Source organism: Pholis gunnellus (genome assembly GCF_910591455.1).
Source record: "Pholis gunnellus genome assembly, chromosome: 12".
Classification (NCBI taxonomy): domain Eukaryota; kingdom Metazoa; phylum Chordata; class Actinopteri; order Perciformes; family Pholidae; genus Pholis; species Pholis gunnellus.
In genome coordinates this window covers 16,962,509-17,250,866 of record NC_136539.1, presented here as the reverse complement: position 1 = coordinate 17,250,866, position 288,358 = coordinate 16,962,509, and the positions used below count along the sequence as shown (strand labels likewise).

At 41.5% G+C, this 288,358-nt stretch overlaps 12 protein-coding genes and 1 long non-coding RNA gene across 18 annotated transcripts; 4 read left to right on the top strand and 9 right to left on the bottom strand.

Annotated features, from left to right (window-relative positions):
- Positions 1 to 3,061: 3,061 nt before the first annotated feature.
- LOC306703630 (general transcription factor IIF subunit 2-like) lies at positions 3,062 to 33,062 on the top strand (the record flags this gene model as incomplete). The annotated part of the gene is made up of 8 exons (XM_079169639.1): positions 3,062 to 3,127; positions 3,383 to 3,456; positions 3,583 to 3,601; positions 3,826 to 3,970; positions 29,021 to 29,102; positions 30,840 to 30,939; positions 31,323 to 31,466; positions 32,922 to 33,062. The coding sequence occupies 8 exons, from the start codon at positions 3,062 to 3,064 to the stop codon at positions 33,060 to 33,062; spliced, it is 771 nt and encodes a 256-aa protein (XP_079025765.1).
- kctd4 (potassium channel tetramerization domain containing 4) lies at positions 17,749 to 18,525 on the bottom strand (the record flags this gene model as incomplete). The annotated part of the gene is made up of 1 exon (XM_079169638.1): positions 17,749 to 18,525. One exon carries the CDS (start codon positions 18,523 to 18,525, stop codon positions 17,749 to 17,751), a length of 777 nt encoding a protein of 258 aa, XP_079025764.1.
- Positions 33,063 to 34,430: 1,368 nt separating the features above from the next.
- Positions 34,431 to 37,239, bottom strand: tpt1 (tumor protein, translationally-controlled 1). Its single transcript, XM_079169862.1, has 6 exons — positions 37,102 to 37,239; positions 36,379 to 36,452; positions 35,862 to 36,049; positions 35,646 to 35,751; positions 35,341 to 35,457; positions 34,431 to 34,848 (listed from the first exon to the last, which is right to left on the bottom strand). The coding sequence occupies exons 1-6, from the start codon at positions 37,127 to 37,129 to the stop codon at positions 34,846 to 34,848; spliced, it is 516 nt and encodes a 171-aa protein (XP_079025988.1). The 5' UTR covers positions 37,130 to 37,239; the 3' UTR covers positions 34,431 to 34,845.
- Positions 37,240 to 37,835: 596 nt separating this feature from the next.
- On the bottom strand, positions 37,836 to 55,861 carry ranbp2 (RAN binding protein 2). Of its 2 annotated transcripts, XM_079170545.1 has the most exons (30): positions 55,708 to 55,861; positions 54,765 to 54,832; positions 54,551 to 54,662; positions 53,428 to 53,580; positions 53,098 to 53,328; positions 52,834 to 52,976; positions 52,550 to 52,745; positions 52,273 to 52,413; positions 51,856 to 52,015; positions 51,568 to 51,749; positions 51,276 to 51,475; positions 50,922 to 51,045; positions 50,445 to 50,606; positions 50,016 to 50,153; positions 49,333 to 49,464; positions 49,031 to 49,255; positions 48,819 to 48,902; positions 48,490 to 48,631; positions 48,274 to 48,368; positions 43,343 to 48,182; positions 42,952 to 43,029; positions 41,928 to 42,104; positions 41,728 to 41,814; positions 41,416 to 41,591; positions 40,464 to 41,172; positions 40,182 to 40,265; positions 39,925 to 40,073; positions 39,536 to 39,809; positions 38,981 to 39,336; positions 37,836 to 38,857 (listed from the first exon to the last, which is right to left on the bottom strand). In XM_079170545.1, exons 1-30 carry the CDS (start codon positions 55,777 to 55,779, stop codon positions 38,552 to 38,554), a joined length of 9,996 nt encoding a protein of 3,331 aa, XP_079026671.1. In that variant the 5' UTR covers positions 55,780 to 55,861; the 3' UTR covers positions 37,836 to 38,551. The 2 variants fall into 2 exon arrangements, with proteins under 2 accessions (XP_079026671.1, XP_079026672.1); XM_079170546.1 differs by lacking the exon at positions 42,952 to 43,029.
- Positions 55,862 to 56,516: 655 nt separating this feature from the next.
- LOC306704212 (LIM and senescent cell antigen-like-containing domain protein 1) lies at positions 56,517 to 77,186 on the bottom strand. Of its 5 annotated transcripts, none has more exons than XM_079170469.1 (11): positions 77,072 to 77,186; positions 64,478 to 64,637; positions 63,017 to 63,083; positions 62,729 to 62,849; positions 62,178 to 62,327; positions 61,459 to 61,609; positions 60,111 to 60,203; positions 59,716 to 59,764; positions 59,460 to 59,535; positions 58,808 to 58,997; positions 56,517 to 58,132 (listed from the first exon to the last, which is right to left on the bottom strand). In XM_079170469.1, exons 1-10 carry the CDS (start codon positions 77,098 to 77,100, stop codon positions 58,853 to 58,855), a joined length of 1,041 nt encoding a protein of 346 aa, XP_079026595.1. In that variant the 5' UTR covers positions 77,101 to 77,186; the 3' UTR covers positions 56,517 to 58,132; positions 58,808 to 58,852. The 5 variants fall into 5 exon arrangements, with proteins under 5 accessions (XP_079026595.1, XP_079026596.1, XP_079026594.1 ...); XM_079170470.1 differs by lacking the exon at positions 77,072 to 77,186 and adding an exon at positions 74,544 to 74,625; XM_079170468.1 differs by lacking the exon at positions 77,072 to 77,186 and adding an exon at positions 72,432 to 72,637.
- A 1,505-nt stretch (positions 77,187 to 78,691) lies between these two features.
- gcc2 (GRIP and coiled-coil domain containing 2) lies at positions 78,692 to 95,874 on the bottom strand. The gene is made up of 24 exons (XM_079169711.1): positions 95,738 to 95,874; positions 95,018 to 95,080; positions 94,802 to 94,886; positions 94,634 to 94,713; positions 94,422 to 94,526; positions 93,737 to 94,247; positions 91,819 to 93,638; positions 91,201 to 91,264; positions 90,987 to 91,087; positions 90,741 to 90,839; positions 89,874 to 89,993; positions 88,816 to 88,980; positions 88,469 to 88,573; positions 87,422 to 87,584; positions 86,875 to 86,975; positions 86,540 to 86,617; positions 86,272 to 86,409; positions 85,410 to 85,528; positions 85,038 to 85,214; positions 84,696 to 84,904; positions 82,605 to 82,832; positions 82,171 to 82,310; positions 80,170 to 80,371; positions 78,692 to 80,000 (listed from the first exon to the last, which is right to left on the bottom strand). The coding sequence occupies exons 1-24, from the start codon at positions 95,741 to 95,743 to the stop codon at positions 79,927 to 79,929; spliced, it is 4,953 nt and encodes a 1,650-aa protein (XP_079025837.1). The 5' UTR covers positions 95,744 to 95,874; the 3' UTR covers positions 78,692 to 79,926.
- On the top strand, positions 80,894 to 82,132 carry tmem223 (transmembrane protein 223). Its single transcript, XM_079169759.1, has one exon. The coding sequence runs from the start codon at positions 81,021 to 81,023 to the stop codon at positions 81,747 to 81,749; it is 729 nt and encodes a 242-aa protein (XP_079025885.1). The 5' UTR covers positions 80,894 to 81,020; the 3' UTR covers positions 81,750 to 82,132.
- A 22,356-nt stretch (positions 95,875 to 118,230) lies between the features above and the next one.
- Positions 118,231 to 124,129, bottom strand: LOC306704202 (high-affinity choline transporter 1-like; the record flags this gene model as incomplete). The annotated part of the gene is made up of 8 exons (XM_079170454.1): positions 118,231 to 118,884; positions 119,485 to 119,702; positions 121,658 to 121,811; positions 122,021 to 122,164; positions 122,455 to 122,603; positions 122,695 to 122,850; positions 123,412 to 123,525; positions 123,952 to 124,129. The coding sequence occupies 8 exons, from the start codon at positions 124,127 to 124,129 to the stop codon at positions 118,231 to 118,233; spliced, it is 1,767 nt and encodes a 588-aa protein (XP_079026580.1).
- Positions 124,130 to 128,081: 3,952 nt separating this feature from the next.
- LOC306704436 (claudin-14-like) lies at positions 128,082 to 129,227 on the bottom strand (the record flags this gene model as incomplete). Its single annotated transcript, XM_079170789.1, has 2 exons — positions 128,082 to 128,588; positions 128,994 to 129,227. 2 exons carry the CDS (start codon positions 129,225 to 129,227, stop codon positions 128,082 to 128,084), a joined length of 741 nt encoding a protein of 246 aa, XP_079026915.1.
- A 3,597-nt stretch (positions 129,228 to 132,824) lies between these two features.
- On the top strand, positions 132,825 to 136,862 carry LOC306704059 (F-box only protein 47-like; the record flags this gene model as incomplete). The annotated part of the gene is made up of 10 exons (XM_079170270.1): positions 132,825 to 133,020; positions 133,316 to 133,477; positions 133,684 to 133,760; positions 134,010 to 134,084; positions 134,308 to 134,416; positions 134,561 to 134,734; positions 134,901 to 135,050; positions 135,153 to 135,295; positions 135,829 to 135,988; positions 136,762 to 136,862. The coding sequence occupies 10 exons, from the start codon at positions 132,825 to 132,827 to the stop codon at positions 136,860 to 136,862; spliced, it is 1,347 nt and encodes a 448-aa protein (XP_079026396.1).
- Positions 136,863 to 137,717: 855 nt separating this feature from the next.
- LOC306703741 (ADP-ribosylation factor-like protein 6) lies at positions 137,718 to 140,530 on the bottom strand (the record flags this gene model as incomplete). Its single annotated transcript, XM_079169803.1, has 9 exons — positions 137,718 to 137,751; positions 138,221 to 138,233; positions 138,377 to 138,432; positions 138,967 to 139,096; positions 139,583 to 139,677; positions 139,772 to 139,840; positions 139,993 to 140,054; positions 140,180 to 140,230; positions 140,408 to 140,530. The coding sequence occupies 9 exons, from the start codon at positions 140,528 to 140,530 to the stop codon at positions 137,718 to 137,720; spliced, it is 633 nt and encodes a 210-aa protein (XP_079025929.1).
- Positions 140,531 to 143,688: 3,158 nt separating this feature from the next.
- Positions 143,689 to 281,396, bottom strand: LOC306704201 (ephrin type-A receptor 6-like; the record flags this gene model as incomplete). Its single annotated transcript, XM_079170453.1, has 17 exons — positions 143,689 to 143,803; positions 144,150 to 144,299; positions 144,643 to 144,836; positions 147,810 to 147,959; positions 150,027 to 150,236; positions 150,772 to 150,833; positions 155,391 to 155,576; positions 156,083 to 156,208; positions 158,228 to 158,298; positions 164,819 to 164,927; positions 167,314 to 167,476; positions 168,465 to 168,589; positions 202,006 to 202,341; positions 204,905 to 205,060; positions 246,298 to 246,961; positions 271,641 to 271,705; positions 281,318 to 281,396. The coding sequence occupies 17 exons, from the start codon at positions 281,394 to 281,396 to the stop codon at positions 143,689 to 143,691; spliced, it is 2,961 nt and encodes a 986-aa protein (XP_079026579.1).
- Positions 231,983 to 233,260, top strand: LOC306704204. The gene is made up of 3 exons (XR_013767306.1): positions 231,983 to 232,197; positions 232,643 to 232,799; positions 233,113 to 233,260. It is a non-coding gene; the product is annotated as an uncharacterized lncRNA (long non-coding RNA).
- Positions 281,397 to 288,358: the final 6,962 nt, after the last annotated feature.

Here is a 288,358-nt window from a genome sequence, read left to right as displayed (position 1 = left end):
GCCACTCAAAAACTAAACCAGTTGAACACTGGTTCTTCAGAGTGGTGCTAGATGAAAGGCAGTGAGGTAATCAGAAATTAAAAGGGCTTATCCCCTTGGGAGCATGAATTTGTTTAGCACTTTGATTTGCGATACTTTTATCAGACCTTGAAATACCTTGTGTGCTAAGTTGACACTTTGGCTTACGAGTACTGCCAGGGGAAAGGTTCGTGTCAGTGTCTGAGTGATCTAAATGGAAAGAGATCAATTTGTGGGGAGCATGCTCAATAAATTGAATGTCAGTTTCCCAATGAGTTGTGTAAACTTTCATTTACACATGTTATCCTGATGGTGGACCTGTAGATCAAAGGTCATTATGTCCAAAAAAGAATTAGGATTCATCTTCTGGGGAACATAAATGTACAATGTGCAGTCTGGCCTGTCTTGGTCATGTTGCTGGATAGAATATCCCAATTGTACAGCTGACATTGCCATCCTTGACACAAATAATTGGCATATACAGTTTTTATCAGCATATCTTTAAATGAAGGCGGAAGAGTATAGAAAAAAATTGGCGACACCTTCGGCAAGCTGATTTAAGACAACAGGAATTGCATCGGTCACATTAGAATCATCTTCTTCACACATCTTTAAAACAAGCATCTGTCCTACAATTTGCATTTCATATTTTCATTTATCAAAAATATTATATAGAAAAGGAAAACAGCTCTGGCTATGGAGTGTATAGAAATCTACTTACTGCTATTTCATTCATCCAGTATCATGTCCAGTTCTGGAAGTTGTCCACAAGGTGGCAATGCATACAAATCAGCTGCAGTGGTAAAGGCAGATGCTAAAGTATTTAGTTACTCCAGATGCTATCCACCACTAAATTAAGACTCAGTGTTTTAGATAATGTTTGCTTCTTTCCCTTAGAAGCAGCTCTTCACTCTGACATTGACAGCAATGAGAAAAATGTTCTTCTAGGTCTCTCCTGAGATGATCTTGATTTAGACAAAGCCAACAGAGACTTCAGAAAAAAACTAAAATCTACTGTTTGCTTGCTCTCAAAACCAACCAGCAATGTTATATTCAAGCCAATCAAAGTAAATGTTTCAGAATGCAGTTATGAAGAAAAACTGGCCCCATTTTGAATCCATTCAATCTTGATTGGTTGTTTTTGAATATTCAATATCGTCATAAATGTTTCATTTTCCATCTTTTGTATTTTTTGATGCAGTTTTCAAGGCCACTAATTATATGCCAGTCACGCTCCTCTGATTAATGTTCATCATTTTGAGAGCTAATCTTGATTCACTCTCAAGCTCTACATACATAATGTATTAAGCAAAAATAATGAGTGTATAGTGTTGAAGTGGCTCACCTCCTCATATAATCTATAACAGCAGTGACGTCAAGTTGATGGAGGGCTCTTAAAATATTTGCAAAGCCTTATACCTAACAAGAAATCAACACATGTTAATGTAATATGGAACAATTATATGAACAAAGGAAGTAGAAGTGTGCTCTGTAACTCCCACCCTTTTGTGTCAACGTGAAGAAGTACCAGACGAAGACACAATCACAATGAAAGGTTCGAGGCTTTATTTATTATTTTGTATGGTGTAAGCCATACATTTGATGGTCTATGTTTCTTTTTCTACTTGTGATTATGTGAGGATAATTGTGAAGTTGTTCTAGGAAATGAATCCCCTAACTCTTATCCCAGCCCTGGTTTAATTCAAGTATTATTAACAACGGCCAGGACCCGTGTGTAAAGCAGAACTCTTCAAATCAAAGCATCAGATACCGACTATGTCATCGTCAACATGTTAGTGGACAGGCGGGCGATGCTGCAGGACCAACTGGACAATATCACTGTAAAACAGTGCAGGTTGTCTGTTGATCCACATGGTGATGCTACCAGTCTCTGTTAAAAATGACATAGGACAACAGTTTAAATGGATTTTCATTTAAGTAAATACAAATTCAGGCACCTTATAAACAATGACAATGTATAGAAATGCAGATACATGGGTTAATTCTAGTAAATCAAAAACAATATGCATTCATATAAAGCATACTAAAACAGGCTGCAAGTGTATTAATACATCTAAATGTTTAATTTTTTATTTTGTTGTGTACCGTGTTTTTAAAAATTAATGCAAATTGACTTGACGTTTGTTGCCTCAGTCCAAATCCACTGGCTAGTAAATCACTTTAGACAAGTGTGTTAGCTCTGTTTAATGATGCATGTTTTGCTTTGTCCTTTTGGGCATTTCATTTTTAAACACGTTTGATATTATTACGATAGTAGTTGTGAGCTCGAGGCAACAAATTAACTGCTCTGTCCTTTTAACCTCCTCTTCCTCCATCTCACTTTGCAGGATGTTTTTTCTGCTGCGTGGGAATTGTATTTAATACAAACAAATCTATATAGCCCACTGTATATGCACCATATTCACACATATCAGGTGACATGATGAAGGTCTTAAAGCTAGATTGATTAAATTACATCGCAATTGATATATCAGCACACAGTATGTGATTTTCTCACTAGTCGGATGTCATTTAATTTTAATTGGCAGCCTGCAGTTCCCAAAACCACACACACCTGAGTCTTTGACTTAATCACGATTTTGTTCCACATGGGCGACTAGACCAGATATTGGTAGAATTCAAAACAACCTTTGAAATTTCATAATTTGAATAAACACTTGAGAAGGAGATATAGCCTCACGTGAAAGAGTTTTGGTAACTTTCTAATCATTTACATGAAATAAAAAAGAACATGCAGGCCTACATATTTTCCATTAATAAAATGGTGTCGGTGCAGCACGCGAATTAGCAGAAGAAGAACTGGGTGTCTCTAGCATAAAGAAGGAAGTAAATTAACGAGTACATAACTCAACTGCATAATACTTCCGATGAAGTATTTCCGTCACTGTGTCATTTATTGTGAAAGAGGTCACAGGAAGTTTTATTTTGTAGTCCTTAATAGGGCATTCTTGACTAAATTGAGACGTTAAAAGGCACCGCGGTAGTTCTTGCTCACCTTATCCGGTTAAACAACGGTTAAACAATGGCAGACAAAGGAGAGGTTAATCTAACTGGAGTCAAACAAAGTAAAGGCGTGTGGCTTGTTAAGGTTTGTTCACCTGCACAGGTACTCATTCAACCAACAACCAACGCAACGTGGCGGTAACGTTAGTTTTTTTAGTTAACGTTATCGGTTGACGTTATGCTAATTAGAACGTCACCCATGTCGAAAATAACAATTTGATGGAAATTCATTGTCAAAGCTCTTGTTGAGTGACATGTTAGTAATATGTGTGTGTGTGTGTGTGTAAATACAATAAGTATACAAGTGGCCTCTTAAATTGCAATATCTCTCCCTCATCAGGTTCCCAAGTATTTATCTCAGCAGTGGGACAAAGCCACAGAAAAGGGAGAAGTTGGAAAGATTACCATCGGAAAGTACGTTGAAAAGATGTTCACGTAGACACGTTTAATACATGTTGATATGCATACATCCTGTCCTCATGATGATCTGTATCAGTGATGGACACTTTTCTTTTTCCTATCTTCCCATCCACCTGACAGGAAGCAAGGCAAAACAGATGTGAGACGGCTTCATACAATACTGCACAGACAGCCAAGTGTTTTATTATTGTTTTCATCCATTCATACCGCATTATATTGTGTATTTGCCGCTTCACTGAACAAACTTCCTCACAGCGATCAATACGGTTTCATCATATCACAGCTGACCTTACCTGATGAATCAAAGAGTTGTTTGTTATTATGACTAGTCAGCAGGGCCTTGACTCAGCGGTGTTTCTCCAGGTACGATTCACCCTGAAAGAGGAGCTGACGGCCCTGGACGCTGTGGGGGAGAAAGATGCATCACCGCAGGTCCCGAGAGATCATCCCTTCACTATGCACACAGTGGGTGGACAGACCATGGCTGTCTTCAGCCAGAGCGACACAGGTCAGTCTTCAATTCAGCTCTTTCAGCCCTCGTCTCCGTGTTGGTCCTGTGCCGGATAATGGCGTCGGAAACGCGTGTTTGACGGGGGCTGGAGGGTTCAAACGGAAATAGATCTGACAGTGTATGATTCCCATGACGGTCCACAGGGCATCCGGTATCCTAGACGGATGTGATCTAAGACTTTTACTGCAGGTGCCTGCAGATTAGTAAGCGTTAACCAAAGTTCAGCAAAAATACGGCTTTACATAAGCGTCTGAAATTGGATTTTAAGGGAAAAGTGTTTGCTTGTAATAAAAAAATACAAAGTTTGAATGTATTTTAGACTAAAGACAGAGCTTAGAGTTTGGGTACCTTTCTTAGCTGCGTCTTAGAAAATAGAGGAGTCTTAAATTTACCAATTGAGTTGTTGATAAAAAAAGCTTTTTCGTTAGAACTAATGGAGAAAACCAGCACCCACGGGGACTTTACTCAGGGTAGTGGCACATTACAGATTGATCTGCCCTTCGTTCTTCTAGTTTCTGAGGTTCCCTTGCTTTTAAAGAAAGCTGCTATTGATGGATTCGACATTGATTGCACTCATGAGAAATTCATGAGAATACTCTGAGTTGCTTCTGATAAATGGAGGATGTTTGCTGCCAGGCATTATGTGTCATGCATATACATGAGCCAGAGGGATTTGCAGGGATTTGCATCAGACCCAGAGCTTAAAAATAGCTGCTACTGTAAGGTTCTGTGTCTATGAGCGTGTGAGCTGATGAATTACAGTAGATTAGGGAGTTACTCTTTATGTGATACTTCTATTTGATTACCTTCATTCGTCAGACCAATACAAGTAAATCATAATAAAGTCAATTATTCCTTGAAGGCAATCAACAGGGAAATTACAGAAAATGAAAAACATTTTTTAATTACCTCTGAAATGGAATTAAACAAACAAAAATCCCATAATTCACTGATGACTTTAATTTAGTGATCTATGTAAATAGATAGCAGGGTGCCGGCTGTTCAAATTAGTAAAATGTCAAAATAAATTCTGTACCCCCACAGGGTGCCAGGGCTCCGTAACAATTAAATGACTGCTTCGCGTTGTATTTTTCAAGCACTGCTAATGGTGCATCGTGGCATAAAAACAAAAAGCATATTTTTAGCGTAATCCAATCATAACCAAAGTAATTTGATGTTTGATGCTTAAATACTGACTGAATGGCAAGTTGCCCAAGCTCCAGCCATGTAAAAAAAGCTTGTAAGTACGACAGGACTGTATATATAGCAGCAAAAACACGGCATGTTAAAAACAACAGGGACGTTAATTGTTGCTCTACATTAGAGCGATCCAATATTCACAACTTTTACCAAAGCTAACCGCACAAATGTGTTGCATAAGGAGGGGCTGCAGGAACCGTAACCCTTCAGCAGAATCAACGGTTGGTGTTGATGAGGTGGGACTGTATGGCAGAGAGCCCAGAGTAGTTCAGAATGGAACAAAAATGTATGAACAAAATATTTGGCAGACGATATTAGTGCAAAACAATAGCGGTTCAATAGGCAAATCCATCAGGTTCACAGTTCACGTGATCTGTGGCGGTGTTAGACTTGAAAGTAGAGATGATTGATGTGGATGGCAGTGACAGTAGATGTTGTTTTGCTCGGGATAATGAGCTGTTTTCTTTCCCCTAGTGCTTTGTAAAGAGTAATGATTGGTCTGCTGTGGTTGGCTGGAAGGGGACGCTGGTGCCGAACCATGATGCCGATGGGGGGGGGGCTATAGATTCAGACGCCTTTACCCAGTTCGGTCACGTCTGCAGTTAATGATGTTTGAAGGTATTGTGTTGTTTTAAGTGGCCAAACGCATCTGTGATTAACTTTGGTGGTTCGGATCTTCAGTGCATCTGCAGTCCTTTTATTTTATTATTGTGCTGCCAGTTGTCGGAAGAGGTTCAGAAAGCCAGCCCACTGTGTGACTGGGTTTTAGTTCAGTAGAGAACTTTATCCTACTTCTACGTAAAGAGTAAAGACAACCTAAAGTGAAATCACCGTTAGGCTTTCGAGGTGCACGTTTGTGCAAGGAGCAAAGGGAGTATAACAAGGAATGATCTCATTGATTTAAATCATGAGTAACAGCCAAGACAAACAGGAAAACATGAAGATAATTTTCTCATTAAGCAGCTGAGCAGACGGTAAAACAACATGCAGGCAAACCTTGGAGCACATGGATTAGATTATTTCTATTAGCAGCCGAGGACACGGCAAGAGAAATATCGCAACTCACTTGGTGGTAGCAGAGAAACACTGGAGCACTTTTGTTTTGGTAAATGCAGAAATGACGCATCTTCACTAAAGTTGAGTCCAATCTTACAATAGACAAACTAACTCTGAACTACATAGGCTGTGGATGTAGTGTAAATGAAAATAAAGACAGGACGATATTTAAAAGTGCGCCTTCTGTATATTTTTCAGGCCACAGAAACTAGAGTTCACAATGGACAAATGTATCCTTCAGCATTTGGAGTCGGATAATAATATGGAAGCCTTTTAAATATTTATATTAAACCTTGTATAACTGTGTAGGAAAGAAAATGAACCTGGTGTAAAGAGCAATAGATTTACTACTATCATCCACATCATGATCTGTACTGGTTTGATTCCGGTCTGGGGTCTCATTCCCTCGTCATGTTTCTTATACATCTCAATAGTTTAGTGCTAAATGTCAACCCTCATTGATATATATATGGGGTGGACAAATTAATATAAACCCCTGTCAGTGTAACTCAATGCAGTTCAACAGCATCACAAACTGCAGCTAGTTCAGTTTCAACAAAAAGTGAACATCATTACTTTCACCACGGTATGATTTATTGCAACGGCTGCCGTATTGGACTGCATTAATATCCTGTAAACTGGCAACTGAGGGTAAAGCCACTGCCCAGATGAAAGAAAAACTGAATGTCTGCATGTCGGTGCCATGACAAAAGATGGTTTCTCATCAGCTACATCTCTCGCCTTTGTCAGTAAACGGTGCCTCAGAACTTTAATGGAAATTTAAATAAAGCTTTCTCTTTATCAGGGTGCATCCTACAGCCACAAGGTTTATTCTATCACCGCCCTCGTGCACTTTAGATTCACCCACACTTGCTTGTGCATTAATACCTCCTACATGTGATAATGGATTTTTCTCTTTCAGATGTTTCTCTTTCTAGTAGAACTTTTAAAGCTTTGGTTTTTTTTTTTATACAGATGTCAGAGAGGATTATCAATATAATATTCATGTGTTTGAGAATGTGGAAACAAGGCAATCAGGGGGTGTAAAAAAACAAACGTCTTGTGTCAGTGCTCCAGGTGGCTGGCTTGACTCTGAAAGTGCTCTGGAAACAAGAAGAAGGATAATGTCCTCTGAGATGTGGTGGTGTGTAGTCTCTATTTACCTGACCGGCACTCGACTCCACCCCCACTCGCCCACAGAAAGGTGTACTGTATGGCACCGGTCTCCCACTCACTTTCACAGTCTCGCTCTCTCAAACACACACACACACACACACACACACACAGCAACAGCATATTTCCAGCCTCACTACTCTGTACAGTATCCAGTGAGGCTGGAAAGCTGCTGCTGCTCACACCCACTCAAAGTTTACTGATTCTTGACACCTCGGACGGAGCAGGTCTTAAGAAGAATAAATTAATATATTATCAGCCATCATCTTCCTAACGTTTACCTTTTGCTCGTAAAATAAACATTTTATGTAATCACTTTATGTCAAAAAGGCATAAGACGATATGAAACATTTCATGTCACGATTATCCAAAACAGGATATTATTCTGCTTATAATATAGAATATGTTTAACACTAACTAAAGATCCTTTTTTAGCAGAAAAAAAAATGGCAACATTGTGAGCGTCTGTTCTTTCTTGCTTAGTAATTCCTGTATTTTTAAAACAAGGCTCTATTTTTCACTTCTCTACCATGACGGCAAGCTACATCGCTTTTTCAAGTCACTTGTGAAGATCCGATTGTCCTGATAATGTAAATTCACCACGATCAACTAATTAATTTTTTTATTGCGATCTGCAATTAAATGCTATATTGTCCCAACCTTAGTGTCAGAATTACCAAATTGTAATACAAAGCTCATATCTAATATATTATTACGGCACCAGTGATGTCACCGGTAAACCATTAAGCGGTTAACCTCAGAGGATATTTTTGACCGGTAACACATGCTGGTTTTTAGGTTAATTTGCGATCTGTTGGTTAATCGAGAGGATACTACGACGCCCCATGTTAACGAAGTGTTCAGACGATGACGCAGAGCTCACAACAAGTAACTTATAAACTGTTGTTTGACCAAACAAGCGCAGGCATTTGTTGCTACCTAACTCTCGGTTAGCCCAGTCTATGTCCACTTGTTAGGAAATGTGTAATCCAGCCAGCCACGCCGTTTCTAATCCCTACAACCCAAACATTTCAGACTCTGTGTTAATCCATTCCTCAACCTCGTACAAGTATTCAATGAGCCAACAATAGCAGGAGCTTGCTAATGGTGACTGCCAGTGATTGATACGTACACGCATGGTGTCTGACATGGCTTTTGTCCTGTAAGGCTGCTAGCTCAATGTTCCTCCGTTATTTCCTCCCCTCGTTGTTCTGCTTTGTTCCGCCGAGGACCAGGTATTGATTAAGAGGTTGCTAAGCAACAGGCTTAGTTGCCACAGAAAGCGTGCAGCGGAGAACAGAAAGCCAGATGTAATGTACTGCTGTGTTACAGTATGACTTTCCTTCAGCTGCTATGCAATCCTTGAGTCCTTTTTTAGAAAATAGCTCCAGACCAAAGAACAGAGTGTTTGCATTGGATTCAAATAGAACTGAACTGAACAGGAAGCGTAGCAGGAGGAGAATGCTTCTAGAACCTGTCACAACTTTGTACCTAAGATGTCTCATAACACTTGATAAAGTCACCAACTTTTTAGTAACACTGACAAAGACTCAGCTGTTACTCAAACCAGGAAACGTACATTCACAAGAACAACACCGGACCTTTTTTTGCCGCTGACAAAAGCAGAGATGTAGGCTAGAATTTAAACTGAATATAAAATTCAGCAATGTTTGTGTAGTTTCGTTGAAAAGGATGAATTGCGATTGTCCTGTTGCGTTGCTATTTGAAATCCCGGTTGTGTAGCAGCATCATCATGCACAGAACCGTTAGAACCGTGCAGGCTGCTGGATCCTGTGCAGACTGTCGTAGGTGTTTTATTGAAGGAGTATGTCTGGCTTAGCTTTGTAGTTTCATTGCTCATGAATCACTGAGGGTTTAAAGAGGAATATCTCTTGACCGGAAACCTCTTGAAAAGCATTTAGTCAGACGACTCTAACGCACGCTTTCAGGACTAAATCTGACTTCATTCAAAGGGATTCAGCGGTCCCACAATATGAGTAGTGGGCATTCGGCAGCTCCTCTCGCTTCACTGCACGGCGTGCAGCGATAGCAGCGTGGTTGGTGCTGTTTCCACGGCTGACATCACGGAGAAGTCTTGGTGTTCTGCTGGAGTTGAGGCTGTGTGCTGCCACCTTTATCCAATGGGAGGCTTTCAAAGTTGCTGCTGTCTGAGAGCGCCAGCCTCCTGGGCATTCTCTCTGTCAGTGGTGTTTGAAGCTGTCGGCTCACTCCTGTTGCACTGCTCTCTCACAGCGCCACCAGAACCTACATGAAAAAGATTCTCAAAATATAAGGATCATAGATATTGTTTGAAATGAATATATCTAGCTTTGAAGATTATAGCCGAAACAGTTTTTACTGACATTTTATTATGGGGTTGTACAATTTGTAATATTGTGTATATATGACGAAAAATATGGTCGAGCTTAAAGGTTCTCTGTATACAATATTCAGAGCGTTAATATAGAAGCAAGCAGCTGTCTGATTTGAGTTATAGTGGAGTCTACCTGAGCAGAGAATGAAGGGCTCGCTCTTTTAGCTGCTGGCTCAGTGGAGGCAATATATGGTCTTAATATCCAATTTCGCACCTTTTTTTTAAGAATTTCACCTCTACTACCCATTAACACCACCGTCTATTACTATCTGGACCTGTAGAAACTCCATCAATGCATTTTAGTACAAAGCATCCTGTTTGAATCAGGACTACGTGTTTGCACCACAAATGTCACCGTTCTCTTTGAATCATTGAAATATAGAAAATGTGTGTTTTTCCAGTACCCAGAGAGCATCATTGTCTATTTAAATTGTGCAGGCAGATGGTTTTGTTGCCTCGCTCTCAATACGTAAATAATGTGCCGTATGTTGCCAGAACCAAATGGTCTAAATTTGTGGATTGAAATGTATTGTTTGCAACCCCACAGGTTCCTAAAAAAAACATGCAGATCTCACATTTGCTTTCCCCTGTTGTTGCAGAAGCAGGGTGCTGAATAGCTGTGACTCAAGGCCTGCTATTCTCCTCAGAGATGCATGTTTGTTGTTGCCCAAGGTGAAAATAGGAGAGTGAGCCAGCTATTGTTTTTGCAAGAGAAATGTCATCTCCGCTCTCGTTTCTGTGCTGCCTCTCGAATTGGAGGTTTGTCCGTCCCCTGCTGTGCTCCCACACAAGAGACACGTGGAACCCAGAATAATGATAGAGGGCTAAAGTGTGACGCTCTGCCGCCAGTAGAGACAATATGAGCCTCTGTCAGCAGGTTGTTGAAAGACTGAAAAGGTTACAGAAGAGGACAATGTAAGAAGATACGGGGGAGGAAGCCTATTCAAACCGCGCTTTCTTTGAAGTTGCAGATAGGAAGTGTTGCAATGTCTTTGTCATGACCCGCTGTGTCTACAGAGCTCATTATGTTGAATGTAGTCTGAGGACAAGGCAAGAGAGTGAAGGCAGCTCTGGACCAATGAGCAACGGATCATGAAACGCACAGTTTCCTTCATATCACGGTTTTTGTCACGGATCGGATCAGCAAGAAACAAAACGATCAAATCTAACTTTTAGAGATGCTGTTCAAGATTATTTTTTTTGCCGCCGATACAAATTGCTGATCTCTGATAAGCCACGTCGGCTGATACAGATTTATTTTTTTATTGTTTTGTTATAGCAGCTGGTATGCAAGCCCCCAGTCCTTTAAAATCATTTCAACCGTTCTGAAGTCAGGGTAAACTGTAAATTCTTAATGTTCCTTTTACTTTGTTTTAGTCACCTATAGTGGTTATTTGCATGAAAAACTTGATTAAGAAAGTAAAGATTATATCCGTTCGGATCACGGATCAACTATGGTCCGTTTCACCACTAGTCAAAAGCTGTGATTTTACATTTTTCTTATAGCTTCATCTGGATCTCGTCACTTGTAATTCCATAAGGAAACACTAGTATTAGATTTTAGAAATCCATCTTTTTGTATGAGCTTGTTCTGTTATTTTTCTCTCGTCACCGCTGCGATTCAAATGAGGAGTCCAATTTACTCCCAACTGCTTCCCCGTCCTGCACCAGTGGATTTTTAGAGGTAGATCGCTGAGTGCCTTTGTTAAGGAGTCGTGCACACTGACACATTATTATTATTAGAGCAGTGCATTAGAAGGCTCTTTATTAAACATGTAAGAATAGCCATTCAGTGCTGTCCACATCTAATAGAATGGTGGTTCCTCTACACAGTCCATATGGTTGTATTACTTTTGTTTGAGATGTCTGAGTTGTGTTGTGTGGGAGGATTTTACTCAACAGTAACCAAGCTTGCTTCACTCAGCCTCAAAAAAACAAATCTGCTCACCCACCATTAGTCTGGCTGTCAAGTGGAGAGTTGCTGCTTTGCATGGTCCAAATGAGGCCAGAGCTGAACATGTTGTCCTCAGAGCACTCCCCCAATGGAGCAGTGGTGCCTGAAGAAAGACAAGTGAAACTGCGAGGCTGTATGATTAATGCTGCATACTGTGTGTCGGGCTCTGTGCAGAGTTTGAGGTGTGAGACTTACAGCAGCCTCCAGTTAGTCATAATTCAGGTTTGACAGGCCGGTGGGAGACACGGTATAGAAGGGGAAATGCAAAATGTTCTCACAAATTTTAAATTTGTCATAACGGTATTAATATCCTTTTTAAGAAACAGACGTGTGGTAGCGTGCAGATAAATACTCTCACTTACTAAATGTTGTCTTTCTTGCAGCCACGTGTTTTTATCCACTTACTACTTGGCACGTGCATGATGCGCTGGAGTACAGTGCATACAGCCGACTACACAACAGCGTCATTGTTTGCTCACAGACGCAGTAACTATCTAGTACTCCTACATGTATACTGGAAGAATACAACATGACCCCAGGTTTTCTGTGTGTCAGTCACTTTGATGCCATTTTGATTTTCAGAGTGAAAATTGTCAATTAGTGCGGACCGGACCAATCAGCTGCTACCAGAATGCTGGAAAAAGGTGTTTTTAATCTCACAGTGGACTCTTTGTGCGGCTCGGGAAAGTGTGCTTTTGAAACCAACCACTGGATTTTGTGACAACAGAAATGTGATTTTAAGCATTAATTCAAAAGCTAAACGTGCATTTTTTTTTTAAAAGGTTGGTCCACGGAAAGAAAGTTTGGGAAACGTTGCCCTAACAGTCAGAAATGATTGGTTGAAAACAATGCATCATTCATAACATCTCTGTAAAAAAGATATTGGTATTGATTTGAATGACTACATTTACACACATGCACACACAGAAACATGGACACGCACTGAGTGCGTTGATTGCCATTTTCGCACTCGCAGTAGGAAAGTGGAGGGTTGGCTCTGACTTCCTCTCTGCTGAGATCCTCATTACGTCTTCTCTCTTTCTGATCCGACTCTGTTTCCGCCTCTGTTGCTCTGGTTTCTTTCTGTTTGTATTGACTTTATCGTAGAGCTCAAATTAATTAAAGGAATCTGTCAATTAATCGATAAAACGTGAATAAGTTTGTTTGAGTGTTGGACTGACAAATCAAGGAATGTGAAGAAATTGCAATAGACATTTTCTATCAACATTCTTTGGACCAAATTATGAATCGGTTGAGAAAAAGTAATCTTCAGATTAATAGATAACATTATACTTGTATTGGCTTTTTTTTTTTGTCCAATTGAGATAAAAGATACAGATTGAAGATTACTTGTTTGTAGAAATGTCCTGAAACAAGAGGGGAACTAGATTTATCTCTCTTCACTGGCAGAATGTTTAAGTCTTTTTAGGGCTGAATTTGAGACCAAATGATTTTTAAGTGTCGATGGTGTTTTTATACCTCGAGGAGGAAGTTCAGTTCACAGGGGACACTGTTCAAAAGAAAAACATTTTTATGAAAGCTTTAAAACATCAGCTTCAATATAAAAATACATGTATTATATGTGAAAAACTATTCTTTATGCCTTTATGCCTTTTTTGTAAGTGGATAATGGTTGCTGCTGCCTCTTTTGTCTGAGCTGAGAGTGGAAGTGAAAAGAGTCTGACCTCCCCTCCTCCTCCTCCTCCTGCTCCTCCTCTTCATCACACAGTCTCTTCCTCTGTATGAGTTGAAAGATAAAAATCGGAGGTATGTTCGTCATTTTCTAAGGCAGCGATAAGGAGGAGTGCGTGTGTTGAGTTTGCCTGGCAACAGGTGAAAAGAGCGAGATGAGAATGTTGATAGTAGTGTGGTTTGAGCTTTCCTCACTGCGGTTACCTCCTCTCTCTGCTTCCTATCGCCTGCACCTGCTGCCTCCCTCCATCAGCTGCCTTTTGATGGGGCGTGGATCACTTTGACCCAGCGACTAATAAGTGAAGCAGTCACCGTCGTAAAAAATGTATGAACCGGATCCTCAATTAAAAAAAATAAAAGGTTAGATGTTGTTGACGGCGACGTATCAGTGCCAGGGGTGACATCTGAACAGCAACAGATCCAATGGGTTTATCTCCTCTTGAATGTGTCCATGTTTCATTTGTTGCGTGTGCATTGTGTGTTTGTTGTCTGTGTTTGTGAGGGGTTGGCGGTGGAAGAGGTTCGCCTGATGTCAGAGGTTGATGTGGGTGTATGAGTCATGATGGGGGTGGTGGCGGCTGGTCCTATGGTTTGACGATGGTGCCTGCTGGAGCAGATGGTTTCAGTCACCATGGAGGGAGGGAGGGAGGGAGGGAGGGAGGGGCCCAGTTAGAGGTACAGCGAGAGAGATGCTGTTCATTTAACGGTGGTAACTCCAAGAGGTGTTCAAGGCAGCTCTGCTACAGTTCCAAGCAGAAGTAAGAGGCAATTTAACTTGTTTTACGAAGGCTTTTTCCACTAGAATAAACTCTGGAGGAGATGAATGTTTGGAGCTATTCAATTTAAACATTTCCACTCCCACAAGTTTCCATAAATGGATCATGACGTATCCCTGCTGCACATTGTTTGGACAGAAATCAGGCGAGACTTGTTCTGTTTGCTTTGGCACCGTCAACATTGGGCACTGCCAAACCAGCTCTTTTGTCCCCAAACACAGCCGTAACACACCAGTATCAGCCTTTTTTGTGCCACAGCCTGTTGACTTATATAATGTGTGGTAGGTCGACCTTATTATTCAGTTTTCACTGCTCTAAAGACCTTACATTAAATGTTGCTCAAATTCACTCTTCTCTCCAGACATTAATGTGTTTAATTTGATATTGATTGATTTATTTAGGGTATGTATTTCATTGCTTATTTAAAGGTTGTTTCAAACTGGGGCATGTTTTTGAAAGGTGTTGGCATTTTCCAGACTCGCAAAGTCTATTCAAGGATGCAGTGGAGTTGCATTATGGGACATGTAGGATGCATTATTTGTGGAGCTTGAGTCATACTAGATGGAGACTAATATTTGGGATATCTTGGTCTCTTCTACATCGATTCTTTTGGGTTGAGACCAAGTGAAGACAGAGCAGTGTGAATCCCACACTGCGAGACACACTTCAGATAAATTCTGTAAAATAAAAACCATATATAGTTACTCCTCATACCTTCAAAACGTGATCTTGAGACTGCTGTCGAGACCAAGACCGATCTCAAGTACTACAACACTGCTCTCTGTTGTTATTATTATTATTTGTATTATTATTATTGATAATTACTAGTCTACAATACTTTTTTACTTAAAATCCAAATGATGTTGAGTCATCTTGTGAATCATTTCACATTGTAGTGGTGGTAAAATACTTCCATCCAGAGAAAGTCAACTTTGTCCCCATTTTGTTCATATGAACTAGTTCAGTGCGGTTGTCATAAGCTCAGGGCATTACCACCTCAAACAGAGAGGGACTCATTTGACAACTATATTACTGAAGGAGGAAAAGCAAATATTTTCACTCCACATTACTTGGAAAAATAGTTTACTACTACTAAGATTGATGATGACACACATCAGAGTGCGATGCAGAGAGATAAAAAGAGGTTCTCCTTGAGGGAAAAGAGCAGAATTTATCTCACAGACTGACCTACTTTTAAAATGCCAAATATCTTTACTGAAACAGGGAAGGTCTGAAGGGGGCTCCCCAAAGGCTTCTGCAGGTGGAGTTGCTGCAATGTGGCGGCCGCCAGCCAGTACAACTTACTGTCGAGATCCACGGACCACACCCTGAGTACACTTCTACGTCACTGCAGCGAAGTGACAACCTCAGCTGCTGGGGGTCGATTTAAAAACAACGTTTACAGCTGATGTGAAGACAGTGAGAAGCGCTGAATATTGTTTGTTTCTCCAAGTTGTAGTCATCGGTCAGCAGTAGTAATAGTCATTGGACCGGGCGAGTTTGGTTGTTTCTCTTAGTGTTAACGGGCAGAATTGCATAATTATTTTAACCATTTTACACCACAGGGTACACAGAGAAAGTGTGTTGCACCTACTGAAATATTTAGATAACACACTCCTATATGAGGCAGCTTTACATATTATGAATTTATATCAGTTCCAAATTTATATATCTTACACTGTATAAAAGCCCTCAGAAATATCTCGCTCTGTCTGCTTTCCATACCACCTCTGGGGGACACCAGATATGTATTTTAAAAATCTTTTGTTCTGTGTTCTGAATAGCTTCTCATAAGCCCTGCAGTTAGCGAATATATCACACGTTGTGATTTTGGTGAAGTCACGATAATGTGAAGATGCTAAAATGTTCATTTTTTTAAAAGGCCTCTTGATTTCTGTAGGTTTCTATCATTGACAACCTTCAGGCATTGATGGATTTTAAAGCCACTTTCAAACTGAGTTATCTAAAGTGGGACATGGACTGATATCACTCAAGGAGCAGCAACCCAGGAGCATGACAGCCTCCACTGCTCTGACAACTAACATGTGCATCAATATGAATATGCTGCACATAGTGTGCACATCTTTGTCCCTGTGATCCTTGATTGTTCCGGACATGTAAAGCAGTGTTTATCACATGCAGAGACGTGTTAAAGGAGTAATTGCATGCAAAGAAAATGTTCTAGTTTGCTAAAGCTGAACGTGTGAGCCAGTCCAGGGTGTCTCTCCCACTCATTCTTTTTATTTTTTTTATCAGAAGATTCTGGAAACTTAACACAAAATAATGCTTTCGCCGGCCTCAGTGTTTACCAGTAACACAGTGTACAGACTGGAATTCCATCTGTCAGGATTTAATGCTCATCATTGTATCTTGCAAAACTGCCATCACCCCAGTACATTTGAGGCATTGAGAGTGGCTGTCTGATGCTGTTATTTGATGCCAAGCTACTTTTTTTAACACTTAATATTATTAAAAGCAGCATTCGACAGGCTTCTTGCACCAAACGATAACTCAAGCATTAAATGGTACACAGACTTTTGCAGATACACTTACCAACAGTTTCAGTGTCACTTTTTATTTGTAAAATATTCACATTGAAAAGTAATAGGCATTGTTGTGGCACTAACTTCACAAAGGCTCACAGCACTAACAAACACACAGTTTATTGAGTGCACATGCATCATGCTAGATTCAAAGCCCTTTACAATAATCACGGTTCTTTGCACTTAAACTCCACTTGTGAACTGAGAAACGGTTTGTGTCGCTTCAGTGTCATTTTTGGATGCGGTGTTTATTAGTCCGTCCAAAAAACGACCTCAATGCACTGTGGTTTTTCCTCCAGGCTCCAAAGAGGCTAATAAACTAAACACGGGCTATTTAACCGACTAAACACAGCAGCACACACGGTGTATAGCTACACACACACACACACACACACACACACACACACACACACACACACACACACACACACAGACTGTAGTAAAAGCTGAATGGCACAACGGTGCACATTACGGCTGGTTTTTGGAGGCTTTTGCAGCTGTTGACAAAGCAGCAGAAGCAGTTCATGTGCAGAGATGACTCTACTGATAAAGCTGTCGATGTTCAGACTCTCAGTTTTATTCCTCTGTCTTCTCTATGGAAAGATACACCGTTGTCTTGTCTTCCATATTACAGAGCTGTACTTCTCATGTGATATTCTATCGCATGCTATTTGGATATCACAAATGCTAAGTTTATCCGGATCATTTCTGAGTAATATGAATACAAGCTTATAAAGCGGTGTAAAGGTTGACGAATCACCCTCTGTTACCCCAAACTTATCAGATCCCGTGTTGGTAAGCCAGCATTCTGCAGTAAAGATATAAACACTGTCCTGCGAGACAGTCCGAAACCCACCTGTTCTCCTCCCACCCAATGACACATCACAGCTCAGCACATGTTACAAGATCTTCAAGCCAATACCTTACATTAGCGGGGTGGATATGAAACCAGGCACTACTCTTTTCCCCTCTCTGCCTCCCCTCTCCTCCGTCTGCTTTCCTTCATCCTACTTGACAAAGTGCAGGGCCTCGGCCGCCACCACAGAGCCTTTGCAGCTGTCGAGGCTGGTGACCAGCTTGAAGCCCGATTTCAGCGCTAGCATCACTGTCTCTAGTTTCAGACAGTCAAGTGTGCACAAGAATGTGCTGTCCTCCTTCAGTACGAGCCGCGAGCCCGGCTCCGACTTGATGAAGTGCCGGAACTGGATCACGTTGGACGACACCACGAATTCTTCCGGAAAGCCGTCCAGGCGGCTCTTGGAGATCTGCACCAGCCGCCCTTTGACCTTGTCGAGGAAGGTGGAGTCACTGCAGTACACCTTGAGGCCCTGCGACCTCTCGTGGCTGTCCGTCATCTCCAAAAAGGCGGCCTCCCGCTGGGCCGCCCTCAGACTTTCCCAGTCAATCACGGCTTCCACCAGTTCACTCAGACGGTAGAAATCAGCCTCCCGTCGCAGCAGCCCTGCCTCCCGGAAGTCGTCGGGCAGCTGGAGCTCTCCGGTTCGAAGGTAGTTGAGCACATGGCGAAAAACCGGACCGTCTCTGTCAATAAACGGGTTGCCCATGGAATCGGTGTGCTGAACCGCCTTCTTGCCGTTGGCCAGCTCTTCCAGAAAGGAACCCTGTTGTTTGACCAGGGTGGTGCGATGGGCGGTGTACAGGAACCCCCCCACGTTGATGGTGATGGTACCTGAAGAGGGCTTCTTGAAGCTCTTGCTGGGCTGCAGCAGGTCCGGATTGATGTGCCTCAGTTCACTTTCCATCCTTCTGAGGTTCCATTCCATTCTCCAGTCACCCTCTCCAGCCTCGACCCAGCCGCCTCGGAGCTGGTGTGTCTGTAGCACAAACCGAGTCTGTTTTTTTTGGGGGGGGAGGGTTTCTTCTCTCTTTTGGATCTGGCTGCGTCAGTCTGTGCTGCTGCTGCTGGGTAAATGAGACTGTGTTGTCAGCTGTCGTATAGTGAGAGTGAATGTGTTTGAGAGTGTGTGATGGTGGATGGCTGAGTGCTGTCTGGCAGAGGAGCTACAGCGAACTGGGAGCTTGAAACAGACTGGCTCTCTGTGTTGCTTGGTGTCCCTCCTCTCTCTCTCTCTCTCTACCGCTCCCTCTCTCTTTAGGAGTGGGTGTGCAGACAGCGTCACTTTCAGGGAGGAGAGAGAGAATATATGAGAGCAAACAGAAGAGTATGGACTCCAGGAGCTCTTTCTTTCTTTCTTTCTTGCTCGATTTCCTTAAATATCGTTGATAAAAAGGTGCAGAGCAGTAGCACACACACACTTCCATCCTTTTTTGTGGTGTGAAATTGTCTCAGCTTGTTTGAGTCTGAATATGAAACTCCTTTTGCAGCCTAATCCATCTGGTAGCCACAGTGCTACAAATGAACTGGAATTAAATTGAAAGGAATTCCAGTTTGGTTTCATCTCTGGTGGTGACGGGGAGAAGTAGGCTGCCAGCCTTACATATGTTAATGAAAGCAACAGGGGCTGCATTTATGTATGCACATCCTGTTTGTTTTCTTGCAAGGTAACAAGCAGTCCTCTGTCGTTGTGAATGTTGCGTGTGTGTGTGTGTGTGTGTGTGTGTGTGTGTGTGTGTGTGTGTGTGTGTGTGTGTGTGTGTGTGTGTGTGTGTGTGTGTGTGTGTGTGTGTGTGTGTGTGTGTGTGTGTGTGTGTGTGTGTGTGTGTGTGTGTGTGTCCGTTCACTGGCTTTGGGTTTCTGTGGAGGAAATGGACCAATTACAGTCAATGGTGGTCTGGTTATGAAGGAACGGTTATGAATTGGCTCCTGCGTGTGCCTGGAGCTCTCGTCAGGAAAGCAGCACTACACTGGTAATTGTGTGTGTGCGTGTGTCCCTGCGTGTGTGTGTGTGTGTGTGTGTGTGTGTGTGTGTGTGTGTGTGTGTGTGTGTGTGTGTGAAAATAAAAATCTATGTCTTCTGTAGACTATTGGATCTAGTGCTCCATGCCAACACTGGACACTGTGATAATTGCAAATAGTCATCCTAGGAAAGCAGAAATGGCTCATAGTATTACATTAAATGCAGAATGGTAAATGGTGTATGTGTGCGTATGTATGTAGATATAAAATAAATCAAGACCTCAGTTTTTCTATTAATGTCTTTGTGCGAGTGAAATTACAAAACAATGGGAAAGAAGTAGAAAATGACACAAACGTAATTCTAAATGCACAAACACTCGGGCGGACAGTCTGCACTCTAACTTTCTGTTTATACTGGATTCTGACCCCAACAACAATTCTGTTGTAGAAATATGTCAGTCATTATGGTTTGTCACCTACCTCAGATATGGTTTTTTTTTACACCATGGAGGCAATGCCAGTCAATTTGTATCATTTATCGGCACAGGAGTCTGACAATGAGGAAATACCTGATTTGTGTCTGTATTTGTCACTGCAGGGCAGCAGAGACGGTATATCATTTATATATCGTGTGGTCTACAAAACATCAATGCATCGTGAAAACTGTCCATCACAGTTTTTCTCAGTCCAACCATCATTTCAAACCCCAAAGATATTCAGTTTATTTACATAAAACACCAAACAAACCAGCAAAGATTCACATTTGAGATGCTGGAACTAGTGATTTATTGGAATTATTTACTAGATTATCTCAATGGTTGCTAATTTATTTTTAAATTCAGAGTAAAAGGAGGTTTTATAGACATACTGTAAAGAAAATGTCTTGACTTCAAGAGAAAATTATCATTGCTTTATACAAGTTCACTCATAGTTTGGTGTTCGATAACTTCTCATTGTATGCCTCAGGCTATCGTTGTTTCTCTACCAAGGACCGGCTCTTACTCAGCAAACAGTTGGATTTGGTGCATTGTGTTGTTTTCTCGTTGAGAGACGAGACGTGTGCGTTCTCGTTGATGCTCGTATTCACCCTCATAGCACCCACAGTCCGGCCTCTTTCAAAGCCGGTGTGATCACGCTTGAGGCCACTTCTCAGCAGTTTGTTCACATGCAAAGTGGATTTGGTTTCCGTTGCATGCACCTGTTTATTTAGCAACACAAATGAAAAAGAAGGCGATTTATACTTTTCTGGAGGTGTTTGGAGGATAGAGCTTACAAGAAGAGCAGCAATTGTTAATAGTACAGTAGGCTTTAACTACCCTTGTGTTAATTATACTGGATATCTTGCTTTATATAATTGATCGTGACCAAACCCAAAACGCATCTCAGAAGACGCACTGCACCCAAATAGGACCACAACACTTGATTTTAGTCAAGAGACCTCATTAGCGCTCATAAATTAGCTTAAAGGCAAAAGGAAAAACTAGGATGAGTCTTTCATTTAAATCCAAATGTTTTAGTTTGATACGTTTTGACCTAGATCACTTATGTACATGCATCTATGCTTGTCTGTGTGCAAGAGCATAAAAAGTAATATTCAAGTTTTTTTATTTGAGAGATAACACAATCATGGAAATATTCCCGACTCTTTTACCAATTTAAAAAAAAGTGATGACCCCTTGTTGACTGCAAATTCTCATGAAAAGAAGCCGTGAGCAACAGGTGTCTTACATTTGTGCAACAGGTTGTTAACTAGTTACACCTCAGAGCTCGTGCTGTCAGAGGAATTGACTAAAGATTCAGTTTAACTGAAACTTTGAATTGAAACCCAGCCGGTTCCTGAAATGCTGTCTCTCTGTGTCTGTTTATCTGGGAGAAGATCCCAGCGGGACGGCTCACTCCGTCTCTGCTGTGATTTTTCTAATCATAAGCGATTAGTGGCATCATCATCAACAACACTCAATTGGAATTGCAAACGAGGCCAAGATGCAGCAGAGAGGATTGTGGGAGGTTTGACCCGCTTTCTGCCTCCTGTTCATTAAAAACTGGCTCATTGAGGACGATCGTTATCTTCAAAGTCAGTGAGAATCTGTTTGTCACAGCTGTTGTGTCTCTATCAAACTGACAGCCCAGGATGTTCAAATTAAATTCCCCAAATTGTGTTAGCGAGGAATCTCCTTCCCCTATTTTTTTTAAAGGTAGTGAATTATTCATTGAGCTGCTCCAAGAGCTTGTGGTGTAACATGGAGTCACTGACTGCTGTGAAGCTGGCATGGCAACCACTTAAAATAGGGTCTTATATGAGGGATGAAGGATAAACGCATAGAAACATCAAAGAGACCTAGGAAGTCAGACATGTTGCCAGAAGTAAAGCACAGCGACAAGTTGTTTCAAGTATTAAACCCCTCCCTCCAACACATATTGTCCAATCACAGCTTAGCAACTGTCTCTAGGCTCAGTCGTTCAATCGTTAGCATGGCCAGTCTGTTGGTCGGTCCAGACTGGCCCAGAGAAAGAATCCCAGTTGATCCTTTGAAATGTCCTCTAGTGCCACCATAAGGTTGTTTATTGCACTCGTTTAATATTTTCATTTATAATCAAATACCTGGAGAACTAATGACATTCCTTTCATTCAGCTGTTTACTGCCAATAAGCAGCTGTGAGCATGCTAACAGGCTACAAATGGTGTAAAATGGTGAACATGGTAAACATTTGACCTGTTAGCGTCAACAAGTTAGCATATTAGCACGCTGATGTTAGCGTGCAGTTCAAAGCACTGCTCTTGGTACAGCCTTGTAGAGATGCTAATGCTAGCTCATCTGTAGACTTTTAGTTTGGCTTAGTTTACTTTACATTATCAAAATCATATCACACGCACAATCTTAAAATGTTTTTCCTGTTTTCAGCGTGAGGAATAGACTTCTAGCAATCTAATCCACTAATGATTATACAATCCTCCAGTTTTCTCTGTGAGTAGCTCTTTGAAGCCAACTTGTTGCATAAGGATGCTGCTAGTCCACGTAAAAATCAAAACGAGTGGGCTGAATACAGTTACAGACATCGGAAAATCACTTCAAAGTTAATGAATGGAATTATTAAGTTTCCTTAATGAAGCAGCCTCTGGGCTGAGCTCTAATGGAAAATTATATTTGGAGATCCAATCAGTGACTTCACCCCCCCCCCCCCCCTCGCTTTTGTTGCTTCCTTGTTGTCACCATGCGTAGACAATACTCTGATGTCACTACTGTATGTGTGTGTGTCTATTTCACCTTTTCTATTGCAATTTATTATACCCGATAAGAGTAAGGTGCGGTCACACATTTCTGGAAGGAACGACATGTATTAGGATGAAGTTATGCTAACGTTTATGTATGAGACGCCTAAACTTGGTGCACAAGGTTTGGCAGAGAATGAGCCGAGTTTAACCAATTGTGTTTCATCAGCAAGGTTTTTCCAACCTGCTAGAGCAGCTATTATACACGACCATTAGGCTTTTTATAGCAGCCGTATCATTAACTCATCACATGTCCTCCATCGATGTGAAAAAGACATGGTTTACATTGATCATATTGAAACAGACTTTAGAAGAGCTTTATAATACCAGATAATAGGACACGATCTTAAACACAGGGAAATAAAATAATACCTCCAGTGTACATATATATAGCACAACCAATCAACTATATTTTTGTCATTTTCAGGTTAAATGAGCTACATGGGCTACACAATACTAGAACAGGGTCTTTCAATGACGTTTTATAGGCACATATTTATAGTAGTTTTTCCAGGAGTTTGTGTATTATTCATATCGTTGTCTTAAAATAAAGGTAGTTTTCTCCTTACAGTTTATTTCATTGACAAGTGCAGTCCAGTTGTCCTTTGTTGGAGGGTTTGCCTGTCGCCATTTCGCCATTTCCGTGTGATGGCTTTCCTGCTACCAGCTACAGAAACTCCCCCAAAATGTCCCAAATCATGTATTCAGGGGAGCGATCACGTCTTAGTAGAGGAGACCCCCTGGCTTTACCGTAGATCACATGCCTCAGATCTGAGTCAAGATTGGAGGCAAGAGTGTGTTGTTTTAGAGCAGCAAAGGAATCATACAAAAAAGTCTTCTAGGAGAGCGATCTCAGAGCAGAGAGAGCCGGGGTCACAGGAACCGCCTGAGGCAAAGTAACCGAAGCAGCTCATGAGAAGAATGCTTTTTGCAGACACTGAATGGAGCTTAAGGTTAGTAAACCTTCAAAAAAGGAAGAACCGCTACGCTGCTACGGTTTCACAGTACTGTGTAGCTGATGAAGGTCTTTGACCGATATATTTGTATTTATTGCTCGAGCCCTAGTATAACACGTAGGCCCGGTGTGTTGGAGAGGGTAGTTTATCCAGGGACGGTGACGGCGGTTGGAGGCCTGGTGGGCGGCGAGCTGTTTGTTGTGTTTAACATTAAGAAGGTCACAGCTTTGAGGAAAGGGCCTGAGAGCAGATGGAGGTAAGAGATGAGCGCGAGGGGGTGGACGAGCGACCTCCTCACCCTCTCATCTGTCGCTCTCCTCCTACTGTCTTCACTCAACTCTTTTTCACTTCTCTACTCTTTAAGAATTAGCTAAATGCCTTGCCATGTCTTAAATACAGTTAATACAACTCTAGCCGTTTCTATCCAACTATTTATTTATTGTTTTCCTGATTTCCCGTTTATTAAACTGCCTATTACCTTTTGTTTGTTCAGGAATAAGATGGTTTTGCCATTCTTTTGATTAAATTATGATCTCTCTGTATTATTATGGCAAACTTTACTAAGCTTCTTTACTTACTCTACTGGTGTAAGGGACTGTATTGACGAAAACGTTGTGGTTTTGCAGACAGAATATCTCAGCGTCGCCATGAACCCCTAATCCTCAATCAGCGTCAGATTTAGTCCCACTGGAGCAACTTTTGTTCTTCAGTTCTTTTGTCTCGATTGCAGATTTGAACTTTGAGACAGATCGAGGATTTCTTTTGGACACGGAACACTTGATGTCCACTGGATGTAATACGATCGTAGTTTAGCTCTGTTGTAGATGCCAGAAATGACCAATCAATGTGTTAATGTCCACCGCACGCACAACGGTCTTTCCTCATCTTTACCTGCTGGGTCTCTTTTTGTTCGAGCAGCATCTCTCAAGTGTAAAACTCACTTGAATGGCATCGCAGCAGGTGTGATCCTATCCCGCCTAGATCGGAAAAAAACAAACCCTACTCAACCGTAGTGAACGGTGGGTATCACTCTGAACAAGGATCTGCATTTCAGACCCTGAGGCAGCTGTAAGTGTGAATTTGAACGCCCTGTAAAACCACAACCTATTGTTTTTACACTTTGTACAGATTAAACAAACAAGGTAGAGGTTTTGTTAGGTGAATTTAGTTACATGTGGACAGGCTATCTGTTTCCAGTCTTTGTGCTAAGCTAAGCTAAGCGTCTCAGAAGGACAGACATGAAAGTGTTTTCTCCCAATGAAGACGTTCTCTACCTGACTTGTACGTTTTTGTGCGTAGCTTAAAGAAAAAATAAGAAAATATTGTTTAATTCTCTTGTAGGCGCTTTTAAGGAATGAATGAGTTGTGGCCCATTGTATCTGTGCTTTTTATAAATGAAAGCAGCAGCAGCTGCCTGACAGCATTGAAATCCACCATGTGGCTTTATCAAAACAGTTGTGATTTTAATAAGCTGTTAAATCTCCGCCTCAGCTTTTCTTCATCAGATCGACTGATGATGGCTGCGTAGGAGAATTAGGATACTGAAGGTGTGGACCAAAACATTGATCTAGCACTCAAGAGTTTCATAGTGAAGCCAACGTGCAAGAGTCTACTATTTATCTCAAGTGTTCCTCCCACTCGCTGACGCCTTGAGCTGCACATGCTGAGGCCAGTCCACGTCCAATGTCAGTCCTCTTTCTCTCTCTTTCTATCTACAGCATCTGTGTCTCAAACAGTGTCCTTCTGGATCCTGGACAAAGGAAACAGGAAGACTTGCAGGAGGGGAAACGGTTTCTTCATGGCCTTGATAAAATCAAGCAGGGTGTTTGACCATGACAACTGCACAGCGGGGATGTTGGTGTGGACACATGTTTCGTTGTGTGTGGGTGTGTTGTTGGTTTTTTTTTGCTGGCAAGTGCTCTGACGCTCACCAGCCAATAATTGCACATAATTGCATCCATTTGTGGAATAGGCAAAGATGAACATTAGTGCGATCGGTGACACGAACCGCGAAGCATTTGTCGCCTGAAGATTAACGACTCTTAGAGGAATGTTTGGTCACACGCGATGTCAGGTGGCATGTGATGGTTACTATGGTGACCGTGGCCCCTGCATTTGTTCTGCTGTGGTTAACACTGAATACATCAAGACAGGGTTTTTAATTGACGATGAGGCCGGCGATATTCTCTACTTTTGTTGCACACAAAACGCATGAAAAAAAAAAATACAACAATGAATCGATCCTTTTTGAAGTATAAACTGATCAATTATATTTTATTCCTCTGTGTCACAGAGATCTGCTGTTTAAAAAGTGTGAAAATCCGTCCTTCAGTGCGATCAACATGGGCACTGTGGTTGTTTTGGTGTCATTACTGCCGTAAATTAAGCACACCAATTACTCTGCGGTTAAGAAAACTAGACAGTTTTCTTCTGGTTTTTTTCTTGGATGGCTAAAAACTACAGCGCACAGCTGTTTTTGCAAATTATGGAGTCTTCAAAAAGATTTAAGTACTCTGATGGATCCACAAAATGAGTTTGGAAGTTAAAAGGTTTTGTGAGAGAGGAACGCATTGATGGGTTTTGATGACAATAATCAAAACATAGAATAAGATTAGCCTTATCCTTGCTGTTAACAGTTTAACATCTGGTGTGTATTTCTAGTGGTTTCACACACACACACACACACACACACACACACACACACACACACACACACACACACACACACACACACACACACACACACACACACACACACACACACACACACACACACAACCAGTTTTGCCACTGATAAGGTCAATCCAGTGCTCTTCATTGATGAGCGACGAGGCTTCCCAATGAATAATAAATAATCAGTGACTTTACAAGCACAACTTCAATAGACGGAGTCATAACTAATGAATGAATTCAAAACTTCTTTGCTACTAGTAGAAATGGTTATCGTGCATCCAGTGTCTCAGCGGTGAATTACACAATTCTGGTGTGACAAAGGTGGTTCGACATGTTGTTATAGGCACCCTTGTCATAATCGCATTATCTGTGGAAACACAGACTAGGGACTAAAAGACGCAAGAGGAGTGGAAGCCGCCCCACAGGTGATCCCGCTGTGCCGGCGTCATCGGTCTCTGATGTCGCTTCAGATGACGCTTGAGAGGAAAAGACGTCTTTTCTTTGCGTTTCGCCCCCACGCGAGTGTGGCGGCCAAGATGCGAGTGAGGGAAGTGTGAAGACAAGAAATGCAGTTGGCGTGTATTCCCAAAAGGTTTACCAGACAGGATTTGACACCCGAGGATCCTGTGTATGAATATTGTAAGAGAGCGTTAAAATAATTTAGATAGCCCCTCCACCCTCCTCCACAGGCTCACCTGGACCTTTTTAATATCTGTTATCAATGCCTTGCCACCCATTTGTTGAACTCTACCGCTCCCTGTTGACGTCCTCTCTGTCTTTTGCCCTTTATAGTGTTTCTACCTCTTCTGGTTTTGGTTAACTGGTGGGTGTGAAATGTATCGCTTCGCCAGACCTTTGTATGTGTCCAGATACAAAAGGTGCCAAATCATGCAACAATGCACAATAGACCGAGCTGCTGCCAATACGACGCCAACGCTCGCCAACTGGACTCATCATTCTGATTTTTGGAGTGGAGCAGAAGAGGCATCACATGTTTGAGAAAAGAGGTTGGGGGTTGGACGGATGACTGAAGCACCTTCATGAAAGAACGCCTTGAAAAAAATGAAAGCAACGAATGACAATGCCATGTTCAAGGTAAATCAGAAATAGGTGAAAATGTCACTTTAAGAGGAGTTGTGAACGGTTTATGAAAGACGTACTGGCAGTGGTGTGTGAAGTGGACCACCGCCTCACAGCATGGCTCCTGGACTACCTCACCGACCGTCCACACTATGTGCGGATACGGGAGTGTGAGTCTGACCTGGTGTCCTTTAGCACGGGGGCCCCACAAGGAACCGCTCTGGCTCCCTTACTCTTCACACTTTACACCTCGGACTTCACACACAGCTCTGCTTACTGCCCTCCTGCCAAAGTTCTCTGACTCTGCAATCGTCGGCCTCATCGCGGACGGAGGCGACAGAGAATACAGAGAGCTGAACCAGGATTTTATTGGCTGGTACTTTGTAGAGGCACCACTGACAGAAATTCCAGCTGCAAGTATTTTTGAGGCTGCTTCTGCCAGCTGTCCACACCTGGATTTAGGCCATTTCTTTCCTGCAGATGCTCTCTTGCTGTGTCGGTTTGCAAGGCGAAGCGTTGGTAGATTGCAGTCTTATGTCTGAACATACATAAAACATTTTTTTTTAGCCCAAGAACATTTTTGAAAATTGATCATTCAAAGCTCCCAGAGTTCAAGTTGTCACCTTCATATCATTTCTTGTTTTCCAAAAACCCAAAGATATTCAGTTTACTATGACACAAAACAGAGAAAGGCAGCTAATCCTCACATTGGAGAAGCAAGCACCTGAAACTGTTTGGTATTTTTGGTAAATTATTGTCCAAAGAAAGCTGTAAGAAGACATAGATGAGATATAAATATATATTATATATATTGGTTTGTGGACCGCCGTTTTGAAGCCTTGAGTTCGGCGTTTTGTACGTCGCCATCTTGGATTGCGGCCATCGCCAACTTGGCTTTTCTGCGAACCAGTGAAAGGAAGTGAGCATATTTAAAAGGCGGGGGAGTGACGTCGTATGCGGGTCTGGTAGGGTAGCAACCTGTCAATCACAAGGTAGCCCCGCCCTAAAGCATACTCCACTTTATGGTCTATTTCACTCTAAATGGGACTATAATTTACTAAATGAGCATCATGCTGTATTGAAGACTTGAAACTAGCGATTGAGACAATAAACTCATGTTTATGTTTACTGAGGTAATAAATCAAGTGAGAAGTAGAGTCGTTTTCTTATAGACTTCCATGAAATCGGACTTCTTTTTGCAACCAGAGGAGTCGCCTCCTGCTGGCCAGTAGAGGAAATGCTTTTCAGGTACTTCTGTATTAAGTGCCAGTGTGGATATATAGCTACTATATGATTATAAATATCCCTTAAACTGTGCCTTAAACAGTTGAATTTTGCCACATGTATTTGCTATGTTTTATATGTGTTTTGCTCAAAGTATACAAGTTATTTAAGCAGGTTTTATTCAAAAAAACGTTTTTCTCCTAACAAACTAAGTTTGTCTGTCTGAACTGAGCAGCTGGGCCTCTGTCTTCATGTAGATGGAATCAGTCTGGAGGGGATGGTGGTGCACAGAGCTGAATGCAGACCGGTTGTCAATGAAGACTACATGAGGCTGAAGAAGTGAGTGAACTCTGAAATTGTTCAGCTCGGAAACGCGTTGTGATTAAGTTAGAATAACGGGATGTAGCAAAGAAAATGATCGATTTATTGTTCATATTATGTTCTTGTTATACTGATGATATGGATGTGCATCACGTCAGTGCTCAGTCGCTGTACTTTTCTCAGTTCTAAGTCAAAATTAAATGAAAAAACAGATAAAAACATGTTGGGAATTTTGGAAATGATTATTATTTGTTGGTGTTTAGCCTTTAAAAAGATAACTTGTCACTGTGGTTTAGAAACGTTTCTCTCCCGCACGCAGTTGTATTAACGGGGCGGTACAGCAGCAATCTAACCGCACCACGAGTTACATTTAAACACTATTTTTTACATCTTTTTAGTGAGATAACATCATAAAATATGACATCAGACATTTGAAGCTTCCTTCAAAAACCTCAATCGAGGCTTTAAATATAAAAAATAAATTCAAATTGTGTCTCCAGCCGCTGGACTGATTGTGACCAGGCTGTGTTCCCGTGTTATAACCCGACCATGTGCTCCACATGTAGTCGGATACTCATGTTTTTTGTCACAGCACTTCACACCTGGACGTCACAAAATGTGTTCAAGTGTTGTGCTTTAATTCCAAGAGGAGTGGAGAAGTTTGACATGTTAATTTGTGTAAACTAAACACTCGAGTCCACTCTGCCTTGTTGTTGAAATGGTTTCTGTCTCCTCTCCATCACAATCCGTTATTCCAGCGAGTGGCATTGCTATAGCAACAACATCACTGTGGCAGATGCACTGCCACAATACAACCCAAAGAAAATACAACACGGTCTCCTTCAGTGTGCGTGTGTGTCCGTGTGTGAGCCCGTTTCTGTGCCGGTCATCTGGCTGGGACTCTCTTAGACGTTACACGATGGTACTGCGGTGTAGTGTAGAGCACACACTAAACTGTGTCCATTTGTATTGACAAGGAACGTTTTTACTTTTCACTCTTTTTTTTTTTAAATCTCCCATTTGGGTGGCAGCTGACAAATGTCCCTCCATCATGGCAGACTACGGGATATGCAGGACATCGTGTTGTCAGGGCGTCTGTGTTTGTGGACACAATTCAAGAAAACTGTTTCAGTAGTAAAGTGATTTTATATACCACTCGCCACATAAATGTGCATATTGGAGAGGAAATACGCAAACAAAATCCATTTTAAATGCTTTAACACACATAGTTCAATTCATTTTTATTATTTCGGTAAGTTATATTTGTGTATATTTCTCCACTGATTGTCATTATTACTGATATTTTAGTTGTATTCATGTTATCTGTTTTGATTGAGTGTTAAAACATTGAAGATGAAACTTGACTCCTCTACTAAGCAATAAGAGAAGTTAGTCCCTAATGCTTAAACATGCTTCACCAATGTCTTCACTGGCATGTCGGTCAATGGTTAATATTTATTTATGAACACATCAGGCAGCTGCTGCAGTGCTTTGTGTTTTAATATTTCTTCCTTTTCTGTTTGTGTGTCCGTCAGTTTAAATGAAATGTGAAGCCGAGTGGAGATGAATAATAGACAGCAGAGCAGCTGCCATCACTTATTTGGTTAGTTTGTCCTCACGGTGCTGACAGTTGTCTCCTTGCTAACAGGCACAACTGTCAGCACAGATCAAGTTGGACCACAGAACTCACAAAGCAAACTTTATCTCCCTGTTTGTTTGTGTACGTGTGTGTGTGTGTGTGTGTGTGTGTGTCAGGCTGCAGCTTAAAGAGTCCATGAAGCCTCAGCGTTTGTCACAGCAGCTGGATAAAGCTGTCACTACCATCTTCAAGCCAGTGGCCAACCACGATTTCAATGTGAGAACTAATAACTGTGTGTGTGTGTGTGTGTGTGTGTGTGTGTGTGTGTGTGTGTGTGTCGATCTATAGGATCTTGGCCAGATCGATCGTCATTTTTATTGAAAATGCCAAAAACAACGCCGCTTTAAGCATGTTTAATGTGAATATTTGCTATTTTTCTCAATTATCCATGACGCTAAAGTAAATATCTTTTGAGTTTTGGATTGTTGGTCAGACAAAACGAGACACGCTAAATACTTAAATTATGATTTAAAAAACGGATACATCCTGATCACATTGTGACATTAGAATCAAACCTGAATGGTCAGATTCATTAGTTATATCACAAGTCTTATTGTTTTTAATGTTAGTTGTATTAACAATCTCCACCTGAATCTCAGGTGGAGCATGAGAGGAAGAAGAAGTCCGAGGGGAAAATGGTGAGGGCTGAGCGGCAGATCGTGTTGGACATGCTCTTTTCTGCCTTTGAGAAGCACCAGTATTACAACATTAAGGACCTGGTGGACATCACCCAACAACCTGTTGTAAGCAGCACACACACACAGACACACACACACACACACACACACACGCGCATATAACAGCAGCGTAGCTGAAAAAAAAAAAACACAATACACCTGCCCACTATCCACCTTGCTTTGTTCAATTTGAACAAATCGCCCACGGCATGACGTTCATGCCTGTTCACACTATCTTTTGAGGCTGAAATCTGGGCCAACGTGCGCACATACACACACACACGCACACACACACACACACGCACACACACACACGCACGAAAAATGGGATGAATCGATACAGCGCAGTGGATTCGTTCCAGCTCGCGGAGAACAGCAACGTGTAGGTGCTGATGAGACCTTGAGGTCCTCCTCTCCCTCTGATTGCATCTGATTGCATAACCATCGGGTGAGTAGGAGTCAAACGCCGCAATACACTCCACACCATCGTTTTGTTCCCTAAAGCACTTGGCTAACACTCAAATTAACTGAACTAAAGTAACCGAAATGCCCATTATGAAAATCAGGTGCAGTGGGCTCAACTCATTCCTCCCAGCTCAACGGAGACACCCAGTGGCCGTCTCACACAGAGCCGCCTCAGTGTGAGACTTTGGGCTTGTGTTGGATTTATGCCTGTTCATGGAACTAAACTAAACTGTCACTACAGAAGTGAAAAGTCTAAGCAGAAAGTAAAAGCAGAGTTCCAGCGAAATCACCATTTAGTGTAAATGTACTAAAAATAAAAGTGGTCAGGGATCTTATTCAATCTCATGCATATATATCATATATCTAAAGCATATACAGGACTGTCTCAGAAAATTAGAATATTGTGATAAAGTTCTTTATTTTGTGTAATGCAATTAAAAAAACAAAAATGTCATGCATTCTGGATTCATTACAAATCAACTGAAATATTGCAAGCCTTTTATTCTTTTAATATTGCTGATTATGGCTTACAGCTGAAGAAAACTCAAATATCCTATCTCTAAATATTAGAATATCATGAAAAAGTATACTAGTAGGGTATTCAACTAATCACTTGAATCATCTAATTAACTCGAAACACCTGCAAGGGTTTCCTGAGCCTTGAAAAACACTCAGCTTGGTTCAGTAAACTAAATCACACGTATGGGGATTATCACAATATTCTAATTTTCTGAGACAGTCCTGTATATATATATATATATATATATATATATATATATCTATAGCATATATAGGAGCTTCTAGTCAGAGTCTTCTGACTTCCGTCGAAAACATTTCGTCAAAGACATCGAGTAGTAAGTCATTAAAAATGTCACAAAATGTCCTAGTATTTTATGTCATATAAAATGTCATGAATAAGTAATAGTATATTATGTCAGAAAATGTAAAAGTCATAGTGTAGTACATCATTAAACTCATATGATAGTATGTCATGTGTTAAATACATACTACGTGTTAAAATACACTCTGTTTGTCACAATGTGTTGGTTTCTCCAGACCTACCTGAAGGAAATCATGAGGGAAATCGGGACGTACAACAGCAAAGGGGCTCACAAGAGCACCTGGGAGCTGAAGCCAGAGTACCGGCACTACCAGTCAGCTGAGGAGGAGGAAGAGGAGGAGATGCAAACGGCCTGATTCCAGCCGGTTCCTCATCACACGGGAAAGAAACGGAAGGGATGCAGCTTCCAGGGTTTTCCAGTGACTCGCTGAATGTAGACGTCAAAAAGGAATTACTGTTTGACGGGTATGCAGCCAGTATGTGATGATTTTGAGTGGAAAACTCTGCTTTAGCTAGCACAGCACTTAAACATAAATAAACACATTGTTCACAGTGTTGGGTTTCAATCAAGGTTTTTGTAAGCTGAGAAGTGAAGAACCAACGGCTGTCTGGAAGAGGAAGCTGGAAACAAAAACATGAGAAATATCGAGACACAAATCACACAAGGCTCTCCTGCTACACTGACAAGGAACTTGAGCAAGATGGCTCTCTTCAGTTTGTTTTTTTACTTCAGCTTTCACGTTGTTCCATATCAAAAGTATTGAACTTTTACGTTTTACTTAACTCCTAACGTCGATAGAGCACTATGAGCAACAACTGTTTTCTCCCCCCATAGAACACCATTTTGTAACAATTGAATAAACCTTTTTCCCCACTCCGCCGCTTGTTGCTGCCGTTATTAAAATGTAAGACATGTTGAGTTTCTGACTGCACACTAACCACTCATGTGACGGGTGTTTTCTATCAGCTGTCTGAAGGCTAAACATCTGAGTAGACTGACATCAGAAGTTCATTATTTGTGATTTAAGTAGATGTCAGATCACATCAGAAATGCAGCCAGCTGGACCTGGTGGTCACTACTGCTTTAAGGTGTGGCTGGTGGATTTATAGAAACACTGAATTAGTCGTGTCCCGGTGTCATCCAAGTTTCCTTTTTAGCAACTTTTAATTTAATCAGTGGCTTAAACAGAATTGGGAACACTCACTTCTCCATTCTGTCAACTTCGTCAGTTTTCCTGGCTTTGACAAGTTGTCACATGACTGAAATTACTAAAATATAAAACACGATCCATACTGTAAAGAAATGGCCTTTTTTCTTGTGATGGGATTTGGGTTATACAAAAGAGCCCTTTAGGACTTCCTTTCCTCTTGATTAAAGCAGCCAGTTTGAACAGGTAATCTCAAAAGTAAAGGCTTACTCAGCATCCCTCACAAATAAAGCAATAAGGCAGTCTAAGCAGGTTTCATTGGTGTTTTTAATATGAATTAAAATAACTGTAGTTTTGTTAAAGCAGAGCTAATGCAGGAAACAGACCAGTGAGTCTGAGTTTGCATATTGAACACTTGTACTTGTGGATGAATCTGCATGAATGAATGAGATGATATATTTTATGTTTTTATTTCAATTAAGTACATTTTTTTCCCATACTGGGTGTATAAAATAGAAAATAATGTTATATATATATTGGACGTTTCGTTGTAAAAAATACATGCAAAAGAGAAGGTGGTGGTACTAGACTTTATTTTCAAATTAAACCAGAAGAATTTTCATTATAGATGGAGTCGTATTTAATGCAACCGTAAACAGGTGGTCTGAGGAGTCACCCTGTAGAGAGCTTTGCTAAAATACATCTTTCAATCAGAAGTCCACTCACTATCCCGCCCTTTTCTTTTCAATCCCAAAAACTGTGCCAGTCCTGGGATGAAAATCAAAACACTGCAAAAGCCAAAAAGAATATTTAAAAACAGTATTCAGTGACCAGTCGTGTTTGAGTCACCCAGTCTGGGGCATGGTGAGTATAAGAAATTGTAAAAGTTTTTTTTTTCCAGGCATGATGCAAAACATTGCTCCTTCAGTCTGTTCTTGGGGGCCATTTGGAATGCAGAAGCCAATTGAAAAGCAGATGTAGTTCCGGGTGTTTACTGCAAGAAAGAAGAACACACCTTGATTAACTTCCTTTGAACACCAAAATGAACCAATTCAAAGTTCCGGTAGAGTTGAGTGAGAAATGCAATACTGGCAGAGTTCATACACGTACATCAAGGAGATATGTAGGCCACGTATGTGTGATGAAACATTTAAATGATCAAAAAGTTATACATGAGTCTTCTCTTCCGCCCAATAGCCAACCCTCGCTACCCATCATTATCAGTGCCGTGCACGTAGGAACCAAACGGCACGTTTTCTGGCCGGTAGTTTAATAAATAAATATGAAATAACACAGATAAGCTGGTTTTTGTATGTATGGAAACAGCTAAATGGAAATGAATTTTATTATTTACATTCGTGCTACTATGACATGTCCAAATGTTTTCTGTGGGGAAATAAACAGACGTTTCTCTACAGCTGCATATAAATAATTTTTAAAAAGTTACTTCCTGACTGTGTATTTCTAGACGGAGCAGAGTACTTACACATTTCTCAGCAATGAGACCGTCCTTGAAGAACAACATGAATGGTGTGATTCCGTCCTCACGGTAGTCCATCAGTCCCACCATGCCCTCTGGGTTCATGCGCTCTCCCGTGAAAAACTGCAGAGAGAAGAGGACGACAGAGTCAGAAGACAAATCAGCAAAAACTGCGCGAACCCCGCTTTCAAAAGAGATGCCGGTCTCAAGGCGAGCGACCATAAACTGTGGCGAGCGGCTAAGAAGACGAGCGTCGTCTTTGGACGGTTAACAATAAAAGGGTTTGTGCACAGCCATTGTTTGCATAATACCTGGTAGTTCTTGAGGTTACCCAGGATCTTCTTAACTTCTGGTTGTGCATCAGCCATGAAGGGCTGCACTCTCTCTGGGCAGGTGTTCTCCAGGTGGGCCCTAACGCTGGACATGCAAACAAAATGACAAATTACATACAAACACTACAGTACCAACTGCGGTATTTGGCCAAAAATAGTGATGTTTTATTGGTAACCTTCAGCACTGATACTTACGCTTTAAAGTAATCCTTGATGTAGGCCACATAATCCTTCTTGCCGAAACCTGTCTCCTGCAGTTTGTGGTTGAGGACGATGTCGACTCCAGAGACCATGGACTCATCGGTGCCCTCAGATTGTTCTTCAGCCGATGCGTTGCCACCGATTAAAGCTTCGTCGATGCCGCCCTCTTTCCTGGAGATCATCTAGACACATTAAGCACAGACATTAGGGGGGGGAATACCAAAGTATGGTGGATCACAGGGATAGTGGGATGGATGGGGGAGCGTCTTGATTGCCAGTAGGTGATGGCTGCCGGTTGGAAAGACTAGAATGTAGCCACTTTGACCATTTAAACCCAAAGTGAAGCTCAGCCCAACACCGTTAAGCCAAATGAGTTGCAAACAGCTTGTTGGTAGTTTAACATCAAACCTTTAATTGGGCCCATTTCATTGTGACCCTACATTAAAGCCAACCATGTGGAAAGAAAACACATTTAATGTGACCACACACACAGTTCTGCTTGTAAACTCACCTTTCCTTCAACTTCATAGAACATGCCGTTTTCAGATTCTTTGATTTTGTAGATGTCCGAGAACATCTCGTCATCTGCGGGAGGAAAACAAGTGTCACACTTTTTTTTTTTTTTTTTTTGAAACACAAAGCAAATATTTCTGGTCTGAATGCGTCATCATCCACGAGCTACGTAAAACGCCGGTCATCAAGCTAGCCAACATTCCTCTGTAATGACTAACCAACGTTTACGTCTTTTAACTTTGTGGTTAAATAAATCAGTGTTAGCGGCGACGTGTGTTACTTTTTGGCTAAAGTTGAAACGCTGTAGAACATTACGATAGTCAAAAATGAAAAATATAAAATAAAAAAAAAACAGCTAGAAGCTACGTGCTGCCGAAAGGCCTCGTACACCACGTCACTGTATCATGACTAACGGTACCGGAATATCCGGATCTATGAGCTTCCCGTTATGATATCCACACGGTAGCCCCACTTACGGTCAACTGACTGGTACCACTCCTAGATCCACGGCCATAAAAACAATAGCTAACCGACCTCAGCATCACCGGCTAACTATCTCTGGTTAGCATCTAGCATCTAGCTAACACGAGTTAACCAACGTTAGCTTAGCTAGCCTAGAGACAACTCTCTCCTAATAACGTTGACACAGCCCCCAAAAAAATAACTGCCGCCAACATAACGATACCTAACAAGATGACTTACTAAACATACGATTACTTACCGCTGACGATGCACTTGTAGATGATCATTTTTGGGGCTTAGAGGTGTTAAATCTTTCAGAGAAAGAGCGCAGGCCGGCCGCTCACACAGCACACTGGAGAGGGAAAAGACCGACGAGAGCGCGAGGCACGGCATTTACATCCTGCTGACGTCATCGGGGGTTGGTTTTCTCGCGTCTCTGCGCTTTGCTGCCAAATTCCAGCTGGTGGCCTAAAGTGGTACTACACCCACATACTTACTCAATGAATAAATCCCAAAGAATCGTGTGTAATCAAGTGCAAGACATGAGTCAAAATCCTTGCCAGACACCTACAATGTCAAATTTTTCAATTATTTGAATGCCGTGTTGGATTTTGATTTGAACGGTTACATTATCAGTGAAATATATTTCCCAACACAAAGGCCTAAACACTTAATTCTGGTGGTGAACTAAATATCATTCTGCCTTAAGTGCTCAAGATAAAAAATATATTGAGGCTTCAAATGCTGCAATCAGCCAAAAAAATGTACCAGTGCTGCCACAGCACATGCCCAAAGAAATACTACAGCCTGTGTTGAGAGATTACTTATTAATTGATTATTAAGTAGACATCTAGATGGTAAAATCAATATCAACAGTGACCGTGCGTGCAGCCTGTACGTTTATCTCTATATATCTCTATATATATATGCATTTGTTTCTATAGGCAAGAACAAACATGAAACAGTCTAATGAAAATATCTCAAGCAGCCATCCATTACTTATAAAGCAACTTTATTTCTCCTTTATGAGCAAATTATTTCAAACTTTGTGATTATAATGGGTCGCCTTTGTAAAATCCAAACCAGATGTGATGTGGTCATCTAGCAACACAGTGAGATGACTCCTTATTTATCTGCACATCGTGAAAGTCACTTACACAAAGAAAGAAATCACTGGAGGAGCCAGACAGTAAAAAGTACACAGTTACAAACCAACAGGTGCATTCAAATAACATCCTCACCTTTCAATTACAGTTAAGACTCCCTCAAAAAGGGAAAACATACCAGAGTGGAGCTTATGAAGAGGACCAGCACATATAAATTGAGCACATGCGAGACAAAAGAACAAAAAAAAAAAAAAAAGATTTAAAGAGTAGCCCATGTACAATTATACACAAATGTATTGACAGATAATGATAAAGATGCAAGAGAGCAAAAGTATACTGTGTTTGCTCCAAATGCCTCCTCCCACATACTACACCATGTTTGCCAATTGAGATCATGTTATAGGATAGCAAAATATATATTTATTATTCCAGGCTACTGGAGTCAAGTTTCTAAGATGAAGGGACTTGATCCGTAGTCCTGTAATCACTGTTTAATTCTCAGATGCAGACAATGACAACGGCTTCGGGTCTAGCAGGAAACGCATCATTATCCAAAGTCTTTTTTGACTTTAGCTGTACATCTGGATCTTAACATTTAAAACGCTACAGCTGTCCACAGTCTGTGATGACGAGCTTCTTTGCGGGCTTGCCTCCCTTTGTGCCCAGCTCTCCCATCTGTTGCACAACATCCATGCCTTCCCGAACCCAGCCGAAAGCCACGTGTTTGAAGTCCAGGTGCTCGGCTTTCTTCAGGGTGATGAAGAATTGGGAGTTGTTGGTGTCGCGCCCCCGGTTGGCCATTGACAGAATGCCTGGGCCTGTGTGCCGCACGTCAAAGTTCTCGTCCTCAAACTTGCTGCCGTAGACGGACTTTCCTCCTGTGCCGTCGCGGTTGGTGATGTCACCGGCCTAAACAGGACCAATGGGGAACTTAGTAACATTACACTGAAATCTGCTACATACAAAAAACACCATCATAAGAAGTTTCACATCTTAATTATGTGTGAAACTGCGGTCATGTGATCGCCGTACCTGACACATGAAGGCCGGTATGACTCGGTGAAAGATGGAGTCCCGGAACCCGAAGCCCTTCTCGCCGGTACAGAGAGCCCTGAAGTTCTCTGCCGTCTTTGGGACGATGTGGGAGAACAGCTCTACGGTGATGGTGCCCAGCGGTTGGCCGTCGGCGGTCACTTGGAGGAACACCTGGGGGTTCGTGTCTCTGGAGTGCTCCTGAACTCTGGACATCTGCGGCGAGGAGATACACGACTCATCACCTTCGATTTGGCCCGTGCGGCTCTGACACTCACAGAAGGTCTTCTTGAAGGATTCGGTTATTTCGGGGGTTTTGAACTTGGCCGCCAGCTGCTCCACTGCACTGTCGCCATCTTGAAAAACGGAGGGAAAGACAAGAGACCATCAGCAAGAGGACAGCTACAGAGCATCAACACACATATTCAGTGGTGATCTAGCTGGTGTGACAGACAGGGATGCACCTTACACCAGTATGTTCCTCTCTGTGGAAGTCTTTGAGGTGCTCTAATGGAAAGCCTACTAGTTCTTTCTAAGCTCAAGTAAAATGCGTACCTGAGTAGTCGGTGGCGGTCCAGATCAGCGCGTTAGCCGAGGCGTTCATGGGCTTGAGGTCCATTGCCTGTGTGATGGTGTGGTTGGCACAAACCCTCAGCACCTGCTCTCTTCTCATCAGGACTCGGTAGAAGCGTTTGGTCGGGTGGAAGAGGATCTTGAGGTCCCCGACGCCGCGCTCCTTCCACTGGCCGAGGTCTCGGTCCCACCGGTACAGCTTGGCGCGCTCCTTGAACAGGATTTCCTCATCCTCTTCTCCAGACTTGGTCTCCACCTGAGAGAGACACGCAATCACACAAGGACAAGGTGTGGCCCTGTACGTCATTCACGGAACTTCAATTTAATGTCTAAAAGAAAACGCCAATAGTCCGGCATTTTTAAAAAGGTACCTCTGGTAGTGACACGATCGGCTCAAAGTGAATGTCCTCGTTATTGGAAGCGTCTTCATCGCTGCCCTCCTCTCCGCCGTTTTTTGTCACAGAGGACAAACCTTTCCCAAATACTGTTGCTCCAGCATTCGCCCACGAGAAGTTGGTGTCTTCATAAAAGAGAAGAAATAAATATGTGGTGTAATTCAATTTTGTTGAGATGTATGTAGACAGTCAGTTGTCAAAAATCGTAAGAAAATGTCAATGTTGAAGCAAACCTTGACTTCCAAATGCATATGCGTCTGTAGTTTGGGCCAGATCAGCAAAAGAGGAGCCTCCCAACGTGTGGAAACCAAAGTTGTCTGTGGTGGGAGCGGAAAAGCCGTCATGAAATACAGAAGCGAATGCAGTTTCTTTGATTCTGTATGCAGGATTCCAGCAGACCGTGTGTTGGACACAACAACATGAACATCTAATATAGACGCAGTAAAAGTACCGGTATACAAGTATAGTCAGCAAAATATATTAAACTGTAGTGATGAACAGTACGCGCTCTATACCTTCACTGGCTGTAATTGAAGGCCCAGTGCTGGACTCTGGTTCTGGGCTCTTCTTAGTCGACAGGTCAATGGGAGAGCTGCTGCCAGGAGCTTCACTCCGAGTCTCGGTCGGCTGGTCTGAGGTCTGCTGCTCCGGTGCAGACGTGCTGTCTGCAGCTTCTGGGCTGCTGGATAACGGGCCAGATGTTTGTTCTTCTGGAGCTACAGCAGGGCTGCTGGAGGCTTCTTCAGCTTCTGGGCTGCTGGATGACAGGCCAGATGTTGGTTCTTCTGGAGCTACAGCGGGGCTGCCGAATGACGGGCCAGATGTTGGTTCTTCTGGAGCTGCAGCGGGGCTGCCGAATGACGGGCTAGATGTTGGTTCTTCTGGAGCTGCAGCGGGGCTGCTGAATGACGTGCTAGATGTTGGTTCTTCTGGAGCTGCAGCGGGGCTGCTGAATGACGTGCTAGATGTTGGTTCTTCTGGAGCTACAGCGGGGCTGCCGAATGACGGGCCAGATGTTGGTTCTTCTGGAGCTACAGCGGGGCTGCCGAATGACGGGCTAGATGTTGGTTCTTCTGGAGCTACAGCGGGGCTGCTGAATGACGGGCCAGATGTTGGTTCTTCTGGAGCTGCAGCGGGGCTGCTGAATGACGGGCCAGATGTTGGTTCTTCTGGAGCTGCAGCGGGGCTGCTGGAGGCTTCTTCAGCTTGGTTTAACTGGGCCCCCTGAAACAATGTAACTACGATAAGACAGATGCTCTCTTGATGCTACATTAACAAATAAAACTCACTGGTTAAAGCGAGACACATGAGGCAAAACATAGTTTTTTTTATGCACTGATTAATCTTGAGAATTAGGGCTATTTTGCTTTTGTAACATCTTTCAGACTAGTGGAAAAAAACCCATCCAAGATACAGATGTAGTTGTTTGTTTAACTGCACTCTATTTCTAAGTCTTGTGTCCATTACCAGGTCTTGCTGCGCCTTGCGGACTTCTGTCTCAAAGTCTTCGGGCTTGTCGTGGTCCGGGTCGCTGTCTGTGGTGCTCAGGCCGCAGAAGAAGGTGGGTGGAAGCTGGAGGCTTTTGGCCTTCTCCTCCTCCTCCGGCGTTGGCTTCTTTTCCCACACCACCTGGCAGTCTGGCTCTGTATGCGGGCAGCACACACAAGTTTAGGGCTCAAGAATGAGTGGCAGGCGAGGATAGGATTACCTCTGAATGACATGAAGTGAATGGCGAGGGCGAGTAATTGGATAAAATGTGACAGGATATGAGATTCATACCATCGCCACATGCTGCAGCCTTTCTCTCAGGAGGATCAGGGTAGAGCTTTCCATTCAAGGCGCTTACTGCGGACTCAAAGTCCTCATCTGAAAATAAAAAATCTCATGAGTCATAAGTGTAATGAAAGAGTCTTTGTATTTACCGTGTTCATGTCAACAACACATACTTTTATACTCTGTTTCTTAGCTTTATGTCTCACCATCAGTTGGATCGTCACTGGTGTAGCCGGGTTCGTTCTGGTAGCAGAAGAAGGTGAGAGGCAGCAGGAGCTTCCTGGCTAAAGCGGCCTGTTCCTCAGTGGGTTCCCTGACATAGACCACCTCCACCTCCGAGTCCTCATCCGACCCTGCACTGCCTCCCGCTGCCTGAGGCGGCCCTATGACAGATACAATAGAAGAAGACCGACACAGTGAGGAGGAACTGCTTAGAAGAGACAGAACTGCTTTATTCTCTTCATGATCGTAGGTGTTAGTTCCACGCTCATGCACAGCAAAAACATGAATAGCATGCTTTTGATTTACAAATCAAAGACAAGTTTTACTAAGAGGAATTTCTGCATAAGCCTGTCTGTTTATTTTCTTACTATATTTGGGAGACTTACTGTAGGACACATTAAATACCTGAGCATCTACTCTATTTAGCCTTTGCTGAGGTGCACATCGCTGGCAGCAGCCAGACTAAACGGGGAATTGCATTTCATGCTGTTGCTCCACATCCTGCACTAAAAATGGCACATGTGACGTTTGCCCAGTTCATTCCTCTCCGAGGAATCTTCTCAGCTCACCTTACTAAAGACATCCACTGGTGTCTCCTGTTGCTATGCAAAAGTTTGATTCGGTCTGTGGATTCATGAAATGAGAGACTGGACGTTTGCATATGAGAGATGGTGTAAAGATTCAATCAAACAACTATTTTAGAGCACAAACTAACAAGAACAAACCTTATGTTTGAACTCGTTATGAATTATTTAACTGAACATGACCCTGATGAACTAGCAGATATACCTTCTTGTGCGAGACATAGGTGCTACTCGAGTATCGTTTTATTTACTAAAATATGTTTAAACAATTAAAACTGCACCTCCACACACTGGACATGCAACATGTTAGCATGAATGTTGTTTTTCCACTCCGTGCATCCGGGTTATTTCTGTCTAGTGATACGGGCCAGCCAGGTGACAGCTGAGAAGTGTTAACACACACACACTGCAGTGATTAGAGTACCTGGGGGCTCAAATTGGGTTGTTGATGTGTTGGTCCAAAAAGCCATTGGGTTATCTTTGAAAAGCCTAAAATCCAGCCCTAAAGGATGATGGGTTGTTGGGCGAAGAGAAACTAATTGTGAGGCTGGTATCATAACCATAAAACACAGCCAAAAGTGTCAAGATGAAAAGTAGATTGTTTTCTGCATATAATGAAACAACATATTGAAACGAAATGGGAAATCAGGAATACAATTTCTGTCCTAGAAAATTTGGAGACGGGTCTTGGCTGGGTGAAGATGGAGCCATGAGGTGCAGATGAAACAAGACAATGGGGGGAAAACTCAAATGAACAAAGACAATTGTTATGCTCTCTCAAAAACAAATCAGAAAAATAAAAGATTATTTTTTACCTTTCTCTGGGATTTTGAATGCAGGTGAAGCCTTTCCAGGACGTCCAGGATCTTTGGCTGTGAAGCCGGATGCTGAGTCCTCAGTCTCAGAGTGAAACTTAGGAGAGCCGAAAAACTTCTGAAGGCTTTGAGTGCCGAAGACAAACTTCGGGGGGGACACCACTGTCTTTGAAGGGTTGACTGGACTCTGGGACACAGCTGCACTCTGCTTACACTCGGGGGGAAGCTCTGTACGTTCCTTTGTGGTCTCCTCCAGAACAGCGATGGCTGCCTTCCCACACACAGGTGTAGCTGCCTGTGGAGACGCTGCAGGTCCACCGTCTTGAGGTGTGGCAACCACGGACGTCACCGGAGTCATGAGTTCCCCCGTTCCTTGGGCAACCTTGGCCTCTTCGAATACCTGCTTGAATGTGTTCGCGGTGTCCTGCAGCTTGAACCTCACAGCCAGCTGCTCAATGTTACCCTCTGCTACTTCAGCAAAGTCCAGGGCACTCCAGACCCAGGCCTTCTCCGCTCCCTTCATGGGCTCCAGCTTCATGGCTGCGGCGATCCAGTGGTTGGCACAGATCTTAAGGACCTGGTCTCTCCTCATTATCAACCTCACTCGCTTGGTGTCGAAATTCTGCAAGAACTTGAGGTCTCCGATGCCCCTCTCCTTCCACTGGCCCAATTCCTTGTTGTAGCGATACAGCTTGGCCCTGTGACTGAAGACCACCTGTTCATTCTCCTCCCCTGTAGAAATCTCCACCAGATCCGGCAAGGGGACCACGGGCTCAAAGTACTGGCCATCCCTCTCCTCGTCCTGGGTCACATCCAGCTCGTCATCGGTGCCCACTGAGGCTCTGCTCTGGTTCAGCTGCGCAGGAGACTTGGAGGGGCTGATGCCGGGTTGGAAGCTGAAGTTAAATCCACCGGTGGATTCTCCGAAGCGGAAGAGGTTCTTTCTCAGGGGGCTGCTGGCCAGAGGAGTGGCATAGACTGATGAGTCAGCGGTATCGTCTAAGGCATCTTCTCTTAGGTCGTAGTTGTCCCACTCTAAGGTGGGACCAGTGGTTTCACCGAGAGGCTTGATCACAAGGTTTGAAACACTGCAGGATGTTGTAACGTCTCCCTGTCTGTCGTCTTTGATCTTTGTTCTCTCGTCGGTCAAAAAGGACTTCAGATCTTTTAAACCAGATTTCATTTCCTCTGCTTTCTGAATGAGGCGGGCGGTTCTGCCCGTGTCAACAAGCTTGTGAGGGGTTTGTAGGGGAATGTCCAAGAGAAGTCTCTGACACTCCTCAAACTTCTCCTTAAACTCCTCAGCAAGTTCTGGGGTCTTGAACTTGGCGGCCAACTGTTCAAGTTTAGCATCCCCGTCAGAGAAGTCATTGGCCATCCACATCCACGCTTTGTCTGAGCCGGCCAGGGGCTTAAGATTCATGGTGGTGGTGATCCAGTGGTTGGCGCACACCTTCAAAACCTGCTCTCTTCTCATCAGGACCCTCAGCCTGCCATTAGAGGTGTTTTTCAGGAACTTAAGGATTCCTACCCCCCGCTCTTTCCACTGACTTGTGTCCAAGTCAAACCGGAACAGTTTGAGACGCTGAGAATAGAGAACCAGTTCATCCTCCTCCCCAGTCACCAGGTCCACCCTGTCAGGCATCTGGACCACTGGTTCAAACTGGATGTCGTCGTTTTCCTCGGTTTTGTACATGTCGTCTTCTTCCAGCTCATTGGTGGCCTCTGCCCTGGTGGGGAACGTGAACAGCTGCGCACCAGCCCCAGAGAAACCTTTGAAATTGGGTTCGTCCTGGCTAAACTTAAAGTCTCCTTCAGAGGTCATTGCCAAGTCAGCAAAACTGAACGTTGAGGTTTTTCCAGAAATCAATGGATTTTCCTCTTGCTCCGTTTGGTCCACTAAGGGAGTAGACACATTTTCTTGCTCCTTGTGCTTGTCAGCGATGCTTTTCAGAAAACTGGAGGCCGACCCTGATGGAGGCATTTGATCATCAGTGGAGGGAGTTTCTTGTGCAGAGTCCTGAATGCCGAACTTGAAGCCACCAGCTGCACCAGGTATCGAGAAAGAGAAGCCTGAAGAACTTGTGGCGTTCAATCCAGACGGAGGGGCTTCAAACTTAAAAGAGGCAGCTGAGCTTTTCTCTTTGTTTGGACGAAACTGAAAAGCGCTGCCAGTTTCAAAAGGCATTGTAAATCCAGTCCCAGCAGGCTGGCTTGATGAACCTTTGTTGCCAAATGTAAAGCTGAACGTGGAGGCCGAGGGAGCCGTGCTTTTAGCGTTGGGATTTGCCGTTTGACAGGCCACACACTTATCGGCAGAGGCATCGTTTCTCACCAGACAAGCGTCACAGTCCCATTCCCCGTCCTTCATGGCAAACATGGCTGCTAAAGAGGGAGTGGCATGTGGGGAGTGACAGGAAACACATTCTGCAGCTGATGCATCATTTCTGACCAGGCAGCTATTGCAGTCCCACTGCCCTTCCATTTTTGCCAAATCAGCCCCGAATCCCGACACTGCTGGCAGATTTGATGCTACTGGAACCCCCTCTGTTGGTTTAGCAGCAGGGTTGGGGGTGTTACAGGCGACACAATTGTCAGCAGAGACATCGTTTCTTACTTCGCAGACATTGCAGTCCCACTGCCCGGGCTTCTTGCTAAACTGGGCAGCAAATCCAGAGCCCACAGCAGATATAGACGGTGCTTCTGCGATTGGTACCGTTTGTGCCGTTGTAGTTGTTTTAGGAGAGGCTTTAAGAGCTTTACAAGAAGCAGGGTTGGGGGTATTACAGGCGACACAATTGTCAGCAGAGACTTCGTTTCTTACTTCGCAGGCATTGCAGTCCCACTGCCCGGGCTTCTTGCTAAATTGGGCAGCAAATCCAGAGCCCACAGCAGATATAGATGGTGCTTCTGCGGTTGGTACCGTTTGTGCCGTCGTAGTTGTTTTAGGAGAGGCTTTACAAGAAGCAGGGTTGGGGGCGTTACAGGAGACACAATTGTCAGCAGAGACTTCATTTCTTACTTCGCAGACATTGCAGTCCCACTGCCCTGGCTTCTTGCTAAACTGGGCAGCAAACCCAAAGCCCACAGCAGATATAGATGGTGCTTCTGCAGGTAGGGCCATTTGTGCTGTCGCAGTTGTTTTAGGAGAGACTTTAGGAGCGTTACAGGCAACACAACTGTCTGCAGAGGCCTCGTTTCTTACTTCACACGCATCACACTCCCATTGGCCCGGCTTCTTGCCAAACTGAGACCCAAAACCAGAACCAAATGCACTGGTTACTGCGTCAGCAGGTTTTGAGGTACTGGTGCTCTTGCCAAATGTGAATGAGGAGGGCATAGATGCTCCAAAAGCACCAAATCCAGAAAAAGTAGAGCCAGAACTACTGGGCTTTGATGAATCTGTACCAAATTTGAAAGTGAAGGGACTGGCTTTGGTTTCACTGACAGCCTGAATGTCTGGCTTGGATGAAGAATTGGGATTGGCACTTTGACAAGCGGCACATTGCATATCCGTGGGTTTGTTTCTTACATAGCACACAGTGCAGTCCCATTCCCCATCTTTACGGGCAAACTGGGCTGCCAGTAATTCAGAACCTTTCACGTTTTCCTCTTTCTTCTCCCGTTGATCGTGCTTTTTTGCTGATTTCAGAACAACTTTCTGGGCTTCCTCAAACTTGGCTTTGAAAAGCGATGCCTCATCTGATGTCTTGAAGCGGATGGCTAGCTGTTCAGGCTTAGGCTCCTCATCCGCATAATCGATGGCATTCCAGACCCAGGATTTGTCAGAGCCAGCATTCGGTTTCAGTAGCATATCGGCATTGATGTAGTGGTTTGCACAGATCTTAAGCACCTGCTCCCTCCTCATTAAGAGGCGGACCTTCCCTTTGGCGCTGTGTTTTAGGATTTTAACATTGCCGATGCCCCGCTCTTTCCACTCCTTTGTGTCCGTGTCAAATCGAAACAGCTTTGCCCGGTTGCAAAACATTTCCTCCTCCTCCTCCTCACCTGTTTTCACATCTACTTTATCAGGAAGGGGCACAATGGGTTCAAAGTGAGGACCGTCTTCATCCTCGTCAACATGAGTGCTCTCATTGTCGCTCTCTGCGGCTCGTTCTTCTTCAACCCCAAACGCTGGCTTGGTGACGTCCCCAAATGCAAATGGCTGATCCACATTTCCAAAGAGACTTCCAGTGTGTGTGCTCTGTGCAGAATCAGTGAAGGTGAATCCAGGAGCACTTTTATTTCCAAAGGTGAAGATGCCCGTTTGGCTGGGGGGTTGGTCCTGGGCGGGAGGGTTCTCTGGGACGGTATCTATTTTAGAGGGGAAGTCTGATGTAAGAAGACCCAGCAGACTTTCACTGTGCTTGGCCTGGGAAGGTGGGAAAGTGAAATCTCCATCGTTGGATTTAAAGTTGGAGTTGAATTTAAAAGAAGCAGAAGGTGTCGACTGGGCGACTGCCCCTGCTCCGAAACTGGGCACTTTAGGGACTTCAGCAGGCGCCTGCTGGCTGAAGGAGAGCTTCCCAAAGTCCATAGGCTTCCCATCAAGGCTCTTTGGTGGCTGAACGGGGACTACCGATGGCTTGGTGAAGTAGCCGGGTTCAGGCAGGGGAGGGTTAGTGGTTTGTTGGGTTACGCTCTGCCCATAATATTCTTCACTATACGGTGAAAGAAGACTTGTGGCCGGCGATTCAAACCGAAGAGGAGCTCCAAAGACCTGTTCTTGAGGAGGGTAAATGCAGGCTGGGGCCGTCTGCAGTGGAGGAGTATGAGTGGGCTGCTGGTAGGAATACATATGCTGCTGAGGTGGCATACGGTTCATATTATACATTGGGCCCTGTGTGAAGAGAGAGAACAAATTAATCAAACGTCATTCAACATAGTCTGAAGTTTATTGGTGTGAACAAGTGTTAAATAGTGATAGTTACCTTAGTGGGGGTGACATTTGCTGCTGTGCGCAGGAGATACTGAGAGTTATAAGCTGGAGACTGGTTGTAGTACGCCGAGGGGGCTGTGGTTGCAACTTGGAAAAAAAGATGGAAATAAATATTTATGCATGTAAAAAGTATCTTTATCAAAAGCTTATAGACAAACATACTGCACTATAACTATATTCATGCTTTGGCTCTATGGAGTGTGCTGACCTGTTAGAGGGGCCCCATGGTAGGACTGGACCGGGGTAAAGGGCTCCTGGAGGCCCTCGGCCCCGTAGCTCTCACCATACATCTTGTGATGAGGGGAGCCTGCGTTCCCTGAAGAGTTGTGTCTCAGATCATGAACCTCGTTCTAGAAAACATGGAGCTTAATGAGACGTGACTTACTTTTACATCTTCACAAAATATTTAATTTACAGTCTTATCACACTCACACTGCAACACTGGTGTCACTCTCTAATTCATGTCTTTAAGAGAAATCAGTGTGAAATTAAGTAGAACATTAAAAAAATAAGAGATGTTTCATCTCTTATCCTGACCTTGAGGGCTTCCACTTGCTGACAAAGCATCTGGAGGAGACTTTTCTGGTCCTCCACCCAATGAGGTGGTGTCTTGGGAGAAATCTGAACGACAGGAGAAAGAAATGAAAAGTTACTAATTTGTGTTGTGGATTGATATTTGTGTTTACATACAGATGATATGAAGAAATCTCTGATGGTCTTCTGAATTAGCATCAGTGAGCTGAACCTACCAGGTGTCTTTTAGAAGGAGATATGATGCTTTTGTTAGGAGACAGAGTGGAGAACTTTATGTGGGATACTGCGGTAGAGGTTTCTATGGGATGAGCGGGGCTGGAGTGGGCCGGTCCTCTTCGACCCTCGTCCTTCTCCTCTTCATCCAAAGCCTCCGCACTGTCACCCAGCTGCTGGTTCACATCATTCAGGAGGTCCACGACTTCCTCCATGGAGACGGGCAGCTGGGACACAGGTGTGATAAATGGTTACACAGCTGCAGAGTTGTTCACATTAACCAGTGAAAGCAAATGGGACTTACCCTCTCAATGTCATCTGCATTGGCGTTGTAGATCTTGGACAGGTAGCTCCTGAATTTTCTCAGAAAAGTGATGCACCTGTCTTGGGTTTCCTCAACTCCGTTGCTGGCCTCCTCTGATAGCCGCTGGTAGATCTGCCAAGGAAGCACAGCACATTGTAGAAAACACATGGCAAAGGCATGTTCAGGTGTCAGAAGCACTGACATCCATATCAGAGATGAACCAATCAGATAGTCAGTAAAATGTTTTTTTTGATCAGAGATTCTCTCAGATTATCATTGTTTTGTTAGGGTGTTGTTCCAGATAGCAGCTCAGAGGATGTAATACTGTCAGACAGAGCAGAGGTGGTTTAGTTTTGCTCAACTGACAATGAATACCTTTGAATCTCCACCTACATTTGTCCTGCAATATTCAACTGATATGCTCCCAAACGGCATGCTTATTATGCTGAAATCTCCACAATGTTTGTTATATATTGGCAATGCACTATTCCTGCTTTAAAGGGAACTGTTGGACAACTTGCTGCCATGAATGGGAGGAAGTAATAAACTGGTTCTTTTGTAAACAAAAATCCTCTTTAGTGCAAATCCATAAAAAACAATGGCTGAACAGACAGCCATTGTTTAATTCAGATGGTGAAAGAGAAGCTTATCCCAGTTATGTTGTGTAGAAGCGTATTTCTTACCTGTGCCAAATGCCAGGTGGATGACATGTTATTGATGGATTCCAAAGTAGCGATGGCCTCCTCGGTCTTGCCTTCAATGTCGAGGAGAACCGAATACGCAATATTGGCTTCGTCTTCATGGCCCTTCACAGAAGACATCTGAAACAACATGAAACGATCATTTGGCAAACTCTTCATTCTAAACACCCATTAGTATCAACGGTGCATATATCTGCTGTAGTGGCCTCAGTGGGAGTCAAACCCCAAACCTAAAGGGATTGAAAAATGTCACAAAAACTGTAAACCTGTGACCCAGCTTACAACTATGTATTAAGATGAAACATCATTCTATAAATCATCACGATTTAGGAGTGGACACAAGGGGCGCCCAACCATTACCACTTATATCCAACATTTCATATAATAAGAGAAAAACCTGACGGTATTTACCTGAATATCTTTGGAGGGAAAGTGTATGAAGAGCGGCTCAAGTGGTTCTGGTATACTGCGTCTGTTCTTGATCCTTTCCAAAAGTGGAAGTACAACTTTCCAGTAGTGGACACTGCGGCTGATGTACTCTTTCTGGTCGTAGTACGAGTTCACTCCATCGCCCTGGGTTGATTAAGGATAAAAAAGTTGCTGAGCATCAAGAAAAGAAGATTAGCATGACGAATCAGCTTGATGCAGGGCATAAAACATTAAAAAAAAGGTACGACAAACACGTCATGCACTTTTGACACAAGTAGTTTCTACCATGAAACCAACGTACACACAGAGAACCAGCACATGTGGCTGTCAGTGCATCTTAATCTTGTTCACATGCAACAGCTGAAGGGAACGTGACAGAAAGCAGCAGGTGGAGAGGCGTGTGTGTGCGTGTGTGTCTGTGCGGTGTGTGTGTGTGTCTGTCTGTGGCTGTGTATGTACCGTCTGGCTGAGACGCTGGGCCCAGTGGATGGCCATGGCTGGCTGGAGCCCGTGTTTCTCTCCGGCCCTCAGAGAGCTCAGTCCGTGCTGCACAATCATCCTCAGTTTGGCCGACATACCAGGACTACAAGGAGACACGCGACAACAACAGTGAATACCAGGACACGCGATTTGTAAACAAAAATGAGCAAGTGCTCCCTTTTGGCCTGATTGTGTCACTTATTGGGAATAGCAGAGATCATCACCAGAATCTAATCACAGAAACACTGTTTGGGTGGACAAAACTAACTCATGTAATCATTTTAACCGCGGATATTTTGGTAAATACACGGTTTTAAGATCAGTGTTACTCACGCTGTTCGTTTGTGAATGAGGCTGAAGATGGCGTCCCACCACTCCCTCTGTCTGTCGGTGGTCAAGAGGCGCAGGAGGGGGAGGGGGAGGCAGCGAGGCTCGTAGAGCTGCTGCTGTTGCTGCGGGTTCACGCCGCTGCTGATCTTCGCCGTCTCCTGGAGCTGACAGTGGCTACAGAACACCACTCCATGTACAAACACCTGGACGGAGTAAACCAGAACCAGAGACATAGAGGTTTAGATTTTGTTAGAAATGATAAATTGTAGAAGCAAAACAAAATGGTTGCACCTACCTCCAGGTCGAGCAGGCAGATGGACTCTGGCGCATTGGTGTCCAGCTTGGAGGTTTCCAGAGTTAGTCTTGGAAACAGCTGCTGCAGCCAGTCCCGCAGGGCTGGTCTCTGGGCCAGCAGGGTCCACTGTAGCCCCAACCAGCTCAGGTGTTGCAAGTCTCCAGCATGCAGCAGGATGGAGCCTATAGCGGAGGCATTAGAGTTATTACAGTGTCGTAAAGTGGACCTGAATTGAAAAGAAAAATCTTCAGGCTACTTTAGTGCTCAGGCAGATTATTGGTTTCGTACCAGCGTCACATTTGACGAGTTGATTGAGCTCTGGAGCCGTAGTGTTAATGGAATGAATGTCATCATTGGCAATAAAGGAAGCTCCAGTGGAGGCCTGTGGTCCAAACAGGAGTTCAAACAGAGAATCCTGACCACTACGGTTCCCAAACGCCTCCACCACCTACGCAGAGAAAACATTAAAAAAAATGTCTGATATGATGCAGAATTGAGTGGTGTTAGTGTTAGACTGCAAAGAGAAAGCACTAGTGCATCTGTCATGGTTGTGATTGAGTGGTATGCACCTGGATTGTCAAATCTCAGTTCCACAAGTCTAATTGTACACATTCCGAGTTTAAATTAATCCAATCAATTGATTACATTGCCCTTGAATAAGGATCAGAACCTTTAACTAAACTGAACTAGAATACATGGACAGACCTCTCGGATCAAGGTGAATGAGTCAGTGCTCAGATTCAGCAACATGTGACCGGCTTGACTCTGTCGGTCGTTGGCCAGCAGCTCCAGGAGCTGTGGGGCAGACTGGTCTCTTTTGGTCACTTTAGCCTTCGGTCTCGGGACCTGGTGGACGGACAAACAAAACAAACTGTGTTCAAAGGTTTCTGTCCTTGGCTCCAGAATAAAGTCTGTTAAAGGGAAACCAAAACACTTAACCGGTGTTGGAAAGCAGCTGCCAAGTGTTTTTAAGTGTCAGTACCTGGTATGCCAGCAGGTAGCACAGTGCAGCCAGGTCGATGACAGCCCTCCAGGGCTGTTGGTGGTCCTGAGCCAGCTTCAACAGCAGCGTGGCAGCATGCAGGTAGAGGTGACCTCTCATTTCCACAAACGCCTCACAAAGATCGTCTGAGTGGCGGCCAGCAATGCTGCTCAGCGTCTGCATAGCTTGGTCAAAACTACACACACACACACACACAAACTGAATATGCAGCAGTTTCAGTGTTTCTCCTTTATTTATTATGCAGCACCTTAGCCTTGACCTACCCTGTAAGTGCATCGAGGCTCGGCTGCATGCTGCTCTCAGACAGTGTGATTCTTAGCAGGCTGCAGTGGGCCAACAGCAGCTCTCTCTGCAGACGCCGACACGTCTTCTCATTACCAGAGACGCTGGGCTGAGCTAGATAATCCTGCAACAATGGCCATTAATTTTATTGTATTGTTTTGAAGTTAAACAGGTTAGATTTAAAGATATGAAACACATAGAACATAATAGAAGCTTTGAAATATGTACACGTGTTTCATGCTGACCTGCAATGTGTGCACCACCACCGTGTACCAGTCTAGGCTGTGGCTCAGCAGGCTCCTTTTCTCAGCAGCCAGGCAGTGTTTAACGGCTTCGTCCAGCCGCCCGTCCTGACAGAACAGCTGCACCAGCTTCACGTTCACATGAGCGTCAGCTGGCCTCGCCGCCAGCTCGGCCTGGAGGAGGTCGAACAACCGGTTCCAACCCGGCTGACCCTGGCGACTCAACAGGCGCTCCTGCACAGAGCGGTAGTTAAAGACGAGTTAAAAGAATGCCACGAGGTGACTTCAGCAGTTCACTGATGGAGGTCTTGCTGGATTAAAAGGGAACCTCACCTTCAGGTTGAAGACGGCAGGGTTTCCTGGCAGCAGCTTGGCAGCTTTCTCCACCCAGAACTCTGCTCTGTTGTCACATTCCTGCTTACTGACCAGTAACTCAGCAACCTTCAGCACCAGATCCCTTTGGGCTGGGTTCAGGTCCACTGACCGCTGCACACACACACACACAGTAGTGTCAGTTTTAAAAAAAGTCTGCAGACATCGGATCTATCCAAAGGGCAGCACTCTTCTCAAAAACATAGAAAGACCAATAGGTTGGCAACCTTTGTTACACCACTAAGAAGTCGTAAGAGGTTATTAATTTGTAATTTTGGGCTAAATACAAATGACTTGAGAGTCAATTTCATTACAGTAACAATTACCTCTGATAAATCTTTAAAACATGCATACAGTAGACTTTATGAGGTCAGTTATATTATAACATGCCAATGCAGGTGTGGATAGGACTATAAAAAAAGTAGTCATAGTCATTCATAGTCAGTGTATTATCTACAGTAGAGGACTGTTGGCACGAGAGAAAAGCAATGTACTGATGTGGACAGGGGCCCCACCTACAAGAAAGGCTCACTTAAAAAAGAAGAAGTAAATAACCGTTTAAGCGTGTGCTATATTTAGAATATGTTCACAGCTTCAGCTTGCTGTCAAACAGTTCTTCCTAACAGTGAAGTGAACTGAAAGTGAAACTTATGTATGCTTTCGTCAAAGCCACCACTTTCAGTTCAGCTCTCATTTGGAAAATACACTAAATATAGAGTACAGTGCATTCAAATTAAATTTGTTTTTGCAACTTTCACATAATTGACACCAAAGACGGAAGGAAAAATATGTAAAGCTTTGTGGTATTGATATGGAAACTGGTAGGAACAGCGAGCATGGCTGACACACAGTCGTAATAGGTTGTCTGCACATACACAAAGAAAAAACGAAACTGAAATATTAGGAATAAGGATGTTAGGAAAGTCAGATGCCAGCAGCCAAATGAGCTGTAATGCAGTTTACAGATTTGCATCCACGCTGCAGGTTTGGCTGCATTCATATGTAGTCATTTAATGCAGGAAAGAAGGGTTTGTGGAAGAAATGCTTTGCCCCTTCCACCCCCACAGTGACATGTTCTTCCTACCTTGTAACATCCTACTGCCTTGTTGATGTCTCCCTCTCTCTCAAAGAGCTGTCCCAGGAATTTGTGTGCTTTTGGATCTCTCTCCTGGACTTTGAGATACTCGGATACATGTCTAGGAAGAGCATTAAAGATGTAAGATTTATATCAACATAATGGAGACCTCGTGAGAAGCAATGATGCATCGAGTCAACAACAGGGAAGCTTGTGTCCTCACCTTTTGGCCAGTTCATATTCCTTTGCTTCGAAGTACAATTTGGCAAATAAAAACCCTTTGACTGGCTTCTGTGGAAAGAAGACATTCAAGAGAAATATCAATGAACCAACAATGTTTGAAGTAATTATATTCATATTTATAGTAGTTATGTTAGCTAGCAGGCACAAGGATAACATCAGTATTTGTCTTATAGGTACATTTTCCTGGATACAAATGACCTTTACACTTAGATATATATTGTGTCACTGGAACATTTGTTTACCACAACTAAAGACCATAGTGGAAATATTACAATTTCTGGACTTTACTTTGTAATTCGTGTAGTTTGGTGTCATTTAATGCCCTGATTCCAACAGTGTCAAATAACCTAAACTATGACGTTATTGTATATAGAAAATGTTTTATGCTTAACGTTAAGTAATTTCTGTTTACAAGTAACTTAGTGAGCAGTTAAGCTAACGTTACGCTCCCTGAGTAACGTTAAAGGTTTTGGCGTACAGCTAGTAAGGTGTTAACTTACATGAGGGGCGATTGAGGCCATGTTGTTAACAGGCGGTAACGTATTTAACGTTACTAGCTGTACGCGTAACTTAAATCAAAGTATAGCTGTGCAAGTGGTGGCTAACTAGCACGGCTAATTGTGGCTAGCGGTGCTGTGACGAGCCCCATGCCGCGCAATTTGTCGGTAGAAATGGGAGGACTGGTCTAAAGGGGGGACCACACGCCGGGCGGTTAACCGACGGTTAGCTGGCTGCTATCCAGGAACAGTTAACGGACGTTACACTGAACACACAATCCAAAGTTAACGGACTCAACGGCATCTTAATGAAAACAACTGGTGTTTGTTTCATCCTGCTTGTTTCCTTACACCGGTTGGCTGACACATGCTGGTGTGACATGATGGCAGCGACATGCTAACGTTAGCCGCCGGGGCTCAACTTACCTCTTTGAGTGAAGGAGACGAACTCTGTACGGAGGAGACGTAACGGTCCACTTCAACTTTACTCCGCCGCATGACTCCCCCCCAAAAAAGGATTCTTCTAAAAACGGTTGACTATGGTTCATAAGAGCACCGGGAATTCACAACAAAACATTAATAGCGGTTACACTGTCACTAACGTAGCGCTAACTCCTCACATTGCGCAGTCTCATTACAGTCAAATGGCAGAGGAGGGTCACATGGGGCGATGAGCTCACTTGAATCGGGCTCCTTAACCAATAGAAAGCGAGTATTCAGTGTGACGCACGCTGACGCACTTATTTTGAAGGAGAGGTGGGCTGAACCATCTGTCTGGACCACATACTCTTTGCATTATTTGTTGGGATAATTCAAATAATGTGCTTAATATTGTATAAAACAATCATCAAACACCAGTAAAATCTCATTTGGTTGTATTTTGCAAGATGGATATTTATTGACAATGGTTTAAAGAAAGTAGTAAACCATGCATAACGCCTTATCAGGGACAGTGTAAGTAGTGTATTACAAGTACTAAAAGTGTGTATCAAGCATCATAAAGCCGTAATTACCTCTATATCCATGTTGTCTGCACTTTATGCATGAGTGGGAGTAAAGTTGTACCACAACACCTACTCAATATTATGTATGCAAGAAAGGATTTCATAGCTCAAGTAAGTCCAAAAATGTTACTTTCAATGGAGAACAATTAAGCCAAAACCTGCCTAAACATTTAACATTTAGCATAAAACATAACATAACACACACAAATAAAAAACATTACTACATGCGTATTGGTATGATTGACACACACTGTTTATTCAGATGAGCAGACAGAATTACCGTGGATATAATGAAAAAAAGCTTTCAATTCAAGTCTAGAACATGCACTGTGGTGTGTTTACATGAATAAATACCGTCTCTTGACAAGCAAAGATAAAATACAGAATAAGAGCAGTGTCTGTCTGTGTAGAGACGTCTCAGACCTATTTTAGAGGCGCTGAAGTTCAGAGGAGAGCTCTACTTCTACATGATAAATGTTGTGGCACAGGTAGTGAAACAGTAAGAAATGTGTATATAATAGTGGAATGTGTTTTTCTATTAAACTACAAGGTAAAAGATAAGCATTCTGTGTTAAAATACTGCTCAAATGAAGCTATTCTTTCCCCAGTCGCAACAGTTGGCTTTCTTTCCTAAGAGGCTCTGAGGCAGTCGGTACGCCCCTCTCAGAGGATCCCTTTCTCTGGATTACAAACAGCAGAGACACATGTTCTCCAACATTCGCTCTCCGCACATGCCACAAGCGAGTGCTTGTGGCATGTGCAGGACACACAGAGTTACCAGTTGCCCCTGCAATAAATCCTGTTATTGTGAAGCTTATTTATGTTCAGTGTTTGTTGACAGTGTGTCAGAGGTGCTTCTTCTAATATCCAGTCGCCATCTTGTATTTAATACTGTAAATGGGAGTAGATAAAACAAAAACTGAACAATATAAACTGGGGGTTTATTTTGGCTGCTGTGTTGGATTATATTAGATTGTACAAGTGAACCTAATAAACTGGTAACTCGATGTAAATACCAGTTGATATAGAGATTGTTTCACACATAGCACATCATGCTGCAGGTGACGGGTGAGTCCGTCACTGTAGCATTAAGGACGATACAGTATGATGTCAAACTGTAAATACACAACAAATGTCAACTTTATAGATAACACAAACTTATTTAGCACAATATAAAAGAAAATACACATTAATAATCCATAAAATAATACATGTTGGTGGAAAACAGGAAATATGAGGCCCTATATCTACATTTAATAAAACTGTATTTTGCTCAACTTTCTTTGGGTTTACTGCATTATTATACGAGAGTAACGTAAATCAAACAGAGGACACATGGCGAGGCATCGTAATGTTTTATCATTCTCATGTTTCTATGTTCTTTTAAAGCTCATTTTGAGATACGGGACCATCATCTTTAATGTATATAGTGAAATAAGGCAAGCATGTGAAAAATATTCAGTGCAGTATTTGACCCAAAAGGCACTGAACAGGTTCATTTCAAACCTACTGACAACAATCAGCCAGTTTCAAGATCATTAAAAGATCTTCTGTAACTAAAAAGACAAAAAGTGGCACGTTACACTGAAATTACCAACCTAACTTTAACATACCGATTATGTAAAACACACAGATGCTTTGTTATACGATTGTCAACTCTGGAAATGTGACTTGCATGGCCACCTTGGGGGGGGGGGGGGGGTTTCTCATCTATTTCTCCCTCTCTTCCCGTTTACTTCCGGGCTACAGTTTCAGACAGCTTCTTCAGCCTCTTCTTCAGCTCCAGAGGGAATTTCTCGTAGCACTTCTTACACACCGGCTTCATGTCAAACTCCACAAACTTGTTCCTGTGGGAGAGAGAGTGAAAAAGCCACCGTTACAGTGCGGATGTTAGATTTCATCACTCCCAGTCTGTGTGTATCTCAATCTCAATGTAAGTCTAGTTTGTGGACACACACTTACACTAGCATGTTAAAAATACACATATGATAACATAGTTAATCCAGCGCCTTTCCTTTAATTACACCAACACTGGCGAGCTCTTTAACCCCCCCCCCCCCCCCCCACCCCTCCAGCTGTCCTGGACGACATTTGTTCCTGAAGCACATAATCGCTGGCCGGACCGGGGCACCTGTTAAACCTCGGTGGGAACTCAGCACTTCCACAGCTGGGGCCAGAAAGCTGCCGGAAGTGATTATAGCGTTACCCTTTATATACCCAGACAGACCACGTGACTCATCTGATTTGCCTGTTCTGCACAGCGGAGGTTACCAGAGTACGAGCCTTAATCCTGACTAGTGTTTCTGGCCCGAGAGGCGGTCACGTACCGACACATTTCCAGCGTTAGGCCGCTCAAACATATGCAGTCTCTGCTTATTCACCCACTAAACGTCTGCTTTCATCTTTTGGCTTGACAGCCAGATGAACAAAGTTGTATGAGGATGAGTACAGCATGGAGCATGTTTGAAATATGATGACAGTGAAACAAAGAATAGAAAACAGGAAGAAAGATGGAAACTGACCAAAGGAAGGAACAGTTGAAGTGAGGGGAAAGCAGAAAGAGCGGATCACAGACACATGGGTAGCATTGGTTTCTTCTTCTTCTCTTTCGAGTCGCGTTCGCGCTTGGCCAGCCGCCGCTTCATGTCGTCCGGCAGGCGTTCGTAGCAGTGCTTACATACCGGCTTCAGATCCAGCTCCACAAACTTATCTCTGACGGAGCAGGGAGGAGGGAGAGATAGCGCAGGAGAGGAGGAGGAGGAGAAAGACGTTGAGGAGGCATAAGTAGAGGGAAGAAGAAGGATGAGAGGAGGAAAAAAAAGGTAGGAGAAAGAGGAGGAAGAAAGTTTGAGCAGAAAAGTGGAGCAAGAGAAGCACACAGGAGGACAAAGAAGAAGGATGGTGAAAGGGAGGAGAGGTGGAGAAACAAATCCACAGAGACACAGGATTATAATAGAAAGGTGGAAAAAACAGCACTGAAAAACACACTGTTAACAGCAGTAAATAGTCTGAGATGCAGGGTAGTGAAAGAGAAAGAGCGGCCAATTCACATGTGACTTTCTGTTAGTCTTCAGGGAGCTTAACTGATAACATATAAGTACATAATCTATCTTAATGTGTGTGGATTGATCCCACTCCACAGGGACATTATCAATGTTACAGTGAGTCACTTACTTGAGGGTGAGCTTGGTGTTGCAGGTAGAGCAGGCAAAACAGTTGACACACCAAGCCTTGTTCAGGGCAGACACCACTGACGAAAATAGAAAAACACACACACTGTCACATGAGACACTGTTCCAATTTACCGTCACAAGGCTGAAGTTAAATGGGTTCGGTTTAGTCGGAAGTTCAGAATCTCATTTTTAGGCAAAATCTGCGAAACAAGACATCCGCACACGTCGAGGTAAAAGGTTTTTGTAAGTTTTCTTACCATCTCCTTCAATAACACGGTTGCAGTGGTAGCAAACATCTCCAAACAGCTGCGTGTGACGAAGGAAGAGAAACAGAGGGTGAGCAACACCAGCGACAAATCTTATATGAGTTATAAAGATCTGTAACACAATGCAGGACTGCAAGTCTTTATATCACGGCTCACCTGACATGCTAAAAAAAACATGCAAACAATTGACTAAATGGAGGACTTTCTGATCCAGCGTGGTTCAGATTGAGACTTGCTCAGAGCAATTTATTTAGAATCTGAACTGCAACTGAATTTGTTTTCAACCATCTACCAGTTTATGCAATTCAAAGGGAAGATTAACTGTAAAACGAATCAAAATTCTGTGTGTTCAACATAAATATACTCCGAACTCGGCTGAGCGTTACCTGGTTATAGTGCGTCTCACAGTAGGCCAGGCCCTTGCGCTCGTAGTGACGGTGTCCCAGGAAGGGTTTCTCACACTTAGCACACACAAAATGCTGCAAACAAACACCAAAGCCAAGCGCACAAAGTGTTAGCGCAGCCGTCAAGTCAGAACAGTATCGCATTCAGACCGCGTCGCGGTCAACAGCAGCGCGGTCTGACTTAGACGTTATCAGGTCAGACCACAACCACATCAGTTCAGTCCAGATGTCCTGTTTAGGGGGACGGAGGAGTGAGCTTGAGACGTGGGCGCTACTCCTCCAACCAGACATGTGAGGAACTAATGGTTGGATATGACAGAGTTAAAGGGGGACTGAATGAGGACACCTTGGATGAGTATGGAGTAGGATGACACCAATATGGATTTTCTAAAGCCAAAACAAAGCTGATTTTCCAAGACTATATATCTGTCGATATTCAATGATGTGAAATTTGACGATTGCCTGAGATAAAGAACAGATTTCCAGCATAATTTCATTCTTCTAGTGTATAAAAAGCCTCTGAGTTGCGAGGAAACTCGGTTGAGAATATGATCTGAAATCAATCTGGCCTGTAGATCCTGCTCTGGACCACAGTGCTGGACAGACAGACGGACACTAAAGGGTGAACTATTAGTGTCACCCTTTGTAGCCAGGCAGGGAGAAGGAGGACACGGGGCAGCAATCAATGTCAGGCCGATGCTTAAATCCCCCTCACCATGTCGAAGTGTCTCTCGCAATAGGCTCGACCACCTCGCTCAAAATACGGGTGGCCCTGAAATGGGCGCTCGCACACAGTGCACACGTGATGCTTTGTGTGGAGCAGGGGAGACAGGAACATGAGCATGAAATATGAACAGACAGAAGAAAATAGGAAGACAGGCGGTGGAATGACGCCAGAGAGAATATAACAAAAGAGACAGGTAATGGAGGAATGGTGTATGAAGCCCGGAGATGGAGCACAATGAACACAACTGTGGAGATAAAGCTGGGAGAAGTATGAGTCACACATGTGGCACATATTGAAGTGAACTCATTGGAATGAAATCAAATGTATACAAGTAAATTGCATTTAGCAGGAAATCCATAAAACAATTATTGTAAACATCATAAATCTCAAGAGACTTCTGTTCGGTTCTGTATATATAGAAAACAGAGTAATGATCATTTCATAGACACTACATCATTTAACATGTGCTGTACATACATCTGGAACCAACCTGGCAGACGATACCAAATCAATTAACTCGTAAAATATATGTGAATCCAGTGAATATATTCAAGTAGTGTCTCCTAATCTTCAGGGAACCGTGGTTGTTTTAAAAGCTCCTACCTCCACATGCCACTGTTTGCCCATGGCATTGACCACTCGGCCCTCGATGGGTCTCCTACAGGCCCCGCAGATGGGGACCCCCATCTTGTCGTGGCAGGGCAGACAGTAGAGCTCCCCCTTCAGCTCCCTGGCATCCGACGTCAGCTCCTTACTGCAGAGGAAGAGGTCAACAACATCATCTCAGAGGGTTGTAATTATAATGCAGTAAAGACTATTTCACGAATGTCAAGAGTCACTTGGACTGAGTCTGTGTGTGTGTGTGTGTGTGTTTATACAATTGCAATGACATAGTTTGTCCACAAGAGAGCAGCATTTGGCCCATCATGTTGTGGCGGACTGAATGTGTTAGTATTTTCTACTAGTCTGCATTGACAATCCACTTCTGAGCTATTTTGTAGGATCTCTGAAGATTTCACCATAATAATATTTCATCAACACATGTGTATATCTCATCTCATTATATTGAACATACTGGATCCTAGCATCAAAGTGTGGCAGCATCATAACTGCTTAACAAATAACGTGTGAACCCGTCATGTGATTAAAAGACCTCTCTATCTGTGAGTCTGAGTTTCACTATGTGACTACTCACAACCTGACTCAGCTTGCATCCACCGTGTACTGTAGCCCGAAGCCCTCCCGCTGTCTGAATGATTTGTGAGGCTGACGCACAGCTGGGAAAGGTGTGTGTGTGTGTGTGTGTGTGTGCGCATGATTACCCGCAGTTGTTGCAGTTGAAGTGATCGGGGTGGTACGGGTCGTTCTTGAACAGAAGAGGCTGCTCCTCGATAATGGCGTGGCACTTCTGACAGATGTACTTGCCGAGGCCTCGAGCTTTCTCTCTGTTGTGACATGGACGACACAGGTGCCTGATGGGAGGGAGAGGAGCAGATGAGAGGAGAAGTTGAGAAAAAGAGATACTTGATAAGACACTTAACCGATCTTCTGAGATAGATTAGTAAAGTCTAGGCCTGCACCAAATAGTTTGATCGTTCGGTTCGGTCTAGCAGCACCATACACTACATTTATATAACTATATAACTTTTTTTAGGGTGAACATACGACGACAGACATTCAAAGCTTCATATACGGTCTTTCTTTCACCTTCATCATAACTTTTGAGGCAGAACGGGGACAAGGTCTTAAGAATTCTTGACATGGCGGTGTAGAAGGTGTAGAAACATGAGCAATAGATAAAGCAGCATCATAGAAACATCCCCCTGCCTCGCAGTAGACATAAACCGATACGATTGGTTGTAGAGGAACTGACCTTCCAGCGTTCTTAACAAATCCAACATCAGCGAGCACGGCACTGCAGAGATCACAGCAGAAGCAGTCTGGATGCCAGCTGTTGTTCATTGCCTTGATCACGCGGCCAATGATGAACTCCCCTTAGAGAAGAAGAGAAGATTATGGATTATTGGATATTGTTTAAAAGGGCATAAACTCAAAGCTCCATCTCCATATGACCCCGAACACGTCGGGTCAGGTAGAGGAAGGGGCTGGATGGTATTTATTCTCCGTTACTGTAGTTACTGTTACTGTTACTGTTACTCACCACACTGGTGGCAGCAGGGAGCGAACAGCATCTGGAAGTCATGTTCACAGTATTTCCTGCCTTCAAACTGTCGGCAGGGTTCAAACAATTTGTACACAGTTAATTAAATCACACAGCTGTAGATTAACACAATATAACGGCAATAACAGTATAATCCTAAAAAAAAAAGTCTGTTCCGACCCTTATACAGACAAATACATTCTAACATACTTTCTCATAGAGCGCTGCGGACAGGACGTAGTTTTGTGAGCATCGCCCTGGTTCACTCTACAAAAAGACGATGGGATTTTTCGATTGGATTTTCGATTATTGCACAAAATAAGCTGTGTGGCAAACAAACATTTATAATAACTACACTTTTTTTTTCCAGCCAGATAATCTTTACAAATGGACACCACTCTTATGATTTTGAAGCGTAAATGCAATCGCCACAAGTTAAAAAAATGCATCGACTTGGAGACAAGAGAGCCAGCGGTGCAAAGATGCTGACTCATACCTGGGTTTTGGGACTCATTCCTGCAGCACTCCATGTTATGTTGATCAAACGTGGCAGCGCCAATATGTCTCTGTTACTCAGCAAAAACACGAACATGGGAATGTTCTGATTGGTTCTTGAGAGCTACTTTTTTGACGACTCAGCTCAGAGAGCTTAAATCTATCAAAAGAGCCTTGATGATGAAGATGGATGACATATATGGCATTACTGTTCTGTATTTTATCTCTCTGTCAGCACAAAATGCAGATGTGGGCTAAAATATCTAAATCACCAGTTTGCATGTGGTACTACTCTGTAGTATGTGTATAAAGTGTATAAACACTGTAGTATTCCAGAAACCCGGTCGGTACACACACTATAGCACATTAGCTGTACAATTACTTACAATTACTTAATAAAATCCATGTAGTAAGGATACCAAAAACAACATTTTAAGAATTTTTACAAACATAAAATGATTATAAATTGTTCTTTGTGTGGCTTTTATGTTATTTCCAGTATGGTCCTACTTCACCACAGAGAGACGGGTCGACTGTTGCTTATTTATGGCAACAGGTTGAATTATTTACAGAGCCCCAGAGGTTAATGTAAATCCTTTGGCTTTGCTGTTGTATTGATCGGTGCACTAGCGACACTTTCTCTTCGATAAACTCACTGAACAAAGAAGCATCGGGTCCTCTGGGGCCTGCCGGAGAATCCTCGGGCCTCGTGTTGTCAAGGCCAGTAAGCGAACAACTTACTGCAATAATTCAACGCCGCATGAAGGTTGCGCTCGCCCGTCTTTGTTTACCTCAACGGGGCCGTGTGTTTAAATTCTTTGTGTGAGGAATGTGCGCCAACAACAGCCGTGTGATAAGCAGAACTGTCTGGTTCATCGACTCATCGCGGCCACTGGAAATGTGTCTCAAGCTGCTAAAAGATAGACATTTTTTAAGATGATGAATTAAAAAAGGACAAAGTGTTACCTCATAGAAGAGTCCCTCTGGGAACTGTTGGAAACACTGGGCGCACACAAAGCACTGCTCGTGGTAAAGCTCCCCGTTGCTGTTCACTATCTTCTCAGCCGGGGCGAAGCCGCTCTTGCAGCGCTCACACATGGCGTTGGCCAGAGCGTTGGCCATGTTGCTGAGGAGAACAAAAAAAACACCATCATTAGGATCAGAATGCCCTTAAATAGTCACAACACAATTATCACATCAGTTTTGACATAATTTACAACACAATGTATCTATTGTGTGTCTGTAAGAATATCTAATAATTCCAAAGCTTAGGCCGGAGTCATGCCAGGACGCACCAAATACCTATAATGTAACATCTGTCAGGTGTTTCTCCTGCCTTGAACAGCTGGAAGACGTGCTTAACACAAGGAGGGAAGTGAGAAGGGAAAATGTGATGCAAGATGTTATCGGCCGTTGCAAACTCGCACACACTATATCTTGGTTCTGGGTTTGTTTTGGCTCGACCTCTCAGGGTGTGAGGCTCACTGAGGTGGGAAAACCTACGTGTTGTCTTTTCAGAGTGGAGCTGAAGTTACAGTTTATACAACTGCACTGTTTCGACAGTGAGCGCTGTGTTCACACCGCTCGCCACGCAACAACAGGCTGCAAGTCATTTTCAATGGAAGCAACAGACCGACGGCCGGCACTAACTACTAACAACTACTCAAGGTTGAGCTGGTCTCAACTTTTTTTTAAGTGCATCAACGATTCGGTAAATCGTCAACCCTATTTAACATAAAAACATTAGTCTGACGTAGTCTGATGACTGTCTTAAGAACAAACCTGGTGTGACAAATGAAGGCAATCCTGCAAAAACACCAACGGGGCCGGGCCCCAGGCTACAGATCTTCTACATCGGAGGCACTGGTGCCAGAAGCTGACACACAGAACGTGGTCACACCCCAAAACCTGCAGATCTGGTTACCGACACAAACCTTCACATTTAATTAATTCTATGATGAAAAGTGTGCCGTGCATTAGCTGAATGATGCATCAGTTTACATTTACAACACCTAGATTGTATAGTTGTTGACAAAGTTTGGGAATTCTAGAGAAGGGAAGAAGGAGAGAGAAGAAGTCCTGCTATCAGTTAAACACAGCTGGCTGTTTGGTCCAGTATGTCGGAATGACCTGAAGCAATCTCATAACTGGATAATTCTCTATAATTTAATATATATTGTCATATCGCCCAACCCTACATCTATTCCAGATTGTGCACTAAATCCATCATGATCCTATCATAAGTAGAAAACAATGTGATGAAACTGCAAATGTGCAAAATTGTAACATACTAATCAATCATCAGCTAAAGTAAACAATAACAACACCGCTTAGAGCCCGAGTCAGACCGCAAGTAAACGAGGACATGTTGCAGAGAGAGGTGTTACAAGAGGAAAAGAGAGAGGAAGAGAGAACGGTGGGAACATCCTGGTGTCTCTGCTTTGTTTGAAAGGTCAGAATACCAAAGTGTATCCAGGCAACACACACACACACACACACACACTCACACGCACAAAAGGCAGGGTAAAATGTTTATGGAGTGATGCCATCTGTTCATATTAACTTAGTTAGATCCATTTGGGAATCAACAAAATTCCCCAAACTCCCAGACACACTGCTCATCACTTTACTCAGATGGGAGGACTAAGCACAGCCTCCATCTGGGTCCGCTCCTCCAACTTATCAAACACACGTTGTTGATATCACACACGCAGACAGCCCTGCCCTATCCAAAGGGTTTTTAAGAGGAAGTGACACATCCCCGTAGGCATTTCCCACCCTCCTATCTGCCTCTAGCACCCTACGGGAGCGATAAACAAGCCTATACGTAGTCGTAGGACTGAAATAAAAAAATAGGTTTTCTTCATTCAACTCAAAGTGCTTTGTCCATCTGCACCATCCAGGCTCTCCATCCAGCGTCCTGACTTTAGTAACAGCACTTTTAGTTCTAAGGTGAGTAAAACAGGGTGTGTGTGAGTTTGTGTCATTGTAAACCCCACCATGCTGACCTGAGACTATAAATGGAGGCTGGTTGTCAGACTGTTATGAATACCTTCTGTTCCCCTCGTCCTCCTCTGGCCTCCATGTGTCTTCTGTTTCCTTTACTTTGCATCTCCTCTACTCTCTCCTCTGTCTCTGTAAACATCTGCAAACATATGTAGGACTATATAGGCAGTGGAATAATCCGTCATTCATTTTTAATCTCTAATGACAATATTATGGAAACTCAGATATTGCTCCGAGCTTTTTTTGGCTTTAATGTCTCCATGACTAACAAGACTCTCAGTCTATCATCTCCTTGTCCCACCTGAGCTCCAACACCTTTAGCCAAAATCAGATGTTTTTGTTTTCTCCACCAGGCTTCAAAATGTCCTTCCACAAACACTGTGGGTGACCCCCACGTCCACGTTTTCCCACAGCCTACAATGAGGCCAGATCAGTCCGAAATACACAACGTATATTTAGCCTAGCTACCCCTCATGAACACATACTCCGAATGCCAGTTTGCAAATTCTACTTCGCGTAACGACTTGGCACAGAAATAGCCCCTTCTTCCTGTGTGCTCACTCCGGTAGCACTCCGAGCTATTCCTGCACAAACACACGGCGCCCATCTTAACCGAATCCAACCGGCAGGTCACCCCCGGCTGCTGGAATATCAGAATTCCTCACATTCTGTGGCACCACAGTAAGCTCAGAGCACACACACACACACACACACACACACACACACACACACCGTGTCAGAGACCGAATTCCTCGCCACACACACACACACACACACATACACATCTTCTACCTTGTAGCGTTTTTCCTGCTATCAAATTAACTGGCATGTCAGTTAACAAAATGCATAATTCTTAATCTGTGACAGTAACGTAGTGATGCAGTAAATCATCCACCAATCACAAGCCAGGGAATCAAACCAGAACCCCGGTCCTGAAACTACAGGTTTAATAATGACAAGTGGGAGTGTGTGCCTTAGAATAAAAAAGCTATTATGTTGTTAACCACATAACTAACTAAACACGGCAGGTTTACTGGCTGCTGAGTCAAATCTTTTCTGCTGGAACATCTCATACTGTATATGAAAGCAATAACAATAAAACTAGGTATAACATTCCCCAGGTATATGGTAAAAGGACCGACGGTAAGTCTCGTCATTTGGGAAAAATATTATTCTGGTTGACAAGTAACTACCGCTCTTTAACCCCTGTTTTTCTAAACGGTGTACTTACAAGCGGGCATAGAAATCACAAAACTCCTTATAGACTTTGACGTCACTCTTCCGTCTCTGGGACTTGGAGACCGGGACCTCGGCCTCGCCCCCGTCCCCGGCCTGAAGCCTCTGGTGGTAACCGTTCGTCTCCCCGTGGGGAACGTGGTCCGGGGCTTCTCCATCCTCAGGTATGGACGCCGGCAGCGCACGACCGCTCATCTCCATACTCGTCTACGACAGTCCAAAATGAACTGCAGAAGTCTGCCTAACACCTGTGTCCAGAACGCTCCCAGTAGTAATCCTCTTTGTTCAGTTTCCACTTCCAGTAACGGGAAACGCTATCGAGTGAGCGGCGGGAGCTGTAATCCACATAGCAAGAGGGAGACCGAAACACTGATCGGACTGCGCTGGGTGTACTCTCCCTCTCTCACCCACCCTCCCTCCCTCACACACACACCCTCCCTCTTTCTCTCATTCTCACATCAACTCTTTCTCTTTTTTTCTCTCACACAGTCAGTCAGCCCTCCTGTCCCACTCGCTGTCTATTCTTGGGCAGGTTACTGAGACTGAAGAGCCCACCCTGACGCCTATCCAGACAGAGGTCACTGTGCCACCACACACACACACACACACACACGCGCACGCACACACACACGGCTATGGCTAATATGTCATCAATCTGTGTGTAACAGCTGGAACACTCTTTTTTTTTGGGGGGGGGGGGAGATATAACAACGTGGCTCCAACTCCAAAGTATTGCGCAAAGTAGGAATGCTGCACAAGAAAGCGGAGACGCTACAGTGGTTAGATATCAGTGCGACAGAAACAGAAGAGATCGCTGTTTATTTTAGACGTGGTGTAAACACACTAAAGCTGGAGCTGGAGCGGCAGCACACAACACACAGGGAGCCAGATGTGGTCCGATCGGTGACACCCTCCTGATGTGACGCAATGTAGTTTGTTGGATTAAATATTTAGAGTGCAACAGATCAACGCTACACTGTTTTGGATGAAATGATTTAATGCAGGAGTACTGGTGAGCAACGTCTGCTGATTGTTTACGGGCTGCTGATTTTTCACATAATAGAAAAAATGGTCCGTGCCTTTTCCAAGTGAGTCAACTTTCTGAAGCTCTCTAGAGCTACAATTATAAAATATGTTAGCCCGCATTGGTCTGTAGGCATTCCTTCAAACCGACTAATCTGGGTCTCCTCTGGGTCTCCTCTGGGTGAATGGTCGCTCTTTACGTGGTTTCAACTGGCATCTCAAATTAATGACCACATCCCAAACCATCAAAACAACGTTGGTTCCAGATCCGGATATACGCTGCAGTGAGACAAACATGTTAAGATGCTCCACTGGAGATTTGCTGCTGTGTTAACCCTGCAAACACTACGGGATGAACAGTTAATATACGAAAAGGTCCAAAACACAACATACTAGACCTGCGCATGTGTGTGTGTGTGTGTGTGACCAGCTGAAACATGCCTCCGAGTCCTTCAATATAACACTCTTCTTCATGACTCCATAATTCTACAAATAGACACCAAGTGGAGCCTCAACTCCAAACTAGGTGCTGGCAGCTGCTGTTTGGTGTCTGTGTGTTTTATACCTCGTAGGGGCCGATACACCTCGTCTGAAAGGGGCCCGTCAGACTGCATCAATCTAAAGTCATACGTTCTCTTTTTCTCTGAAATGAACAAATTCATTAATGACATAATGAGCCGAATATCTCCCCAGAGACCATAAAGCTTTAAGAGCCTTTCTAAAGCAGAACAATGACATGTCTCCATGTCTCCAGTCCTTAGCTGGGGATCTACTGGGACTCTCCTCCACTGGGAACCAGTGTTGACTGACTGAGGTACAATGGAAAGAGGGCGGGAGCTACACAGGAAACACTCGCAATCTTTCCTCCAGATTACACTCATGTTGCAGGGTGATCCACCCTAAAATGAGAGCTCGAGTGAGTCCAGAGCAACATAACATTCTTCAAATTAAACTTAAGCATTGGCCAGAATTAAGCTGTGGTGACATGGTAAAAATAAAGGAGTGGAATATCGCTTTAAACATGGAATTATATCATAAATAAGAACATATCATAATATTGGATTGATTGATTTCAGCATCTACGGTAAACTTTTTAGGAGCCGCCATTGTTGTTTTAAGGAAGAGAGAGAGAGAGAGAGCCAGAGAGAAAGAAAAAGAAAGAGAAAGAAAGAGAAAGAAAGAAAGAGAGAGAGAACATGGCTCCAGCAGTGAACAGTGTCTCTCTGGTGTTTTCTCTCTGCAGGGTTTTGAGACGTCCTTATAAGGTCATTAAACGTCACAGGAGAGGTCACAGGTCACTGAGGTAGTAATGAAGTGACCTCTGTAGCTCTTCTGTCATGGAGGTATTATTAACAGAGGGGGGATTAGGGATCTCAACAGCCTCTGTGGGCTTGATCCAGTCAGAAACATTTAAACCAATGACATCAGCGATTAGTTTGATGAGCTCAACTCGTGATATATGTTCTTTATATTGATTTTGACTGTTTATCTAATAAGGATGATTAGGCTATAAAATATGTAGGATTCAACATTTTCAAATAAGTTAGCAAAGAAATAGATGCATATAAATGTACTGAATTGTTATTTATTAATATATTTATTAGGATATGATACCGGATCGGCCAACTGAGTTGATCTGAAAACGTTATTGTGACTGAAATGATCACAACATAAATCAAATGTCACTTTGATAACTGTCATGAATGAAAACACAATCCTGCAGCTGAAATAAATGTAGAGTACAGAAGATTCCTGTTTAAGATGTGTCTTAAGGTTGTCTTCAGACCCAAACAACAAGCTTGACTCTCAGCCGGTGTGAGATGAGCACAATCAGGCCAAAGAAACAAATCAAATAGACTCTGCTCACACCCCCCCCCAACACACACACACACATACAGACTGTGTCAACACCAACCATGGCAACACGGACATGAGCGCCACTTGGCAAAAACATTTTTCCTCTGGCAGGGCACAGAGAGTTTGCACGTGTAACACTGATTCAGTGACTGTGCAAACATAATTCATGACTAACATTTCCTTTTGTTTTGTACTTTTTGTTCCTGACGCCCAAACCTGACCTCCGCTTTCAAGGTTCATTTCCACTTAAATCTACACCCGGAGACGAACAACAACATGTCCAACGCACTTTCTCCATAACGTAAAGTAACTGAAGTCACTTTTATTTTACATGTGTTAGTGGCCCCTTCTTCACAGCTGGTGAACACCTTCAGGTTCACTCACTGGCTCATTTAAAACAGCTGATGTGCTTCAATGTTGCAGACTAAATAAAATAGATACAAATAAAAATAAAATAGATACAAAGTCAGGTGGCAATGGACTGTAAAGGCTGTAAAACTTCTTTGCACAAAAAATCTATATTTAGGACTGTCATCATGTTTAAATCTGACACACGACAGTACGGGGTTCTTGTTTAGCTACAAGCAAGTTTAGGTGAAAACTAATAAATATCTAATAAAACATAATTTCTCATCACCACTGACAGGTTTCCTTCGTGTGACTCTGCTTAGTATCTGCTCTCACTGTGCTCTGACTCACTCTCGTCATTTATTGGTGCAACAGTGGTTCCTGCCGAGTCAGATATCATCTCCTCTCCGAAACGTTTCACTTTCGTGCAATGATACAAAGTGCAAACTATTCTGCTCAGGACAGACTAAAAGAACCCATCTGACACCAAATGATGTTAGCATTGCATGAGAGGGAGCGAGGCTTTGAGGCAAAGAAATGAAGCGTCTGTGGTTTGACTGGAGACACTTCTGAAGAGAGAATGCTCCCTCTTCGTCCACATTCCTCACATTACTACAGTCCTCTAATCGCTCCAGGATCTTACACACACACACACACACACACACACACACACACACACACACGTACAAAGAGAGTGACGAGAGACGATGAGAGAGAGAGTGAGGTGGTTGTGAAAGACATATTAAAAAAAAAAAAAGGCCATCCAAAAACCGATGTTATTGTGAAACCAATATTGCAAAAGACTGCACATGTTGTACGTCGTCGATCGCTGCTGGTCACACAGCCGGGAGGAATTCAGCCATCAGCTGCAGTATTTGCTGATCAAACACTATCCATCCCTCGACAATACGCGACACACAGAGAAGGAGTTCTCTGGTACAAAACCCCCTCTCTGATTCACTAGGTTATGCAAGACGATGTGTCGATCAAACAACCTAAAAGAGCACGGGGCGCAAACCACGTTAAAAGAACAAGATTAAGCTCACTTTAGATAGGCCAAGAAAAATAGAAAAATGGAGAATGATTCAAAAATATTAGTTACAAACAATTAGTCAAGAAGTGTGACACGGGACAGCAGCAACGAGCAGCAGAGAGACTGTGGGCTGAGTGACTGTTAGGCCATCAGCTGACTTTAAAGGCATCAGAAGCATTTACACATTCAAACATAATAAAAAATAACCACAGCTGGACATTCTGACAGGTATGGTGGTTGTAAATGTGAAGTATTGCACCGTAGAGTTTCTATCCGAAGCTGTTTAAAACTATTCATATGTGCTGATTTTGTGCAATACTAGTGTACTAGACATCAGCACAGATAGCTGTCATCGTAGAGTCTCATCAATCATTTTCACAGAAGAAGAAAGAAAAAGCTTCAGAGAGGTCGACTCACCTGAGGCTCTCCCTGGCCAGACTTCCATAGCTGTCTGGTCTCTCCTGTCTTCGTCTGTACAAGTCGGAGTTTGACAACTCTTTCAGCCTCAAAGAGTTCATCTCTCTCACACACTTCCTTCCTTCCTTCCTTCCTTCCTACCCCTTGTTCTGCTGACAGTAAGACTCTAAAGTATGTGATCCAAATAAAAAGATGAAGTCTTGCGTCGCGCTCGTTCTCTCTCTCTCTTAAACACACTTCACACCCTGGAGGAAGGATACATGCAGAGGTGTGGTTTCACAGCCTGCACACCTATCAAATACTTGTGGCTGACTCCTCCCCTTCCTGCAGCAGGTAGAGAGAGAGAGAGAGAGAGAGAGAAAGGAGGAGAAGTCTCAGAAGAGAGAGAGAGAGCGGCTTTGCCCTCTCTGGCCTTTGCCCTTCTCTGTCTCTGTTTACCTCCCACATCTCCCCGGCTCAGTCCTCGGTTCAAAAACAAAGCCAGAGATCGAAAAGCGAGTACAAACAACAGAAGAAGAAAGAGGCTGTTTCCCCCACACACACACACACACACACTCACATAACGGCAAGAGAATAGAGATGCACTAAATGTCATTTATAGAAAAGTATGTACTGCAGTTTCCTTGTTACAAATGCATCAACACATACATTGACATGACATCACAAAATATGTGCGATGAGTCAATAATAGCAGATAAAATCACTATCCAAAGCAGCATCGTTTCATTTTGAGAAAATAAGTGTTTCCTGTGTGAAACTATGAGGAACAAAGACCTACAGTGGAGTCATATTTTCAAGGCTCTTCATTTGAGCTCCTCCATCGTAAACTGTGACGTCACTTCCCACCACAAGCAGCACACTATTGTAAAATGGGGGGAAATGTCAACCTATGAATAATTCATCACAACGCTGTGTGGGAACAAGAGAAACTCCAAAACAGACACTAAAACACAGCGGAGGCATGTTTTCAGACGGAGACGAAAACGTTGAGACGCGTTTAATTACCAACAAAGAAGAAGGGACGGGGAAGTCAACAAGCAACAGAAGAAGAAACTGATGTAGCGGTGACATGGAACATGCTGTCTTATTAGCAATGCACTTCTGGATAAAGCTTATTTGTGTTTTAATCTGTGTGGGTGAGAGGAAGCACGTCCCTCCTTCATACAGTATGTACACACAGGTACAGTATATGTCTCACGAACGGCTCACACTGTGCAGATTAACCTCCAGCAGCTTGCCTTGACCTGCTCAGCATTCCACATGAGTTTGACGAACACACCAAGTCGAAGTGTCGAATGTGAATGCGTGAACCCGAGTTCAAAATCAGCCCGAGTGTGACTCATAATGCTTTAGGCTGCATGCCTGAGATCAATTCACTCATTATTCAGTGCATTTGGAATGTGCATTCCCCTTAAAAACATTTAAAAACAAAACTGTCTTATAATGTAAAGCCCTCACACTGACTCATCACACACTCGTTTCCTCTGAGCCAGAGACGCTCCCAGAACAACCTCGTGCTAACATGAGAGCACTGCCACCGCGTGGACAACTCCAGCACAACAGCTGTCCGACCCTAAAACACTGTAATGATCACAAATGCATTCGTACAAATAACTGTGAGACTCCTGAAATCCGCAATGTGCCAAGCCTTTTCAAAACCGACGCAACAAACTGGAAAAATATTTCTTAAGATGTTCTCGCCTCTTGTCTTTTTTTACCTCTTTATCATTCATTTAAAGTAACAGTAACACACATACAAGAAGAAGCTTACAAACAAGTACATACGCAACAGTTTACAGAGCAGAGATGTACGCAATAACACACCACTTACATCAAGCTGACTTCCTATAATAGCGAGACTTTCTCAGGCAAAAATACACATTCTGCACAGCAGTTACAGTTTAAATAGAAGTAAAACACAACAGGAAATACAGTCATCAACACACACAAGGAAGAGACTGAGTCTACAGTACAACATTCAGAAGCTATGCAGAGGTGTTAGAGCGTGCACACCGCTCTATTATAAACAATGCAATCACACGAAGCAAGCAACGGAGCGTGACTGCTGATTGGCCGATTACAGCTATAGTTCTAACGGTAACATAAACTTACCGATGTTCCGTCTCAAGCTCCAGAGAGATACTTTCGCTGTTGCTAAAGTCCCCTTTTGCTGTCACTGCAAAACACTCCTGCAGCCGTTATCTGAGTCTGCATGGCCACATCACTTCCTGTTTGCCGCGCGTGTGTGGGAGGGTGTGAATGTTTGTATCCACTTGTGCCTATGTGCCAGTATGTGTTTGTGGGAGACGCGTGGATGTAAAGCCAGCACACAAACTTCTAGCCCTGTGTGTGTGTGTGTGTGTGTGTGGTTTAGGACTCCCAGAATGCCTCACAGGATGGAGGTGGGGTGTGAGGAGGGAGTAGGAACGACTAGGGGGTGAGAGGAGGTGCAATGTGTATCTCTCCAGCCTCCATAGAGGAGGTGAAGAGGCCAAAAACCCAGCGACCACACCGACTTTATACCGGGCGTGTGGATGATCGTCATCATCATGGGTGTGCCTCATGTGCTACAACTCTGTCTTCCATTGCTGTTTCACAACAGTTTGTGTTGGTAACTTAACAGCACAACACTGTAAATAATGCAAGAGAAACTTGAAACTGGAATTGCATGAGACAAAAGAAGAAAAACTGTGTAAAAAAGAATAAAGCAAACGTGAAAATGGCACGCTTAAACACTGAAATACAGACTGTATCGGTGGGAAAGAGTAGTATAAATAAGCTGCTGAGTGCGTTTGCAATGAACATCTCACACTTCCTCACACACTCACACACACAGTCCTAATCCTACGTCACACAAGTTCACCGCTCTTCCAAACAAGGACAAGTCCACACTGGAGACGAGGACATTCTTCTAAGCTCTCGTTGTGTCAACACCAGAGTGAATGTAATGCGTCGGGAATGCAGCAATCCTCGAGGCCTTTAAAAAGACTTTTAGAGTGCTTCATATGTAAAAGCCAGATTCATCCCGGGCCATAGTTAACTCAGCAGTGCACACAGTCGCGTTCACACTGGTGGAAAGAGACGTGGCTCTGAACAGACGTCCCCGGGGGGAATGGACGGTCAGGAAGTGGTTCAGAAAGCAATAAGTACTGTCCAGTGAGTCTGAGTGGACATTCCTGTGCAGGGAGGAGAATAGAGAAACATCCTTTTTCCTTCTTTGAGTCCTTCTGGCCGCTGTCCTGTGAGTCTGTCTCTTCTGTCTAGTGAGTGAGTGTACGTTGCCTTTATAATTAAAAGGTTCTAAGATGAATATAGCATCAAACAACCATTAGTAACATAAAGACATACTGGGGTAGTGGCTGCCTAAGCAGAGAATGAAGTCACTCTACTTCTAAATGCAACAAATATATGTGAGGTAATACTAAAAGTTCCTGAAATCCAATTTAGATTTACTATCGTTATCATCCAATGATGTATGTTGATTTATTAACGATCTGTTAATTGAAAAACAGTTTGCACATCTGCATCTACTGTATTCACAACACAAATGCTGAGTTCACTATATTTATGAAAGGTTTATTACTAAGTTACTTCATTATTTTATTGCTTTGCTCTCGACACTTTCATGGACCATTCTTTCTCATGAATGAATTAATACGCAATAGAGTCTCTGTTGCTTCTTGGATATCCTCCTTACAGATTATAACCTGACTGATTGTTGAATTTTGGAAATAACATGATTTTATAACATGTCTTGTACATTTTAAAAACTCTCTCAGGTGACAGGATTGTGCCAGAAAGACCACTGCTAATAATAATTCAATCCAACTTTATAAACCCAGAGAATAGCACACATATATGCAAAAAAAATAATCACTACAAATAAAAAAATAAAATAAAATCACTACAAAAAATATATATTATAATAATTAAAATTAATTTATTAATTTACAAAAAAAAAGAAAAAAAAAGTCTAAAATTATTAGATACTTAAACACAACAGTCATAGAAGCAGCTCTTCACAGGTTCCTCTACATTTAACATATAAATGTATTGTGAGTACATTGAAGACTACTTTAAACGTGGCGTTACAAAACATGCAATACTTAAAGAATAAAACCGACTTTCTTATCTCATAATTCAGTAAATAAAAAAAAATGTAATTAAAATGTTTGTTTATTTTAAATGTTCTTGTATTTTTTTGTGCGATTTTTGATTTTTTTTTGCTGGCGTTATTGGGCTTCCATACTTCCATAAGTACATTAGGAAACAGGTCTTAAATATAAACTCAACGGTGCGCCGGCTAAAAGCTTCCCCCTGTCACACGGCAGAGGGCGCTCGTGAGCAGCTTAAGAGACCAACTTGAGATTGTATACAACATTTAAAGTAACTGAGCTACATTAGCTAGCTTCGCGTACTCAGCGTGTAGCTAATATAACTTTAACTTTCCGTGATAAAAGCCATGTTATAATGTTTAAATGGGTTTATCATGACTAAACGAGTTATCCTAGCCCATGAGAGAATGGAACAAACCGGGGCTGCCAACTTTTTTTTTTTCATCCAGCGAGAAAAATGTCAACTTCCTAATTTATCAGGCAAATGTGTCTTTTTAGGGAAACAATTATGAACTCCTCACTTACCCGTTAGTCATTTCAGTAACGCCGAGCATCGCTCCGCTCTCTCCCGGGACCAGACTAGTGTCGTCTGGATTCAGGAGCTGATGTCCAGATGTTGTACAGACAGGGATGTAACACTGCTGAAACAGAATGGCGAAGACGGGCCTCGCCTCTGTTAAACCACCCTCAACGCAGACTCAAAGACATTTACCACTTCCGCTTGGGACTTTCAATCTAAAAGCTCTTGAAAGTGTCTCATAAAGAGTCAAACTATCCATTTAATTTCAAATAAGATAAAAAACTGAAATCATTTAAAATACTAACAAAAATGAAATAATACAAATAATTTTTCTTAATCTGTATGATAATGATTATAAGTAATGATTCCATTACAAATATATCTAAAAATATAAACAATAAATAAGTATAAAGAACATAAAGATTAAAAAAATAGATTTTTAAAGAAAAAGGTGATGTTGAAAAGCTGTGCCTATTACTAGCACAATATGTTTAAATAATTGTAGTGTTTAGATAATGCGATATAATAATTATTTTTTTGGTTTTGTTCAGCATGTGTGCAGATTTGCACACATGCACTTTAATCTAATATGCAACATGTGTATATTTAAAAAAAAAAAAACTATGACAACAGAAGTGATTCTACCAATAGGCTTGCCATGGTAATAAAGCACAATAACGCACACTAAAATAATTGGTGCTTTTATTGTGAAGGCCACCGCGCTCGTTGACTGTTTTTCTTTGTGGCTGCGGCAGCTTCTCATTCAGTCTGCTGTCTGCTGGTCACCGCTAGACAATCACAATCTTCTGTTTTACGGCTAGAAAACGGCAACACCCGCCCTGCGAACTCAGTGCACACTCAGTATGTTTGTGTCACAACAGATCAGACGTGCAGCCTTCTTGTTGTTAGGTTGATGCTGACTGCTGCTCCAGCAAACTGTTGAGTGTTTTTGAGTAATTTCCTTACACATGAAGCATCAATTCAGAATATATGGAAAGTCTGACTTTTCATTTTTCTGGCCACCGGAAACCACAGAAGTTCAACATGGCGAGCGGGTGCTGTGAAGAAACCCTGTCCCACACCAAGAACCTCACTTTTGATGGAAATAATTAGCACACTACTACTCCGCAAGGTTCTGAAAAATAATAAAATAATAAAAGAGGATAATATTAATGGCAATGCATCACATTCAGCGAGGTTTTAATGATAGTGCTGCTCCTCCTTAACAGCAGATGAAGCATGTTTTTCTTAACTCCCCGGTGGCATGCAGTAGCCATTATTTGTTGTTTCCTCCCCTGACTGCGTCATGACACTAGAAACCACATATATTTCCTTAAAAGGGAAGCCCCTACACCCCTCTCCGTCCCTCCTCCAAGAGGGATGAGGATTTTCATAGCGAGACAATCAATGCATGGAAGCATCGTTTCACACTGCAAGCAAAATGAGACCAACGGTGATCTTACAGTCCCTCTTCATTGCATGCGTGTTCATCCTGACTCACTTTATCCGGTTAAATATCTGTAAAACAGGTAAGCTTCAAGTGCTTTAGCATGCATTCTATATAATGAAAGTTTCACATCAAGATGCATTATAATGAAAGTAATTGGAGACATTTTCATCCATGTTAACTTTATTTTAGTTTACAGCCGGAAACAACCAGAAAGAAAATATGAACTGTCAAGTTAACATCCTGTAAATGCTCATTCATTTTTATACATATCCAATTCCTTAACTTAAATTAATCTCTCATAGCTCGTCCTGACATTAACCCTCATAAATATAAAAGCCTTCAATAAAAGTACATTCACTTATGCTGAAGGAATCACAGAAAAAAGCTGCCACTGGAATGAGAAAATGAACAGGCGACTTATCTTCATCGTCGGTAGGACTTGAGCAGCGTAATGTCAGAGGGGGGGGGGCGCTTTGGTGCAGAATTATCTTGCAGATGAAGTTTCAACAAATCTTTCATCTTCGGGGATTACAGCAGCACAACTGACAAAACCACAAAGTATTCCCAAAACAGAGTGAACCATTGAAATCATAACAATCATAAATTTGACATTAAATAATAAAAACCACAACAAACAACTACCTACTGCTGATTGTTTTCCAAAGCATGTTGCATTTATGCCCTTTCTAACAACAGTTTTTACTGGGATGTATTTCAAGCAAGTGTCAATTTTCCTACTGAAGGAATCAGGTGGGAAAGCCGACTAAGGTAGTAAGACATATTTAAAAAAAACATTTAATCATGCCCTTAAATATTGTTAAAAGCATATACGGTTTGTACCGAATATGCTAAAACTCCAGTTTAACGTACTGTGCTACACAGGACAAGCCCAATAGAAGTGCAAGAAAAATCTTGGAAAGTAATCAAAGATCTGAAAATGATATTCAAGTTATTTCATGCTATTAGTTATTACCATGATGTGTGCACATCATGTACATTACACAATGTTTTCCATAGTGCTAATGATGTCTTATTAATGCCGTTTGAGCTCCCCTTCAAGAAATGTCCAGTAACTATTGTTATAACATGTATCAAAAGTAAGAGTGAGGAAGACAGGAATGTGTCGCAGTTAACTTAAATTGGTAGGAGACTAATGTAACTATTGCACCGCAAATTCAAATCAATATTAATGTCAAGTGATTTAATCTCCACCACACACTTCCTCATTGATACATTCCTTGGTCCCTTCTATTTCCCAAATTTAGTAAATGCCCCAGTTAACCTCCAAATTGCGCCACTAATTTAGAATGTGCGGCAACAGTGCTCAGTACGTGTTTTCATAGAAAATGGCCCGGTAACATCTGGGCACTGTGCTCCTAGTGTTTGTGTTGTGTTGGTGGATCATCGAGTCTATCTGATCCCAGACCAGCTGTGAAGATAGGAGCTCCAGCCTGAGCCCCGAGAACCGGACCCCTCTTCCTCACCTGCACAAAAGGAGATCAAAGAACACCCGATTAGAAATGACAGAGTTTGACAGTATATCCTGCAGCACAAGAGGTGTGTGTGTGTGTCTGTGTGTGTCTGTGTATGTAAAATCATGATTAACAGACCATTTGTGTGTGCATTTATAAAACCTGTCCACTTCGACCGTACCTTGTGCAATGGCCGCCAGTTTGCTTTTCTCCTCTGGACTGAGCTGCAGCATTGTGTGAATGACGGGCAGCAGCGCCTGCCTCTCGCTGCCAGATTGCAGGAAGATGAACTGCAGCAGGACGTTCTTCAGATACTCCAGGTTGGCCACGCTCTTCTCCCTCTCCTGGTTTCGTTCCAGACGACGCACTTCACTCTTCAGCAACTACAGAGGCAGGTAGAACATATTGGCAACGTTAAATAATAAAGGCATAAGTGTTGACATCGTCCCTGCATTTAATATGATTAGTTTCCCAAAATCTGCATACCAACCTATACACTAGATCTAGCGTGGACAAGATTTATTATTTGGTCAATATTTGAGCAACCGATGTCTGGCAAGTTGAAGAAAACACATACCATGAAAAGAAAAACTGAACATTTTAACAGGAAACAAGTAGGGATGCACAATATATATCGAGCTGCTAAATTAAAGGCCAATAAAGTGTATTTACCAGTAAATAGCAAGCAACATATTCTTAGTATACATAGTTACCTTATTATTTATTATTAGGTTACAAAATTAGCTTTTAATAATAAAAACATAGAGCCAATATACGAATGTGTTGTGTTGGTTTGCAAATCTCGATTATAACGCGAGCATTACGCACACGCTCGGAAATTAATTTTGATCCGCGCTACTTCCCGTAACCTAACGTCACACACATAACAAGTATGGCGGCGCCCTCTGAGCTGCTGCTGCTACTGTCTGGTGCGTTGGGAGAGAAGCGTTGAAACGCTTTTTGAACATTTACTAACTAAGCTTTCTGGTGAAATAGGTGTGGGAAAATTAAAGCAGTTTATGCTCGTGAAAGATGGGTTTAGCGCGGTTGCTTTGCGGGGCCCTGGAGTATTACGCCAAACAGGTTCGACTCGTTAATATTCAGCAGATATTCGTCCGCAGAAGCAGCCGCGGTGTCGCTCACAGACAGCCGGCTGTCCGCCTCTGCTCCTCCGCGCAGCCCTCCAGAGACGTCGCCCTGTTCGAGCACGACAGGACCCGCTTCTTCCGGCTCCTCTCGGTCTTCTGCGGCGGCCAGTTTCTCTTCTGGACGTACCTGGGCCACTTCGCTTACACTGGGCTCAGAGACACAGGGGGCGCTACTGAGAAAGCGAAAGCCAGGACAACGTCCTCCACCTCCACCACCACCACCACCACCGGACTCGCCGGGATGTGGAGTGTTGAGATGAACCTGGGGTCAAGCGCCTGGAGGTACGGCTTCACGCTGGGATGCCTGAGCATAGGAGCGGGGATCGTCGGGCTCGGGCTCCTGTTCTGCAGGCGCTCCGTCAGCCGGGTGGTTTTACATCAAGGCGGGAGGATGGTGACTGTCTCCACGCAGTCGCTTTTGGGACCAGACCAGGGCCGAAGAATAACTGTCCCTCTGTCCCAGGTGGCCTGTCACGCTCACAGACATGAGTCCCCCTCGTTCATCCCGCTCAGGGTCAAAGGACACAAGTTCTACTTTCTTCTGGACAAAGACGGGACTGTGAACAACGCGAGGCTGTTTGACATCACTGTTGGAGCTTACCGGCCATTTTAGGTTCTTGTTACTGTGACACTGTTGTGAAAACTGTATCGGACACCAAACATCAATAGAACACTGATTGTGTTCTTTACCTGGCTGCCAAACAAATACGTCCTTTTTTTCAATTAAATAAAATCTAAGAGATCAAACATCCTCCCGGATCCATCTTTTCATACATGTTCACAATATATGTTCAGCTTCTTTCATATGTATTGTCTCCATTATGTTGGTTATTCTGTGGCACATCTGTCCATCCTGGGAGAGGGACACCTCCCTCCACCACCTAAGGTTTCCGCACTTTCATATTTAAAATCACTTAGAATTAACAATAAGTAACTTGAAATCACTCACGCAACAGATAACAGTTTGAATAAATATGCAGTGGAATTAAAATGACAAATGTCTTTGCGTTTTCTGACTGTGTGCGTATACATACGGTGATCTGCTCCATGAGAACAGCATTGGTGGCTTCAGTTTCATGCAGGAGGCTGTTCATGTGCTCCATACTGCGCGTGGCTGTGCTCAGCTTTACACTTAGCTCTTGTTTGGTAGGCTCCACCGACCACACAAAAGGCTCTATAGGGACCAAACCAAAGACACAAGTTTAAGATCACAGATTTAGAAAGTCATGGGCAGAGAAGCTGATTTACATAGCATGAATGATCACATTTGAGTCGCAGTCCAAACATAAATGAATAGTTGCTTAAAAACACATGGTTTTTAATGATTTCCAAAGACTGCCGTTACAAAAATAGATACATTACTAAATGAATAACAATCCCTCCAGTCTATGGTAAAGTAGAATTTTGTACATGTTGCTTTTACAAACTGAATAACTGTTACAAGGGGCCCCTCCTGTTTCAAACGCACCTTGTTTAGGGTCCGGGGACGTGAGCAGCTGCTCCAGAGAGGGCAGGGGCGACAGAGCAGGGGCCGGGCTCTCGGTCTCGGTGGTCTCCATGCCCTCGCCCTCCTCTCTGGCCATAGACTGGAGGTCGCTGAGGGCCATTATTCCCAGACCTGCCGGGTTGTGGTCTGTGTTTCTGCGCTGGGGGTCCAACGACAGGGACTTACGGCTGGACTGGACCGCCACTGAACCTGAAAGTGTGTGAAGGTTGAGAGAAGTTATTCATTGTTTGGCAGGTGAATACAAGCATGTGAAAAAGCAGAGAATGAGGTAAAACAACACAAAAATACATTTCAAAACAAAATTATTATTTAAAAATATTCATAATTTAATAAAGGGTGGGTTGCATAAATGAGGATAAAATCAAAGGTTATCTTTAATTGAAAAGTTTCAAATATGACTTTTTTATTACGTTGAAAACAAAAATTGCGTTCATTTTTTGTCTGCCCGATGTTTACCAGTGTGAACAGTTTAAAAGCTAAATAAATAAGGGTTTAAAATACATAAATAAATATTTTTTGGATGCCTATTGTCAAAGAGCACTTGTGTGCTGAAACAGTAGGATCAATCTGTATCCACACTAAACACAACCCCTGCTTAATTTAACACCAAATTGTCAGTCAGTGTCCTACTTCATTGCGACATGAGGGGGCACCAGACACATTGGTGTTAACCAGATCTTCAGTTGGCATAAACAACGATGACGAGTGTGAATAGAAGGGAGAGAAAGAAGGGTGAGGCTCTTGAGGGAGTTGGTGGACCAAAGAGAAGATTATGATTAATGGACCAACAGACCAGACTCTAAACCTCCCCTCAGCTTCACACCTCCAGTCTGCTACTCTTACCTCCTCTCCACATGCAGCGGAGTGAGAAGAGTGAGACGCTGAAGTGCTACATGCCTTTTCTAGTCAATGTGTGTAAATCTTTTTGTTTGTGTAAATGCATTGGAGTTTGATCAGATTTTGTGTCTGCGTAATGTTGCTACTTCTCATCCTTCTCCTGACTCAACACTCCTTGTCATAGTATGAGCACAGATGTAATTAATTAAATCTGTTATAGGCTCAACATCATGAGGAGAGACTCATGATAAATCAACCTGTAGTGGTAAAAGCTATGAGGGGGATAAACGACAACAACTTATAGTAGAATGAATTTCCTGGACCAAATACTGAGCACAGTCTCTGCAGAGCAACGACAAGTTTCTGGAACTGGAACTAGTATTTGTAATTTGTGTTTATGTTCTGATATATAGGATTGCTAAAGAGTAAACGGGACAAAACAATGAATATAGATCAATTTGACTGTTGTTATTTCTTGCATTAAAAAAATAATATGAGGCCTGTAAAAATGGTCCAGGGGCCAGCAGTTGTATGGCCCACCTGCCCAATAAGCCCAATACACGCACTGGTGTTGAACCCTTCTGCATTTTAACTGCCATTAAATGCAAATACAGAGGTTAAAAGGCTCAAGCACGACTTCCAGTAAAGGCGCCCCCATATATCGGGCTAATCCTGGCGTGCATGTGAGAGCCGCTAATGATGAGTCTCTCCAGATGCCACAGTGAGCTGTTCGCCACACTGAGAGGCGGGAACGGAGCCGACGAGGTCCGCCAACACCTGGCTATGCTGGAGTGACAGAGAAGAAACACATACACACACACACACACGAACCCTTTTCTAGTCAATGTGTGTATTTGCTGTTTGACTGCAGAGGGCAGCTGTGTGGGAGGTGATGAATGAGCTTCCAATGCTGCGAGCTTCCAATGCTGCTCTACTGATAAACACACCAACACGCCCTTTCCTCCGTTCTCTCTCCCATCATTCCTCCGATAGAGAGACAGAAACTTCAGTGCTCTTAACACCTGCAGATGCTTTGATGGATCTCTTCATATGACACCATTCCTGCAGTGCATTACTCCAGATTACTATAGTAGTATTCACTTATTGGATCATTCTGCCTCATAATATAATAGATACGTTTGTTACCTCAACCGTTTCCAATCAGGTACTTATTGCCCAATGTATTTAAATGGATCAAGTTGTTTTTATGCTTACTGTTCTGGCTCTGCAGGCGGAAGAGTTGCTCCTCGACGCGGGTCAGCTGGCTCTGCAGGGTCTCTACGGTGGCCCGGTGGTCATCCTGCAGCTTCCTCAGCTGCTCCCTGTAGGTGTGGCGCTGGGCCTCGAGCTGGGAAGACAGGTCAGCCTGAGCCTGGGACACGTCCGACCTCAGAGCCACGTTCTCCGACTGCACCGACAGCAGCCTGGAGGCGGACACGGAGTGAGAATTAGTAGGAATGTCATATGAGAGAAATGTCAGGATGCATCTCAGGAGTGTGAGAATACATATAATATATAAACTTGGTAGTGTTGTAAACGACGGACAAGGCAGCTCACCTCTCACGGAGCTCGGCCTCCTTGCTGACGGTTTCCTGCAGGATTTTGTTGTGTCTCTCCAGCAGAGTGTCGTGCTCAGTCTGGAGCTGCTGCAGCTCGGCCGTGCTGCTCTGGAGGCTCTGCTGGCTCTCTGCCAGCCTGGACCTCAGCTGTTCTACCTGGGAGGAAAACAGCTCCCTGCCAGACACACCACGTATTCATTATGTTCACACCACTCCGACGATGTTGACTGACACATAGCAAACATGATCCATTGAGTAGCTGCAATTTAATTACGAAAACATCTAAATTCTTCCCAGTGTGATAGGTTTACGGTTTCTGGTTGCAACCCTGCATCTTCATGCATAATTGTCATACAGGTGTCGTCCTTACCTCTCTACTTTTGAGTCTCCTTCATTCTGGGCAGTGGTTTTACTCTTCTGCTGTTTGAGCACATTGTGGACTCGCACTTTATAGCCGTCAAACTCGCCAGATGTTGCCATGAGCTCAGCCTGGAATCAGCACAAAGATGCGCAGTAAATAACGCAGCACACGTTCACTGGAGATTGTAAAAACACTTTTGCGCAATTAAATAAAACTGCAATAGAGTTTGACGGACTGTGACAGGTGAGCAGATTTGTGGCGGTCATTTCTGTTGGACAATTAAAAGGAGAATACTAGAGTTTAACCTCATTTATATTTTTGGACCAGTTGAGAAAGCAGCTGTGGTCACATCATTTAAAGACCTGTAGCCATTTAGCCAGCTCTTATATAGATTCTCACTAATAATAATAATAATAATGGGGTGGACAAGATATTAAATAAATAAACACCTCTCAGTGTAAATGACATAATAACAGCACCACAAACTATGGCCCCCAATAGTTGGAAAATCTCTTAAGGATGGTGGGAAATGTGGCCTTCACACAGAGTAGCAGCAGATACAGATGTCAGAAAAAAATAAGACAAGCATATGAAGAGTTTGCTCAATGCTTCTTGGCTGGTTCCACATTTGCAGATAGATAGTTTATGTTGAGGGTGTCTTAAATATTAAGACATGTTTTTCTACAGCCAAAAGATTGCATTCACATCTCAGTGGTGCAAAAAACAAGAAGCTGATTAATCGATTAGTCATTTCACCGGAAATCAATTAAGAAAAAAAATGTTGTTGCACTTTTATTGCAGCCCTATATATTGCTGTTCTCTCTAACTACTGTGTGTGTGTGTGTGTGTGTGTGTGTGTGTGTGTGTGTACCTTAGCAGTATCTCTCTCCTGCTGCAGGTTGTTGATGCGTTGCTGCAAGGAGTTGTTGGTTCTCTGTTGCTGCTCCAACGCAGACCTCAGCTGCTCCTGCAGACGATGTCGCTCGCCCGTGAGCTCGCTCAACTCGATCTCAACGCACAAACACACACAGAATTTATTATTTGACCTGAGTAGGACTGAAATGTTGATTTATAAAACTAGATATTTTATCAAAAGGGATAGCTGAGAGAAGTTTTTCGAGGAAATCCGGCTTTGATACCTTGGAGTTTTCTAGCTGCTGTTGATTAGCCTCCAGCTCTCCTTTCAGAGAGGCCTGCAGCATCATGAGGGAGCTTTCCTGCATGTATGCACGCACACACACACAAATTTAGATGCATACACCCATATAAACAAACACAGCAACACATTAACTATTCCCAACATCTTCAAGGCCTCCCCAACAACCATACCCACACATGGTTGCATAACACTATTTACATTCATCAGGCAGCAATGTCACACACAGTAACAAAAAATCCTGTGGGACACTTACTAAGACACACATGCACACACACACACACACGCACGCACGCACGCACGCACACAGAAACAGACCTGCATCTTGGCATCAGCCAAGTCCTTCTTGGTCTTCACCAGCAGCTGTTTCATCTTGGAGGTTTTCTCCTCCCCCTGGTCCAGCTGGGACTTCAAAGCCTCTGGAGAGACAAACACACACGCATACAGGCAGATGTGCACACAGACAGAATACAAATGTTAGGTGAAAAACATAGTGTCCTGAGATTTTTTTTTCAGCATTTTCATTTATTACACAGCTCGACAGTGCAGAGAAACGGAGAGGGGCAGAACATGGAACAAAACAGAGGGCCCTGCAGCTACACGAAGACAGTAAATCATTACAGCTCTGCCGGAATAATAAATGTTTAGTTCCTAAAACTTCCTAAAACACTAACATTAGACCTGCAGTATTTATTACTTTGTCAATATCAAAAAGGACTAGAGTACATTGTGCATTCTTTTATTAGAAATTATATTTGGGCTGGTGAGTGTCAGCCCTCTCTGGTGTTTGGTGGCATATTTAATGTAGAACTGGTGAATACCACACAGGTTGTAGGTCTGACCGATCTTAGCGACTCATACGCACCGATTTCCTGTTTGAGCGAGTCCTCCTTCTGGGTCAGGGTGTTTATCTGGGCCTTTGACTCCTCAGCACACTCATCTCTTTCCAAGAGTTTGGCATTGAGCTCTCTCACCAGGCGTTCGTAGTCGGCCATCTCCATGTCCAGCAGAGAGCTCTGCTGCGCCTCCTAGAGGCAGAGGCAACATACTACATCATTACGGCTCTTCTGTTGGTCCTTCTCGCAAACCTATAGCTAGTTTAGAATGAAAACTCCTGTTCAACAACTGACTTCATCTTCATCCATCATTTTATTGATCATTTAAGACTTAAAAATAATAATTTGCAGAGCCAAATTAAGATTAAAATGAGCAGTTGTCCTACTTAAAGATAGTCTTAAATAAAAGACATGAATATGACAATAAAATAGTCTTTCAAGAGATTTCTTTATCTGTGAATGTGACTTTTGAGAACCTTAAGGGGACTGTAGTGGTTCTCACAGTAATTTAAAATCCCTAAATTCAAATTCAAATTTAAAGACACACACACACATTTTTGTATTTATCATTTAATTCCAATGTAGTTTACTAATTACTATTATCATGTATATTTACGGTTATTGTTATCTTTAATAATAATGCTCATCTTAAACATACTTCCTAGATATACACAGGATACATATAGTTATTATCAATTTTCTTTAATAACAAACTTTATGGGATCTTGGCCAAAACAATAGACAGCGCCCAGTTTATCATTGTTTTTTGATTATCGGCATCAACGTCACAGATACTGTGTTTGTTGGGCTGCACTACCAATGTGGACACATGACATGAAGTCAGACCTCCACGTATACTGCTGTACTCCACTAATGGAAAAGAAACAGCAGCTTCTGTGCGCTGTGGGCTACATTTGCTCTCTTTCTCTCTGAAAGGTGGTGCTGTAGCTGCAGGCCGGCCATCACCAGTCCAGTCGCTTGACTGGACATGCCCTCAGAGACACTCGTGTCCGAGAAGCTGTGTGTCTGTGTGTCTGTGTGTGTGTGTGTGTGTGTGTGTGTGTGTGTGTGTGTACCTTGCGTAGCTGCTCCAGCTCCTGGGCAGTCTGCTGAGACTTTTGCTGCTGCTTGCGGAGCTGGGCTGTCAGCTCTTCTACTTCCTTCGTTGCAGATGACAAGTCCTGGAGAAGCAAGCAAACACACACACACATAAAAAAAGGGTTTTCAGTGTGTATGCACTGTGATTTCATATAATTATTATATCAACCTTTATAAAACGTACAGCCGTGTAGGTCATACGAGTTTTTTCCTTTGAACCATGTGGCTCTATTAGAACATCAAAATACTAAATATTTAATACTATTCAATACTAAAGAACAGAGGCTGGCGTTAACACAGAGTATCCATCTCTCCTTATTTCTACCTTGATCTTCTGTTCTTTCATGACTCTCTCAGTCAGCAGGTCTCTGTCCAGACCAGTTGACTGTCTTTGCAGCTCCTGGTTTTGAGCTTCCAGCTGCCTCACTGTGCTCCTGGTCGTCTCCATACAGGCCAGCAGGTTCTCCTTCTCACTGCTAAGTGTCTCCGTCTGTAAAAGCATTAACAGTTCATGTTATCTCCTCTGTCGGGTGGTACACTTACACCTCCAAGATGGCGACTTCTCAGGAAGAGAAAATACAAGGAAATAGAGAGAATTTGTTCGATGAAACAAGGGGTTACGGTTTTGACTCTGATGAGTTGAGAATATCCTCAACTGCCGCTTTGCTTATTTCCGATTCACCTGAAAATGCACATGTGGGCAAATGCACCACAACTGCATGAACACACGTGACACATTCTAGAGTCATTCATGCAAATCTGACAGCGCCGGGCTCTGAGGGATTTCTCTGCAAGGAACACTGAACCAGCAGCAGCAGCAGCAGCTACCTCCCCTCATCTGTCAGCCAAACACTGAAGCTATGATCGGTAAACAGAGATGTCCAGACGTACTCTTAGATCCCTGACTAGCTCTCAGTCTGCCTGCGCCCCCCCTCCCCATCCTGAGACCCATGAGTGCACACAAGTACAAACCTGTGTCTCAGAGAACTGTGTTGCACCAGCACAGAGCAGATGGAAGCTATAGTCCGCTCCATTTACCTGCCTGTTGTTCTCTCATTGGAAAGCGACAGTTATGAGCTTGGGGAGAGCAGTATATATGTGTGTGTGTGTATATATATATATATATATATATATATAAAAACTAAAGCTCACCCAGCTCACCCAGTCACATCCGATGGGCTATTTGTGGCTGGGTAAAGTGTCGCTGGCTAAAACGACTCACTGTAAATCAGATGGAAACTGAGTTATGAGAGAAGGATTGGACAGATCTATTGCTGGACGAAGCGGCGCTGCTGCGTAGATTTACTGGAGGGTGAGAGCAGGTTTGTGTATTTGTTAGTAGTAATGTTCAGGTGTGTGTGATTGAGTGTTTGTTTGCGTTACCAGTGTGACAGCACTGCTGAGTCGTTTGGTCAGCTCAGCGATCTGTCTCTCCGCCTCCACCACCTTCTCTCTCTCCTTATCCATCTGCTCCGTCTGCATGTCGTAATCTATCTGCATATTCTACACAAACACACACACACACACACACATACTCATTCATTAGTGGACAGCTCAGTGAAGGTAAACACCGCATCTCAGACATGAGTATGTGGGACAAAACTCTCATTAGACACAACAGACCGGTTTCCTCTCTAATGGAGACACAGTCGTAAAGCACAGTGCCGTCTGGGGGCTGCTTATGGAGACCTCTGCGAGGGAAATCGGGGGGAAAAAACGACATTTTCAAAGCAAGCATGCTTCCACTTGCCAATTAGCATATATTAGGAACGCACACAATGAATCAAATGTTTAACGATCACAAACAGTCAGTTTCATTTCGGGTCAGTTCATGTTGGACTTCTCCTTTCAAGAAAACATAACTTAAATAGTCCATCAGATGGAGAGACATCTGGACACCAACACGTCCCGTCACTTTCAATCAGCCATGGAGGCAAAATAAATAAGATTTATAAATAGTGCCTTGTGTTGTCAATAGCCTTACATGAAAAACACTAAGAATATCAGTACATTACCTACTTACCCATGCTCTATTTTGGAATCGAGCAGAGAGACTATTCATTTGTTTTTAAGTTCATCAGTTGAAATAATGACTTACAGTAAAATATGCCACTGTTACTGAACAGTTACCCTTTTGCAGCAGCTATTTGCATCACTGTCTTTGTGGAAGTAACTTTTAGTGTCGGATACAATTACAGAATATAAGCAGGATATATTCTGGTAGTTCTTCTGTCCCACATAGTCACTTACCTTGTAGCCTTCAGCACCATGGATGATATCTTTCATGGAGCTGTTCACTTTCTGCCTCTCTGCTCTCAGTGATTCTACTTCTTCCTTGAGGGATGCAACCTGGAAGAAAAAACATATAAATCGTGGATTCAGCCATGTAAGCACAGAGGGGGGGAAAAAAGTATAACCTGCAGGAAACACTGTACCATGTAAACTCAAAACGCCATATTCATGTTGTTAAATACAGAACAGCAACATTCACTCTACCTCTTTCTTATTGGTTTCCAGCTCCTTCTTTGCTTTGATGGCCACGGCCTTGATTTTGTTCATCTTCTCATCTTTTTCTTTGTGTCCTTTCTCCAGGAGAGCTGAGGGGAGCAGCAGTTACACGGTCAGAGTAATTTATAATCTATAATTTATGCTAAACTAAATTGTTTCTTTTGAAAGACCATATATTTAGTAAAGTAATAACAAGTGTCACCTATTTTCTTTGTGATCTCACTGGCTGCATTTTCCTCAGAGGAAGCCGACTGAGCAGCAGACTCCTGAGAGAGAAAACATCAGAAGAAGAAAAAAAAAACACTCCAATTACACAGGATTGTTTATTGTTTTTAGAGGAAGTATTGGTTTTTTTTTTAGGTTTGAAGCTGCTGATATCTAATCTTTTTGCTCAAACATTATCATCATTTCCATGAGAGAAATTATCCCCAAATATTTGCATGCATTTGTGTTTCTCCAGAATTGGATTTCAGGTCGAGTGGATAAACCAAACCCTCCTCTGAGTGACAGAAAACAACAACTGCAGTATTTCCAGAGCTAAAAGAAAACATTGCATTTATCTGTTATTTTGTCAATAAATTCAGACAGCCTTCTAGACACCTGCACACGTTAAATATTTTACTATATAACTTTAAGTCACTATCTTTACAGACAGCAGTAATGCATCTGATCTATTATTGTGGCTTCTTGATCATGTCTGATTAGGCAGTTAAAGCAAAATATGGTCGATCACAATTTATTATTTAGAATATTTATGATCAGTGACTAAAATCAGGTCGAATTCCCATTTCTTGTGGACTACAAAGTGTTGTTCCCTCACCTGGAGAGCAGCAACTTCGCTTCTCAACTGAGACATGAGTGAGTCCTTCTCTGTCAGCTGGTCTTTGAGCTCTCTCGTCTCTTTCTCCATTTCCTCTTCCTCCTTTTCTTCTTTCTCTTGAGTCATCTGAGAAATGTGAGCCTGCAGTCTCTGGTTCTCCACATTAACCTTCTCATTGACGGAGTTCATATCCTCCAGGTCTTTCTGCAGCCCTTCGGTATCCTTCACCACTTCCTCCAGGTTGTTCCTCAACATGCTCCTCTCCTGTTCCAGGTCTGCGATACGAGCCTGGAGCTCCTTCACCACCTCCTCTAATCCCATCACCCCTTGAGACTCCTCAAGACTACTCCTCTGCAGCACCTTCTCCTTTTCCAGCTCCTCCACGCGTGCTCGGAGCTCCTCAACTTCCTCTGTGGAGGTTTTGAGCACGTCAGAATGATTTTCCTCCAGGCCTGTGATGGTGGTGCGGGCCCGATCTCCCTCCTCTGCCAGCGAATTCAACTTCGCCTCCAGGTGATTCTTTTCAGACGTCTCCTGCTCTAGCCGAGCCTCCAGGGCTGCCAGCTCGGAGCCCAAAAGCTCCCGTGTTTCCTGAGCTTTGGCAAGCCCAGAAGATGCCTCTTCACACTGTTGTTGGAGGTCGGCCTTCTCTGTGGAGAGGTCTTTGTTAGTCAGCTCTAAAGCAGAAACCGTCTCCTGTCGTCTTTCCACCTCCTCTCTCAGGCTCTCTTCCATCTTCTCCCTCTCCTCTTTCAGGTGTTGCACTTCATCCTCCCTTTCTTTTTCCAGGCTCTTCAAATCCTTCTCGTTCTCCTGACGCATCCTCTCAATTTCTTTTGTCCTATCGTTGTTCAGCTGTTGCATTTCCTCTCCTCTGTGCTGAAGCTGGGACCGTATTTCGTCCCGCTCTTCAGTCAGCGTGTTGACCACCTCTTTCAGTTCTTGAGTCGTGTTTTCCTTCACTTGCAGTTGGGAGAGGATCTCCACATTCTGCCGGGTCAGTTCCTCCACAGATTGCTTCAGCTCACAGGCCAAAACTGTTTGCTCCTCTACAGACGACTGGAGCTTCTGGTCCTCACCTGCAAGACCTTCAAGCTTCAGCTTCAGATCTTGTAGGTTCTTCATCAGAGTGTTTCTCTCCTCCAACAGTTCATCCTTCTCTTGGCTAAGCTGTTCCATCTTGTCTTGGAGTTCCCGTTCATTAATTGCACCTTGCTCCGACATGGCTTTGTACTGAAGAACAACATTTGTCATCTTCTCACCCAGTTCTGTCTCCACACCTTGTATTATGTCTGTCATGTGTTGACACTCGGTCACAGCAGAGTCTCTTTCTCTGGTCAGGGCCTCACACTGGGCCTTCAGCGCCTCTGGATTCAAAGGGTTTTGGTCCACAGGACTGATTGCTGATTCACTTCCATCTTTGTGTGCTTCACTCTGCTGCTGAGAGTCTCCTTGGACTTCCTGATGGTCAGGGTCCAGGGTTACGGCCGGGTCACTGGGAGCACTTTCCCGGCTCATCTGCAATTCATTGATTTTGAACTCCATCTCTTCTCTCTCTATCTGAAACTCCTCCTTGGCCCTCTCCAGATCTGCCTCGAGCTCACTCTTCACATTGCTGAGCAGGGTGAGCTCGTCCTGCAACATGGTGCTCTGGGATTGGAGTTCTTCCATGGCTGCTCTCAGTCTTCCGGTCTCCGTCTCCTCCCCATCGCCATGGCTGGAGTCCCCCTGACTGCAGGCAGACAGCTCCAGCATTCTGGCGATCCCTGAACCACGGGCCGGGTCTTCGTCTTCCTCCTGCACATCCTGCAGGTAGCTGTCTGGAAAAATAAGGATAACGTTAGCTGGAAAAGTATTTTCTAATCTAGAGATTAGGCTTCTATTTTGGCCTCTTTGTTTAAACGTAGTGCCGCTGTACCTTTGAGAGCGAGCTGCTCCGTCAGCTCCTCGTGGAGCAACAGGAGACGCTCCCTCTCGATTTCCCAGTCCTCCTCCAGAGCCCTCATCTCGTCTTCGTGCTGCAGACTCTTCTGAGCCAGCTCCTCCTTCAGGTTCTCCACCTCCTGCTGGGTCTCCGTCAACTCCCTTTGGCGGCTCTCCTGCAGCTCGCCGATCTCCTGGGATTTCAGCTCTTGGGTCGCTTCCAGTTCAGCTCGAAGGGTTTCCAGCTTAGCTTCTAAGCAAAGGCGGACCTCTTCGGCGCTCTCTTTTATGCTGGCATGTTCAGCCAGGCGCTCCCTGTCTCTTTCTCTTTCACTCTCCCTCTCCCTGTCACTTTCTTCTCGCTCTTTCAGCAATTTCTGGAAATAAGACACTTCTTCTTGGTGTTTGTTGTTGGATTCCTCAACGCTGCTCTCTAGGCTCGTGATCTTTCTCTGGTGATCTTCTATTACACGGGCAAGCTCTCCTTGCAGCACCAACAGATCACCCTGCGCAAAAATAACAGTTTTGTTACGGCAATCTGTATTATAAGCAACATGCATCAATCAATGGATTTAACAATTTACAGAAATAATCTCAAAAACGTCAGAGTGCTCAGAGAAACCCTATAGAATTCAGTAAATCAGTGTTGCACATCATTTAGTATTTGTGTTGAATTTCACCTCGGCTTGCTGCTTAGTCTTCTCTAGATCTTTACGAGATAGTGAAAGACTTTGCTGAGTTTCTGCCTTCTCCAGTAGTAAGGCATCCATCCTCTCAGTCAGCTCCTATTGAACACACACCCACATGACGCAGGAAGGAAAATGAAGCACAGCTTGTTGACAGAGGAGCATGTAAAGCAGACACGTGATGAAATTCTGCCCTACAAACAAACCTGTATCAGAGTGGAGTCATCTGAACTGTTGTTATAGTTTTTGGATTGCTGTGTGAGGGATTTAACTTCTTTTTCCAGATCTGAAAAAGGAAATAATGTCACATACTTACATACACTATTTGTCCACAGAGCCAAACAAGCCTTTACATCATTTAGACTCAAGCTAACCTGCACATCTGCCCTTCATCTTCTGCATGGCCGCCATCTGCTTCTTTGCAAACTTGATGAGGTCATCTTTGGACAGTGTGTCCAGCTGAGAATACAATATAATGAAAGAAAAGAGAGAAGCACGAATCTTTACCAAAACACATATCGAACAATTAATCACGTTTATACAAATTTAGACCGGTTTGCCTCTTTGAGAAACCTGTGATTGTAAAATACCTTTGACTTGGCTGCACCTGCAGGTGATGGAGATGCAGACTCTGCTCCAGAACCCCCAGGGTCCTGTTTCAGGGAATTGGAAAAGAAGAAGTGACATTTAAAAGCTCTGCAGGTATGCCCTGTTTTTCCTGTTATCTTTGACAGATTGACTACCGGGTCTTACAGCCAGCACTGTATTTCCTTTGAAAAATCCTAAATTTAATTTTGCGCTGCTTGTCGGCAAAAGTACATCGTTGATAAAGCATGTTTTAAAGGATGTTATGCTTTATTGAGAGTCGCTTTTCAATTCGGCATACATATATATGACCAAGTATAAAGACTTTAACTTATATTTAGGCTTTAAGAAAGGTTCGTCTTTCCCCTGTGTCGACATTTACACAACTATCGGAGCCCTGCGGTTAGTCGTCGTGGTTAATGTGTATGCCGGTTGTATCAGAGTAATGCTGTGAATGCTTCAGAGTAATATCATGTTCTACAAAGTAACGTACGTGTCGATATTCAGCGCATTCAACTTAAATAGCAAAGATTTAGAATGAAGTTCGCTGAGTAAACAGGATATAAAAGGACAACGTAACCTGCTAAATTGGTGTTTACAGCCCTGTTTCAAAGCCCCAACAGCCGGTATTACAAACGGTAGAGCATTATATTATAATATATATATTATGCTATACGTGCATTACTAAATGGAGCCAGACTGGCTAAAGCTAACTGAACATTTACCTCCATCTTAGTCGATGTTTGGCTACTTCTCGGTCGTCTGACAGCCACAGAGTCCACCGGGAGGTTTACTGGACGGACTCAACGCGATACCTGAAGTAATGTCCGATTTCTTGGAGATGTTAACAGGAAAACATCCCCTCTGTTTTGGTTAACAGGCTAAATAGCAACGACTTTTGCTTCCGCAAACGTCAACCCCGTGACGTCGGCATACGCTACGTCACACATTCAACAGGATCTTTTTCAACGGTTGAGCCAAAGATCAACATCCACGTGTTGTTCCGTTTCTTTAATAGATCGTACCCTTATGAATTGTACACCTACCATCTGACATCTTGTCAGATACAAAGACATAATATGTTGTCTTTTTTTTTATGTGGAAATGAAAAGGCTAATGAACTTTACCTGACACCCTTTGGACACCTTGTGGTTCCCAGGAACCAACAAACAACTCTTTTAACCAATATTGCATGGTTGCATTGCATACAATACATACATGTGACCCGGAGGTACAAATATCATTAACCACACATCTGATGTCTGAGGGCCTCCAGCGTGTGTCACAACTGAGTGATGAAAAGGTCAAATTAAGACCTTTAACCTGTTTTGAGAGAGATGGTTTGAAGGCCAAACAAGATTACAATATAGAAAAGTGAGGGTGATAAAGTGATACATTTTAATGGCTGTTACACAGATGAGTAACGTTCCATTGCACTCTGACATTGGAACCATTTATGAAAGTAAGCTACATTACATGTGTGACTTACAGTGGGTGTAGCCTACACCACAGGCAGCAGAGGTAGCACTTTGGTTTGTTTAAAAAAAATAAAAATAAAAACTTTTAGAAGCATATCCCAATAGTTTTTTACCCACAGTTTGCTAACAATGAACATGTTGTAAAGTACACGTTAGTGTTTTAACGCCCTTAATGGTTTTTACATAATTAGTTTTTACCACAAATTGAATTTAAATTACACTAAAATAATGCAAATATGCATGAATGAACCTCACAATACACACCGTTTTCATGTGTTCTGAATTTGATCCATCCAAAGTTATCAGTTGTTATTGGTTTGCAAGCCTGTGCTGTTAGACATGTGGATATGTTCACAACCTTTGTGTACAATAATTAAATATAAGATCTCAGTAATATAAGATATTAGATTTTGATAAAAAAAAAAGATCTTTCTTTATTTTAATTTCATTAACTTCATGACAATAAACACACTTCTGATTGTTTTAGTTTAACTATTTAAAAAAGCATCTCTCTCTCTCATTAACACAAGCAGTGGAGTTGACATCAGCCAGATGCCTTAATGACAGTTAAACACATGTCTTGATGACCAGTATTGAAAAAGTCCCAGAAATGAACAGAACACAGAGACGAAGTAGTTTGGAGACAGCACACAGTTTGACATGGTAGCTGCAGACAGCACTGAAGATGAGAAGCTAAAACTAACTGCTCTGATTGTTTTTTTAGTGTATATGCAAGGCCATATGGGGCATAAAATCATCCCAAAGCTGTCTGATACACGTTGGAGACTGCTATGGGGGGGGGGGGGGGGGGGGTATCTGCCCTCATGCTGACATCAGGCCTGTCACAAAGTCAGTGAATGGCTATAGCTGCAGCTTCTGTATTCCCATCACGTGAGGTCCAGTTTTATCTATTGCATATGGAGAGCATCTGTTTTGACACGAATGATAGAAGCATTGACAGAGGCCGCTTAGCGAGATGCCTCTCATCCTGACAAGGCGTGGGTGCTCTGGGCAGAGGGGCAGGCGCTCTGCCGACTCCCTGTCTCATCTGGAAGAGACCCGTCTCTGCCTTCCACTCCGCCTGGGTCAAACACACCCATCCATCACAGCCCCTCCCTTGTTTTCTCCCAGGGCATCGAGCAGTATTCTGCAGCCATTTTTCTCCCCCCACTCGTGGCCGTCAGTCAGGGACGGCTTTGCAGTAATATAACTGACACTGGCTGGCGTCCGGGGAGTAATGAATAGCCTAGCTGGGTCTATCAGGACACTCTTTCATGCTTCTCTCACTCTCTGTTTTTCTTTCTTTCTCTCTCTCTAGCTTTCTCCTGCTAGTTTTGTCTCGACGATTTCAAACTAACAAAGTGCAATACATCCTCCTCTTTACTGCCTGTCCCTCCCCATCGCTTATAAGTGCTCTATTAATACAGACGTGTTTTGTATATTTGACTATTCAAATGGGAAGTCTTGTGCAAACGGTGACAAAAGCTGAATGCACATTTGTTATATTGTCTATGTAAGTTAAAATGGTTTACAGGGCATGACAAACTGCTATTAAATTAAAAGAGCAAAGGAAGTTTATGCTGGAGGTGCTAAAGAATTATATATCGTGATTGGGAATATTTCTAACTTTCTTGCCAAGCGAGATACAACTCTCTGTATGGTAAATATGAAACTACAGTCAGTAGTCTGTTAGCTTAGCTTAGCATAAAGATTAGAAACAGTGGAAACTGGTTTATCCAAGGTGACAAAGACCACCTATCAGGACCTAAAAAGGCTCACTAATCAACCTGTTATATTCATACCAAAAAACACATTTTTACAGGGCACTGTGGCTTTCTTTGTCCATTAGACAGAACCAGGCTAGCCGTTTTCTGTCTTGTGCTAAGCTAAGCACACTGGCTGCTAGCTTCATATTTAGCAAACGGACATATGAGTGGCGTCAATCTTCCTGTTTAAATCTTGGCAACAAAAAGCAGAACTATTGCTTAAAAAGCTTGTTGGTCTCAGCCATCACTTGAGATGAATCACTGTAGTTGTAGAAAGACTGAAGTGGGAGGTAGAATGAAGTCGTCGTCCTCTCCACAATTCATTCTACCTTTCCTCCTCCATTCACTCCTCCAGTCCACAGCTCTCGATCTCCCAGCCAATCAGTGAAAGGTGACTTTGGGGGTGGCGGGTGGAGTGGTTATGTCACTGGCCCCTACAGCGTGATTGAAGCCTCTCAGTGGGGCCTCTTCAGAGACCTAGAGAGATGCAGTCGTAGATTACGCCTTCATCAAAACATTGGTATTTACATTTATTTGAATTAATCTTTCAGATAACATTGTTACCTTTACTCAGCATTTATCCACCTCTTTTTTTTGTTTATTGCAAACTGCATTTGTTTTCTCCCTGACATTTTACCTCCACAGACTGGCAGTACCATTTATAGGCTTGACATTTTAACATATGGCTTTGACATTTTAATGTATTAATGAGGGAATTGAACCTCTCAGATTGTTCTTTTCACTACCGAGCCTGAGAGAGCGGGGTCTCTAATATATACACAGAGATTACACTCCTGAAAGATGACAGAATATTTCATTATGTTCTGTTAATAGAGTTGGCTCTTTACATAATAGGTTAATAGATAATAAAAGGTCTGAGTGCCATAATCTCAAGAGAAGGTAATCTGAGGTTGTATATCAAACATAGCTGTAAGTGAGAGGGACTAGTGAGTATTGAATCTCACAGATTTGTGATCTACAGTACTTTGTGTTTGTGCGTGTACATGTGCAGCAGTGGACCCGCCCTGATGCTCGTCTATAATTGATGATGTCAGAGTCGCATCCCGTCGTTGGCATCTGTTCTGATGAATCCAAACAGTTGACCTTTGATCTCAGCGACGATCCGACTCACAGGTTGTTCAGACATTTTAAGGCAAGAAGCCACCCGGTCCACCACAATAAGTCAGAGACAATAGACCAGTGTCAGTAGTCAGTCATCAGTTGTTTCTTATCAGTAATTATCAGTCACATTTTGAATGGCAACTGTGAGTAGAGGAGTATAAGTGAGGGAGTGATGAGCGAGAAAGAGCAGTAGGTTTAGCAGTTTCCTCTTCCATGCCCATAGGCTGTCAGTGTGTTGATTATAAATAGTTTGGTGGCTCAGCAGGACAGCAGCACTTCATCAAGGACCACGGGCACAACCTGCATCCGTCTGCACTTACACTAGCGCTCAGCCTTGATTACAACAGTATTCCTCTCTTCCTCCCCCCACTCCGTTCCCTCGTTTGCCCTCCTCTTCTATGTGCTTACGGGACATTCTGAACATCCTGTAGATTCACTGATTTGTTTCCTCCAACAGCGGAGTTGAAACACGGTCACCTTTCTCCAAGATAACACACAACAAGAACTTAGGACTTTTCTTATTATCTGTATCTGAGGTTTTCTGCTGTTTAAAGGTTTTTATTTTTTCAGTGGTGCTCTTAGAGTATGTGTTGAGTAAAAACATTGAACATATTGCACTTCAATGTTTGAAGTTGAACATTGCATCGAGAGAAATGTATGGCAATCAGTAAAGACTTCAGGTTTGTTGTTGTGGGGGGGATGTTTTGCAAAGTCTTACTTTTATCCACAATTTGTCCATCTGTGGTGTTGAGTCCAAAATGCTTCCACACTTTATTCTTGACTTTGAGATGTAGTTACATTTTTTCGAAAAGCTAGTAATTGGACCTTTGATTCAAGATTATTTTGTCGATTTGCAACCTTTTTTCCCCCTTATCACCTATGTAGATATATGAAGCTATGTAGGAAGATGATGTGCCCATTCTTAATTCCAGCTACAAAGCTCTGATTTGTCCAACTGGGAGAAATAGTCGTGAGTGAGCGCAACACCATACCTATTTGAATCACTGAACAAATTGGGACATGAGGGCAATTTTTCAGAGGTCTGGAACCAGCTGCTTGTAGACAATGTTTGAGCACTAATAGAGGTTTGCACTCGACTAGGCCGGTTGTTTCAGAATTGCAAACCCTTTGTCTTAAGACCATCAGTGAGCATGTTAATTTTCTTTATTGTCACTGTGTTGTACATTACTCTGTTGTGCAGTGGCCATGGAAGCTAATGTACACATTCACTCAGCCTTGTGAGGCAGCCCTGAAATGACAGCCCTGTGTAATGCATGGTCCTTTAATAACACAACCCAACACACATAATTGCAGATACAAAACACACACATACACACACACACACACACACGTGCGTGCATGCAGCGGGCCAGTGTTGATTTCATTAGTTGGAGGAACAGAACAAGCAGCTGATGGCTTAAAGAGTGATGAGGCGTCTTGTTTCACCACTGACAGCCGTTTGCTAAGTGTGAGTGAAATACTGCCTTCTCCCTCGCTCTGTCTCTCTTTCTCATGCTTCTTTTCTCTCCATCTTGTCTTCTGTCTTCTGTTTCTCCTCATCCATTCTCAATCTGGAGGAGCTGTATCTCTAGCTGTGTGTGTGTGTGTGTGTGTGTATGTGAGTGTGTGACTCTTAACCTCAACTGTATTTCATCTGCTCTGGCTCAATTTTAATCAGAGCTAATGGAAGTGCTGGCCAACGCTCAGATCAGCCCTGGTCCTCAGCACACACACAACCAAAGCACCGCATGCACACTGTGTGTAATAAAGTCCGTCCAGACAAGCTCAGCATTCGCAATAAACTGTAAACTTTCCCTTAGATTAAAGAAAAATGCTACTCAGCAATGAGACAGTGGTTTACAAATTGAAGCATCGTTTTGGTCCTATTAATTAACTAATTGAATAATCAAGATGAACCAGCAAAATAGGTGTATTCAAGTATATGACGACATGCTTTACCCAAAAATAACTGACTGTTAACCTCCACTGCAATGATACAGAGACTGTGAGCAATTTTGCAATGTTACAACTGTATATCCCGTCTCAATGGAAACCACCAATCTGTGTGGCTGGATTTGCTATATGTTTGGTGCTGAGCAGGTAGTGTACAGTCTGTTTTAGAGGTTTTTCACTGAAAACAGCTGCTTGCTGCAGCCAACAGCGACGCTATGAGAGTGGTGAGAGTGAACCAGAACAGTAAAGTTGCGGGCCGAACAGATAAAGAACGAAGTGAAAGATCCCCTCATGGTCTTGGATGATGATTCATTGTCCCTTTGTTTTCACATGTCTTTTGATACATCACTTTATAAATGATAGATTATAGCTGCTTTAATTAAGCTAAGAAAGGATTGCGCTGATTTCTTCACATTCATGTATTTTGTCTCACTTGTAGACGATTACAATACAAACTTATACATTTTATCATATTATATTATTTTTGTCCCCAATTTTTGTCATTGTATATTCACTCTACAGAGTTTGCATTCAGTGTTTTACTGCACACATTCACATGGTGTAATTGTCCTTTTTTGTGTGCATAGCTCTGCAAAATAATGGCTTTTTATTTTGTTCATGACAAATGGAAAGCCCTGATTCAGCATTAGTGTTCAGACTTATCATTTAATATTGCTCCCTTGTGACCCCCCAACAGGATGTGCTTAAGTGTAACACATCTTGGGTACCGTGATGAGAGCTCCTTCACCGCTCTGTAGCTGCAGTTATGCTGTATTTAGCAACAGAATGGAAACACACACTATTTTTTTCAGCAATTAGGCAACATCAGTCACTGTCAAAAAACTGGCCCTGAATGGTAAGCACTCCATTAGTGCAATTACTGCAGCTTCAGAGACTGTTGCAGAAAGAGACGGGGAAACGAGGGAAGTTAATGAATTCCAATTGGTAATCCATCAGTTGTGGTATGCCTTTAGCAGGAAACATTCGCTGTGTAGACTAAAGCGGAATCTAAAAATGACTCATACTTAAAACACTACTTAAACCTACAGTATAGTCTACAATAAGGTGTAAATAATGAACTGTTAGTATTTTCAGGTGGATGATGGCAGAAACAGTAACCAATAACCAAGTGTCTGATGATTATCAGTTGACTTTTCTGTAGTCCAAAACATCCCCGATGAAGCACTTGTGGCTATAACACAGTGCGCCAGAGAGCATCCGAGAAAAATCCCTCATGCGTTGTCTGCTAAGTAACAAGGTAAGTAAGGTCAAAGGTTGAGTGACGGGTAAGTGATAAGTAGCCCAGCTCACCCCAAGAACCTGGATAAGCTTTCCTGTTTTCAACTCAAATCACTGGACAAATGAGACTGGCTATGATGGCCTTTTACAATCACACTCTGTAACCTCCTTCATTACTCACCCTGAAAGTTCATTTAACACCTTATACCTTTCTGTCTTTTGTTGCTTTTTGGACATCATATACACATTTCTCGGGGAATTCTTGTATTCTTCTGTCGTTGCATCTCCCCTCTGTGTTCGCTGATCAAGATGAACTGCAGTGTGCAACCCAAATTCAATCCAGCGAGACCCAGACATCAATAATGTATTAGAGGAGCAGTTAGACGCCTAAAGATATCAGTATTGATCTCCTACTTAGATTCAGTTTGTTTGGACTAGGAGACAAATAGCCTCTCCGCCTCTCTCGGGGAACCCATTTAATTTGACAGAAAGAGTTGCTCCACAATGTTACTGCATCTCTGCTGCTGATGTCATTCTACTGCATGCTGAAGTGACAATAACAAAGGTGGGATATTGGACTAGAAACTTTGCATTATCACTATCATTTTCTCCATTCTAGCTATTACAGCATGCTGCATTCATCCGCCAAAGTAAGGAGTTGGAACTGCACATGTTCACACTTCTTTATAGGTGTCAAAAAGTCCCGACTGGAATTTTCCTTCAGATTGATGGAAAGCGCTTTCTCTGTGAGTATGGCTTCCCTCCTATTTCTAGAGCAGGCCAATCAATTCCCTCTCTCTCTTCCACTGTTGTTTTCTTTTATAGCTGCTCTTTGTCAAATGGATCAATGCAAGGGCAACATTTTAGCGGACTGAAAGGGTAGAGAGCCTGCAAACCCCGTCTGATCAAGGTTGCATGCTAATGGTGACATTATTTACACATTGTGTCTGTGCAGCATGCCATCTCCTGGAGCAGACAATTTTTAACACTCCAATTTTCACACTGCGCAAAATATCTTAAAATGAGACGGCCAATCTGTGCGACACTGTTTTATTGCGTGGTTATTTTGGGTTGCAGTCATGTATTCTATGACAGTCTGTTCATGAATGACAGAAATTTAAATGTCAGCTGGTAAAACAGAGATGATCGGAATCTTACTGAATGAAAACCAAATTAAATTACTTTAGTGCATAATTTGAAATGACACTGTGTTAAAATGTAATAGTTACATTTATAAAGCAACACGTTCAGTTGTTTTGTTTTTGTCTCTCTATTTCTCAAAGAACCCAATCACTATATTTTTGTCTCAAAGAGGTTAAATCGAAATGTTTTTGTTACTATCTGAACTTTTGTAATGCAATATACCTCTTCACATTAATATGATTTCAATGTGGCATGAAAGAATTCATGTCACAATGAAAACAATTCATTCAGTTATTGAATTCAAAGGGCTAAATTTAACATGAGTGTTTCCTTTAATTATGATCCAGCAATTATGTTTTTGCTTTGGTATGTGGATGCGCTTAAAGAGAACAAATATGCTTCCTGGTCAAAATAATTGTTTTATCTACTTCACGTCTTGCTGCTCTATACAGTTTTTGTCTCGTTTGATTATTTCCAAAAAATACCTTTGTTTACTTGATCTTTTTCACAACTACTTTTACATAAAAGACAGCACTGGATATATAAATACATTAGGATGAAAAAGGCTGTACGACCTTTTTTCATCCAATATGTACAATGTATAGACTTTATGCTATGCAACCAGTTTCACCGTGTGCTTCTCAGTCAGATAGTCATGCAAATGATGTGCCACTGCGCCAGCGTCCATTCTGGGTCAGCTATTGTATCTAGAGCAGTCCTTTTGAATCTACTGGCTTGATGTGCCTCTGTCACTCACACACACACACACACACACACACACACACACACACACACACACACACACACACACACACACACACACACACACACACACACACACACACACACACACACACACACACACACACACACAAATACAGAAACTCTTAGTCTGTGTGTGTGTGTTTGTGTGTGTGTTGATTTCCGAGCTTTAGGGCTTTATCCATTTAGCTCCTCACTCTTACTTCCCCAAACCAAAACCCACCACTGTCTAGACAATGATGATGCACAGAAGCATGCAGACAAAGAAGAGCTGCAATGTTTTGTAGCAGAAAGCACCAACTTACGACGTAAACGATGAACAGAAGATAACAATTATTCATGTCTTTCATTTAAAATGGAACAACAGACAGAGGAAGGGTTTACCCACCATGACATCCCACCATGAAACTAATGTCATGCATACGTATGTAAACACAGTCTTAACCCTACAATCATAGTAAAGGAAGAATACAAATCTTAAACAATGCAATTTCCTTTTTATTGATCTCAATTTGAGAGCCATTCTTCTGCATTTGGAAAGGGTGTCCCAATCCGTTACAGGGGCAATGAATTGGTAAATGGGTTAGCTCATGTTAGATTTCATTATCTTTTCCCCTTTCAGAACAGGTAATCTCATTAGCCTCTGCTTCCTGTATGGAGTAGAGAGAGACATGAATTGGAACTGAAACAGAAAAATGTGACCGTGACCAAGCTTTCTCTTTTTCTTCACAGCTTATTTGTGTTTCTGTCAATTACACTAACTACAGAACAATATCAAGTAAATAAGCCCAACTAATTCTACACTAATTACTGCCACTCATTTAATTCTTTCATGACAACCGTCCACAATTAGTGCAGCTGAAGTTGCACATGGGCTTGTTTTCGCCACATAAACAAGGAACTCTCTTCCCGGCAGATATTTAGAGTAATTAAATTGTGGTAGGCATCATTTAAGGAACACATAAATACTCCCTTGTTGATTGCACTTTCTAAGACTGAGCCAGCACTGAATCAATAGGCCTTTTGTTACTAATGGAAAATATGTCAGAAGAATAGAAGCTTTGCAGAACCTTTTAATATGCAGATTCAGATGCAAAGTGAAAGGCATAATGCTCTCAAGGCAGTCATTAATTGACCAAAGGCAGTGTAATGGATAGAATTTATTATGATGCTAACCCTGACATATTTTGAATTTTCAAAGTTTATTGCCAACAATAACTTCAATGAACTTCCTGGGTTAAACCGTGGCCACTGATTACAGCTGTTTCACCTTTGTTTCTCATCACATTCTTTTCACGGTCTCAAATTCATCGCTGTTGAGAAACAAACACCAAAAAGAGAATGGTGTCAATCGATCATCTGAATTTAGTCCACAGGTGTTACTCTGGAGGAACCTTTCCAAAGTGTGAGAGCCTGTGTTACAAACTGGAGGTCTGGTGTGGACAACACAAGGACGGGAGCATCTAACAAAAATATGTTATTGATTGAATGATTGAAAATCAATCCATCCATCTTTCCATACATCTGAACAGTGTGCTCTGCCTCTGCTATGTACTATCATTAGGTTTTGTTTTAGCACTGCACTCACGTTCTAATTAATAATCAATTATTAATTGATTAGTTAATAAGTAATGTGTCTGTTCAATTAGTGATTACCTATGAGACCATGGGAATCACCGGGCCCAACATACTGTATTCTGTTATGTGCTCGTTGTAGTCACCATGTTTCTGGTTTGACACACACACACACACACACACACACACCTACACACACACACACACACACACACACACACACACACACACACACACACACACACACACACACACACACACACACACTTCTCTATAACCAAGAAGAAGGCCAATATCCAGAGTTACAAGAAACCATTCCTCTTGATTCATGAGAGATGTAAAACCGGAAGATATAATCAAATAAATAGCCAAGACACTGGCCAACACACACACACACACACACACACACACACACACACACACACAGCAGGTGCTCATCCATCTCTGTCTTTCTGTCCGCCTCTCTGGGTTGCCTCCTCAGCAGGTGTGTGTGTGTTTGTGAGACGACCGGGGATATTGGCAAGTTGAACCCGGTCCTATCATATGTCATCTTTAAATGACAGTGTCGTAAAGCATTACGGAGAGCAGAGTGGAGGAGAGGGGCCCTGCCAGGGCTTTGTTAGCCAGATAAATGTTTCTGCCCTGTTAGCCAGCAGCTGGTATCACTTCTAATCAGAAACGCATCCTGCCTGCTGCAACAGGTGCCCTTCAGCTGGGGGGAGGATAAAACAACACAGATACTGTTTGACCGAGACCAAAACTGATCATTTTGTCTTCTATTCTATTCTGTATTCTTTATTTTATGAACTATTCGCTTACGTCTAAGCGCTAAGCACAGAGCTAAAACTAGGAGGCAATTAGACTAGCTTAGAATAAAGACGGAAACGGGGAAACAGCTAACCTGGTTCTGTCCAAAGTATTGTCTCTACAGTGACGACAAGACTCCAGGAAGTGACTGCATCCTGCTTTTTATACGGATTAAACATTCATTAGTGAGCCTCGGAGGTACTGATGCCTTCACCTCCTATGCTGAGCTAAGCTAACTGCCTGCTGTCGCTAGCTCCATATATGTATATATACAGACATATATATACAGACATGACAGTGGTATCAATTTTATTCTCTAACTATGTAACCTCATACACTAGGGGGCGTGGGAAACAAGTTGTGAACACTGACATATCATCACCCTTTCATAGGTTCTAGCTGTCTATCTGCTGTTTTGAGCTGGACAGGTACTGTACATTCAGTTCTTAGAGCTTTTTCTTCAGCTGCCTTTAGTGTCTGGAAGAAATGCTACGAACCAGCTGAAAGATGCTGTAATGGATAGCAGAGTGATAATCTTCAGTGGGTTCATCACTAATGACCCATTTCATTGCAAGTAGTCATGTGATCTATTGTTAAGATGGAGCGAGCTTAATGTAAGCACATTGTAGATGAAAGATCAGAGGATGGTATAAATCATGTGGTTTGTGAAGTGAAAGAAATGCTCATAAAATTCTTGTAAATTTCGGTTGTGAGATTATTTTCTACACGGTTTATATGTGCATCTTACATACAATGTCCTTTTGAGCACAGGGGAAATAATCAGTGGCGGAGTGGTGGAGTAGATTTTGCTTTTCTTTCTAAAATGGCACAGCCAGGCACTTTTGAGTAAACCTCTCCAATTATAATTTCAAACGGGATAAATCATTTATTTGGCTATTCATCATCAAAGTGGAGAATGAATAAAGAATGATTTTGTCTGTGCCAAGTGAATGCGTTATTGAATGAGAATTGACAACTTCAGTTTGGAAATAAAATATGTCTTTTCATTTCTTCCATATTAATGTATGAGCATCATATCGCCTGCCAGCACTCATCTTTTTATCTCAGCCCTGGATGGCGCGCCTGAACTCCTTAGGTACCTGCTGCTGGAGGAAGCCAGATGTGCAGCAGCAGTGAAGCGAGACTAAAGACAGACACATAAATGTGCTTTTACTGTACGTCTCGAATGTGGCTTCAAGGCTGCACCTCCTTCCCCCACTCAACATTCACTGTGAGTCCAGGCATTAACTAAATCACTCTGAGGGATTCCCCCCCCCCCCCCCCAAACTGTGGTGTAATATAATTTGTGGATCGAAGGGAAGGTTGTGTGGGTTCAGCTGATTACGTTAGCAATGCTGTGATGAGAGTCAGCTCCTGTCAGCTCTTCAACAAGGAGGAAAAACAAGCTTTAGGCATTCAGGCTTTCGGAGATGGATGTACAGTATATTGGTGAGAAACTTTTTTCTGTTTATTTCTCTCCCACAACACTATGCCTGTTACACTGATTTATTGTGGAATTTTAAACGTGTTGCACTTAAAATGTGACATTTGTTTGTCCTTTATTCAGGGAAAATGTGCTAAATGTTCTTTGTTACAGGGAACCCTTTGCTTCACATTTCATACAGTTTGTTACAGTCACAGTCTCCTCTTCTCTCTCCTCTCCTCTCCTCTCCTCTCCTCTCCTCTTCTCTCTCCTCTCCTCTCCCTTTGGGCCTATTAAGGCCTAATTGGAGCAGTGCTACTTACCACTGATGGGATCAATGGGACAACCAGCAGTGGATACACATCATTTTCATTGCTTACTGCAGCACATAGACAGCCACCGCAGTGAGTGCAGCGGTAATAAGAAAAGCTGCGGAATCTGTCAAAACAAGGAGGTGCAGCGGAATTATATTCCATAAAGTGGGTGGTAATTCACCACAAGTGAACCAGATACGGTTGAATGACTGAAAATGAGAGTTTACTTAAAGTGCAGTGCAATACATTAATAGAATTGATGGCATGCAGTGAATCCTGATGAGAGTGGTGGCACATTCGAAATAAAGATTAAGGAAGATAATTTATGGTTAATGGTGGATTTTTGTGCAAATGCACACACACGCACACACACACACACACAAATTTGGGTGGTCTTTCCTTGCGGTGCTGCAGTGATAGGAAATCAATAGGTGCAGTGTATCAGTCAAATGTGCCTGAGAACACTGTCAATCACATTGAATCATGAAAGCTGCAGCTATCTGTCAAAACTCAGTCTCACTGCAACAGGAACAAAACAAGCTGTTTGAGAACCTTCAGGGAAAAACAAATCCAATTTGCAATCAGATTATGGAGAACAATTAATTTGGCATCACAAATGAAAACACCTGTGGTTTGTCCAAAGGAAAAAAACAAACAGTTTTAATGCTTTGCTGGAATGGTGCTAGATGGGAGGCCATATTACAGAAATAGAATGTTTTGTTGTGAGCAAACATTTCTTTTAAATTTGAGGTAAACATTAAGGTGAGCCCTACCAAAAACCGCCATCACTTCCAAATCATTTTAACACCATCATCCATATTTTTGACTGACACCTTGAGATGTGCTCTTTTCGAGACTTCAAAGAAATAAAAACAAAAGGGATGTCAATCGGTACAAGACATAAGTCCCAGTGGGTCTGACAGCTGAAAGCTGTTATGTAGCAGAAGAGACAAGACCGGAAACACTCACCATACTGGACAGGCTCGTCAATACATCTCATACACAGTATGCAGGTATGACTGCACACATAAACCCTAAAAAAATCCACAGTCATGATTATGCCATTATTGTATGTTGTTCTTTGAGCTTAATACTACATAGTTTTAATGTATTAGACAAATATTCATACAGTAATTTTGTTCACAGGTATGATATAAAGGCACACTTACTTCTGACTCCTTATTAACGCGCCTCTGCAGTCGCCTCCACGAGTAAGTGAATCAACAAGCGTATTAGTCAGCATCAAAGTGATGTTTGCAATTTTGGGCTGATGGGTGAATGAATTCTGAGAAATGTGATTAATAAACTGACGTGAATTTTTGTTTGACAAAAAAAGAAGGGCTTTGAAGTAACTACTTCTGCTTTTCCATTTCCACAAGAAACGCGGTATACCTTCAGTAAACGTGGCAGGGAAAAGGGAATATAATAAATGATGTTGCACGTCAGTATGACTGGAGTTCACTCAATTACATGACATTTTCCATGGCTCATTTTCCAACCTGACAGTGCACCTGCCCAAAGGTATTGTCCAGAGTACATCCAGATCGCACACCACAGGCATAACTTCATTACGCTCCCAGAAGAACACCTGCTTATGGAGGAGGTACATTAGACATAATCAGCCATGAAAATGAGGCAGAGTCTAATAAAGATGGTTGCAATGTTCTCACATGATTGACTTAAATACAGTTCTCTATCATTTTACAAATCAGAAAGTGTTGTGAGAAATGTCAAGGGAAAATAATTGGAACATTTGATTATTTTTTTACCTTTTTAATGCTGGCAGGTTGGACCACGAGGAATAGTGTTTAACTGTCAGAAAGAGCTCTCTCTGTTTGTCTGTGTGTATTTGTTGTGACTAACTGTCTCATATGAAACCCACTTGAGACTGAACGCAAGCTGCTAATGACGCAGCTGAGCTGGAAACACAAAGGAATGAAGAAAAACTGAAAATGTTCTCTCCCAGCGCAGGGAGTAAAATCATAATGACAGGAGGATCTTTACTCAAAGACTGTCTGCATAGTCTTTCACAGCTCAGATCCAGCTCTCTCACAAAGCAGGGTTATATGATTGTTTATAATATTGAAGCTTAGCTTAGTGTAAAGAGTGGACACAACTAGCTTAGCTCTGTCCATAGAAACAAACAAACACCGCCCACCAGGTTATGTGACGTATTGCTACGTTCATGTCATTTTATTTACACTGTACCTCATGTTAGCCTTCCTCGTGTGATGACAAAAACTTCAGGAGGTTACTGCAAAGACATAATCAGTCACATAAGCTACAATTTATTGTTTTAAAGTTTGCTTGCAAAACAATGTGCTTACCAGTGATACATGTCTGTTTGTCCAGTTGCAGTTTGTTATGGTGCTATACTATTCCGGTCACAGCTCCATAATACAACCTCCAATCATTCCTGTTCCTGTCTACAGTATTGCCAGCATTAATAAAATGTACCCTGGAGGGCTATGTGTGTGTGTGTGTGTGTGTGTGTGTGTGTGTGTGTGTGTGTGTGTGTGTGTGCAATTCCTCAGCATGACTACTGTTAGATCCGGGAGCTTTATGCCCAGCACTAACTGTCTGGAAATGTCTTACTGTAATACAATTTAAAAAATGGATAGTATGTAACAATGGTTCAAGAGACTATCTCTCCTGCAAAGTTATTTGACGACACCAGGCAAGTTCAAGAAAAGGATATCGGCAACAAAATAGAGCAGTAAGCACAATTCTCTCGCCAACAGACTGTCAATCAGTAACAGAAAACTAATGGCAAAGGGCATTAAAGTAATTGATAAATTGTTGGACTGCCAAGTGATGTCAGTTATGTGCAATGCAATAAGTAATACTCTGGATGGATTAATATGAAAATAAAAAGACAATAAATTAAAAACAAACAATATGCATTACAGCCCCAACAGGTTTTACAGATTGACACTGGTTGTACTCCTGAAGAAACTCAAGTTTCCCAAGAGATCAGCTCTTAAATGTTAAAGGACAGAAGCAAGGACATAGCCGGTGGGTGGAGACTCTCAGTCCAGCCCATGCCTCATATGAGCTAAGGCTGCGACAGTAAATGTCTGGCCTCCCCATACATTTCTCCCTCCTTCCTTTCCCCCCACCTCTGATCTGAGAAGTGGAGCACTTAGTCTAATGCGAATAATGACGATGACTTTTTTCAGGTCTGGCCATTATCCGCTGCCCGTATTGAAAAAACAGTAAATGAGCCAAGATTTATTGCTATAAATTACATCATCCCACTCTGTCTTCTTTAGCTAGACCTTTGTTCTTTTTGTTTTATGTCTCATCTTTAAATGGTCTTTGCTCAGGTTTCCTGGTTTATTTCATGCTACATTTAGGACTCACCATTCTGTCTATGTATGATAAATTCACCTCAGTGTAGATAGCCAGCACATCTAAATACAATTTAAAAAAGCAACACTAGTAAAAGACATGTCCTCCACTTGTGCTACTGCAGCGTATGGGCACTGGAGTTGATCTCGACAATGCACTCAATTTACTAAAACAACTTCCTTCCTTCTCTTCTGCTCCTTTGTTCTCTTTCAGCCAAGCCTCTTGGCCCAAAGCCATTCGTAGCTTTTACCACCTCTTCCTATTATCCTCTCAGTTTAAAATGTACGAGGCTACCTTCTCTTGGCTCACAAAGCCCCATAAAGAAGTATGGATAGCTTTTAAAAAACAAGGTCCTCTCTCTTTTCCACTTTGAAGACTGATTGATTTAGTTTAACCCAAGCAGCTTCCTCTGTAGATTGATACTTCTGGCCCAGAATTAAACATTAAAGTAACACCTTCACCACCAGCGCCAGTACGGACCAGCCAGTCAGTCAGTGTTTCCAAATACATGGATGTCAGTGTAATGTAACGCCGTAATGAAAAGCTTTTAATTAAATTGTCTGAAGGCATAAATTATCTATTATTAGACACTAAATCATAGCTGTTATAAAAAGCTCAAAGCAATTAAAATGTAGAATAATATGTAATCAATAAATAAAAGATAAGGGGTGTCAAAGAGTGTAATGAGTCGGCTTTTCATCAGCACTTCCAACTGCTTTCCTGATTTTCTTTTTTTGTCATTTTAGATAGAATAAGTCATGAGCTGTGCTGCAGGGCTGAATGTATGTGTGTGTTTGTCTCTCGCTCTCTCTCTATGTGTGATGTCCATGCCACTGACGACGTTCGGGGAATTTGCGGTTGTTTTAAACACAGGAAGCCTCAGTGACGACAAAGCTTGAGTCGTGAAGCCTGTGGCTAGGCTTTAGGGTCAGATAACATCGGATAAGATAAGGATAGGAGGGACGAACATAGCTCATTAGAGGGTTTTTGTTTTTTTCTACGAGGGATTATGAAAAGGCCAATGATACATCAAACATTAAATACTCTACACAGGAGGAATCAGACCTGTGATCTGTTTATCTGACAATTCACACTATCATGCACAATGTTCAACATCTCTCCTGCAAATCTCGAATGCAAATCTCTCCTGCGTAAAGTTTCTAAATGATCGTACATTTACCTTAAAATATGAAATGGTAAAATAAAGAAATAATATAAATAGTCAATACATCTTGCCAAGCACAAGTTTTCCTCGAGATGGATCGTGGATGTGCCAGCATTAGTTGACGGGCGGGAAAAGCTTCATGCATTGTTTCTCCAGTAGCCTATAGTCCAAATAAAATATAGAAACATTACAGATAGAAACATTATTCTAAATATGTTTATGTTATGTATTTTTATTTTAAACAATATATCAAAATGATGCTGGTCATTCAGTCACGTTCAGACTCGCGTAAGTAAGTCTATTATCTGAAATAGAACCTTTCATAGTTAAAATGTCAATGTCCTTTCCTTTGTATGGAAAAGTTAAGATAATAATATGAATATATTCTTGCATGAGACTTTTTTATAATTTGCTTTTATAATTGACTTTTTCCAAAGAGTGTTTTCGTGGGAAGATAACACACTTTAAAACATTCCTCTGCATAATTTCAATGATATCAGACCAATCTCATGTCTGTGACCTGCAGGGGAATCATCTGCCACTGTAGCAGGTTTCATTGACACTAACACTTACATGTATTAAACCTGCCCACCTGCCTCAATCTTCTTTCTACAGACTAGAATAATAGCTTTCTGTTAGGTGTTGCTCTGGAGGCGAGGAGGGTGCATACATGATTCCCACAAGACGAAGCAGTGACAGGGAGAGGCGTTACATCTACACATGAATCAACTGCCTCAGATCAGCTTTAGAGATTGAAACACGACTGTCTCAATTAAAATGAGCAAGACTGGAAAGCACATTAGGGATTGTGATAGAAGTGTCTCTAAATGGCACCATAATGACACAACCAACCATATCATTAGTGAAAAAATACTAACGAAGATTTAAATAAAACAGCGTGGAGCTCTTTCATAGATTCTTATATGACTCTCGACACTACAATAAGCATCTTTATAGAAGCACTTGGTGACTTGTCAAATATAGAAATCCTAGAAAGGCAGAGAGCGAGAGAAAGTGAAAAGAACCAAATGTAGATAAGAGGTGCCGTGCTTTCATTTCCTGTAATACCCTCAAATTACATTAAAGTAGACCAACTAAGTTTTGCTTTTAGAAATCCTGTGATGCAAGTTGATAAATTAAAACAAGTGGTTTATCGCTGTTATTAATATGTTTTATGTATGGATTTTGTTTCACAAAATAATAGGGTTTTGTCAGAAATTATAAATATGGTCAATAATAAAAGGGTTTGACATATGGAGCAAAACTTACTACTGAATTTGTTCAGTTGCATTTTATTTATTTTTGTCCATCCTGGTTTCCTGATGTTTGATATTGCAAATACAGCCCCGTCGTTTTCCCATTACTTTAAGTCAAGTCCCAAATATGTTTTAGTTATGAGTGATTATTCCATTACATAATAAAACTAGTTCTAGTTTAAACCTTGTAATATACTGCTATACTTCAGGTACAGTTAAAATTAAGGAACTTCACAAACTATAATATATTCTTTTCTCTTCTACTTTGAGAAATAACACAATTTGAATGTTTCTTCCATCAGAGAGGGGTCAGACTGGTGTAGTCATGCTGGGATCTGAGAAGTGTTTGTGTGTGTGTGTGTGTGAGAAAGATTGACAGCATCGAGTTTCTGCAGTCTAACAATTCTGAGGTAGGCGTTTTGATTGATGCGCCCAAGCAGGCGGCAACCTCTAGATTAAACCCTCCACCAAACAGTCCACACTCTACACACACGCACACGAGCACACACACATCCATCTTTCCATATTTTGTTCATATCTTCTCAAATAGTTGAGTAAAATAGTAATTGAAAGTCGACGTATGTACATATAGAGAGAAAAAAACAAATGTGCTAAATAATACAATTTATTCAACTGACCTTACATATGTTTACAACTATACTCTTATAGACACTGCATGAATAAATAAATAGCTGTAAGTTCACTGTAAACAAACATCATTTTTAATGCTGCATTTAAAAGTAGACTAAATAGTTTCTATACTTTTTCGGTATGTACATTTATCACACAAAAATACAGCATCATTGCAATTTACGACATATAGACACAGTTGTGCCAGTTCAACGTCTGACGTAGATTCTTTTCTGTGTGCGACACGCGTTGTGAAGCTTATCTGATGAGGAGGAAGGTTTACATTCACAGTTGAGTCCAATGAGATTGCCTGACACTTTGCATAACATCAGGCCAACCAGTCACCCCATTCAGCTTCAAGCTGACGTCATCTTGGTGGCAAATCATAAATCCCATAACTGTATTTATGTTTCAGAGACGAGATAGGATCAGGCTTGGATTTGGTGCGTCTTACTGTACCTCAGCAGATATGGCTGCTTACAGGGATCAAGTCCGCTTCTCTCTAAAGACTGACTATAAGGCCAGCCTGCCACCTTAAAGGCTAAGGCTGGTGTTGTACTAGATTTCTCTTATTGTCGCCAAATACCTAAGACCAAAATCAACAATGAATTGATCCTACTAACAAGTATCGTCTGAGCAGCTAAAGCCTGATAGAGCTTGTTCCTCCGAGCCATAAAGCTCCATCGTTGTCCAAGAAACTGATACACTGAATCAGTGAACTACACCTTCACACCGGATGATTTATTCCTTCAGTAAGAGCAACATGGGCACTGTAGTTTAAATTGAGTCAGTTCCATATTCATTGTCTTGCTGCTCTAAATAGGATGGCTAATTTATAAATAGTCCCCAACAAATGCACCATTTACCATTTACATTTATTTACTTTTCTGGAAACTGCAGTGCCCAGCTATATGTTGCCAAATTGTTCCACCTTTTCAAAAATTACACTTTATATTTATGACCCTTTTTTAAAGATTACATGTCTTAAGTCGTAACGAATGGGCTTGCGGTTGAGCGCCGTAGATCGGGTCAGGAAGTCAGAGAATAGTGACAGACAGACAAATACATCTTTTGTTTTGGTCTTAATTGTTGACAATAAATTAAATATAGAATTTCAACAGCCTTGTCCTTTAACTGAATAAGTGATCTCTATAAAAGTGGTCACTTTTTTCTAGTGATTCTAAACCCAGGAATTCTCCACGTCTGACCTTTTAAATTAAGGCGAGTCCATAGATTTGAAAAGACACCAACAAACGACAGCAATTCTTAGAGGAGACAGACACAAAGAAGTCAACTGGACAGTAACACTTAACAATGCCAAAAATCAGGGTATGAAGTAACAACTCCTTTTGATTCTGGTCATACGGAGCAGCAGTGTGCCTGGTCATTTGAAACAGCCAGACCTGAGGAAATGTGAGGACTGACGTTGGGGAATTTATGAATGATGGTGCTCAATCAGTAACAAACTTTGAAATTTCATCGCTGTGAATGACACACTGTCAAGCAAACCCTTATAAACCACAGTTTCAAACCTCTTTGCAGCATTAATCAAATGTCCTGAGGGCTAATCGACTGGGGATCGATAAAGACCGGTGCTACTGACACCATCTCGGGAGGAACAATAATTTCCTGTCTCCGCTAACCTGCTGTGGCTGGCCAGTCAATACAGGTTTAGGATGAGCAAAGAAACCATGATAGGCACATACACACACACACACACACACACGCACACGCACAAACATACACACGCATGTTTCAAAATAGCATCTGTGTAACCATTTTATATATCAATGAAGTACACCGTTTGTTAATGACAATAATTTTTAAAACTTAGTGTTTTAGATTTCGGAATTCTCATCCAGGCTGCCATTGGGTTCTATTCATTTATATGTATATATATATATATATATACATATAAATATATATATATATATATATATACATATATGTGTGTGTGAAAATGAGCTTGCAAAAACATCATATGTGCTTTAATTGATGTCAATGTTATCGTAAATGCAGTTATAAATGCACATTAATTCAAAGATGCACAACACAATCGTAAGTTTGACAAAGACAAAGATTGCAATTTGATTTTGATAATGTATGGAAATGAATGGAAGCCAATGGATGCTTGGAAAGTACACAGGAAAAACATTAAACAATCCAGGTTTATATTGGATACGTGAATCTGCAAACATCAGGGTGGTGTGTAATCAAAGCTGAGGCTCTTACGGAGTGAATATTAGACTTATATTCCTAAAGTGGACCTTGATTTTACCTCAACCATATTGTAGCTCCAACACGGGGATGTTGCATTGGACTATGAATTTCAAACATGTTGACAGTGAACGTTGAAACTGTCAAGACTGAATGGAATCTGCAGAATCGTCCAATATCAACCTTCTGTTTGGCGAGTTTGGTAATATCACGGTGGCATGTGGTTCTTAAATCAGCACTTATTGTGTGTGGAATTAGCGAGATTGACAGGAGGATTAAGAGCAAGGTGAACATGAAACATAAAATAAGAAATGGTCTTCAAGTTAAAAGAAAGACAGTAACCTACAAATTCAGTACAATGTATCTATCTATACAACATAGATCCTACAAACATTATTGCTATTAATAAATTCACTCTATGCAAACTTAAACCTCACAGTCTGTGAAAAGGTTTCAGTATATTCACTGCTTTGTTGCCACACTCAAGCACACACACACACACACACACACACACACACACACACACACACACACACACACACACACACACACACACACACACACACACACACACACACACACACACACTGCTATTTAGACGTGGACGCAATTCCTTGGTTAGATATTGCACTATTCTCATTACCCACAGTCATTGTACACAGCAGCCACTATTTGTTTTCCCCTGAAAGTCCCTCACGGTTGCAGCACTTAAATTAAAATGATTGTAGTGGTTTTAGATTCACAGAGTCACGATTTGAAAAAAAAAAAAGAATGAGTATGTTATGCTCGACACAGCTAATCTGTCATCTTCCTGGTTCTAGGCAAGGGATGTTAAAAAAGAAGGAGGCACCATGTAATCAGCATAAAACAAACTTGTGGAGTCACTCGGAAGCCACAGCAGATTTCTGTTGATTTGGCTTCTAGTGCGGCAGTAGCAAGTGTCTTGAAGAATGTGGATGCCCCTTAGATTATTCCTTCTTCTTTAAATCCCTTGGTTATTCTTTGTGCCTTTGTTGCCTAGTTTTCATTGTGAAACGCCTCTGGACTGGAAGCCCCATCATCACTGAGGACCTCAGTGTTGATGAATGTCCCAGCGAGTGACGCACCCAGGACCTGCTTGACGGGCGCCATCTCTGAAAGAATGATGTTGTCTTGGTTGCTCACCAGCGTGGCTTTGTCCATGATCTCCTTGCTATGCTTGGACACCACGGCGTCCAGGAAGTCGTACTTGTGTGACCAAGTACCACTTTCAAACAGGTACTTTGTCAGGTAAGAAAAGGCCACGTTTGCCAAGAAGGATGCCAGCATGGACATAGTTTTGAACGGAAACCTCTGCTGGATGAAGTGCTCTACATCCCCAGTGACGTGGTGGATCCTCTCCTGGGTCACCCAACCGGGGTAGTAGATGAAGGGGGGGAGTTTGAGGTAGGGCTCCCCTCCACCAATGCGTAGCAAAAGACCAAAGATGTAGCCAGCCACAGAGCCATAGGTGTTGGTGCCCTTGACGAATAACACACTGAGAAGTTGGGGAAAGATGATGACGTAGACCAAGTCGGAGCTCAGGTACCACAGGCCGTACACGGATCCTGTTAACAACGCCATAGCAGTGGCAAGAGCTCCGAATACAAAGATGGTGCAGCGCATCACCCAAACGATCTCCCTATCTGACGCCTGGCGGAGAGAAGAAAGAGATAACAGAGTGAAGAGGAAAAGATGAAAAGTGGAATACAGAAAAGCTAGTGGCTCTATGAGGCTGCGCTTAGGCACAGTGGTGCTTTGAATTAAATGCTAATGTCAGTTTACATTCTCTGATGTTTAGCAGGTGTAATATTCACCAATTTAGTTTAGTGTGACAGCATGCTAACATTTGCTAATTAGCATTAACCACAAAGTACAGCTGAGACCGATGGGAATACCATTAGTTTTGCAATTAGTTGATTTTGTCGCAATCTGTGTGATGGTTGTTGAGATATTTTACTCAAAAATAATGTGTTACTTCAGGGACTACTTCAAAGTCATCAGGATGCTATTTTGAAAGAAATACATTATTCAGTTCGTGTGAGTCTGAGCTTGTATGTTTGCATGTTGTCTCAAGGTTTTGGAGTCTGCTTTTGTATGTTCAGCAAGTAAAATCATCTGACATATTTGTAAGACACTGGGATGAAACTATAATTGATTTATAGATTATTTGACTGATGTTTGCAACCACTGGCTTAAACTGTGCAGATGTGTGTTAGTATCATTGTTGTTTACTGTTATTGTTACTCTTACCGACTGCCGGAAGGCGAGCTGATAGATGTTCCTGGCAAACATGGAGCTGGCTGAGAGAATGGATGAGTCTGCCGATGACATGACCGCAGCCGACACCGCGCCCAGACCAAAGAAGGAGACGTAAGGTGGGCAGAGGTGCTGAAGCACGATGGGAAGGATCATGTCTGACTGATCCTTATCCTTCGGAGCGAGCGACCCATAAGAAGTCTGGTTCCAGTCTACAAGAAGAAATGGTAAAAAATGCAAATGTGAGTAGAAATATAAAGGCATATTTTTGGACCTCTGATGAGTAATATTCTCTGAATATCAGGATTATCTATATGTGCAAAATAAAACAAAAATATTTGCCTTAATTATTAAACTTGTGTGGACTTGTGTGAGGCAATAACACAACATAACTTAAGTTGAGCAGGCTGTACCATGTTCCTATGTTAAGATTAATAAAACTATGTTCCTGCTCAATTTGTTGAATTTTAAATGGACTTATGACTTCATTTCAATTTGTGTACTGATCTCTTGGCTTTCAAGACAAAAGGCTTGACTCTGAGACTTTATTATAATGCTCCCTGTGGATACACCTGTTTTAGTTGCTGTGAAACAAAATGGCTTCACACGTCTGGAATACAGCAGGGATTATCCAATGTAATGCTGTGCTGTTAGTCCAAATACAGGGAAAAAGCAACAGTGATAAGAGGGATGCCAGAAATAATAGATACGCATTGAAAATATGACATCCATGCAATATTAACTATGGTTAATACACTGGTTTGTGCTTTATGGATCATTGGTCCTAATATGAAACACAAGCCAGTATTGTAGAATACATTAGTTTAATTGCATTTCAATTGTAAACGTCATTAATCATAATTTCATTGAAGCCATTGGAGCGATGGGAAGCCATTTATTATGATGAGACATTTTGAGCTGGTTATCTACAGTTGGCATGTTTACCATGTTCACCATTATAGTTTAGCAGGTTAGCATGCTAACATTTGCTAATTAGCGCTAAACCCAAAGTTACACTGTGACTGATGGGAGTGCCAGTAGTTTCACAGGTATTTAGTCATTCACCAAAGTATTGTACAAATTTCAATATTGGCCGATCATCACCAAAGTTGTTAAACCTTGTTGTTAAACCTGATGGGAACATGAATGTGTGTATCAAATGCATCCAATAGTTGCTGAGATATTTGAGTCAAAACTGCAAATGTGTACTTCATGGAGGCGCTACAGGAAAAGTGATGGGATCATCTAAGTCATTTGTATTTATTGTCTGGGGACAATGAATGTTTCTCTGAAACTACCAGGTCTAACACTATCATAGTGAAGGAGTACGTACCTCCTGCCCTTTATATACATCCGCCCATTCTCCACTGTTGCCCTCACCCTCCCATTCAGCAGGAAACCCTTAGTTCTCCCATCTCTCTTTCCCCCTTAAACCCTCTGACATCCTTCATCCGTCTTTTTGCCACTTTTTTTTTATCCTTCTCTTTATCCTCCAGAGGTATACAATATGTTTCTTTCTCTCCTTCCCCTGGATATTCACAAGCGGTGGTTGTTTAGCGCTGGTTATACATGAAACAGCTTCAGACGGACCAGATTAATTAGCTCCTCTTCAGATGTAATATTCACTAAATCGGCATTGGTCTGATGACTCTCTCCTCTGCCTGTCTTGACAGGATCCATCTGATGTTGTTTACCCTCCAGATACTGTATGCATCTGCATTCATGCATCTGAAAATAAAGCTGCTGGGGTTCAAACAACCCAGGAAGGCCTCGTTTTTCCTTTGATCACAGTTTCCTGTTTGAATGAAGGATCACGTTCCTGAATGTTTTAATTGTCTTGTGATCTTTCATTAACTGCTTAATCAATGTGTGTGTGTCTAAGCACATCATTCATGGATCAGTGTCTGATATGTTTGTGCTCATCTGTGATATAATAGCTGCGATCCAGACGCAACTGTGTGTGTAGAATAGAAATGTGGGTGCTATTAAAGTTTGGTCATTTTTGTAGGCATCTAATCCAGATGTAAACAACATGCAGTCAAAGCTATGTGATCTGAATCAGTACTTGACTTATGTCCATTTACAACCAAAGGACAATAATCTTGATTTATTTGAACAGTATTTTACACAATGTACCAAACAATGTAATGTACATGTGTGTATTTACCAGTGGAGGCCCCTATAGCTCCAATGAGGACAGAGGGGATGGCCATGACCAAGCAGCCGAAGGCAGCGAGGAAGGAAAGGACCTGGGCGTAGGTAGCTGAAGAGGCAGAAAGAACCCGTTGAAAATAGACCTGCCAGGGAATCCCCCCCAACATCTAGAAACAGAAACGCCACAGTAAATACAGACACCAAACCAATGCATCACAGTCAGCAAGACCTCCACAGCTCTGAAACGTACTCTTGGCACAACAAATGTGACAAAGCTGTTCTGAAACAGTGCTTCCAGTTATTCTAAATGATACTCCTGTATCTTAGACAAAAAGAGTCTCTTAATGAATCATCTGATAAAAAAAAAAAGGCTTACCAGCAAACAGAAGTTGTCCGCCCAGAGCCATCTGTCTTCAGGCTCGATCTTGCCCAGCCAGGGTGACTGGTAGATTACTTCCTTGGCTGTAATACTGATGTCTGACACGGCGGGATTGGACAGGGCAAAAGGCACGCTGATCCACTGATGGAGAGAGGGTATCACAATGCAAATAGTATTGATGTTGTATATAGATATTCTGTGATTTGATTAGGTTTCCACTGTTAAAGTTCTCTGACATTGAGTTCAAGTTCTACTCATTGTTCCACAAAGTCTGATAGCATTTCAATAGTAGGTACACAGTAGACTACATGTCTGTAGCTGTAAGTAAGTATGTAACCCTGTTCATGCATACAGAAGTCTATCCAATGCTGGAATTCATTGCCATCTTTAGAGTCCCTGCATGCTGGGTAGACGTTGACTGTGAAACTCACCAAGCCCAGAAAGATACAGAAGAGCTGGACCACGTCTGTGTATGCGACAGAGTAGAGTCCTCCAACAAGCGTGTAAAAGATAGCTATCAGGGCTGAGATCACCACCGACATGTTGATGTTTATGTCCACGATCACACTCAGAGTGGCACCTGCAGGACAACACATTCAGATCATGAGTTTAGTGTATTCATTAACATGGAGGTGTTATTATTTAAGTGTCCCTGTCCAATAATCACCTACCCAGGGCAGATAAAATGGCTGCAGACCAGAAGATTTCCCCCATGAGTGCAGGGATGAAGAGCAGGCCGCCCATCCTTTTTCCATACAGCTGCTGGAAGGGATCCAGCATGGTGACGTACCCACGTGAACGCATGGGCTTGGCAAAGAAAAGCCCACCTGAATGATTTCAAACAACAAGGTAAGGAAGACAAACACAGTGTAAGAGACAACTGAAGTGTATTTTACGGTTGCTGAATCAATGAAATGATATAATATCTTATGTATCATAACTTGACACACAATTTGTATCTGGTGCATAATTTGCATGTAGTGACCCTATGGAACTTCCTGTTTATGTGTGGTTGAAGCACTGTAGTATTCTTGTTTATGATATACTGTAGTTCTATTGTCAAAGTTATGTCATTATTGTCTGGTAGACTATTACAGTTTTAGGTGCAGATTAATTTGAAAAGTCTACACTGCATTGCTAAACAACAATGTTGCAGAGTGACAAAAATCAAAGCAGACATGATGACTGTAATAGAAAGATAAACTAATAAACCTTCCTATCATAATACTGTAAAATAAACGTCTGGAATCCATTAGCTACCTTGAAAGTAGGATTAGCACATTCAACAACAGTACCTCAATTCCTTCTCATTTGACATGGTTCTTTAATACACTGGCTTTTTACAGTATAATGAAAGAAACGGCTGAAACAAAGACAATGGCTCTTACCTACTACCAGACTGAGAGCGTATCCAAATGGTGCCTGTGCCCAAGCAAGGCCAAAGTCTGGCAGGTAGACATACTCTGCTGTCCCATTTATGTAGCCCCCACCCACCCAAGTGGCTGAAACCAAGAAAGAACATTTTGTAAAAAACATTAGTTTGGTGCGTGGCATGTTGCATAAGACAATTCTAATAGCAAGAACCCTACAAGTCATGGTTGTGGATGGAAAGGGTTTCACTAAACTGGCTTGTAGTTGTGAATATGATTTGGTGTTCGGAAAACAGAATTTCACGGGACCTCCGGACTCACGGCACATATTTAAACTTACGGGGTTGATTTAAAACGTTTCAGCAATACGTTGCTGCGTCGTTAAGTATTCAAGACATTATTGATTGTAATTCTGAAAGTAGTGGTAATCAATTGTATTTGTGGCCGCAGTGCTGTCCGTGCGTAAACGACTGAGTTGGTGGAATTTATTGTTTTTTCTAACCTCATATGTTGAACACCTACAAACAAAAATTCAAAGAATCCACGTAACCAACACACCGGTCATTGTGAATCCACCAACGAACAATCCGATGTCCCTTCCCCCGACCATGATGCGCTCGCTCTGGTCTCCGCCATCACCGGAGTTCTTGTTCTTCCACGCGGCCCAGATCCCAACAAACAGAATCAGGACGTAGAAGATCACGATAGCCACGATACCCTCGACGTGGATGGCCATCTTCCTTTCGTCCGCTTCCTCCCGCCGAGATCAAGTACTGTTGCGCGCGGGGAACTGGAATCTCATGGAAAGAACTTTAGAAAGAAAAAGGAAGAAACACATTTCTATGGTCTTTGACTTATACATAACTATTTCACTGAAGCCTCGCCTTGTGCCACACAAGGTTAACGGAACAGGCTGACTGCAATTAAAGTGCTTCCATGTGCATTACAAGGAGATGACTAAACTCATATGAATAAGAACTAGTAATTTGATCACCAACTTTAAAACAATACTATCTAACACTGTATGTAAGGCATCCAGATTCTTAAAAGTGACAAGATTTAATCTGTTCTCGTGTTGAGTGAATATCTCAAACTGACACCCATTGCTTCCAGTTGGAGAATACAAAGTTATTTAAATATGAATTTCATGTTTTCTACGCATTGATCAACTTCACGCTGAATGAACATTTCCAAATATAACAACTATAAAATCTCCGGATCAACAAAATATACACGCACATCATTTAAAATCTTGCCGAAAGCGGCGTTTTCCCAGTTAAACCTCACAGATGGAATCAATATTAGAGAAATATATATAATTCCAATGTTTCTACAAATAACAATTGACGAAAACAGCTTCATAACTTGTAACCCACATTGCAGGCTGAAATCCCCTGCTTTTTCGGGTATAATTTTTATTTTCCTTCACTCACTGCTTGCATCCAAATCCTTTACCCAACACAATTAATTAAAAACGACCAGCATGTGCCAAAAGCCTCTTTGATTAAAAAACAATACATAAATGCTTTCGTGTTTTTCACTTTATTTAAAACGGCGACTATAAAATGTCATATTTCAACTTTAGCTATAGAGTGGATACCTTACCGTGTCCAACTGACGCGTGAAGGGGAACAAACGGCACTCCATCATGTGTCATCAAAACAAAAGATATGAATCAGAAAAATCCCCAAAACAGAAATAATGGTATTATTAGCGTTACACTTGTTAAGCTTTTAAGGCAGTTGAAGATGTTTCACGCGCGCCTTTCTGCTCGCTTTACAGACATGACTTACTCCGATTATTCTGCCAGTTTACTCACGCGATGTCTTTTACATTTTAACGTTTCTTAAAAAGTCTTCAGGTTGCTCTGTGGCATAGTATGGTTAGTAAAATGGACCGACATGTTTTTTCTTTCGTGCGTAAAAGTCCATTGATGCTTCCCAAAGGCGACGCACCGTCAAAAAACTACCAGAGGAGACCTACAACATATGCATTAGGGTTTTGTGTCCGATGTGCTGCATCACTAGAATCAAACCTTTGGGTTTCAGTTCACCGTTGCGCTGACACCATGGTTCCAGGAGGCCAGAATTGCATTATTGATCTCTCTTTAAATCAACATCTGTCACGATGGTCAAATGCAATTCCAGTGAGCCAACACATAAAGGAAGAGACTATAAGAAACTGACATTATCTTACCTTTCCTTTGGAGAAAAATGAAGCAGCAGGTCCTCCAAATAAAGATTTACAAAGTGTCAAAGTCGATTTTGTTGGAAAACTATTAAGGTTCCAGAAAAACAATCCTCTTGGCCGAACAAACACAATGCTCCTATGTTGTTTTTTAAGTCACCAAGGCTCGACGGAAAGGAGAGAGAGGGAGAGGGAAAGAGCGAGGGGCGAGGAGAGAGGGTGGAGGTGGGTGGAGATGAATGGGAGTGGTGGGTTTATTGGGTGCTGTCAGGGTGAGTAGATGGTGGATGAATGTCTTCCAGGGCAGGACGAAAATAGCACCTAATAGAGAGTGGCATGACGCACAACCTGTTCGGGAAAGCTTTCCAATATAATAATATCTTATTGGCAATGAAGGAAACCTTTGCTCTGCCAGGTTACATTTCAGGCCTGATTTATGATCTTGTTCCGCAATTATTGCCTCGCGTTTATTCCGCAGACGGTGGCAGTAAGGTGGTAATGTTGAGGATGTAAACCCCGCACGGGAATAGATATTTCTTTTACTTTTATCACTCATTTTACGCACGCACGTTTCATTCGTCCAAGAACACATCTACTCTCGCAAGCTTTTGCATTTTTACATCAATATCAAAGCATCATTATGGTCACTTTTAGTACACTTGAAGTCGTATATGTCTCCAAATCCGGACTTGAATGCACCAAAACAGTAATAATTCTGCTTTAGACTGTAACTCTTATTCTATTATATGCTGATGATTAAATTAATTGAGTATGAAACTTGTATTGGCTGTGTATTGTGTGCCATGTGAGTCACAATATTCTCTTATGTGCTACCTATATCTAATATACTTTATAAAGTTATCTCGTATATGGACTGCTTTCAAACCACAACTAGAAAAAAGATCTACAATCCCTACTATAACATCTATCATTCGAATAGGCTGTATCCTTGGAGCTGTCCATGGTGCTGAAAATATGCCCTCAACTTTATCAATCACTTTGATGTGATACTTCCGTAGCATTTTTCGAAACATTTTTGAAAGAAGTTTCATACGGTTGATCTCCACAAGCAATCGGTACAACAAGTATTTTCCTTAATTAAACTCAAACACTAAAGTGAATTCATTCTTTGGGCTTCACCTGCAATTTAAATTAGCTCCTTGTCGATGCTGACTAGTCTGTCTACTGGCAATAAAAGAAGTGACTTGCTTTAATTGTGACGGGTCGGCTCTAATTGAGTGTCTGTGTGGCTGCCACACAGAGGGCAGCTCTAATTGGAGAGTTTTCTAACAAACACGTCCACAGTGTTACAGGTAGGTATAAACGAGCATCCTGGAAAGCCTCAGAGGAGTCACTTTCAGCCTCCACAAATGGTACACAATTATCTTTCCCATACTTGACTGAAGTGCTCATACTTTGGGTTAGAGCCATTCATAAAAAGTGCCATTATCTATTCTAGACAATAGCATAGCATTGTATAATAACAATGAATAAATCAAAAGAACTTCTAACTGAAGGCTTTAGGCTGCCTTCTCCAAAGACCTTTGTCGCCATCCAGTGGCTTTCTTCAGCTTTACATTCAAAATGTTACAATACATGAAAAGTTGGACAGAGATATGCCAAATTCTAACCCTAACCCTACTGCAGCACCGACTGTAGGTTTTTGTCACAGCAGACGTTTGGACATGGCATAGGAAGAAAAGCACAGGTGGAACTAATAGTGTTAACGATGTCTTTTACCCTACATGTATCCCAGTAACCCAGGTCAATCAATGTAATCAATTACAGCTGTGTTTTTCTGACTTTCACATGACAGAACATCTGCTTTATCGGCTCATTAAAAACAATAAAAAAGTATTCTATGAACTACGCCTCAATGTTTAAATCATCAGAAATGGCCATTGTTTTTTTTATTTTCTTTGGCATGAAAATATTGCATAGTGACATAAAACATCATCCATCTACTTTAAAAGTACTATAATATTTGAACTGACAACAGAAAGAGTTAATCCCAACAAGAGAGTAGGCTAGAACAAGGAAGTGACAGAACAATAGCTTAACCATTAACGTGTGTTACAGCATACAATGAGGCATTTGTATGTGGTTTCTTCTGTGGCTATTTGCAGTAACATATTGCCACCTTCTGGTCCTTTGGTAACACAGCAGGAGGTCAACAAGGTTTAAGCTCTCAGTTTTCTCTCTCTCACACACACACACACACACACACACACAGTGAGTTATGTTTGGCTTAGCTATTAAGCTCAGCCTAGAACTGGACATGTTAAAGTTAGAGGAAAGCCTGAGCAGATTTTGATATCCTTTCCAAATCAGATTTTTGGTCAAACACGGTGGCGTAACTTCTTTCCTTTTTCCATTTTTTAACTCTTTTTTTTCGGTGTAGAAGCTAAAATACTTGTTAAGATATTAAGTGAGAGAAGTGTTGATTTTTGGTCCTGTGTCGTATCTTTTTAACAGTCTCCATAGTTTTGCAGTTGGTGGTCTTAGACGTAGTTGTTGAGCCTGTAGCCGCTGCTGGAAAGGGAGCAAAGTGAGGGAGCGCGATTGTCCTTCAGGGCCTCGGGGGGCTTGTAGGGGGGAGCGGGAGGGTATATGTGGTTGAAGGCAGGGGGAGGTGATGACGGTCGACCCCTCTGCACATGGAGGGGCCTCCGTGACCTGTCGCTGCTGCTGCTCCAGCATAGCACCATTCCTCCGGTCAGACTGACGCAGGCCGAGGCGTAACCGAGGTACACGGCCAGGCCGATCTCATACTTCATCCCGCTGGGAAGGAAGGGGTCGTAGAAATCCATGATGACATCATTGGTGGTCCAGGACACGGTGACCAGGCAGAGCAGGCCAGCGCAGAGGAAACATATCCCTCCACTTAGCACCAGCGAAGACTTGATCAAGGAGTCACGGGTGAAGCGGGTACACTTCATCCCCATCACCGAAACCAGAGATGCCAGGACTGAGGTGACGCAGGAGAGCACCATGAGCGCCCGGGCAGCCTAAAGGGAAGAGAAAACACAAGCACTTCAACATTGGGATTAAGACCGATTCCTACTGTAGCCCGTAGGGTTAGAAAATGCAACTGCGTGGTCATACCGGACCATCCATCTATACATCTAGGCAATGCAATTATTAGGGCAGCAACTAACGAACAAACAAACCAAGAAATAATGCTCATTATCCAATAATCTGCTGAATGTATTTCTCATCGAATCAATAAACAGTCGGAGTCCAAGGCAGCATCTTCAATTTAGTGTACAATGATATGAAACAGAGAAAAGCAGCAAATCGTCACATTTGTTGAACATTTTTGCTTGAAAAACCGCGGATTCATTTTTAGTTGTTTCCCATGATGAGGTGCTTTGGATAAAATACTTTCACTAACTGGTGAATGTGTATAGTACCTGCAGGTCGCGTGGCAGCGCCAGTAGAGATCTGTACAGCTCACATTGGTAAATGCCAGTGCTGTGCCACACACACTCCATCCACAGGCCTTTCATATAGGCGGTGGTTGTGATGATGTTGGAGCCCACATAGGCTGTGCTGCGCCAGTGGGGGAGCAGAGTTGCAACAACAGTTCCTACAAACCCCAACAGCCCCAAGAAGAAGCCAAGGAGTTGAACCGCCGTGCTGGCCATGATTTGCTCACTGGGGATGGATGTTCAAACTGCAAAGTACAAAGTCACACTTATAAGTCACTGTTTATAAGTGCGTAGGAGGCATTTAAGAGCAATTGGATGTCTCAAAATGCATGTCACCAAGCAGGCTCATGAATATCTATTGGATCCACAGATAACGTGAGTAAAAGGGAAAAAAACCACACAGGAACACCATGTCGCAGCATAAAAAAGAAACACTTTCAGAACAAAACTTCAGTCCCGTAGGCTGAAGAAGAGGATGGATTCCTCCTGTTATCTGCATGGTCCCCAGCAGTACAGTCAATTCCACTGAGCTTACATCCAGTCACAGAGTCTGAGCCATTCCTCAAGTGTCTCCGAAGTGCGGGCAGAAATAGCTGCGGAAACTCTCTGGCATCAGTCTCTGGTGAGTGGCAGGTGACTGCATCTGTAACTAATGAGAGCAGTGTTCAGCTTCACCTGTTTAACGCTCTCCTCCGGAGGGCAAACCACAGCAGTCTATTTGTTAAGCTCCCCACCACCCCTCAGGAAGGAAGAGAGAGAGAGAGAGAGAGAGGAAATTAAACATTTACAGGAACCACCCAAGCTGAGAGTACTGTTATAAACCACTAACTTTGAACATTTGTCACAGCTCTGCAGGGTATTTGAGAGAGAGGGACTGAATGACTTGATGACAGAGCACTGAGCCCCAAACTGTCACAATAAGGGATAGTAGTTCCTTATGTTGTAATAATTGACCAACTCATATTATGTCCAATTTGATCTCTAATCTGGCGCTCCGTTCTACATTCATAAGTTCACACAGGATACACTCTGGGTAAGAAACCCATTTGGTAGTTAAGCATTTACTTCTGTTCCTTCTCAATGTTTTGAACAAAATGTTCTCGACCGTTTAGTTTCCTTTTTTACACCGCAAGTTAAAAAAAACGGAATAATGTGGGGAGACATTTTCGAACAATGACTATCCAAGTCTCTGAAAAATACATCAACAATGAAAATGTAAATTCATTAACTGAGGAATAATACCTACTCAAATGCAAAATCCCCTGTTGCCTCGGCAAGAATGAAGCAGAGCGACTTTAAATGTCAAAACAAAGAAACCAAACTGCGCTCATACATTGTTTAACTTCCTCAGAGAACAGTGGCTGTTTACAAAGCCTGATTATTGTTCAGTGTCAGACCTGACACTGCTGGGGCCTCTTAAAATATCAGATACAAGCCTCATTGTGTTTACTTAATGATTGACTGCACTGAAGGCATAACTAGTGAGCAATAGGAACAAAGGCAAGGCTGTGACAACCATCTTGTTTTTTACTGTTGGTTTACCCACAAATCAGCCCACCCAAGAGCAAAGCCAAATATAATATTCATGTACTTTGTTTTACATTTCACTTCTTAGTAAAAGCTCTCCACATTTGGATACTCACCAACAAGGTCACAAGAGGACTACAGATCCATGATCAGAGGTGTCCAGATGGTATACTTCCAAATAAATAGGCCATTGGCACTGATTCCACACTGTCCAGCTCCTTCTGTCTCCACTGCTGCCTCAAAAGTCAAGGAATATGTGTCTATGCTGCGGGAGTGTCAGATATGTGACTGGTCAGTGTTAGATATCATCATCGTCCTTATCCCTGTCAGCATCAGGAGCATCGCGTTACAGATGACATGAGAGACAGTCCCGGTGATGGCTTGCTGCTCTCTAGACAGATAAACCCGTGGACCCGGAGGCAGAGCAGTATTTCCAAGCAGAGACAGACAGAAGAGATATTGTCCTCACCGGTTGTGCTGTTTTTTTCCCTCACTAACTAAGCTCTCTGGAGCTCCACATCTGTTGAAATGGATAACAGACAAAATGAAAAGAAAGAATGATAAATTCAATGACTTAATCAGTGCATCAATTAAAGGCAACAGGAATATACATCAACTACAATTAGGGTTCAAGTTGATAGCCAAGCTGTACTTTATGCGGTGCTGTATGTGTCTGTGATCGCGTGTGTGGTACCTACTGTCCTGCAAGCCAGGTGAGGTCATTCAAAACGGGTTCCTCTGAGGCCCATCTTCTTCCTTGGCAGTTCTTCTCTCTCTCTCTCTCTCTCTCTCACCCTCTGCGCCCCGAGTGTAACCTACCGTGACATCCTGTTGGTATACAAGGGCATTTTCCCAGCCCTTCCCCTGGGTCCCTTATGTAGTGTTCACTTCTCTGTGAGAGCTCTGTAGAGAAGGGATGATCCTCTCCAAGGTCTGCCTGTGGGAGACGCCATCTGAATGTGGAACACTTAATAGTCTTAGTTAAGCAGAATAATCCTGTGATTAGCAGCTGAGCATAGCTGGTCTGTTGTGCACAGCACTGGAGGGGTAACATACAATTATAATAGTGTGTGTAGTATGGTTCTTAATTTTTGTGTGTGTGTATTTATGTCTTCAGAGGTCTGAAAAGCTGGACTCTTTTTTTTATACTGCACATATCTTTTTAACTATATATATATATATATATATATATATATATATATATATATGCGGATAAACACAACATTCTTAAAATATAGTACGAACTACATATCATTAAAGGCCCTGTACTCCTACACAGATGTTGGCCATTCTGCCTGATTAGATCGTGAATCAATTAAAGCCACATTAACATCACAGATGAGTTTCATAACATAACATTCATAGCTATTCAGCCAAAATAACTGAAAACACCTGTATGGGTGTAGTATAGGGCCTTTAAGATAACTGGTTATGCAGTAAATAAATATGGTGCAGGAGCAATCTGTTACTGCTAGATTACTATTTGATATTTGAGAGAAAAAACATGCAACCTGCACAAAATAATTCAGTTAAAAGCCAATTTATTGAAAAATATACGTATCTATATATATATTATGGGGTATTCTATTATATTTGGGAGAATGCCGTTTATCTGATGGCTCAATGTGTCGTTACACACTTCTTACATACAGTCTGTGGTTACACATTAATTAACTAATTCAATATTTTCATACCATTTTCTTACACAGAGCTGCCTAATTATGACTGTATATAGCATTACTATTGTTACACTGATCTATTAAGTAGAGGCCTTAATGTGATCTGGGCCACAGTATTATGTATTACACAGTACACAGTACTATTTACTATCACAGTAAAGTAATTTGTTTCGCGCCGTTGTCTAATAACACGGTGTCATCAAAGACAGCTAGTTAGCACTCAGTTTACTCCACGATCTCAGAAGACATTTGCTGCCTATCAACATCACTAAGTTAATAGTACTGGTAAGATACTATATTAATTTAACTAGTAGCTTGTATCGCTAATATTTATATGTTTTAGTCAGTGACTACGTCAACTTAAAGGTAATGCAACTGCTACTATATTCATCTAGTTTGTCAGGAGTTTAGTTTATCAGTTTAGCTAGCTAAGTTAGTTAGCAATGCTGACTTAGCATTAGCCGCTCCGTTAGCTATACTGGCTTAGCATTAGCCGCTCGCGTGAAAGGGGACTTTTTTTTTTTTTAGCTAACGTTAGGTTAGCTTGAAAGTTTCTTGTAAAATGTGCTTTATCTTGTTTATTACAGTCAATTCAGCGGTGCAAGTCATGGTGAGGAAAGCCACCAGAAATGTGGTGAAGTACACGCTGACACATAAGTCCCACAAGAGGACTCCTCGTCGTCGGCCACTCCCGACCAGAACCATCGTGACCCGCAGCCAGTGTACCGTCGACACCACTAGCGGCAGCTTCTTCCACAGTCTCCCGTCAGAGGTGTTCGACATGATCCTGGATAAACTGTCTGGTAGGTGGAACTAACATGATTTTAACTTACATGTCTGTCAGAGTTTGTTTGAAACGTTCATGTATTTACATGTAAGGCTTATACTTACAGTAAATATGAATAATATGATTCATAAAATTGTACTTCGCCTGTATGTTTTATCTAATTTTTGCATGCAAGTACCAAAAATCAATTTCTTCAATTCTACCACTACTTTTAGGACACATTGGGACAAGTTAGTGAAGAAAAAACATGTGTTTTCAGTCTACATATTTGAAACTTGAAAGATAAAAAACAATGTGTGTGTGTTTGTCAGTGCTGGAGATCAGTGTGTTCAGCATGGTGTCCAAGGCAATCACGAGATACATTTTGGACTACATCTCCACCCTGGCCTGGAAGAATAAAACGATCATCCAAAGCTTTCACCACTCCACCTGCATCGAACAGAGATCCACGATTGAACACTACAGAGACCTGGGTACGTGGATGTTTGATGTGCATATTTAGCTGAATGCTTTACTTTGTATAGCTCCTCTCCAGACAGTGTATGGTGACATTAATTAACCTGTTGATCTGTGACAGGCATATTACCGATACGATGGACAAGTTTCGCTGTCAAGTGATAGGAGAGGAAAGATCAAAATCTATTTAATTTGATAATGTGCTTTGTGTTAATTGTTTCAGGTTTGTTGTTCAAGAGATGTACCCTGTTGCAACCAACAAAGGACAGGTTAAAGTTTATCTTTAGCAAGTTTTCACAGGTAAGAAAAGGAGAGGTGAGAGGACGAGCCAGCAAGATGTCACACCAGGCTGAACTATTTGATTTATTTAAGACTAGTCCTGAAAAGCTAAACGGTTTACAGAGTGTCATTTGACCTCATTACATTTGGAGTGCTGCACATGCTAAAATTGCAATGTTGTAGCTGAAACGATATATTATTCAGCCCTAATATGTCCTATGCTATTAATTAGGCAAAAATAAATAAAGTCGTCCCTCTGATCTGTTTCAGATTCCCTGCTTCCTGATGGAGCAGTGTTTAGCACCAGACTGCATTGGCTTCTCCAGCTACGGAGTCTTCCTCCAGGTGAGGGCCTCATATAAAGATAAACAGTTCAACTGAAGCTTGGTTGTGATTAAAGGAAATGTAGAAACACAGAATATATGTATGGTTGAGAAATCTTCGGTTTCTTATGAATCACGTCTCACCTTTGTGTCACGTCCCAGTGCCTGGAAACAATTAAGCAGGGACATATGACTCTTTTCTGTTATTGAAAATGTTACGGTGTGTTATGTTGAATACTTCACAGACACTGATCGCAGGGTGGGATGAGCTGGAGTGCCACAGAGTGTTCAACTTCCTGAGTGACCTCACAAATCTGCTGCAAAAGATAGAGGCCGTCATCGTGGGGAAACCAGGTGTGTAGAAGTGTAATAGAGCAGTCCCACCAGAGAGGATCATTTCTTTATACTCTGGGCCTTTTCCTCTTGAGCCTCGTTAAAAGTCTTAAAAGACATGATTCCAAAAAAAACATGTTCCTCTATTCCTCCGTCTGTCCTCAGGGGTGAGGTGGGACCAGAAGCTGCAGCTCCGTCTATTCTGCCGGAAGGTTCTGTTGGACCCGTGGCCGAGCCAGCCAGAGTGCCAATTCTGGCTGATGCAACTCCTGAAGCCTTGGCCCATGGTCAGCCAGGCACACCTGCTGTTCATCCTCTACGGACCTCTGATGCCAGAGGGTGAGGGTGGTGTGTGTTTATTTGACTTCACGAGAACACATTTATCGGGCTGATTTTAGTTTAGCTGTTGGAAAGTGTGGCTTGCCTCCTATTCGGCTTGCTTTTGTTCCACCACAGTTTTATTGTGTAGCATGACACGGTTATTAAGGTGCTCTCCTCCATGCAGGCACCTTCGGGTGGCAGGATCTGGTGGAGAGGGGGCTGCCTCACTGCGCTCTGTGGGACCTGGCCAGGGCCATCTTGCTGCTCTTCGGCAAACTAGAAGCCAAATGCCAGACCATCAACTCCCTGCTGGCGATCTTGGAGGAGCTCATTGGTATCGTACTTCAGTGGTCCTCTAATGTTTTCTTGTCACAGATAAACACATATTACGGTTACCGACCCATCTGATCGTAGATATCCTCCTTATAATCTCCAGTCATCCCTCAGCCATGGCATGTGGAGAATGTGGCCCGTCTGTTGGTGCTGTGTGGCAGCAGTCTCTGCTACACCGTCCTAGCCAGCAAGGCCGTCAACGGACGACTCCTTGAGATCTCCAGACTGATTGTGTATATCATACTGGTGAGGATACTAGTTGTTTCATCATCAGCTCGAGGAAATTAGCTTGCATTTTGGTTAGTCGTGGTATGTTGGACCATTATTGGCTTTTAATCAGTTATCTCTGATATGATACGATGCAGTTAAGACTACACAGTCATTGTACAGTTGATCAATAGCAGATTAAACATAGATTCAGGAGAAGTGTGCATCCAGGAATAGCTTGAGGCAAACAGTAAAATGAGTCATCTTAACTTCATCAGCTATCGCTTTGCCCTGGTGTGACTCATTTTGCCACGTCTGCTTATTCCTCTTCAGGGTCAGGGGGCTGCAGCCTTACCCAGAATGCACTAGTCAGACAGATCTCTCTTCTATTAAAACAGTCTCCAGTGACCTCACCGTCATCTGTGGTCTATTAGAGTCACTCGTGCGGTCCATGGTGCTAAATGTATTTAGTTATTCTGTTACCTCCTCAATGGGCCACCATAACAGTTTATTTAACATCATCTGTGCTGTGAAAAGGTTCAGCTTTCTGTTTCGTCCTGTTCCATCCTCAGGTGTGTGAGAAAGACGGCTATCACATGACGTGGGCGGTGAAGATGGTGCAGCAGATCTGCAAGGTCTTCAGCACGGCTCCCCAAAGGTTCTGCTTCATCCAGCAGCTGGAGAACACGTTTTCAGAGGTCACCAGGGAGTTTTTTCAGCTGTCTGTAACAGGTGAGGAGGAACGGCTTCCTGGTGTGCAAATTACATTTTTTATCTTTTTTTCAAAATGATTCTTGGTTCCTAGTAATAATGGTTCCTTGCATCGAGAAATGTAATACCATACTACCATACCGTGATATTGCAATCATAAAAAGTATGTAGAAAAAAAAGATGATGGGAAAATCAATGAGGGGCAGGCAGATTTGATTTGTTATCAAGAACATTATGTTACATTTACAGATGTGGAGATGTCCAGCCGTAAATAAAATATATGATCTATGTATGTATTCTGTATCTAGAGTAATAGCATTTAAGTGCATTCAGTGTATGTGCGAGCACGGTCGAGTGGTGGTTGGGAGAGTGATATTAGCTGCAGTGTGGCGCGGCTTGTTTTGAAGTCTGTGTTGATGGGTGTCTGTGTCTGTGCGTGACAGCTCAGACAGCAACTCCTCATTTTTCTTTTTTTATTGCTAATGTGAACATATGGAAAAGGCAAACCTGTTTCTAGCTCTACTGTAGAACAACTCCGACCCAAGAGAACGTCCTCATCATATTTTCAACGGGTCTATTTGCGGTGAACGGCTCAAGCAAAGAGTTCATTTATTGGCTTTTAAACTGATATTTGAGAAAAAACTAGAAAAGACAAACATAACTTTACGTAGTAGAAATGTTTCTTTTTAATCATATTGGGACCACCTAGATCTATCTTGAATACCTCCACAGTGGCTCTGGTTCACATTAAAAAGCAATATAAAAAGTAATGAATCATCTTCATGTGTTTTCAGAAAACCATCTTGACGACAGGGAGACTTTCCAGACCCTGTGTTTCCTCATGGACTCCAGTGCTCGCTTCCACACCAAGTTCCTCCACATGTTCCTCAAATAGGAACGCCGCAGATAAAGTGACACGAGGAGGAAGAGTTGGGGAAGAAACAGACGTCAATAATGAAGGGGTTAACTAAAGAGAGGGAGGGACACGAGGATGAATTTGGTTTGCAATTCATTATATACTATAAACAAAACTGTTGGTTGAAAATAGAGCTGTTTAACTACTTTGGGCAAACAGCATGTTTATTTATACACATTTTATATTTCTCTCAAAGTTTTTAAATCTTGCTCTTCTTAAACATCTTGCATGTTAATGTTTATAAACTGTATTTAGTATTTTTTCATCAACAGCAATATTTATTCTTATTTATTCATAATTGACATTGCACCTTTCTGTAAATATAGTTGTGATACAATGATTACATTGTTTTTTGCATAATTTATTAAATTGGTATTTTCAATTATAATTTTGTCTTTATTTTATTTTGTGTATTTTCTGGCTTCCTTCTTCCAAAGAATGAAACACAGCACAAACTCAGCAACACGCTTTTATTGTCCTCCAGGTAGTACAATATTCAGCACAACAAAAGTTCAGTGGACCATGGAATGAAATATAAAATGTTTGAATGTTGCTTTATACAGAAACAACATTAAGGATATTTATGTATAACATAGGTAACTTACTATCTGTGGGCGCTTTAAATATTCACACTAGAGAGTAGTCCTATACTAATTACAATATTCGATTCTGTTGTTTCATAAAAACACGGTGTCAAAGTCGTAGCGTGCACAGGAAGCACCAGACTATCTGACATTGTTGTTTAAGGCCTACAACATCGAGTGTGATGAGTACTCCAAGTGGTAAATTAGATCCGGTTTCCACATCCACATCGCGTCAACGGTCACAGGCATTTCAATCATTCACATGCTCATTGTTTTGATATGATCTGGCAGGAGAAAAAAACAGAAATAGATATTTCTTTTAAATGAAATCTGGTTGTGCTTTCTTTGTATGTGACGGTTTTGGAGGGTTTGGATGCAAACTGAAAACCATGGAATTGATACGAAGATTTACTTTTCAAGATTTCAAAACCAAATCTGATCTTATTTGTAGCATTTTTTTTTTGCTAAAATACGACAGGTTCGGAGAGTGTTTGATGGCTCAGATCAGGAAATGTACATACGTTCAAATTGGACAAGGGGGGATCAAAAATAACAACGTTTCGCAGACCATACGATTGGATGGGATTCATTTCATTTCAATAGTACATGATTTTTCTCTTTAGTGTTATTTACAGTCAGCAACACCTGTTGTTGGGGTAATGCTCATTTGGCCTATACCATGACTTAAATCCCATCCAGAGAGATGCTGAGATACAATCTACCACCACAATGACTTCACATGATGATACTTACTGTGCAATTTGTTCTATGGGTATGAAAAAAAAGATATGTCTTAATACAGACAGCACTTGACACGATGACATTAACATCTTAGCACAATTTAACATATCCTCTAATTTCTTCTGGCCAAGTATGACAGTTTAATTGAAGTTACTGAACAGACTTTACCTTGTAGCCAGTCCAGCCCTTCCTGTAGGCCCTCTCCTTTGATAGCATTGCTGGCACTGAAAAAAACACAAGGAGATGTCGAGAAGTTAATCTCCTTCTGGCACGCGTTCACTTTCTTATGACTTTTCTCGGATCCTGGCTGTTTAAAGCTGTCCTGCTCTTAATCCATCTGCCTTCCATCTGTCTAATGAGTAAACAGGACGGTAAACACATGCATACAAACTAACCAGGCGGTGCCTCCTAATAATGTTTAACCCGAGCCATGGAAAAGGACAAACAAGCAGATATTGGGAACAGGCCCAGGAAGGAGTGAGTAAATATGCATGGTCACTTTATTGTCTCTGTTTAAGGCTTTAAGCTGCAACTCTAGAAGCACAACATGTTGTGGCTAGGGAAGGGACGGGGCTTGACTCAGTTCATATTTAATCCAAGTGCACTTCCCTCAAAACTACCTAGCACTAGCATGATTCCTGTGTTCGTTGTAGGACTGTATGTGTGACCAGAGGACCTTAAGTGAGAATAAACTAAGTGTTGGTTTGGACTGACAGTGTGCTGCCTGTTTGATGGGGAGAAAAGGACAGATATTTTACCAGATGTGCCAGGGTTTGTCTTTGATGTTCTCTAAAGACAACATCTGGGAGACCTTGACAGAAGACACGGCATCCCGCAGATCCATCTTGTTAGCAAAGAACAATACAGGCAGCTTTCTGCTGCGGATATCTGGATTATAAATCAGACATGAAGGCCGGTGAATTATCGGACAAAAATCATATTTTGATCTATACAATAATGAATTAACGAGTACCAACAGATCATTTAAAGTGTGATAGACACATTTTATATCTTTATATCTCAAAAGTTGTACCACATTAGACCATGTGCCATGATGGAAGACTAAAACTAGCAGGTTTTCATTCAACCAAAAGTGACAGCCAGTGACTTCAACGACTTCTCCATAGTTTTTACTTGAACTTATGTTGGACAGTGAAATAAATGTATTCAGTCTTTCACTGGACTGACTATGCGGACACTAACAACTGATCCCAGGACACAGTTAGTAGTAATACTAATGGCAATAAACTGCTAAAACTGCATTGTTTCTAATATTTCACAGATTTCACAATATGAACCCTGAACTATGCCCGATAGCATAGTTTACAAAAGGCCTAATATAGCAGAAATATAGTATATGTCAATCATGCGTACCTTCGTGGTTGAAAAGAGTATCGAGTTCCTCTTTGGCAACAACCATTCTCAGTTTGTCACCGCTGTCAATGACAAATATGATGGCATGACTTTCTCTGAGGACAGAAGAACAAGAAGTTAGAATTGAGTCTTGGGACGGTAATGAGTTTTAATATTTGATGAGTGACGGGCACGTTGTGTGTCTCATACTTGTAGTAATGCTCCCATAGGTTTCTGTATCTGCTCTGCCCAGACATATCAAAGACTGTAAAAGACAGGCTGCAGAGAGAGGGAGAGAGAGGGAGAGAGAGAAAGAGAGAGAGAGAAAGAGAGAGCTTAGAATGTTACTTAATGGTGTTTTAGCCATTTTTTTATTCCATGCCTGTTAATTAGTCACTAATAAATATGCATAATTGTCTGTAAAGTTCTACCTTGAACTCTTGAACTTTTCAATGTTGAAGCCAATTGTTGGGACTATTTCTTGTGCCTGTGTCTGCATTCACCCGCACACAGAGAATACACACACACGCGCGCACACAAACACACAAAAACAGACAAGTAACGGCAAAAGTATGTCAACAAGGGAATAGTATAAGGAAAGTATGATATGGGCTTTACCTGACTAACATGTTTCCACTCGGGTGACAATGGGCCTAAATGATTCGAATGCTGAAAACAAGCAATCAGTGAATGATTGCAGTTAAATAAAGGAGGATTTTGACAGGCCTTGTCACAGTATTTATCCTGAATGATAATGGTATAAGATTTAGTTTTTTTTGTATAACAAGATGGTAGACTACAGTACACAAACGCCTCTTATAATAAGTCCCAGTTTCATGTACTTACATTCGGCGGTTTGAGCTGGTTGATGATGGTAGTTTTGCCGCTGTTGTCCAGTCCCAAACACAAAACGTTGACCTCTTTCTTCCTCAGGCCGAGCCAGCCCGACAGTTTATCCAGCAGCCCCATTAGACTTGATCGATGTTATACCATTTAAATGTTAAACGCATCACCCCATAGATAGTCTGACTACTGTCAATTAAATATACTGAATTTGAAAGTTGTCATGGAAGCAAACAATGCTGATAAACATAGCCGTGGACTGCGTGTTCCCAGTACTTGTGTGTGAATAGTGTCCCAAGCTGAGATGCCGCCTGGGCATCCCAGCTTGGGACAGGTAATCCTATTAAGGAGAATTAAGCTCTTTGAACCACCCGGTGACCTGGTCATGGAGGATGGGGCTTTCTATCTTATGCATTTGATTTGCTAGTCTTACACCTAACCTTATATTATCTTAATTGGAGCCACTATCTGTTGTGTCAGTCTGTTTGCTTTACACTAATTAGAGCAATCTGTGATAAAGTGTTGATGTAAATCTACAGTGAATGAGAAATAACAGACCACAATGTCACAGTAAGGGAGGAGGTCGTAAATATCTTTAAATGTGGTCACTATAAACTATATGTATGAGGACATAGTAAAGCATTATGGGTTTTTTGAAGACGGGATAAGGCAAACTCTCAACAGAAAAAATATTATATCCAATCTGAATATTATTTATCTTTCACATTTCCATAATGATTGCAGGAATTAAATTTGGGCTTCTCACATGTCATGTCTGTATCTGGTCAGTGGTCCAACAGCTCCATCTTTTGGTTTTCAGTTCTGTGTACGACTTCATGGAAGCAACCAGGTTAAAGAGGTGGTGCAAGACTGATATATTTAACAATAGGTTACATTAAAAGCTGTATAAATAGAGGTTTCTCCTTCGTTTTACCTTTTCATTTCACAACCTGAAAGACATAGGATAGCATTTCTTCTATTGAATCAATGCTGTTTTTATTTTTCATTTCAAAATGGCAACAAAATGAAATGAGCAGTCAACCTCCAGAACTGTTCATCTTTATTTGCAAATAAATATCCGCTGTAACTGCCTCTTACAGTGTGCAAGATCTACAACATCTCTTTGGAAATTATAAAAAAATAAAATACAAGAATTATAAGTATACTTGTACTTTGTACAAAAGAACGTTCTAACATTGCTCAGCAGTAGAACATGCTAAACAAACAGCATCTGATATTCTCCTTATTCTGTAGAGGGGTGGTGAACGTGAGCGTGTGTGTGTGCAAATCTGTGTGTGTGTGTGTTTGGATGTGTGCGGGCACCTTTCCTATTCCTGCAGGCCGGGATGCACAACTACGCTGTGACCGAAAAGGCACAGATCTCTGGATCCAGTTTGCCTTTCGGCATTAATCATCAAGCCCCGGTTTGCAAGGAAATCCACGGCTGTAGAAGGGCGGTCGCTCTCTTGAATATGGAATACAACTCAAACTAATGGCTAGGTCCTGTAACGGCACTGAAACGTATGAACCACTCTAAAGTGTTCCTGTCTTGCATGGTTAACAGACTGTAAGGCATTCTGCGTGTGCGTGTGTTTGTGTGTGTGTGTGTGTGCGTGTGTGTGTTTGTTACTGTTGACGTTAGAATGACACATGATGAGTTATGATGCTGCTGTTTGTGTTCATTCTCTCTCTGCCGTCATAAAAGTCACTTTCTGTCTCTGCTGTCTAATACCTTTTTCTCACCGGTTAGCTACTTCTGCTATTCCCAGCTCGACTAACTAATTATATTCTGCAGCACTGCCTATTCACCACTGACTAAGCGAATGAAGAAACATGTTGATTTTAATGGCAAACACCTCACAACTTGACATCAGCTACTGCAGATCCAACAGTTTTCATTTCAGACTACGTCTATGTACACTGGTATGCCATACTGACACAAATGCCACAACCTTTACAACAACGTAAGAACAGACTGGAGTAGAATAACTTTGTAAAATCCATCCAGTAGCTTTGCACCTACAACAAATTATTCTGCTCTGACATCTTGGACCAACTTTGTCCCAGAGGTGCACTGCATTAGTGTGTGTGTGTGTGTGTGTGCGTGCAGGCAAAAAGAAACATGAATGTATATGAAAGCATTTCGGTTCGTTCTGAAGAACCATATAAGTCCATTGTTACGTCTCCAGACGATTTCAAACATCTCCTATCTAAGCTCTGTGAACATTCATATGTTAAGACGGTGGAGATTGTGTACTTTCAGGCAATGTATAACGCAATCCAAAATGAGGCTTTTCACACAGCTGTGTAGCACGCTGGTTGCTAAAAATCGTCGGAATGGACTTGTATGGTTTTTCATCTGAAGGCAACGGATCCAGTTCCGCAAGTTTAGCATGTAAACAATAAAAACAGGTGGATGGTGTGGTGTTAGACTCATGTTTACATGTCAACAAGAGTTCTCTCATTGCACAATTCTTCATTTCTCTCTGAGATACTGAGGTGACTGCATAACACTGTATTGCTGATTTGGATAAAAATCTTACATAAATAAAACATCTTTAATAAGATCCAGATTTACTAGGGCTTTCACATACAGGACTGCACATATATAGATATTAGGTTATGATAATAATTATTGATTAATTGTCTATACACTTTTAAACATTCAAGAAATCTCCCGTCGCTTGCTTCTCACTTCTTTCTTCAAGTATTAGCATACCAGATTCTCTGGAGAGAGGTTAAACTAAAGCAATGCAAATCATACCATCGTGATATAAATTATCAAACTCCAAAATAAAAGATATTGAGGATACTTTTTCCAAATACATTTCGATTGCACACCCAATAGCAGCTAAATGAGCACAATAACTCGGAGCAAGGAAAGAATAACAACAAGAAGAAAAAAAAAAGAGTCAAAAGATTCAGTAGATTAAGTTTGCAAATCTACATCTAGATATTGTTGCTCCACACAAAAATTACTGCTGCTGCAACAAGGCATTACATTCCCCTAAGAGAGGGCCTGGGCCAGTCTTTAAAGTCTATCAGGCTGCAATAGTCTGGCAGAGCCAGGTATACTGGGTAATGGGTGTATAGTAGGAAAACGTCTGTTACTACTGGATGTGAGGGAGACCAGGGGGCAGTCTGCTGTGGTAGTCTGTCCGGTGACCTCCTTTATGAGGGGTTTAGACTCAGGCACAGGCTGTAGACTGTCTGTCCAAGGGTCTAGACTTCACTTCCCTCTGGTCCATCTGTCTGTCCATCCCAGGTTGTGTTACAGGCTGTCCTCATACATGGAAACCCTTCTCCTGTTCGTGCAGTAGCTGAAGGCGGAGGGTCTGTATGCTGCTGGAGATCCGCCTCTGGTGGCCGATCAGCTCCACCCCTATACGCCTCACATCTCTAGGCCGAGAGGAAAAGCACAAAAACACACACACGGGACGCTTTGAGTCTCACTTGTGAGGACTTTTCGTTGACTTCATTCACTGCAGTTTTTTTCAGGGCGGCCCTCTGAGTCGCGCAGGCAGTGTTGACACTGACAAGTGTGCTTGTTGCTTGGTTATTTTTAAAAGCTCCCTCATAGAACCACAAAATGCATTCACGGTTTGAATAGTACTCCTCGTAAAAAGTAAACTGAACTTCAGGACTAAAATTGGTCCCTTTGAATAATCCCCACTTCTACTACAAAGATAGTCCTATTTGGTTTCAGGCAATTTAATAATAGTTATATTTGAGCTCTGCTACTCACTCAATACTCATCCTCGCAACAGAATCCAATGTGTTGTAGCCAGCTGCCATGAAATTGCTCTTGTACTGACTCATCTTAATGGCGTCCAGCCAGTCGCCAATGGAGATGAACATTGGGTAGTCCATATCCTCCCCTGGAGATTCTGGAAGACTGATAAAAAAAGAGAAGGATAATGTCAGATCCTGCCAGTATTTCTAAAGCATCTCAGAGGTGAACAACTGACCTGACTGGTTTACAGTTCTCAGAATGACACACACTTGGTTTTATTTTAAGGCGTAGGAGTAAGAGCATGTTATGAACTTTTATGGACTTTTAGCAGCAATGTCACCCTATCTTTGCCTCTGGATTTAGAAGAGATGTCCTGTCATAGCTCACTCTTTATTGCAACTCAAATTCAGATGCTTGAAAAATGTGGTCCCCTGTCACCTCTGCTCAAATGAACTTACAGTGCAGTTACACTTAAAGCACTTCGAGGAAGTCTTCAATACTGTACCTCTGAATATCCTCTACCAGCGGCAGCAGGCTGCTGGGGTTACGGATCAGTTTATCCAAGAAGGAAACGACATCGGTGAATTTGGGCCGATGACTCCTCTCCTTCTGCCAGCAGTGCAGCATCAGTTGGTGCAGGGCCACAGGGCAGCCCATTGGTGCAGGCAGCCGGTAGCCCTCTTCAATCGAGAGAATCACCTGGAGAGACAGTCGAATGTGATGAAGGACCAAGTCTAAATGTGGAAGAAGGCTGCTGTGTTCGAATTTAATTAACTTGAAAATTGATCTATTCGGTTGGAAAGTTTCAGACTTGAAATTGTGATTTTTATTTGATCTCGCAGACTGTAGCAGACCAGACAAAGACAATAAACCTACTGAACTATACGTAGCATTGTTCTGCACTGTATAGATTTCTAAGGATATAGGGTTTCATTTACAAAGCTACGAAGTCAACCTACTCAAATGATCAGAAAGTTCTTCTTTAAATATCTTTCGATAAAAGCTTTACACAAAGCATCAGGATATTGTAAATGGTGAACTTGAACACAGTGTTTCACAAAATTAAAATGTCTAATGTATGCCTTTATTTCACATTCATCTACTGAGGAGATTCTATTTGTGTGGGCCATTTCTTCCCCTTTCACACATTGGTTTCCCATTGGCTATGTGCAGATTTAACAGTGTAGTGTAACAAAGAGTCTACATCCAGGCTGGGTGAGGCTGTACAAATGCAATATAAATGACAATGCTAACATATGAATCAACAAAGCCAGTAGGATTCATCCTCTGGGGGCCATGTGTGTTTGTAATGTATTGTTATGGCAATCTATCTGATAGTTGTTGAGTTTAGTCTCGACCAAAGAGGTGGACCAACTGACATTTGCTAACCTTAGAGCCATGATGCTAGCATGGCTAATAACATAAGAACGACAAGAGCATTTTGGGAATACTTAAGCCTGCAATAGCTTTTTTGGCCACTTGAAGGCAGCAGAAACAAACACTATCGACATATCATCACCTTTGAGTTGATACGGCGTTAGTGTAAACAATTGCTTATTTACACATCCGGCAGTTACGGAGTAACTTTAGCATTTCATTTGAAGTCATATTTGTGGCCAACTGATGAATGTTGGTCTCATATTAATATTTTTTTAGCTCTGCTTTGATCTCCACCAATTCCTGAGGGATATATTTGACTCTTTTGCTGCTGAATGCTCCACTATGATCACCATCTAGTCACTAACTCTGTCCATCTGCTGTTTGGTGCTGAGCGGTGCCTTTTCAGAGCTTTTTCACAAGAGACAGCAAAACTAATTCTCAGTTTGTTCAGCGACGCCTTTCACATTACAGTACAGTCATTTAATACATTGTTTTTGTAAAATAAAAAATGTGCTCTGCCTGTCCATTTGTAAGCCTGCAGCAAAGAGGCAGAACAGCAAGCATCTTCGTAGTTAATGATTCGTATAAGCTTATATTATTTCCCATAACCTCCTCCTCCTTGGATGTTTGATTTCCAAACAAATAAGTTTGAACTTGGACTTTTATCCTTGTGCCCACACCTAATCTTTACTTACAATCTCTTCCAACATATATCGCATTCAAGAGTAAATCCCTTCTTTATCTGATCCGATAGCGTGTGTTACTGTTGCCTCCATAGATCTCCACGTCATATCTGTGAGTCTACGAGAAAGTAGAGATCCATGTATCCTTGTAGGGCGCAGTGGTAAGTGGCTGACCAGGAAGAGATAGCGTTTGGCTGGTTTTGCGGCTTGGCTGGCCTTTTGCTTTGGAAAGCACTTCTAAGCAATTCCCAAACAGCAAAAATCCTCCCCAAACCCTGGGACCTTAGTGAATGTGTGTGTGTGTGTGCATAGATGTGTACGAGTCTGTGTGTAAGGGGTTGAAGGGATTACGGTGGAGCTTTCACACTCAGCGGAGAGAGGGATGGATCTGCTTCCGCCGTGGCCCCTCCAATCCCTGACCACAGCCCAGGGATCAGCGGGTTGCTCAGCCACACTGAAACCACAGCTTTAAACTCCCCCTCGATCGGCCCGAAGTCCTCTGAACCTCTGACCTTCAATGCTCTTTTCCTTTCCCTCTCACTCATCTTTTTCATCCTTTTGGTGAATCTCACCAGCATATCTGTTCCTCCCCTCCTCTCTCTCTCTCTCTCTCTCTCTCTCTCTCTCTCTCTCTCTCTCTCTCTCTCTCTCTCTCTCAGAGGTAGGCTTTTCATGTTAGAAAACAGTCAGGGAGCAGGTTAAAGGGCAGCAATTTTAACAGATATAATGGAAAATAAACTCAGAATTTACTCAGTGGAGCAGGGCTTAAATTGAGGAGTCAATATTGAGGTACGCTGTAGTGCGAGAGGTTAGAGAGCCAGGCTTGTGAGGAGAATATTTGTGGAAACAACATGAACAAGGCTCTTCCATCTGGAGGAATGATCACTGAGATGCCTCAGAGAAATTCACTTCAAGGAATAGTTCACTGTTTAGGTAAAACACCAGCATGTTCAAAGTGCACTCTGTGAGTTAGCAGCTATGTCAATTGGCTCAATTGTAGCCAAGACAGTAACTAACGACCATTGACGACACCAAGGTCACTTCACTTTGAGGTCTTTAGAAAGATTTCTAGGAGTTAACATTGTACAAATACACACGTATTACACACTTATAGGGGCTGATTTCTGATATTATAAAAAAAAATGGCTTCTTCTATATACGTAAAAAAACGAAAAAGCCAGCGGTAAAATATTTTTTTATGTCAGAATTTGGGATCTTTGAAATTTAGATCTTCATCAAATTTGTTCATCAGGGACCTTGTACCCAAAATATGAACCTCAAACAGTTATTTAGGCTTTGATTCAGCTAAACGTTAGGTAGGTAAACATGGCTCATAATGACCTCAGCATTTCTAAGAACCTGTTTACGACCCTGATTGTAGCATCCTGTCACCAACAGGATAAACAGGATAACTATTATAACTCATTGCTTATTAATTTAAATTAACTGACTGACATTTGTTTGACATGTTTCATATACAGTAGGCTTTAGTAGTTGTTCATGCAATTGGTACTTTATCATTCTATTTGTAACAATTAAGAACATTTTCCAGATTCCCCATGTGACACAAACACACGTAAACGACCGTTGTTATGACTGCACTACTCACATCCTGGTTGGACATTTCCCAGTATGGCCGCTCCCCATATGACATCACTTCCCACATGACGATGCCGTAACTCCAGCCGTCGCTGGCCGAGGAGAACTTCCTGTATGAGATGGCCTCAGGAGCAGTCCATCGGATGGGGATCTTACCGCCCTGTTCACACACAAATAAAGTAAATCATTCAAAGTCTCACTAGCCTCAACCCTGCAAACATCACTTTCCAGCAGAGTTGTGACTGAAGAAATTAGCTGTTAAAGCGTGCAGAGCCTTTTTAAAACACACTTAGAATATTACATAAATTCTGCTGCTCTAAGTGCTCTCCTATTCCGAATCCTGAAACGTCATCAATACTTCTGTGTTTATAAATGCCAGAATCCACCTCATCTCACCTCACCTCACCTGTCTCCTCTCCTCTCTCCACATTCCCTCCTCTCCTCTCACTTCACCTCACCTCACCCTCCCCTTCTGTGGATTTCAACCACAGTGTTGTGGAGCAGAAAGCTAAACTTGGAACCGTAAACACAGCATTTCCGTCCCACAATAACCTCAATACAAACCAGGAAATGGAGGTCACTCAGGGCTCAGACAGATTTACAGAGCAGCGTCATTTCAGTTTTTGAAGTTTAGCTTTTCGCTATCTAAGGCAACTCCATCTTTGGCTGGCCCCAGGGGAGAAGGCAGAAAAGTAAGAGTGCAGAGCATCAGACTATCAGTTTGCTGATGTCTCAAGCTTACATAGAAACAGTGGCATCAGTCTGTAAACTCAATCTTTAATTAGGACATTTACAATTCCAAATAACTTTCTACACTAACAAGACTTCTATTTGGAGGAAAGGCGGAACATTCGTTAGAGAATAACAGCGATAAGATACGACAACAGCAGGTAACTGATTTGTGTGATGCAGGGAGATTCAGCCACAGAACAGCTGGTCGGGAGTGTCTAGTAAACTCTCAGTATATCTCTGACATTTTATTTGCTGTTTGTTTGGTCTCCACTCTTGTGACTTTCATAGTTCAAGATTTGCAACTCTTCTTTTAATGAGGTTCCCTAAAAGAAAAACAGGTCCAGACCAGGAGAAGTCAGCCACCTGTCAGTGAATATGACTGAACTGAGAATAGGTTGAATCCTTGTTATTACTGTTGTGTTAAAGTCCTCAGTGGGAGGAGGTCGTGGCTTTCACCCAGGAGCCTGCAGTCCGTGTCCTGTGTGAACCAAGTAGTTATGTTGCCTGAACATAAGAGAGAACTTTTTTCTTGTGTTTTGTTTCAATTTCTAAGTAATTTTAAGCCAAACCATGATGTTTTATTTGACTAAAATGAACAAAGCTGTTTAATTATCTAAACTTCACAAAATAGTTTCGTTATTTTTTGTTTCAATTTCCAACGTTAACCACTCGTTTCAAACGTTTAAAACTGTGACCGTAATCCAGGAAAAAACACGTTTCCCTCAAAATGAAATTGAGAGTTTAGTTGTATGGAAATGTGATTTTGAAGGAGACAGGGTTGCTTTTTCAATTGAATGAATTTCTAACAGATGTTTTTCGTGCTGTGTCTATTTGTACTTCTATCTGTGTCACTATATTTCTATATTTGCAGCGCTAAAACATTCAAAACTTGCTGCTGAGAAAAGGAGGACAACAGTTATCTTTGGTAGACTACAGCTATATTTTCATCGTAGGCTTTTGAATTCAAATACTAAACACATTTCTCCAAATATTGTATTTGGGTTCAGCAACATGCCTGCCTTCCACCCCCCCCTGAATCCCCAATGAAGTGTTTCAGATAAGCTCTAAGCAGAGAAATTGGACTTGTTTGAAATTGGACTAAGCAGAGAAATTGTGTGAACTGCTGGTGTAAAATCCTACGTAATATCTGACCATTTCATTACCTGTAACACTAAATTGTCCCATAGAACTGCATCCTTCTTAGGGTAATACAAATCAAAGCTATGTAACAACAAGTAAATGTCTCCACCCACCCAGGTTGATGGCTTCCCATTTAGGTAAGGTATTAAGGTATTAGTAGCGAATGATATTATGTCCACCACATCTGCCTCAAAATGTCACTCAAATTACACCAAATTATTGAATCAATGTAATCCCAGTTCGGAGCCTGTACTATAGGGTATATTCCTTGGAACAGGATTACCTCAGCTTTGTTAAAACCTGCAATAAATTAGTATCAGCTGCTTGGTTTTAGAGGGTTGTGTCAGGTGTGTACCGTTGTGGTGTAAGCAGCCTCCGGGTCGTCCTCCAGGACTCGGGACAGGCCGAAGTCGGACACTTTACACACCAGGTTGCTGTTGACCAGGATGTTTCGAGCGGCCAGGTCTCGGTGAACGTAGCCCATGTCTGACAGATACTTCATGCCCGAGGCGATGCCACGCAGCATGCCAACCAGCTGGATGACAGTGAAGTGACCGTCGTGTTGCTGGCAGGGAGAGCAGAACACAGAGAACAATGAGTAGCCATCTAAAAAGAATTGAGACAGCACAGACAATGAGAAAGAAAAGGAGTGTGCGACGCTGACAAACACCTAATGGTACGTATGGAGCAACAGAATATTCTATGTTGAAATACTTCAGTGATTTTGTAAAGGAGAACAAATGGTTTCTTCAGAATTATGGGGGCACTTTATTGGCAGGACAATTCCAGCTTCTTGAGAGACAGAATGAAACTGCCTGTTTTTCTTACAATTCTCAAAGATATTCTACTCTGCTCGGTCCACAGCTGTGAGCAATATCCTTAACCTAAGAAGGGTAATCTTGCTATCCCGCCAGCAACAAAGACACATAAGGTAGTTTCGCGTTAACAGACTGAGACAAAGGCCTTTAGAAGATATAACGGCTTCGTCTTTTTTTTTCAAGCTATGCTTATATCAGCTTTTTTTTTGTCCTGTGTATTTTTCCCACAGAAAACACCTCCTGAGGCTGAAAGCAGACATAAACATGACTCTCAACACTCACCCTCAGAAACGAGTCCAGCGATCCGTTTTCCATGTACTCCACCACAATCATCACAGGCCTGCCTGCAAACACACAAACACAACAAACTTGCTTATTTCTACAACGATTCTTTATTTGCCATTATGGATTTATTTTACTAAGGAGAGTGTATAGCGGAGGGCGAAAGACAAGACAGAAGAAACATAGCAGAAGGATGTAATGACACCTTAACCACTTCCATTGGCTGTGTGTCTGTGATTAGATTTTCTTACAGGTTTTTAAAGATTAATATTCTTTGATCAAAGATGCTTTTAGGCTCTATTTTATTTCACCATTAAAAATGCAAATTAATTGTAATTGTATCCATCATATCAGCTGTTCATGATGCTGAATAAATCTGATGTGATTTTCAACAAAGTGACACATTGTTGCCCCCCCCCCCCCCCCCCCCCCCACACACACAATTTTCAAATTTGCATCTATTATCATCTATTATGTACGCATCTAAACTTGTGCATACAGATATCACATGACAACAAGGAGAGTGGTCAGCATGATACATTATTGAATGACGGTCGTCAAACTATTAGTCAAGGGACACTGGTCCCAAATGATCCCCCGATGAAGCACAAGATAACGTTTGTAGGTGACGCATTGGGCTCTGGTAAACACTGTCTGACAAAATCACACTGTGTGTGTGTGTGTGTGTGTGTGTAACTACCAGTCTGAGACAAAGAGAGGGTTGGGGAAACACACAGGCCATCAGTAGTCGATTGATGCATTGAGTCAAGACGCTCAATTCATAAAACTCTTCCAACCCTTTGAACGGGATCTGTTCAGTATTCAGTTCATGCATGACATGAGACACTAGTTTAGAAACAGGTGCAAGCACAGTCTTTCCTTCCGAATGTTATTGTTTCCCCACAGAGTATCCCTACGGTGTTACAGATTGACTGGTTTACAGCTGGGAGGCAGTTGTCCAGGCCTGTGTGCCGCTGGTGAGCTGTAAAACATTCCGAGCTGCTCTAAAGAGAAATAAAAGTGTTACTGTAGTGAAGTAACACCTTGATACCACACTCCAGATTCAACTCAGCTTTTTTCCTCACGTAGGAATGTGAAAAATCACACGGTGGATGGTATCACTCACATCTATAGTGTCCATACAAAGATTTGTAAAAGGATTACTTTAATACATGTGAATGGCTTTGTAGGATACAGAGTATTTCCTGTTTCATAAAGAGCATATAGCAGTGTCACTGTAGTTTCACGAATTCCAAAGGATATTACACAGCTTGTGACATGTTACAACTGGTGTAAATGACATCTGTCACCGCCTCAAATCCATGTCTGATAATTGCTGTGACAGACAGGCAATAACAACCACAGTTGGCGGTGTTAGAGAGTGGCCAAAAAGGTTATTGTGCTGTACTCCCCCCATTCATCAGCTCCTCAACATCTCATACTAGCTTCAAATATAGATGCATTCCCCATTTTCTCTTCCGGAATAACCAGGACCGTTTGAACATTAAGATTGATTTGATGTGAATAGTTGCATTCAAGATGTATGATGTTACAAAATGCATTGAAGCAAAATTCTGAAAGTTCTCATTTTTTAGGTGAAACCGAACAATTAGGAAGAATGGGACGCACCCAAACTTTGATGCGCACATGTTGAATGGATCGGCATTATAACACATTAGGAGGGGTTACAAGCCAGCATGACAGTTAATTTACTCGATGTATTAATTGACAGCAAGATCGACCAATCTGTTCAACCCTCACTTTAATTAGCTGGGACTGATATAGTTAGGGGACTCAACATCTCATTGGAGGAGACAGCAGGCGAGACTGCTGGCAGCACTGAGACCATTCTGCCTGCACTCGAAAGCAGACAACATACCGCACAAAGTCAGATTTATGCTTCAATAACACAGTATGTTTTAATTAAAAATAGAGGGAGGCGTTGAGGAAGGTGGTTTGGCAAACAACCCAGTCCCCAGAAGAAATGTTGGCCTCGTACGTTTCTGCAAAACCACCGATATATTCAGTGTGGACATTTGTGAAGCAAAAATACGTTTCAGGAATGCGTTTCTTAGCAGCCTCGTATCACGGTTGCAGAAACGTGCAACGCAAGGAGGTTAAGGTTGTGAACGGTTGGTTAGATTAAAGGCAACAAAACTACTTGATCAGGGTAGAAGAAACATCATAGTTTGTGTTATCGTTGTCATTGAACGTGTATATTACAATTTAAAATTGTGAGTTCTAATCTCTTGCAGGTAAGGAACAAAACTGATGAAAAAGTTTTTGTGGCTTACAACTTTGGGAAAACAGAGATATTGACTGTTACATTCACTTTTAAACAGCTTGAATTTGTTTTACATTCAAAACAATCAAAGCTGAATCAAGCATCAACATCAACAAGGGAATGCTGATCTAACCCCACACTGCTGTCACCAGAGGAAAGAAGGCACGGTGGGTATATGGATGGATGGATGAGAAGACTTACTTCAGACCAAATAGGCACATGATGTTGCTTTTTTTTTTTTTTTTTTTAAATCGGCTAAGATTTTATCATCGTACCCGTAAATTTGCAGATACTTTCCCCCCAACACCAACCCAGGAGGGACAGGAAGGAAATGATTTGATCAAGCTTGGCTTTTTCTGAGCTAATTAGCAAGGCCCGGAAACAATATGTACTTATGCAGCGCAGCGCCTGAACAAAAACAAATGCACCTGTTTGCCAGAGTCAAATGTGTCACCTGTTATTTCGGAGCAGGTATAGCAGTCAGTCACAGCACAATACACTCCGTAATTAGTCTCTGAAGAACAACACAGATGTAGGGAGTGAAAGATGGAGAAAGTGAGTGAAAGACAAAGAGAGAGGCAGGCAGACAGAAAAGGGATAAGAATTATGTGTCTCTATATATGATACCCCCACTGACAAGCACAAATGGCTTTTGATTGCATGATTAGATGTATTGTCTTGTGCGAGCGCGTGTGTGTGTGTGCATGCACCATTGGAAATGGTTTGCTCTGATAAATTCCTCTCGCAGACGACTTACAATCCGTTTAATTGGTTATTTCTTCTTATGTAAGATTCAACCATTTTCCTGAATATGTTTCATGCTTTTTACTTTTCATGTGATGTTACATACGTATATACATATTCAAATATTAGTACAATAAAATAGGATTTTTCCTAAACAACAATACAGTGGCGCTGTATTTTCTGCCACTGTTAAGTCATTTCAGTTCACTAACATGTTAATCTCAAGTCAGATTTAAGTGTAATTAGAACAAACTCATAGGAAGCTTGACAAGAATGATCACAGCTGAAGGTCCAGGGCTTTATTTATTTTTTAAGTTTTAAGTTTAAGTTAAAATTGATATTACTTGTAAGAAGTGTTCTACATGGGTAAAACTGAGAGTGGACTGTCTTTTACTTTAAAGCCTCTCAGGGGAAAACATAAGAGAGAAATTAAGAGTTTAAGGTGTTGTTATTAAAAAGCAAAAACATTATAATAATATGAAGAGAAGTGAGGCCAGATACGACATTTGACTGTGATTTGATATCTACAGCTGTGAAAATGCTGCTATTCAGAAATAAAAAACCTTCGAAAGTCTATTCTGTGCAGCCTGTCGGAGCTGTTGACCTCTGACCTCTGATGTGATGAAAAATCCTTCCCGACCACAGTGACTCAAAATGGTTTTATTCTTTTATCATCAGATGTCTAACCAGAGAAATCATCTCAGTGTTGTGTGGGAGGATTTCTTTTTTCGCTTAACAGCTTCGGTGATGATCAACTATAAAAACTACAGTTAAATCTATCCATGCAAAACATCAGTAATCAGCAGCTCTTTCAAGACCCTTATCAGCTGAATCCTTGTCAGCAGGGTGAAGCTGAGATGTGTCCTCTATCTACATTCAGGGGAGGGGCACATTTATATTCACAGCAATGTCTCAGTTTATACAACCTCTGTAAAAACAACCATATGTTGTGCAGGGTGAGCCCCGTAAAAAAGAGCTCGTTAACAACACACACTTTTAAACGCACACGCGCACAAGCGCTATGAGTATGTGTAGAAGATAATGCATACTCCACACAAGGCGTAAACACCAAACAAAACTGTGCGAATAAACAACACAACAGCTCACTTATCTTGTAAATACCAAGAAAATCAGGTTGTGACTTTGTTATTCTATACCAAAAAAAAATGCAACCTTAAAAAAATGTTTTACTGCAATTTACCATTCGGACATCCAAAGCCCTGAATTTGTCCATCAGACTGTGGTTAACACTGTGATGGATAAAGAGATGGCAATTTCAAATGCTCTTGTTACATTTTATTTTGCTTTCAAAGCGAAGCGCTTAATGCGAGTGCAGCATCTGGGTCGCCCCCAGACAACAAAACTGGAGGGAGTTGTTTTTATGGAAAGTGCAAATATTTAAATGACAAATTGTTCCTAACTTTGTCTCCGTGCGGTACTGGTGGTTCTTTCTCATGTTTAGAACCACATTGCGACTGAACATATCTATCTTTAGAACACACATGAACGTTTTAAAATAGAGTCTGACCCATATGAGGGTGCCAAATGTATCTGAACTTAGTTAAATGACATCTCCGGTAACCCTACTTACTTTTGGTGACCACGCCCTCCAGCCTGATGATGTTGGGGTGGTCAAACTGGCCCATGATTGACGCCTCGCGCAGGAAGTCCCGCCTCTGACGCTCTACATATCCGCCCTTCAGTGTCTTTATTGCCACGGCGATCTCCTTCTTCCCCGGTGTTCTCAGGCGGCCGCTGCACACCTCGCCAAACTCACCTGAAGCACACACACAAACACACACACACACACACACACACACACACCAACACATCTTATCACCATCACATATTAGAGGCTGCACGGTCTGCCACCTGAGGGCACTGTTGCAGTTCCCATCTAAATTCCAGCATTATTGCCTCTTCTCTGATTACTTTAACTTCATGAAATTCTCTCTTTCACCTTCTAAAAAAAGCCTTGAATCTATTGTTATATTTTCTTTTGTTCTCTAAACCTGTTAAGCTTTAATATTCCTACAGTCTGCGGAGAGAAATGACACTGAGACACTGGGAAGTGGAAAAAAAGTCATCATCTTCAGTGTGTACAATGGAGAAGAAAAGGTTCATAATATGTATACGTGTGGAATGAAAATAGATCATCTCCTTTGCCATATTTAAATCTATTGTTATTCAAACCAACATGAAACGATCCTCTTCCATCCACGTGGCGAACGGTAAAGAGACTAGTGTATAACTGTGTGTGTGTGTGTGTGTGTGTGTGTATACCTGCTCCGATCACCCTCTCGATGCGGATCCTGGAGGGGTCGATCTCCTTGGTGAACTCGTGGACAGCCTGCGTCGGGTCTTCATATGTATCAGGGTCCACATAGGTCTTTATTCCCGGGAAAGGGACTGTGGGACGGAGAGAAAGATACAATGAGTTAGAGTGCGTGTGTTTTTAATACCGTGACCAGGCTGGAAGGTCAAATTTGCTAAACTTAGATGACCATTCCTTAAAACTCACATTGATTTGAATTCAAATTGAAGAATGTACGAAAAAATTGGCTACTGCCAATAACAGCTACAGTACTGCTACTGCTTTTACCGCCATTATTACTATTTCTACTACAACAGCTGCTGCTGTGGCTACAAACACACTCAACAGTCAACACGGGCATGCGGGTACATCTCCTGTAACCAGGAGACATGTGAAAAATAAATACAAAATATATTGACATATTTTGGTTTCGGTGGAGAATAAACACACAAATAGGAAAACCAATGAATGTGAGGCTGATTTTTAGTATATTTATTGTCAAAATAACAAAAATACTACCAGCTAAAATACGCTGACTGCACAGGACACACCTGAATAAGTTGTAACACCGTAGCATCGACTAAAACTAGGCAGCAAGTGAGCAACAGCGCATCACAGGACATTACATACTGTATATTTAAATACCACATGCACATCTCTACCAAAACAACGCACACACACATACACACACACACAGACACAGCTGTCCTTTGCTGAGAATCAGCAGGGTAGCACGCTGAGCCAGTTTTTTTAACCAGTTTAAGCAAACGTCCACCCTGTTGAAGTGTCCTTGAGCAAGTCAGTGACTCTCTAACAGGCTGCTGCTGTTCTGCCTTCTGACCCCGACCTCAGTGGAAGGGAGGAGGGGAGGACAAAAGCTATGTTTCTCCTTCAAGATCGATAAAGTGTCACAAAACCAAAATAAAACACAATGAGTTGTCTCTGATGTATGAACTGGCACCGGCAAAACCCAAACAACCACGTATTGCCCTCAAAGTTTCGTCTCATTACCACAGCCAGGGCTGAGACAAGACACAGGCACACTCACGTATACGGTTTGTGTTTCAATCTTGGCGACCAGAGCACTATGTGCCAGCTTGTTAGCCACCTTCAGAAAACAAATCTGATATTTTGTTCTGCCTTTCTAGCCTCAATCTAAGTGTCCTGTTAGAACGGCCTCATTTGTCTTTGTCCTCTCCTCTCTTCCTCTACTTTTCAACCTGGTTGCCCTTCCTATTCTTGTTTCTCTCTCCTCTCGGTTTCTCCTCCAGCAATCTTCCCATGTCTCGCCCCAATCTTTGTTTTTATGCTCACTTTCAAAAGATCTTTTTTTTTTTTTTTTCACTTTACAGCTCTCATTACAATTTTTGTTTTTTATGTCGGAAATGAAAAGTTGGGTATTAAAAGGCAAAAGAGAGGCAAAAGAGACAGAAGGGTTCAGGAGTGCAGAAGCAGACAGCTCAGGGATGCAGCTAAGTAACCCGATTATTCTAAAAGAAGAAGACATTGAAATGAAAATGAAAAATGCTCATGTAGAACATCAAATGTTAAGTGCTGAGAGGAAGTTGAGGAGACAGATGAAGGAGCATGAAGGAGCAATTTTGCTCTGTTGACTATTATTAAATGTCACATTTCCTACTCTTTTTCCTGGTAGTTTTGAGACAATAGCAAGTCAATATTTGTGCATTCTGTACAAGGTTTGTGTTGGAGGCAGACGTTCCAGTGCAAAATTGAAATATGTATAGGCACAGAATCACATGGGAAATGATCCATACAGCGCTGCAATTTGCATGTTGAATGCAAAGAGAAGAGCACGCGGCTAGCCTGCTACACTTGCTTCTCTTTGCAAAGACGCAACACAGAATAAAACTTTTTCTCGCTGGCAAAAAGTCATTTTCAACATTAACATTATGCAATATGCCAAACAAATTATACATTTAATTTAAACATAACACGTAGACCTTGAAAACTTCCTCCTGCCACCATTACCATAAACGTGAAAATCAATTATTGACTCAATCTTTTTGCTATGTGAAATATGCGAAAAATGAAAAAACTGTCACTGTGGGAGAAAAACAACAACAAAGAGGAGAGATGTAGACAGATTGAGTTACCATGTCCATTCTGATAATCGGTCCTCCTTTTCTCCTCTGAAGACATCTTGGCCTTAAAGTACCACTGACACCTGGAAAACACATCGATGGACAGAGTTAAAGTCACAATCTCAAAAATCTGTTTCGTTGTGTTTGGCGATAAGCGGTAATGGCAAGTGGGTTTTGGATCTCACTTCCCAGAGATCCACACAGTGGCAGTAGATCTTGGGATTCTTGACTAATTAAAATAATCTTGTTTCTTATTGTTTAATATTGAGTTAATGTAAAGCACTTTGAAATCCATGCCTGTCACATATTCTACGGATATAGACGTTGAAACTGTGGTGAAAAGCAAAATGTTGCTGTTGTGATGTCAATACGTGAATGTGTGTCAACACAAAAACAAATGTGATCCTTTAGGAGAACGTTTAGCAGCTCTTTTCACACGTTTGCATGACAGAGAGAGAGACAGAAATGTTATTGTTATAGTGACACCTTCAGATGAACGGGAACTGCTGGATGTAACAATAAATAAAGAGTTCATATGGGAGGTTGCCATGAGGTGCTACAAGGAAAAATACCACAACAAAACGTGTGAGGAAGCGAGAGATCAAACCATTCAGAGAGTAAAGACAGAGAAAGAGGTAGCCTCATATCTCAGAGGCTAATTAGTCGACAATCCAATAAATCTTCATTGGAACACAGAGTAATATAACCAGTTCATGAAAGCTTCTGAAACCTTTCAGGTAAAAATCAACAGGATCAAACAGCAGCGAAACAACACAAAGCTATGGTGTATATGACCTAGAATGAAACAGAATAAAACTCAACAATATTGGAAGGTTGTTTTATTGTTGCAGCTCATCATTTGAAGAAAGTTGTTGGCAGACGGTGAGCGTCTGGCCTTGGAAGAGATGGTCTACAGATTAAGGTAATGTAATGCAAATGGAAGTGGTGTGCAGATAAATATACACACAAACACACAGATTCAAAATTGTCGAGAAAATAAAGTAAACGGAACTTAAAGGAACAGAAACTCTTTCACAGAGAGAATTAAATGCATCCACTGATTCAAAAACTCAGTCGTCGTGTGTGTGTGTGTGTGTGTGTGCGTGTGTGTGTGTGCGTTTATCTGGGCACTGAGACAACGAGAGACAGTCAACGACTGATAAAGAGCTGCTGCCAAGAAAGTCTGAAAAACTGAGAGATTAGATGACAGCATCTGCAAAAGACCAGAGAGGCATTTATCCAAATAGATGCTTGGATGTTGAAATAAAAAGTGAAGAAAACACAAAGCACCCCGTCAGAATCACACATAGAACCAAGAAGAGCGCTCATGGTACAGCGCGCAGACACATTAACACAAAATGTTTTAAAAGAACGCCAACTGTAAAGTGTTGAATGTGTACAATGTGCCTGAAATTCTGTTTCGCTACTCAATACTGTATGTGGGTCCCCCCGTGATCTGTTGACCTAATTGCTATGAACATAACATTGACACTATCATCAACTTATGAAGTCATGTGGAACCTGCTAGTCATCATGTTTGTGTCCACATGATGACTGTCAGTCCAGTATTCACTCTTCTTTCAGCTCTGTTTTGGTCTCTACCTCCTGAGTGTATTTTCTCTTTGTGATTCTTTTGTATTGATCAGCGTCCAGAATTCCCATTTCCCTAAAGGACACATTTCCTCTGTTCATAATGGGAAGCAAGGGCTGCTGCCTCGGTAACTGTTTTAATCAACAAAAACAACATCCAGCAAACAACGGTAGAGAGAATTGTACTGCCTCATAGAGTGGCAAAATGATTCGATAACGCACGGTGAGATTGAATTAATCAGGAGTCAAAATGGCCACAATGTACTAGTGGAGAAAGTGTGTGTAAGCGCTCGCTTGTATGAATGTGTGTGGGTTCATGTGATCACATGTGAGCATCCTCCTCTTTGAAGACTTAACATAATCCGGGTTGCCACATTAGAGCAGGTGTCAGGGGGCTACGAGCCGCGGGTTGCCAGATTGGGCTTCGGCTAAGTGAAGTCTGTGGGATCCTGGACACTGATAGACAGAGCAGATAACATGGCGGCCAACACTGGCTGGGAGGACAAGAAGGGGATTTGGAAAGCTACTGTTGACCTCTGGTGATGGGGTCAAGCTGTTCATTAAAGAAATGGTGGCATGTGCCTTTATCAGTCTTTTCCAGTCCTATCCTCTGATCCCCTTTATCCGCCTTTTCCCCTCTGTCTCATGGCTTTCATGTTGAAAAGAGGCCGCACATCCAGACACAGACACACACAAAGACAGTTATCACACACAAAGACCTTGGCTTCTGTCACCGCTCTCTGGGCTGCTGAGCATTTGTGACATTACATATTCACAAGCACCTCACACACCCACACGTGCACATGCATCTCAGTAAAAACAACCTTGCCAAGAGCCCTAATCAAAGCATCAGTGTAATTCAAACCACTCCTCTCTGGCCCCAACATCCCTCACAGTCACCTCACCATGGCACAACGCTCTGCTGCGACAGAGGGCACAGAAAGGAAGGATGAAAGATAATATGAAGAAAACGATAAAAAAAAAAAAGTAGCAGAGACTGACAGGCAGCTCAAGGATAAAGAGCACACATACAGTACAACTCTTCAGCTAGGTGTGCAGTCGTGACAGCTTTGCTCTAGTAGAAATTTAACAAGAGCAGATGCAAAACATAGATGGAAATCAAGGACGCTTTTAGGGCAACCAGGTGTGAAAACTCCTCGTACAGCGGGTGCTCTTATATCCTCACTTGTGTTGTAGGACCATACATCTATGAGAGCTGTGTGACTGAAAGCTTTCTCTGGCAGCTCAAATGTATTTGGAGTTTTTTTTTCAAATTGAAAGAGAGTGAAAGTCCCTCCTACTCAGGGCAGAGGGATCACAGATATGACGGATCGTGATATAGTCAGAAAAACACTCCAACTGCTGCAGCGACTGCTTTTAGCTAGATTGAAGTAAAAAAAAAAAAAAAAGTCCCTTCTTGTGCTAGAATGCAAAAAGTCTAAAGGGCTTGTTTTAGCTATTGCACCTGGTGTGTGTGTGTGTGAGTTGTTCATACATATACCAGTGAAAAAGACACTCCTACACACACTGGGATCACATCATACAAATAAGAAGAAAATTGTACATCCATACTATAACTCTATTGCTTTCAGCTTTTTCTAGGGCGATGGCCTTAAAAATCTTTTGGCATTCACATCGAGCCAACGCTAAAGGACTTCCCGGCGAGGTAGCGCACCTTGTCTGATGAAAACATTGATCTCATATCTGTGAAGTTCACTGCTCACCCGTGGAAATTCTCTGGCAACCAGCACAGTTCAATGCTTAAACGAATATGCAAGTGTTTACCGCTGCAGTTTCTCTAACGGGTGCCAGATCCCGGCTCCAGAGCGACTGAGGGATAAATGTATGAAAAGTTTTGCAGTGTTCACAGAATGTATGCCTTATGCAATCAGCACTTGGGAAGGTCTTGGGAATCATTCTTGTTCTGTACGAATGCAAACATTTGCTAAAGCCAAAGTAAGAAAATGAGCTCAACTGATATTTAGTACATGTAAGTGTATTGCTACTCCAAAGTAAGACAGAGGAAAGCTGGAGTCTGTAGAGGTATCAAGGCCCCGTCCCACCAGAAAGTGTCACGGCAAAGTTCATCTGAACATCCTCACAAAACAGGCAGTGGTAGAAGCTTGGTGATTGAGGGACTGCTCCCAAGTTGGTGAAGCGCTGTGACGACTAACTGCAGTTGGCGCGCTTGTTAGCTCGGTTGTCGACAAGACAATTTAGACAGTTAATTCAAGAGACATTTTTGTAACATTGACTCCTGTCTCACAACTGTCTGCAAACCATTCCTCTTTAGTGGAGCAGACAGAGGAGAGTTCAATAAAAGCGTGTGGTGCTACACAGCCAATAAGATAGAATAGCTTGCTCCAAGGCCAGAACTGTCAAGATGGTTTGCTGTTGGTCAATTGTGCAAATTCGTGTGTTGAACAAGTGAAACATTTTGTGGATTTATCTGCCTACGCAAGAAAAACTTTGAAAAACTTGAAAAACTTGAGTGTGACAAGGCCTTGATTCTTGAACTATCTGATCTAAAACAAGAAAACGCAACTACTTAAGGTAAGTGTAATGGCTTAGAGGAAAGTTCTTGAGATCAAACAAAAAGTAAATGAAGCTGACTGATACAGCAGTAGATTGAACCTGAGGCGGCATGGCATAACAGACAAAACGGCTGAGAACATTAATTCAAAAGTGAAAGAAATTTGCAGAGCTGCGTTTCCTGAGGCAGAGAGAAAATGATGTTGTTTTTGCCATTGATGTTGTTCATGTACTTTTCCCTTATTTTGCTAAAGTTGGTGACCTCACATCATTTCCCAGTATAGCTGTACCCCACGTCAACCTGAGCAGATGTCTTCTTGAATCAGCCAGAATAAGAGAATGTGAAGCAACATACAACATTGGATTTTCATGTATTTCTGACAGAAGTGCTTTTAGGATGTGTTGTCTGAATTTCTAGCAAATAGATGAACCCATATCACAATAGAACATCTATCATCTATAAACACTTTTTCTGACATTTAGATTTCTGTAGAACAAATGTTCATTTCAGGTCTTTTATATTACTCTTAATATTTGCACATGCTCTCAGAGCTTTTTTAAAATGCAAATCCGACCATAGCAAATCATCTGGACCCTAAATTTAGCAGAATGTGCAATCAAACATAAGTATCATATTTGCTCCTGATTTTTTCCAATCCTCTCTTTTAAAGTGTCCTTAAAGACAACTGGCAAACTTGACTTAAAATTTCCAAATGTGTCTCTCAATGTCTATACAGACACAGAATGTGAGCATATTTACTTTGCGTTTACCAGAGATGGCACCATAAGAGAAACATTTAAAGCAACAGCAGTGTTGACAGAAAGGTTTATCTCTGACTGATTGCATTTAGTTTATTTTCAAAACTGGGAACCAGTGACAACATATTAGCACCATCATACCTTTAAAGAGGCTATTGTCAATGTTTTATGAAAGAAAAAACCTATCAAATGACAGTTTGAAAGCCATGTGACACCTTTTGAGGAGTCACTTGTGGTGATGAACCTACAGAGAATCATTACCTGAATAAGCAGCCCTCAGCTTTACAAAAGGAGCTTTATTGGGTCCGGCTGACAACTTTATTGTTTTGGTTCACTCTCAGCGGTCTCATAGAGCTGTTTTCATTGACAAACGTCTAAAAACCTGTACTGTACACAATCTTCTCAGCACCAAACAGCATACAGAGACATATAACGACTAGCTGGTGAATATAGTGAAGCACTTAGCAGCTTAAGAGCCAGACATTTTCCTCAGGAGTTGGTAGAAACCAAAGCAGAGCTAAAAGAAATAATAACATTGGACTTACATTTATCAGGTGGCCGGACTCCAGATACATGATAATGTTGCTCTGAACTGCTGGATTTGTAAATAAGTAACTGTTTGCTGACAAGGATGTCGTATGAACTTAAAAAGTGATAACATGTCGATGTCGTGCTCACAACTTCAAACCACTGCCCCAAGTGGCCACATAAGGTATTGCAGGTTTATCGAATCAGATTTGATGTTTTAGCATATCTGTAGGAGTTAATGGTATTAACTTTACCATGTTGGAGTATTGAATATTTAAATTAATTGATGCAGATTGAGCTCTTGTATTGTAAATATAGCTCCCTACATTTAAACATCGCTCTTGAAAAATACAAAGAAAATATTTAGAATGTGAAATGGCACATTATTTAGCCTCCACACCTTCTCAGCCTCACACTTCTGAAATGAAGTCCTTTTTGTTTCTCACACATTCACTCACACCTTTCATTTGCTCCCTGAATATTTCTGTCCATGTGTGTGTCTGTGTTTTTACCTCCTCCATTATAGATCCATGTTCATACATGTGTGTCTTGCTTGTGCTAGATGGGCCATAAATCATGTAATGGTATATAATAACCATAATAATAATTAGATTATGTAATAATCTAGGCTGCTCTAAAAATGGTTTCTTGTGAGGCTTGAGAGTCATACGCATAAATCTCACAAACAAAACACATTCATACACGTGTGTAAGTTCACACACAGATCTCACTAATAGACATGTGCACATATCAAACCAGCCTTCCTCAAGATGTTTTCAGCATCACTTCAATTTAGGGGTATATAAAGTCCAAAGGCAATTGCTGAATCAAAATGTAATCAAGTCCTTTTTAATGTAAGGTTTCTCCAATTCCCTGAAATACAGAACAATTACACTGTAAGGCAAGGAATATGACGGTGTTTACAGTACTGTAGTTGAAGGAAGAAACAACAAGTTGTTGCACAAACCAAAGCAGACATTTTGACATGACTTTGCAGGAACACCACAATTCATATTACTAATAATAAGAGAAGCACTCTGTGTATGCTGGCTCACTGGCTGAAATGCACCCTTCAATGGAAAACAAATGTATACTATTTGTAACATAATATCAGGGGCAGACAACAGTGACTGGTTGATTTTAAAAGTCAATATGGAGGCAAGACAGTACATCAAGCTAGTGAAGTGCTCTTACCTTCCAGTGATCAGGAGGAAGAGGGTGAGGATGACGAGGAGAGTGAAGCCACCAACCGCTGCTGTGACAATGACCAACACCTGGCCCTGGTCAGAGGCGAGGTCTGATGCTGAAGGAGAATGGAGGATTTGATTTGAAAGAAGGGAAAAGATGTAGGGTTGAGGCAGAGACGATGTGAAAAAGAGGCCAAAGAAGGATGGCGGGGAAAGGGAGAACAGATGAACGATGTGGAGCGGGAAGAGGAGAAGTAGGAGAAGTTGAATGTAAAGAGAAGGTTCGGATGATAAAAGCAGTGAGGAGAGAAAAGAAAGAAATTAGACGGGAGGCAGTATAAAGTGAGAAGAAAAGGCACATTTTCATTCAACATCATTTTCAATATTCCTCTTCATCAATGCACCATACATAGACCATGCACGCTCTCTTGATAGGCAAATATTACGGAGAGACGTTTGATCAGCTCTTTGTGATGCAAAAAACCCTCCGTCAGCTATCACACTGGCATGATTCATATGCCTGCTGCTGTTTAATTAATATTATTCATTCATGAAATTGTGATTTAGTCCATGATCATTTGGTTAAATTGGTCCCATTTGATATTCATGATTTTCCCTTTTCTGTGTCTCGTCACAAGGCTAACGAATCCAAGATAATTGAAAGATGATTGCTATTACCAAACTTATTTCTATAATATTTCACGCTCAATGAATATGATTTGGAGATCAGGGTGTGTCGTAGCTAGCCAAAAGAGTGAAGTTCATGCTGGTTTGTACAGTATGCGGGTGTGTGGCTGTTCAGTCAAGAGCATCTGTGTGTGTGTGTGTGTGTGTGTGTGGCTGGATAAAAGTAATTACAGACCACTCAGAGGGAGGAAGAGTCAAATTGGCGGTGGCTAGATCACACGAGACCATGCACCCAGACGTCAACTTCACACACTCTTCACATCACTAACAAAGCAGATGTGTTGGACTGATGCTGCTGTAATGATGTGTGTGTGTGTGTGTGTGTGTGTGAGAGAGAGAATGGTGGTAGAGGACAGGATGAAGAATGGAAGGTGAGGGATGACGAAAAAACGGATGACAGAAGAGAAGTGAAGACAAATAACAGAAAGAGAGAGCGGCGGAAGAGACAGACGAACACAGAGACGGACGGAAAAACGAGCGCATGACTGACATGTGGACAGACAGACTGACAGGGAGGGAGAGAGCGACAGGGGCCGAATGTGCTTTCTCTTTCAGATAAAAGGCCAGGCAATACAAAGGCTTGGCCAAGCACCGTCTGATCCACAGATAAAGCAAAGCTCTGCAGCTTTGGAAGGGAGAGGGCCACTGAGCCAAATCACCCCTCAACAATACCTGAACCAACATAAAAGGACAGCTGGACCTTTGTATTTTATGAGTAGACTTGCAATAAAGCTACTGCCCAGACGCACACAAAAAACATTGATTCCAAATACACCGACCATCAAGGCTGTATTGTCGGACTCCCTTGTTGATTGTATTCAATTCTTCAATTGCCATTGCAACTGATATTCTGACCTTTGAGGTCTAGGGTTTAGGGTTTAGGGTTTGTGAATGTAACCTATATGACATTCATACAGTAGGCAGGCCAAATGTTCTGGCTGCAATGCATTCACTGTTTAATAATATCAAACAAATGTCTTGGTGATATTTAGCGTCATTATACAATGAAATCAGTTGTTAACAAAGATATACAAATCTTTGTAGCCTTCAATAACGACTAACATTTAGCATTGTTTTAAATACCTGAAATTAGTATGCTTTAACTCTTTGCATTAAAAGGACTGAAATATGTGACTAACACTTACACAAATTGAAAGCGGAACACTTTCCAATCATAGCTTCCTGTAATTTTGAAATCTTTTTAAAAAAAAAAACACTTAATAGGGTAATGTGGGAGTTCTATTCACTGTAAGCAAAGTACATCTGTTGCTAGAAGTTAAAACCCTACTATGGCTGCTCTTGTTGGTGGGCTCATATCCAGGCTTGTTATTTGCTGTTTGTGCTCATAGTCAAGGCTGCCCTGAGCGCTGCTTCAGGCTACAGGACATGAACTTCATCTGACCCTGAACTGATGCTTGCAGCATCCTGCAGCAAGTTGTTATTTTTATGCACAAGCAAAGGTCTTACCTGGTCTTAATAGAGCCAATACATACGTGGTTTTTAAGTCTGCTATTGTCTGTTCTTGTAGACTATGTAGACTCATAATGCATGGCTGATTCTTTTCACCAGCATCATCTCAACTAAGAGACACTAAGAGTAAGATGTTTTATTTTCTGACATCACTTTACATTTATGCTTCATCTTGAAAAGTTCACTGCAATGAAGAACATCACACAAGCCTAATGCTAACCATGTTCTAACCACAGACTAGTCCTAATCTTGTCATTTTGCTGTGAAAAGAAGTACACACATTCACATAATGACAGGTGTATCCCTGCCCAGTAACACATGCTGTAGATGGTCTCAGGTACTTACAGTCTCCCGTTGTTTTGTATTCATATTTAGGGGTGTAGGAGCTGTATCCAGCTGGCGTGCGGGTGCGTACACAGAAGACGTACCAGGTGGCTGGTTTTAAACCTGAGATGATCACACTGGGAGCCTTAGTGCGCGTCGACGAGTAGCTTAACTGCTCATGTTCCTGTAGGAGAGAGTGGAAGATGTTTAAAATATTCAAAAGCAATTTAGGGCGCTTTCACGAGCCAAAGTCTGTTTGGCTAGTCCAAATCAGAGTGAAATTGATACTTTTGGTTAGTTTTCTATTTAGTCTGGTTCGGTTTCACAGTGCACTCATTAAAACAACAGACATCTGCAAGAGTCCAAGTCAGGCCTCTCCCACTCAAGTTTACCTGTTGTTTACATGTTGTTTACATGTTGTTTACCTGTCCCAATCAAACAACAAGCTACTATAGTTGTACTGCATAGATATCATTGTCTTTTAAAATATTGCTGTGCACATAATCATGCAAAGAGAGTATACATGTCTATTCAGCTTAAAAAGGGTTATTATTTGTCCTTAGAAGCATATTCGGAGTGCTTTATAATAATTTAATGGGAATTATACACTGTATTTGTGCCTTGAGACCCTTAAATTGCAGGATAAATACCTTCTGTACTCCTTATAGACTGTTCTGATCACACAAACATGGGCAATCAGGCATTTCAGGAAAAAAACAATAAAATGACAGAAGCCAAATTGTAATTGATGATCAGTATTGAAAGCATATATCAACAACTGAATATATCTGTCCAACAAAACCTCCACAATGTGAGCTCTTATTGAGCTTATTTGAATGCATGAGAAGTATCCGCTGATGCTGTGTTGAAGAGCTTTCCTTTTCACGCACTACTTCCCTTTATTTGGACAACATCATGGATAAGCCGTTTTAGCAGGATGAAATCCCGAGTCAACTGTGTTTTATGTGACACTTTAATCAATGGACTGCATTGCTGTGCCAGGATGTTAAGACAGGAAGCGCTACGAAATATCTGTTGATTTTATTATAAATAACAAAACAATGAATGGAGGACCTGTAACAAATTTCACACACTTGTATGATCTTTATTTTTCCGCTTAGAAAATCCTCAAAAATCTGTCCGAATAAATTGTTCCAAATAAGTCAGTGTACCTTCTCATAATACTTGATCTCGTAGTCGAGGATGAGCAGTGATATTTGTTCGGGTTGCTGCCAGGAGAGAGCAATGCTGTTTGGAGAAGCCCAGTCCTTCTTCAGAGTCCCAACCAGGGACGGACCTGATATGAACACAAAATACACAGCTTTAGCTACATTGTCTTTACTATAGTCATATGAATTCAACAAGCCCGGTCATCTTTGGTGAGTATCTTGAAGCATAAAGTTAATATGGTTATTGATTTTTACAACAGAGTTTGGCACACTACATACTTTCTTTTTACACAAGCCAATTTGAATACATGACTCCCCTCCAATCATTCAGCCTTTGTAATTGCTTTCAAGACTAAGGAAGAAATAACAACTACAACAATACCACAAACCAAATATGTTTGGGCATGCTGGTTATTTCTATATGGGAAAGACTGAAGACCGTCATACAGCTTGATACAACGTGATGAATGAGGCGTGTGGTCGATGTAGCTCTGCAGTTTCAAGGTGACGTTGCCGTTATGTGGCAGCATGCGCTGTAACCGTTTGGCTACCGAGGCGCCCCGGTTGATCTAATTCTAAAGATACAAAAACGAGAAATATTTAAACAATTGAAGGTAAAAATTCACTTTTCCTTGAAGTCTGCAGACAATTTGTGTTTTATGTTGCAAGTCGCTGTCATGGTCCTTGGATAATGGATTATATTAAAATGAAGTTTTAATGCATCAAGTTAATGTGAGTTAATGAAGCGTTTTCTTCCGTTGTTGTCCAAAACTTTGGTTTAGGACCAAATACCTGTGAAACTAATTACTTTGTTGTTTGTCTGTGTAGTTTGTGCAAATTAGGAGGGAGCTACAGTAAAATGATGCTACCGATCATCATTATCAGCTAAATACCAGTGTGCTGTGATTATTATTATTGTAAGTATGTTCACTGCTGAAGCTCTAGCCTATAGGTACAGCCTCACAGAGCTGCTGGCGTGGCTGCAGACTCTTAGTCTTGTTGATCTAAGGAGAACCAGTTGACCTCAGCAAGCTGTCAGTTTGATAAGAATGTGCACTGAATACAGAGTGAGGTGTTTTTCTGTGATGCTGCCAGTATACAATGAGGCTGTATAGCACAACAAGAAATCTGCTGGTTGACAACGCGTGTGCAAGTGCATACACACAGTACATTAACACCTGTCCACCTCGTCAGCAATAATTATCACACATCCATGCTGACACTCAATTATTGCATTTCAAAATAGGCGGGAGTCCTTTCAAGTCACAGGGAAAATAAAAACATCTACACAGCTATTTCCTTCTATTTCCCATAAGATCATCTTGTTTTAATTGAAAATAAGTTGAGGAAGCTACATCTTCTTTTCTTGGATTGAATTGCGTTATAGCTTTGCTCTATGAATTTCTGCTGTGTGAATAATTGCACTGAGCTCCCAAGAGAGGTCAGCAGATGTAACTGCCCCGAGAGCCATTATTGTATATCATCTAATGTTACAGACTCGTTATGTGGATATAAAACCTTTCTCAGGTGTATACAAAGTAAAATTATGCCACATACGCTATTTAAAGAGTAGAATGCCTGAGGAACGCAGTCCTCACTTTGTCCAAGACTGGGGTATAGAGTTTGGGGTTTGCGGAGGTGAATCTTGGGGTTAGGGGCGAGATGACATGAGAGCTGTGGGCTGTAGGGGTTTGAGACCTACTGATACTACTCTGATAGAAAGTAAACATGTACTATTGGTATATTGGAAAGCAGGAACTCAAGAATTTGAAGTGTTTGAACTTGGTTGGTAGGATACAACTTGCAGAAAAAGGGCAGAAATGCTCAAATTCTGTGGATACAAGTTGAGCTATATGAGGCCATGTTGTGCTCATGGAACTGTGGTTCTATTATCATAAGAGTACCATTTCAATAATCTTAAGTGGCATTGTGATTGTACAGTATTGCATTCTAAAATTTGGACACCGTGTGTGTAAGCAACTCAAATTAAGTGTGTATTTGAAAAGGCGGAACCAACTCTCATTTTACGGTAATACTTCACAAACATGTAGAACATTATTCACACGCCAAGCTCATGATGACCAAATAATGCAGTTAATCAAGTAACCAACAGCTCAGGTCAATAATTTTAACTGGATCCCGTAGTGACGGATCAAATAGGGCTTGAGGGTTTAGGTTTACAGTACTGTGCAGCATCCAGCACGGACATTAAATGCATTTTAATGCTTGGCTTCTCAATAATAACCACCAACTTAATAGCCATTTAACATTTGGTAGGTTGTCTGAAATGTTAGCAAAAATAGAACATAATATCACGCGTGAGTGAAAACGACTAATAATATTAGCATAATCAGCAAACTGAAAGGGTGTGTGTGTGTTTGTTTGTGTATGTTGCAGTGTACTTTATGCAAGTATATGTGTGTGTTTTTATGAGTATTTATTTAGCACGGAGCAGCCGGAGTAGAAAATAAGCAGCACAATAAGCCAACGCTTCTGACATCTTATTAGGTGTTGTTATTACATATAACCTCTCATATGCCCATTTCACTCAGAGCATGCTCGTATCCTCTGCTCCGTCCCTCCTCCGTGGCAGAGAAAATTCATCTCAGAGGGATTTTTATCTGATCTAACTCTGTCTAATGAAGCACTCTGATGAAGCTGCGGCGTCGTGAGGGTTTCCTGCGCTGCCAGCTGGGTACAGCAGCGGTGGCAGGGTGGTGTGTGGTTTGAGGCTAGAATCATGCAGTGGATGCATCAAACAAAGACACAGCAAGATGGTTGGCATCTGCTGTTAGCATATTGGCCCCTGGTAGGGAGCAATAAACACCTACCTAAATACAATCTCCCTCTGACTCACAGATTCAAATCAGCCTCCTACCTCAAGGCACTTGCACAAAGCACACTCACATGAGTTGTGCAAGCTATGAAGAGCACACAGTTTGCAGGAAGCTAATGCACACAAGTCGTGTGAACACGCAAACAAAAATAGTCGATAGATGACGTGTGTAAAGCGTTGTTTGGAGAAGCAGGACCACTGGCAGGGGTGTCAGAAAATAATAGCCAGCATAAATGTGGCAGCTGTGCCTGTCTGTCAAGAGAGAACTCATAATGACACAGCACTCAAAAATACAATCACTCATAAGCTACAGTTACTTTAATTGAGCCATTTTCACAAACCTTAAAAAAACCTTTTTTTGACCAGAGTCTATGTTACTTAACTCCTGAGATGGACTATGCAATGATGACAATTAGTGTTTAATACATTACACATTAAAGCTACTACTATGAACTTTCATTTTGTTTACTATTTTGGTGCTCCCTGTGGATCAAACTGGGTTGAAGGCAGCGGCAAAGTAGGACCTGGGTCTGTCCGGGGTGGCCTGGTCGCTGCCTGCGATGAGTTTTTAGTCAACCTGCATGATTTTGTCAGATTCTGCCAGAATAGGACCCCCATGGCACTGACAAAAGCATTAAGACTAACAAGATAAATAGCTAATTTTCTTGCTGACGGTCTCCTTTACTTATGTAGGTCATACTGTTTCATAAACAGTTAAAAGTTAATTATAGCAACCTTAAATATAGTACTCGTATTGCTCTTTGTAAAATGTACGAGTTAGTCAGTATTGTCTAGATGTGATGTAACAGACATGTATATAATAGAGTTGAGGAGGAGGAGGTGTAAACCTGAAGTAAACTGTAAAAATACTCATCTATATGACATTATTATCCAACCAAGCACAGACATCAAGTCACAATAATTCCACTTCCACAAGACAGAGATGAAACAATATGAAACTACAACGTCTGAAGTCTGTGAGCAGTGTGGTCACATATTTCCACAGGTTGGAGTATGAAACACAACACTGTCTCCAGGCATCGGCAAGATACTTTGAGGATACAGGACACACAGCGACCGTCTTTAATGATTCTGCATGTGGGTTATTAGAGTTGCAGCATGAAATCTGCCAGAGGAACTCAGGAGCATTGGAAAGCCATTAGAAACACCAGTCAATTACGATGCCCGATGGATAGATTTTCCAGTCAAGCGTGGTTAAGCTAAACATAAACTAATGGGGAGTCTTTAAATGAGCTTGACCTGCATATGATTTTAATTAGCTTTCCTGCCCTAAAGGCTTCCATTAACTGTTTGAAAAAAATCAATAGAGCCCGTATTGATGCTGTGCGAGAGCTTAAACGATGTCCTAACACTCCACTGATTCACTGCTGATAGAGAGAGCGAGAGAGAAACACACATACACAATATAGGTGCTCTTGTTTACAACAGTCATATTGATATGTCTGTCTCTTCTCTGGGTGTCTGGTTGTGTTTGTCTTGCGGCAGCCCCACATTGCTCTTTTAGCATTTTCACGGGTGAATAGAATGAAAGATATTATCACGCATGCGCACATTTGCCGTGCAAATATTCAATTCACCTGAATTTGATTTGATTCAAAGTAATTCAATTCAATACAATTAAAATCGATTCCGGGCGCCGCCTTTCGTTGGCAGGTATGTGGCGTGCTTCAGAAGCACTTCATAGTTGCTTCAGGGAACTAAGGGAATTAATGAATGAATTTAAGTTGTCTCCAACGTTGCCACTGGGACCTCAAGTAATCAGTTGGAGCAATGTCTGTGTGTGTGTTTAACCGTAGTTGTGAGTGTGCTGCTTCTACAAACTGTATTGGCATGGGGGCCCGCCTTGGGGGCTATCATCGTTACCCTTCATTAATGCTGGAGGTCCTTCCCATTGCACTGTGGGTCATCTGCCATGAACTCCATGCATAAACACAGACCACAGAGACCGGACTAAGTCTATTTATAGAGTATAAATAAGTGACTGATCTGCTCGACTCAATCAAGCACAGTATAATTGGAATTGTTGCCTCATCAGCACTCACCTCTGTGGTATCCAGCTGAAAATCAGATCTCCTTTTCATGTTGCTGTTTGTTGGGCTGTCCAGATATGTGTTTCAGGAATATTTTGACACTGTCAGCTTTCCGACATTGCGACGATACAAAGCTGGTTGAAAATCAGAAAAGCTTCCCTTCATATTTGGAGCTAAAGACAGGCGGTAATTAGCTTAGCTTAGCATATATACTGCAAGCAGGGGGAAACAGCTAGCCTTGCTCTGTCCAAAGTTCAAAATATACCTGCCAGCACCTCTAACACTCACATTTAATATGTGGTATTTCGTCTGTTTAATCCATATAAAAAACAGATGTAGAAATGACTGTTAATCCTTTTACAAATAAAGACTATTTTGAAAAAAAAAAACTCCTGGAAAGTTTGAAAAGATTGTGAGGAATGTGATCCATGACCAGATAATCCTAGTTTATAACAATGCAGCGGGGTGACGCTACAGACATGTCATACACCAGACCTATATATCCGTCGACCTAAAACTGCACATTCAACCTGCGTTGGACCGGTTCTTATGAGTCAGCTGTCACTTTATTGGTCACTGTGAAAAGAGGATCCCACACCCTCTTTCTCTCGTCCACATGAACTCTTTCTATCTGTCTCTCTGACTGGAGGATACTTCTGTTACTTGGATTCAGTGCAACAGTATCACTTCATTTCCTCTAAAGAACCTCAATGTTATGTGTGTGTGTGTGTGATAGTCTTTAGTGTCCCCTTCAGGAATTACTTTTGAGATTTGTTTTATGTTTATTGTCCCCCCCAAAACAAGGAAATTAAACATCCGCCTTTGGACACAGCCTTTGTGAATAGTAGCTTTCAGATTAGTGAGCCATTTCCCAAGGACAGTTTCCATCAATTTCAACAAGCGATTTCTGCTTTGCTTGCACTTTTGCAGCAAGTTTGCTTCGAGAACTTTTGAGAGCTACGGATTCAGTATTTAAAGATGATACTGGTCATTGCATAGCACCAGTGCATGGCATATAATGCCTGCTTCTGAATCCATTCCACTGTGTACCTATAGTAGCTACACACATTCCTTCATCCATCTCCTTCTCTACAATCTCCATATAAAGTGCTGCAATTTGCTGGCCAATCGTCTACAGCGCTCTCTCTCACCTACTGTGGTGATATGGGCTTCTTTTTCCGGAGGCATATTGTTGTTGCCTGCAGTCTTAGGAAAAATGGATGTGACCCCTATGACACTAAATAGCTGTCAACTGGATCTAAACTGGGACAGTTTCTTGTTCTCCCCCGGTACACCTGCAATCCCCTCCTGCTGTGGTGGCTGTCTCTAGTATGACAGTGGAGAAAAGCTCCTAAGACTCCTTTGCCCCATCCAGATGGTGGCTACAACAGTCATCCGGACCATTTATCATGTGTATCTGCTGAGTACGGGGAGTTAACAGGTAATTAAAATCATCAGTCACGCAACAAAAGCAGGGATCGGCGAGGCGGAGTGAAACAAAAAGCTAAAAGGAAAGAGACCTTTCTGCAAGTTAAGAGCTATTTCCACCATGTTTTTGTGGCTGCGAGTTGTGGTAGGAGAGTGGAGACTAAGACAATAGGAGTAGGGAAAGTCACAAAAAAAAGAAGAAGGAAAAAAAAAGAAACCCAGAGAGAGAAAATAGAGGCCTATACTGCAAACAGCGTGTAACATTTACACCTATTTTCTTAAGACAATCTTCACTAAAGCAGCGGAAAATAGATTAAGAGAAACAGTCAGACGTACAGACAGACACAAAGAAAAGGTGCTAAAATCCCGATCAGAGCACTCTTAACACAAAGCAAAAAGGAATGTTGTCTACTGTCTCGTGGAGGAGGTTTGTGTGCTAGCTAGCGTGTCTGACACTCTGAGGTCCCGTCTTTAATAGGGTCCCAACTCGCCACTGATCCCTCTTGTTCCCATTTAATGGGGACGTGGAGAAGCAATGACGTGTGGGAAAGGCCAGTGAAATCGGCCCTATACTGGTCCACCACAATCAATACTCATTTGGTCTCCACCTCTCTTTCCCCAAAAGTAATTAATGAGAAGAACGGAACTATCTGGGCGCTGACAGCTGATTTCCCTGCCGGTCGCTGTCCTTAACACCCTGTCCACTTCTCAAGCTGCTACTTAAAAGCTTCATTATGGTTGAAACCAAGCATTCAGTATTGGAAAGTGACACAGATATGGGCAGACACAGATGTTGATGCGCATAATGTCCTTTTAGAAATAAAACCTAAAAGAGGAGGTGTCATTCTCACCCGTGGTCTGATAAAATACACATGCATTAGTGCTTGCATTTTTATTCTACATAAATTAAATTTGCAATATGATATTGGGTTGACCGTGGCTAAGTGGAGAGCAGGGCCGTCCTTCAATCAGCGGTTCGATCCCCGGCTCCGGCTCCACTAGTCACATGTCAATGTGTCTTTAAGCAAGACACTTAACCCCAAATTGCTCCCGTAGCTGTGCCTACGGTGTATAGATAGATACTGAATTGTAAGTCGCTTTGGATAAAAGCGTCTGCTAAATGACTGTAACGTAATATATTGGTAGACACCTAACCATCCGTGGAAGTAATGTATGGAAACATTTTGGAAAAAAGTCACAGCCCTAAACCAAAACATAACCAAAAGAAAATACAAAGTATAGTCAGCAATGCATCAGAACCGAACAAAAGGTCGCTTCTTTTTTCAGTCGCTTCCAAACCTCCTCTCCTCTCTGGATTAGAATGCATTGGGTGAAGAGTGGAGTGCCACTGCAGTGGAGGTACAGTATAAATAGCAGTCGACCCTCCTATAGCACCCAGAGCAGACCTACTGCAGCAGAACACACAGCAGGCGGAGTGGCAATACGCGCTTTCATACAGAGCTGATTTCAAGCAGAGCCTTCCGTACACAACCCTGCTGTCAAAGTCAACCATCCTGGAGTCAAAATAGCCCGGACGAATGCTGTGTGAATGGGTCATGAAGGATGGCTTGAATGCAGAATACAGCATGTACTTTAAAAGCGCTCATAATGCACAAGGTGACAGTAAAGATGTTGCAGAATAATGAAGTTCCCCTTTGGGCCAATCACCCGCAACTTCTAGAAATGTGTAAAAGGTCACAGTTTCATGTTTTCTGTGGAACAACGAAAATGCCATTTTGCAGGGATGTTTGTAGTACCTGTTAATCTTTTTCTTTTGTTGGTGCGGCAACTCACATTGGTTGACTACTGCTCAAGGTGGCAAATGAAGGATAATATCACACCTACAGTATTTAAAGATTCACAGTTAAAACATGTCTGACGTGAGAAGAACGTACAAGCAAATGCATGAGTGGTGACTGACACGTAGTGTACATGATGCGTTTTACAAAAAGAGGCAGCGTAAGCTTGGTGAAAGAAGGCTCGTCAATTGCTTCAGTTGTATGTTTGATGTCTCACTCTGAATACATTTGAATTCACTGTAAAAATGGAGTATAAACGGTCAGGCCTTAAGCTGAGTGTGTCTTTAATGGTTGCTAGAATGTGTAAAGGTCTACAGTGATTGAAGTTAGAACTGCTGTCATTATGAATGGTTTTATGGAGTGAGGCTAATGCAAATTCATTCAAATGAACTGAAGCGACAAAAGGCATTGGCAACTGATTTATCTAACTTTCAGAAGACAATGGGGCTGCATTCTTGGGAGGAAATTCTACCCGAAGATTGAAGAGGGGATTGAGGTGGGAGTTGAGAGAGAGAAAACTTCAGAGAACATCCATCAGGATTGCAGAACAATGAATCCAATCACTCTGTATTAATGAGTCAATGCTTAAAATAGTTCCCGTTGTGAGGTGAAGTCAGGGGAAATGATCTTTGCGGGTGGGGGGCTTCCTGATAAAAGTCTGGGCATAAATCATTTTGTAGAGTAGAAATAGCTAATCTCTTTTCCTCAAACTCCCCACCTGCTCTGAACACTGCTGAATAGCGTTTGCTGGGGAATAGCTATTCTTAACTTGACTGGTGAATAGGTGACTTACTGTGTGTCTGGAGGGCTCACAGGAGCTGGCTGAAGATACTGTAAATGGCCACACACACAACACTGTACATGTGGGCAGCACGGTGACGGCTATCAAATCCTAAAGCGAAAAAAGGCTTAAATCCAACATTCAGTGGTCCTCCAGATGCTGAATGTCCAAATGAATCAGATTTGTTGCGATGGGGATTGTAACATGTGATTTACTCATGCTATTCCTGTAGGGGCTCCAATGGCTTTTTAAATACAGTTGCAAAAACACTATTATTTCTGCAAATGCATCATCAGTGCATCTATGGTTCAGACTGATATATCTATTGACAGCATTGCCATGGAGTTTGGTACAGTTTGGACGTACAAATGCCTTTCATGATTAATTGCAATAACTTTGGTGGTGAGTTTTCATCACCAAATACCTGTAAAACTAATGCTATTTCCAACCTCGAGTGTACGTTTTGTTTAGTGCTAATTATCTAATGAAGCTCTAGCGTAGGTTCAGTCAGGAAGACTATACTCTTGTATGCTTAGGCTTGTAGTTTATTTCTCATACATCTGACATTTACTACTCCTCACGCATGCTCACCCATAATTTTCCTTGCTGCCATTGATCAATCATGACATCACCTGTTCTGATCGGCTGGTCTCCTGGTATCCAATAGGACAGCGACACAATTACATCGTTAGCCTATCATCCCGCTGCTGTCTCTTTTAAATATGATCGTCTCTCTACCTTTAGCACATTCATGCTGCTGTTACGCGCCCCTCCCCCATCACCACCCAGTCTTCACAGATTCATCAGCTTCATCAACTCATCATTGCATCAGCCTCATCAGTCACCACCACCACCACCACCAGTGTCTGGACTCCACGGGGGGGTTTATCTTGCTGCCGGCTCAGGGCAGACGCCCCTCGATTACAAATCTCCCTGTAGAGTCCAAGACTCTGTCAAGACTTTATCATCACATATCATCTGTTCATAATAAACAATTATCTTTTCTTCATCTGATTGAAATGTTTGTTGGCTAACATGCACGCTAGCATCCATCGTGGACATGTTAATGCAGCCCTCCTGCACCTTCAACACGTGAAGAAAAGCTATTTCCTGTAAAGTAATCACAGTAGATCAGTAAGGGCGTTTAATCCTAATACATGACGACTATCCTGTTTAGCATACTCCTCAAACAAATGCACCTCTGACCCTGAGCGAATCCTTTTTTGACATATTTTTGACCCCGCAATGCCATGACTAAAAATAAGCCTTGAGGGCAATTCTACATTGCACAGAGCCTATTAATTACATGGTTTTTCATACTGATCTCACAAGTAATTCACACTAATCCTTCATGTGTGTTCCCAAAGTTTGTGTTGACTCTCTGACTTTGTCTCTAGCCCACCTTACCTGATGTTACCCATATTAAGCAGGTGGGTATTTGTCTGAGTACAAATAAGCAGATACAGGGCCAACACAGGCACAGATCTCCCTACTGGGCCCAGCTGTGCTAATATGCCCCCCCCTCACCTCATTTTCACCTCTTCTAGCCCTTATCACCTCTGTCGTTCTCATTGTCCTCCACACAAAGTATACCCAAACCAAAGTCTATCTAACGTATAACCCACTGGATGTAATGTTACCATCTCAATCCACACTTTCCACTCAAAAGCTAATTGCAGATATGTCAAAGTTCAGACATTCAGTATTTATGACAATCACTACTTGCATTGACTTGGCATCTGTTGTTTTTCTCCACGCATGAAACTAGTCTGAGGTTATGTATGTATGCTTGTATATGAGTGTGAGTGTGTGTGTGTGTGTGTGTGTGTGTGTGTGTGTGTGTGTGTTGTGTGGTAGCAGCAGGTCATGGGCAAAGATAAAAGAGGGCGCTGAAGTGCAGAAAATGGGCAGGGGGCAACAGATGCCCCAGGTCACATTAAGCCCCATGGGATGCCAGCTAAACAAACCTGCCAACAAACATAGTGAGCAAACACCTGCTAACATCACATCGCAGACGCACACATTCATTATACATAAGCACACATCCTCATCCCGTTACGTACAGTGCATTTCATTATAAACATACCCAAGCCCCTCTTGTACATGGCTGCGCAGCCTATGCTATTTATACTCTTGTGGGAATAATATATTTAGCTAATTGTCTGGTCACTTCTTATATGATGTAGTTTATTTAATACAAACATTTGTTTAAATGTGTCACGGTGCATTACCTTTCTGTGAAAGCCACCTTCATTTATTTCTGAGCAGAGACAACTGATTATTCTTTTTTTTTTTCCCAAGAAAGTTGTCATTTAAATGCATTGAATTTTGAATAAAAGTCACAATCAGTATACAATTAGCCTTCAAGCTCACATATTGATCAAACCACTTCCAGGAAAACCTGTGAACAAAGCCCCTCAATGTCACACTACACCAATAACATGGTCCGAACTTATCTTGATGAAGTATTGACGTTTGCTAAAACCAGCAACAAGTGAGCAAAGATAGAAAACCTAAAACTCAACACTAAATGTCCAAATCTGTACAGAGCAAGAGAGTAGCTGTTAAATGTAGAAACTACATCAACACTGCTGCTTCACACTAGAAGTGTTGCGGTGGTTTGGCATTGCGGAGCTTTTAATGTGATAAATGTGAAATAAACAAGTTAGAACATGAATGACAGTAAATGCCAAACAACTTTCATTTTTTGTTGTGCTTTCCCCAGTTGGCTTTATCACAAGGTAGCTTAAGTCAATTAATTTAATGATGTTGTTGGTGCTCTCTTGTGTAAAGGAGCATGAAATCCCATGATAACATGGCTGAAGAGTTACTGTTACGGTCGATGAAAGAGGTCTCTTCCATATCAAATTAATAATGTAGTTTTCAAGGTAGCTTTTGCCCTTTGCACTTTCCTTGAAGACTGTGGGGGGGGGGGGGGGGGGGGGGGGGGGGGGGCAACACTACAGAGCTTATACAGCATGCTGTGGAAACCCTGCACGTTTAATATAGGGTGTAGAGCAGAGATGTATGCTTTTTGAACCTTTTTCTTAGCTGAGGAGGGAAGCAAAGAGATTGAAAGTGGTCCATATAATACTGTAGGTAACCAACAGAGGCAACCCACAGAGTAAATCTGTTGTGTGTGCTGGTAGTAGTAAATATGACTTGGAAAGCAATGGCTGATGGGAAACACACAAGATCCTGATCTTACGTTCTCCCTATATCTCGTCTTCTCTTTTTTCCTCTTCCACTCTTGCCTCCCTCTTTATTTATCTCTTCTCTACCCTCTTTCTTGCCCCGCGTCTCGTTCTTCTCCTCTCTCACTCTTTCTCGTTGCAGCGCTGATGGCGGAGGCTGGGTTGTGATCCAATCACAGGCTGGCTGCAGCAATCACCGTCTGCTGATTGGTTTTATAATCCTCACTCAGGATCTCAGATGGGAGCGAATCAGCTGGCCAAGAGGTGCCGCTCTGAAAGCTGTCCTACTGATGCACACACTCATGCACCCATATACACTCAAATGTGCACGTCTTAACACAAACACGCGCACACATACATACACACACACACACACACACACACACAGACTTTCTCCCTGCATCTATATCACACTTCTTGACTCCACATCATTGCTTTCATTCTCTGTACAAAAGTTCTCGATGAATGTGTGTGCATGTATGGTGGGATGGCAATGACTGAACAACAAAGAGGAAAAGAGCATTCACTGAGCTCAACTTCTGTATCCGAAATACACTGTTGTATAGCTTGTGTGTGTGTGTCTGTATGCTTTTAGCTTCGCTGTATGTACGTGCGTACATGTACAGTAACAACATGGGCATGAATACATCTTAGAATAGGACGCACGACTGCATCCTAGCACTGCAACGCCTCACTAGTGCACAAAAGCGCAGGATGAAGTGAAATATAAGTGAATGCAGCAACGCTACACACACTGCAGCCCAAACTCCCAGATCAATAAGCTGAGCGTTAACTCTCATATTTAAACATCCAAGAGAAGAAGAGCTAATCTTCAATGTACAATATCACAGCGGAATCCCAAAATACTCAGAGGTACCAGAGGAGGTTTGATTTGCCTTCTAACATGGATAACCATCTGAAAAGAGAAAATGTAATCAGGCAATACACACAGGTGCTGTTCATGAAAAATACAATAACTCATACATAAACCCACACAGGAGTAGCTATAGAAAAGACTGAATCCAAATGTGTGTGTGTGTGTGTGTGTGTGGTACTTTATTTCCGTATTGTCACAACAGGTCCCTTTATAATCATGTACGTATATTGTGCCTATAGGACAGTTAATACAAGATGCAAGGCCTTGACAAGGCTGTGTGTTACATCTAACATCCCATGTTCTACATTATGCATTTCAAACTCAAATCTTTGCACCCTGCTTCGGGTCTTACTTTCTGTGTTGTCGAGCATCAGCTTGTAATGTACTGTATGTCCTATATTTACTGTGTCCTTGTCCCACATTAGTGTGAGTACTAAGACTTCTACCAGTTATGCGAGTGTCTTCCTTGGCGTCTATCACAATGAACTTTACAGGTGTGGAAATATTCATTGGAAAGATTTTGTCCGGGAGGGACAAAGGGTAATTGTTTTTTTAGAGTTTTGAAGATAATGCAATGAACTAATTGAAATGTCATTCTACAAGAATATTTCAAACCAATAGCCCAAAGTAGAGTCAGAGGATTCCAAAAAAAAAAGGGTTGAGAAGCATCATCGAGTCATTTTAGTTTCTCAGCAATTGACAGAGAGGCAGAGATGTCAGGTATGTTTAGGTGGTAGCATCATCTCACGGGTAATTAAACGTCTGTAGATGGTTTAAAAAATGAATATATGTATGGAAAAATACTTGCTTTAAAATGGGAATGGATCAAAAGATATGAAAAAGTCTGCAGGGTGTTAGTATTTTAATTGCCACCACTGAGCTAGCAAAAGCTACATTGAAAATCCCACACTGAGTAACATATATGCACACACTGGGCTTTAAGTGGACAGCCTAATGCTCTCTGACTGATAGCAGCCATCCACCTTCGACAATGGTGTTCATAAATCACAGTCAATGTAGCAGTCATTGCTATGACTGCCTTATCAAAATATGACCATTACTTTGAAGTCAACAGTCAAACTGCAGTTTTAACTGTACGGTCACCCACTCTGCTCTTCTCTACCAGTGCAAGCTTGTGTTTATTCCCACCTAGGGCTGCTCTCCCTCTCTTCAATCTCAGCTCACAGGAAGTCATTATTACTGCCACTAATCTCCAGGAGGTACCACTTAACATCTGAGCTGTGAGTCCGTTTTCCTGGTTGTATCCATCACTGTAGCTGCCACAGTACACTGGGTCCTTTTTTCCTCTATTGTTTGAGTGAAATGTTTCCGGAGTTCCTGCCCTTCCAGTTTGACTCAACTGGCACATTTATCTCTGTTGTTGTGTATGTGTCCAGACCGTGATTTCTACCTTACAAGATTCCCTTTGCCGTGTATTTGATGTCCACACTATTTTTTTTGTTCCTTTAATAAAACATTGAATCTTGTCCAGTCAGATCCAGCTGCCTCTGAAACAATGGGAATGGTTCAGTTCGTTTTTATTACATTTCATTATGTAACTGATCCAGATTATAATTGTTGTCTAACCTCATTGGACAAGTTCTACCAGCTTTCACTAAAGCGTGGGTTGGATCCTTTTAATTAAGATAATTAAAATAATCAGAAATGTTTGTGAGCAGAGTAAAATTGAACACTGGGACATAATATCTACTATTCATTCCGTTATTAACAGTAGATACTTTAGCAATTTATGACAGAACAACGATCTAGCCCTTGCATCCTCCTTACAGAGCAGCTTAAATCTTGTATCTTTATGATTCTGGGCATACTGGTCACAAAACAAACATTAGCCATGAGGTGAAACATTGGCCAAGTCCCAATGTATATTCTCAAATTCAGCAAACAAACACACACACACACATACAGACACATGTGAGAAGTTTATCTGCACCCACTTTTGAGTACTGCACACAGACACACACATCTGGTCCCACAGCCTCAACATTACCTCAGTGTGTGTGTGTGTTCACTGGGGTGAAACCAAGCCACTGGGAGCATCATTCATTCCAGGCCTGGAATGTGAGGCCAGGGTCTCCCAGGAAATAATGCATACACACATGCATGCATACACACACACACACCTACACACACACACACACACACACACCTACACACACACACACACACACACACACTGTCCCCATGAGGTCAGTCTGATTAGCTGGTTTTAGGCAGGCATACCCTTCACTTCCTGTCAATGACAACATGGGCTGGTAGCCGCTACGCACCACTGAGTCCAAATCCCTGTCTCTTTCTCTCTCCTGCTGTTTTCGTCGGTATCTCTCCACCTGACATGTTTCTAGTGTATCTCTACTCCCAAGTCTTTGCAGCCCCACCTCCCCCCCAAAATCCTCCTCTTGCATAGATGAAACTTTAATGATTCCTTCGGGGGAATTGGCTTGTTGCAGTGGAAAATATATAGACACTGCAATAATAGGATGCAAGAAAGAGAAAATGTTTGGCTTTGTGTGTTTAGGGAAGGAGGCACTTTGTTCTGCTTACTCATTCTCGCTCTGTGCAAGGGTTAGCCTAATTTCCTTGACTGACACAGTACTTCTGTTTTTTTTATTAATCTTCTTTTATTTAGTCTGTACCCTCTCTGGGCTTCACGATTCTCCTTGTCTCACTATGTTAAGTGTTACATACAGGTGTTATTTGGGTTAAATGGTACCATGTGTCAGTTAATTCTGTGCTTTAAATGGGTGACGAGTAGGTTAGTAAGCTGGTCTCAGACAAAATAAGAAATGTAGCCGTTTTCTAAACAATTCTTTCCCAATAGGTTTGCATATATTTCAGATGATGTAACATGTTGTTGGCCTGAACAAGTTAGATATGAGCATCTTATAAAGTAGACAGAGGACCAGCTTTGTTTTTGATAAACCACCCACCTCTTCTGTCTCCATTCCTTCATGTCTCTCTGGGCTCTAATCACACAGGGGACTGTCATCCTCACTCTGTCTTTTAATCCTTCAGTCTCCCTTTTCTCAAACTACAATTTTTTTTTTTTTCTGTCCGTCAACCCCCTCAACACATTCCTCTGTCCCTTGGCTTTTGGTTGGTAAATCCCTAAAGATGTTCCAGGACAGCTCGCTTGGACACGTTTCGCTTCAGAGTTGTGCCGTGTTTCCTCCGAGAGCATTTAATAAAATCCCATCAAATGAGAGAACAAAAAAAGAGAAAAAGAAATCACTTAAAAGACTTGGTTGCAGGGGTATGTTTTTACTCACTATCTGCGCCATCATTCAGCGCCATCAAAGTTGACATCATTGTGCTTCATAAAATGTCCTTCGTGTAAATGTCAATGTATGAATGTTTTAGATACATAAATAGGAAAATGCTGAATTATGACACACTGTCAGTAACACAAGTCAGAGTCTTACCGGTAAAGGAGTGAACAGTAAGTCTGTGTATGAGTGTGATGTGATTACTAATTACCGTTGCAACATGTTCCAATGAGACTGTTGTGCTTGATAGAGAAAAGTACGCCTGAGATAAAAAAAAAAAAACACTGATGAAGAAAATTGCTTTTTCTATCCCAAAGGAACTTGATCAAATTACGACACAGCTTCATTCTATGTGCTTCTATGGTGGCTCTATCTATGTAGCTCTTTCCAAGACTATTCACAGGATATTTTACACATCACGATGAGTGACCAGGCAGGGGTTGACTGTCTTACTCAAGGACACTTTGACAGGAAAACCTTCTGGTAACAGGACTGTGTAGTCTGTGGGGATTTACGGCCAGCGAAGCATGTGTGTGAGTTATGGGTGTCATCCCTCTGTGGTTGTGTTGCACGCACGAGCACAGAACTTTCGCACACAGAGTGGTGAATAGCCTAATTGATGGGCATTTAATGTCCGCACACGCATACAAGAACTAACAGATGTGGTTTCTCCGTGAGACTTAGACAATAGCAGATACTTGGCCATCAGCGGGCTCTAATGAGTTAACAGTGTGAGAATCAATAATGCATAAGGTGTCTCAATGGAAATAAATGCACGAAGGAAAGTTTCTCCAGAAACCAAAGTGAGTAAGACTGATGTGCAGAACTTGAACTGAAAAAACGATGTACATGCTGACATTAAGCTTTAAGAGTGCATTGGGTCTTCACATTTAAATTGGTTGACCAGTGTACAACTCACAGGCCATTTTATACGTAGTCTGTCATTTTTCACAGACAATAATCCTAGAGATACAGCATAAGCAACCAACAGTGGGATGTTCTTGATGAAAAAAATCAATAAAATAAACGTCATCACAACACAACAAAAGCCGTCTTTTGACCAAAATACTTTTTGACTGAACTGTTCATCTCTTTTATCGCTCAACCTCATTTCTCTCATAGTACTGTAGTTTATAAAGGCCTTCAGCATTGGCCTCCATTGCATTTATTTTGCTGACCTTACAATTTTACAATGCTACTCTCAATGTTACTTCTGAACCTGCAATTGGTTATTAAAACTTATATTCTGAAGGTCAGATGCCCTTATATTACAAGTAGTTTTGTCTAAATTCATCTTAAACTCACTGCTTACCTCTCCCAAAATACAGTATATTTCCTATTCAATATAAATTACAGGTAGCAGGGGAAAGTCTTTGATCATTTGTTTTAACATATTACTAAACTGTACACTGGATATCATAATGTATAATAAACTTAAGGTCATACTTAAGCATTTGATATTGGGAGTAGTGTGCTGTGGCATGAAGTCAAAGGTCAAGTATGGAACTCACTCTTATGGATTATTGCCTAAATATCCTGTTTGACTCAATGTTGTATCTATCAAACATACTTGAATTGTATCCTTAAAAATGTGTATAGTAGAAAAAAAATGTCTAAAGTAGAGGAACGTCTCTATAAATGCATTGTTCAGAACAATGGACCTACTCCCTAGGTTTACACCTCAAATTTATTTTTCTATCATGTGACGCCAGAGGTGCTCCGCAGCACTGTACAGATGCCAACTGCAACTGATCTGTGAACCAACAGGAGTACAGTAAATAAAATATAAATATGCATTACATAGGCAACACACATTTGAGCCACTATTGTTGTAGTTCTTGCTACAAAAGTTAAATTGCTTTTACTTTCAGAGTTGATGATATGTATTTGTGTACCCAATGTAAAGGGATGTCTCTTAACGTTGGATATACAGTATTTGTCTCAGACTTAAGAGCTGCACATAGCTATGTTCTCCCGTGTGAATTCGTTCCCCTATAGACTGTTTATAGGTGCTATATCAGAAGGCTTTCAATGGTAATCACCAATGATGCTGCAATCCCAACTCATTTAGGTCACTACACTATAGCCCAAGCCAGTTTGATGGAGCTTTAGTCATTATGTCTGTGTGTGTGTGTGTGTGTGTGTGTGTGTCTTACTCAGCATTATCACTCCATTGCAGGTGCAGTTTTTCACAGAGCCCTCCTTCTGTTGTGAGTTTGTAATGCATGCGTGTGTCTGCATGTGTGTGTTTGTGTGTACAGCGCTATTTGCACAATTGCAAACGCAGCACTCCACTCTTCTAATACATACAGTGGTCTCTCCTGACAAGTGCACTCAATCATGCTAATTTTTTACGAATACAGCATTATTCAACTGGCGTGGACAAAACTGCGAGTTTACCTCCGTAAACTTATGTGAAAGGTTGAGGAGTTACGAGGACACTTGTGTTTGGCTTTCAGGTTAATTTAGACAAACTTTTGTAAAAGATGTAACATGTAAGCTGTTTTATCAGATTACTAGTTAAAGAGGTTAAATCAATTTTGTAGCTACACAATGAAGCCAAACCTCCTTGCTACTAAAACTTTATGTTTTAAGTGCAAATTCTGTCTTGTGCCATGCTGCAATATTTAACAATGCCTCGCAGACCTGATTAATTATCACCATTAAAGTGATAATTAATCAGGTCTCAGCTTTCTGGCGCTCAGCTCAGTCAAATCCTTTCATTTCTATGATTTGCAGGATAGTACAGTATAATAAGGAAGCTTATAGAAGGGGACTTGGACATGACATGATGTCTTACCATCATAAACAGAGTCAACTACACACACACGGTATATTGTAAATATTAACAGCAATGCATGCAAAAGTAAAGGCAAAAAGACCAGAATGAATTTATATAAACTCATTTGTGTGGGTGGACATTATGAGAAATGGTTAGTTCGGTGGTGAAGCTAGAGTTTACTGTTTCAACTTGTGTCAGTCTTGTCTGTCTTTGCCTCTTTACAACCAACTGTTCTTTATCAAAAATTAAAAATAAACCTAACCAAAGGAGCTTGGTGCGGTCTTAAATTGACCGGTTTCTATGTGGAGATTAATAATATGTCTTGAAGACAGTGGGAGCCGATCGTTTGTGCTCGTGTCTCCTCGTTCTCCTTGAGGACTTAGGAATGAATCTATTCACAGTCAGGAGAGCCAGAGAACAAACAGCATTATGCACACACTCAAAGAACGTACTGTGGCACACTACACACGAGCACCCACCTTTTCCCCCAACGCACTCAAAGTGATAGGTGAGCTCGAAAGTTTGTCCGCGTTATAAAGTGTGTAAAAACCAAACACATATTTACCGCTGAGACCTTCTCATCTGCTCAATAAAGATGAGAGGAGCTTCACAGCGCAGAGCGACTATAAAGAGATTGAAATTATACCAGCATTTCAGTCTTCCCGTGGACACCAAGCACTTGAACGCAACAACAAAACCCAGTTTTGGAAATACATTTTGTGAATTATGTGCTGTGGTGTATAGCAGTGTATTAAAAAAGGTCCCCCAAGTTCAATAGTACTGTACTTGCTATGCCCACATGTTGTGGAAGTAATTTAAAAATAACACATTTGCAGCGACAATAAAAAACATCGTAATTGAAGGCAATCTGGGTTTTGCAGATTATCCAATATCCAACACTCTGTCTGACGATGGGTTTGGGATATGGGCACGGATGAAAGAATTACTGATGATTTCACACGAGTCAAGAGAGAATATTGTATCCGCAAAAGTGTCATGTAGAATTAAGACTGAAAACGCGTCTGCTTAAAAAGTAATCTTACATTTCCCACCAAGGACCGAATTATATTTTAAAATACACCAACACCTAAATCACAACATGTTAGCAATATTTATATGCCAAATTAACTTTTACCCAACAGCACCAAAGACGATATAGTGTCATCTTGTCCTTCCTCACCTCCACTATCTTCGCCTTTACTGAAAGTCTGTCCTCCTTTATTCCTATTCTCTTTCATCTGTTTGTGTCCTACTTCAAAGGTTGCTGTCATGATTACAGACTGGGGAGCAGAGAGAGAGACACTGTAGGTATACAGTGGATAGACCAGAGAAGAAGAGGAGAAGAGGTAGAGGCGAAGGGCAGGGTTATACTGAGAGTGAACACCTTCAAAGCAGCACAGATTGTTACTCAAAGCACAACAGCTCCTTTGGTTTGCTGGCAGCTGGTAAGTGACAGTGAGTCACATTTGGTCCCAGTTCAACTGCTATATTCTATGTTAGTGTGAATCTATGGCTGCTGAGTCCAGCAATATCAATAAGTAAAGCTAAAATATATGTTGCACACTATTTGGTACCGTAGCTCTTCTACAGTACAAATCCATTTACCCCCCTCCACTGCAGAATGTCCACATAGAAATGAAGCTGATTATAATCAATCACAGTCATAACATCTAAAGTAATAAATAGTAAATATAAATCACCAAATGTTGAAGTCAAAAGATGAGCTGGGCAATATGTTACATCCATCTGCGATCCTCAGTGAGGACAAGTCTGAGGAATGATTGTCATGTCATTAACGCGCCATGTCCTTGACATGCTTGTGGAATGGTATTGGTAGGAGACATGGCATTCCACGAGTGGGTTTGAATTTCTTTAGATCCGATCGTTTCTCACATGTCGTATAATAAGCAACATGTGTGGGTTGGCTTTCACATGTATACGTCAATGCATTCTAATAATAGCAGGTACATCGATGAGCGACTGAGGTGTAAAGACAGCTTGCGAACGGCGAACAATGTTAAAACAGATGTTCACCAAAGTACCCCCACACTTGAGCTAGATACAAAAGCACTGTGTGGATCCACTTCCCAACCTTGCTGCGTTCCAGCTCAGGACACGTTTTACATGTCGATATGCATACACATGCATAAAGACGTCCTACACGCATGCACTATTTATACATGTCATGAGAATGATATGTATATACATGAGCACATATACATCTTGGACGTAGGGGTGACATGTCAAAAGTGTTACTTTGGTGAACATCTGTTTCAACATTGTTCGCCGTTAGCAAGCTGTCTTTACTGTGTTGATGTCTGAGGCGGTCACACAAGAGAAGCCAACATGGAGGAAGCTGTCTGTCTCGCAGCTTATTCCGTTTTTGGAAAGGTCTTTTGTAGCAGTTAAGGCTGAATAAATCCGTTGCTACTTCACTACTAAGAAGGACAAGTTTGGGAAAATAATCTTCAAGTAAACATCACACAGATGATGATACAACCATGACTGCTCCAAATGTCAAGGATACAAAGTCGAAGATAACAATTAAAAGACAAAATTTGTCTTCAAGGACTACTTGTGTGTGCGGGCTTGAAATTTAAAGCGGCCATAATCCATATTTTTACAACGGATCATAGTACTTGTATGCGTAAAGGGTTGCTTGCAATGACGAGCCCATAATAATCAACCAACTCTGCAGTTCCCTTCAGCAGCTTTTTAGTGTTTTTAAGCTCACGCCTTTAGTTTCTAATTTATTCGTTTCCGGTGATTACAGGTTTAAGAAATCATAGCAGCGACTGAGAATCTCCATAAAAAGATAATAAGTTGAACTTGAGTTTTAATTGTGTTGTGAAACTACGTCACCAGCTATACTGAAGAGCAAACGCTTCATTGTGTCCAGTAATAGAGCTGAAGCCTGACCTGATGTGCTTGGCATTTATCACCAAGGTAACAGAGACAAGAATGAGTGTGAAGACGGAGAGATGATGGCAGCGGGTGTGCCAGTGTGGGGAATATGATGGGATTGGTCACCCCTGGGTGCTGTGGTCACTCAGATGGGGTTGGATAGGGCCGGAAAAGACCACAAAGAAACCATAACACTGGTGTGTGAGGATAGTTATACTCAACAGTAAAAACCTCCATAGCAGGTGAATCGTTCAGCGTGTGTAGCGTTCTGTTACAGTCACTGTGATGGAAAGAGATTGATCTTGATTCCACAAGGAAACCAAAGGTAACTTCAGCTGTTTACCGGGCAACATTTTTCTTATTGCTTTAAAAATGTTCAGCAGCCCTGGAGAGAGCCCTCAAGTGGCAAAATAAATAAGCGATTGCAGGTTTAAATTGTGTTATTTACAATTTTACACTCTCTGTTCAAGCTAGTTCTGTGGTCAGTTGTGCAGTTTGTCAACAGCAATAAGTAGCACTCATTATCACCATACAGGGAATCATATGAACCAGCTAATTAAACTCTCCAACAAATAAGAAAACAATGTACTTTTAACATTTGACTCTTGCTAACGCTAACATGTGAGCATTGATTGAGCGAGCAAAGGGTGATGAAGATGCTGCTGCAAAGTTTAATCATCATGCGTTGGAGTGATCGGTGCAGAGCTTCCCACCATCCAGCGGAAGCAGACAGGTTCATTAGTGACGCAAACAAGAGCTGATGAAATTTCCATCTCCAGCATTTCCCAAGGTATCGTCACTACATAACTAACAAGACAAACAAACGAACCCAGTGTTTTGAGCTGCTGAGAAAAGGAGAGTGATATGTGAGTGTTATTCTTAATATTCAAATTAAACTTGAAGACAATCAGAGTTATACACACAGCTGTTAAAACTGGTAGTTTTGGAACACAACTTTTTTCCTAATACTGGATCATTCAACTGAGTTGAAAAGGTGAAATTAATTAAAACTGACTGAACTTAATTTGTTTGAATTTAAATGAATTGTTAAATAGAGACGGGGCGGTCAGAATGAGGGTGAACCAGCACTGGAGTGAGTGGGAGGTATGCAGCTGCTAGTTGACAGGGCAGGATAATTACTGACGTTGCCTCTGAGGAGCAACAGGAGTACAGAGGAGGTAATCTCTCAGATTGTCCCCAAAATGATCTGCATGAATTGGGATCACATTTTCCAAACAACCTTTACAGAGAAACAGTAAAATGAGATCCATGTTTCATATTTGTTTTGGGTAAAAGTCTTAACTTTGTGAAAATAACACCTTCAACACTTTTTTTTTTTTTTGCTGTAGTGACAAACTGCAAAAGTCTTTCATGCTGCAAAGTGTTGATACACTCATTTCCCCCCAGGTAACACTTTCACGGAGTGTGGCGAGTCTTTCATCTTGTACTTCACTGATCATCGTAAGCACTGTATTGCAGACCCAGTATGGTGCTTGGGGACAACAAGAGGTTGCAACACAACACAAAGTGCAACACGGAAAAAATCAAATGTGATCAAACTGAAACAAAATGTTACGTAGATTCACATGAGCTGTTTATTGGCCAAACATTCAACTGAATTGCCTCATGAACACCAAGCAAAGAGTTTAAATACAACTAATCACTGAGTGGATTAGAGAGTGAACTCTTTGGATGACAATTAATACTATCAGGTAATATGTTGTGTAAAAGAGGGAAAAATACAATCTTTACTTCACAACTTTATATACATTTGATTACAGAACTTGAACTGTATATTATGTGGAACATATACTACACCTGCAGGCAAAGACAAAACAGACCAACACTAGAACACAAATAAACTGCTTTTAAATTAAAAACCTGCTGTCAAAACTAAAAATATGATTGTATCATGGAAATATTGAGTATTAATAGTATTAAAAGGTGCAACATCAATACAACAGTAATTGTAATCCCTTAACTATCATTTACTTCCTGTGTTATCAGGCTTCAAGAACTAATTTTCTTCATACTTTACTGCACTTCATATATTCAAACTGCATTGGTTATTATAATGGTGGCGAGGTGATAAAAAAGATGCAAACAAAGTGCAAGCTATCGGAAATATTGATTTTGTAAGACAAAAAGATCAGACGGGGAGATAACAAAAAACAAATTTCAAACATGAGCATTTACAGATAGGATTGTCGAGGAAAGTCATCCTTGAAAAGCACGAGGGAATAAAGCTAAACATTGTGATTAAAATGAGGCCTTTAAACTTCAGCCTTAACGCAGTAAATCAATGCAACACAGCTGTCTTAACACAGTAAAGTATAATGGCATGTAGTGACAGTGCTTATAAAGATGAACACAGACAATTCAAACATACACATTGCCTTTATGTAAAAGTGTGGGAGAGAAAGATAGACGAGGGAGAGGCAGAGAGAGAGAAGATAAAAAGAAAAAAAAGATAAAGGCACATCAGCAGGATAAACACTCTGATAAATCACTGTAGCGGCGGAAAGCTGTCGAATAAATTTATCCCATCCTATTGTCCCCCCCTGTATCTCTCTCTACAGTTGGCATCAAGAGCGGGTGCATGTGTGTGTAAGAGAGAGTGATGATGAAGATGACCCTGGTACTGAATAGTTGCATTGATGTATACAGCAGCATAAGACGTGTGCACACGCACACAACATCCACGACGCTGTGACGCAAACTATTCCCTTGACATATCTTCACACACACACACACACACACACACACACACACACACACACACACACACCTACACACACACACACACACACACACACGGCACTGGGTAATTGTGATCCCCTGGGGTCAAACTCTGGGCTTGGGTGCCAAGGGCGAGAATTCCTCACAGAGAGGCCGATAAATCAACCGTTAATAAGCCAGCAAGCATGGAGGCTGTATTTACGACCGCTCTCTCCACAAGGCCAGTGCCACCAGCCCAGCTGTGGTCACACACACGCACACACACACACACACACACACAAACACATATACTTAATCTTTATCAGACAGAAGACCCCCAAGATACACGTGCCCATATAACTGTATGTCAAGGGAGGAAAAAAAAAACGTATAATGTTATATATTCAGCATTTTTCATCAGTGACTCCTTTTTCCTATTAACCCATAATGGAGAAAGGATCGCAGCTAAATCTACCCCACTGACACACACACGCGCGCGCACACGCACACACGCAGTGGATTTCAGCCATCTCAGGCAGATCTACAACGGTAGCAGCCGGAGCTCAGCACAGCACAGCACAGCTGAGAGCAGTATTGATTCATCCACGGAAAGTCACCTTCCCCTTCACCCCACCCCGGCTGGCGCCTCAGGAACCCCGGTCATTCCACTCAGCCAATTTGTATGGCTGTTGTTATTATTAGTGTTTCTCCGGCACAGCGCTTTGGTCTTGGGGCACGGACACACCGCTTTATGATGCCGCGCCTAATAAACATCATTGTGATTTTCCCAGGCTAGTAATTAAGTGTGGGCCTAATTTGTCATAGTTAGTTAGAGCGTGGCGCGATGCCGGGAGAGGGCTGCCTGGGAGGGGCACCGTGGCTGAGAAGGGCAGGAGTTTATCACACACTGTTCATTTATAGCCAGTGCTGCATAATTACGCTGGAGCTGGCTTGGGGCATGGCAGAGGGCCATCGCAGATCAAGGTGGGCCAGAGGTTTTCCTATATATATTCTGACTTCGACAATTTTGTGCACATAATGCTGTCAATATTTGACACTTGTGGTGTTTGACAACCAATAGCAACTTTAATTCATTCTAAAACCAAGATTCTCTTGTCTCAGGTGAAGGACACTTACCCGGAGGGTGTAATAGAGGGTGTCAACACAACATTAAAACAGTTTCAGAGGTTCTGAAGTTCAGTTTAATAGTAATCCCTTTTCTGAAACTGACAAAATCTTTAAGTAACAGAGTATAGAGTCGGGCTCTGTAAGATTGCTTTATTCCCAGTATTACGTTCTGTTGGCTGAACAATGTATGAGTCGGAGTCATTGTGCTCGGACGTGGTTCTTATTGGCTATGTAAGGCAATGCGGACTTCCAATTGGAGAAGGAAAATGAATAAGCTCCACCCCCTCTAGGTAGAAGTTTGACTGTACTGAATAAGAAAAACAAAACGGGTGCTACTCGAGTTAAAGTTCAACTAAAACAATGTGTCAAGTAATCAGTGTCAAGGAATTTATGCTGTATTTACACGGCAAAGTACTGCTAAAACAATTATTGTCGCACTGAATACATTACGGTATCCCCAGGTTAACACTAAAGAGCCAATTCAGAGAGGAAACCTTCGTTCTTGTCTTTGTGCAGAAGTCTTCAATATACATTGTTAAACTTAAAAGTTTGAGTTTAGCTTTTTGTCTTCGTCATTCTCTCTTTTACCCCTTCCTACGGATTTATATATTGGTCCTGAATATATTTGAGTGTGTGAACCCTATGTTGGTTACATTTACTTGGCCTAAAACGCATTAAATGTGCCGACATACCAGTGTTTATTCTGTGACCTGTCTTTTAAGCGGAGAAGACGTAAAAACCCTCTTGTCTGATTCAGTGGTTTCAATCGTGTTTGATGGACTGTTGCCTTTATATTTGTCTCTCTTTCTCAATATGTCAACCCATCCTGAAAACTGTGTGCGAATGTGTCAAAGCATCAAGGAGCAACAAGGAGCTCATTAACTTTTTACAGGCTTTAAAGTATAACTGCAATAAGCCTGAAGAGGGGAATGTGACTCATATAACCAAGTTAATCCTTTTCGGAGATATTGTGGGTCCAGAAAAAAACGAGGCTATAATGTGGACACGTTTGTAGTGCCAGTGGTGATAAAAGTTTTGTAGTGCAGGGATTGCTAGATGCTAAAACATTTCATACACATGCTCTAAACAAAGATTGCCGCTCTTTATGGAATAACGGAACAAAATGTCGGAAAAAATAGCATTTACACTTCCACAAAGGTTATACCTACTATTTCAAACAGAGTCAGAAATAAGGAGTTTGGCATGTAAAATAAAAAAGACAGAACTGCAGAGAGGAATGTCAGTGTCACCACTTGCCCCAGTTGGTTTTTGATATTAGCAAATTAAATATTCATCACAAAAATAAAGAGTAAAGGGGACAAGGCTTAAGCTCATAAAATCACATTCTCCAGATGGTCTCCAGCTCTGCATTGGCTTCCTATTCCTTTTAGAATTCGTCCAAATTGGTTTGATTATACTTCACGCCTGTCTCCTTTTTACATTTCAGATACTCATGTCTGGTAACCAATAAAGACCCACAGTCCAAACACCGAACCGTCATGCTTTCACTGTTTAAGCTCCAACACTCTCAGTCTCAGGTCAGAGCCACCTTTTAAAAATAATAAAACAAACTGTAACTGTCACTCCTGTGAAGTCTGGCATCTTCATAAATTGAATACTATTTACTTATTGCAGTGGGTTTAGGGTGTCTTTATTTATTCCATTTCTTAATTCTATACATTTAACCATTCCTTAGAATGGATTTAAATCTGAGATGAGTATTAGACTACCCACAGTGCACTACAATGAAACATGTTGCAATGACTCTATATAGTCTCTTGATATGCTTCTGACACTACAATACTGCGGGGAGAAGGTTTGTCGTAATGCGTTCGGCACCAACGTGTTCAGGTTTGCCATAGAAACATGACTTCTATTAATCTTTCATCACTTCACCCCATTCTGCACACCATTAACTCCAAACCCTCTGTGTTCAGGGTGTAGCTTGGCAAGCACATTCTCAAATCAATTTAGTTTTTGATGAAGTCTCAGATTATGCACGGTGTTGGCGTATCCGCGTGGTTTGCACCGTTTACTGGAGAAAGTGGACGACGGCTGAAGATGATAAAGATGCTGACGGATAAAACCGAGGTGATCAGTGCTATATGAGAGCCTGACGTCACACCAGTTATACACAGGTCTGATTGTATGCTCTGTTCCGTTTAGCTATGATAATAACACGAACATGACATCACCGTTAACCCTGAAGTCATGCACGGGTTACTTATTACATGCAGACGTGCACGCTTTCACGTCGACTCTGATTTAGTGGATGCCGGCATAACATGTTTGCACAATTTCTACATCAGCCTTCAGGTGAGTGAAACAAATGAAAATGATCTGGACACTTGCAGTCAATGCCAAGTCAATGAGCAGCACTTCCCCCGCCAGCTCCTCCCACGTTAGTCCATATCATCATGCAGATCCCAGGTTGTTAGTTTCACCCACCGGCGTTTCGTCTACAAAAGACCGTCTGATTAGAGTCTCTCAAGTTGCTGCAAGAATATTCTGATGCGTCGCCGCGACGGAGAACCCGATCTGTCTCTGATTGCTTTCAGTGACATACACAATTATCCAGCTGCTTCCTGTGATTAAAGGAACAGTCCTGTTTCTAGGCCATTTCCACCTTCTCCTTCTCCGCCTCTTTCTCCTTTGCCTCTTTCTGCATACATACACCTGTCCACCCCCTCTCACCACTTAGTTCTTATTATGAAATACAGCTCTACAGCTATTACTTCCAAGATCACCGCTGTTCATACGTTGTATATACGCATAGACAATGTTTTTCGGATTCATTAAATGTAACCACACATAAACATTACCATACACAAACACATATTAGACATTAATGACATTGACTCACTGATTTTGAGTGTGAAATTTACAGAACTCAACTTTTCCTCTATTTAACAAAACTATGAAAAGTCTGTCCGATTTTTTTTAAGTTCGAGTCATTTTTTTTCCCACTAACGCACAAAAAGGTTCTGTCAACTTGACCCTTAATTAACCCTAAACCAACTCCATGTGAGATGCATTAAAATCTATCTTGTCTGTAAAGTTGTAAGATGATGTGCGATGAGTTAAGTTGGGCTTCATGCCTGATCGATACAGGTTGGCTGGCAGTCACATGATCAACGCGGAATCACAAATTAGAAAGCTGTGCCAAAAGTGCCTCACAAAGGTAGAGTATGTGAGAGTGGTTGAGTGGATACTTATCTTTACAATGGTTTGTATTGTTGTTTATTTATCGCAGAAAAGACTATTTAAGTCATCTAAGACGCATAACAGTCCCGAGTCATGTAACTTTCTTCAAATCAGATAAAGATTTCTGTAGTTTCTGGAGATTTTTTAGTATAAGTGCATGCTGTTTAGTATGACAATAAACTAAAAGCATTTATAAACAACTTAAAGTGCCAGTGAGTAGGACTTTGGGGATCTACCGGCAGAAATGTAATATAATATTCATAGCTATGTTTTCATTAGTGTATCACCACATGAAACTAAGAATTGTTCTGTTTTTGTTAACTGAGAATGAACCCTTCATATCTAGAGTTGGTCCTCTTCTACGCAGTCCGCCACACTGCACCGCCATGTTTCTGCCATGCTCTCTAGCGAGGGCCTTTCACTTTGTTTTTTGACACGCTTGCAAAGGGAAATGTGCAACCTCAAGCTAGATGCCACTGAATCCTACACACTGGTCTTTAAAACAGAAAAGACCTCTTCAAAAATGAAATGTAATGCATACTGTAACATGCATTTAAAAAAACAACAACAATAACCTCTTTAGTCTCAGCGGCCATCAGTGTGTTGGTGCTGTATTTGAATTGATTAGAACTGAAATGTGTTTCAACGTCTTCTTAAACACAAACCCCCGTTGTAACCACGATGACAACATGAGCATAGTCTAAGTACTTAGCTAAACCACAGCTAGAGTCTACCTGACGTATCTATGTTTCAGTGAAAAAGGTTTTTAGCTTAATCAAGAAATGAAGGCAAACAATTTCAAGTTTTAGTTTTCCCATTGCACAACACAAGTGCAGAGATGTCTCTGTGTGTCTGCACTCTCTTTATCGCCTGCCCACATTTCTTGTTTACCCTTTTTTTCATTCTGCCAACCCTTCTTTGCTCTTTTGATTGTGTCGTCACTCAAACATCCTCCCCTTCTCCGCTTCTCTTTTTCTATCTTTCACCCTTTTTCTTTTTCTCTGTCTTTTCAACGGTCTCTGTCCAGCTCTTCTTCTGCTCTCCTAACATCTCTCTTCCTCTTTATTTACCTCTCAGGCTTTCTCCCTCATTTTACTTTTCCTCTGTTCACTTAGCCTTCCCTTCCTGACCCAGTCACCTACTTTGGGAAGGCACCCTGGGTTCCCTTAAGCGAGGCAGCATGTGGCAATTTCTTGTCTGATGTCTGCTATGCTGATGTCTATGTTAGAGCTATGTGCGAGTAAAACTTCAACGCTGGGGAGGATCAAATGATTTCTTTCCAAGGTGCAGTTTATAGATAGTTACGTTTCCGGCTGCAGATGATGACCGTCAGAGTTTCTACTAGCTGGTAAGAAAAAGTTGGTAGATGGATTATGGCAGATGTGAACCTCCCAAAGGTGTAAACTTCTAAGTCTGCCCGATCACGGCAGTGCCACGTTCCTGGTGCCGACTTCAAGAACTGCAAATGCGCTCATGATTTCCCCAGACTCTTTTTCTCTTTCTCCAAATATGAGGAGATTTACTCCAGGCCAGGACCCTCCCCTGCTGTTAATCCGTATGCTTTATAATTCTCCACACATAGTCTCAGTGCATGTGTGTGTGCTATAAAGAATGATGCTTGTGCATACATTAGATATGCTTCCCTGGATAAATCACAAAATATTGAAAAGGTTACGCCTGACATGAAATGATCACAGGCCTTAACTTCTATATGCCACTCATGAATATGGACGGTACAAAGCAGCCCATCATAGGCACGACAAATCATATACTAACCCCACTGACACAAAGCATTTACCAAAAGGACCATCTGCATTTTAATGACTACGTCTAATTTCTCTAGGGCCAGCGTGCGTTATTACAGGAGACTCTTGATTCCTTGCAACACCGAGAAATTCGCATGTCTGTCTCGTTTCTGCTGATGGCGAGGCTATGCTAATAGTGTTAGAATCTTTCCCGTACACCTTTCCAAACAATCACAGAGAGGTTTAGGCGGATGTATCGAGGGAAGCATGTGTGCAGAAGTGTTTGTTTGTGTGCATATCACTGCAGTCGCAGAAAAACACACATCACTGCAGCATCCAAGTTTTCCTTTTCTTCATGCATTTTGCATGGTTATCTGAGTTGAGTTGTCTTGACCTCATGCGCACTTCAACATTTTCATAAACCACCGCAGGTTTTCATCTTTTCCGCCAATGTGATTCTTTATTAAAACAGTGTGCCTGGCTGATGGACCTGAGCCCTCTTCCAGTATCATGTTGAAGCTGCTGTTAATCAGCGGTTGCATGACTGTTACATACTATAGAAAACATGATGTTCAGGTTAGACACATGTAACACTGGGTTTCACAGTGCTGTGTGCAATCACCACTTCAATGGCCCTTTACTACACCTGCAGAACAATCTATTTTACAGTGTAAGCTGTTTAGGCGATAGACTGGAACGGTGGTCTGTATTAGTCTTGTAATGACAGGCAGAGTATATATCACTGCACCGTAAAACCCAGTCTGTTCCTTCTACAGGTGTTTGTGTGTGTGGATACATCACATGGGTTTGTCCAGCTATGGTCAGATAAAGAGGAATTGCTCAGTCTTTTTTTTCGGATTCGTGAAACAAAGGAAGTTGCACTGAAGATGAGGCCAAATTACTTTTTTGAGATCAATGACCTTTGCAGTAATTCACAAAAGCAACCTATGATGTATTCCAATGTTTCAGATTAATTGTGTGCAGGATAAACCCTGTTGAGACGCATCATTTAATTTTGAAGAAGATTTACATTTCATTAAAAAAGGGACTGATGCAGTTTATAAAACGCACTGGTCTAATCCATAAATAATTAAATGTTAATCTCAATGGGAAAAAAGTCGCAATATTATAATTTGACAACTGACAGTAGTAATTAGTAGTGGGCTACTTGTGGGCATGAATCATCGTCCTCCATTCCCAAAAGAGACAGCAGGTGTTATATACACCTCAGTAGCATCTCCTTTGAAATTAGCTCCAAGTTGGGGTGTGAAAAAAAAAACAGTTTGACTGTATGGTGTGTGAAATAAAGCACAAGGTTGGTGAGACTTCCCAGAATTCTGCTTGTCACACTTGTGTAAGTTGTATCATGAGATAAGCACAATGCCATTTGAATGGAGATGATCACGTCATTTAAACCACCAAAACATTAAAAAGTAGTTTACCAAATCAAGACCAAATCATTTCACTTAGTTTGGGTATTTTATATTTTATGCTACATTATAATATAATATTAACACATGAATGACACTGACCATTGACTCTCTGACCAAACGCTGATTTCTGTAAAGGTGATGGTGGTAAAATACATCTTCAGGCTACTTATCAGTGGCTCATGGCCAAGAATCTTCCTCTTCCCTTGAGCATTTTAAACAGCTGCAGCTGGGTATATTAGCGCTGAAATGGGTCTTGTGTACAGCTTGGGGACCTGCCAAGACCATGCGCTAAACTGGGTATCCTAATGGTATAAAAAAGCTGCATGTAACATTGAGTTACCTGTTAAGGCCAGAGCTGTCCCCTGTGACACAGAATAATGCATTTAATGTATTTTGGCTGTATGAGAAAATGTATTGCTCCCAGACTCCCACGGCAATAGAAGGATGGGGGGGGGAGGAGAAAAAAGAAGGGAAAGAAAAAACAAAACAAATGTGTTTGGAAACAGGACAACAGGAGAGAGAAAAGGTGGAAGACAAACAACCGATGGAAAAAAAAGGCGAGAGAGATTAGTCAAGGGAAGAGGGAGAAAACAGAAAACAGTGTTTGCAAATCACAAATTAAAAGCATAAGTGTTCCTATACAGACCACTGTCACAGAAGACATATGAGGCTTTCAGCATAAACACCTTATTTGGAGCAAGTCGGGAGGAAGAGACAACCTCTCCTTGGCCTCCTGTCATCATTTACAGCAGTAGTTAAGAATGCAAAACTAGAAATACCAGAGGAACATAAACTACAATGTCAACCCTGACTTTCTCGACCATCTTTCTCTACCAAAGGCTACATCCAGTAACGATTGTGTTATTAGCAGTTTATTCAAAATAAAAATTTGAAAAAGCACAGCCCCACAAGCCAATAAATTGGTTATTTTAAAGGTTTGCTACACAGAATTCATTGCTTATCTGTTGCCTCCAAGCCGCTCACGACATGCCGATCGCTGAGACGACGGCTCGCAGCTGACGGTGCTAACAGTGCTAGCAGTGCAAACAATAGCAGAAGTACTGACGGAGCTAAAAAGTGACTTCATTCTCTGCTCAGAAAGGCATTACTCCACTATATGTTTACACATAGTTGTTTGCTGCTATATTAATGCTGTGAATAACAAATTTAGCAACTTTAACAATATCAAATATCTAGAACTCATGGATGCATGGTCTCCAAAATATACAGTGCTCACTGGGTTTATAAGTCATGAAATAAATGAGGAAATGTTGTGCTGTATATTGGAGGTACTGCAGATGTAATCACAGTCACAGTGTTGCATTTAAAGTCACACAAAATAAGCTCCCAACATCAAGTCAAATTCAAATATATACTCACCACCCTGATCAGTGCTGACGGTGATGATGGCTACCTGTCGAGGGAAGGAGCTCATGTCTGAAACGCCATTGAGGGACTCGATCTCAAAGGTGTAGTTGGCGTGCGCTGAGAAGTCCATGACCGTGACAGTGGCGTTGGTCAGGCCTAAAGGTCGTGGTAGGAAACGGAGCTCCTCCTCACAGAAATGGCACTGGTCGGACTCGGGGCCACAGCGTTTGCACTGGACGTTGTAAGTGAGATCCCGGCGGCCCCCGTTGTCGCTGGGTGGTGACCACTCCAGCATCAGGTAGGTGTCGTTAAGGTTGAACAGCAAGTTGCGCGGCGGAGATGGAGGGCCTGCAGTCGTAGACAGAAAGTTAATGAATAGATAAATCAGTTATAAGGTGTTAGGCTGATGTTAAGAAAAGAAGATACCCAATTAGCTGTGTGATGTTTAAACAATGGATTGTTTTATGGCTTATCAGCCCTGGTGGCAATGACATCATCCTACAGATCCATTTAAAAGCCTAGCAGACGTTTTGATTTTAACCCAAATGAGGCTTTGTAGAAAGTTGCATGAGGATAATCTTTTCTTTCAACCTTCTGCATTTATTCCTCTAAGGGTGAATTTCTGCTATTTCTTCACCTTTTATTTTATGTCTTTAAGGCCTTCCAATGCGCAATCCACCTGCCCCATCACCACCATTACTTACAGTGCGTCCATAACTGAAAGTTTTCATCTGCCACCAGCGTCCAGACTCCCGGGGATCCTGTCCTATCTCCTGTCTCCATCAGAGCCCATGCTTAATACAGGTGCTTTAATCTGTAGATTCTAATCGCGAAAGTATTTTTCTGTTGCTAACCTCAAATATATTCATACAATTCCAGTTGATCTCTCCTTATTGATCTGCGGTTGGGATTTCCAGACTTTCCACACAGCAGTCCCTTAGAGTAACCAAGCTGCCAATATTATGCATACTAAAAAAAATGCAAAGGACCCAAAATTGACCCCTGAGATACCTCACATCTACGACATTGTCCAAAATGCTCTGCAAAAATATGAATCTACCCCCAAATACATTGCAGTATAAAATTGTTAAATATCCCCTATACTGCTGTACCACATAAATATGTATAAACTCTATCTAAGGTATTTCACCTCCCTCACATTTCCCTTGTTGAGGTATTTTTGTGCTCCCTATGTGTGTGTTTGTGTGTCAGGGTCGGTATTGTGCTATAGCATGCAGCCAGCTGTCAACAGGGTGGAGTTAAAAAGCCTGAGGGATTTGAACAGTCCCGTCCTGCCAAGCTCACTGTCTGCCTAGACAATGGGATGCTTCCCTCTCCTTCTCCATCCGTCCATCCCTCTCCCTCCCTACCTTTGCTAAAAATCTCAGTAGACAGTAAAGCTCCTCCTACCCCTCCTTGACTTCTGTCAGCGAATGTCCATTCTCTCTCTCTTTATCTGTTTCTGCGTCTATCGGCCATTATCTCACCTCTTCTATTCTCTCCGTCGAGGAGAATCCACCCACCTCCCCTCTCGCAGAGCAAGCCCACTGCCATCAATCAGCTCCTATTCTCCTCTAGGGGGAGATTGGTATCAGCACCCTCCTTCCTTTCTCTCTTCACTGTCTACTCCATCCAGCCTTTACACTTTCTCTCCACCTTTATCTCTCCTCCTGTGACATCCTTTCTTTCTTGCTCTCCGCCTTTGTCTTCCTCTCAGGCCCCCAGTCTTTAATCTCTGTTTCTTTTCTTTCTTTTTTTTACTTAGACATCAAGCTAATAGTTTATGCTCTGGCCAACAAGCTGCTGATTAAAATGCATAATGGGTAAACACAGAACTCACAGCTTGTTAGAGTAGATGTGGTAGTCTACAGCTCTTAGTTTGCTGGCTTGTAACACGCCCCACAAGCCTTTATACACAGTGTTTGTACCCGAGTGGCGTTGGAGATTCAGGATGTGCTTTTGCCTGGAAGATTTAGTTCAACAACTAACAACTGCAACTGTTGAAGAGCCCTTGAAAAAGACACTCCAACAGAGTTCATCTATATACTGTATATTTTACTCAAACTTAATCTCCAAATTGACCCACCACATTCAAAGTAAGTAGACTTATGGCATTGTGCTGGTGTTATATTTGTATATACATTGTTATTTTTGTTAACTAGTCTTTGGTCTAATGTCAAGGGTAAAACAAAGCTGAAAGAGCACATTATTTTTTACTGAAACAGGTTTTATGCTGTTCTTGTGATTGGCATATGTTTGATCAGTATGTAAAATATATATATATATACAGTATTGTGGGATTTAGTAGCTGTATAATAGCTATGCAACAGTGTTGTAGCACTGGAAAGCCTGCACATATAAATGCATGGTTTTGGACACACAGTGCGTCGTGCAGGGGAACTGTACACTCACAGCTTCTCCACAATGACTTGGCTTTGTCTCTCCGTAAAAGACAAATACACTCTTCCACCCTATGCAAGCTCTCAGATGTGGCCCCAGTCTATCTCAGTGACAGCTAAATAGCTTTTTAATTAAAGGAGAATTAGTCCGGTTAAACTGTAATTTAATGCAAATATGAAGTCGTAATGACAGTCGGTAAATCATCAATGAAGACGAGGCAGCTGAACAAAAGCCATGTAATTCATCCAGCGCACAATTTTACAGCAGATAAGTCCTGCAAGACAAGACACAGCTAATTCTGAGAGACCGTAACCAATAGCTTACCCAGACTGTCAGGCACACACAAGAATAGCGATCTTTAACATGTATTCATAATTTAGATAGTTGAAGTGATGGCAGTGAGGCTCAAAGCTCTCCCATGACATCACAAAGGATGACTAAAAGCTTTGAACGTCTATGTGGTTATGTGTCTCATGAGGAAGTATCAAGCCCCGTTTGCTGGTATACTCACGTGTACAAGCCATTGTTGGAGGATCTCTCTCAGTCCTGAAGAAGCCCGGCTCACAGCGGCAGACAGCAGCCCCTTCCCCATAGCTGACACTATGCGGAGGGCACTTTGAACACTTGGTGTTTCCAGCGTATGCCTTGTAGAAGCCTGGGTGGCATGCTGGTGGTGACAGGATGACAATATGACATAAAGATGAGAGCAAAGCCAGACCATGTTACGGGCACACAGGTTAGAACGTCACATGGAAAGATCACATATCCTCATCATGTTTCCCAACTCAAGAGGACCCAAAGCGGACACATATTGTTAATAAAACCAGCAATGCCATAATGTTTCTAAAATACTACATCGTATCTGTTTATTAAAGTAGCCATGTCTAATCAAGAGGCATTGGAGCGGCCTTGTGTCTCTCAATATCCATCAGGAATTCAGCATTATCAGTAATGCAAACGCTGTATGGTAATTATCAGACTTTTAACAGATTTATGAAAATCCGGTTTGTGTTTTCAAATATGGAAATGAATGCAGCAAGGTTCACTAAAATAAAGAGACCATCTGCTCTGTTTTGGGGAACTTTCACTCTTTGATCTTTATTTGACATGAAAACAAAGGAAGCTTAACAGACACACAACACAGATATTTATTACGTTTTTTTCTTCATTAGAATGAATGAACTTTGTTGAACTGGAATCGAAAACACTTGCAATGCAGGATCCTACACAGACTCTCCCTTCCTAAATGTCAAAACAATGTTAACGTAATGTCATGTTAACACCAATGCTTTCCTTCTCTTACAAGAGAAGAAATATATATTGAATACTCTCTCTACATACTCTCTGCTCTGAGCAGGCAAATGATGTCAGTTACGTGTTAAAGCTGAGTAAATAATTAAAGCAAACTAATATAAAATAGTATTGACATTCTTTCCACATTTTCAGCTTAGTAACTGCATAACTTTTCACATTTCATTTTTGAGAAAATATGTCTAACGCTGCACTCTTTCCTCACAAAGAGAAGGTTTTTAAACTCCTCGGTTTGAAAATGTTGCCAACAAATTTGAGTGTGTTTGTTTAATCCAGTGCTAACTGCTGAAGGGGGCCCTGTATGAAAGAGTGTAATGAAGAGGCGCTCTGTTGGTTACACCGTCACACAACCACATCCATAACTATCAAACCCAGATTGTTTTGTATTCAAATTCACAAAATACAGAAAGTGCCAAGAAGGCCAAAAATGCATGCCTTGTAAGTTTTGTACCGTCATAGCATGAAAGGATGTGTTTCGACACCTTTCCTAAGATATAGAAGATAGGAAAGGAAGCACTGAAACTCCTTTAAAAAAACAAAAACACTTAATTAAAGTGATGACAAGAGTTTACAAAACTAATTAGAGACCAACTGCAACGGCTTTTAATAGCATTTCCACAACCTCCATAGCACTTCCATGTCACAGAGAAGTGTAAAAGTCTCCTGCCTGGTGAGATTTCCATGGCTGTCGGTTGTCACCAGGCACATCGATTTAACAAGGTAACACAAGCTGAGCCATTTGGAAATTCACCTTGAAGCACAGAGTGCCTTTGTGTGTCTCCATTGCTGGCTGTGATAAATGGAGCTGTAGGGAGGACAAGGAAGCGCTTGAAACCACGACTGCTCTGATCAAATGGGGACAATTAGGACAGAGGGAAAGAGGTTAACACACACACACACACACACACGAGTCTGTGTGGACTTTTTGAAAGTTGAAAATGGCCACCTCTTTATTGGAATCAGGTCTTTAATGTACTGATCAGACTCTATTCTATTTTACAATAATTGTCATCCTCTATTTCAAAGTATTAGTGTCTTGTGAGTAAAACAAAGAGTATTACAAAATGCTAAAAGACTGACCATTGATTAGTTCAAAATATTCAAATTGACATTTCCCTTCAAAAACCTGACATACAGCCACACACTCAGCTCACACAAGCACATACTGTACATCAGTATGATAAGTGGCATCCCCTATGGCGTGCCAAGGCTGCCTCCGTCATTAACCTCTGATACCGGCATGTCCTCGAGTCAAAAAGCGTCAGTCAACTCCCCCACCTCACTAGACCCTGTTTTAGACTCTGTCAACCTAATGACGCCTCTGCCTGACCTTCGCTGAACTGAGGGGATGTTTCTTTTCGAACCTTGCGGTGTCCTGCTGCAATCTGTCTGGCCGGGCTCTGCTCCAAGGCCACGGTGGTGCTGTACAATGACTGACCATGCATCACCAGAGGATGGACACACACAAGGTGGCAAGGAGGTTAGCACACACACATGCTGGTAGGCACACACACACACACACACCAGTAGACAATGCAAAATTGAAATTGAACTAGTCAAACGTCTTGAACTTGTAAAAGGAAGGAAGTCTGGAGATTTCGACGATTAAGCAGTTAGATGCTCGATGGCTGGTAAATGGACTTGCATTTGCAACGCGCCTTTTTTAGTCTTTCAACCACTCAAAGCACTTAACACTACATGTCAGCATTCACCCATTACAACACACATGGACCGTATGAGTATTGCAATTCTTGCAATAAACCTCTTTTATTTCCCGTTAAAAGTGGATTCATCACGTCTGTTTTCATTATTTCAACAGCACTGTAAATAATTAATTTAAAACTTCCCTCACATTCCTCCCTCTTCATCACCTCTCATAATACTGCTGATTAACGACAGAACCATTAGAACTTCAAATGAGAGAGAAAAAAAAGCATTAGTGCCAATATTTCTCAACACACAGTCAGCAGTATACCGAATTTTTGTATAGACCCATGCAAATGAAAACAAAACTGTATTGGAGTTTGCATATTAGACTGCTGATGACTAGTGAGTAGGACAGCCAATACAAAGTAGCACAGTGGAAGGAGGCACCAGGACAAGGTTGAATGTGTGTGATATGTGTGTGTGTGTGTGTGTTTCTAAAATCAATCCCTTTTTGTAACGGTTTCATCAGGGTCATAGAAATTTCACATAACATGTAAAAAAAATGAATAAAAGTGACTATAGAGAACTATTTTCTGTGAAGCCCATATTTAAACTGAATGTACCGACATGGAATATGCATCAGCCATGTCTATTTAAGATTGTCTGTATTAATAAACATGTGTTTTATTAGTTTTTATTAGTAGTACAATCACAATCCATATAGTTGATCACAGTCAGTCAAGAAAATAAAGGCTATACGGTGTTGTGACCATCGTGATGCCTATAAATACAGAGCTTGTGTCTGCATCAGCTGTACTGAGGCTGTATTTATATTGAGAGAACAAACTGTATTCTATGTTTGTCCCATCGTGCCGTCTGTTGATCCTCACACCAGAGCCTATGACAGATAAAGTGAACATGTGGAACCACTGCTGATGAGTGAGACTCAGCGGAGATCACTGATGTATCATCAATGACATTCATCAAGCATGATGGTCGCTGAATTACAAAAACTGCCAACCTATATTAAATATAGTCACAATGTTTTATATTATATTTATCTTACATAATGCATTATCCAGACAGTCCATTATAGATATGCGCTTTGTGGAAAATGTTCTTAAAGATAGCGGGTGAGATATGAAAAAAAGAAATGTGTGGATTCCTTCCATATGACACAAAGTGTGAGAGTGAGTGGATGTATACTGTACACACCTCTGAAGCTAGCTGAGGTGAGCAGGGGATGAGATAATAGTATCCTGACCCACTGGCCTTTGGGACTCTGATCTAACTCTCGGCCCTCTACCCAAGGTTAATGAGATCTGGAAGTCAACCAGAACATCTACATCTCAGAGTCCCGAGCCGGGCCCCGAGACCCAAAGGCAGCAGGTCGGTTGGTGAGGCTTGCCACTTCATACTCATTGGACCTGAACAACACCAGAGCAACTGGCAGGCAGATCATGTACGGGGAGTAGACCTGTCTGTCTCCCTCTGCTTGACTATTTGTCACTACTGTCTACGTTGTACTGTCATCTGCCGGAACTTCTACTCACACTTCTTTACTGGTTTAATGAACATAGAGGTTCGCTAAGCAGTGGCCCCGTTGTTTAAAGTGGTTGGACAATTTGGTGGTTCCACCTATTTTTTTATTTTAAGAACAGAAATAGATTGTGAGAGAGGTTTACGCATGAAATAATTCTGAAACATGTGCCACCCTGTCTAAAGACAGGCGCTGACCACAATTGGTTGTTCAACGGGAATTTGTTAGCCCAGCATCCCGAGAAATGTATTTGTGTCCAGTGATGACGTTCAAAGCCTGCAGTGCAAAAAGTTTTTTTATTGCAACCACAATCTTTCTCCAGATTTTATCAAATGTTTTTACTTGCCTGACACTAACCTACCGCGCATGCAATTTATTTCCATAAGCTAAATCTTTCGCTATCCTTGTACCTTATCCTTAAACAAATGTTGCCATTGAACCTGAGGTTTTGCAGAATCGTCCAATTTTGACCTTCTTCTCAGGCAATAAGGTTGAAATATTGAATGAACATCTTCCACATTCTATGGACATTTACTTCAGATTTCTATTGAGATTTACAATAAACAAGGCATTACTCACTCAGTTAGGTATCAACATTAACATTGGACAAATCACTGTGCAATCGTGGTCTTGAAATGAAATTGAAACATAAAAAAGCATGAGGTTCTGAATGATGTTTAGGTGAAAACCATTAAAAACCTAATTAATGGGGGCACCTTGGTGGTCTAGGGGTTAAGGTGACAACCATGGACCAAAACATCCCTTTGTTGCATCTTTGGCATTCCTCATCTCTCTCTCTCTCCCCTAACTTCCTTTCATCTCTCTACTACAGCAACCTAATGAAGTCGTACAAATATCCAAAAATAATGATATGCAAACACTAAATACATGCTTTATTTTATAATCTTTACACCTTGTTCAAATAATGTATGCAGTCAGAACCCAATCCTTAGTCCCTGGATGTTTCCCTGACTTAGATGTGAGCTCACTTCAAGTAGCTTAGCTTTGGAAGGTTCACATTTTAGTGTCCCATTAGGATCTAGATGTTGTGATAGACATCCTAACTAGAATCACTGAACTGAATATCAGCGTAAAATCTCACCTATCACTGGCAATAAGTCCAACGCAACAGATTCCATATTATAAGCTTCTTCTCTACTCGTATCTGCATATGTGTGTGTGTGTGTGTGTTGTGTTTGTGTGCATGTGTGAATGACATTCTTTGCAGAGCATAGCCGATGATGGTGGGAGCCTCTCCCGGTGGTCAGCGAAGAAGAACAATTCCAAGAGGAGCACAATTCTGCAGCATTTACTTGCAGAACCACATCAACAAATGTTGCAGAATAGTTCAGCTCTTGAAATCAAAGGCAGCGTGGTGAGGAGGCGATGCAAAGGATGAGAGATCATTGCAGAGATGGTAGCGTTACAGGCGAGATGCAGCCGGAAGCTTATTGCATATGGAAAAAAAGAAAGCAGGACTATTTTCTATTTCATTCCACACAGACATTACCCTCCTCAGTGCCCCTTGTACAAAATAAAAACTATGCAACAATACAAATAAAAGCCTTATTGCTTTTTCTCTGTGCTGACACGGTACACATCTTGTCCACGCATATCTTATCAGAATAGTGCCTATTCCATTTTTCCCCCTTTCTCCATACATAAGAATATTCATCATACTCCAACAGGGGGAAATTACAACCTATTTTCCGAGGTCATACATGAAGTTCTGATTCACTTGCCTGCCGACATAAGTGAGATACATTAAGACGATACAGTACCGTGATACAAACAGTACTGAGTTCTCTTGTGTCCGTGAGCCATTCAGGAACAACACTCTCAAAAACCCTTCTCTGTCCTCCGTGTCAGGCCGTCTCTCTTACTCCCACCTCTCTCCAACACATCTCTCTCCAACACATCTCCGCTGGAGTGTTGAGAAGAGGTGTTAATCAATTAGTGACAGAAGGTGAAAAGCAGGCCAGGTGTATGAGAGCCAGTTATTAACTACAAATAACTGATCTTCCTTCCTTTACTTATTATATATCGTAATCATCGACATCATCATCATCAATCAGTATCGTCATCTTCTTATGCCAAAGGTTTGCCGAGCTACTTTCAGTCTTTTACTTATAATTTAAACCCGTCTATCTACTTCTCTTATGTGTAGTAGATTGCAGATTGTACAGTGTATTCACATTATATTTCCTTTCCTGTGTGTTATAGGTATTATGCTCTTAATAATGTATGCATGGAATACATGTGTTTTGTATGAATACTTTCTCTGTATTGCATTATATGAAACATTCTACAAGTGCATGGTTTCCTTTAAATTTGATACAAATCTATCAATCAATCTATCTGACCTTATATGTCTTCCACTTTGCCTTCCACACCACATGCACATGTTTGCATGACCTGAGCAGTGTTTAAAACGTGCTATTTCAGCTTTCTCTTGTATTGGCTTTCAACCCAGTGGCTGTAACCCTCTTGTATTCACTCGCTCCTAAGTGCCTCCTGATTTTAATCTCCACCGTGGCATTTACGGATATCGGAGTGCGGTGGCTTTACAAAGCACTAATGTTTACCAGCAACGTAGTGAAGGCGAACAGGGACACAGCAAGCTTCCCATCTCTGAATAAAGTGAATGCCATGATTGCAAATCATTCACTATTTCCGTTTACTTTCTTCCTTTATGTACCCTCTTGCGACAATTATTTGAACTTCTTCTTTTGCATTGATTTTTTTTCCCCCCTCAGTTTAATTAGACTGGTATTTTGTAGCATAGAGGTTTATTGCATTGAATGAGGCTTTGGTAAGATACAATGACTGGAGATTCAGAATTGGTGATCACAGGTAATAGAGGTAATAAGCTCTTTTAACGCAGGCCATTTTTGTTGGTAGAAAAGAAACCAATACTATTAAATGAGGATAATCAGAGCTAATTATCTCCATTGACAACATGCAGACTAGGGGATGTTTAGGACTTTATAAAGGATTTGAATCACTTACACTTAAAGCTCTACAGTACCATTCAAATCACTGCTTAATGCAATGTCTACTTCAACTACAACAGGAGAATGTTTTTGTTAAATACTTTTCCATTCTTCTGCCTCTCTTCCTTCTCCAGGCCCAGTTTTCATTGTTGTTTTTCACTCCTGCCGAAACACGGACCCGCAAACAAATGTATTGCTCCATTGTGCTTCTAGTTTTCAAAAACACCAGAGGATACCTTTTAACTTCTCCGTTACTGTTGAAAAGTGGAAAGAGAGGCGTTCACCGACAATCAACACAACTGAAATAGTGTCTGTACCGCGTGCACAGACACTAAATTCAGTTTAAGTTATTGTGATTTTGAGACATGCAGCCCATCAACCAGCATGTGTCCTTCTTTTAAATCATTGTTACAAAAGGATCCTCACGTACTAACACTTAACACAAGCCGCTGCTGTTGTTGTGTGATATCAATAGACTTGTATATTTCTACACTTCAGGAAGATTAATTACGGCAACATCAGAGACGCCTGGCATCAAAAGAAAAGTGTGTTTTTTTTTCCTATATGATTCAACACACATTAAAGTTTCAACGTTAGCATCCAGGTTAGTAACATGTATTGGTGCACTGGATTTAGCTATTTTAAGGGAGATAAAGGTGAGAGGGGAACAAAGACAAATCCGTAAGAAAACAGAAAAGCTAATTAGCAGCGAGACAATGAGATAAAAAGGACAACACGCACAAAAAAAAAAAGAGTAAGAGGCAGTTTTCACCAAAGACAGTGCTGGATGGGCTCATTCAGGGGCAGCCATCGCTTATATATCAGTGACATTATCGGAGACACCGATCTTTTTATGGACTTTACAGGGGTCAGCCTCACTGATCCCTTTATGGCAATGTTTATAGCAACATAGAGAGAGTCCTGTGCCAAATGAACGAACGGAGTAGTAAACTTTACAAAAGACATCCGATAACTCAGAGAGAGCAGAGACTACCTTTTAAATCTTACTTTAAGGACAAAACAGTGGCTCGAAGAGGCTTCGGGATGGACAGTAAAGCAGTGTTTTTATGGCCTGAGCTTGACTGATGAGATAATGTCCTGACTGGCTCCAAGGAAGCACTGACCTGTATTAGGATATCTCTAATGCATGATCAACAGTAAATCTATTATAGTGCTCATCGTTGGCTAGTGGGCATGGACCCCATCAACTACTAGTGGAATGTCACACTTGTTGCCCAGCAAGCGGTGGAGTTTAAGGATGGCGATGTCGGTTGGTTGCTTTGTCCATCTCTTGAACGGTTTTGGTCCAGATCAAGAAGTCTTAAAGGAATAGTCTGACATTTTGGGAGATGTGATTTTTTTTTGCCGAGAGTTAGATGAGAAGATCGATTCCAGTCTCATGTCTGTGTGGTATGTGAGCTACAGCCAGGTGACCTTTAGTGCTTAGCTTAGAATAAAGACTGGAAACAGGGGTAAACATCTAGCCTGCTTCTGTTCAAAGTCCGCCAACATGAAATACTATTTCTTCAACAACCGCTGGTCATATTGATATGTATATTGATGCATCCCATGTAAAGATTTCTGTTGATTTTGGTGACACCTGACCTTTCGTCAAGTGCTGCAGTCAGGTTGGATGGTCGGAGACAAGATGTCTGGAAAACTAATTTGCTGTGAATTTTGATTATCCCCGAGTACTCATGACACAACTCTCCATTGTAATTTCTGTCTCAATCCTTTCCCATTATTACTACCTATTTGTGTGGCTTCTTTGTCTTTTGCTCTACCAGATACATCTGCAGTATCATTTTGTTCCTCTGTGAATGTCAGTTTACTGAGCGCAGATTCAATCTGCTGTGAAGACACCAATATGCAAATGTGGTGTCATCAACAGAAAGGCTGTGGATATGTTTTGTGATATCAATATGAGATATAAATCCTGTGTATTTGGCATTTACATTTACAAGAAGGCAGCTCCCGTATAGTACGAGCCTTTATTCACTGCCTCTAAAATAGTTTGCCTTTCGTTCACATCTATCCCCGTTTTCCCTGTTACTAAGTTTCATTATGATACTCGCAAGGCTACATGTCTCTTGAAAAGCAGAGAATGCGTGTCAACGTCTGATGCCCTAAGAAATTGAGGGTGTTATGAATATTGGCATGACTTAGCCCCAAACTTTTCCCTCACTCGCTTCTTCCCCTCTGCATGATTGATGGTGATTGGGATTTTAACACGCTGTTAAATCGACAGCAAATCGTCTTTAGCAGAGGTCGCATTAGCATAAAGGCCTTCTTGTGGAAAATAAACAACGGCAATGTCTTCTCAAAAACAGCACAAACAAAGGAGGGAGATAATGACATGGCAGCCCTTTAGTAACATCAACAACAACATAATGGAGCGGGAGTGAAATTAAAATGGAGCAGTCAATTTAAATGCCTTTGGTGATGCTTTCTCCCTTTCTCTCTCTCTCTCTCTCTCTCTCTCTCTTTTCTTTAAATCTCACTCTCACAGACTCAAATCCAATCAAGTGTATGCATAAGGGAAAGATATTTACAGATGCAATGAAGTATACAGTAAACCACGAGCATCAAGTAATCGTAACTCAGACTTGCAAGCCAACCACGCTCGTACGGTGTCTCTCCCGGACAAATAGCACAAAGAGAGAAGTTGTTGCTGTTGACAAAAATGAGGGAGGTGACAGAACAAAACATGAGGAAAATCTCAAAGGGTGCCTGACAGGCTTTAAAAAAGGTGTTTACGTGTTGCCTAACCCATATACTCCTCTAATAAACCAGTGTATTCCAAAACAGATCGTACTTGGAGCAAGGAAAATATAAAGGTAAAAGGAAAAATAATGATGATAATGACACTGCAACAGAAAAAAAAGTGTCAAAACATATTTCTGAGAAGCAGCTGTGTGGAAGTCAACAAGTGCAGCATGGTGCGAGTGAAGTGATAAAAAAGTTTCTCTCACATTCTGAGTGTGAAGGCGCTGTATATATCGAGGAACAAATGTGCAAAAGTTGATGGAGCCACTCTGATTTGCACAACAGAATGAGGGAAAAGACGACAGCATCATATCACTGTCGAGTCTATCAGCTGGGAGACGCCTGATCTTCTTCTGTGGCATTCAGACACGTGAAAAGACTTGGCCTTGGTTACTGATGAGGATTAGTTTAACCCTGCATGGCAGCAATTAATGGTAAAACAGTAAGCTTGTTTTAAATGAATGGTTTTGTGTTAACACTGACAATTGTGTGACAGTCTGCCCAGAAGATTGGAGAAGCAATGTGGCCAGCTTTGATATTTTGGCCAGGGGATGGTAAAAATGGCAAAAGGAAAGTTTATCCTATGGGGAGCATAGAAGAGCTTAGTTCATTTCATAGCAATCTGCCCATTACATTTTGGATTACATAGTACTATTTTTGAATGACATATTTGCCATAAGGTTCTTTCTCTTTGCTAAAAAGTAACCGCAACTGTAAACCACCAGGAATTGAGGCCAGTCGATGAGCTAAAGGCAGGTTTGTCAGGCACAACATGTGTGAAGGCACGCTAATGTGAGCAAATATGCTCACGTGTCTGATCAATCATAGCGTGACTCACCGAATGTAGACTGTGGGTGTAAACCTGCCATTGGCTGCCTATTTAGAAGGTAACCCCACAAGTTGCAAAAATGTTCAAAAACTCTTGCAAGACTCGCTGCCCAACATCCTATCCTAGCCTTAACTATTTAAGGTCAATGCCTGACCTTAAACCTTCAAGGTAAATAGCTAACTATTAACCAATCTAACCAATCTAATCTATTTAGCAAGGGCACCATCACTGCATCCTGTTCTTAGTGCCGGCCAAAGAGAATCAAACAAGCCACAGCATTTTCTCTGGAGATAGGTGTGGCTATGAGAGACTAGATCATAATACGACAAACGAGACAGAAGTAGTGGATTTAACCACATGTTGGACACACAATAGTGTGAGGAATGTACTGTGCATGCAGATCGACAGCAATGCAGTTTCTTTTACAGTTCAGGCGATTGTGTTCATTATCGAAACCCATTTTAAGCAACATGAGTCAAAGCTGACTCCAGCTGCCTTCCTCCATGAAGAACAAAGACCTGATTTAATGTTGTGCAGCCATTACTTAGATCCACAGTGGTTGAGGGTTTGTTACCTCCAGGAACAATTAATACAATTTATTCGCCACTGTGGAAAAGAATTGCTCTGGAAATTGGACTTAGAATATGAATATATAATATAATAGAACATATAATTAAAACAGCAACAACAAGATGTTATTATTATAATTGTTAGTAGTAGTAGCAGTAGTAGTAGTAATAGTAGTAGTATCATCATTTTGACTTGTTTGTTGTGGTACTTTAGGTTTCTGTATTGCACTTGCTTTACTTCATGGTTGGTGTGCTACTGTACACTTACTCTGGTCCAGTTGCAATTTGTGACTTAGTTACCTTGCTTAGCGAAACACAGAGAGCACTCCAATTGCAGTCATCTGGGGTGATGGAGTGCACCTTCATGGGACTAGCGGGAAGCATTTGCCAGTGATTAGGGGAGAATGAGCACAATTGGAGCACAAGCTTCTCTTGTTAATGATCTGAAGAACAGGCTCTCCCTGCATGCTGACTTAAATGACAAACGCACACATTTCCAAACTCATCCATATTGCCAAAGTTGTTTGACGTCATCACAGTTGTGTTATATGAAATGCAGCTTCATCAAGTGACATCTGACAAGTGGAACTGATTGAATCTTGTTTCCTTTGAACGCTACAGTGGTGTGTCAATCAATGGACCAAAGCATGGACGGCGATACAACGAGGCAGAGCCGGGAAACATTCGCAAAGCATTCCTTCCCCTGCACTCAACATAAAGAACATATGTACTCGATCACAGATGATATAGGCCGTGCTAAGTTTAGAGGGAATACTGTTCATGGATCAACAATGTTCATTATGCTTCCCACTTTCTGCACAGGGATATCATCAAGAATTTAGTCTACTTTCCCCCTACCTGCCTCCAATCTAATAAGGGAAGGGTCCAATCACAGTAACAGTGTGGCAGTTAAATACAAATGCGGGGCTCATTTTCTACATTCTACATTACTTCTAGAGACTTTTCTACTCAGATCTTGTGGACCTCAAGGAAAGCTTTGCTGCTTTGCACAAAATGAGCTGTTGGGGGTTGTGTTAGAACTGTGTGCAGAAGTGTGAGTATACGTTGTGTGGCTCGTGATGTAACACACATTAGCTGTTGGGCTTGCCCTCGCCAATACTGATTCTCAGCAGTTCACTTTTCACCTGAACAATATGATGCGTGACAAAACAGCTTCCTGTGCTCATGCTGAGCTTCATGGGACAGTGCACCAGCCGGCGTGTTGATGCACAACTAGTCGTGAAAAAGTGCTTGTTAATTTGATGCTGATATAAGTCAGATGTTCTCCAACAGTTGCTAATTAATTTTTCACTGCTTTTGATTTTTCTTTTTTTTGAAAAACAGCCACTATTAACCCTACATCGGATACAGAATGGCAGCTGGTCGCTGGCTCTAAAACTTTGATCTGACAGCATGACGGCAAAACGTTTTTTACAGCAAAGCTGGTTTGTTTCCATACACAATTAATAAATCAAAGTGAAACTCATGTAGCCCAACATGATCACCCTTACAGCCAGCGTGTGGGGTTCATCAATCATTTTGCTTCTTAGAAGTATAGAATAAATGTATGCATTGTTTTACTGGCTGAAGTTAACGTAACAGCAATTTTCATTACTCCTGAAAATAAGACCAATAAAACTAATAACAATACCACCACCACTACTCCTACTACTACTACTACTACTACTACCACTACTACTACTCCTACTACTACTACTTCTACTAATAATAATAATAATGACAGTAATAATGATAATACATCCTCAGACATATTGCATTGTATCAAAGGTGGATCACATTCACTGGATCATAACTGATACTTATTAAGAAACTCTAATTTATGGACATATAATCCCAATTTACACACACTTCCACACACAGATGAGCTTGCAGTATATCCTTTTCAGATCCCTCTCTGATCTATAGAGTGTAATAGTGTTTAATAAGGCTGACATTACGCTGGGATAATCCCGCTCTCTCATGCACCGACACACAACCAATTCCATTTCCACCGCCTCAGCTGTTTTCTCTGCGCTCCAAAAGCTCATTTCAAGAAAAGGAGGCCGGGGCGCAAAACGAGGCCTCAAATATCAATTACCAATGATGTGAGAGAAGAGAAAAAGCTGAGGGATGCTACATTTCTTCAAATCCTTCGCTATTCTTTTCATTTTAGCTTAATATGTTTTTTTATTATAGAGCGATAACAGCATATGATGAGGAAAAAAATTACACTGATTGGCCTAATATGAGACCGAGGGGTGGCAAAATTGCAGAGCATTCAAAATGTGTATGGCCGTGATTGTGTGTGTATTCATTTCTACAGCTGTGTGTGGACAGAGAGAAACAGTCGAATGTTATTCTCATGAAGGAAGGATCGGGGGAAATTCTGCAAGTCTCTTGATTGGGTTCGACTATGAGACATGACAAAATGTCACAACTTAACCTGGGTGAGATGATGCTTTTCTATGTCATGGTTAAACAGGGCAACATCTTTTCATATTACATTTCAAACACTGGAGAAAATGAGACTAAATAAAATGAGGAACTAATAATGAAAATATGTTGCAAGATAGGTATTCAAAAATATGATTTGACATCCTTTTGCTCACAACAAGCACACAAACTATTCTGTAACAACGAGGGAATATGGATTCTAAGGATGCAACAGAGAAAATATGTGAGAGACTGAGCACATTTCAAGTTCTCTGGAAGGCTGCCTTAGCGACTGAGAGTAGAAATACAAAAAAGCAGCTTCAGAGGCATTCACCAAAATGAACAATTGGGACAACAAGAAGACCAGTGCCAAATGACCTGAGAGATTTGTGTTGCTCATGACTTTTCAGCATGTCTAACATTGTGGAACAAGGCCGTTCAGTCTTTATAGACAACCTAAAGCATCTTAAAGCCAATTCCAGTGCGTACTTGAGGCCAATGTAGTTTTTTGGACAGAAGTAATATGCTCTCTTTTTAAGTACCTGTCAAAACTCTGGCTGCAGCCTCCCTACAGACTTCTGGGAAATACCATTATAGTAGACTATTTTACAGTTTGCAAAAGCCAATAGTTATGGCTTTGGTAAACATCCTCTTATTTCTGCAATGTTTCTATAGTGATAAATCATTGATGTTGAAAAATGGAGTCACATCAGGCAGACAGGCAAATTTTTCCAACTTTATTTGTCGTTTTGAGAGACAAGAGACCTTGTTTTCTTAACACTGGAGTTTCATCCCTTTTTGTCCCGTCTCAAGAGATGAAAAGCATTCAGAGGTGTGCAGTATGTCCACGACCAGATTAACCTGCTTGGGACCCTGGTGCCTTCAAGTTACCGTCACGCACAGTGCACACAGTACACTGTAGATTGCAGCTTCATTGTATTTTGCACAGGGACACCAAACACCATACCCCAATATTGGAGTAGGCCCAAGGTCTTCGGTATGTCAGTTAGTTTGTGGATGAAACATGACTTTAAAACTATATTTAAACTATAATAATGAAGTTGTTAGAACTAGATTTTGTCACATGGCCCATCTACAAGTCAGGGCCAAAAGAGATTACGTAAATGTGTATATATAAAGACCTAGTTGATATTGTACTTTAGTAGTGCAAATTGTTGGTTACCCGCTTTGCCCAGGTTAGTAATCCAGGGTTGAGAGTATAGCTGTGTATAAGCATCTTAAAGCTTGTGTTTCTGTATATATCAGAGTTGCAGCATGTAGAAGTTAGATTAAAGGGGGCCAGATAGCAAAAGACGTCCGATTGTATAGAAGTCTATGAGAAAATGACACTTCTCACTCGATTTATTACCTCAGTAAACATTGTAAACATGGGTTTATCATCTTAATCACTAGTTTCAAGTTCATTAAGTAAATCGTGATCACAGTCTAGAATAAAATAGACAATAAACGACCCAGTTTTCGTCTCGCATTTTGGTCAGCTAAAAATGTCTAATGAGGCATTCAGTTGTACTTAGCTCCACCCTCTTGTCACTTCTGGATACAAAAATCCAAGATGGCGACGGCCAAAATACCGAACGCGAGGATTCAAAACGGCAGTCTACTACGTTCACTTCTCATATACAGTCTATGTGTGAAATGCTTAGTCTATAATCAAAACTCCTCTTTTTTGGTATGGTGCACTGACATTAAAACCTGGCCTCTTCTTGTTGAAGATTTTGATTCCCAATTTTATTATATTGAACAGCAGAATTAAGGAGAGTGTCATTGACAAGAATAAGAGAAAACAACAGCCATTAGGTTACTCTGGCATGTAAACACAGCCTCTGTCCTATGTCTCTCTTTCCATATAAGTAAGTGAATTGAGAGAGATAAGGTTCGTATGAATTAATCAAATATCTGTGTATTACTTCCAATATTCTCGCTGAAGAGGGCTCAGAGTCGGCACGCAGCTTGTGCTATTACAAATCACACCGCTGTCCCCAGTTTGCGTAATTAGTTTAGTGTTATTGCATTCTCATGGAGCAGAGGGTGTAAAATGTGTTATTGCTTTTTAACTGAACACAGTGGGTAAACTAATGTGCTCAACATGATCAATAAATCATATCTGAACACATCAACTCCCTGCCAACTGGAAAATGAAGCAGTGGCTGGGCCTCTGCTTGCAAATAAAGGTCTGAATGTTGTTTGTGCATGTGGCATATCTTTTAATAATCTTTAATATGTAAAAATACTGTGCATTATATGCATTTCACAGATGTTGTCTTATGTAATGAATACAAGGTTTGTGCATACTGTTGGTGCCTGCATGTGCTGTAAAACAAAAACAAAACACCTGTGGCTCAAAAATAATACCAGTTAAAAGCATCTCCTCACATGATCTTCACAGTCTCTGTGTATCTGCCATCACAATCTTCTCATTGCTCATCCTGTGCTCCTTTCATCCCACACAGTGGGTGGCTGAGGCGGTGGGTCCGCTTTGTAAAAGCCTCCTGCAGTTCGCTAATCATGTTGACCGCCAGCTACCAAATTAATGCTGTCACTGGCGCTTGTTGGACGCCACTGGTCCGAGCAATGTGGCTTCCAATGGCTAAATGGATGCACCACAAGGGGCCGTTCCAATCATAGTCTGTCATACAGACACTGCCCTCACATAAAGGCCTTTTGGATTCAATTTGAGGTATTCTCTCCAAATCAAGGATTTACGTCGTATTGTGTTACATTCGTATTTGTGTGGCTTCAGTGTTTTCCTGGTGGACACCACACTGATGTATTATAACTGCAATACAGTAACACTACGACATACTGTCGTGTACATGGATACAAAGGGAGAGAAACGATGGTCCAAGGCATCCCCCTGCCTTCCCACAAGCCCTTGTATGAAACGAGTCCCTGCCATCTACCACATTCACATGTAGCAATAGTTTGACTGTAACCAGAATGAAAGATGACCCGAGGTTTACGTGTCTTAAAGTTTATTTTCATATTCTACTGAAATGAATGAAAACCAAAGGCTGCCTGGAGGGTACAGTGAGAAAAGAATATAAAACATATTTAGTATGAAAATGTTTGCCTAATGGTTGGCACGATTAATGGATGCTCAAATTGCTTTTATTCTTTTTTAACTTATCTTCAGGATGCAAAACCTGAAGTCGATGCGTTGAACAAGGTAGCAGAGGAAGTAGCAACAAAAAACATAGACACACATTTTTTGCATATTTTTCACGAGTTTGGTTCAGAGCAGTGTGGAATATGTGGAGAACAATATGGGGGAATGATATGACAATATGGCAGGCGTGGAACCCCGGTCATTGTGGCTTCATGATGCTGTATATACATTAGCCTGCGACCATTTTGTACGGCATTGACCAAGCTGCCATGACAATGCCGTTGTTGAACTGAGAGGTGCAGACTGAAGACCTGAAAGCCAATGCAGAAATGACTCAAGAGCCAAATATGAAGTTTTTTCCCATTTTTCTAATAGTTTATTACCACGATATTTGAGCTTCACACTGCATGGCACTGCTTTCTATTCTTTTGAGGTTCAGTGTATTTGCCAATATGCAGCTCAAAGCCTGCATAGTAAAGTTTAATACAGACACAAAGGCTCTAGGGCTCTGTACTCCCTCCGGCAGACATACAGTATATCAAAATAAGCATATTGAAATGGTTCAAAAGTTGTTGAATGTTCAGTTCTCCAACAAGTTCACTGAGAAGAAAAGTTCCCTTGAGCCAGACCCTGTCTTTGCTGAATAAAAAAAAAAAACAGAGAGACTAATACTCCATACTAAATAACTGGCGAGCTCTTATGTAAATCACCACATAGTCAACAGAGTAGCTCCGCCTCTAAATAAAATACAAATATCAGACAACATGGCTCGGTAAAAGGATTTAATTATGTACATATCTGTGCGCTTCCCTTGCAATTAAACCCCAGTGGAGTCCTCCAGCAGTTCAAACATATTAGAAAAATGTCTTGTGTCAGAGGATGATGCCGCAGCCCATTAGCCTATCCACAGGCACAGAGAGGGTGTGGAGAAGAATGAATATTGGATAAGACTTTATTTCTGTTTTTCAAGCAGCACTTTGGCTGCAAGCTTGTGTATGTATGTTTTCAAAGTCACCCCCTTAGGTCCATTGTAATCGGAAAAAACACAGACTATAGGGAAACCTATAGCGGCACGACATGCAAACACTTATGAACACATAAACATACAAACACAGACATACAGAGTCATACAGTACTGTACCTACGGTATATCCACCACACACACACACACACACACCTGGCAATGCAAGAAAGTTGCTAAATGAAAACTCCCAGGCTATTTTTTTTTTTCTTCCAACTTCCTGTTAAAACATTGCTTAATGACAGAGCGGGGGGGGGGGGGGGGGGGGGAGATTTTAATTAGCCAGCAGAGGAAACTTCATTAAATCTCTCCTTTTCCATCCTGCCAGGCGCTGTCCTGATACAAAACTCTCACTGCCATTAGGACTACATAGTGGCAAAGGGAAATCAGATCAATCTTCCACTTGACACTGCTGATGGCGTGGCAATTTTCCTGCTGTGTGGATGTAAATCTTTGGACTTTCAATGCTGCCAAGTGCGTCATGTGAAACTTTAGCGGTATGCAATATGTGGACATGTTTGTTGTGATGATCAGCTGCAAAAAACTCCATCTGTCTTTCCAAAGGAGTTTAAAAAATGTATAGCTTTGGAAAACCTAAAATACACTAATATAAGTCATTTCCATTGAGAGCTTAGATTGCACAACAAACACTGTGCAGCAATGTAAACACAGAACACCGCGGGGGCTTCCTTTATACTGCATTCCACTCGTTTTTCACAGTTTCAGGTGTTTCACTCTCCTTTTTCTGGGAAGTATTAATCGTCGTGTTACAACGTGAATGTGCATTAAAGAAGGCTTTCCTTTAAGTACAAACATGCCCACATTAGCAAAGCACACACACACGCAAATGCCTGTGATGTGAAACGGAAGAAGTGTTTGGCCCGTTTCCAAACTTCCGTCGCAATTATCTTTATTTGTTAACAGTGATGTCAATTGAAAGGCAAGTGTGAGAGAAATGATGCTCATACTCTTGTTAAGTTTTCAGAACCAATTGGTCAGCGATTCCTAAATAGTGAAAAAGAGATGCGCGTGTAAGAGGAGCTGAGCAGTTGAAGAAGGATGAGGAAGAAGAGCACCAAATATACAAAGTGAATAAGTTATATAATGTCTGCATCTTGCTCTCACACACAGACTGAGGGATGAATATGATCCCATATACCATTACTTTCTTTACGTGCTTTTATATATATATTGCATAAACTCCTCCCACATCTACTGAAGGAACACAACCACGCACACACTTTTCCTTCTCTTCCCATAATTCTGCCTCTTTTCTATTCATCTCCCAGCCATCACAGTATATCACAGTATATCACTTTATCCCTCCTTCAAAGCTCCAGAGACTGTTACAGAGAGAAAAGTGAAATGAGAAATTCCCATTGCCACCTAATTGCATGGCCAAATCGATCCTGTAATAGATTCCTTCTCTCTGACATCCAGCCTCACTGACAGCACTATCAGACAGACAAATCAGAACACTGAGTGTGTGTCTCTGTGTGTGTGTGTGTGTGTGTGTGTGTGTGTGTGTGTGTGTGTTTGTGTGTGTGTGGGCTGTTCAGCCTTCAACATAGCAGGTTCAGGATGGTCAGACATCTGTGTGATTGCTTAGAAGCGAGAGAAAGGCAGATTGAGGCTCGGCAATACACACTTCCTACCGTTTAGTTGGAGATGAGCTCAAACGTGGGCGATCCAAGACCATAAAAATAAATAAATGGAAATGCAAGATAGAAGATGTGACTGTGAGTACTTTGTGCGCTGGATGGATGCATTTATGCAGAATGCAATACAAAGCCAGATCTATACAGCAGCATCTTCAACTGTAGTATAGAATGTGTTAGCAAGGTTTAACTGATACTTTGATTACAGTAGATTTAAAAAAAATAAATAATACCTTTACAAAAAGCACTTGAGTAACCTACAGGTCCTCCCCCGCCTTTACTCTGTAACCTGCACATAAAGCAAGAGGTCAAAATCAAATTAGCGATGTAGAGACATGCATACGGACGCAACTTTTTTTTAACACAATCTCAAAAAAGCAATTTCAGAGCTTTGAGGTATGAGGATCCGCCGTCGCAATCAGTTGTCCTAAAAACGATAACTCCTTTTGTAAGAAGCTGCAGGCAGCTGTGACTCCGACAAACACCTGTTTTCCAGCAGGTGACCCTCCTGAGCACCCGAGCGGCTGCAAACAGTTTCAAACAGAAGTCACAAAACCCTTCAACTGAATCAGCCACAGCCATTGTTCCTTTCCTCTGTCTTATCGTCTCTTGCATGCTGGATTTCCTCCTCCATCTGCTCTGGAGCAACCCCCCTTGAGTGGAATGCACAGAGAGGCTAGAGACCTGTGCTCCCTCCTCCCTCTTTAGGCCTGTGACAAAAAGCCTCTCGTTTCCTCCCTGCAGAGCAAACCGCAGATGTGAGGAAATCGTCTGGATAAAAAAAACGTCTCCGAAATGCAAAGGAGAGCACAAACTCCGTCTGTCGCTCAGTTTTGCTGTAAGGAACACAGCTGAACTCTCGTTTTGCTGGAAAACAAGAGTTGAAACCATACGCTTTGAACTGTGCAACAACACTGTTGAACAATATAACTAGCCAAAGGTCTCCGTGTAACTGCATGACAAGCGAGCGCACAGAAACGGCATCGCTGCAGCATTAATTCAAATCCCCCACTTTTCTCTGTGCCTGTGCCAAACCCAGAACAAAGGACACACAATACAGTGCAGTACCTGGCTGTGATCCTACATAGAGACATAAGCACGAACACACGCAGATGCTCACGCTTGAAAATATAGTTACACTCTGTACTATTAAGGGATTTGAAAGGGATACACAATTGTATCATGTTCATTTCAGTACAAGTTTTTAATTGTTTTCAAGTTACAGTACTTACAGTTTATTTAGTGTACTACTGACTACATCAGCATATTAAACTGCGTCTAAGCTAACATACTGTATACAGTCCCGTTCGACATTATCACTGTTTTTAGTTGACTTTTTGCCCCCTTGCTGATGAGCACTAATTCCACATGGAGCCTTCCCAGCTGCCCTGTTCTTGCAATTCTACTGAATCATTTCCAAGGTTTGAACGAACATGTCGGTATGAAGATGAAAAGCTTTCCCTTGTAGACTCGCACATAAAGGTAATGAACTCCTCAGCGGTAGGTTTATTAAAAAATGTTTTGGTCAGAGACGGTGATAGTGCTGACAACGTGCAGAAGTCCACTACTTTGTTTTGCAAGGACGTAAAAAGAGGACAAGCAGGATATACTAGGACTAGGACTAGGATATACAGCAGAGGGACATCGGTATTATCAGCCAATTTTAATCTTAAGATAAATGTTTTAAAGCATTACAAAATGGAGACAGTGCAAAAAATATACACTTCAATCATGTCGTCTTTTGAAGGAAGCTCACTGCTTTCATTCAACTTCTCTTTAAAGTTTTTTTATGTTACGTTGACCACAGGCAGAGAGGTCACGAGTGAATGGATCTAAATTGCTTTGTAACTACGTGGAATGGAACTTAATTGTTTTATGAAACCATTTGTCAAATAATAAGTGCCATAATTAAGCTGCGCTATAATAGCACTGACATGAGGTTGTTGTTTTGTTATAAGGATCATTGTCAGAACTTTTTGATAAAGTTTGAATTAAAAGCCCTTGTATTGTCAGCCTAAATAAGTAGGATGTGGAAATCCAGGAAATATAATGTCCCAGTGTCAACAAATCAAGATCTGATACTTATGAAGAGGCAATAAATGAATTACTGCCCGGCGCTACTGCCAATCTTTTAGTCTCTCCCTGGAAGAGAGATCAGTATCAGCTGGATTAGTGCAGGGGCGAACACACACACACACACACACAGCATGAAACAAAATTATCCCTTTCATATCCCCGTACATGAACTGGACCCCAGTTACTTCTGCACCACTGCAACTCCGATACTGAGACTGACTGTGTGTGTGTGTGTGTGTGTGTGTGTATTTCTTCTGTTGTCTGGAGCTTTGAAAACAACAGCAGCTGCAGGTATTTTTCACTTGCAGCACCATTTCTTTTTAACTTGCGTTGATTGAAAGGAGAAGGAAGAGAAACGGTGAGCGAGAGACCCAGGTGGCCAGTAAGTGGCCTCTTCATTGATTCTGTGGGCAGGTCTGTGTGTATGTGTGTGTTTTTTTCATCACTGTGTGTGGAACGGCAAACAGACGGTAGTCAGGTTTAGAGGTTTGGTCCTGACACCCTGGGGTCTTCTGATGCCCTGACACCCACGTAATGTTAATCACTGTCTATGATCCTGTCCTGCTGCTGTTAACAGCAAGGGACTCATTTAGAGTACCAAACTTATTTTAAGCTCGACAAGAGTATGGGGCCAGATGAATAAATTACATATTACACAGAAATTACTGAATTTGGCACTTTCACAAAAGAAATTTGCAGCCAAAGTACAATGTAGTAACCCCAAGTTTTTACACTATGTTATATACACTGTTATAAGACACCTCGAGTGTGATGCAGGGTGTCGAAATAGATTTGCTTCAGAGAAATAATGCATTTAAGATCCATCTATTGGCACCTGTCAAGTCAATAGTATCGGCTGGTGGGCCTCAAATTAAAATTTACAGGACTGCATTTTTAGCCACAGATTAAGATGAAGGCAATTAACACATTTTAAATTATTCTCTTACAGTATAACACTGGTAGCAGTACTGTGACACGTTCTCTTACCACTCTTGTGCAGAGGAATAGTTCAGCCTTTTCACTTCTTATTAGGGTTTAATATTTGAATAAAGCAGGTCAAGAACAATCTGTTAATGTAAGCCAACATGGATGGCTTAAAAAGAAATCCAACCATAAAGTACATATACAATTGAACATCTACAATTCAATGACTACGGGGAGAATTCCATCTGCTGAGGAAGATCATGTCTTCTGATAAAAAGCTACAGAAAAGCTACAAAATGAACCTGAATGTGAGACTGATTTTCAGTGGAAAGCACATTGTCGAAGCTAAAGTAAGCAAAAGTAAGCTAAATAAAGCAATGCACAGAGAATATGATCTATTTCTTATTTAGCACATTGATTTTATTTTCTTATTTTTGGATTTGTTACATATATCATGTATCGTAGATGACTGTACTGCAATGCATCGCACATCATAACTTTACCTGTTATCACGGAAAATGTATTATTATTATCTTGAGTTAATTAACACATTTAGTGTGATTTTATTCGATCCTTTACATTGTTTTTGGGTTAATACATAACATCTAAAAGTGTATATCTCCAGTGTGTGCCCTGCTGTGTTTTCCGGGTACAAAAAAGTACTTTCAACTTTTTGACGTATCTGGAAAGCAGCATAATATAGTGTATGAATATCAGAAAAGGTGATGGCACTAAGCAGTCTAATTGTAAACACTTTCATCATTCTCTCTCACCGCCATACCTTTATTACCTGCTGTCACTCTGAATAAAGACAAGGAGAATGCTTCACTGATGGAGACACAGGCAGATCAATCCCCCATAAAACAAGCTGTATTGGTTTATAAATCAGGTCTCCAGTCTCTGCCTCCGGCTGCCGAATGAGCATACATCAGCTTGAGTGGGATGAGCTGCCGAAACTAGCTGTAGCTGGTGATAGATAATGAGGATGCGTAATCATATATAATACACATACACACAGCAAAGAATAGGAGAAATAAATACACACATGCGCATACAAACATGTGTAGAGGAGATTCAGAAAGACACACAGTCTACCACACAATCTCCTTTACAAAACCATACATCTAAACGCACGTACAGAAAGACTCAGACTACCCATACACAAGTTATCCCACACGTGAAAAATCATACTCATACGCCACTGCTTTTCCTTCTTCTCCTCCACACACACACACAGACACACACCTACACACATATATTCTGAAAATATAACATTGCAAAGTGCTCTTTTGTCTCTGTAACTGTTGGCCTTTACTGTGGCATAAAAAGACACTTCTGCATTTTTGGAGGTTATAGGAATTTCAGACGAACCATCCGTTTGACTAGTTGCTGAAGCCTAATGGTGCAGAGCGTTACCATTACAAAGAGTAATGACGGTTTGAAATGGCTCCACTAAGGGCAATATTCTAACGCTCAGCTGATTTGTGGCCAAGTACTACCACTTAAATTGCAACTTCAAATTGTACACGGGTGGAACCAGTAAAAGTAAAAACTCAAAGTGGGCGTACAGAAAAATGAATATACATGACGTACAGCATGCACACCTTCTTCATTTTCCTCCACCAATATACTATTCCTGCTCAATAACTGAACACATTTAGATACTGACATTATTTATCGTACTGTGCCTGGCAAGATGAACAGACAAACAGTATAAATATTGCATTATGGCTGGCAACAATCCTCAGTGAAGGATGTGGTGGTTTTGTGTCATAATTTCTCCCTGTTCTGCGTGTAGGGACGTTACCTTCAGGCCTCTGCTGCTCCACACGCGCTGGTGATGGTGTGTTCCAGCCATAGGAAGTTTTCAAACTGCAATAAAGTTTGTCTCTACTATTTCACGCACACACTGACGATATCCTTTGGGCTTTAATAGATGATTTCAGTTGCAATGATCTAAATCTTTTGAGCCAGTTTTTAAAATGGTACAGAAACAGATATGTAAACACTCTTTAAGCCCTCTGAGTGACATTTTCATCCAAGCAAACAATGTTCTAAGCACTCGCACAGTGAAAGACATTATGATCTCATGTGTCTTGAATATGGGTGAAAATCACCTCTAGCATGATTTACAACCGTTACCTCAAACTGAATATGATCAGGTCATCTACAACTTCACACTGTAAAATCAGTTCAACATTTTGCTATATATATATATGACATGCATGACAATATAATTGGTCTTACCTAAACATGTCCTTTCATTTTAACCCTCTTTACCTTCCTTTTAACTAGTTTCATAAATCCTCGTCACTGAAAAAAGACATAAAAACCCAAGAGACGCTCTACACTCGACTGCTACAAGACATAAAAAATGGCGACCTGAAACCACCCTTAACATTACTACCAGGATAAGTCATTCCTAAGATGTCTATGTGAAGTACAAACCACGAGAGGAATGAGTCACCATCGTTCCCAGCTCTTCAGCTTTAAACTTCCTTCCCTCTAGTTAATCTCACCGTGAGGAAAACCCAATTACAGCTACTCTATTTCATCCATGTCCAAAATACTCTTCCCATGCCTTAAACCCACGTTTTAGCCTGATCAATGAAGTTGTCAGCATGAATTCAAACAGATTCCATCCGGCAAATTCTGAGGGTTCATTGTACGTCTGTACTTTTCGGGGGGGGGGGGGGGGGGGGTCAGCCAAAGTTCAGACCTCAATCCACCCTGAGGGGAACGATTTCACACCACGGCCTTCTCTAGAACTGACCCAGTTCTGCTATCGCTGCTTGCCGCATTCAACGGCTGGATTAAGTCTATCCACAGGACATTTGTGCATGTGTGTGAGTGTGTGTGTGTGTGTGTGTGTGTGTGTGCAATTCCACCAGTGTGACTAACAAGCTTGGCTGTTGCAGTCCAGCAGATTGAGAGACACCTACCGCTAGTTAAAGCCTTTCATGCCCTGGGGTCGTCTGCCTCTCATGGGGTTAGGAAGAGTATCACCAAGGTGAAGGTACTGACGTTTTTGTAAAAGTTGGAATAAATTCACATATTTTGTCAAATGGCAACATACTGAATGCAGCAACGCTTTTCATCAGATCATTTTAGTTTTTAAAATCAAAACATGCATCAGTCAAAAGTTGCACGGAAATCGCAAAATTTGATATAACGTCCTGATTGTAAAAAAGAAATGTGATGCGCTAAATGACAACTTACTTACGTTACATCCCTGCACCGTGTTAGAAGATTTAAATTGCACACATTAATGGTGTTTTGTGGTTGTTCAGAGCATGCGTGTGTGTTAAAATAAAAACCTAAAAAAGCTATGATTTGTATTTGCGTTTCCGATTAGAGCTGGTTGGAGCAGGTGGAAATGCATTACAAGTAGATTTTCATGCCAACATGACTGAATCAAAATAGCACTGTGCCGTCTGCTCGGCAAAAACACAGCCTCATCTGTGCCACTCCACCCACTTTGGCGCAAGTAAGCTCGCTTGGAGCCAGAAAAACAGGTGCCGGTGCAAAGAAATCAACAAACGGCCAACGGAAGTGCCATTCCTTATGCGATTACTCTACTCTCAGATAAGTGCCAGCATGAAAATAAAGGCCATAATTAAGTTCAGGGAAGAGAAAACTCTTTTAACAAATGTGTCAACCTTGAACAACAAACTGGTAGATTAATTATAGCCCTACATTTTGTCATAAAATGTGACACTGATGTCTGAGGTGTGGCATTTATTTAAAAATATGTTTCACTTGTATTTAGCAAAAGACACTTCAAAATCAACGTGGTAATAGTCAGCTACATCTGTGTGCTAAAATAACAAAATCATTGCTTTAAGGAAGGAAAAAAACGATGGAGCAAATGCATGAACAGATTGACCAAAGGCATTGATATCTGTATAGATAGATATACACTACCGTTCAAAGGTTTGGGGTCACTTAGAAATGTCCTTATTGCTCAAAGAAAAGCACTGTTTCTTTAATAACATTGATAACATTAAATTAATCAGAAATACACTCTATACATTGTTAATGTGGTTAATGACTATTCTAGGTGGAAACGTCTGGTTTTTAATGAAATATCTACATAGGTGTATAGAGGCCCATTTCCAGCAACTATCACTCCAGTGTTCTAATGGTACATTGTGTATGCTAATCGCCTTAGAAGACTAATTGATGATTAGAAAACCCTTGAAAACAGTTATGCTGGTGAGAGAAGCTATAAAACTGTCCTTCCTTTGAGCTAGTTGAGTATCTGGAGCATCACATTTGTGGGTTCGATTATACTCTCAACATGGCCAGAAAAAGAGAACTTTCATGTGAAACTCGCCAGTCTATTCTTGTTCTTAGAAATGAAGGCTATTCCATGCGAGAAATTGCGAAGAAACTGAAAATTGACACGAAATTGTCTGGGTGACCCCAAACTTTTGAACGGTAGTGTACACTGTAACAAATTGCTGTAAAAATACAAGAAATTCTCAACAGCAAGGTACTGTTCTTCATGAATACAGTTGAATACAGTTAAATCCAGCAAAAGTTGAGGCCTTGGAAGAAAAAAAAAATTAACAGCAGCTACTGTCCAATCTTGCAGTATACTACAGTATTTTTTCCTTTTTCAGTTGACTAAGCCCGCCCCTTACTCTTCAACAGCACACGGCATCAAGTATCTACTGCTTAGGTAGCACATAGTCAACCTAAAGAAAATGAACAGAAAGCTTTAGATATCATAGACCGGTGATTTTATTCAGGATGGAAGAATAATAATAAGAGGGAATTTGAGAAGACGATTTTCAACGGACTCTGACCGAAGCACCGAAGCAGACCGAGCACCACCTGCTGCTTCAGCTCGCCTACAAACACGCAGCGGACACCGTCCATCCTGCCCCTGTGGCTCACTGAACAAGGTAATTTAGATGTTATCAAAGTTAGCATGACCGTGTTCAGTCATTTTGTGTTGAATCTACATTGTATTGTACTGATTTTTTGCCGATAACGTGACTTGTTAACTGCATGCTAACATGCTAACGAGCGGTGCTTGCAGGACAGCGACTGCTGCAGTAGCTCGCGCGGTTCACTGTGCATACGTGGTGACCCGTGTGTTAGAAAAGAATGGCATGCGATCTACCGGCACTGCCTCCGCGATCGATCGACGTATTGGGCACCCCTGCTCTTGATTGACAACATATCGTTATTGTTTTGTTGTACCGCGTTACCAGCGAGTTATTTCATTTTCATAGATACCTGATTGAATTTCTCAGCAATTGAATCAACAAGCTGAGTTAATATATATATATATATATATATTTGATATGGTTTCAGAACATTAACTATAATTGTTGTCTGCATTAGTTGCTGGTGACGCTGCTTGATAAGCATTGAAGCCACGTCGTCTGTGAAGGCATCCAGCCAAGCTTCATCACGTTGCTGCTGCGGTTTTCTCCAGCTACGATGTGTTCAACTTGCAATACCAAGAGGAAGCTGCAAGGACACTGGAGTTTGTTCAAAGGTAAATCTTCTGCTGTCTTAAATATTGTTTGGATATTTTTCTGAAGGTTAATATGTTGCAACATGATTGAGCTTGTAGCCTTGATGTGAGAATGTGTAGAACAAAAATCAGACCTTGTATGTTCACATTTTTTACTTATATGAAATATTCACACATATGTTAGATGAAAATAAGATTATTCTCTCATTGTTAGTAGACACAGAGGTCAGAATACTTGTAATTTGTATTTGTTTATTCCAATGGGGTTCAGTATTAAGTGTGAATACTCTTTACATACCACACCTAATATATATATGCTTTCTCTGTTATTTAGGCGCTTCATTGGTCTCAACCTGGAAAGGGGGACAAAGGCCAACCAGGGGAAGGTGGTGTCCAGAAAGACAGGGAAGCTGGTCCAGAAGAAGGCAGGAGCTGTCAATCCCCATGTGGCCACCCTCATAAAAAACCTCCTGGACTTTGAGTGTGGCTTTATGTAGTCCACAGCACATCTCCACATAGGAGGAAGGAGAGGTAGCCCACACTGCTGGTGTTCTTTTTTCCTTTTAAGGTAACAAGTTTCAAAATTGCATTCTGTTCAGTTCTATCGAGTTGTCTCAAACGTGCAGTTCCAGATTTGTTCTTTTACTTGCTTTCTATTACACTAATGACCATAACTAAATAAAAAAGTGATACTGAAGGCGGGGTACATTTAGTAAACTATAAGAGATATATAGATGTATATAGATTGTTGAGAATCTGTTTAACATGATGCAGTGTTCTGGTCTGATTGTATTGTACAATAACGTAATTACTGACAATGTTTTTTGTTCTAATTTACTTTAATGAATACAATTTTATATGGTGCTTTTAATATTTGTATTTTGCAAAAATGTGATCACTGTAAAATTGTCAGTTATTGAATGTGTTTGACACTGCATTGGCTTTAATAAAAGCTTTTTAATGTAAGGCCATCTCTTGTTTGAGTCGTTTCTATGCTCGCAATTTTCAGGGGTTTTATTTTGAAATGTAACATTTTAAATCATTAGCTTCTAGCAGTGTCATACTGTAAATACATTCTACGGTAATGAACTGTTCATGCATTTTCTATACAGCACTGTACTGTCATACTTTTTACAGTATGAAACCGTTGTTGCACATTACAGTAGGTATGCTGTAGAATTACAGTTAGAAGCTGGAGCCTGTAGCTGCCAGCTCTTTACTGTAATTTAACGGGGAAATTTGTTACAGTGTACTTTATTCATCCCCAGGGGGAAATGTGTTTGTTTTATACAGGTGAGGAGTTAGCTTGTGCGTTAGATGGGTAATTGTGTTGATGGGGCGGTAAGTCAAGAAATCCTGGCTCATGTATCAGTATGCATGAGAAAAATCTGGATGGTGATAGTGATATCTTAATTAGAACAACTTTCAAAACCCGTCTCCATCCCTCTTGCTAACGAGGGCCGCTTATAAATCATTCATTTTTTACATGGCTGATGAAACATGTATGTTTTAATTATTGGACACACAAGTAATAACTCTTTTACTTTATGTCTGTGGGATAAACAAACTGCTACTGAGACGAACATAGTCATCACTGACGCTGAACCCCCAATAACCCTCGTGTTTTTTTCTCTCTTCTCTTTTTTCTCTTTTTGCTAGGGAGGAGCTGTCTCCAGCTCCTAAAATGTTCTTTCATTTATGACAAGTCTGCTCTTCAATCCAGCCCTGTGATGTCTTATCTGGGCCATGTCGCGCTATACGTACCCTTTAATGACTAATTCAGTCTCTTGGTCTCCTACGTACCAAAATAGAACACACACATATGAGAAAAAAGGGAAATCAATTGAAATGTTGCAACGTCTGACAGGACTGTGCTCGAGGAGAAAAAGGGAAAAAAAAGGAAAGAAAAACATCATACGGTGTCGCTTGGTTTTGTTTTTCTGAGTGAGAGAGTATGCGGTGCCGAGACAGGCAGGAGCTGTATGTATGTATGCCGGGTGCCGGTACGTTGGGGAATTTTTTTTTTCCAACTGTCTTTGATCACTTCCCGGCTTTGAAGTAACTCTCAGCGAAGGGGGGGAAAAAAGCCAAGCAGAAGTCACCGCAAGTTCACATCGCAACTAGGACTCGCAAAAAACTGCAATCTGCATAATTTATTCTTTAAACTGTTAAAATGCAAAGAGATGAGGAGATCTCTAGGTGCCCAACAAACCCGCCCCCCCCTGCTTGACAACTTCAATTAAACACTCTCCCTCTCCACATTTGTTCTCAATTACAGTTTTGAAGAGCGACAACATGAGAGCCTCCTAATGTTCATCAAGTGACTGATTTAAAGATGAGACAGTGGAAGGTAAGGCACCACCGGTTCGGAGAAATTTAATAAATATACGACATAAATGAGCAAACAGAGATAGCTGTAGGACACACAGAAGTGAAAACGCTCATGAAAACGCACACTCACCTGTCAACGTGCTTTTCCTCTCCAGTTCTATCAATACAACACATTTCAGGCAAGAAAATGCATTCAAGTTTCAAAGCGGACCTTTTAAACAGATACATAGTTGTCGGTACCAAATATTTGTTTGTATCCCAACCCAAAAAAAACCTTGAATAAAACCAAACCTTGACGGTCTAACTAATTCTAACATTAAAAGAGACCTAATACTTAATAACACAGTAAGACTTATTACAACCTTAAACACGTAGCCTCTTTCTTACTACGTAAAGGTGTAATATACAGGATTCAGAGCATGACTACAGCCGCAAAACAACTATTGCTATCTAAAAATATAGTGGAGTAAGTCACTCTACCTCTGTGTTTGTTGTTAGTCAAGATTCTCCATGCTTTGTTGACATAGTCGTGCCGGCTGCGTGTGCTTTTAGTGCATGCTCGTGCATGTGAGCGGGCCCCACTGGCTAGCTCATCTCTGCCGTTCTGCACTGAGCTCGCGTGGCCGTTATGGCTGATAAGGCCGTCTCGTCCGACAGCATCACCATGGAAGCGTAGCACCCACCCCTTCGGTTCTCCGTCTGCTCAACACTGTTAGCTCTTTCAGCACTTTTGTTGTAGTTTGCACTGTTAGCAACGTTAGCTTCTAGCCGCCGGCTCAACCGTCGCCATGTTGACAGCTGTTGAGAGGCATTAGATATGCTCCCAATCCCTTATATTGATCCTTTCAAATTGACCCAACCTCAGTTTACTGTAACTCTAATTATATCTTGCCATTAGGTTCATCTCAAACTCTGTTTTTCTTAATGTGAATAGCTGTCACAACGTCCTCACAAGAAGAATGAACTGTCAAAAGTTGGTCCCCACAAGGACAGATAAGCTTGGAATCGGGGGCACACCGTCTCTTCACCTCGACTGTGAACTAGATTGAACGTCATTGCGTCACACAGCAGAGTGTCGAGTACAGTAGATTCAGTCAGACTACTCAGTCTTGCACAATTTACATTACAAAGATAATCACATAATTGCTTTGTTTTGTTTTTTGGCTAGCAGAGAGAATTTAAAGATGGAAACCTAGCTTAAATTTCGGGCTCAAAACCTAGTCATGTTGACAATAATGCAACTTTATTAAAAATAAGTATGTTACATTGGCTTATTAAGACTGGCCTCTACAAACATTGCAATTGGGATAAGACAGGCAGAATAGAGGTCAGCTGCTATTGCAGGGAAGAACTAATGATTGATGGTGGAGTCACTGTATCAGTGTTATGTTCAAATACCTCTATTTTATGCATACTCTGCTATTTAACACATATCGCTATTGGTTTAAAGCCTTGTCAGCAATGTCGGGGGTCACACTTGGTTTCTCCCTGTCTGCAACTGTGAGCGAGTAAGCGAGTCAGTGGCAAGATCAAGCTGTGGCATGAGTGGGAAGATGGCCACTGAGTTCATGAGGAAGAGCCCACCACTCTTCACTCACTGCCACCCACACGACAACCGCCATGGCCTGCGACAAATGGCACCCATTTTTCACTGTGCCAAGAGGCTATTGATCCCAACTGCATGGTCAACAGCTTTCAGTGGGACAAAGGAGTTCCACATGTCGAGGATACAGTCAAGGTCTGTGGGATTTAAGGACTGCGCCGGCTTACAAAAGCAATCACGAGTCAATTCAAACATGAACTTAAACCACCTTTCCTTCCACGTTGTAAACAAGCCACCTGTCACTCCATACTTCAGTGTTGTCAGATTCATCAACTTTACGATGATTCCATATTAAATCTTTTGATCTGGAATAATGTCTAATGAATGTTTAACATTTTCAGTGATTATTGGTTGTGCATGTTGACAGCATGTAGTGACAGACAAAGGAGCAGTGGGCAGACAGCAGCTATTTACACCGGGCATTATTCAAGCCACATCATGCTTTTTGGCAGGGAAGCCTCGCCTTTCAGTGGCACACTGAGCTTAATGAGGAAGGGGGAAATAAGCATTAGCATACCATCAGTGTTCAAAGAGCTTTCAATTATATTATTCTTGATGGCTGCCGAGGCAAATGCTAATACAATGACTGTGTAGACAACAAACAAACAGCAATGCATTGAACTACAGTCGCACTGTATGATTTGCATTCACGTAAGTATAAAGTACACAGGACCGTGAATACAAAAACTCAGTTAAATGATGGGAAATGTATCAATGTCCTCATGTCTGATAAGAAATGTCCCGAGGAGCGATGGATATGTAGCGAGAGAGAGAACCAGAAAAAGACTAAGCCGGTTGTCGTCATGCTGTATGAGGAGAAACTCGAGACCCTGCCGAAGATATACCTCAGCTTTGCCCTGAGGAAGAGACTTGTCCTTCAGAACTCTTAGTGTGTGTGTGTGTGTGTGTGTGTGTGTGTGTGTTGATGCTGAATGAAGTGGGGTTAAATTTATCTAACAATCTCCGATCCGCTACAAGCCCTCTCCATCTCTCTCTTTTCCAGACACTCCCAATTAAGCCTGAAGGGTCATGCTTGTTAAACTAAAACTATCCTTTTCTGAAATGTCACAGTGTCTCCCTGCAGTGTGGCACGTCTGTAAACAGCTCTGTTGCTGAGCCCCCCTGGTGCGTCCCCTCGTGTGTGTGTGTGTGTTTGTTGGAGCATATTTTGTGAGAGCAAAATGTCGCCTCTTGCACTAACACCAACTGCTTGAGTGCATTTTGGGCTTTTGTGTGTGTCGTGGCTGTTGTTGTTGACCAAGATGCCAGGTGGTTTGGTGTGTGGTACGGGCTGTTGTGTCTTTGCCTCGGCGTGTGGGTTTCGTGGGTTTCATTATGTGTGTTTTCGTCTGTGCAGCCTCCCTCCTTGGTGTGTGTGTGTGTGTGTGTATATGTGACATCTCATTTGGTGTGCTGACAGATTGAAGGATATGTGCTGTAATTGTTGTCTGACTGTCTTCATGCTGTAATTGAAAATGTCTTGTGTGAAACTTTCTTCAGGATGTGTAAACCAGCATGCCAATTAGGATTAATACAGCTGCTCCTGTTTCCTGTCCAATTACCTATGTGAATCCCGCCTTTTAGACACCCAATGTGCATCCAGTGAGGTCCCGGGCTGTCTGAAAAGAAATGGCAGCATTTTCTGTGATTTAAACATTCAGAGATTAATTGTGATCTCAGATTAATGTGATATCTTATGTCAAGATAACAGGCCGACAAAAAAAATGATGGCAAACATGGCAAGCTTTGCTTCCGTATATAACGGAGCCATTCAGTCTAGCTTTATTTTATTTTATTTTATTTTTTAAATTGAATGGACTATAAAATATAACAAGTCAAGTTACAAAATGTCAAAGCATGTTGTTTTATTTTTACTCTTTGGGGGTATTCATCATTCTTTAAAATAAGAGGTGCCCAGTAATTCTCAGTGTGTGTGGCACGGCATTAGTTTAAAATGTAAATAGATTGCTTTATTGCTCCAGCCCAACACTGGGGAGAACCACTTCTGTTCAGCACATAACAAATAGCACCCGGCTCCAAATACACTGGTGCACACGCACATACAAACAAACACACACACACACACACACACACAAGCACACCGTGATTACATTATTCATAGCGCTGCAGCGAGCTCTCCCAGCAAAACACACAAGAGCTGCTGTAAAACACTGAGTGGTAACAGCATCAGTTAGATTGTCTTACAATAAGAGGGATGGAGGGACGGGGAAGGACGAAGCGAGAGAGACTGAATGAATGTGTGTGTCAATCATTTAGGTGGAGCAAGGCGTCCTCTTGCATTAACACCAAGAATTGCTCTTATTGATGTTTTGGTCGGTTTGTGTGTGTCCGTCTATGTGCAGCTCTATATTTAGCCAGAGGCATACTAGCCGGTTGCCTGCCGGAGGACTGGAGGGGTGCCAAGGAGGAGGCGGAGGTATATATTATACAGTTATTAAAAAACAGTATGCATATAATGTAATACGTGGTATAGATGTGTATATATATATATATATATGCACATATATATATATATATATAAACATACAAACAGACATACAGAGAGAGCAAGAGCGAGCGCGCACTAGAGAGAGACAGAGAGAGAGAGCCTCCTGGAAGAAAATAATAATTAACAATAGGATATTTAAGTCAGCACCACACAAAAAACAAAGATAATATGCCAGGGTGCAGAGTACATAAAACATATATTTGTATCAAGGTTGCTCACCCCCCACCTGTAACAAAAGACACGAGGACACGAATACTTAATGGAGATAAATTGTGTAAGGATCGGTTGCATTACAAAGACGCACCTCTTTGTCTGCTCTCCTCGGCTCGTTCTCTCTCTGCCTCTGTTGCCTTTCTTCCTTTAGAATGTGCAACACCCAATATGAAACGGTGTTAAGCTGCATTAACTCCAATTAGCACGAAGAGCTCAAAAATATCTAATGTAACAACATTAAATCAGTTTTAAGAAATGACAGTATTACAGCCTATTCATTAAAATCCTTGGTGCTTTCACACCTGCAGTTCTGTTCATTTTGGTCTGGACCAAGGGAAAAGAAATGATACATTGTTGCATTTCAATTCTGGTCCGGTTGCTGTACACACTGACATATTACAAGAGAACCAAGAGGAGTTAACATGAACTCATGACAGTTAACTCATTGATTGGACAGTTTGGGGCGATTGTCATCCTGCATCATCTGGGCCCACGTAGGGGAAATCAAATTCCACTTATATGCCTCTGATGTGTATATTCATGTTCTTTGGTGTCACAAAGAGCTCACAAAGAAATAACTGATCATAACCATTATTCTATTATTAGACTGCCAATCAGCCGCATGTTATGAATAACAGTGAGAGAAAAGAGGCACTTTGTACTCTAATGATTTGGAGCTTATTAATGTTGGACCTCGCCATACACGTTTGAATGGTCTTAATGAACTGACAAAGTACAGCGAGTCGGACACAAGCACAGCAGTTATACAAGTTGACCTATTAGGCAGGGACAATATCAGTGCTCATGTGTGTCCTTGCTTTCTGAACAGAGTTCACAAGATGGATTTATTAGTAGTTTAGCTTTTGAAATGATGCTAAAACAATGAATTGCTCATATACAATGTGGTTTCTGTAACAGTAAGGGGGAGTCAGATGTGGAACATGAGAGAGAGAGACAGAGAGAATATAAAGAAAGTAGCACTTTGAATGATCTTGAGGAAAAAAAGCTGAAAGTGACACAGCAATGGTACAGTTAGAAAGCTACAATATACTGTACACGACTAGCGAATGTAAGTAAAAAGGGGCTCTTGAGGGACTCAGGAAGGTTGCCTGCAATTTAAAAGGAGTTCCTGGCCCTTCAAAAGCCACTGACCCATCGGTGTAAGTTTCTGATGGCCCAGGAATTATAGTGGCAGAAATGGCAGTGCTGAACATCACTCAATGCTCATTGATTCGATGCGGTTACATACTAAAGCAAAAAGAAATCACTCACTAGACTGAGCTAAGCTCTCTGGAGTGTTCAGTCCACCTGTCCACCTCTGCATGTCTCCTTGTAATTCATTCGTTACATCCATTCAGACAAAGAGTCACTCCACAGTGAACGCAAAGAACAACACAACGATGAATTGTGTGGTTGCATCATCATGGTTTTGTGTGTTTCCAACAACGCTGTTGTTCCTGGAACTATTAGATCAAAGTATGTACCCACATTCACGCACACTTTATATTTTACTTTTCCCCCGCAGTGGTTTGTGGTTTAAACAATAATATATTTACTTATTTCTTCATAAACAGTTTTATTCCCCTTACATCAGATCTTCTAATTACAAAGCTGCATTGTGAATAATATATTTGGGCAGATCAAATCAATTAAAGAACTAATGTGCTAGTCACAGCTGCAGATTAGTGCTGAACCATTACCAGGACTGTGTATTGGGTCATCCGTCCTTGTGCGCTTGCACAAGAGCAATCAAGACCACTCATGAAACACATCTCCATTGTGCCACTAGTTGTCACTTCTGTACCACAAAGCCAGCTGGTGTCTGTTGTGATCACAACATGACATTTAATGTTTTAGTCTCGTAACCAAACTGGTAATTGTAGCTTAAAGAGTATTCATGAAATCGGAAATTCTACAGAAGGTCATAACAAGTAAATGTGTGCTAAAAGGAAGCGGTCACCAGTCTAAGTCTACACACGGAGGAGCATGCCAGTTGAAACGTGGCTTGTATGGGTTATTGTTAGCTGATAAGAGTTGATTCACTTCAGCCTCACTGCAGCACACTGACATCCAAACTTCATCCAGGAAATGAACAGGGGATTAGAGTACTATTGTGACCAAAAGCACTGAGTTTGAATGAGAGAAACAGATTATTTGGCTTTAGCTGGGTGGAGAGCATGTCCTTGTTTTCCTACTTCAGTGGAGCCGAAGTATTTAGACTAGTTTTATTTAGACTCGTCTTTTCTCTGGGACAAATAAAGTTTTTTTTGCAATTCAGAACTGGAGTGTTTGTTCGTTTGGGATTATCTTAAACGGCAGCACTATGGGGATCTTTGGCCCACACTTCAGCTCAGCTCTGTTGCAATTTAAGCAGGATGGAATCACCTCAATATTTTATTTCTATTTAAAATGCTTTTAACAGTTACATTTTAGCCCTTAACTATTGGGAAGTGTGATCGATGCTGCATTCTGTCATTCAGCTAGACTGCTTGTGTTTCCTGTGCCATCGAGAGGGTGTTGTTCCTCTGCTGTCTACCGTCTGCCTGATCCCATTAGAATGCAGTATCACTGTCAAGTGAGTGCATGAGCTACGTCACAATCAGAATCAGCTTTGTACGCGCATACACCCAAGGAATTTGACTCCGATTTTTCTGCTGCTCTCAACGTACGTACACAGAAATAGACAAATAAACAAAATACAGGGACAACCAAATAGAACACAGGTAAGCGTACACATTTAACTACCGTGTACACATAGAAATCTCATATAACACATAGTCAACCAAAGATGAGGAGCACAAAGGTCAATCCTGTTCTTTTAAAAAGACTCATCAACGAGGGTATTTTACTGAAATCCCAGATCATTCAAACCCATTATTATTTTCCAGACAAGTCAAGCAGCCGTAGCACTTAAGGGACCGATTGGTTGTAAACTGGGAATTGAAGCATTAGCTTAGCCAGCCACCTCAGTCTTTCTCCTTCAACGCCCAAGGCGTTCCAGTGGTACCTTGTGGGGAGGCTTTTAATAAAGACGCTTGTTTAAATCCTGGAACAATGAGCAAGGGCTGCATTTCAGGTCTGACATTGCAGTAAAATGCCATCACATTGCCCAAAGGGCTAAACTTAACCCAACTGTGAAATCTGATTCTTGGAGAGCGAGGGGTGAAGGATAGAAAGGAGGGAAGAGGGGAGGCAAGTTATTGTGGTCTGTAGGGCCTATAGGGATGCCGATAGGTGACCATGTTGTAGTCACTTATTGTTGCAAATGGAAAAGAGCAGAAATGACTGTTTTATAACATAACTATATGACATGAAGCAAACACATCCAAGAGAGATTTAAGGTTTGCTTTACATTTACATTTGGATATGCACCACATCAAACCATCACCTCTTTAAAAAAAAAAGAAATAGCCTGCAAATATGTTTCAAGCTGCACGCAAACTCACTCTGCAATATGTTTTTCCCTCCAAGCCCTCAAGAGTTTATTCATCATTATAACGCTTTTTCACTAAACAACCTAAATATAGAATTGGGAAGAGTAATACAACGGACAGACATGAATGAAGTAACCAGTTTGGTTCAGTCCGGCTCTAATCACAGCTGCAGTTTAACCCCTGGCCCGTTGATTGCGATGCAGCTGCGAGTGCAGCTGGGAAACGACGCCGGTCCGTGTCACTAGATGAATCGTAATCAACTGTACAAGGACATCTGGTTCTGGATGGTGGGAGAAGAGCAGTGAATAGTCTTGAAATCATTTTTGGAAAGAGCACTAACCAAGGCTGTAGTGTTGCCGTGATGTTCGATAAATGTGGAGGGGAACAAAATTGCACTCTGTCCGCAAATTTGTGTCAATACTTCCATCTATTGTGCTCCTAGTTCGTTCTGGAAAAAGCAAATTGAGGGTACATTGTCTTTATTTAAATCGAACAAATGTCAGGCCAATACAGATGAAAGGTTGGGTTTGTGTCCACCTGGCACCTCTCAATAAGAAAAAGTGCCAGTTATGTATCTTAAACTGCAGTGAATTTAGAACTTGCAGGTGTTAAAATCAGGGTTAATCAAGTAACACGATAACATATTTTGTTGCTGATATTCTTACAGCACTTTTTCTGTTAGCACATTGGCCAGCTTGTATCTACAGTAGATTACAGACACGTATACCAGTTGACCTGACATCAGGCCTGTACATGGCTTGAAAAGAAGTTGCATTGGACCTTCAATGAAGGTATTTTTCCTTTTTGTACTATTGCATTCCCAGTGAGTAATACTACCAGCGATAACCCAAAGCTCATATCAGAGAGTTGAGGATCAAACTGCTACCAAGCCAGCCGAGGTAATCTGTCACACCAAGGTAGCCCCTGGGACAGCGGGTGGTAGTCCACTGATATACACAACAACATGCCTAGACACTTGCACGATCACATACACACACACACACACACACACACACACACACACACACACCATTTCTCTCTCTCTATATATATATATATCACACTGACACAGTACAAATCCACTGAAAGAGTTCCGATTCTAGGATCTTCATCTTCAACACCAGACTATGTTTCACTTTCTGACAGTTTACTAATGCACTGCTCATGCTCATCGAGCAATACTTCTGTAATTTCAACCATTTGGGAGAATTCTAAACTAAAGAAGCAACTATTTAAAAATTCACTGTTTAGTATTTTGTGTTCACACAGCAAGCCCCTAAATATTCTAGCATACACTATAACCGGAGATAATGCTGGGTGCATCTTAGCCTTGCAAATAGGATCTCTTTGGAGTCTCTGCAGTATGCAAAAGACCAAGACAGTGAAGGACAAGTAGCAGAAGTAATGTCATGGAATAAAATATGTTTGATAGAAAAGGTGTTAATGCATCACATTTTGAAGACATTTTAAATGCAAATATATTGACATGCATGCATCTGTGCACAAACTAGGATTGGGCAATTGGATGAATATATCGGCTAGCCTATCAGCGATTGGCCCGAAAGGGGAAAACAGCCCGTAGAGCCTGCATATTTCCACATCTGACTCAGTAAACTAAGGGTTTATGTCGACCAAACCAGAGTTGGTGACTGTTACAACAGTACAAAGACTAACAGAGATGGTTTTGGTGAGTAAACTATTTTCAATGACTTAACAAGGCAATCAGGCCGGTCTTAGTTCAGCGAAAGAGATCAACTTAAATTCAGAGGTTGTATTTTTCTTATTGTTGAGGAATATACTGTAGGTTGAAGAATATTTCCTTTCTTGAGATTTTGTGAGTTCATTTTGTTTATTTACTAGACTAAAAAAAGGAAAGAGAGCTCGAGGAACGTAACAAACTTGCCACTCGGATACATCTTCCAGCTGACACTACGGGGGAGAAATTTCCCCTCAGTGCTTTGTACCAGAAATGTCTTTTTTGCCAGAAATCTCTTTAGGTTGAGGCAACAATTTGACTTGGTTAGGTTAAGTAAAGGTCATGGTTTGGGCTAAGACAAAACCTGTTCAGCAGAAATCCCTGAAGGCAAACTTCTCCCACGTGTGGATACATCAGTAATTTCCGGTTGTTCTGCTGACGGTGGCCGTTTGGAAAATTTTAACACATTGCCCTACCCTAGCACACATACACTAATACAGCCTTAGACATAATCAGCGAAGCTCTTTGCCATCACACTAACGACCCTAAACACTCTAATCCCCCCACATTAGATCTGATCTTATTCTCCATAGAGTTAGCAGGAAGCAATAACCGGGGGGGAGCAGAGGAAAATGAAGGAGGGGTAATGATGAGGAGCAGAAAGGAATGAAGAGAGGAGCTGAAAGATAAACTCGCTTTTATAAATCATTTGTGTATGAGAGCACAGCAAAAAGGGACTCATAGAAAGATGGACAGTCACTGACACATACTGTATCAGACACTATATCAGACACTATCTGACTATGTGACTTTATTTTAAGAGTCACATTTTTCAAAAGCTTTCTGTTGTGTATTTTTTTGTTTAATCCAGCACATGTATTTATTAATAGAGTCAGCAATACTTATAATTAAATTTAAAATCTGACAATAAATATTATCGAGATATTATTCAATTTAACTTTATTTATTTCATTTGACAGTCAGTTGTTGACTACATAAAGATGTTGATACAACTGCTAGGCTACTTCCATATATAAGGCACTAAATCATAGAGCAAATTAAACATTATAGCATTTGGACATTTTCTATAACTGGACCACGCTGAATTTTAATTGAATACCCCTGGAATATACAGAAAGTGTGCCAGTGAGGGATGCATTATAGTAAAACATAAGAATAGTACTGCATTCATATTTAATAGACTAGACAGAAGAAATCAGCTTCCTAGGTGACTAAAAATACTGTAACCCTAAGTTTGAAGTTGTAAAATAAAGAATACCTTTCATGTCAGTTTTCATGTGGTGAACACTCAAGGTAAATAACTAAACTATAACTAACTAAATAAATAACTTGAGTTTAGGCAAAAGATCCTGACCACATGAACACTTGTGTACACTTCTGTGTCGGACATGATTAATTCAAGGCCATGGCAGAGTACAACTATCAGCGTGAAGGTTTGGTTTGCTCATATGAAACATGTTTCAAGTGGGAAAAAAGCTGATCAGGGGCTACCCATGCTGACAAAAAACATGCTTAAGTCAGAGGTTGGTTTTCTGAGATAGCTACACCAATTAGCTGCAGCATGTGACTGACAAGGTCCACACTCCAAACCTAGAGCCAGTTTCACTAACAAATGTGCGTTTCTCTGTATTGCAAGAGTTGCTGGAGTCTTAACACATGCTACATTGATGCATGTAAAGCAAAATTAATGACAGAATGGTTGAAAAACTCACCAGCACATGAGCCGTCGTTCTCCTCATATGCAACGCTGCAGACGCATCTTCCCAAGGGCACCAACCAGTCTCCATCAGCTCCACAGAACAGTTTGGGTGTGTCTCTTTCTTCAGCATGGTCAACACAAGCCCCCCTCACCTCGACCAACGAAGAAGAGTCCACACGAGGCACTGTGTCCGGAAATGAGGCCAGGTTCCTCAGCGTGAACGGACATTTCTTATAGTAAACCCTCACTGAAACCAAGGCAATGCAGGCACCGATGTCTTGAAATGCCAGATAGAAGCCCTTTCTGGTCATGGGTCCCACCTCGCGCACCTCTGTGTTGAGCTTAAGGATGCGATCTCCGAGGTCCATCTGAGTGAAGCTTTCATCGGCAGCGATGGTGTCTATCTTGGTGTACTGTGGGGGCTTGAATTTGACAGCGTGAGCCTCATCAGTCTCATGGTAGAAGAGATTGAAAGTCTCCTTGCAGGTACCAGACACCCAAGGGATGGAGTTGCAGTCACGCAGGGTGAAGCGAAGCTCCACGTAGATCTTTTGGGCAGCCTGCCGGGAGATCCAGTTGGAGCGAAGCCAGTTGTTCTGGTTGGGCTCCATCACGTTGCAAACCTGGAAAGTATGGATGGGCCGGTTGTGCTCGTCCATCTCCGTGATGGCGTCCCACTAAACAGGAAATAAGAAGTGAATGGGGGGTAGAAGATGAAAGAAGAGGGAAAAGCAAAGAATCGTAATTAATTAATCAATCAATAGTAATTAAATGATAAGACCGAAAGTATCAAGTCCCTGTGGTGGCCCCAACAGGCAAGTCTGTCAATATAAATGTGCTGGCCAGAATGAAGAACACTCTGTTGTTTTTACTAGTAAGGTTTTAAATTTAAATTTTGTCCTGATTGTGGCACTTAAAAAAATGCCATGGGGTCATTGAAATCCTGAAGGTTCATCCCTTTTAGAGGACGAATGTGATCAGCAAATTGAATTGCAATCTGCCTATTTCTACCTACTATGGGACACCTTGTGTAAAGGTGATATGTGGGCTGGAAATTTAATTGAGAATTAAATTGAGACTGTCCTCCCAAGAAGAATTACGTTGTTGATCAGGGTGGCTGGATAGGTCAACAAAACATTGGACCTTATCACAGGAGACTGCTGTTCATTTTGAATTTATAACTGTAACCATGATGACAAAGCTCCTTTAATGTTGGCTTTTAATTTTAACCAACCAAACCACAAAAGTTCTCTGACAGTATCTACATAGTTCTTAAACCAAACCAGGCCTTTTCTCTAAAACTGTTTTTTGTGTCTAACCAAGCCTACCCAACTAACATTCTAGTTTCTGCAGTTCTATTTTTTAATCCATCCTGCCGAAACAACAGATCGGTACCGAGTCCTATTTGTGTTGCTAAATTGAGCAGCATGAGCCTCTGAGGCTGAGTTGTGTCAGCATAGTAAACACAAGTGGGGACAGCATGCAAACCGGCTAACAAGTGATTTCTGTCAACTAAATTCTTAATTAATATCATTCCATTCATATGCATGTATTGGATATATGTAACGTCAATCAACAACTTTGCTGAATGAGCTCACATCCATATTACCAGCTGGTCATGGGTCCAAACTGCCAAACAGGAAATGAATGGACTTTTTAGCAGATGTAACTCGGACCGTACCATTTTAAGTAGGGTTCCTTGTTTTCGAGAATAGTTTTTTTAAGTACCCAAAGCAACTTATATTGTTAATATCTCTATGTTAGGACAATTAGAATAGATTAGATGAGACATTGGTATTCAATGAATATTCACACCATTTATTTTTTCAAATACGTTTAAAACACAGTGGAATGTTGGTCAAGTAAAACTCAAAAAAGCATGAACATTTTAATCATATCAAGTCAGACATTTAGTAGGCGAGACATTTGAAATAATCAACAGAGAGAATATTACACTCAACAAAAAAAAGTCTGACTCCAGCTGCCCAGTCATCAGCTCTGCAACTCCCAGGTCACATGATCAGGGCGTATGGCAGCTTTGCAGGGTCATGAGGTTACCTGTCCCCCATGTTGATGGGAGAGAAGTTAATAGGGGTTTTTAGCCCCCTGGTCCCGGCTACATGGGCGACCCCAAAACCACCCAACACCGACCTCCAAGAATGAAATTACTTTCCTGGGAAAAGGGGCTCTCAAATCACTCCGCTTACAATGCAGCATTGGACCCTCACCAAGCTGCAGCGCTTGCCTTTGTGTGTGTGTGTCTGGCTTTATATTTAAACTGATTTCCAAACCATTTTGCTTCATCTTTATATGGTGTGGGTATGATTTTAAACTATTACTACTCCTACTATTACTTCAGCCACAGTAGCACACCGTCTTCTGGTATGAGTCAAACACTACAGTCAACACGCTTTCAAACAGACGAGAAATAGATGCAAGTGGGAGGTTAGGTGAGGAAGTCCAACAATGAAGCTATTAATTACCGATCAACATAACGATCATTTTGTGTTTAAAAAGTGAACTGACTTTAACACACATACACAAACACACACTTTATGTCCCCATTCTCCGGTCTAAGAGAGGAGACCCATTCTAATTCACGGCTGGAAAACAACTCCTTTATAGGCAAACACAGTCCAGAGAGTTGCAATAGAGCTGCTGGTTAATTTACCAATACTATTTGCCTGATAAGCTCGTGCATTTAATAAGCTGTTTTGCACTTAGCTAAATATTACCTCTTGATGAGAGTAGTAATCAAAGCCAAATGTTTGCTTTCACATACTCATTATCCTTTTTAATAACATGTTCTAATTCAATCATCCAAGGACGACGGGCTTTAATCTGCTCTTCCCTCAAGGTGTAATTGTAGAATTACAGTCAATCAAATAGATTTTGATTAGATGTGATATTGCCCATCACCTGTGAGGCTATTCACAATGGATTTTTTTGGGCATACAAAAGAACCGCAGTAAATCCAGGTAAAAAATGCTTAATGTGTAATTAAAAGCCAAAAGATGAGGGAAATTCACCTCTGTTAACTTTGCAGCAAAGAAGGAACATTATCACAGATTGTCGATCTATTGTGTCCAGCTTTCCACATTAAAAGCATAAACAGTGGGTGATAAGTATTTAGATTTGAGCAAAATCTGTTTATTCATAATCAGATTATATTTATTCAACCAATAAGTATATATCTACCTACATATTTGCCTTGCTTTACTGTAAATACTGTATGTCAGTTTATTTTATTTAAGGAATAGTTCCGCATTTTGGGAGGTATATAAATGTATTCACTTTCCTACCGAGAGTTAGATGTGAGAATTAAAACCACTGCCGTGTCTTTACTGTATATATGAAGCTAACGCCGGCTAGGCTTGGACAGTATTTTGGTATTGGGGCAGAATGATTTTCAATACCGCTGAACTTTCTATTAGTTTGTATTGATGTGATATATGGTAGAGCACAGTCCGGCCACCAGAGGTCGGCCTCTATGTTGTAACAGGCGGCTGAGCTCAGAAAGATGGCAACATCGTGTTTTGGGTTTCGCCTTTTTTAAATTACAAACCTCAAACCTCTAAATCCAAATGAACACATTGACCTACCAATGTATCTATAACCTTAATGCTTATCTCACTACCATCTACATACATACTTAACCAAATACTTAAACGATTTATTACACAGATGCTCAGCTTGGTCTGGCCATGGAACTTGCACAAGCGTTCAAACATAGTGATTCAATCCACGTTTCAGGCCTTTTCAATCTGATTTGACCACTTAGTCAGCTGTTGACCTGCAGAGGTGTTTGTAGGAAGAAAGATGCACCCTTGTGCGCCAACGCTTTCTTTTAACGATAGTAAGCGCTACAGTTTAGAAGCGTTACTGAAGGAATTGAGATTATACAGGACAACACCTTGTCTTGGTTTAAAAAAGAAAATATTTGACACTTCTACACTGGAGACATAGCTTGGGAATCAATAATTCATTTAAATGTATGAAAGCAAAAACAAGCTAGTCTTTGTTGAACACACAAACACACTGAGATCGGCGATAAAGGTCTTTCTACAAGACATATTGTGTATCAATGGCTTCAAGCTCGAAGAGATAAAGAAGGGATGACACTTCATGTTTAATAAGCCAGATGATCAATAATGTTTGAATTTCTGTACATTTTCCAGAATTTGTCGACACCAAATACAATACATGTTTTCAGTTTTAAATTCTGTTTATGGTGCTTGACTGACATAAAAGTGAAGAGTGGTGTCAAGTGTCTTCATTAAAGTTTATGTTCCTATAATGGTTGCTAAAGGGCAACCAAGCAATCCAAGGAACCCCAGTCTATTGCCTATTAGTAGTGACTGTTACAGAACTGAGAAAGAAATGGCTGTTACAGAACTGTGTTTGTGTGCGATCACGTAGCAAAGGCAGACATAGCCTTCAGCCTTCAGCCTTTCTTCTCAGGACATTTTATATGTATGTATCAAGGCTGGTTTCTGTACTAAAGGGATTGGAGTTCTAATATCTTGATGAAGACTGAAAACATTCCTCATATTGGACAACGTTTCTTTAGTAAGAAAGTAGTGTGTGAAAGTTGTGTTAAATTGAGAAAGAGAAGATGGAAAGCAGGAGATAAAGAAAGAGATGAAATATAAAACGTGTAAAGCATGCATGGAGGTATGTGTGTTTCATCAGGAGATACAAGAGAATTACTAAAGTTAGGAGGCAATTAAATGAGCTCAAACGACAGTGTAGATAGACTGTGGCCAGAGACAGAGAGATAGAGACAGAGATATTAGTGTGGTTTGTCCCTAAGGGGGAAAACAATCCTCGGTGATAGGAGCATATTGCTACTCGAATCCCCAACTAAATACCACTCACAGATGATCTAAAGGCCTCCAAGACTTCCACATCTTGTCAGCTGGCTGATAATGTCAAGCAGCTTTGTGGTGTCAGCACTTTTAAATAAGTCACTCTGCTGCTTTATGTTTACAAGAGCTAGAAATTGAGTTTTTTTCCAAGTTGTCTGACAAGCGATGAAATTGATTTCCTCTTAATTGACTTCAAAACATAAGGGTCGTCTCAGCGACAGCATCACGCCTTTGGGGCCAAAGCCTGAAGTCCCTTTGAAATCACCAACCTGACAGGACCTTCGCCACTTTATTGTGTGTGTAGCCCTGATGTGTCATCTGAATAAGAACTTCTTTTTCAAAGTAGAAAACTTTAAGTGAAGCCACCTCAATGACTTGCCATCCAGCCTGAACATGCATAATTGAAAACGGTCAGAAAACGTGGCTGATTGATTGCAGCCTGAGACCAACGCCCTTATAGCCCATCACTCTCGCACATGAAAGAGAGCCAGTCATTTTACTGGCCACTCGCCCGGAGATGAGCTCCCTTTTATTTAAACTGTGAAACCTGGAGCCCTATGGAGAACAGCACTTTTAAATACAGTGTCATAACCCGCTCCACTCGTCCTCGATTGAAATTAAACATTTAGCGGCTCCTAGCGTTCCACTTGGTTGGGTCTTAAAAAAAAGAGAAAGAAAAAAGGAAAAGAATTAAACACAATTTAAAAGTCAAATGTCGCTCTGTGCATATTAGAGTGTGTTATGACCTACTATTAAAAAATGACTTAATAATCAGGCCTATTACTGAATGGAACCAGTGGGCTAGGTTAAGGAGCTTTTAAAGGTGTACTATCAGACTGGCAGGAGACGTGCGTGCTCATTGTATAAAAATGTTAAAATCTTTACAGATTTGGCTAACACACATACATATACACACACTAAGTGTAATACCCACTGTAGGAAGCAAGACAGTTAGTTCTTTTTCTTATTTAGGAGATTCTACTTTTTTCAGTTTAGTGGTGCAAGTGGCCACTGGAAATGCAACTGAGAGCTGTTTTATTGATACGATGAAACTATGTGTCTATGCATGCGAAGTATGAACTAAAATCCCCCAATTCACTGACACACATACAACCGTGTGCACTTGTGTTGTGATATACATTTGATTTAATTACAATAAACATTTGGACATTGGGATACTGAATTGTCCCGAAAAATATTTGAGCTATCTGTGTGCCTGAATAATGAACAATGAAAATAAATACAGTACACCTTTTCATCCGGTGGCTGGAATTTACTCGGCCCCACAGCAGTTTTAGGGAGGAATTACAAATGTCCTATGGGAAACAAGGACACTGCATATTGTATATTGTTGGTGTGAAAGACGAATACAGTCAAATCACAGGTGTTCATTTGGGCCACAGGAGACTTGATCTGTATAAATATTTATAATTTCATTTTCTTTTGTCATCACCGGGGATTGCAGGACACTACACAGTGTCCTGCAGCCTCACCTGCTTCTCTTAGAACAAAACATGCTCCTGCTGTGGTCACCCACACAGTCAGTGGAGTTGGGAGCAGGTGTGTTTTTCCCTGGCTTCCTCTCTCAATTAAAGCAAAAATAAAGACCAGGGAGAGAAGAAAAAAACTAAAAACTAGCAAACATGAACATCCTTAGCTACTTTCTCTCTTCAGATCATTCCCACTATCCATCTTTTTTGTTTATCTTTTTGTGCTTTCTTTCCCTCCTCCAGACAACATTTCTACACAAAACACTGAAAAGCAATTATTTTTCGCCATCTTTGACACAACTTGACACACAGAAAATAAAACGCCTGCTGTGTTTTACTTCATCAATGTGAGGACAAACTAATTAACTCTAAAACAACGTGAATCACTCCCTCTGCTGGACTCACCCCTGTGGGGTCATTTATCTCTCTTGTCCTTTTTGCCATTAGCTTCACAGTCGGCTGATTAAATTATAACTATATATCACATTACAGTTTGTCTGGGAAAAGATGCCACTTAGCACTACCAACATGCCACACTGCCGTGTGAAACTCTGAATACACACTCAATCCCATCAATGGTACGTTAACACACGTCTAAAGGCAACTTAGACATGGTGCACTTAATACTCTGGCAGAAAGTGATCACTTAATCTGAAGGGTCTGAGTCTATTCAGGACATTTTAATGTGTTCTTATTTGAACAGGAAGTATTGCATATTGTTTTTAGGGTGACTTGTTATTTCTCCATAGTGCGCATTCTTTAATATCCAGCAATTAATAGCTTTTCTTCCAACGGTTTCAAAACAATTTTCCTCTCTTTTCTCTGTTGTAACATTCCCTGTGTATTATTTTCCTCTGCTTCTGTCTTTCTTTGTATCTCTCTAATCTATCGCTCCATTATTCCTCCATCTTTCTCTACTTTTCCCCTTTTTATTCCCATGTCTTTCTGATTGTCTCATATCTGATGCCCTCCCTGTCTCTCTCTTGCCCCATACACTTTGTCTCTTACACACAAGCATGCATCTTGCTGAACTGTGTGTGTGTGTGTGTGCGTGCGTGCGATGCCACTGACACTGGGATTGAGAGATTTTTATTTAATCCCAGAGCCTCCCTCAGTGATGGATGAAAAACCTCCGCCTCCACCTCACACACACACACACACACACACGATAGCAATAGAAATGAGGGAGATGGATGAGGAGTCTTTGCTCACAGGGGAACTTGATGTCAGCTCTTTGACTTTATGAGAAAAGAACAAACAATAAAAAGAAAGTAAAACAACTAGAATGGAGTGGGAAAAAGTAAGAAAAAAAAGGCAAATGCAAAGTTAAATGTGTTCTTCCAGCATTTTTATGACTTGTGAATATTAACAATCACTGGCTGGAAATTTGGAACCGTTAGAGAGAGTGAATAAAATCACAGAGCACCCACCCCTTCACCAACCATTTAATGTGATTTACTCTCAGAGACTATCGGGAACATTAAAATATAAAACCACTTTATTACCTCCAAACTAACTAACTCACTCACACTCACACACTCACTCACTCACCAAATAACATAAACTAGAATGAAAAGTATTTTACAATCCCAGTGTTTAATTGGAATTGTAAATGTTATACTTAAATACTCTCTGCAAGGCTGAACAATTACAAACAGGATATCTGATATATTTTAATATTAAAGTCTCACATTATAGACAGACAAAGCCAAAGTTGTTTTCAAGTACAAGCTTAATATAAATCATTCTCAATAGTCATAAGCATTACACCATTATTTGCCCAAAAATCTATGCCCTTGTGTGTGCATTTCATCACAAATGTGTGTGTGTGTGTGTTTCAGAAGTTGGTCTATAGAGGGCTCATTAGAGACACGTGGGGCTAAACTCATTGTGTCTAACAGTGCCGACAAGACAATCAATACTTTGATTGGGGAATTATGGAAATAGATTTCCACTGTGTTTCGGACTTCCAATTCAATAAGTAAAGGTGTGCCAATGAGGAATACTGACATCGTTGGACACTGGACAGAACCTGCATAACAATATTGAACATGTCAGAAAATCCCTAATATTGACACCATAACAAAAGGAATGAACCGCCTATTTTCCATATTACAGCCTGCGGGTGGAACTACTCATTGTGAGTACAGAGCCAGTAACATTAATGTTTAGTTTGAACCCTAACTTTGTAATCAGTTTTATCTCTTTGCTTTGTATTTCTCCTTATAGCAGTCAGTTTGTTAGGTTGCTGTAAAATGATTGAGAACTGTATATTGTCAATTTTGAAACACTTTCCTTTGGAGTTAGATCAACCCATTAGGTTGGCTTTATATTTATATTCTAACATCTGGAGGAGGCTACACATTTACTAATACAATTACTACAATTACTAATAATTGCAATCTATAATTATGAGGGTTTGCTGGAGGGATGCAGAAATAAAAATTCTGAAAGAAGCTGACTGAAAATATCAGACGTCTGATATTTCAGTAAATTATCATTATAATCTTTATCATTCACACCCAGACCTGTACGGCAGATGGAGCATAGTGTCGGTTCAGACAGTACACTGAGGTTGCACTTGCTATAGCTGACTGGCATCATCTGTTTCATGCATGCTTCACAATCACTGGTCCATTCACAGCTGTGTGGCGATCAGCTGATTAGTAATCTCCATATTCAAGGATTTCAAGGATAATTTATTTTCATTATGCAACACAGGGATGCACAATGAAATGCGGTTGTAGCCCATTTGCTACACAAGAGAAACTAGACTTTTTAACACACACGCTTCTATAGTTTTCTATTAGATGATTTGTTTGTACCAGAGTGTGCTGCTTATCATTTGACTTGTAAGTAGGATGCATTAATTTAGATATCTGGTTGTTTGTCACTGCTCTTTAGGGACTGATTCATCATTGTAAAACAAGTAAAATGTAACCCACATTACTCTTCACACACCTACACACACACACACACACACAGTATCCCACTGCCTGTCACCAGCACATCCCCAAATCAATAGGAGAAGTGAACAGTGGTGAGCAAATGAAATACAAAGGCCCTGTGCTTCACTCAGTCCTGCATCCATCACAGCGGATGGGTGGCCAGCAGGGTGGAGCCAGAGCACCCGCATCCATCTGTCATCCCCGTGGTGCTCTCACAAAGTGACACCCCGTTGGCGATGGCCTCAGTCATCCTCCTAAGAGAGCCGAGGGCACTGAAGATAGAGTTCGACCTGTGTTGACATTTTAAAGACTGCTCATGTTGGACTGATGTTTGCTTGGAGCTGATATCTACTATCTTTGTGTTTGGCATATATTTTTTTTTAGAGCAATGAAACACCCAAATGACACAGATTAAGTGGTTCCTCCAGAGTTGTATTCTGGTGGTGGTATGAACACCTCGGAAAATGAATGACAAACCAGTGAGAAAGACTAATAAAATCAAAGTGTTCCCTTGAGGCATTTGATTGCAGGTTGAACAGACTGTTGAGTAGATTCCGCCCACTACCCAGGAATTATTTCTTTGGTCAGACATTGACACCATAATAATTTACCCACACACCTCTATCATTATCAGAGGTGTGCACAGCCTGGCTGCTCATCGATTTAGACGTCAAATATAAGCCCATGTATTGACAATACGAGGGCTAACCTTGGCTTTCTATATGGTTTTCAAACTCCATTTGAACTCCACTTTTACCGTCTTGTTTGGACAAGCAACACTTCTCGAAGCTGCAGCACACGGAGCAAACTTTCACGATGCACTGATCTGACAGACGACAGACCCAAGCAAAAACCAACAACAAAGCAAACAGCTCCCTTCTGAAAGTATAAAGCAGGTTATTCCACGTTTTGCCCTCTGTGACATCTTTGCAGAGTATGCTTGTAAACACTGCTGTGAGATAAGAAGATATTACATTGAGGCATTGGGGGTGCAGAATAGAGAAGATATAACAGTTTCACATTTCTAAATGTATTAGAACTGAACCTGAACTTAACCTCAAGCCTCAAGACAATGAGGAAAAGAAGAAACACCATTGAGACTGAGCCTGCTACAGTATGTTCCACCAGCCCAGTGCCCTCTTATTTCAACATTTCTGATCCCTGCATAACAGAGCTCATCCATGCTAAATTAATTTGCTGTGTAAAGCCACATATGTGTTGGCATTAATGGATGCAAACTAGCCACATTTCTTCAAGTCAAAGAGGTTTTCCTTTAAGAAAAGACAGCCTTGCATCACAAACATCCACCCTTGTGAATTGTCTGAACAAAATACTGAGCCCCACCCCCTCTGGGGCTGCCATTCTCACCATTGACCTCCTAATTGCAATGTTAATTAAAAAAAAAGAGAAATCCACTGTGTCACATTCATGATCAGATCCATTCAGTAGGTGGTGCCTACTTTAGTGCCCAACTCAAGACGCTGATATTGGCTTTTCACAATACATTGTAAAAACTTTGGTGATGCACTGACGTTGACCTGTAGCACCAACAGCAGATTGATATTATAGTTTTGAATGAAATGTCTCAGCTATTGCATGTATTGCCATGATTTCTGGTGCACACATTCATGCCTCCTTCAGGATGACCTTTAATAACTTGCGTGATCCCCTAATTTAATTAATCTCGCGCCGTCATCGGGTTGAAATTATAATTTGTCTGATTTGTTTAAAGACCAAATACCTGCAAAAATGACATTCCCATCAGCTTCAGATACATTGTTTGTGTCTTGTTAAAGTGTCTTATCAGCATGAAATACATATTACAAGTAAATATATGGTTGTTCCTTGGTAGCAAAAGAAAGTGTATTTCGAGCAAAAGTGATAGGAATTAGTTTTTTTAAATGTAGCAAACAGAAATATAATGCTCGACTAAGAGTCAGGTCAGAGCGCGATTCTGCAATGAGTGAGAGAAACTCATGTAATGTCCCTGTTTCAATTGCGATGCCTTTTTGGAACTAACAATTGTCTTAGAGCCAATTCAACCCTCAGGCTAACAAAAGCACTGCATCCCTTGACGTTTGCACACGAAAACTGCCGGATCTTAAGTCACAATGAACAAACAGCATCTTCACTGTTGGCGACACTATAATTTATCACTAGCTTCAAAACCCAGATGCCAGTAAAACCCTATCTACCTGCAGGTTTAACACTGGATAAGGGCATGAACCTTCTCTCCGTTCAACCTCTTCTCCTCTTATCTCATTTGCCTAAACGGTGATATGTCACTCCCCTCCACACACGTTGACTCTGTCTCATCTGAGCTGACACAGACCAGAGACCTTTCTTTTTTTCTCCCCCCCCCCACCAGCTCAGGCAAACTGTGCGTGGGAAATACGAGGGGAAAAGAGCTTGTCGTTTTACATATCTATTTTTGCCAAAGAGGCAGGCGGGCAGGCAGTCTGGAATGTCAATGTTTGGCTCAGCAGCCTCTGACTGATGTGAGATCACAGTGACGGCTGCACACAGCGGTACACACACACACACACAGACTTTGCCAGTGGGTGAGGTAGCAGGGTGCAACCATAGACAGCTTAGATAAGACCAGGTCACCCAGGTAGAGGAAAGCATGCTGCACAGACACACACAAATAGAGTCTACCCAGAACATGGATTCAATTTCGAGTTTTTTTTAAGCTCTAAACAAAAATGTAGCTCTCAAACAGGGTTCTTTGGAGCTACTGCAAATGTTATTTTGTGCTTTATGCTGTGAGTCTTTAAATAATGAGAAGAATCTCCGAGACTCTTAGTTCTGTCTACCCTTTAACCTATTCAGTATTGAACGCTAATCTTTTTCTGATCTGCACTCATGATTCAAAAGCAGGGATCTAACTGGTATCAACTTTAGCCAAACACTGGAGTCAATGATAAAGACAACTCTGGCATTTTAAACTGTAGAAGGTCAGCACTATCTCATTCACTCTCTCTCTGCCCCAATTCACTTAAATTCAAATCTGTTTTTTTGGTCTGACAGGAGAAAGTAAGTGTTGTTACAGCAGCCATTTCATTTCCTACACAAAACTCCTGAATTAATACCTCAAAGTACAGCTCAGGGCAGCAGTATTATGAGGAGACAAGCTATGATTAAACAGAATAAGTGAAATAACAGCGTCATCTGGAGTAACATTATAAATATCACTTGTATTCTAACGTTTCATTTAGTTAATTAAACTGCCCTCCCTCTGCAGACATACAGGATGTAACACACACACAAACACAACTGCAACACATTGCCTCTTGCCTGTTTTCACAGTCGGCTGCTCTCTGTTAAGAAGAGGCTGTCAAAGAGACAGAGAGAGGGAGTTGAGAAAGAGAGGTAGTGAAAAGGAATAAAATGGGAGAAAGATATCAAGAGGATGGGGAACGGGAAGATGAAGAGTACCGGAGTCACAAGACAGTAAGACAGAGCGGACAAGGGGTAAAGAGAATGTGGTGCATGCAGAGCTGTTTGTAACAATGTGTGAGGATGAATGTGTGTGTGTGTGTGTTGCAGGACTGCTGTATGCTTGAGGGCCAAAGCTTCTCTCGTAACAATAGAAAAGATAAGGAAAAGAAATTGGAGGACAGTTTTCAAGGGATGCTTTAGGATAAAGATTGAAGGTTAAGGTGAAATTTAGGATTACTGTAGGCTTAGGTTGGTGGGATGTAGCTTAAGCACAGTTTTTGCTATGAACAGCCGGCGACACCTGACATTGAATTAAATGCAAAAGTAAAACACAAAATGGGGGAAAAAAACAAAATAAAGAATACTTACCTTTCAAAGCCGTCACATTTCCAAAGAAAGGTCCAAAATATAAAATGGATTCCTCTAACAAGTCTTCTGCTATTTTGATAATAGTAATGCCATCCTTTAATTGTCTTTCCTATTTGAAAGACATAGACAGATAGACTTTAAAACGAGTAATCCAATACATTTTCCTGACAAGTGACCTTTCCCTGCTGTGAAAATAATGACAATCATCTTCAGAAGAAACTAGAGAGTTTCGTTGCTTACCCTCATGAATGTCGTGAACAAAATAAGAGAATCTCATGTCAGTATAATACAATACAAACAGCACCACAGGCTGCAGCTTCCAAAATGATCATTCAGTCGAATGGACACCTCTAAAAAAGCAGTCTCAATAAAAAACGAAACATTCATTACACAATACATTTTGGGAAGAGATTTTACAAAGCAGTTATATTGACATCTCAATGAATGCGCATGTAAAGGTTAGCCCAAATATCCATTAGGGTTCTTTGCTACTTCCAGGATTCACAACATTGTTTCATGTTTGCCTTCTGGGTTTAAAGTTAGTGTGTTGCTGCCTGCCTGCCTGTCTGTCTGCCTGTCTGTCTGGTGACAGCAGGAGACATCTTCCCTTAGCAAAGCCATCTGACTCCAGTCTGCAACGCTTAAACAAGCTTGACTGGAAATGAGTGCAGACAAAACGGGATTGTCTGGCCGGCTCGATCAATTAGGACAGAGGGAGCAGCACAGAGAAAGGCAGAGAAAGCATGCGGTGCGGCACGGCTTTCAGCATCCTCAGAATTTGTATAAAATGTTAAGTGCATTTTAGAGAGCATGCCAGACAAAACATTAATCTCAGATGAAACCTAATCCCTCTAACGGGAACCATCATCCGACCCGAAACGCTCCCACACACCTCACCATGTAGGATTCAAGATCTAGACTGGAGTGGGACTTGGAAAAACAAGATGTTTCTCTCTCAAATTCTTCTTTCTCTGCTTGTAAAAGAGACACAGAGGATAAACCGTGGAGCTTCAGGGGAGGAATCTTAGCCAAGTGACCATGTCTCTTGTTTACCACAACTCTATATCATTGAAGGAGATTGAGAAGAAGAATATAAATGAGATACAACCACATGCAGAGAAAGGTTGCTTTGGAATCATTTGCACAAATGTTTTCAACTATAAAACAGTAATAAGATACACTGAAATATGAATACAGATGGTACAATAGCGTTTTTTCCTTCCCAATACTGGGAAGTCATTGATCTGTCTTTGCTTCACTTTCTCCCCAGATAAGATGTTCACAAGTGTGTTTTGGAAGCCTTGGAGACAAATGATATTGGATGCGGGGACTTCGCCATCATTGAGGGTTTAGTAAATTAAAACCAAGGGTGAAAGGGAGAAGAGAGGAGGGAGACAGGAGGCTGTTTTGTCCTGCGGTGCTGTGATCAATCTTCTACCCCAGCATTTTGTTACAACATGCAGCAAAACTCCTATCCGTCCATACCCTCCACTGTTTTGAATCGGGATTGAGGGGATTTGAGAGGCGAGTGATCTATATTCAGATTGAATGAGCTGAAATGTAAGGTTTTCTGTTTCCCCCGTAAGCAGTTTTACAAAGAAATATGTTAACTCTACTCCGCTACCAAGATAAATAAGCTCAAATATCAGTTGGATCTGAGAGAGCATTAAACATGGCACATTTCGCACTGTCTCCCTCTGTTCATGGGACCAAGGTAAAAACAAACTATGAATATGGATGCACATTATTTGAACCCATTGGAAACCATTTCACTTCTTAAATATGAAAGGGAGCCATTTCAATTTTCGGCATGACAGGATACGTGACCTTCAGCAGCTGCAGCTGCAACGACGGTAAAGGGTGTAATCCACGTGTTACACACATAGTCTGTGTATAAGACTTCGCCCATCTATTAGTGGACTGCCGTGAGTTTGGCCATTTGGCCGACGCCATCTTGGTTTATGGCCGTCATCATCTTGACTTTTTTGCAACCGGTGAAAGGAAGTTACCATATCTGGAATTCAGAGGAGTGACATAGAGGTGCTGTATACAGCTCTGGTAGCGGCCTGTCAATCAAAAAAGTGGTCATCTTTATTGTATGAACTCCTGCTGAGATGCATCAATGTGTCCAGAAACAGGTGACCGATGGGATATATGGTGATTGATAAAGGAGTGCAGGAGGAGGGAGATGTCATACAGATTATGAGGTTATTATCTCTGAGAGTGAAAATTGTCTATGAGTGTGATTAGAGGATGTAAATATAGGGAAATCAAGAGCTTCCTTTCATCTGGAAAAGGGCTTTTTACTGTATACAGTTCACTGCATAAAAAGCATCGTAAAACTTGGGTTTCTGATTTGTCACAACTAATGTTCTGTGCTTGAACATATAGTGTCATATGTGTAAACCAGTCTACATTAGGTTAGCAATTGTGATTGGTTTCACACATTGAGGCATACAGCTTATTAATTAAACACTGGTATCAGATCGGTACTCTGTATCTGAAGTGGCTCCTGCTATGTGGAGGGCTCAGGACTGTCCCACTGTGACACAAGCAAGAGTTATGCACCCTTTCTGTAATCCACAATTCTGCAGACTTTGCTCAAGGAAATAACCCACAATGCATAGCGCTGTGGGGTTAAACCAGTGACCAAGGGCTGCCCTGATGGCCAAGGGGTTAAGGCGACATCCATAAATCGCAATGTTCCTGATTCAGGTCCGGAAGGGGGCCGTTGATGATTCTCCAACCCCTTCCTCTCTCGTTTCCTGTCATCTTTCTACAGACTACTATCTAGTAAAAGTATAAAATGGCCCCCCAAAAAACAAACTAGGAGCATAAGAAAATCAACATATGTTACAAGCTGACAAATAAGAGTTTTTATTCCAAGATAACCAGAGCTATGTGTTTTTGTCTTATAATGGCATGGTGGTGATTTTCAAACACGTTGACTTGGTTCAAAAGTACCATTTTCCTTTAACAGGGAGCGAGCATGTCATTTCATTTTACGATGAGTACGATTATTGTTTTACGGTCCACAGTAATAGTCTCAATCAAAGTTTTGTGATTTCATAAAGTGGTGTCCCATTCCTCATACAATAAACCTCACACTCTCCTTTATTTCATGTATTTGTTCTATATTTGGATGGCTTTGGTGGGTTTTGTGCCTCTTATATGGCTAAAAATATTAAAGGACATATAGAATTGTTGATTGATAACAAAAGGAAGCATTTATATAAAGTGATAAGTACTTTCTTGTAGTTCTACTACTAATAATGCATTTTCCATTCAATCTTGTCACTTCCCTGACTCCATTGATCAGACTTGATAAAACGTCAACTTTGTGTTGATTAATCTCTGTTTGGAACCTTTTTGTTTCCCATTTTAAAGTGTCAGGTTGGATTTTCTTCAATGGCTCTTTCCGGGTTCACAGACATGTCTATGCCCAAACAATACAACAGATGACGATGCATTTTGCTCTATTTTGACAAGAGAATACAATACATCATATGTACTGTAGACTGGGAGTTACATCACAGTGTGTGTGTGTGTGTGTGTGTGTGTGTGTGTGTGTGTGTGTGTGTGTGTGTGTGTGTGTGTGTGCATCTTCCCTTGGTTTTCTATCAGACCACAGAGAGTGTGACAAATGGATGTGTCAGATCTTGATGGAGCACTGTGATTGCTCTGCTAGCACAAAGCTATTACAAGACTATAGACAGCTCCAAAGAAAAAATCCTGTTTCAATCAACCACACATAATCTGGGAGACAAAGAGCGATGTTCTGCTGTTGATAGAAAGAGTCTCATCCTGAAGGAAGATCATTTTCTAATGCAGAGTATTTCAGAAAGCTGAAATCAGATTTGTGTACAATTTGGTACAGAAAGTCTCCTGGAAATTATATCACAAATGTTCTGTCTCGAGCTGCTTCAGTGACACTGAATAGGGGACAGATTTCTTAGACCTATTTGTGGTTCACAACTCACCATGGTTTAAGATGTGGTCAACCAGGTTTCAAAGATTAATATAAAAAACAGAGCTTGCAATGCATTTTGCTTGTGGTACTTTTAGAAATAACTAACTATTTCCATTTGCCTTTCTTTATTCAGGGCTTTTTCCAGAATTTTACTGTTTAAAACAATTACATAAAACCATAAAGCCTTACACTATACTTTCCACCAAAACTTAAACGAATACAATTATCAAGATATGGACGGCAATTTCCAGTGCAGATTTCTAGAACCTCAAATATTAACGATTACTAAATCTTCCTACATCACACTGAAACGATTTCTCCACTCAGACGTCTCAAATGTCAGAGACGTTATAAAGATGGTGTGTCATTTAGTGGGATTATGCCTGTCAGGCCTTGAAGGCATTACAATAATTTGAAACGAAAGACTGATTTTAAAAGGCTTGAAGGTCGAAATAACAGAGCAGAAAGCCTCCGCTCATCTACAGTCACATGATCGTGTGTGACTAGCATTATGCGCACAATGTAGCATCTACAGTACAAACAATAACACATGTGCTATAATTCCCGGTTGAATCTCTAACCAGCAACACCGTTTTTTAAGTACTTCCACTAATATGTCCATGTTTCCTGCTTATAGGTTAGTCAAGCACCTGTCTGGTGTGACCAAGATGTAAGGTCTTTTTTAGGGGCTGTGATCAGCCTGCGGGCACTGCCGTTAATTCATTGCTAGTGAATTGCAGAGTTGAGGTTCAGGTATGGAATACGGTAGAAATGCCACAGTGTCACTGTAATATGATTTTTCTGATGCGAGTCAAGTGAAACAGACAGGAGTAAACAGCCTAGTGGAGATAAAGCACTGTGACCTTGAGCAGGTTTTCGCTATCTGGGCAACCTCGTTCTTCTTTGGAGTGCACGTGCACATGAGGATGGTATAGTATAGTATAGTGTGTGTGTGTGAGACGTTTGAGAAAACACTCCCTATGTAGCTGAATGTGTAGAGTAAGAAACAGAGAAATATCAATGCACTAAATGGCTTTGTATGATCCTGTTTCTGTGAGTATGAGGGTGTATCAGCAGATTGTACCCGTATTACAGAGTTCTTGATCCGTTCTCTCCGTACAATAACAAGCTGTTTAAGAATGAAAAGTTTACCAAACGTACTTTTACAGCAGTATATACATTTGCTAAGATACAAAATGATCAGCCTGGAGAGCCATTTTGATCTTGTGAATGTATATGACCAACTATGACTGTCTGAATATATAACTTCTGATTATCTGCTTGTCTGTGCTAATGCACGATAGACTGCTGGAGTACAGGTATAACTGTGTAACTGCTTGACTAACTACCTATACAAAAATCAATGGATTCCTGGCTTTAACCGTTCCCTGTCCCATTGTCTTTCTTTTTCGTTGCCCGTCTCCTTTTGCCTGTGTGTTTAGAGTTTTCTTCCAGCATTTGTCAGCTCATCTTAAACCAAACGCACACACACACACACACACACACACACCTAGTTTTTCCCTTCCAGTGCATTGACGTCAATATGCAGCAGAGGTAGGACAAGGGGAGAAGGGGAGGGGATAAGGTTGGTCAAACTAGAGAAAGGTGGAGGGAACCAGAAGACACAGGGAGAAGAGGACAACAGAATGAGAAGAAAGACATACCAAAGCAACTTAAGAGAGAGAAAGATACACTTGTCAATTCCAAATACCAATGTGATCAGCTGCTCACATCACCAGAGAAGACCACAACTCTGTTAAGTCTTGTTGAAATGCAAGAACACCACATGAAAAAGCGGTGTTACAGAGTGCTTCTCTTACACCAAACTGTAAAAACTGTAATTTAGCAACTATAAAACACATTTCAAACAGAATCAGGCATTGGGGGTGAGATTGGTTCAGGTTAGAATATCAGGGTAAGCCAATCAGAGGCAGAGTAGGTTAGTATTGTATAAAGACAGATTGCAAAAGTCTGCACACATGTTTACAAACAGTATTTTTCAAATAGTATTGAATAGTATCTAGAAATGTCTCTATTTAGACTGAACTTTTGACCTGTTTGTATTTGAAACATAATGTTCAAGATTTTCCGAGCTTTTCACTCTTTAAAAGAAACTCTGCCTGTCGTACAGCAACAACATGTTCTATTTCTTTCCTCTACTTCCCATATTCACATATTCAGCTCCTGCATTCAGCAAGGCGCTAATAACCTCCTCACTCTTCCCTCCCTTATTGTCTCCTCTTCTTCCCATTTGCATCCATCCAGCGCCTCGATCCCCCTCTCAAACTCCGCCACACACTGTATTCCTCACATGCTGAGGGTAAGCCCAAAAAGCTGTCAGAATATGTTCTGCTGTCAGCGAGAAGCCGAGTGGGAGCGCATTAGATATTGGCCTCGGTGTGTCCCTGACAAGAAACAAGCCAATTAAGGAATCCCCCGGCACTGCTTAAGCCCGGTTATGGCAGAGGTCCCTGAGACGAACACTGGTGTGCTAAATCATCATACCTTTTTTATATTAGAGCCTCCATGGGGAGAAGTGGAGTGATTCTGGATTATTCCCTCTTTTTCCCCCCCTCCATTTCGCAGTGCTGCCGGCCATCACTCAGCAGCACGCCTTAGAGAAGTTTATCTGAGCTATGAAGGACACTGAAATACAGATTTTCCTCTCTCTCGCCTCCTCTCTGTTGTCCATGGCTCACTCTCAAGGCTAATAGTATTAGGGATGCAGGAAGTACTTTGAGATAAGCCTCAGGTCGTGTAGTTGCAATCAATTACTGTGGTTAAATATTGCAATAAAAAAGATTACGGATTAGTATTGGGGTGAAGTAAAGAGGCTTGAGAAGGCGTGCAAATGCTTTCTCGGGTGTGTAAGCAGTTGAATGTGTTTTTGATGTTTGTTATATCCAATCACTCCCCGACATGGCCTCCTATCTTCCTCTGTATCTCCTTCTCTTCTCTCTCTTTTCAGCCCTGTCCCTCCCCCCAAACTCAAAGCCTGAATCTGACGGCAATACTCTGAAAACCTTCCCCAAAACTGACAGACCTATTTGTTCAGAGGACTTTATGTCAACTAGTGGATGTCTGAGCTCTCTCATGTTGTATTGGGAGAATGATAAAGAGGGCTGGGTATTATTGTGGTGCATCATCACTGAATAACACAGTAGGAGGCTGATGGCAAAAGCAACAGTAGTAAAATCTTAAATGATTTGGAATCCAAAACTGTATGGATACGATACTTTGCTTCCCCAGCCTATCAATCACAAATCCATTTGTTTCTATTGCTACAGAGTCCTACTTAAACAATGTGAATTAAGTGGTGTCGTTTTTGTACAACAGTCGAACTCGATGCCATAGAAGAAAAGGATATATGACATATAATATGTACGATGTAAAAAAATGACTGTAATGAACAAACAGCCCTTGTAACACAGAATGCTAACCATTCCAAGTAGGATTATAATACGTTTTAAGATAGAATACATTGCCACGCAGATTCATTTCTTTTTTTTCAACGTAATCAATCCATTCTCACTGTGTCATCTTACTAGACACAATTGCTATTCAAACGTTGCTGCCTTGTCCTGTATTTTGTGGCTTTATGGCAACCGTATTGTCATCGGGGTAAGACACACGCCGCAGTACCTTCAATGGGCAGTCCAGGTAAGTTTAGCAAAGAAGCCTGTTTTCAGCAGTGGCTGACAAAAAGAAGACACTTAATTGATTTTTTTCAAATTGCTGCATCATATCTACATTACAGGTGATGACAAAGTAGCAGGCTGCTATTTAAGAAAACTCCTTTAAATGTAATCTGCACCCCCTCACCTCTTCACAAGCACAAACACACACACACACTCTGAGACAGATGACTTGCTCTGAGCTGAGCACTTGTGAGGTATTGAGGTTGCACAGCCTAATATTTGACTGAGCAGTGTTCCGGCAGCAGTAAACCATTGTGCTCCCTGCTTACATAATGCCGTGTTTATATGCCCCCGGTAGATTTGACTTATTGGCTGCTTGGGATCTCTGACAATAGATAAAAATAGGATTATCTCCCTTTATGATGGACAACCATCGCTCTTTGTGGTCCAACCTGCCTATGCTCAGTTGCCATTATAATGCCAATGAGTGAAAACAAAAGGCAACATTAGGCATTTTTAATCCCTAAAAGCTGTTTCATGTAATTTAATAAATAAACTGTTCCTCTCCCTGCTCCCCACCCCATCCCCACCCACCACTGGGAAATGACTCATGCATATTTCAGCAGTGTGTCTGCCCATTCTGAGTGGAGCTTATTGTGGCTGCATGCAGACGCCAAATCAACCCTCTTTTCCTTCTCCTCTCCCCTGTCTCTCTCTCACTCACCCCTCTGACGCTCTGTTCTTCATCACTATTCAGCATTTCAGAACATGGAGGGAAAGACTGAGAATAGAGACACACATCTTTGCCTCATGAAAACAACCCCCCTACATCTTTTTCCACTGAAGAATCAGCTTGCCGTTGGCGTTCTCAAGCACGCACAATTATTAACTTTTACTGGAGGAAAACTTTGCAGAATCAAAGTCCTTGAAAGACAGGGTATAGAATAAATCAATTACTGTTCAATATGCATAAATCTAATGAGTAAAAGCTTTGAGGCTGAATGTGTTTTCTGACTCTGAGGATATTCCCACATTGAGTAAAGTCATTAACAAACATAACAGTCCACCGTGCATGGTTTCCCCTTGTGGGCCAATTGAAACTCTATTTACTCTCCAAGCAGAGCAGGTAAAATAATCAAAGGGCATCTTCCACTGAAGGCTGGGCATGACCAAGACGTATGATCATGTTTACAGTGTGCAAACACCTGTTTTCAGCTTTCCAGTGAGGTGGAGCCGCCTGGGGTGAGGAACTGCAGGGAAATACATTCGTGATGAGGGAGACCAAGCACAATTAATTAATTGATTGAAGCGTCTCACTCTTTTCCCTTAATTTTTCCCTTTCAATGAAAACCATTTTACCATATCTACTGTGTCTCTCAATTGCAAAAAATGTGGCATTTGTGAACATTAAAATCCCACATGTGCTTAGCTAGGAAGTGTTGTAAAGAAGATGAGGAGTGTGTTAAATGTTTACTTTTGAACCTGATCCCAAGAAATATTATATTGTGCTTCAAACGTGGCTGTTGTCGTAAAACAACCTTATCTCACAAGTTTGTTTCATACACAACTTTTTTTTCAGTCCAAATCAATCCAGTGATAGTTGTCTGTACAACTATGGGTGGAGTGCAATCAGGATATGCTAATAGCTAATTCAGCATGCTTTTACAGGTAATAATTTGCCAAAATGTAGCAAAGTACATCGATATACTAAAGTAAATGAAGTTAGAGCTAACACAGTCTAAAGGCTTTGCCATAAGAGGTACTTAGAGTAGTATAATTACCATTATTAAAACATACAAAGAAAAGTAAGCTGAAAGTACACCACGAAACGACTTTTCACTGTGACAAAAGTAAATGCAATGTGTTACGTCCACCCCTGCCCCTGGTGTAGAATGTGATTGCCATTTATTTTGTTTTTGGCATTGAAGACTTTCCATCCTCTCAACAATAGATTTTACATTTTGGTCATTTGGCGGAGGCTCTTACCCACAATATTTGACAGTGAGTAAGCCGTTCTAGGGCTTCTGTGTCTTTCTCAAGGGCACTTCAAAAATGTTGGGATTATGCAGAATGGATGAGAGCGAGGGGGAACACACACCAGTGTTGGATCGGTGCTGACCACGGTGAAAACACAAATGTAAAGAATGCCACAGGGTGCAGGGTTTTAATGCCGGCAGGCCACCACTGTGTAGGCTACTTGTGGTTAACCTTCCTCTGCTACAAAACCACTCACCTCATTCTCTTTACAAGGGTTGTTTACTGGCTTTTGAGAATAACTCACCCATAAATATACACCCCAATTTCCACTTCACATTCAAATTCATATCATACGACCAGCTATATTTCTGGCAAACTCATCATCAGGCAATCATGTTGGAGGAGTTGAAATTATTTTAAGATGTGCATTGGGCAGGACTGACTGACAGCGGTTCATATCCGGAACTCGAACCAGTGTGCGAGTCTGATAGGCAGCTACATGGTGTGCTGCTGTATCGGACTGATACCAGGCTGTGTCTAATATGGTGGGGATTGACTTCCTCTTGCTGGCTCCCTGGTAGTGAGGGGGATTTAAACTATTTTACCTCCCCAGATCTTCACACCTTCCCTCAGGCCCTCTCACCTCGATGCCTTAAATATTAATGGTAAATCGGAGGATAGCGGATGAGTGAGGACGGGAGAGGGCTGACAGCTTAATCATGGAGGCAGCAGCCTCCCTCTCTCCTCTTCCTTAATGCTGTGGGCGGCTGTCAGCACGACCTACATGATGTAATCACCTCCATAACCCTGATATGGGCCACCAAGGGCCTTGCAGGGGGAGATAGAGAGACAGAGAAGGGCTGGGGGGGACCTTTGGGTTCTTCCAGCAGAGGATCATGTAAAGTCACAACCCATGGAGACTTTATGTGGAGTTGTAAGTAGAGTGGAGGATGGAGGAAACACTGCATAGCTCAAACAAGAAAGATACAATTAATTGTGCTTACAGCCAGGCCTCTCAAACATTTAAACACAATCTAAACAAGAGTAGGAGATGTTAGAACTGTCTGACTATTCTGTCTGCTTGAGGTCATTTATCTTTTTGTTTTCTCTTTTACAGTTATTGCCCTTTCTCTTGATAATCGCATTCCCGTGAGATAGATGGAACAGTGAGTTCAAGATTAACCCCTACTTGAAGATTTGGTTTTCAGCTAGCTAATATGCTATCTTTGCACTATCTTTGTGTTGCCGGTACTGCTCGTAAACCCTTTGAGTCCTTTGCCTTTTACAAACACAGGTTTATGGCACGGTCACTGGATCTTAGCAGGAATATTGAAGATAACGGAGGAAAACGTCAGCGTTCTGGGGACAAATATTCATGTTTGTTTTTTACACTACAGAACCCATCATGCTTTGGGTGACACACTAGCACTAGCTTCTCACACAATTTATGCTCACACTGTAAACATGGCCGTACAATCAATTGCAGTAAAAACAAAATGATAAACACAATTCTTCTCCTCAACAGACTTCTTTATAAATCTTTATTATGTCATGAGAGATCACAACTGATAAGATAGCACACGGATCGTAATTGCACCCACAAGCAGTAACTTCATTGAGTAAAGCACTTGACATTTTGAAAGACACTACATAAAAGAAGATTAAAGCCCCGGGCATTTTCCTGCCAATGAACCATAGATTTTCTACACGTATACCCAGGGAAAGTGGGGAGTTAAACATGGTCAAACAAGGACTGCTTATAGTCAGAGTTGCATGGACACAGTTGGATAGCCACTATGCTGTAATCAGTCTCCATCTTGAACTGGACTGTGCCGTAGTTAATTGGTATGGAGACAAAACCAGGACAATGGAGGTGAAAAAAGAGGTGGAAGTAGGCCAATTCTGAATTTGTTGTTCACTATATAACAAGAGGACAATTTCAATCCCTCAGGTGTTCTGACAGAACAGAACGAGAGAGGTTTTGATGCAACGTGAAGGTTTTGATCTGAGGATACTACAGTTTGGTGTCAGCGCATCTATATTTTATTATTATGATACCTTCAGTTTGGCACTTGCTGCAGTTTCAAAAGTTTGGATTTTCAGTTGGACAAGATACTTTTAAAGAGCTCGAGGCATTTACTGCCGAAACAAAATGGGAATAGTCTTTTGGGAAATTGACTGGCCCAAAATACAGAATAAGGTACAGGCCATGCAGTTATTTCTTCACTAGTAACTGAGAAACAAACAGAGGTGAAAGGGAAACTTGAACACTAAGATTTTGCAAAATGCATTTGTCTTTGTGAGCATCGGCTGGACTGATGGCGACTCTATATGCTTTCCTTTAGCTAACATTTAAAGAGTCATTAAAATATTTCTGAGGGCCCAGAGGGACACAAACAATTGACAGGGGAAGATTGAACAGCATAAGGGAAGTTTCCTTAGAGACCTTGGCTCATTATCTTTCTCCAAGTTAGAGTATTTCCCATGTGGACAAAGGGGTCTGAAAAAAACCAGGATGTGAATACGAAACAGATCCCTGCTACCCATTCTGACCTGTTGAAATCAATATAATTGACTGCATTGATGCAGATATGGTCATGCATTTATAATAAGGCGCACTGGAAAGTGAGCTAAGGCAAGAGTTGCTCTCCTTACCCCGTTTATAGGATACGTCTTCCATCCAAGCTCTCCAAGCACAGACGTTGTATCCAGCAGCACAACTGAAATGGGGGGAAAAGAGGCAAGAGAAAAATACAACCATTAGCAATCTGTCAAAACACAAAACAGCCCTATTTTCACACGGAAATTGAAATATCAGTCATAAACGTGATCATTTCGACATTTTTTTATATTAACAGAACTGAGTTTCATGGATGAATATTTATGAGCATGGCGGCGTATACAGTCGGAGCAAACATTTTTTTCCACTTGCGACACAATTTGGGGATTGATGGATTACAGTCAGATTGCTGTCCGGTCCATTCCCTCCCCTGCCATCCCTTTCGCAGCTTTACCCCAATCTCATTAACAACAACAGGCTTTTCTCCTGCCTGTGACTGAGCCTGTTCAAGAGATAAAATCAGGGATGGATCTATCCTTAACTCTTCTTATTCCCTGAGAATATCTGTTTCATTGTGCTCATTATTAATCAATATTCTGGTATGGTGTTTAGGTATGTAAATTGGAGCTTTGGTATAGATATTAATATAGTGACATTAATATTGGTACAGCACGATATTATTGTCAGTTGACTCTAACCTTGAAGGTAGTAGTAAAAAGCAAAGGAATTTTACACTGGAACTTTTGCCATCCTTGACAATATTTTGTCTTGTTCTCAAGGACAGAATATTTAATAATTCAGGAGGTACGTGTCTTTCACAAAGGCAAATTATATACAGCGAAAAGGAGCAGACATGGCTTCCTGGATTTACCTTTAGTGTGATGCCAATATAATTCCACTTCAATAAAAAAAAACAAATGTTTATCGACAGTTGTGACAATATTAGGGAATAGACAGTAGACACAAATATTGTTGTATTTTCAAAATCCATACATATTACATGGAGCCCGTCCGGTCACCTTGTCAAATGTGCCAAATGCACAGCATGTGTGAAAATACAGTTTATGTCCTAATTATGTGTGGATGCACTGCACCAGGAAGTAGGTACTGGTATTCAGGACCAGAGTGATGGCTGCCCGAAAAAACTACAACACTAGACTCAGGAGGCTTGAGTCTAAGCCAATCATTTCTCTTACGAGCTATGAGTCATCAAAAATCAGCGGACAACAATCTCATCTTTAAACTTGTCCTTGAGTAGCCATTGACTTAGATCTTAAATGTCAAACCGTGATTCCCACATGCTTTATACTGACACTGATTTCTGACAGATCATTGAGTATTCTTCCACTTGGATAACGACTGAGTTTTAAGTGTCAGTCAGTCAAGACTGACCACTTAGAGCTCTGTAAGTGGTCCTTGGGGGGCTCATTATGCCAACACAACTTTCTATCAGTGGAAATATTTCCTTGATAAATCTCCATTAACATCACTGCTTTGGGATAGATAGTTCTAAGTATTACTTTCAATCCTTTTGTATTATCATTATCACATGAAGTCATATATTTATCTGTGAATGTATTCTGACAAGATCAAGGCAAGCATAAAGGAAGAAGGGACAGTTTTGATTCTCTCTGTTCCCGAGCTACGAGCCAGTACACCTTTGATGGAGCGTGGTTGACGGACATTGTCCAAGCATCTGCTTACTGAGCTTTTCATTGTGCTTGCATGTATGTGTCTGTCATATACAACTAAATGCTCCGGCACTTCCACCCATCTCCCAGAGAACTGGTATATGACACACTGCAGCGACATAGTTTAACACCTGTTCTGGATCGAGCCAAACGAGTCTATCACGACATCCAAGAGTTAAGAAAACCGTCCAGGATATGAGACCCCGAGTTGTCAAAAAATACAGATTGGTGCTCGCAGTGTCAGAGTGGTTGTACAGCAGGCAAATGTATAAACGGCAGAAAATTCTTCCTTATTCCGTGACTTTGTGACTATGTATTTGCGAGGTGCTCTGCAACAAATATAGCTAACTATCTGCTAATATCTGCTAACTGATTTTAAAAATATTCCTCAAAAAAACTAGTCAAGAATGCAATATAACCTGCTCCTACATGACCTTCTGCTGTAGATTCTGCCATAATTCTAATAAAAAAATTGTGTTTTCACATTGGGATACAGGGACTCGTATAACTCTTTGATGGAGTCCCACATGTCTAACAGTAAAATGAGGAATTGTTGAAATTCATTATAATTTTTGAATCCATAAAAACATATCCAAATTACAGAATACCTTACAGCTGAATTATTTCACATTTGACCACTGGGGCAGCGTAACGAGCTGTAAAGAATGACATCATCACTTTTAAAATGAACATGCGTGGCAAACTTGTTAGCAAACAGTTGCCAATTTACACATACAGTATATAATAAATATGAAGCGACATTAGCATTGATTTGGAATCGTGTTTCTGGACACCCACTGAATGTAAGTCCAGTATTCACTCTCTCTGTAACTCTGTTTCTGGTTCACACAAAAACTTGAACGAAATATCTGGGTCTTTAGCTCCTCTATGTTCACCAGCTAGTTGCTAATTGTGTCTGTCTGCTTTTTGGTGTTGAGCAGGTCGTCTAAAATGTGTTTATTAGAGCTCTGTTGCTGAAAGCAGCTGCTGGAAATGGGTTGATGAGATAAGTATAGTTGCTAAAAACCAAACCAGGAAGCTAAAAGCATTTTTGCCATTGTTTAGATCTTATTATTATAAATAATATTGATTGATTATTTAATTCATATTATTATTGAATAAAAAAAGAATAAAAAGTATATATATATGTATCGTAAATGTTAAATCCTTATTTTACTACTTTAGCACGTCTCATTTCCCCACCAACCAAAAATCCATTGACATATGCAAGGAGAGGTAAAAGCAATGAGCTGCTGAGGTCATGTTAATGGAGCGGGAACTCCTAGTGTCCCAGAGAATGTATTCTAAAACATAATGGTTATGTGTGCTTCCTGTAACCTGGGCTATAAGTGAGGTTTTTAAGGAGAGAGAAATGTGTTTTCCCTTAGATTTAAAAGGCAGCACTATAGAAATGTTATCTGTAAAAATCCATATTCTGTGTGAATGACTGACAGCTGGGGATTGGTCAAATCAGATTCCCTAAGCAGAAGGGAGGACTCAGGGAAAGAGACAGACATACTGTGCAGCAAGAGTAAAAGAGAAGAGAGTGAGACAATTTCATGCAATAGTTGACAGTTTACGAGTCATATCTAAGGCCTGACCAATAGATTTTGAGTAAGGTTTCTGATAAATGTTATCAAATTATGATAATTGACATAAACTCCATCATTAGGGCCGACATAAAACATTGTACTCCTCCTATTACCTCAGCCAAGGAGGTTATGTTGTTTGGTATATGGTTTGGTTGTCTGTCTGTCAGCAGGATTACAGAAAAACTACTCGCCCCATTTTCAACAAGCTTGGTAGAAAAGTGAAGCAAGGGTCAAAGGAGCGAATCTGAATCACAAATACACAAATTTCATTCTTCACTTTCGCTAACAACAGATAGAGCATGTTGCCTTGGCAGAGGTCTGCGCTCACCGAGTGACCTTGTCATCTTGTTTTGTAGTTGTGCCTTTCTATTTGTCAGACCATATGACATTAACTGCTCATACCTACCCAGTTCTTCTTCTGTTCATTCCAGACAACTTGAAGACATAAAGTTAATGAAATCATGTACTGCAGATGATATGTCATGCTAAAGATTTTACAAAAAGCAAACAGCACATTTACTGAAACCTGTTGAGTTATATCAATCTGAGCCTAAACTGTAGAAAATGGACATTGATTTATATGAAAATATGTAGCAGATGATGATTTAAGATGATTTTACTGATTGACAAAGAGAAGTCAACATGCAGATATTTTCACAGTCTTCTTCCAATCTTGTCTTCTCTGCTTTGCCAGCTTCATTTCATATTTTTGTCTCGGTATGTGCCAGTGCCAGTGCCATGCTGGACGACTAGCTGGCAATGCAATGGTGTTAATGGACACCATTAGACTACCGTGGGCAGGTAAGCACTAAGCAGCACAGTCTCTGGAGGATGGCCTAATTACTGAGAATTGGCCGTGTTACTCACTGCAGTGAGCAGTTTCACACTAGATTTTGCTATAAATAAAGAACAGCTGATGTACATTAGGAGGCAGTGTGGAGAAGTATCTAAAAGACAACTTTGGAGCGTTGGGCCAAAACAGTGTTATTTAAACTTTATAAGAGCTAAGAAAAATTTGAAACAGCTGTTGCAAAACTTGTACAAACGCAACAAATTGTACAAATGCAACACTGGTGATCCCGGTCTGGCGAACAGAAAACAGGGGATGGGCCCAAAAAACCAGAATGAGCAAAACGACATGAGAGAGGATCAGATAAATCAGACGATTGCACGAGGGATACAAACATAGCAGACAAACTGACAATCAACAGACAAAAGACAAGACTGTAAATTCACAAGAAACTAATCGGACATCAAGACACAGGTGGGCAGACACACGGGAAAAGAGCAAGGCTGACGAGACAAATCCAACACTGGTGATCCACAGAAAAAAAAGGGAAAACCACGGAGACAGGAAGCCAAACAAAAACAGGACAAAAGAGGCAGGGAATTTCAAAATAAAAGAGGAAACAAACTAAACCAAAGCCAAGATCATGGCATACTGTATATTGAAGTGTGACAGTACAGAGGTGATTGATCTGTACAAAAGACCAAAAGATGTTTTGGAATGAAACACCTCTGGTGTGCTTTGATTTGATATTAGAGGAGTTACAGGTGTGAACGAACAACAGCAACTGAAAACTATTTATTGAATTAAAAAACATTACCGACACAAGCTTTTTAAATTGCTAAATTTAGTTACAGAGTTTCCAGATAACAACAGAAAAGTGTATGTGTGTGTGTGTACGAGTGTTCATGTGCACATCTTAGTACACGTTTGTGTGTGTGTGTGTGCACTTTTCCTTTACTGTTTGTGCTGGCTGGGTAAATGTCTACTGAGCAGCGCCTGCGCATACATAGCAATCCATCCTCTCTCTCTCTCTCTCTCTCTCTCTCTCTCTCTCTCTCTCTCTCTCTCTCTCTCTCTCTCTCTCTCTCTCTCTCTCTCTCCCTCCCTCCATAGAGTTATCTTTCAGCGAGGCACCCACAGACCCTGCCTGGAGCTGAGGGTCCTTTGGGACTTCCACTGGTTGGATATAAATAGAACATGAGCTGGCCAACTCATAAATATATGGAGCTACAGTAGAATGATGACATCTCCTGTCTGGCCTACAGCTTTCTCAGGCCACGAAAACACCTCAAAATAACTACAGCCCGCACAAAAGACCCAAAGCCAGTCTCAACCAGTGTTACATCATGTAAATTAGAATTGGGAGCAGTTTGAGTGTTCGGACAAAAGTGGTACCAGCGGTCTACAGGCGTAGAGGCTATATCTTCACCTCGTTCAAGAAGTCCAACAAAAAAAGGCTCTTTTTGGGGGGTTAGGGTCACGTGTCTCCATAGGACTGTCCTGAATCAAAGAAACGACCTGATATGTTGAAATATAAAAGAAAAATGCCATGAATTTAGTGTGGCTCTTAAAACATCCATTATTGTGGCTGATTAGGTACATTATATGCGTTTGCTTCTAACAGCACATTGGTTGCTTTTGTGGAGAAAGATTTAATAAACATTTTAATATGCTGTAGAAATGGGTTTTTTTCTCCCTTAAACTATGATTCAAAAAGCAAAGCAAGCCTTACTTTTAAACAAAACCATTTAATTGTGCAGGTTCCCTACCACCCATTTCAGTGCACAGCAAGTCTAATGACAAACAACAGCATTTGATGAACAGAGACTTTTGAAAATTGATTTTGGTGAGTATTTCAGTGAAGATTGCACACTGTCATTTAGTGGTGTAAACAAAGCGCTGGGCTCTCAACAGAGGGGATGATATGCTGCGTAATGGAAGACTATCCATAGCAAAGGAAACCTGACAGGCTTGACAAGATTTTCAACACTCTTTCCGCTCCGCACTACGATCAAACAATCAACAACCAACCCGTTCTCACTCCTTGGGTCTCACAGCTTGATCAGTGGCCCTTAGCGTTTGATACACAGCGTCTGTCGTGACGCTCTGCCAACTAACTCCAAAGTATAAACCCGTCTACATTATTTTTAGATCGTCAGAGAAACTGACGTAGTATTTGAGAGCAAGTCTGCTTAGGGCGTGTGGAATTGTTGGTGAATAGATGGGACAAACAAACACAGGACTTTCACCCATGAGACCGCCGTTCATGTCCAGTGTGAAACAGCTTTGCCTTAGTTTGTCACGTCAGTCGCTAGTCCCATGACTCTTTAGACATGTGTTAGTCCCGTGAGTCGCTAGAGTCCCCTGACTCTTCCAAAACGGATGCTAAAGGGGTACCTAGGGTGCCATCTGCTGTAAGTGTTTGTAAATGAGAGATTAGTAAAGGGAATTAATACCAATAACATGCGAATCAGCCATTCAGCAGTCAAGTACTGCTGCTACAATGTTGAGCATAAGCATGTTGCAGTTATGGCCGAACATTGGCAATGAAAACAGGCGTTTTTAATCTGCTTTCAAAGGCAAAACACCTGCAGTGATATCATTGATCAGAGCGTAGCTAGAAGTGCTCACAGAGTGCAACAGCGGTCTTCAATGAGATAAGCCTTAAATCCCCTTTTATATAGAGTCGTGTATATGTATGTTGCTCACAAGTAAGAGAACATTTTGTAGCCGCTTTTCAAGATTTGCGTACAGCAATGGACAGTTTTTCCATTTTTAATTCAGAAAAATGACATTTAAAAATGAAACAGCATTCAGTGAATGATATTTGCTTGACTATTCATGAGTGATAGGAGTTATTTCCCTCAAGTGTAAAGTATAAAGTGGATCTCTCTCACCAGGCAGCCATCAAGCTCACATACAGCACAACTCAACAATCGTTATCGGAATGCAGGAATGCACATTTTATTACAAGCAGCATGTGCTTCACTTATTGTAGGGTGGAAACTGAGGGAACTTGAACTTGGATAAAACTACATTTTACAGCCATTACATAGCTTACTAGTACATGCACAGCCTTGTACATCTAGGAAGACAAATCTGAAGAACATCCAGGTGTAACAACTAATATTCAATTGCTTGTTTCTGAATTAGTTTTCAGAATAAACCCCAATGCGTGCATACTGAAACTGATTAAGAAAATATCATACACACTGGGGCTTGCGAGTCAAAGGTGCGGAGTTAACATTTCTGCTACTGTGGATTGACTGATTGATTGATTTTCCTTGACAGCACAATGCTGGTGACATCTTGTTAATCTACAGCAGTGTTGCTGATCTTGGTGCTCTGCGGGTGGTTCCAATGAGAGCAAAGGCTTTATACGGCCATCCACATAAATAAATGCAAAACGCTATTGTTTTGATGTGATCTCATAGATCTTTTTAAGTCTTGCAATAGACAGTTTCCTCCTATGTGGTACTAACTGGCTTTAAACTTTCAACAATCCAGCAGTGTGTCATTAAGATGCATTTCACCAACAAAAAAAAAAAAACAGTCACATGTGGTGCTTTGATCTTACTCCCATTTCCCATTGTTCTCTTGATTTTTCATGCCTGAAAAAAAAAAAAACACATACTGAACAATGTCAGAAGTGTGGAACAAAAACATCTTCTACCGATTTGCTGGGTATGAGCAATCTTCTGCTTGGGAAAATTCTACAAGGGCTCAAGAAATCGTGTTACAAAATGAGATTTGTGAATGTTCATTATAATAAATATAGCTGCTGCCGACTTCACAAGGGACGAAAATGGGGGGGGGGGGGGGGGGGGGGGGGGGGGGAAGGCTAATAAAAGTAAAGATTCTGGGAAGAGATCTATTGATGGGGGAAAAGGGCTTGTTCAAACTTGGCAGTGAGTGAGTAGAGATTTGTTAATAACTGTCTGCAATCCCAGTAGGGTTGATGTGAGGGATCATCGGATGTGTTGCTGTGAGCGGAGGCACACAGGCGAGAAGCAAAAAGGTGATTGGTTTTTATTGTTCTCCTAACAGCTGACATCTCGCCCAATTTTGTCTGTGAAATCCCCAATCTTTGGAGTTCCGAAAACGCCCCCGTGTAATGTAGCCCAGCAGGAAAAAACAATATGTGTACTTGTTTACCTTTCTGGTCATGAAGTGGCTGGATCTCAACGGAAATTGGGTGCAAAGGTGGAGAAAGACACTTTCATTCATGCCCCTGCGCAATTTAGTCTCATCAATAACCACGCAAACCCACCATTACATTTCCCTCAACAAGCCACACAGCAGAACCCTGAAATTATTTGGACAAAAGCAATACATTGAGAAACAAGCGTGTCATGCTGAGAAACATAAATCCCTCAGCCCCTAATGAGACACTTTTCTTTATCATGAGCTTTCTTTTTTTTTTTTATTCTGAGCTGCACCACTCTGTGGTAGAAAAGGACCCGGTCCCAGACCAGTCAATATGAGAGACTAAAGTACAATAGAAAGCAGACATCAGTTCAATCATTCAATCTGTGGCAGAGAAAAACACAGAGTGAGGCTGTTATGTAGCAGCTGTCTTGGCAAACATGGAGTAGCATCGCTCTTATTGAACTGAGAGAACAATAAAATATAAGCTGGGGGGCAGATCCCGCTGTGTCCCGCACAATCAATACGACTATTTTAAACCTCATTGATGCTGCAGCTGCGTGTGTGTGTGTGTGCGCACGGAGCCACGAAGGAACACTGACACACACACACACGCACACAAAAGCGTGTGACCATACACACGAACACTCAAGCATCAAATAAAAAGACAAGTGGAATGCAAGCTTATGCAGACGAAGGGCGCGTGCAGGAGCGATGCCCTGTGTGTACAATGTCCCTTCGACACTGTACCCACACCACATAGAGACATCATGTGCATTTAGGCGCAAAAACAAAGTGCACACACAAGTCCATTTACACGTGCACATGCACACGCGCTCGGGAATAAGTGCATCTTTGGTAGCTCACAACCTTTTACTGTGTGTGCACAAGATATACACTCAAGTCTGCACTCAAACAGGCGCACGCACATTCTCACTCTGTCACCCACTTAATGATTCAATCTGTGGCTGATCTGTCTTACTGTCTACTGTGTCTGTGTCCGTCCGTGTGTGTGTGTGTGTGTGTGTGTGTGTGTGTGTGTGTGTGTGTGTGTGTGTGTGTGTGTGTGTTGTGTGTGTGTGTGTGTAATGCAGAGTGAGTAATTAAAGCAGCCTCAGGTTTGTCACTTCAGCAACTGATTTCCATAAAAACTGTATTTCATTTCATTATCTGTTTCACTGTTGGGATAAAAACTGAGCTGAGGCAATCCATTGAACTCCACTGGGAAATAACAAACGTTTAATCTGAATCTGGACCCTGTCATATGTGCAAAGTAGCAATTATTAAGAGTGATAATATATTTTATTTCACAAACAAAACATTGCTATAGACAAAGACATAGAGATGGATATCAATAGTGCAGGACCTTTTCTAAGTGATAGTTTGCTGCCTTGATGCTTCTTTTTTTAGGTTTAACCACTTACTTTTGTGGAATCTGTTACTTTAGTGGTTCCTGCAGTGGCAACGGTGCTGTCTGGCTCAAACAGCGTCCACATGAACGTGTTTGAAGTGAAGGAAAACAAGTTCAGGGAGGAGCGAATCATTAAACTCACCTTGGTTGCTGTTGCTGACGCGAGTGAGGGAAAATCCAAGAAAGAGTGAAACGAGGAAAAATCTGTTTCCAAAACTCATGTCTGCTGCAACATTTATCACCGGCCTTATACGAGGTACTTCTGGCCGAGAGGTGACGTGGTCAGAGAAACGCGCGGCTGGATCCTCCTCAAGCACCGATCCACTGGTCCTTACATTCGGTTCCGGTTGGAGAAAACTGCCGAGGGACAGAACATAAGGAGGTCCATACCTGCAGGCGGCGGCGGCGGCGCGGAACGGACAGATTTGGGATAAAGTGGGCGAGAATATCTAAAGTGAAAACGAAATTTTCAGACAGGTGAGAAACACCTATGGCTCGGAATAACTTTGCAGATTTCCCGCGGACTTCAGTCGCTGGTGTTGCATTGTTTCAAAAGACACTCTTAAAATGTCCACGTCAATCTAGTGCGTCTCCGTAGCGCACACAGACTCGTGACAGACTTTAGAAATCCTGTCAGCACAGCAATGTGGCGCGGACTACCGGGCTCCCTGTCTCCAGCCCGGTCCGCTGCAGCAGCGCGATGAGCAGGGCCGGTGAGCAGAGAAATGGTCGGGATGCAGCGAACGAGCAGCTGAAGCGGCGGCTACAGTGGGAGACTGTGCGCATCTGTGCAGGGTGCTCGGCACTAGAGGGGGTTAGCTGACAAGGCAGCGGCGTGTGTGCGTGCGTGTGCGTGTGTGTTATCTCATTGGTTCAAGTGCAGGGCTTCCCAAATTGTTCCACAAGGACCTCAATATGGTAAAATAGACTTGTGATGAGCCCCATCGGAGAGAACATGCCGTTAGTGCCTGTTACTAAAGAATGAAGGTTGTGATAGCTTCGTTTCTTGTACGTGGTTTGGGGGAATTAAATAACAGCAATGTTTAACTGAACCGTTTGAAATAAATGGCCAATGAAAAAAAAAATGAATAGATGCATTTATTCTAATCTACTGTAAAACTATAGTGTTCTGCAGCTTCTTTTATCTGCAGTTAAAGGGGAAGATTCACCTAACACCTCACTTTTAATCAGTAAATCAGAACCGTGGTGGTGATGTCACCTGGAGACAAATTCTGGGACCCCCATAGACAGTGAATTATGGAAATTTCCATTGGCAGCACAGTGATTTATTGGGATGTGCCCACATTTTTGATTCTTTGATGACTACATATAAACAATACTACATGATGAATCTACAGTCAATTTAGTACAAATTGTCCAATTCAAAACGTGTCGTCCGATGAATCCCTCACTTAAAGTCATCGATGCACTGATGTCTTGCTTAGGGGCACTGCATGGGTCACACTTAAGCCTCTGTTATACTTTCCACAAGGATGGCTGCACAGACATAAGCTGATGTGGAATTGTGATGAGTAGAGTTTGGATCTTTTGTACTCCCTGTGGCAAACCGACATTCTCAAAGCTCCTCAAAGTTCTCCATTTCCTCTGCCCAAACGAGTCTGCATAGTTGGAAAATATAGGACGTGCACGGACCAGTGAAAACTGAACCCCCGCAAAGGGCAATGTCTGATAGTGTGACGTCACTTTGGCCATGCGGACACCTGCGACCTTTGCAGATGCAGCAAGCAGAAATCCCGCTTTACTTTGTATTCATTGAAATAATAAAAAAAAAAGGGTGGATTTTGTATTTCATCGAAGCCTATCAAGTACAATGCTATTGATTTTGGAACGCTCCGTAACATTTTGAGAACAGTGCAGGTTATCACCTGATACAACAAACTTGGTCTAAGTGTTGCTCCACATCCACACATTTGCAGTGCATCCGTGAGCTGCTCTGCTTGCCAAGCGGCCAATGTCAGCCAAGATTAGGGAAGGTCTTCTTCTCATCTTCATGGACGTCTCATCGAGTGAGTAAGCAAACCCTGCCCAACCTGACCGGCTTAAACAAAGCGATGCTGGCTTCTGTGATGAGACCCAGTCAATCAGGACATAGGGACAGCTTCCTGTCAGCACACAGGAGGTAAATACATCAACATCGCAATCTGTCACCACCACTTAGCTCCCAGCCAATCACCAAACAATGCAGAGAAGCTGCCAAACGACTACTGACTTTGTGCTGCTCAATGTGCAAACACATTGGAGGACGGAGGGTTGTAGAGTAGAATATATTGACCACGGCGGCCTACTTTTGTCTATTGTAGCTGGATTGAGGCCGCACACTCTACAAAAATGGATCAAGCTATTAACGTCACCGGGCAGATGTATGGCAGCTATAAAAAGATGGTTAAATTTTGTAGAAATTTTAAGACTGGTGGCAAAAGTGTATTCTAAGCCCTTTCACACAGTAATTTGTTCCTTTATACCTCAACGGCAACCTATTACATGTCAGCTAATGTTTGCCTTTCTGCCTGAAATTGCTTATTTTCCATAAACTATACAATATTTGTCTATGGTTATGAGTAAATCAACTCAGGAATACACAATATACTACTACTTTACTCCTTACACTATTTCTACTAATACTACAGCTCACAACGCAAAACAGGACATATTGCTGATTACTTTAATCCTCACTCATGCCTTTAGAGGATGATAATCGAGCAAAAAGGGCAAACTGATGAGAGGAGGTCCTCTACTGCCCCCCCCCCCCCCCCCCCCCCCCCCCCCCCCCCCCCCCATGCAGTGATTTGGTTTCTTTTGCTGTAATGTTGGTCAATGAGGTGTGACTGTAGTGTACAGGGGACCTAACCGTGAGCTATGATTCCCCGTGTCCAGAGAGAACAAGCTCAGTCCATCTGTACTCATCACGAGCAAAGAACTGGAACGAGACGACATCAGCACAACTGACAGAGACAATGAGACTTTATACCGCGTAGAGCTTCACTAATGTTCTTTTCCCAATGTAGTGCCAGCCCATACAGAACTGTCCCGCACGTGGATTGAATCCTAACTGTTACAAACTTCGGCCTAAAGGAGAATTTCACCCCAAATGCTTCTCAGGATGAAAGAGGGGAGGAGCACACACTGCAGTGTTGGGGAGGTGCTGACCACGGTGATAATACAAGTGAAAAGAAACATAGTTGCACAATCCTAGCCACGATGCAAAAAGGGGTTTAATAATTTACCAATGTTTTGACATGACAGACTTCTTCAGGGTATTGAGGGACAAAAACTGCTCCACAGGCAATAAATACGGGATAAGACACAGGTGGGCTCAATCATACGGAGAAGTGACCTTAATCACATATTGTTGGAAGAGCACATAGGTACCTGATTCATTATCCATTTAAAAAAAAAAGTAATAAAAAACCGTCTCAGAAAATCTATACATATCGACATCAGAAAAACAACGACAAGTGTCTACTTGTCACATAACATCAGGAGAGACATAACAGTTACTACAGAACACCCTGGCTCAGACTGGCCTCGTAAAGAGGAGACCTCAAGGGCTAGATATAATATCTTACATTGATTAAGAATAAACAAGGTTATTTAAGTGATAGATCCAACAAGCTTCTCTTTCAAACGAGAAGCTTTCAAATTCTCCCCTCTTCTAGAAAAAAGTACCTTTCGGTCCATTGAGCAGAAATTGCATGACCAGCCTCAATAAAATGTGCAGCAACAGTGTATGTAATGTTTTTACATGTTATGAAGCCGCGATGGTCCGCTCTACGCGCCTTAGGAGCACGCTTAGTTTTTCCCCTTGACAGGGATTTTATCACTTGAATGGGGGTGTTTAAAATCGTTATATTTAAGACTACTGTTGCATTGCTCACAGGGGACACATCTGTAATTTAATGTTGATTTAAAACCCTGACCTTAAATCGTCTATTAGGTCATGTCTGATGTTGATACCTAGATGTCTTGCCTCTGTCTCTATCAATAACCTTTTTTACTTCCTTATTTTTTATTATTTATTTTTTTTTCAATACAATTTTTTTAATTATTGTTTTATAAAATATAGTTCTAATATATTAATATGTTCTAATATATTATGTCTATGCCTTGAGGTCTCTTCCTTAAGAACCCATTCGGTTCAGAGTGTTCTGTTGTTAAATAATAGTATGTCTCCCTGAATGTTGAGTGTCTTTTTAAGGCTGCATTCTAGGAACGTAGCTTTGTTGATATTGATATGTCTGTGCCATGTTCTTGCCAAAGTCTCAACAAACTACATTGTCAAAAAGAATATCTATTTCTCCATTTATTTGCCTCAACAGACCCAAAGGCACTGACAAGACATATCTTTGAGAAAGTAGCCTATCAGTCGAACCTTTCCTGATCTCTCGTTAACATTTCTTCTTTGCAGACATAAGTGCAGACATAAAGCCTGGGTTTACTGAGGGGGATGCAAATGAAAAAAAGTACATTTGAGGTATGGCTGCATACGCTTTTTCATTAAAAAAATATCTATAAATATCAGGCCATAAGAATTTCTTCCAAATTGAATTTATTGATTCTAAAAGATTTACTTTCAACATGAATTTCAATCAAGGTGTTATAAATACAAACCATTCAGAGCTGTCTACTATAACTCTAATGGAAAAAGCAATGATAAAATAAAGCTATTGTGGTGAGGCAAGAATGTATCTAAACAACGTCTGGGGTGTCATTCTGTTAAATATGCACCTTGCATAATACTGAGCTGCTCACACTTGTATAAACATTGTATTTGTAAGTGTTTTAATCAAGAGTTTTACATTTTTACGTGATGTCCTTAAACTTAATCCCCTTAAACATTGAGGGGATACTGGCAAGAAAACAATTTTGGGGGAAATCCACAATCATATTTTCGTCTGAAATAAAAAATGTCTTGTTTAAAAATATGTCATATATCTCAGCTGAATAACAATATAGCATTCTACCTCAAGAGCCCAATTAAGTCCAACTCTTCAATTCAAGCCTAGTAAAGACACTGGATGTGAAGCTGTCTAAGGACTTATAGAGCAGTTAACAGTGTTGATCTAGTTCAGCAAAGAAATGACACCTGAATCTCAGTGTTAATCACCCACTGCTCTAGTGTACCCTTTACACAATGTTGCTGATAGAATTATATTCAATATATAGACATTCACTCAGCAATGATTGAGTGGGTTTCAGCACATTTGTTTCCATGGTAGGAGGTACATAGCACTTCATTCTGCAAAAACTTTTGAGTCTCAAAGGATTTGCACTGCACCGGTAAACCCATTTTCCTATTCTTGATTATTACATTGGGCCTGAGGAAACATTCAGCGATCTATGTGAAGATACATTCTGTTGCCCAAGACGAAGATGACAATGAATATTTTCAAATCGTATCACGGGAAAAAGGTGACAGTGGAATAAAACAATTTCTCAAAAACGAAACCATGATTACAGTGCTTCGAAATTGCCTGCAGCAATTTACAGTCTGCCTTGTCTTCCAATTTGCTTTTTAAAATCAAGCTCAGCTTTTGATTTACATGACTCGTCGGTATGGAGCTGTCTGGTCTGAAAAACACAGGCCCCCGAGGGTGGAGCATTAACCTTCACATCTACAGACATGGGTGGACGCATTGCTGCGCACCGACTCCAACTTCTTACACGCTTAGTGTTAAACCAACAGTTTCTTTTTTTTTATGTCACATGGTCATTTAGGCAAATAGATAATAGCTCCATTGCCATTAGGGTCAAATCAAGCATGTCTCATGTGCAGAAAATGATCCTAATCAACCTTCGACAACTGATATTTTTGGCCACTTGTGGGCAGCGGAAACAAGCTGTGAACACAACGTTGACGTATCAATTAAGTTGATAAGGCCAACTTGTTCCACACATCCAGTTACAATGTTACAGAGCAACATAATCGTTCATTTGTCATGTTTGTAGCCACCTGGGGAATGTGAGTCCAATGTTCAGTCTCACTTTAGCTCTATTTTGGTCTCTACCAACTCCTCGGAATATATCTGGTTCTAGCTGTGAAATGCTCCTCTCTGTTCTCCAGCTAATCCCCAACAATGTCAGTTTGCTATTTGGTGCCGAATAGGCAGTGTGAATTCGGTTTGACAGTTTTTTATGAAAACAGTTGCCTGCTGTGTCCTTTAAGGGAAAATTCTCTGTAGATTCATCACTACAAGTGAGAGTCAGGTGACATGGTAGAAGGAGCAGCAAAGCCTGTATTGGGTGGCGGTTGTGGTCCATGGATGGGTCAAACAAACACAAACAGGACTTTTAGCCGGGAGACCGATGTTCATGTCCCCTATAAAACCAAAAGCCGATGATGCCTTATTTTACCATACCTTTGTTAAATTAATTACATACTTATTTTAACCCAAACCATAATCTTTTCCTAAACCTTACTAAATAGTTGAGTTTGCTAAACCTAGAGTTGTTTTGTTTAAATTCACGAATTTAAGTTTAACTTTCATTTCCACAACCACCGATGGTGCAGTTTGGCCCAGAAACAGATAACCACTGATTACACCCATTCAATTGGCTAATTACATTAACAATGCCTGTGAGAGCGAGTGTTGTTGCTGACTTGGCTTGTATTCATGTGCAATGTGTATTTGTCTGAAATCTGTGAAAAAAAGACAAAATGACTTCACTGCAGCATGAAGCTGGAAGCTTTCTAGGCTGATTTCGTCTGTAAAACCTGCCGGCATCTCAGAAAGACTAAACATGAAGACTAGTTTCCAGTAACACATTCCCAGTGGTTTTCATATATTTTGGGAAGTAGAATTGTACACAGAACGTGACATAAATGTTGGTTTTCATACTTGATTTGTGATGCACACATCTCAAACTGTATATTTTTATATTAATATACTTTGAGGACATTTTCATTTGATGACATGTCTACATTTACAACATATTAAAATGCTTTAAACTTTTACTTACCTTTAAAATAGAAGGAGTTTGTTTCAAATGGAAGACTGTGAATAGGAAGACCGGTATAGTCAGTATATGAAATGTGATGAAAAGAAAAGTCCCCCTAGTTAAGGAAACTGCAATTTCATTCATAGAAAATCGGTGTAATGTAACAGTCTGCGACACCGATTGAAAAGTGACTTGCTCAATTCGTCTGTCCCGACTTTGATATTTT

Coding starts and splice junctions, on each gene's coding strand:
- tpt1 (XM_079169862.1), bottom strand. CDS start 37,129: ATGATCATCTACAAGTGCATCGTCAGCG. Junction 36,453..37,101: donor CTACAAGTGCATCGTCAGCG/GTAAGTAATCGT, acceptor TTCCTCCCGCAG/ATGACGAGATGTTCTCGGAC. Junction 35,458..35,645: donor GTAACCTCAAGAACTACCAG/GTATTATGCAAA, acceptor TTCTCTCTGCAG/TTTTTCACGGGAGAGCGCAT.
- ranbp2 (XM_079170545.1), bottom strand. CDS start 55,779: ATGCGGCGGAGTAAAGTTGAAGTGGACCGTTACGTCTCCTCCGTACAG. Junction 50,154..50,444: donor TTCCCTCCAAAGATATTCAG/GTAAATACCGTC, acceptor ATGTTGTTTCAG/ATGTCTTCTGTGAAGGGCCA. Junction 40,266..40,463: donor TTCAATTACAGCCAGTGAAG/GTATAGAGCGCG, acceptor CTCCCACCACAG/ACAACTTTGGTTTCCACACG.
- LOC306704212 (XM_079170466.1), bottom strand. CDS start 67,954: ATGGAGATGAGCGGTCGTGCGCTGCCGGCGTCCATACCTGAGGATGGA. Junction 62,850..63,016: donor TCCCTGCTGCCACCAGTGTG/GTGAGTAACAGT, acceptor TTCTTCTCTAAG/GGGAGTTCATCATTGGCCGC. Junction 58,998..59,459: donor AACACCAAGCTCACCCTCAA/GTAAGTGACTCA, acceptor CTGCTCCGTCAG/AGATAAGTTTGTGGAGCTGG.
- tmem223 (XM_079169759.1), top strand. CDS start 81,021: ATGGGTTTAGCGCGGTTGCTTTGCGGGGCCCTGGAGTATTACGCCAAA.
- gcc2 (XM_079169711.1), bottom strand. Junction 94,248..94,421: donor AGACTAAGCAGCAAGCCGAG/GTGAAATTCAAC, acceptor ATTTTTGCGCAG/GGTGATCTGTTGGTGCTGCA. Junction 89,994..90,740: donor ATGGTGCTGAAGGCTACAAG/GTAAGTGACTAT, acceptor GTGTTTGTGTAG/AATATGCAGATAGATTACGA.